The following is a 256,189-nucleotide window of genomic DNA, read 5'->3' on the forward strand; positions in this document are numbered from 1 at the left end:
ACATTTCATCCAGCAGAAGCTAGTGAAGTAAAGAAGGAAACACAAAATCTAGCTATTAGGGCCTGGAGTCTGGGGTGACAATGAGAGCACCTGGCTTCTTGTCTCTGTTCTGCCAGAGATGAGTTATGTGATCCTGGGAAAGTAATTTAACTACACCACGAACTCCATGAAGATATAATAAACTCAGTGCATAAGACACAAGTGGGTAAAAGTCTGATTATGTCAGCACCCAGCAATAACAGAAGCACCAGATTACATCTTTAGAGGCACTGAGCATTGGCTTTGCAGCATCATATTTTTTTTTTTTTATTTTTGGGCAGCTCAGTCTATCTAAATAAATGCAAAATCACTGACCGATCAGACTTCATAAAGCCATCCATCCAGGCTCTGTGCTATGGAGAGGATTGTTAGTCAGAAATAGCAAATTTATTTCTCTGAGTCTTGTATGTGTTCAGATTACCTGCATTCAACCTGCACCACATGCAGCAGACCAAACCTGCTCCTGCTACCTCTGTCCACAGGGTATCCCATCACTGACAAACTGCTACACAAGGGTCTGTTCACTGGGCTTGGTCAAAAACCACTAGCAAATTTTTAGTGTTGACTTGCTCTCTATCCACACAGTCACACATCTATAACATGTCTGTAGTTGCTTCTTTTGCACACCCTGTGTGTGTGCTTTGAAAAAACAGTATCAGTCACAGCAGGTAGATAGTCCTCTAGAGGATCTTCTCATTTACTCCCTCTGCTTTGTTAGATCTTCTCCATGTCTCAGCTACTGTATGTGTCAGCTTGAAGCACTCAGAGACTGCACTGGTATTCCTCCAAAGCCGACTGTGTCTGGAGAGTAACTTGCTTAATATCGGCACCTCAAAAGTAAGCAAACCTACTTCTTCAGACTGTATGTGAGTGAATTTGGTCACTCTTCTTTTGTTAAACCACTCTGTTGTGGCTGTTCAATAACAAATGGTTGACAAGGGAAGTGGTTTGGTGTTCATTAAGTCACTTCACATTCCTGCAAAGAGAGAAACTAGTTGTAAAGGATTTTTAAGACTGGTCTAGGTGTGGCAGCCTGAGCTGTTGCAGAGGGAAGCATTCACTCATAGCAGGTGTACTGCAAGACTACCTGATCCTTGATTAGGAATGGACTAGCTATCTCTATGAAATGATCCTTTTCAACTCAATTTTTCCATGGTGTAGCAGTAGAGTAGCTATTTAATTGCACTGCTTAATTTTGCAGAAAATATTGATGTCTTCATGTGGTATGAAATCCTGCGGGATTGAGTGGACTGTATCTGCAAGCAGGAAAATGAGGTTCCTTAGCCCTGAAGGATCATATTTGATCAAGGTCCTCTAATGCTTTTTTCATTATATTAATTTTGCAGTATCATTCAAGGCAAGCTGGGAAGATCATTTTAGGAACTATTAGTTGGCTTATTTGTTCTTTTGCCTTTAAAATCTGAATACCTTCTCTCTATTCTAATACAAACTTTTCCTTGGGGACATAAATAACTAGATGTTAAATGATGGTAACTTAATTTTGAAAATGTGTAAATTGGCCACAGAGTTTCCAGAACTGAATTACACTACCACATATTTTTACACAGATCAATGTTAATTCTGTAGCAGAGCTCAGAAGTGGCAGGATTAGCAGCAAGATCTGGCTAAACTGGCTTAAGAGACCTCCATGTCTGACTTCCAGAGCTACATTCTGCTCATGTAACCATGACTCCAGAAAACTGGTATGGATTAACTTTGCTTGCACAGAAAATCATGTCCTATTTCTTTCCATTAAGGACCCAAACCAAGGGCAAGTTTCTGCTCAAACATTTTGCTAAGGAGGGAGGGAAGCTGTGATAACACTTCCTATGTAAAGATGGTCCTGAAGTATTTGAATCATGGCCATTCAGTTTCCCCCCTATGTTTGTTATGTGCTGAGGTGCTAGTAAGGAAACTGCATAGAAGCAGAGAAACACAAAATAAATCCTAAAACACAGTATCTCAGAAGTTCCATATAAGAATAGTGAGGATAATTGAACAAGAGAGAGTTTCAGAGGCTTTCTTGGTTAAATGTCTGAGTAGACAGTGTTCCAGAATGCCTTAAATTCATGTTCCATTCCTTGTCCAGCCCACTGGGCTTAGAGCAGTCCCAGCAGCTATCTCAGAAGCCCTGTCTCTCAGCAACAGTTTTCCAGACGTTGGTTCTTCTAACCTTTACCCCAGGTGGAACTTTGCCCCCAGTACTCAAAAACATCATGTTCAAATATCACAAATATCATGTTCAATTAAACATGAAGCAGTTGGAGAACCTAAGTCCATCCTCCTCATGGCACTTTGATATTTGCTGCTTCTGGTTGTGAGATTTCTAGATGGCTTGCCACCCCTCTGCCCCCCACATCCCCATCCTCCTTGCCACTCAGAACAGTGCTGGTGATTATTTTACTTGGATACTCACGGAAATCTGACACACTGCGTATTTGGGCTTAGTGCCTTTGCTTTCAATTCATCTCATTTGGAGGATAATTACTAAGCTCCTGTTCAGTGATATGATGAGGTTGCTGTTTGTGGACACAGAAGCAGTTTCCCAAACACTGACATTAGTCTTTTTATTGTTATTTGTTAACCTCCTCCGAGCATTAAGATGCACTGGCTGGAGTTAGAGAAGAAAAGCAGTTCATAAAAGGACTGTCAAGCAGCACAGGGAGATCTAAGATGTCCAGTCCATGTGCCACCTGGGCCAGGTAGACCTGGAGAGGCAAAAGAAAACAGCCCTAACCCTGAGCTTAGCACACACAGAGCCTAAATCAATGTTCTGAACATTGCACCAATATGGGAAACAGCATTTCCTGCCTCACTTTCTTCTTTAATTTATCTTTAGCTTGCAGATTCCCTTTCAGTTTCCACGTTTCCTCAGTATCACTGGTGAGATGGCATCTGGTGAAGTGACACGTGTTCACCATGGACCTGCTGTGATGGTATGGTTCTGTCCCCTTCCGCATCAGAAGTGCCCTGGGACTGCACTGCCATCCTACCTCTCCAGGGTTATTCCTGCCAGCCCAGATGGGGCAGAGAGCGGACAGACACCAGTCTTGTGGTCATTGCCTGTCTCCTGCTCTGAGTGCTGGGGGGATGATATAGGACTCCAGGCAAGGTGATAGAGCCATGTGGATCTGATGGCTACTCCCTCACTTCATCCGTAGAACCACTTCAAATAACTTTTAGAAACAGATTTCAAAGGTCTTGTCACAGTAGAGTGTCTGGGATTAAATACACATTAGTTCTCCCCTACCCTCCTCCCTATCTGATCTTCATGGCTATCTTGCTAGCCTAAAGCCTTCATCCTGATCTACTGTGACAGGTCAGAACAATTTGTGCTATTCAGGGAAGCAGTGCTGGACCCTTCTGCCACCTTTGTAATTTAATTTGGCCCTGAAACCATTGGTTCAGATGATTAAATCAGCTCTGGAATTATGATGAGTTGGGATTGGCAGTTAAACATGTGATTTTTTTTGGTGGACATTGATGCCATGCTTGTGTACCTTAATGGACCAGTCACGAAAATCCTGGTGTTCTTCTGGGCTGCAGAAAGTGGCAGAAAAACTTTGTGACTCAGAGTTCCTCCAGAGCTCTGTTGGTAGAAACACCCCTATGTCTCACGAGAAGGAAAAGTCATCAGGGGTGGCTGGCCTGTTTCACATAACTGCATGCTCTCCTAATGAGGAAATTTCCCCTCAGGGAGAATAGGTTTGTGCTGTCTGTGCCATCCTGACATGTACCCCCTGAGACAATACAAACTGGCTGGAGGGTGCTAAAATCTGAATGGGACCAAAAAATATCATTGAACAAATGCTCTTTATGTGAAGTCCAAGAATGTCAACGTGCATGAGAGACTGGAAGTGTTTAAGATTTTGATTATCTAACTCAAGGTATCTGATGTGGTTTAATGAAGGATGTCAAGTCTTACTAGGGAGGCAGAGGAGAAAAGCCAAACCAGAATAAGGGCCCTAGAAATAATTGTCTCAAAAATCACAATTCTTTTTTGAGTGATCCCACTTTTTTTCACTGCTTTTTTTCCCTGTTCAATTCTTTGTGTACATGTATGTATTTAATTTTTAGAGCTCAGCAATTTCATTAGCAAGATACACCTGTTCCAGACCCAGAGGGGAATGTAGGGAGGTAAGCCTATCCACTTCTGATCTGTGAGAGCCTGACTTTCCCGCTCTCATTCAACTGGTTTAATAATGAAAAAGCATTTTGCAGTTTCTCTAATTTAGGCTACCACCTCAGTAGGTGTAGGCAATTGAGACAGAGGCTCTGCTGCAGCTATTTCATGTTGTGTCACAGAGTGACGTCACCTTTCCGCTCTGAGATAATGGGTGCAGAGGTGAAAATTGGCTCTCAAGTTACATGTGTGGGAGGGCTCTTCTTCTGCCAAGATAAGTGGCAGCTGCCATCCCGCTGGGATTCAGGGCGGCGCAGCGCTTGCCTTATGGCATGGCGTAAATACATGTTGTAAACTGAGTCATAGCAGGGGCTGGGAGAAATCCTGGCTCTGGTGCTCAGTGTGTGAAGCCAACAGACCAGCAGTGGGGAAAGCCACTTTGCTTGTAGGCAAGAGTTTCAGAGAATGGCCACGTCATAGTGGTGGATTTATCATTACAGGGAAGGTGCTCTGCTACCCCACGGGTATCATGGAAAAGTCTATGGCTCAGCTTGAGGAGACAAGACAGACTACAGCTCTCTTTCCCAGCTCACCTGGCACCATAAGGGCAGAGAAGCATTTTATTATTTATTTTATGTAGTTAAGACTCACCTTCCCACCCACGAGCCTGCCTGGATGCAGTTTCCTTTGTAGGAAGGATGGATTTAAGTGTGAACTCAAGCCTGGCGACAGTTAAATATGAACTGAAAAATTAGGAGAAGCACCTCAAAGTATGTGAGACACAGATGGGGAAGAACACAAAACACCCATTGTAACATCATTCAAGTTGTCTGTCTGAGGGAGGCAGGGTACATCTCTCTCTGTGATGGTAGACCTGTGTTTGGCCTCCACTAGAAAAGAGTGGCTAGGAGTAGTTGGGAGCTGGTCAGGTTTTCTGTACTGCCTGAGCTGATGAATTCCTTTGCCAGCTCATCTAGCAAAGTTACAGTGTAATTGCATTTCATCTACTTTGCCAGTCTTATATATATGAGATGAAATGCCATTTTTTTGTGATTGCTCCTAACTCTTCTTCACCTTTTCCTAAAGGTATTTCCACTTCAGGTATGGAAGGAAAAAGACAAGAATACATATTTTCAACAGAGATGTAGATATGGTATCTTAACTTTTCAAAGGGGCAGATTCACAGTAGAAATAGGAGGGGCAATACTGGGGAAAAAACCTCACTCGCAAAAACACACACAGAAACTTTATGAGACTTTATAAATAAAATATATTCTTTTTTTTTGTTCTCAATGTCTAGCAAAAGAAAATTCCCTTGATACTCTCCAGTACCAAAACATTCCAGTATTTGAGCAAGAAATGTTCTTTGAAACAATTTAATCCAAATAAGATTCTTAGAACTAATCACCTCTCTCACAGTAATGCTGCAATTTGGGATGGTACAGATTGATAATCTGCATCTGATATGGAATAATCTGCAACATATCCCAACCCTGAAACAATCTTTTGGAGTTATTTGTTTAATCATTTGAATGTTTCTTTGCCATAGGAGAGTTCTGTGAAAAATACCAGTACAGTGAGGGAGAGGACATCATGAGCACACTGCCAGAAGTTGATTTTATCATGATTTTTTTGGTTTAGGAGCTGCAAGAACAATGTGGCATAACAGAAATGGAAATCTGTTTGCATTTTAACTACTCTGGGATGTTGACTTGCACTTAAACCAGACCTGGGGTATGAATTGTCCAAGCATAGCAAGCAGGGAAAGTCCTTTGCCACCAGTCTTGGAGATAAAGGTGAGTTACAGGACACAGTGTGCTGGAGTTTCTGAGGTGCCAGTTGGCTGCTCCCTCCATGCTTTGACAAAGCTGAATGCTAGATGAAGCTGAGACTCCGCCTTGGCATTATGCCTTTTTAAGTTGTTTTTTGTACTTAAACTAGTTGTCAGGCTACAAGGATGTGCTTCAGAGATGTACAGGAGGGATGGTAGTGCCTGGGATTGCTGTGTGACTGACTGTGCCAGATACCACATACAGGGTTCCTAATATTTGCAGAGGGCCAGAGCCAGTGACCCTCCAGTCTTAATGCCCCCCTGGTCCCTACCAGGAGGTGTAACATGGGTCCTGACATAACTTTTTTCTATACTCATCCAGCCCTGGAGCTAAATGGAACAGAAGGGTGCCTGATGGGATACGAGCAGTACCGTCTCTGCTGGGTGGTTGTAAGCAGGGGGTTTTCATTCTAGATCTCCTCATTTAATCTTTTCTGCCTTGCTTTTTATTTGTTGTTGAACAAATGAGAAATATTTTCACTACCTCTTATGCTGCCTCTAACTTCTTGTTAATCTTCTCTAACTTTCACTTCTCTTAGAAAGAATTTTTTCACTACCAGCATCTGAGGGGGGAAAAAAAAGCAAGGACTTGGAAATCAACTTATTTTGGTTATTTTTTTTCCTGCTTTAGCTAGCAAGTTTTGCTAAGACTGTATTTCTGCTGGACAGTTTATGATCTTCTAAGATCCATCTATATTTTTCCTGAGATGACACCCACCTCCAGAGAAAAAGTAAAAAAGAAATACATAGTCTGTGACTGCTCACTGAAGGGTAGCCAGCTTTCACTAGCCCAGGGATGAGACGTATCAAAATACATAATGTACAGAAAACAGGAGTGATTCACTTGGATTTCTACAGCTGTAGAAATCAAAGGTTTCAGAAAGCTTTGCACGCCCTTTTGATTAATTTCTTTTACAGCAGCATGGTGACTACCCTGCAGCAATTTATGCTGTTCTGTTGGTAGCAGATCCAAGGAAATCTGCTTTCCTACAGATTTGGATTATTGGCTCCTATATTTTCCCCTGCATGTCTCAGCAGAGTTGTGCCAGTGTTGTGGGGTCAGTGGGGTGTTCTGGGCGCATGTAGGATGATTCCCCTCCGTCCTTCACCAGATATGCTCTGCTGCCTCTCTGCCTTCTGCACATCCATGTTTTCACAGGCTTTGAGGCATCTTCTTCTCTCTGAGATATGGTTGAAATTGTCCTTTGGATTAAATGTAATTATGTAGGCACTCACTGACAGATAAGACCATTTCATACCTCTATTCTTAGAAAAACAGGATAAGAGAATGTGTCACTGACCAGCAGCATAAGGCATTTGCATTAAAAACTGAGAACAGCTCTGGGCTGCCAGGAAAGTAATATATGCAGAGTCTGAAATGTAATAGCAGGATATACTCTTCTGCTCAGATTTTTTAATAAACTGCACAATATAGTAATTTATTATGAAATGGGATTGCACAATCAGGAGATATCACAAAATACACCCGTCAGGCCTGCTAATGCACTGGCTGCAAGGTTTTTTACTGCTTTGCCTCTGAGTGTCTCTGTGATGTTCCCATTTCTGCTGATACACCCTCTTTTAGTATAAATATGTATAAGTTATGATAAAAGTAAAAAGAAAAAAAGACAAAGAAAAATAAAAAGATGAAGAAAAATAAAAAGATAAAGAAAAACGTAACCAAAATTACTTATCATTGCAAAATCAGATATCTGTCCATTTACATTGGAAAATAACAAAATCATTTACAGTGGAGGACACCTCCTCTCTCAACATTTCATTATTGTAAAGGAAGCAATACTAAAACTTTTAGTGTAACAGACAAACCAAAATATTTCCCCCAGCATCACTCAGGGGAAGAGAAATTTCAGCTGAAACCTTCCATAGAATTTTGCAAGCGAGCTGTCTTCAAAATTTTAGCCAGAATGGCTTATCACATTTAAAATTTAAAAAAATCCACATATTTTAAAAGAACCAGCATTACAACCTGAATGCCATACTTGCCTGTGCTAAACATTAGGCTGAACTAGTCTGCCAAACTTCAAGGCAGATTGATGCAGGCTGTGGTCAGAGGACTGACTGGTTGGTTGTTAGGGTATAAGGGGAATAGCGGCACACCCATTGCAGCTTCGTAATGAAAATTGTGATTTACCTTTCATAACTTCTTTTGGCAAGTTATGAATTATTTTTTTGATAGGACAAGGGATAATGGCTTTAAACTGAAGGGGGGTAGATTTAGATTAGATATTATGAAGAAATTCTTTACTGTGAGGGTGGTCAGGCAGTGGAACAAGCTGCCCAGAGAAGCTGTGGGTGCCCCATCCCTGGACATGTTCAAGGCTGGATGGGGCTCTAAGAAACCTGGTCTAATGGAAGGGAAGGTTTCCCTGCCCAAGGCAGGAGTATTGGAACTAGATGATCTTTAAGGCCTCTTCCAACCCGAAACATTCTTTGATCCTGTGATTTGTGTGTGGCTATTTTCAAACTAGAAAAATGTAATTCAGATTTTGGAAGCCTAAATATGATGTGATCTTAAACCTCTTTGTAGAAACATGTGTTGCCATTTTGATGTCTGCCTGGTTTCACCCTTATGCAAAACCAAGAGGTTATTCCTGTGCTTGTTTATGTCTATTGTAGCCTAAAGGAGAGTGTTTGCAAATAGTCCAGCAAGAAGAATTTGTTGCTCCTATAATGTCATGGGTAAGAGGGCTGGTCTTGGAGGTTTCTCAGATACCCCTTTGGTTTTTAGCAGGCTGTGGAAAAGCTGAGCCTCCTGCATTCTTGCAGTGGGGACAGCCCCAGCAGCCCACTGGGCAGGAGTTCCAGGTCAGCTGGGGCATCCAGGCTTTCTCTGGCTGCTCTGTGCTGGCTCAGAGCCGGCTGCTCTGGCTGTGAAGGCTGCCTGAGGCAGCCCTCACCTTTCTTAGGTGCAGAGCACACAAAGAAAACTCGGATACAGGGGTTTTCCCTCTAGTTCAAAGTGACTGTTTAGAGAGGTGGGTATTTTAGAAAAGACCTTTTTTGACATGACAAGCTTTTAATGTAAGAAAAAAAATGTGTGTATCTCTATCTCCTTTAGCGTCCAAGAGCAGCCTTTTTCTGACAGCTTTGGGGCTGATTGCAGTCCTGAGCAGCTCTAAGGAAAGGAAAAGAGAGAGTAGACGACAAGGTTCCCAAATACCGAGGGAGAGGGTGGCTATGTGTTAAAAGATGAGAAAAACCAATAGGAAATTCCACCTGGATCAAACTCAACTTTGAAATTTGGATGCAAGTGAGAGTGTTTTCCTGAAATGGAAGGAGAAAAGAAATGTGTTGTTCTGTGTCCAGCAAAACACACTGTCTTCCCAGAAAGAAGCTGTTTGTTTTCAGGCATTTGACATCAAGACCTGAAAGGAAGTAAAATACTTGATTTGCAGAACTGCTGGTGTACGAACAGCCCAAGGCTTTGGGCATGTATCCAGGGATGCTGGAAACCAACATCTAACTCCCATCAGTGCCTTAGGGAAAACAGACCTCAGAATTTGGTAAGCTTACAAGACTGACTTTTCAGAAAAAAAATGCCATTGGGTATATTTGTTTCTCTCTCATCTGTAACTTATGCTGTGGGCCACTAAAAGTGGCTTGTTAACAAAAGTTGAACAAGCTGTTATTCTTGTGGTACCCTCTGGTTTAGAAAACAGAATTAAGGTGATATATTTGATAATGAAATAGGAAAATGGAAACAAGGGTCACCTTTAGGTGACCTGGAAGCATAGAAAGAATGGTTATACATCCCAATATCACAACTTCTATTGCACAGACACAATTAAAAACATAGTTTCCGTACGTCTTAATTTCCTGCACAGAAGCCACAGGCCTATCTGACAAGCAGACATGCTCACTAAGGATTAGCTTCACTACTTGAAGTTTCTTAGGGGAATCATTAGAAAAACGTGCTTACCTTGATCCTCAAGGGAAGCACCAGAATGGTATTGTCCAAAATCACTGCCTAAGCAGTAATGATTTTTTAGCTTTTTTTTTTTTTTTTTTTTTACACAGCTTGAGAAAAGGCATATTTCAAGCAATGCTGGGAGCTGATTGTTGCTTTGGTGGGGATAAATTGGAACTTAAGAGTCATTTGTGTTAAATTAAAAAACCAAAAAGCCCTTAGAAGTATTGAATTGGCTAGTCTCTCTGTTTATTATCTGTGGGCTCAAGCAGTAAAAATATCTACTCTATTCCTGCTCCCTAATTGCAGGGAAAATGGTTTTCAGTAGGCCAAAAGGGCAGTAATGCTGCTGTTTTCCTGTAATCACCTCCCTCATAGCCCCAGAGGGGCAGCCAGCACACAGACCAACCAGACAGCAACATGATTAATCCATAAAATGAACACCAGCCATGTACTCACATGCTGATCTACTGCCCCATAGAGCCTGTCCAGTTGGGACTTTTGGGTGTTTGCAGTCTAGGTCTGTTCACTGCAGATGTTTTCTGAAACTGGATGTGCTCCCTTTACAGAGGTGCTGTGCAAGGATGCTCTCTCTTAGTCACGGGCATGCTGTAGGGCTCTCAGGAGATGTAGCTGCAACGAGCTCTCTATACAGTGACCCACTGACTTTGAGCAGCTCTGTCAGATCTGAAAATCCTTATGGGAAACATTCAAGTGACACTTGAGCCTGCAGATGCTTGGAGAGATTTTCCATTAAGAAAAAAATATCATGTGGCTTGTTTTGTTTGTGGGTGTTTAATCACTATTTTGATAAATTTCTGTTAATCAGCAAGCTGATCCTGCAATAAGATGATCTGTGAGCTTTTTTAAAGGATACTTAACAATTTAATGCACCAGTTTGCACCAGTTCCTCTCAGCCAGCCTTTGATTGTGCCATCCACTTGTATTGTTCTGCCAAACGTACTTGAAATGCAGTCCTATAATCAGGAGCCTGAAAAGAGCGGCTTCGCTGCATTTCCACAGCATATGTCATCCCAGAGCTACTGCATCACCATCCTCCCAATACCGGACTTCATTTCTCCCCATGCCAAGCCAGACAGAAAACTCAGGAAAGGAAAAGGTCATCCATACAGAAAATGTGACATTTATAAAAATAGACAGGTTAGAAGAGGATTTGCTATTTAAGACAGACACAATTACAGTAGCTTTGCCCCTCGAGGCTCAAACGAGTATGACTTTGCCAGAGGAACTGGAAAGTGGATGTAGGGACAGTGGGTCCAGGCACAGTAGAACCAGCCCACTTTCCAAGTGCCATAAGGGTTTACACCACTGGTTTGCAGTCCATTTAATGGGTTATATCAGTAACACCTGGAAGACTCACTGGACAGGTTAGCATCTCCATGTAACCTACCTAAATAAAACCACTCTCTCTTAAATACAGCTGGTGAAGGAAGCAGAGCAACACAACAGAGCAAATCTCTGGGCACATTCAATGGGAAGCACTTGGTGCTCCAGAGTCCTACCAAGAGCAGCAGCATTCAGCATGTGACTGTAAGAGTGTAGGTGTGTGTGAGAGACAGGAAAAAGATTGTGGGGGACCAGTGGAAGAAGATACTGCTTTTCTTCCAATTATTATTTTTGATCCATCTGGTGTTTAAACCAGCCTTGCCAAGTCATAAGAAAAAGATCTTCTCTTCAGTATTTCTGTGAGTCCCAGTTGATTTATGTTCATGGATCATTAGGGAAGTATCTGGAGAGGAAACAGCCCTTTCGAGGCCAGGAAAAACCTCACAACTTTCCACTTCTTAAGCTATGTGAAAAGCAATCCAAAGTTTGTAGGGTCAGTCATCCACTCTGACTGCACTGCTACTAAAAGGAACTGAGAATATTCTTTTCTTAAAATATTATATTATTCAAGTTGGTCAGATCTCAGTAGGGTCAGAAAAATCTAAAAAGTCTACATAGGTAAAATGCAAGTTCTAGATATAATACAGATAATTAAGCAAATTAAGCATATGCCTAGTGTTTATTTTTTGCCATATTAAAATTTCATCTAAGCTGACATGTATTTATCAGCCTATCTCAGGAACACATTTTGTTATGCAGTGTGGAAATTCAGGTTGGAACAAATGATGATATTTTTTATAAATCCATGAGTTGAAATTTAATTTTCTAAAAAATAATTGCCTGTTTCTGAAGACTATTATAGCAATTATCTGGGGAGAGTTTTTACTTTAAAGAATTTGTCCAAGGATTTTTCCGAATTTTATAAGCAGTCATTATTGAAGAACTGTATCAAATCTGTGAGGAGGTATAATAAGGTTCATGATACAAAAAACAGTGGAAACATCCATCTTTAAAGATTAAATATTTCAAAACTTCTAGATTGTCCATCTGACTAAAGTCATCTTCAGAAAAAGTTTTGACTTTTTATCTCACATTTGAATAAAGACTTCTCACATACTGTTAAATTGTTTGAATTGTTTAAACTACGAAAGAGAAATTACGGGAGTGGGTCAGTCTTTACTGTGCTGCTCTTTCCCAAACTGTAGGGCTTTCCTTTTTCTGTCTCCTAGGATGTGTTTTAATATCCTCATACACTATGTGTAAATTAATGTGAGATTTCAGGGGGTTTGTCTGTGAACAGTGATTTCATCATTCCTTCATTAAAGCTTCCAGGTAGAAAATGGAATTTGAAGCATTTTGCACAACAGAAATATAATTTCAGGTTTTCCACAGCTAGTTTTAGAATCTGAAGTTGTATGAAATACAAGCCTTGATCCCCAAAAGGCCAGTTCTGACCATGATCACTAACTTTCTCCAGGGTGGCTGTTCCAGGTAGATCCAGTGCGAAAGCTGAGACAATGACAATGGTGTGTTTCAGGCAGATGCAGAACAGTGGGGTGCATTTGAGGATGGTCTGTGATCCAGCAAATCAAAACCTTCAGATATGAGGCCAAACATCTTACCTTCTCCAGACATCCCAGATCCCTAAACAGCCTGAGGCAGGGAGGGCAGAAGGAATATGCTCTCTTTGGTGCAGCATCTTCCACTGAGCAGGCAACAAGCACTGCCTATATCTCCTCCAGCTGTGAGTTTGCTGCATGGGCAAACTAGGACTTACAGGCTAGTTTCTTAGGACAGCAGCAACATGTTGGTTTTGAACAGGGCTTCCATTGGGTTTCTGTGTGCCCACACACAACACAGAAATAACACAGTATTACTTTTTTTCCCTAGAGCTTTTTTTTGTGTACGTGTTTCAGAGTGCAAGCATATCTATTTAATCTAGATGATTTAAGACTGACAGGTCGCATTACGAAGAACATGCTTAGTCTCATCTCATGCATAACATCGGTATGAGAAAATTTCCCAGTGCATCATTACAAATGTTGGTCCAGGATAAATGCAGAGGTAGAGGTCTCAGAGGAGAGGCTGTTTATTTGACTGTGCAGGGATCACTCCTTAGGACCTTTCAGCTGAAAAATTTAAGTGCTGGAGTATGCCTGGTTTCTCTACAGAGACAGAGAGAGTAGGTGAGAAGAAGATCCTGCTTTGGAACCAAAGGGATTTCTGATGGAGGAGCTGAAAGTTGACGTCACTGGGGGAAAACCCATGCAAACACACCCACTCAATGGCTACGCGCAAAGGGCATCCTCTGTTAAGGGGAATGGAGGGGAACAGTGCAACTGGCATTTTGATCAGAGATGCTGTACCCTGTGCTGTGGGCTTAGCTTGGGAAGGACTGCAAATCTCCTACTAAGAGGAAGGTCTCTGCTTAGATTGGATCTGTCACAACTGAACAAGCAGCAGACTGGTGCTCTTCGAGGAAAAATATAGCCTGTGGGTGGTTAAGCTCCTCTGAAGGAGTGAAGAAATGAAAAGAAAATTTATAAAGGTATTACTTGGGAGAGAGATAAAAGGGACGTATATTCCTGCAGCAAAAATAAACTGCATAATAGATTGAAATGGGAATTTATTGTTACAGTTTTAGGGAAAGTATGATCAGTAATATCTGGGTATTAAAACACCTGGGAGTAACAAGAAGCTTATCAAGGAATACTGCAAAGAGTCAAATGTAGCTAGGAAAAAACATGATGTTGAAGGCATTTCCATTAAGAATTGTTGCTAGAATGGGTTTCTGTTCTTAGTACTTATGTAAAATGGATAAATAGCACTGGCTTCTGCCAGACACTGGGTAATTTTATTTTCTTTTCCACATTCATTATGTTACTGGCTTGTAATGTGCAATGCCACCTTTTCTTCTGGATAGGAAATGACTCTGAGCTTTGTTCCCAGCTGTTGTTTGAAGTTTCCAGAGTTGAAAGGAATCGCTGCCCTATTACAATAGAATTTGGAGTTCTCTGGTATTGTCCTTTAATTTTTGGTAATTGGGGGTAGCGGGAGGCTTTCTCTTACAGTTACTGCAAACACAACTTGAGTGTATCTGTACAAGTCCTGCAAAAATTTACAAAAATATTAATTTTTCTGTTCACTAATAATAGGAGTAATTAATTTGCTCTTCTAGATGTCATCTGTTGTTCTCCAGTACCCCAAGATGGGATTCCTTTTTAAAATGAAGCAGGTGAGGGAACTTCCCTCGTTTCTTCTGGGACTGTGTGGTGCACAAATGTAGAAGAAATTTCTTCCCACTTAATCCAGGTCAACTCCACTGATACTCTGGACCTATCCATAGGTAAGAATCAGGCCTACTATGTGTGATACTTTATTAAAGTAATATAAACATCAGAGATCTGCTAAAACATACTGAGATCTGGGGCTGGCAGGTAAGCCAACATCAGTAAATTCCTGCAGGACTACCAAAGTCCCCAGAAGAATATTGCTGTTGGTCTCCGCAATGCCCGCACTGGTTGAAATTTCTCAGTAAACTAGCTCTTATTTTGTAGCCTAGAATTAAGGTGCTGAAATCAAAATTCCTTTTACAGAATAATCCACTGATGACTGTGCAGAATTACTGAGCCCAGTGTGTATTTTTAAAGTGAATTTCCTGTGCGTATTTCTCATTTTTAGTATGCATTAGTTGAGCATTTGATAACTGGAGGATTTTCCATTTTCACCGATATATTTTCCCTGCAAAATAAGAATTTAAATGTAATGCTTTTGAATTCCTATCACAACAGCTTTCTCTGTCTTAATGCCAATCTGAAATTTAATTTGCCTTGTACAGCCTTCCGCTAAGCCATGATAAAAACTTATTTAAATAAAGTGGATATCATCTCCTTAGAATTGTGAATGCCTTATTCTTGGTAGGCAGGGGTGAGTATGTAATTTCTTTTCATCCACCTCTAGAGGTAATAGGAACAACTTTCAATTAATTGCAACTCTCTTGGCAAATCTGATCTTTCTAGCCAAGCCAAGACTGTGCAATAGTCTCTACTAAAGCTGCTGCTGTGGAAAATTGCAGAGAAAACACATAAATTGGTTGTTAATTGTATGCTTGATTGGTTAAAGAGTTTGTGATATTGTGCACCGCTCCTATTAATTTAGGAAGGGAGACAAAAAACATGGGACTTGTATATATTGTAGTAGTTTCCAGGAACTTACTGGATAGATGGCTTAGATGGATGACTTGAAAGGGGAAAAGCCCAGCCAAGCACTAACACATCCCCACGCTGTTTAAAGTTCTTTATCTGTCATACATATATCAAACTGATCTGGGGTAACTGATATGTTAATTTTTCTATTACAAATATGGTAGGAAACTGTGTAAGCGATTGAGACAAAAGCTATATGATTTTTTTTTTGCAGTGTTGGAGGAACAGATTACATAATGATCCCAAACCATGAAATCCTTGCATTTTGACAGTCATCTAGCAGTGGGCCTTGCCATACTAGTTAAACACATATTAAATCATGTAGTGACCCTATCAGCATTCAAAGTACCAAAAGAAGTTGCATGTGCAGGAAAGAGACTCTTATCTTTTTGTACCCTTTGTAGCACATCTATTTTTAAAATCTCACAGAGGACCTTGCCCCTGTCTTCTTCAGAGCACGTACATGTCAGCACTGCTTGTCACTTTTATTTTCCTCTGACTAGAGTAACTTGTAGAGGGAATTCAAGAAGTAAGCAGACAGCCGACATGACATGAGCACTGTCAGGGTCTGATGGCAAGCAGTTTCAAGCCATGCTTGGAAATAGAATCAGTTTTATTTCCTTCTCCACCAGTTTGCCTTTTCCTCTTTCACCTCTTTTTTTTTCTTCCTTTTCCTCTTTTTCCTCTTTTCTCTCTTTTTCCTCTTTCCTTTTTTTTTTTCTTTTGTTATTCTAAGACTCCACAGTTCTGCTCGGCATTGTGTTAGGGAAATTTCCAAAATAAAGATATGCTGGAGAAAGCCAATAGAGATGGGGCAGAAGCGCACTGAAAACGCTGAGAAGATGAGGTTGTGTCCAACCCTGTGAAGTGCAGGGGGTCTGGCCTGCAAAGGATGGCTTTGGGGCAGCAACTGCTCTGCAGCCTGAGCACACAGTGAAGAGTAACAGAGTTGATCCACCACTTTGTTCTGCCTGTTTGATGTCCATGCAGATGCCACTGAAACCCACAGCTGAGTATGAGTAGCCCCTGAATGAGCTGCCAAGCTGAGATGTGCAATGCAAGCTGGAGTTTATCCAGGGTGAGCTACTAAATGATGATCACAAGTTAATTTGGTGAGAGGACATGGGTCCTTCCAGCCATTGGAAATCAAAGGAGGTATTTAACTGGCAGGTTTAAATGTCTATAATTGTATGAAGAGATATGAGCAAATGGCAGCCAAGCAGGAAGCTCTGGGCACATTTTATTGTGCACCAGGGCTGTTTCTCTGCACCTGTCTGAGCCATTCTCATAATTTCTGCTCCCCTGGTTTGGCAGCTCATGCCTCCTCACTCTACAGACATGTCCCTCACTGGTCACAGTGCATCCCTTCCCCGGGCACAGCCAGCTCCAGTGGCATTTCCCTTCTCTCCTGGCTGGCTCCGGATCAGACTCACTGTGTGCGCATGCACCCAAGGCAGGAGGCATTTTTGCTCCTAATCTCTGTGCAGACAGTGCCCAATTGCTCTGTTTAAGCACTGTGGGGAATACATGAGCACAGCTGTCATCTTTAACACTGCCAGTGCTTGCTGAGAAGTCAAAGCCTGGTCATGGCTCCTTGAGTGGGTAAAGAAGAACTTGGCACCCACTGCAATCCCTGTCTCTCTTATCCTGTCTCATGGAAAAGCCACATCCACTCCTTGCAGACTATTTCCTCTTCTGAGAAACTGCTCCATTTGGGGTCATCTGGGAGGAAGCAGACCCTGCTCCTCTTGCTTTCTTGCCCACCCATTTCATCCTAGCATCGAAAGATGGACAATGTGAGATCAAATGTTTTCAAGGGAATGGGAAGATGAATGCCTCCTTGTACGCCTGTATGCTTGGTTAGGACATGTCATTGCCTTCATCAAACCAAACAGTGAGAAAGAACATAAGGGTTTGTAATAATTTTCGGAGAAACTCCCAAGTAGTGATTTTTAACTCAACCCAGTCAGCCTGGTTACATTTCACCATAACAGCTGGGAAGTGAGGTTCTGGCTGGGCTGAGGCCAAGAGGGTATGATGTCTACACCCTCTGCTTTAGTTAATTATCTTTAATGCAACAATAGAAACTTGTATTTAGGAGTGCAAGGCCTGGGCTATGAAATGCCCCAGCTCTTTAGTGCAGCCCCAGCCTCTGCCTGCCTCCTTTGTTCTCACGGAGGAAGACTGCACACCCCAGTCTGGCTGCAGATGGGCTACACATCAAGTAATGCAGCTGAAGGGAGAAATACCAGGGATTGCAGGTTGTGATAGTCCTGAGCACCTTCCCAAGGCCTCTGGATGGAAGCAACCTAAACTGGCTGGGGAGAGCAGATGAGTCTGGGTGGCTGCAGCAGTGTGAGGTATGCAGGCACACGTACACCAACATGGTGGTGTGGGCTGACTTCTCACACCTGCGTCAATATCAGTGGCATAAGGCAAGAGTCTAACCTGGAGACAGGCAGCCTTCATACCATTGGCTGTTCTTGTCTACGAAGAGGCCAGAAAGACCCTCAAATGAGAATATATGAAATACTGCAATTAAGATGTGCTCTTCAGCCACCTAATTCTGCTGCTTATGAGTTATTTACAGAGTATTTCTTTCCTTTCCTTGGTCATGTGGTTTAGCCTCAATGCCTACCCTCCTCCCCCCCCCCCCCCCCCCCCCCCCCCCCGCGCCTTGCATCTCCTGGCTACCTCCCCAAATTGTGATGAGCTTTAAACATTTGCTTAGCCATCCTTGACGCTGAGCTAGGCTTTTTTAGTCCATCTTAACAGTCTTTTCTCCTTTTACAGCAAGGTTATATACTTTCTCACACTATCAAGTATATGATCCTCTTCTCTGAGCTGCTCAGCAAACATTTCACATTGCCATCAAGCCTAATGGTGCTTACGATCTGGGTTTTTTACATTTAATTTTAGTAATCTCCCCCTGTTTCTACACTCAAAGCTGCAATCTGCCAGGCTGTGATGGGGGAAAAAAGCCCATTAATTTTATAGGCCCTGAATACCTGGGTTTGCTGAGGTTGTACCAGTAAAAGCAAAACAACCTGCACTGCAGAAATTAATCTGGGCTCTCCATGCAAACAGCTGTACAGTCTGCCCAGACTTGGAAACTTTCCCTGTGGCTCTGCTTTCTCCAGTCCACTTGATTGTGAATATGTAGTGGATTTCTGTTCCAGGAATAAAAACCTCAGCATCCCAGTGCTGTGACATGGCTACTTGCTGGGGTGCATCAGCCACCTACACTGGCCTCTGGAGAGCTCAGGTTTAAAGGAGATCATCTGACTTTCTTGCTGTGGTTGAAGGAAGACAGTAACACAAACCTTTGTCAGTGGCAAACAGGGAGGTAAAAGCTTGTCAATGAGTCATGCTGAAAATCAATATTCCTTCTGTAGGTTAGAGGAAGGGATTATAAGGAAGATGGATGTCCAGGGTATGTTGATCTGAGCATGATCCATACCAGCACACTCCCCCCACATCCCACGGGAATACATGGTGGCCTAATCCAGCAGAGTATGCAAGTGGACTTGAGTGTTGGCATGTTCACCTGTGTTGGCACTGTAGGTTAAAGGGCACCTCTCAGGCACAAAGATAAACCAGAGACAGAGTGATCAGTTCCTTCTGGAAGGAGAACACGTGGTAGGTGAAATTAAGGCTATATTAAGGGAAAATGGAGAACCTGAATATGTCAGAACTGTAGTCAGGCTGTGATTCATTCTCTCATTAAGCTGACTGAAGTGCAAGTTGCTGGATAAAAAGAAAAAAAACTTTTTGAAAGGTATATTAAAAACTATATTTTGGCTGGACACATTCCTTGAGTTAACTCACTATGTAACTGCCAAGGGAGAGAGAAAAACATCACTATGGAGGAACACAGTGGCAACATCATTTGAATATAGCCTCCATGCAGACTGGCTTCTCTTGAGTAAGGAACACTCAACCTCAGTGTATTGCTTTCTTGCTATTACGATGTTTAAATGTTTACAATGTTTAAAATGGCTATTGTCCGCCACCTTTTCCCATTCATGTGTTCCATTCTGCTTAACAGAGAGCAAACTTTAAACAGCAATTCACATCACTTGAATGAGGTTCAAAGTGATGTATAAATCATGGATTTGTGATTAATTCTCATGCTATCACATGATGTACCAGGGTGAATTTATGCTGATACTTTTGGTCTGTGTTTGGTCCAGACAACTGTAAAAGTTTTGTTCTTTCCCTGCCAAGTTTTGAGAAAACAAGTACTGATAAACAGGTACCTCGACCTTGGAGAGAGAGCTTCTTGTATAAACTTTTTTAATTGGTGTTCTGTGATTGGCTAATTGTCCTCCAAGGTCGCTTGAAGGAGAAAGTGAAGACTATAAAGATGAAGTAGCGCCCCCAGACTCATTTAGAAAAGACCCCCCTGAGTGCAGTGTGCAGGCACAGGGAAAGCCATGCGTGCACAGAAGAGATGCACTTAAATAATGAAGGGGGTGGGATGGAGAGCTTCTGGCTGGGCGGTGCTGACCACTCCTGCCCAGGTTGAGGTCACTCAGTTAATTGTATAAAAGCAGATAGTGCTTTCTTGGAGGAGAGCTAGCTTTGCCTCAAGGACAACATTGTCTTTAGTGGGGATGCCTGCCAGTTTGTGAACTTACTGACTCTCCAAGGATGCAGCTTCTGCTATGGGTAATTATAGGCATGCTAGGTCGGTAAGATAACTTTATGGGCAACAGCTGGGTAACTGGGGAGGTCATGTTGGGGGCTTATTTCTCTACTCCTTCATCCCTTTTGGGTTTGTTAGTTTTGTTGGCCATCTCTTGGTAATAAATATTGGTTTTTGTTGAGCTTTTAATGGTGTTATGGTTTCAAGATTAAGTATGGTTCGAACTCTTCCTAATACACATGACTATTCAAGCTTAAGTCCCTACAGAGAGGAGGTATTGTAAGAAGAAATAGCACAAATATAGCCAGATCGTTGAAGATATCTATTGTCCTTATCCATGAACTACATGAAATGAACTCCAGGGGTATGGTGCTTTCTTTGCTTTATTACAAACACAAAGGTCAGATCTTAATATGGAAGGTCTTGAAATTTCCTATAGGAAAGATTCTGTTTCAGACCAGTAGAGGGAGAAAGCAGGCCAAAGACATAAATTAGATGTTTTCATGAAAATTTATTGGGGGGAAAAAAAATCCAATTTATCTCCATAGTTAGAGAGCAAGAACTGTTATTTGGGTTGCTGCTGGGTTCTTTGCTGATACCCTTTATTATTCCATTCATTAAAAACCTAATGAATAGTAGGTATATGCTATAGTTTTCTGACAAGGGAAAAAAGGAACAGTTTAATTTGAGAATCAGAGTTTTAGTAGTCAGAGCTGGAAAATGTACTTGAATATTTGGCAAAGTAAAAAGAAACTATTTCTGCACATGTGAAATGCTTGCTGCAACTCAAGTAAATTAATCTGCTGAATGTGTAAGGTGTAATGTCACAGAATACCATTCAAAAATCTTCAAAATAATAAAACATAATAATAACCAAAATGATATGTGTAGTAACATACAAATTTTGGAAAGTGACTGAAGTTGTCACTTTCATCCAGAATTTGGTACAGCATAGGCAGAGAGGGGCAGAATAGTTTGCACATTCAGACCCTGCAAGATAAGGAATAGGCATTTAGGAGAAGAACTACCAAAGTAATCACACCCAGCGAATAATGAGGTTGTCTGAGACTCACCTTGTCGGCGCCACTGTTTCAAATGTAGTCATTCTGATACAGATTTAGATATCGTTCTCTTTGCACAGTCTATTCTCATTTTCTTGTAGAAATGAATGTGTCTGCCATTTCCAGTGTAGAGTGTATTCTCTCCTTCCCTTGCTGTCTGTAGGATGCGCTGCAAAGTGTCTGGGTCTTATTGCATTTACTTTAAAATGCAAATTATATCAAACATTAAGACAAAGTTGAAGCCAGCAGCATGATTTTATAGCAGAATGGTGGTAGCTTTTGACTGTGTAGCTCTCTCAGCGTTGGCTTCACTGATAAGCAATACCTTTGGGAAGCTCTGTCCCCTACCAGGGCCATGTCAGGGGAGCTTCAGAGGAACAGCCAGCCTAGATGTCTACTCCAGAGCCTCAAGGACCTTTTATATGCTGAACCTGGGTCATTACGGACCTGGAAGAAAGGAATGACATGCTGAGCTTCCCACTCCAGCCTGTGTAATGTGGTCATACCAGGGCTACCTCAGGCTGCAGAGCTGCACTGCAGTGTCCTGCTGCTGTTGGAATTTCTGTAACCAGGCCAGAATATTGTTCACTGCTTTGAGATGGATTCTTTTAGTCAAAAGGAGATCCTGCGATTTTGGAGTGGAGTGGCAGGAAGGAATCAAAGTTTGCTCTGAAACAATGGTATGACCTCTCCAAAAATTACTTATGACTCCTGTGAAATGAGAGTTTGTTGCTGCTGAGAGCTCTTGGAAATGTTTTTGGAGATTTTTTTCTTCCTGCACATCTTTGCAATTTTGTCTTTCCTGAGTTCAGCTTCTGTTGGATGAACTGATCTAAACCAGTACCTAGACTGTTTCACTGTTGCGTTGGTCTCATATTGCTGAAGTCAGCCTTCCACATAACTTTTACTTTTAATAATAAATTTCAGTAATCCTATGATTACCACCTGTAAGTGGTAGTCCTGCAAAGTAACACACAAGTTATGTCACAACATGGTCACACAAAGGAAGTTTGAAAGGCTTGAGTTTTTCTGCCTAAGGGAATTACTGGCTGTAGTCTCTGTCATCACTGGTTATAAGAGAACCATTTCTCTTAATGTATAGGGTACAGTATAAGCAGAGATTGGAAAATGAAATTGGATATTATATGATTTTTATCTGTTCATGTAGTGACTTTAAAGAGGCATGGAATGAGTCTGTCTGGAAAGACAACTAATTAGTGTGTGTATCTATGCTCAAGGGCTATCTTGATGATCCTTGTGGGTCCCTTCCAACTCAAAATATTCTGTGATTCTATCTTGGTTAAGGGGCCATATTAATCACATACTATTGGGAAAATATTTAAAATATTTTAGCAGATTCCCTGAAATCTACAGACATTTCTTTATCTGAACAGCAGGATCTATGGCCTAGAGTTAGTTGATGTTCCAGGTAAGATTAGGAGAATGGATTCTTCCATTAACAACTGAACACAGTACACCAATAATAAATTTGTACTTCATTTATAATTTCCCTTTGCCTTTCCCTGAGCTCCTGAGATCTGAGATACCATTTTCCATGACTGTGTGTACCTGGTCCTCTATAATTTTATCAGTAAGTAGGAAAAGATGTTGAGGCCTTAGAGCTGGTCACTGAAGCTGGTGCTAATGTCCTGCTCCTGAACTACACTTGCTCAACAAACAGAAGGAATCTTATTATTCGTGTAGGTGGTAAACCCCTATGTATTTCTGTCTTGCTCCTTATCAAGAGTTCATCCTTATCCTCACTATCTTCCATTCAGGGAATCTCACTTCACAGATAAAGTTGTGTCTTGTGGCTACAGGGATCCCGATTTTTCTCAGCTTATCCATTTGCATTCCCATTCATTTCTCCATTGGTAAAATAACCCCTTCTGCCAAGTGAAGAGCCTTGATAATGCCTTCAAAGATAGAGTACTTTTAAATTGTTTGGTGCTTGATATCGAGATTTTTTAATATATTTATGCATCCAGTAGAGCTAAGATTAAATTGCAAGAAAGGGCAATATAGGTGTAAGTGAAACAAATGAACCTCAGATATAAAAGCTGAAGTCATACAGCAACATTGTCTCGACAATTTATTTGCTATTCTGTTTGAGAGTTTGGTTTTCTTGGAAAGAATTATAGTTTGCAGTAAAGCTATTTACATCAAGTACATCAACTGGGTATTAAAAGTGTAACTGAATTTATTCCCATTAATGTTGTTTAATATAGACCATTGAATGGTTTAGAAGTAATGAAGTCACATAATGCTCATGGTATATGCTGGGTCCCCACTAATAGTTACTGTGGAAACACTGTCTCTTCTACTACAGGAGTACATAATCATAGTGGATTTATTTTTTCAAGGATCACATTCCTTGACCTTCACCAAAGATAGTTTCATTAAAGGACAGCACATTTTTCACTTTTCTGAGCCAGGTGTGGGAATATGAGTGGTACTGCATTTCAAATGCTACCTCAGGACCACTTTGGCTTTACTCTTCAGGTATGAGGAGATAAAGCTACAGAATTAGGAGCACAAAAATAAAAAGGGCTCAAGTTTCCAGTAAGAGTTGTGGGCTATTGATGGATGCCCGTTCTAAACGGGTCCACATACAGGGAGGATCCAGATAACAGGAACTTGTTACAGGGAATGTGGTAGCATGTGTGCAGCATGCTGGTACTAACCAACACATGGAAAACTCACCTGCCCAAGAAGGCCATGGATGGCCATGCTCATGCCTAAGTGTATTTAAATTAAATAAACATCAGCCTGTAACTTTATATTTACCTTACAGTTAGGGTTCAGTTCTTTCCCACCTGGGTAACCAGCCTGTCAGCCCTCTCAGGCCCTGTTGGAGGGGTCATGGGCATCTTTCCTGACACAGAGCTGCTTTTCAGTGAATAGTCAATACATCAGAATAATCTCTCACAAGAATGACCACAAGAAAACAACTGAGGACTTCCAAAGTGAATGTCATAGGGTTGGTTTTATATGTATATATATATATATATATTTTATCAGAAGGGTTGTTGGATTAAGACTTGGCACCAGAGCTTTCTGTTCCTGGCATCACAGACAGCCTGGGCACAAGAAGACTAACTGTTCTCTGTGCTAGACCCTATTTCAGTACAAATTATCTGTGATCGCTTTAATGACTTTGTTAATGATTCACAGATATCTTATATGCCCTATTTACTCATCTGTCTTCATTACCCCACACCCTACAGCGGAGATGCCACCAAGGAGAACAATAATTATTGGCACCCATAGGAAAATGAATAGTTTGAGCTGTGCAATTAGAGACCAGTCTCTCCCCTTAAATACTTAATTAATAGATGTGGGTATTTTAGTTTTTTTTAAATTCCAATCACTGTATTTTTATACATTCATGAGGAACTTGCATAAGGAAGTGAAGCTTGGTACATAAATATTTGTCTGGAGTGACACACCCTGTTGGTCTGAGAGCCGAGAGTTTCAGAGCTGAGCAGGGAAAGAAGGCATATGTCATCTGGTCCTGGGTCTACTGGAGGGCTGGTGGTTTGCCAGTTTGCAAACCGGAAAGATGGTTCCCATAGGAATTACGAAAATGAGTAACCCCTGAAGTCTAGTTGTTGTTAATTTGTGCAGGGTGGAAGGAGGCAAGGAATAAGTCTTACAGGGCTGATGCTGGTCTTGCAGAAGAGTGCATCCATGTGCTGCCCACAGCCCTCCAGGAGGACAAGCCAAGGTGAAGTAAGTGACACGGTCCTGTCAGACACAATACTTCTAAACCAAGATTTAAAAGTAAAATGCCTGCTGTCAGGTCCCAAGGCAGACATAAAACCCAACAAAACCAAACTTGTGTGGATTTGGGACAATCCCTAGAGGATTTGATTTGCATAAAACCACACAGTCATTTCTCCAGCTTGTGACAGATATAATCCTTCTCCAGTACATCCCATGCTCTTTTGGGGGTAAATTAAATAAGAAGAATTTTGCTCTGTGTGTGAGAAAACACCAAGGAACAAACTGATTATAGAAAATCCAGGGAGAGGAATTAAAGCATTCATGGGGTAAGCTCTTTGAAACAAGCACAGTGTATTTTCTATGAGCTTGTACAGAACAAGCTCAAAGGGTACTGAGCATAATCAAGGCATGTGATAGGTTGTGCAAGAATATGTCAAACAATAACATGATTAGATGTGCCAGCATCCAACACATCTACTTTCACAACACTTCGACTAAGTTCTTTTCTGGAAAGGGGTGCTGGCAGGCAGCTTTCTTTCAATTGCCATGACTATTGCTGCTATGAATTTGTCTCTAAGCTTTGGGTTTGGGAACAGAGAAACTACCTTTCTGAAGGAGTCATCGCGGAAATAGCTCTTGCTTGATAATTTTTATTTTAATGTCCATCTCTGCTAGATGCATTGTGGAGGAAAGTTCCTCAGAATATCTGTTACTACTATGTCTGGGTAAATCTTACCAGTCAATGTATCTAATTAATATGGTCTGCTTCCCTGGCTCAGAAATATTCATGAACTAGCTTGTGTCATTTGCAAAGAACTTGCCTCACTGTTAACAGATATTTTTGCTGCTCACAACATCCATTTTTTTCTCATCTGTGTGCTACTGATTCGGAACAGATGAATATCACAGAAGAAGGGACTTGGATGTAAGATGACTGCCTAAAAGTTTTGTAAATGTGGATGAAATTGTACCAATGGTGTAACTGGAAGGGAAGAGTTCAGTTTTCTCTTTGACTCAGAAGTGGTTAAATCCTATATCCCCAATTAATTGGTTGGAAAATTCTGCTGAGCTGGTTTTGTTGACCTCATTTCCATGCAGAAATTACTGTCAGGATTAGGGTTTCTTTCAAAAAAAGAATTTCTGAAGACTGCTTTATTCAGGATGTACTAAAATATAAGAAGTTAATATAAAGTATTTTAATTTTGACTAATCTTGCTTAAAGGAATTCACTGGTTTTGTACTGCCTAGGATTTTTAAGACTCTGTTCATGAGGATTTGTTAATTATTGCTGTGCTTTTTCTTGTAAAATATAAGCATAGAGTTATATAAAGTATACTTATGCATCTGAGGATAATTTGCCTGTATAGCGTTATAATAAGGGGCAGAAAAGCTTTTAACACTATCATCCAAGTTTGCCATCTTCAGCCCAAGGCAGTTGGGTTGATGACAGCTTCTAAAATTTAAATTTTTATAATTTCAAATAAAGAAAAAGCACAATATATTTGAAGAAGAAAAGTATTTAATAGTCTTTCTATGAAAAAAAACCTACTGTAGTCGTGTTGTCTGGCTCTAGGTATCAAAGGCATTAAATAAAAGTTATGTTTAAAAGTAAATGAAAAATTTCTGATAGTGCTAAAGAATTGAACCAACAAACACAATAGAGAGCTGCAGGCATAATAGTTTTAGATGGGTTTGTTTTAAACCCAAAATTTCACAGCCATCTGTTGATTCTGGTACAAAGAAACCAAATGAGGCTGAAAAGAAAATACCACTGAACATAAAAGATCAAGCGGTAAACCAACACTCACTCCTGTTTGTTCAGTGCTTGAATCTGTGAAGTCAAAACTGATTTAATATGAGCATTTTCTTGTTTAGCTGGAGACTTTCATGGTTTTTCTTATTCCTCTCCTGGGCATCACACAGCTTTTTCACATATTTTTTAATTTGTAAAGAAGAGAGCAGAGCTGAACCACACTAAAGGTGCTACCACATCCTCAGCACCACTTTGCACAGGATGCAGCTCTAAAGAAAAGCTTCAGTAGACTATATCCCTCCTGCAACTGCTTGTCCTCAGACTGATGAGCAAGAGGGAGTTATTGCATGAAAAGTGGGGAAAATAATTGATATAGAAAATGAAACAAACAATCTAAAAAAAACCCCGAGGATGAAGGACACTTGCTGCATGTGTTTCAGCCACTGTCACAAAATGAAGTGAAAGGAAATTGAAGAATTCATCACACCTTTTTAAGAATTTTCTTTTTAGTTGTAGACATGAGTGGCCATTTACTTGCAGTTAAATCTTGTCCTCATCGATATGCATTTGGTGGCAGATATAAGTGAAGAACCTTCATTTATTTGCATGCAGCTTCTTCTGCAGATACCTTTAAGCTTGCATTTATGCACCCTGAATTAATAAGGAAATCTGTATTAGCAGTGGTACAGTCCAGCAGCATGTTCTCTTCTGCAATTTTTTCCCATTTTGATTATTCTTTCCAGTAATGATGGGCTCTTACCATTGACCATAATTATTTTTTCTCTACCATCTCTCATATTAACTCATATTCCTGTTGTTACTTTTTAATTGACCACAAGACCATCACCACCATAAAAAGAAAGAAAAATCTCCCCCTTGTTTTCCCCCCACTGATCATAACAAATAATTTTTACTGTCACTTACAGTTTGTCTGCTAGTGTTTCTAACCCAGTTGTGAGACTTTGGTAAGTTTGTTTCTTTTCAAGGTGTTATCTTGCTTAAGTTCTGCTGCTGCCAGTTAAATAGCAAAACTATTTTTGCTATTTAAGGAGACACTAGCTGTCTCCTTTGCTAGTGTAAGTTTATAACCCTAATTCTGTCTTCTTTCAGCTTTCCTTTTTCTCTTTTCACACTTAGCATTTGTCAGAGCTCCTACATGCGTTGCAAGGCTTGCAGGGCAGGGAACCTGCCTGTTGAAATCTCCAAAGAAAAGTCATGGCAAGGTGCTGTATCAAATTGTATGCCCTACATATTAATTACTATTAAAAATTTGTCCATTCTTCTCAGTTCTTTCACTTCTTTCTCATTTACTTATGGACTATGAAATACTTAACTTGTTTAACTGATTTATAATAATATTCCATATTTTGCATACACACTTTATAAAATGATTTTTATTTATGAAGTTTTTTGAGACCCTAAGGTAAAAAGTTACAATGACTTCCAAGTTATTGCCATCAAATTATTGTTAACTACAATTTGTAAAAATACTCTGAAGTCTTAAGAGATCAGCTGAAAGCAAGAGACTTCTAATTACTTGTTACTGTCTTCATTTCCTGCTCTGAAATACCAATAGACTGGAATAAATTCATAATCGGTCCCCATGGCTAACAAAGCAGCTTCTGGCTTTCCAGCAGGTACTGTCTACATTTGGATGTCCAATTTCCTTACCTACCATTATTGAAAAGGTTGGGACATTTGGAAAGCAAACTTCCCAAAGTTCTCCCAGAGTGGTCTGTGATTGTTAATGAATAACCCAGCATGACTGCATGCATTGGCTAACATCATATTTCTGCATCCCCCTGTAGATGCTCTGAAGGAATCCAAACGAGCACAAATTTTATTTTCCCAAAAATCAATTTATTTGAAGGTTTTGCAACAGTCATATTCTATACAAAAGGTGGCCATAACTCCTGACCATATGAACTGTGCTCCAGAAATCTTCCCTGTGACTGGGGGCTTCATTCCATGGATGCTGAGGGCAAAGGGAAGCTTTTTATAGAGAGGAACCTCCTACCCAGATCTCTCACTGCCGGACTAAGGCAGGTACCACAGGTCTTGGGGTCAGCCTGCCCATAGCTCCTTACACAAATGCAGCCAGCTCGTTACACAGCAAAGTTTGGGGACAGGCTGAAGAGTCACCTGTTGGCCATTGCAGCCCCATAACCACATATAGCTTATGGCATCAGTGGATTCAGTGCTGAGCTTTCCAAGCAATACCAGCCTCCTTATTTCAGTCTACCTTTGGCTGACTTTTTTCTTTGTGGAAAAAGGCTATATTGTGACAAGACACACTCACCAGCAAGAAAATACATATTTTCTTATCCTGCACCCCACTATTACTAGATCTGCAATCTATTTTTTTACAAGATTTTTTTTCCATGCTACTGCTTATTTAGCACCATATGGCAACATGGTTGCTGTTACTATAGATGCATACCATGGGTCTGAGTTCTTTTTTGCTTCTCTCCATACTGAGGTCATTATCATTGAAAGATTGCATGGCCTGCAGTTTAATCTAACTGTTGTGAACTTAATCGTAAGTGGGAATTTCAGAGCTACAGGATAGGACACAAACATACAGGGCATTCCCCTTTTCCTCATGGCTGCTCAGTCTTGCCACTATCCCTTGCACCTCTCAGTGCCCTGCTCCTCTCTGCAATCGTAGGCACTGGGAAGGTGCTTGGGCATGTATTGCTCATGGGGTAAAAACTTCCATGTTACCACTTGGGACTTGTCTTTGGCTGCATAGTTTCCCTTCCTTAGACTTCTGTTTATTCTGCATGCTCATTTAGATACTTATTTTAATTATTCAGTGGCTGTGTCTCATGTGATTCCAGAGAAAGCCTGGCATATCTCAGTTTTCCCATCTATCCCTGAAAAAGAGATATTAGTTAGGGGTTTTTGTTTTTGTTTTTTTTTTTACTGCAAATGTGCAAACGGCATCCATCAAAAAATACTTGCTATGGATGCAAAGAGAAGTTTATTTATTTCCAAGTGAGACACCCAAACCTGTATATGACGACAAATAAGACATTCAACAACTAGGGAGGATGCACTCAAATAGAGAAGTCCAGCACACTATCCATAAGGCCATTACAATATTGCTGCACTTATGCTTTGTTCTATTTTCTCTCTCTCAGTTGCAATCTGTAAGTTATTGGCTGGTTTAGCTGTGCCCCAAGTTAACACCTTCCTCCTGGATTACATGCAGTAAAAGCATGTAAACATGTAAAAATATACTGATTACTGTACTGGTGTGGGATGGAAGAGCCTCTAGTTTGATGCTTTACCTCCAGTGGATAAGAATGTGAAATATTACAGAGAAAGGAGTAAACTCTCTGTGTATCTAATTGCACACTGTTGAGGCAAAGGCAAAACATTACTTTCGAACTCAATATTAGCTTAGTAGCTTAAAAGTGAGGGGCCAGACAACTTCACCTGTTTGATCTCATGATTGTATAGTCCTCGGCATTATAGTTAATTGGTATTGATGACTGACTTTTAAACATTATTCTTTCAGTGTTTCAGCTGGAACTGTAAGATTGGAGAGGGATTTCTATACAAATATTTTTTCAATTATTAAAAATGCTCAGTGTGTGTTATTGATTACTCTTCTAATACAGGCAATGGGTGACCTTTTGTTTAAGTCAGTCCTCGATTTGTTGCCGTGTCATGCTGCTCTTGAAAAATGTTACTGCTGAAAATGACTGGGTTTTTTTCTTGGTTTTATTTAAAGAAGTAGTAAGTTTCATCTGTTTGGAAAACACTCAGACGTGTACTTACCTATAGGTGTGTTTGGGAAATACAAAATAATGCCTGATGCGGAGTACTTCCTAAAGTTGTTTTTGTTTGGTTTTTTTTTGCATACACATTTGAAATGAATGTGATCTCTGCCTCACAGTGTGACACCCATTTTACTACACAGACAAGTGTAGGTTAGCATAGAAGTAAACATTTGCTAAAGGAGTTTATTTGTAATACCGTGAAATTAATGTAAACAAAAATACTCTCCTAGAAAATATTTTCCTTGAAAACCTGCCAAGATTTATTGAATGCATCTGTCTTGACAGAGCACTTCAGCTGAGATCAAATAAACCTGTACCTTGCAGCGAACAGCTGGAGCTATTTTAAAATGAAGTTAAGCAAGCATGAAGAAAAGAAAACAAACCGGGGATGGAAAATAACACCAGGGGGAAAGTAATTAGCCTGATACAGTACAATCTGCAGTGATTCAGGACATTAAAAAGCGCGGCCACGTTAGAGCGGTGACTCACTGATGAGCTGAACGACTGACCAGGCCGCATTATGACTGCCCGGTGCGCCGCATCCATATACACGGAATTCTCGCCCTAACAACCGGCCTCTCTTTCCCTTTGCTAGACTCCACCACGCACGGCCCGCACCACGGCCGGGCCCAGACAGGCACCGCCTGGCAGCACCTGTGACTCTCCCTGCTTCGCGTAGCCAGCTGGGGCTTTGGTGTGCCCCCCGACCAGGGGTGTGACAGCGGCGGGCAGCCCCGGGGCACACGCCGGGGGGCGGCGGCGGGAGCGCGGTCGCTGCAAGTCAGGGGCGCAGCTTTAGGGATGTGCGCTGGGGCGCGGGGAACGAGGAGGTGCGCGCAACTCCCCCCCTCGCCGGGCGCACCGCCTCCCGCCCTCCGCCCATCCCCTTCCCGCCGATTGGCGGCTACGCCCGGGCAGGTGCCGGTGCGCGGCGGGAGCTGCTGCCGCCGGCACCGCAGCAGCACTCGGTGGCGCGTCCGGCGGAGCGGGGAGGGCTGGAGGCGGCGGCGGCGGCAGGAGGAGGAGTAGAAGGAGGAGGAGGAGGAGGAGACGGCGGCTGCGGGCTCTCGCCTTGCGCCGGGCGGTGCGGGCGGGAGCGGCGCACCTGTGCCCGGCGGCTCCGCGCAGGTGGCGGCCGGGGGCGGGCGCAGACCCCGCCGTGCATGAGCGACAGGGCGCAGCCGCCGCTGGTGGCTCTGCCCGTGCCCCGAGCGCGGGGCACTCGCTGTGCGCCTGCCATTGCGGTGCAGCCCTCGCACTTGGCCGAGGGTGAGTACGGCCGGGGGCGCGGCCGCCGCGGGCTGGGGCCGGGGCTGGGGCTGGGGTTCGGGTTCGCCCTCTGCGACCCCGCGGCGCCGAGGGTTGGCCTGCGGCAGGGCCGTAGCTGCGGGGCCGCAGAGCCCCGTCGGGGGGCGGCCGGCGCTGCAGAGCCCGCGGCGGGTCCCCTGGTCCCGCTGGTGAGGGGTCAGACGGGGCCGGGTCCCGCTGGTGGCCCGGGGGCCGCCACCCTCCGCGGCGTTCGGGGGCGAGGCGGGCCGCTCCTCCGCGGCAGCGCGGCATTAGGCATGCTTTTAATTACTGGACAGATGTTTCGCGGCGTTCTGCTGACCGCGTGGCTGTTCGAGCGCTGTCACTGCAGTGCATCATCATCATCGTTATCATTGGAGTGTTTTACTCTTGATCAACTTCCCCGCGAGCCCGGGGAGGATTTCAGCGTGGCACTGTCGCTGCCCCCGTTCCTCGGGAGCATCCCGCCACTCTGCGCTTGTAATTTATGCCTCAGACAGAAGCAGTGTGCATTTTCTAGTATCAAGGTCAGTTTATCGTAACTGCTGAGGAAAATACCATATGGCTCGGACTGACTTTTCTTAGGGAATCTAATTAAGTAGGAGCCTGTGTTGTGCTGGGATTTGTGTTATGTTTCAGGCAAGTGTAACCAAATTAGATCACAAAATGCCTTAGAGTGCATGTGCATCCCTCCTCAAGCGTGTTTGCAGGGACATTAACTGTATCTACAATCTGTTTTTGACAAATTAAGGGTTTTGCCTTATATCTACCATTTTACTATTTCCTGCATTTCTGAAAATGTGGGTAGCTGTCTTGCTATGGAGACTGGAGTTTCTTAGAATAGGCACAGCAAGGATTTTGGGAATAAAGGCTTTTGCTCATTCCTCTGATAAGCCTTTTTCTGGAAGGCTGGAGAGAGAGAACAGAGGGACAGTTAGTTTGGTTCTCACATTACCAGACATTTTTTCTGATCTTGAGGGACCTGTCATTAGGCTGGACAGGTTTTTATGTTTTCTTATTAATGGTGATAGCTGTTCCCCATGAACTGCATTGAGACCACTGACTCAGTCCCTGCAGTTAAATGTCAAAGAGTAGTATTTGATGCTTAATTCTACCTCTAGAAAGCGAACAGAGCTGTGTAAAAAGCAGAAGGTGATGTATCTTGTATGTAAACCCTCAGGCTACTGCCTTACCCATCATTACTCAGGTACGGGATTGTACGAGAACATATTTACTGATGCATTATGCCCAAGTGTCTAAAAATGTACAGGGCAATTCTGTAGCCTTCCTGTGGAGTTTGTCAGATAACTTAGTACAATGCACTGAGCAGTTAGAAACAGGGAAGTAGCGTTTTCAGTAGCTGTGATACATTAATTGCCGGTAGGGAGAACTCACAGAAGTCAATTCCACTCTAGTAGCCCCTACTTGGGTAAGAGATACTTAGAGCACTGCCCCCTGTGACAGGATTTGCCTCCTGCACTTGCTGATGATTCAAATGACACAATATTGTCCTTTTTTTATATCATCTGAACCAGTACTGTCTGAATCCAGAAAAAAACAGGATCAAGAAAACTAAGCTAAAACTTCCATTTTCCTGAGCTGGTTTCTTGCTTCCACACTAATCTGATGAATACATATGAGTGCACTACATAGGGTGTACCCAAGTGTATGAACACAGTAGTAATTCACCTTTTTCACTTCATACTTGCAGTAAACAGAACACTTGAAGGCCTTGTACTTAAACAAGAAAAAAAAATCCCCAAGTATGCATGGGTGATGCTGAAGAAAAGCTGTATATACCAAATGCACTCTTGTTCATAAACAGTACAACTGTATGAAAAAGCGACTCCTTTGTATAGCTGCCAACATTAACATACCCTATTGTTATAAGACTGGAAACTGCTGTTTGGCAACATAAACCACCTTAACTTGCCTTTGGAAAGCTGGACAAGTCGACAGAAACTAGTTGAATACAGTTCCATGAAAGCTGTAGGGACACCTTTTCTCTTTGAGAAAACTCACTAATTTGAGTGGACTAATGCTGCCTTCCTGTGGAATGCTTTATTCACCTTCCTTTTTGGATCCAGGTAGGTTATTTTCTAGATAGATTCTTAGAGATAATAAAGGCCTCTGGCTTACCTGTGAACCACTGACAGTCAGAGAATAAACCAGCTCTGAGTTTCTTATATCAAGAGATTTATAGCAGCTTACTTTCAAAAGAAGATTTTTGGGCTTAAGGGAAGAGGAAGATGACTGCTATATTTCAGTGTGAAGTGAAGCATGTAATACTGTTGCTCAGATTACCAAACAAACTTTGCCTTTGTCTATGATATAACCAGGGAATTTTGCAGAAGGTCTAAATACAGTGTAATTTGGTAAGATTTCAAGCTATAGTCTAGTTTTGTGCATCTCTTTGTGAGATTGGTCAAAGGTGCCTGTATCCAAAACTTATGTGAATTTACAGAAACCGAAGAGGAACTTGGCACACTAGTAAGATCTGCTGTTTGTATGGAAGACTAGTGATTGTGCTTGCTAGCAAGGTGTGCTTGCTATTTAACTTTCAGTTGAAACATGTTATCCTTTTTTATTTTTTAATAATCTTATAGAAAAATGCCATGCTGCATTTTTTTAAAACTTCATTTTCAGTAAATATCATATCTGACATTTGATGTCCTGCAAGTTCATTAATAAAACACACCGTAGTGGAAAGCAGTTAAGTGAATCACCTAGCAGCTTTTTCCTAGATAAAGAGGGTATAAAGACTGCAGTTGCTTGACTGGTCAAAAGTTAATATCAGCATTATTGCAATAATGACAGATTTTTAGATCTTAGGGATACTATTCTGGGAGTAGGAACACGACAAATTTCCAGGCCAATATGCATTAAATTTTAACAGCACAGCATTTTTTTTTTCTTTTTAAGAATGTTATACTGAGAAAACCCCTTGTCTTTCATTTTTTTACTGACCCATTGGTCCCTGAGCTGGGTAAAGGAAACAAGATCTCTTGCTACTTTTTATTACCTGTATGCTTCATTTACCTTATGATCAATTGATGATCATAAAAGGAAAAACTAATATTGGGGTTTGGTATCCAGATTATTGGAGTTAGTACTATCTACTGGTTGTTTTAAGATATAAACCATTATCAAAGGAAATGAATTTTACATTCTTCAAAGCAAAGTATACTTCCAAATAAAACATCACTTATTGAAGTGGAGCTAACTACTACAGAGGTTAGTCTTGAAGATGAGGCGCTTTCAATGGTATTGTCTCCAGTTGACTCACAGTAGTCAATTAAGCAGTCTTCTTGAGTTTTGCTGGTGCTGGCTAACAGGCAGGCAGGAAACTCTAGCCTTTCCTCCTGCTGAAGACCCAAGCTCAAGTTCTGCTGTGCAGTAGTTTCAAGAATCTCCTTCTGGACAGCAACATATGCTGTTTATTGATGGAGAAGAATAAATGGATTAGTGACTTAGTGCACCCTTAGTTTCTGGATTAAATCTGTTTAAAGGGTGCTGAGGTAATTTAGTGTAGAAAATGAGATGTAGTCTCTTGTGATAGCAGTCTGAAGTGCAGAGCCTCTTTCAAAGGCTGTTGAAGTTCATGGCATTCTCAGTGGCTTTAATGAGTCTTGAAGCCAGGCAACAGCTTGAAATTTTTGGGGTTTTTAAATAACAAAAGAAGCCCTTCCCCAACACCCTTCACCTATCTCCATGCAGAAAAATATGTGGCTTTGCTGTTCTAACCAGCCTTCTGTTCTTTGAGGAAGGCAGTACATAATCTGTTGTTTTCTTTCTTGAAAGGAAAAAAAGCAAAATATATTTATAACTCATGGAATAAACTTTTCTGCTCTTATGATGAGTTTTGTCTCTTCTGAAACTAACACAAGAGCTTCTTTGCTTCTTGAGCATTACTTCTAATACTGAAATGGATTTTAATGATGTTTTCTTCTGTCCTTTTTGAGCTGTGTGAACAGGGTGTTGTGTCCCAGGGTAATCCAAAAAGGAAAGTGCTGGTTTGTGCCGTTATCGTTAGTTGCTATGGCATGGATGTTCAGTGTACGATTTAAGTGCTGTTGACTGAGATGCAGCTGACGTGAAATACCTCAAGCTGCAGTGTACCTATTTTTCTAACCGTTGTTTATCTTGCAAGAGATTGATTCCTTTTTTTCCCCCTTAAAAGTACTGATCCATCTGCCCCTTAGTGATCATCCCCAGGAGTACTTGGTGTACCTTTCTGGAAGTTATCTCAATGCTCGCATCTAGCTGTCATAAGTGCTTTGACATTTGTTTGACAGACCGTGACTTGGATTTAAGTTAAATCATAGTGCGTGAATTGGAGCAACATCAGGTTTATAAAAACAATTGAAAGAGCTTTGGGGAGGACTCAAAAAGGTATATTCTGGTGATGTTGTTTTTTGCAGTCTCAGCTGGTCTTGATCTAAAAGGCAGTGCCAAAAATTGTCCATATGTTAATCACTGTATGCACAAATGCCATGGGTTGAGTCCCAAAAGAGAAGAAACCAGTTCACCTCTAGAGGAGGATAAACCTGATTATTCTACACCTCACAGTTCTTTTCTAATGTTTAATGATGAGGCTTCATATTCCTGCTTCAAGGTAATATCACAGGTCAAAAAGAGGCAAATCAACGGAAATACTGTGGTCTTAGGTTCCGCATGTGATTAAGTGAGGCGCCCTAGTTAGTTCCTAAAGGTGATGGCTTAACTGGATAATGTTGTTCAAATAATGTGTTATGTGGGACTCAAAAAGCTGTCTGTGCTGGTTGGATGGTTCCCTAAACCTATAAAAGCATGAACTGTTTTGGTTCTATAGTTTAAGCTAAAGGAACTGTGAGGCTGCTCCAGTTTAGATTCAAATATAAGTGAACCAGCAGTCAAAACCTGACAGTGAAGTTGGCCTTTGAACTCCAGAAAAGGCCTGACAGTGTCTTATACTTGAATATAAACATTCTTTGTTTGTATAGACTTGGGATCCAGAACTTCAGGTTTGCGTTTGTTGGTCCAGGGCAGGTTATCTCCATGTTGTGCAGTGTCAATATAAAAAACTTAGTCAAACCCAGATCCAAAGCAGAGCCTCTTCTAAGCACAGTGTGAAGTAGGTTCCAGTGTCAACAAAGGAATGCATTAACTCCCCCACCTGACAGACTAATATAGGTCCTAGTTTGGTTTTTCATATAGCTCTGGCTCTATTTTACTCTTGCTTATTGTCACTTGGCAAATGGTTATCTAAACAAATCAAAGATGACCTGCTACTGAAACCTTTTTTTAGTGCATGGGGCATAAATTGTGTGTCCACCAACTACAGCTCATCACTGTCTCAGTGAAATGGGACATGTGGCTTCACAGATATCACTCTTTATTGTTGTACCTCTTATGATTCATGCTTCTTCAAGCGTAATTCAGGGTTAGAAACACTTTGCAGGTGTCACAGTGAATGTGGAAGGCACAGTCTTATGAAATTATTCTTGGTTTTTATTTTGTTAGTTTACTTGCTAATCTGTAAAATTCAGTAATTTGCAGCAGGGATTCCTGTCAGAGGTTTGAATTAGCAGTGATTTACTGTATTAAATTTGTTTTCACATCTGGCAGCACTAGAGAATACTGCCTCATTGTGGCAACTGCTGCTGGAAGCATTTTCTTACTTCTAGAAATAGAATTTTTGTCTTTATTCTAGTCCTGCAGGAATATCCTCTCAGTCAAAGATTAGTTTTTGGATCAAACTTTAGGATGTGCTCATGAGTGATATTTTGTAAGAGGGATACAGGATATCATATGTTGTGGGGAAAAAAATCCATTTCATTGTGTAGAATATTTTAAGTATGCCTGTGGTGTGTTTGCATATTGGTTGGATTTTATATTATGGATGTTTTGTAGCAGTCAAACAATCCACACTTTAATGTTTACTTTTGTAGTTTGCATGGATTAATCACAATATGGCTTTCAAGCTTTGAGATTCTTAATTTGTCATAACCCTTTTGCCTGTATTATTGAGATGCAAAATTAAATGCAAATGTAAATTGTTTAGTGCTTCCAGAGTCGTTTAAGCTTTTACAAAAGCGTCACCTTCCCTCTAGATGTTTTCTTCTGTAGATTAAAGGTATGAATAAATCAGATGAGAAGCCTTTCCTCTGCTTTACCCAATAGTGATGCTTTGGCATCTTGAAGTTGAAAAACTTATCTTAATGGACCTATATTTTCTTGATTGATTTTGAATTCTATCTGTAGGATGGTCCTACAGATGGTCTCAGATCCTACAGATCCTAGAGCACATTGCACAGAAATGGTTCTTGAGTATCTCCAGTGAGGAAGACTCCACAACCTCTCTGGGCAGCCTTTTCCAGGGCATGGTCACCTGCACACTGAAGAAGTTCTTCCTCATATGCAAGTGGAATTTCCTGTGCATCAGTTTCTGCCCATTTCCTCTCATCCTATTGCTTGGCATCATCGAGAAGAGCCTGAATCCATCCTCTTGACACCGTCCCTTCAGATACTTACAGACATTGATAAGATCCCCTCTCAGTCATCTCTTCTTGAGGCTGAGCAGGCCTAACTCTTCCAGTCTATCCTCATAAAAGAGATGCTCCAGTCTGCTAATCATCTTTAGCCCTGCACTGGACCAACCCCAGGTGCTCTATGTCTCTCTTGTACTGAGGAGCCACAGATGTGGCCTCACTAGGGCTGAGTAGAGGGACAGGATCACCTCCCTCGACCTGCTGGCCTCACTCTTCCTAATACACGCCAGGATACCATTGTCCTTCTTTGTCACAAGAGCAGTGCTGGCTCATGGACTGCTTGTTGTCCACCAGGACTCCCAGGTCCTTCTCTACAGAGTTGCTTTCCAGCAGGTTGGCCCTCAGCCTGTACTGGTGCAAGGGGTTATTATTATACTCCAGGTGCAGGACCCTGCATTTGCCTTTGTTGTACTTCAGACATTTCTTCTCTGCTCATTGCTCCAACCTGTCGAGGTCCTTCTGTGCACAGCACTCTGGGGTACCGGCCACTCCTCCAGATTTGTATTGTTGACTTGCTGAGGAGGCATCTGCCCCTTCATCCCAGTCATTGATGAACAAGTTAATATCCTGAGTTGTGTTCTTTTACATACTCTTCCACAAGGAGGGAGATAAGTATTTGAGCCTTCCCAGGCTAAACCTGGCGTTGAACCTGAGTCTTTTTTTGAGTGCATGTATTAGACTGGTATTTACATGTATTTCCACGGGTAAAACGAGTGCTCACTTCTCTGCCTGCCTTTTAATATGAGATAGAAGTGTATCAATTCTTTGAAGGAACAAAGAAGGATTCACTGTTTCTTTCATGTCCTTTCGATCTGTGTGGCTCATTTGAGGGCCATTGATTGGGAAATGCTGGGACTGACAGGTGTCTCCAGAGAAGTTTGTGGCGTGTGTAAATGCAACACGGGTGAATCTATTTTTGCAGTCCTCACTCTTGATCTAATGCTGAGGAGAGAGGTAGGAATACAAATGAGCTTTTTGTTTAATATTCTCTTCATGCTGGCTCAAGCTTAGAAAGTACAGTGTGAAAACTGATTTGCCAGATGTGTTCCAGTTTGAGTTTTGACAGGAAGGTGGAAGAAGGGACGTAACTGTTCAGTGGCTGCTGTTTTCTCTGTGTGGAATGTCCGGGTACAGAGCATTAAGCTCTGAGCCCCCCTTTGCAAGTTGGACTTCCAAAGGGAAGCCCTTGCAGTCTCGTGCTTATGGGTGTGCAAATTTCTCATTGTGTCGGGCATTTTGGGATCAGTTGCATTCCCTGAGTGCACATGCTGGCTTTCTAACTGACCTGTGATGGTTCACCTTGGCGTTGGTTGGCAGTCCATTACAGTAATGAGCTGCATTTCATGCTTTAGATTGAAGACACATGGAAAAGAGGGAAATCATCCAAGATAGAATTGTGTGTCAGCGTATTACCACTCCAGTTTTGTCTTTTTTTCCAAGCTGTCTTCTTCATTTCTGGAAGAGTGATAGTCTGTCTCACACAGTCAGAATATTGTCAGACACATCATCTTGACTATGAATTCTTCAATAAGACAGTTGCTACTAAATAGAGAAAATAGAGCTGAACATGATTTGCCTAAATTCGGCATAAACAATGGAAGATGAAACTGAAGTAGAATGAGAATATACAGTAACTAGAAATCCAATTGCAATGAAATATGTGCTAATATTATATGGCTGATAACCTGTGATCTTTAGAAGCTGTAGGGCCAAATTCTGGACAAACCTTTCCTCTAGTTCAGTTTTACCAGTGAGAAGATTTTTCTGGTCAATGTGTCTTCTGTATCACATTTTGTATTCCCAGTGGGTTTTATACTTGTGTATCAGTTGTAGGCCTGATACCTACATATAAAATGGTCATGATTTATTATTCAGACTGTCTTTTAAAATGACTTTTTTTCAATCTGTCAAAAGTAGATGACAGAAATTAAGTCCTACAGTGTAATTTTTAGTCTTTTCTAAAAATATTTTTTCTTTTTTTGCTATTTAAATAAAATAGCTTCTATTTTTTTTTTAGAAACAGCTTTATATGCTGTGTTCTGCCTTTGGGCGAGTGCCATCCTTAGATGAGAGATGCCATTCTTTCTTGAATAAAATAGGACTTAAGTGAGTTTTTTTGCTTCTGTGTCATGGTTTAACCCCACAACGCTGTACCAGCTGCCAAGAAGAAAATGATCTCTATCCCAACTGTCACCTGGACATTCTGTTATTTCATATTCAGTACTTAAAATAACGTAAAGTATAGAAGCAAGAAGAGTGTGAAACTCCTATTTCCTAAATAGATTAAAATTTAAAACCATGCAGTACTAACCTTTGACCTTTAAGGTTTATGATTTCCCCCATTATAGTATGTCCCAGCACTCTTTTAAACAAAAATACATACAATTATTGTAATAACTTGCATTAATAAGGAACATTTCTCCCAAACAGAACTCAATGAACCTCATGTTTTCTTTTAAAACCTGCTGCTGTACCCCTTACACTCCCCAGTGAAACAAATGTAACTTTGCTCAGGAACTTGCAAGTTGTTTCCTTTGCTACTTACAAATCTCACATAAAATTAGTACATTGCTTTGGTTATAGACCAGGAAATATATGCAGTAAAACTCAGTTAAAATCAGTGTGGCTACAAAGAATAACATCCTCTTTAAGATCCTTATCTTACATCATTTAAAATGTGACACACCAGATATGAGTCCCCATGTTGAAGTCTGTTGGGCTGTACCTAATTTTTCAACTGAAGAGGTGGCTTTGTATTTCTTGTGAGTAAGTACATAATTATTTTGGGACACTTGTTCATTTCCAGTGAAAAGTATTTTCCGGTGAAAAGTCTTGTTTACTGCAGCTTCTAGACGTTCTTGTTTTAAAAAAGATTAAGAAAGTTTAAAAAAGATTAAGAAACTTGTCGTCAGTGTTAATTATGCCTCATTTTAGATTTAATGATGTGCTGCTAGCTGTAGTAGAAATTACTTTGGACAGTAATGTTCTTCAAATGTTGGTTTTTTTGCTAAGGTTTGTTTTGTTCAAGTGTGTTTACATAAATCAAAGCGCTTTAAACATTCAGATAGATCTTATTTTTGTCATCAAATAAAGTGTGCAACATTATGTAATTTATATGCTAAATATTGTGACATTTACATTTAAAAAATTACCATAATTACCTTGTGCTGGCAATGTGGTCACTTCTTTTGGACATTCAGTAAATGTTTTAAAATATGAGGTAGGGTGAAAGAGCCTGTGTTTTGGATGAAGTGTTTGTCTTCCTTTTTGGCTTAGAAAGGTGGTTATCTTGTTTTATGATTTCAAAGGGGAAAACATTCACCAGTAAGACTATACAAAGAATTTATTTTGGTACTAAAAGAATTCTGCAAATAATGACAAGACAGATTGAGTAGTGTCATTTAGGTCCTGACTGACTACTGAAGGAAGTAAAGATGAGATTGTAAGTGACAGAAGCAAAGATATAGATACTAGCAGATTTCTTCTTAATTTTCTACCTGGAAAAGTCTAGAAGTGGCAGAGTAGCAAAACAGAGTAGAAAAACTCTGGTGAAAAGTTTGATGACTCTAAAGCTGGGAGCATGTGGGAGAAAGATATTCTATATTAAATATTTCAAATGCAAATAGCTGGATTGTAGGAGTTTGTGGTCTTGGTTCCTCAGGTATCACATTTCATCAATACACATAAGCAGTATTTTAAAGCAGAAATTATACTGTGTTGTGGAAACAGCTGAAATCTTGCTTAAAAATGTGAAACGTGTTCAGAAATGGAAAGAAGTGTAGGACATTCTTGTTTGCAGTTCCAGTGTATTGGAGAGGTCTCTTCCAGATACACACTGTACAGCCCCCTGGAGCCTTCTTCAGGCTGAGCAGTCCTAGTGCGCCCAGCATCACCACCTGTGAAAAATGCTTCAGTCCCTTAACTATCATTGTGGCCTTAAGCTGGACTTACTCCAGTAAGTCCACATCTTTCTTGTGCTGGGAAAGCCCAAATTGGACACAGAGCTCCAGGTGCAGCCTCACTAGTGCTGATTTCTTTGCTACAGCGTAAAGTCTGTCTTGTATAGTACTCAGTGTGACCACTTGCATAATTAACTTTATAATGTGGCTCTTTGACATGCAGAGAATCTGTTTTAAATATTAGTTGGCACTTAAAAAGGAAAAAAAGTTTCTGGGCTTTCTACCCTCCCTCCCAGTAATGCTAGTCATCTACTGAGACTCCAAATGCAAACAGCTTAGCTGTCATATGAATGATGAGGAAATGCAGGACTCACCCTCATTTCTCCTGTTGATCCCTTGTCCATTTTAAAATTCAGAAGCATTTCTCGTAGTTCTTGAAAAACTTTTCATTTGCTTGGTTTTGGTTTTGTTGGGGTTTGATTTTGGTTTTAAGGTTAAATTCAAGAAATGTTTTCAGTGTGGAAGTTTTAATTAGATTTTAAAATAGACTGTAAGAAGTATTAAGATTAGAATATTACTGAAACAATACCCAATCATGTCTTGTAAGACTAGGCTTCTCTGTTATAGTGTTTTTATTTGTTGAAGAAAAGTTTTCTAGGGAATGATACTATTCCTTGTAAAGTCTGTGAGAGCTTAGATTTTTTTATTCAGTTTGAGATTTAACAAAGAATTACTCATGAAGGCAAACATTTGAACAGCCTCACGTAAGTTATTTTAATTGAGGCCAGAAGTTATTTTAGACTGAGAAGCTATTTTGTTGTCTTTTTTTTTTTTTCTAAGTGTAACATTTCCTCTAGAGAATTTCCCATTGTGTATTTCCAAAATACATAATCCGGATCTACTCAAAAAAGGACACTTGAGAGTTGTTTATAAATATTTATGAACTGCTGTGATACTCCCAGATCAGAGGTGATTTAGTAATGTGATGAAAAATTATTTCCTGGGAAAAAACACACTAGTTTCTTACAGATAAACGTAATATTGGAATGCAGACTGAGAGTCTTATAGGGAAATAAACCACATGAAAATCAAAAGTTAAAGTTGATTGTGATTTTAAAGCATATCTATACTTGAAATTAAGTCTTTGCCAACCCCAACAAATCAGAGGTCGTGGGGCTGCCCACTTACTCCCAAATTTAGAGGTAAATTTGCCCCTTCTAATACATGCTGACAATCAACAGTGGTAGCTGTATAAAAGTGATAATTTTCTTTACTGATGAACCAGTTTGTATGTGTGAAAAGAGTATTCATTTTTACACTGTTTCCAAAAATATTTTGATGAAGACCTGAAGGGAGAACTTATTATGACGATAATTAGAGTTGTTAACTTGATGCTCAAGATAACTGGAATTGCATCTTTGATCTCCTAGTGTCTTCATCATCCTGTGTCTCAGAAAACTGCAGCCCTACCACAAAGGTGTCTCTACTGGCTCCAGTGATTGCTTAAAAAAGGTTTATTTCCTTCTAGCATGTATTCTGTGTTTTCCCCTAAAGTGTATGTGTGCGAAAAAAATTTAATTGGAAAAGTCCTGCTTACTTCCCCATGAGTGTGGCTTTCCTGTAGTGAAGCCATTCCATCCTTTTAGGAAGTCAGAGGCACCTTTACACTCAAGTGGTTTGCATGGGAAGAGCTCAGCAGCTATCCCAAAGCCTGAAGGGAAGGATATGTCCCAGGGCGCTTCATGTTCTGTCTTTGAGCTGCAACATGTACGTGTAACCTCAGCAAGCTCTACTTCACCTTTTTTTATGCTTAACAGTGAGGTGAGGCTTTGGTACAAGGACTGTAGATAAAAGGGGAATATCTTAACATTCTGGTGAAAATTTCATGAAGATTTATGCATGTGTGTGGCACGGAAAAAAATCCTGCCAGTTGTTCCTCACTGTATTTTAGCCAACCTTAAATTTTAACATATATTCCTGGTCTTGCAAGCAAGATTAGTGAAGATTACATATAGTCCTTTGTTTCTGTGGCACTTTTTTTTCTACACAAATCATGGAAATTTTGCTTAGAAGTACCTTTTTATAGCCTTTGTTAACTCATTGTCAGCTTCTTTAGTAGATCCAGAGTCAAGCCAGAATACTGTGACTTTTTTTTAGCTGTATTATGAGCATGTGTCTCGTTGGATGCAAGAGCATCTTGATTTCACCTAAGCTTCTATCCTGTCTGCTTGGTTTTGTTGAAATGTTTTCTTGAATGAAGAGTTTGTGCTAAACTTTATGGTCAGCCTAACCAAAATAGAAAAAGTAAGCAGTACCCTCCTTCCATGTGGTTGTTTTTTTCTTGTTTGTAATCTGGTGGTTGTAGGAAGGTAGCAGTTGTGTTAAACCACCCTCCCAAACTAAAAAAAAAAACCAAATAAAGCCCAACCAACCACATCCCACATAATTATCTGAGTAGCAAATGAGTTATATTTAGAAAATAAAGCTGTTTTTTTTACCCCAATGCTTCTAATTGCTATAATGTTTGGAGCACTTAATTGTATGCTATAGCAGTGTTGCTTAGAGGTTTTTTTTTTGAGCCAGAACCAGCTTATATGCTTACATAGCCTCATTCACTTGACACTCATAATGGATAAAGAGGCAATAATAGTTGCCTCTTTTGTATAGTGTAGGAATTTTAGTATGTTCATAATATTTATATAAATTTCTGGGAGCTCATAACAGAGATGCAAAAACTGTCTGATGTTTCTGAAACCATAACACAATGTGGAGATGGATACCTTTATGATTGCCCAAATAATTACATACATCAAATTATAAAAATCTGTACTGAGAGCTGAATTTACTAGAACTCACTTAAATTATTAAAAGTCAGGAAAAAATAAATTAGAACAAATTTCATTAGTGAAATTAAATGGACCAAGCTCTAACTCAAACTTTCTAGTACCTTCAGTTCAGACTTAATATTGACTACACTTTTTCTCCACCAAATATGGAAGTAATGATACAGTGGTGATAGTGGCATCTAAATCTATCTAAATCTTTCCAGTTACTGAGAAAACGCATTTTAAATTCGTATGCTTACTTTTTTTTAACAGTTCTTTAATTCCTGGTTTTGTAGCTGGTAGCATAAAATATTTTTGAGTGTTACAGGAGAGTATGTTCTCTGTCCATACACAGTCACGGGGATTGCACTGCAAGTAATTTTGCAAAATCTTGGCATAAAATCTTCAGAAATGTCTAAACCTGATTTCACCTGAGTTAGTTAAAAATATGTCTTTTTGCAAGCAATGCTGAGATCTTCCCTCAACATTTCTTAATATCCCAAGCAATTTATCTTTTGCATTTATGTTTAAGTTGGGGCTGATTGCTTTCAGTGCCTGGAACCTGAAAAATAATTCTGAAACAAATCCTTCAAGTTGTACTGGGGAGGTTTAGGTTGGATATTAGGAGCAATTTCTTCACTGAAAGGCTTCTCAGGCATTGGAACAGCTTACCTAAAGAAATGGTTGAGTTGCCATCCCTGGAGATATTTAAAAGATGTGCAGATGTGGCACTTAGGGACATGGTTTAGTGGCAGATTTGGCAGTACTGGGTTAACGGTTGGATTCGATGATCACAGAACATCTTTTCCAACCAAAAAGATTCAATTATTTTCTGATGTTTGTGGTAGCAACTTTCTTTTTGTTAGGCAGATGTGCTTGTGATCTCAACACTCTTATGAAAAATAGCAGTGCTTTCAATTTATTTTGTTATTTTCTGTCTCTGATTTCAGATATTCCTTATAGTTATTCATATCCAGGACACAGTATATAATGGGGAGAAAACTGGATCTTTCTGGCTTGACTGATGAAGAAGCAGAGCATGTACTCCAGGTGGTTCAGCGAGATTTCAGCCTTCGTAAAAAAGAAGAAGAAAGGCTGAGGTAAGAATAAAAGCATTGGTCTATTTGGATTATTACAAACTGGTTTTGGAGGAAACTGGAAAAGACAGCTTTTTTCTGGTGTTCTATGCATTAATAGTCATTCCTGTCATACAAGCGAGAAACATCCAATGTCCTCCACCTGAATTCAGTTATTTTTGTGTTTAGTCTATTCTAGCCTAGACCCCAGTAATGGTCTCTAAATCATCTCTGTATATTTCCTGGGTAGAAGCTAACTAGTGTTCGACTTTATCAAAAGCAGAAGTTCATGTTAAGGAAATTTTTTGCTTGCTGTAGTCAGTTTCTTTTCTTTTATTCAGAAACTTTGTCTACATGCAAACATCTGAAAGTGAAGAAGTTCAACCCATCTCTTTCCCCCAAAATAGTCAATGGGATAAGCTATCTGTTGTGTTTTAATTTTGCTTTCAGTAGTCTGTGTACAAAATGATTGCAAGCAGAAACAACCCAGAAGAAAACAAATGGAATTTCTTGGCAATGTAACTTTCTTAGCCCAGTGTGCAGGTTTAAAAGTAAACCAGAAGGAGACTACAAGTCAGAGTTACAATTTACTAAAAAGGTTGCAATAAATACAATGATATGGAGAAAACAGCCCTTGTTTTAACCCACAAGGACAGATGTATAACCCAACACCCTGGAATAAGAACAGAATGGTGTTTGTTAGCTCCTGTGCAGAGCACCACGTGGCCCCACTGGTTGCAAAGCAAAAGGAAAAGGAAACCTGTTGGTCTGGATGATGGTCACAGTCTTGTCAAGAGTGGCAGTCACAGTCCTGTTGAAGTTCTGGTTCTCCTCTGCATTTGAGGAGACCTGAAATCTCAAAACCCCAAGATTGTATGTGCTCAGGTTCAAGTGGTAATGTCCAGTGCTTCCCCCAGGGTATGGAGTTTCACAATGGGTGATTTAACTCTGTGAGTCATGGGATATTTTTGAAATCTTTGATGGTCTAGGTGTTGCAACTGCCTATTATTTCATTGTGACCCATTAGCAGAGATGACCCCTCAGGCTGGATGTGAAGGTGTTAATGCCCCCCCCCAGGGGGGCATTAACTGTGATCAGTTATCACAGCTGAGTCATTGGTATGAAGACAAAGGAACATTCCCATCTTGCAGTGGTTTTTTTTAACACCCATCTTGCAGTCTGAGGTGTCAGGTGTGCCCTGGGCAACTGCTGCGAACAATCCATTTATTAACAGTCCATCAGAAGTGACATAGAGGGTGTAGAATACACAGTTTTGGTTATACCCACATAGTGATAAACTGGTTCCAGCCCTTGTAACTTGGACACTGAAGAACTCAAAAACTTCTGTATGTGACAAAGGGACCATGGACAGAGGCCTGAATTGGTAGATGCAATATTTTTCTTGTAGTTTCAACAACATTTCCTTGAATTATTATGTCTGATTTTTATATTACCTTCTTTGAAAACATCATTATTTATTACCTAGCATACTCTGAAGTCTCTATCTATGGTTGACAAATGCATCTTCTCTTATTGTGCTATTCATATTTAAGGCATTCAACATCAAACTGAAGTCAACAGAGCAGGAATATGACTGAAATAAACAGAAAACTAGGTATATGTCTTATATGCAATTGAAACTAAGGGAATCCTTTCTTTGTCAATTTTCTGTTACTGTTTTCTGAAACTACTTGGAACATTAGGAACAATAAAGGCGGCTTGCGGCATAGACCTAATTCAATTTTGGCATGCTGTGCAAGTTCTTTTTTGGGTTGGTAGTGAAAGCTTGCTGCAGGGAGGAAAGACTGGATGAGGATGGCAAGCAGATCTTTTATTTTTTTTAATGACTGTTTGTTTGTGCTGGTTATTTTGGTAATCTTTCACAACAAAGCCAAGAGATACTGGAAGCAGTTTTAGGAGAGTGAGTGCATGAGCTTTGTCTGGCTTTTTATAATGTAACTGACTGTATCTTACTGGAGCAAGCATACCACAGTTAGGAAGTGCTGAGGCATCTTGCCTATTCCATACAACTAGATCCTATAGTGGGAGGAGGAAGGGGAAGGATGTAAGGCATGCACACAGAAAATTGACCAGAAAGCCTGGGTAGATTCTGTTGCTTGTGTTTTGTCATTTTGCTACTGAGGTTTTTCATGAGACTTGATAACTGAATGATCACAAGTAGAAAACTGGTGTGAGAAGAGAGATAAACCATTGGAAAAGTAGGAGAAACACACAGACTCAGCTTATATATGAGTATGTACTCTTTTCTTCTTGCAAAGTTCATGCCTTTTGCAAGTATTAAAGTATATTAAAGTGCTGCAAATAATGAGCTGTATGGACAAAGCAGAAGTTTTGAAATGTAGGCTGATATTTAAGATATGAATTTAAATCGTTTTAATGACTTTTAAAACTGTCTGTGAAGTTCAAAACTTACTTCTGATTTAAAAGCTATGACTTTGTGGGTTTGTTTTAAATCGTACTAGTCTGGTTGGTTTTGGTTCATTGGTTTTTTGGTTTGGGTTTTTCATTTTTTTTTTTTGTACAAAATGCAGAGCTAAAGGAAGTATGTAGCAACACATCTTTTTGTTTTACTATGTGATTGAAAATATAATCTTGTAAGAAACTTCTATGATCTTGCTATAGATTAGATTTTTCAACCTGTAAGAAAACTGATTAGATCTTGTGTCTGATTTGATGTTCTTGACTCTGTTGCATTTGTATTTAGAAAGTTATCAACTGGCAAGGTTTAAAGTATAGTTTTACTTTACAAGTGAAACTTCATAAAGCTTTGTGATCTTTTCTAGGATAAAAAAATCGGCATATATATTTTATATGTTGGACTTTTAGACCTTTGTTAACAAATCCGAAACTAAGCTAAATCTGAAGGTATGTTTTTGTGGTGGTTTTTTTTCTTCCTGTAATTAATTTGAGGTAGGAGCTTTAGTCTTTAACTAGAACTGTTTAAGTTTTTGCATGTGATACTTTATCAAAATAGAGCTTCTGTATAGTTCTTCATGTCATAGATAGTTTTATTTTTAGGTGCTTTTCCCCACAAAGACTGAAGTAGCTGTTTCATGGATCTGTCTCTGGATTATTCTTATTGTAGCAATTATTTCTAAAGATCAAGAACTAGTTAAGGGAAGATATGATAAATTTCCACTGTATCAGGAAAAGCTAAGAGAACTGTGAGTGCTTGATGGCTTCAATTTTGCTTTGCTAGTGGCAGCTGAACAGTTAAGTAACATACTACAAGAAGTGAAGCTTATCTTTACTTCTAATAAGTGTTTTTAAGCTAGTCGTGCAAAATGGTAACTGTTTTAGAGCTAACATGCCAATTTTTTTATGATATTGCAGTTGTTACATGTTAATTTATTTTTCCGTATTCTGTAAACAAAATGACATAATGAATGTGTGGAGAAAAACTATACTGATCCATCTGCATTTTCTACTGCAAAGCTGTTTTGAATCTCTCTGCAGTGAGAATTTTTTGCAGCGGTTCTCTAATTTAAATCTTTCTCACAACTTTATCCTAGTGTTATCAGACAGGCTGCTCTTGTACATTTTCTGAAAGAAAAAGATTGGCTAAAAATAGTAAGATAATAATAAGATAAACATATGCACATATTTAGTGTTTAGAGTGGTTGATTTATTATGCCTTACTACTTCATATCGGCTTAGGTTTTTTTTTTTTCGCAATGGCTTTCAGCCTGGTATCAGATTAATAATATTTACTGTTCTTTTTCCCTTGTTCACCCATTATCTTTCTATTTTGATTATGCACTGGCTCTGTTCTTTGGCAGTAGTGTTATATTTTTATTTACTCTCAGTGTTAGTGTAGTCATCCAGAGCCACTGAGGCTAAAACTGTAATACAGACTTATAAATAGATGGGCTTAGTTTACTGTGAATCAGTTGAAGTAGAAAAAAACCCAGGCAGATCTAGGCATAACTAGGCATAACTAGGAAGGTGATTGTTTTGAGTTGCTTTTCATGTGTGCTCAGAACTAGGCTATGGTAGTACAAACTTGTGTACATCCCCTCTGCCACTGAAGCTCTGGCAGGCTGTCTCTGGGCTCCTGGGAAACTAGGAATCATAGCTGGCTTTTTGAGGAAGTTGACTGGACATGCTAATGACTGATTTTCTCATGTACATATTTATTAATCTTGAATTTCAGACATGCAGATGCAGAATGTTGCAGTGGGGAAGATTGGACTGTGTTGAGAGTTAAACGTCTAATGTTTTGCTTTGTCATATCTGCAGTTCATGGTGGGGTTTGTGTGCTCTTTTTTTTATTTAGTTTTTTTTTAAGAAATGACAGAGGAGAGCTTGCAAGGCCAAATGTGTGTTTGTGAGATACTTCTCTTTACAGAAACAGATGTGTAAAAGAGTTTGCTGTCTTTTATTTGTTGCCATTTACTGCCTGCTTATGCTGTTTTCAAGTGCCACTTTGGTTTGTTTTTAGAGTTACCACTGTATTTTAAAAATGCTTGTCCATTTGTTTTAGGTCAGTAATGCTGAGAAATAAGGGTGTTTTAAATAAGTGAAATTATCATTTTATAGAAAATAATTGATGAATCATCATATTGTGGTAGATGTTTCCGACCTACTACATTTTAGCCGTGTGGACAGGTTGAAAGATGGCTGTTCTGATTCTAAATTTAACATTCAGAACAACTGCAAAGGGAGAAAAGTTAGAAGGGTGGAAGAGGGCAGGCATAGAAAGGGCTCAGTGCTGATGAGCTGCAAACAGAGCAGATGCTTTGCCTGTCAGCAGCCACTTTACTTTAGGAGGCTGTGGTCGGAGTGACTTAAACTGTCTTTCTATAACTCTTAGTTAACAAAAGTGTCCATTCCGGTAGTGAATGCTGGATCAGCTAATTGTGTGGTGTTATTCTGCTGAAAAAACTTAAAAACTTGATTTGGGCAGGGATGAAAACATTTCTTTGCAGGCAATGTGGTTCTCTTTTGTTTAAAATGTTTCTGTTTTCTCACCTGAGAAAATGTATTTACAAAGAAAAATTACTGACCTTATGGTGCCACATTAACAACTTAAAACAGTTATGTGGGATTGCTGGAATAGCACAAGGGAAGTGTTGAGAATTGACTGTCACCCAGAGGCAGAACCATGACAGTGTTTTTCATAGCTGGGTTGATGAATATCAGCTTTACTACTTTTATTTATACAGTCACATTTTCAGCTGTAGTAAAGACAAACATAGAGATTCATGATCAAATCTCCAGAAGTATTTTATTTGCAGAAAAAAAATTAGATGTCTGTGCTCACTGGAGGGCCCTCTCTACTCTGGTTGTTCTAATTATCTTTTTAGTCAAAGAATGGGTAAGGGATTAGAATAGAGCCTTGTGTAAAAGATGATGAAATGTTTTAAACTGAGAATCGCTTTTGCCTGCTTTCTTCTTTCTGCTCTCTTTTCAGAATATTCCATTGCAGCATGAGTAGGCCTTATGAAGAAGCTTCTAAAGAAACAAATTCTCATACCTGACAAAACCCAGAAACCAGTTTGACACTTTCTCTTGTCAGACTACTGTAAACTTTGGTGTTTTTACAGTATGTGTCATGGGTCTTATAGTGGATAAAATATTGAACTTCTTCCAAACTCCATTAATCAAAATATTGTCAGTGTGAGTCATATCAAACTGGCAAAATGCCAAGTCAGACATTTGGGTAACTATCTGTTGATTCTACATATCAGTTCTTGTTCCTCCTTCCTGCGGCAGGCTTGTATCAAATACCTTAAACCAAACAAAAAAAAACGCTGTCTTCCCTCCTCTCCTTGCCTCCAAGCAAAGCAATTTTATAGCTGTTTTCCTAGTGAGGAGGGAACAGGAGACTGGTCTCGTCACAAGCTTCAGTGTTACAGCAGATGGACTTGTGATCAATACCTTGTTACTTGAAGTGATTTCATAAGGTCAACCTTGCTACCTTTCACTCTGATGAACAGTGTGGGGTGAGCCCAAAGAGCATTTCTATCCGTAACCCTGAGTTTGTTGGGGTTTTTTTTGAGCAGATAGTCACTGTTCTGGTTCCTGTGCCTGCTCTTTGACTTCTCAAGGGATCCAGAGAAGGAGACTGTAAAATACCGCATCATATCCCTACTTCTGCTCATGAGACTTGGGAATAAGGCCACACTAATGAGTAGCATGTCTTTATGTGTTGTCCTGACAGACATGTTCTCTCCCTATGAAAAAAGGTCTTAGAGTGTTTACTCCTTCTCTGAAAATGGTGCTCTTTGTGCTTCCTGTGTTAAAACAGCTGCACGCTTTTCCAGGGCAAGGCTCTGGTGAACTGTCATAAGTTTAGCTCTCCTATGTCTAAAATTATTTTTGAGTGCAAATAATAATTCCTCAGAATCATATCTGCAGCTTAATACATTATTTTGCTACTGCTTTGACTTATAAAACAGGATTAAAACATATCTAGGGCACTACAGTTGTTTCCTGGAAGTAAGAGTTCATTAACAAGATTAAGAGCAAGACATCTTTTTTTATAGCTTATCAGCAGTTTTGTTACATAATGTTCCAAGATTCAAAGGAACCTGTTTTCTAGCTCACACAGACTGTCAGGATTAAGAATTGTCAGTAGTGCATCTGGGTACTAGATGCTTTCCCTCTCTCAAAAGCTGTGTTTAATATTTTAACAGATACCCCTTAGCATTATTCTCAGGTCAAGATAAGTTGCTTATCAAAAAACATTGACCTGGACGAATTCTGCGTGAAAGTCAGATAATTAATGGTTGTTTTTGCTACAGTCAGTAAGGATGCACTTTAAAATGCATTTAGAAACCATAACTTGCCACTAATTTCAGGAAATATTGATCCAAGCGTTCTGCTTGCTGTAGAATTATGCTGTGTTTGGGGTTAGACAAGGAAGTAGGCATCTCAGCAATGATACAACATCTTACTTTGTGTGCAGTACAACAATGTTTTGAGTCCTTTCTGTGATTTGCCCAAAAGTCTCTGCTCTGACACCACCCAGTCCTGGTACAAAGGTAGTGAGGATGTAGGTTCTGCTGACTCAGCATTGACCCTTTCTGCACCTATAAGTGGAGAAAGTGGTTGAAGTTGACAAGAGGGTAGATTCTAGTTTATGGTTTACAAGACAGAACTCAGGGCATTGGAAAGAATCTTGTCATTAGAAGCAAAGATTAGTTATAGATTTGGGTCCAGATTTTTTCTCTCTAATTGAGGAAAAAATGCCAGAGTACTTCCAAAGAGCTTAGGTGCCTCTAAAACAAGTTCTGTGCATCTTGCTTGTGCATGCTTGTGACTACAATGGGAACCTACTATGACTGTTCCTGTTACCTGAATGACATGTAGATGCTATAGCAAAAGCACAGATTGAATTTCTCAACAAATTCTTAGTGCCAGGTGTTTGAATACAGGCAATTCCAGATGTGAGTTTTGACTTTTTCAAAACATGTTTACAAATGCAGCTTCAACTGAGAGGAAGTGAACCAAGCGCCACCTCTCAGGTTTCTTGATGCTTATGAAAAGGTGCAAGAAGCCTGGTTTTAGGGAATGTTGGAGAAACTTGTGTAGAAAGAAATGTCTCCAGCTAACATTTTTAATATTGGACAGGCTATGGAGATATACCTGAAACACAGCTGGCATACACTGTGCTAAGCTTGCATAATCTGTGGGTAAGTATTAAAAGGAAGCAGTATGATGTTGCAGAGATGTTATAAAACTTATTGCAGGCTTTTTTTAATGTAATTTGGTCTTCATTCTGGGTTATGACTGATCAAATTATTGGCTACAGTTTAGCTAAAAGGAGTGAGTGTTCCTAGTGATAATGAATGGCTATAATGTAAAATCAATATTTAATCTCTGATGCCTTGTGTGTGAAGAGTCTAAGATGTTAAACGTGACTTGTAGGAGTAATCTTCTCTCACTGGAGTAGCCCTGCAGTGCGGGTTGTTTTCTTGCATGAAATTCCTGTCTTTACAATTTAGTCTGCATTAAATATTGATTTCTCTGTTCAGGTGTTACTATAGCAGTACAATTAGTAGTACTTCCAGGTTATGGTAGAACATGTAAATAAACGTGAAAAGAATGGCTACATAATGTAACTTATTCAGGATTTATTCTTCAGATTAGAGTTTAGAGAACAGGAATACTCTGAATGCATTTCCGTACAATGTTGTTCACTAAGTTGTAAGCAATATGTGTGAAGTCTTAGTTTTGGAAGAGGTGTCGTATTTAAAATGTGGGTTGGTTTCAGGTTTGGGGGTTTTTTTTAGTGCCAAAAAGGAGTAGTTTTAATGTAAGTTTCTATAGCAACATACTGTAAGACCTGTCCTTGGCTTCACTGATCTGGATGGATCTGCCTGAAGCTGCATGGCTTCCTATCTTCATTATACTTGCCTTTGGTTTTCAAGAAAATAAGAAATACTCGTCATCATTGTGAATGATGAGACTTTTCATTTAGATCTGAAATTTGACTTTTAATCCTTTTTTTTCAGAAACGTGCATTGTGGAAATGTAAAATACACATTTAAGAAACACTGATGTCTGTGAAAGGAAAAGACTTGTGCTTCTGCCTATGGAGCAGTAACCATTCTTAAGAACTATTATAATATTTCAGAGATAGTAGATTTAAGGAAATTAGTATTGACTAGAAGTTGGATTTGCTGATATTTTTATTTCAAGTACTGTTGGTGAATCAAGGGATCGTCTTTGTCTTTGCTTACTTCAGGAATTTCCATACTCTGTGTTCTTAATAGATGATGAAATTTCTCTGGTAATTTTTTGTGGCCAGTTCCAGTGCCCACAGCTATGAGTAAAACCAAGAACAACTGTAAGTAACAGCAGGAAGGTGACAGTGGAAGAGGATTGTTGTGAAGTTGAGTTACCTTTGCGTACTGAGTAGGGAGCTGTATCCTACTGTCCATGCTTTTGATTATAAAAAGGTGCATTTTGTATACTTGCTAATATTTCCTTTCTGAAGCCTATGAAGAACTGAAAGCATCTTGGAATACACATGACAAATAAATGTTCAACAAATATTCATGGCAAATAAAAACATGTGGAATGAGCACTTTGAGAAGGTAAGGCCACTGTATTAGAAAGAGCAAGTTCAGGTTTTTGTTCACTATGCTGAGGCTTAGGGAGTATGTCACAGGATCTGCCTCAAACTATTGAATCAGCAGAGGTGAATGAATGTTAATAAATTGCTTTGGTGACTTTGTATTCACCTAACACCTCATCCTTCAGGTTCTCTAGAACTTATCTTGTGTAGCTTCCTACTTCAAGCTGCCTCAGAGGAATGAGCTGTGCTAAATGGGATACCAGTTCTTAGAAATCTGTCCCGAGTCTAGGAACCTGTGTCTTGAGAAGTTATGGAAAGATAGCTACTTTTTAAGTTACTTGGTCCAGATTCTTCACTATTCTACATCATTTCAAAATGAACTATTGCAAACTGTGATCTACTTGCTTTCCAGAAATGTCACAGTGTGTAGCTAGAGGTGAGATCAATTTTTAGTGTTTATAAGCATGTTCTCTGTTTCTGGTGAGTTCCAAGGACTGCTGGACAACTTTTGGGAGGGGAACAGAGCTGACTGAGTTGAGGTGCATGTTAAAGATCACTTCTCAGCGTTTTTCTTTCTGAACGAAATTAGTGAACATTTTCCAAGAAATGAAAGAGGGCTGTACATGTATGGGAGAATACCAAAGGTGTCAAAACACTTTGTCAGCACTCCCAAAGTGTCGCTTCAGAAATGTCTTTGGAGATACTTTTTACTGTAACACATTCTACCACTTGTTGGTTCCTATGCGAAATAAAATGGATTTGCTTTTGTTACCTCTGTGAAAATAATAAATAAAAGAGTACTGGTAGAAATTAACATGTTAAATTTAGCATTTGTAATATTTTAGATGTACAAAAATTGTAAGCTGTAACTCAACTGAAGGTATTATGCAAGTTAATATACCATAAAGTTTTGCTGCAATGACTGTTGCTAAAATGTATGATCCTACCCTATGATAAATGCAAGATAATTATAATTTACCCCTGAGGAGTTACAATAAAGAACTTCATGTTTGCTTAGGGGAAGGAATTAACATATGGGCAGTTAATACGGAGTCATACTTTTTCCTGTAATTTCACTTGGGGTAAATTGTTAATCTTCTGTTGCCTTTATTTACAGTTGGTATGTATTTGGCTCTGTGCCGGAGGCAAGTCTTTGAACTGCACACTAGAGAAGACTGTGTAACAGGCTCGTCCTTTGTCTTTGGTTGAAATTAATTATAACTGGTCAATATATTTGCTTATGCCTCTTTTCCTTTATTGCTGTAATAATTTGATTCCTAAAGGTGACCTAAAGTTCTTCTGAAAGCAGCTGAACTCAAACATATTTTTTAAGCTTTATTGTCTATGGTACTTATTTTACCCTTTCTTCTATACCAGCTCCATAAAGGAAAATAATAAATATCTCTATAAAATTGGTTTACAACAGGATTAGTATCTTAGAGAATCATAGTAAGTCTTCATTAATGCAGTTCTTCAGTGCACTATGAAGATGCAAAACTAATACCACTTTATGGCAAATCGTGTATGGTTCTTGATACAGTGTGGATTATAATTTGACTTGGAGGATATGGGCTGCATATGGTTTGGTGTTTCTGCAACACTTCCAACTTGAAAGGACATTCTGAATTTATCTTGGTTTTCTGAAGCACATTGGAAATGGAATGATGCACAGAAGTTGGTGCTTGCATCTCAACAAAAGAACTCTAAATCAGGAAGCAGTTAAAAGAGATGGAGGTGGCAGGGATTTAATAAAATTTTTCTGCTGCTCAGAAACACTTTGGTTGAGACTTAAAAAAAGAGTCTTTAATATCTCTCTTGGCTACTGTAGTATTTGCCAGTGAAGGCAGCTGATTATTGTGCTAGTGACACCTCTCTCCTTTTCCTCACCTCAGTTTTCCATCAGTGCATGATGGACTTTATGGTTTTGCTCAGAGCATAGCACTAGGAGGAAGGGGGCCTTTGTATTGTGATAGAAGATCTGTCATTAAAACAGGGCAGCTTGTTAATGTTGCCACTGCGGTCCTAGGGTTTTTATAGTTCTTGAACCTGCAGGAAGCGATGAGTTACTTGCTTCCATTTCGACTTCGTGCATTTTTTCTCCTTTAATTTCCTGTTTAAGAAAACAAAAATAAACTTGTGTTGTTCTGGTAGGCATGTTGAAAATATGATTAATTTTAAAGGCTTTTTTGTAACTCCATGTAGGCTGTCAGTCATCCTGGAGATAATTCTGTGGTAGTCCTTCCATTACCTTGGTCACACAAAAGAATGAACCTGTCTTTTCAGTTGATGTTGCTTCAGTTGATGGCAAGATGTCGCCTGTGACTGTCTTTTGAAAACTCTATTTTAATGAATTGTGAACTAATACGAAAATAGTCACATATTTGTATGACAGGTGTGGAATATCTCTTCTTAGATAGGAGACTAATCTAAATAATGTCAGCAGTAAAGAAATTTACTCTATACCATAAGATACCATATGAAATTTCTATATGCCTCATAAATGTTGCCTGTTGTTTTTTTGCTGTTATATTATTACAGGTAATATGCATTTAGTATATGCATTCAGTGCATAAAAGTGGAATGCGAATTTGTGTTTTGTGTATAGCTGATTGATCATTTTGATAAAGAAAGATGCAATTTTACTGTACAGGCAGCACTCAAAGGTGTTTTTGATGTTTTATAGTGGGTCTGAGGATGAACAGCCTTTAAATTCTTTACATTTGCCAAACTTTTAGTTTAATTCCAGGCTGGTATTTTTATCTTTTTGCATTCTGAATGAAAATGAGAACAGAAAATAAGTATTAGTAGCACAAGAGGGAATAATTTTTCTTCCTAATCAAACAAAATATTATTCTAGTCCTTAGCAGAGTCTGTGATCACCAAAAAGTATTCTCCTGGCTGACAGTTCTCTCAAACTTCATTTGCCTTTAATCAGTTGAGGAAGCAGTTCCAGGCGCTCTAGTGCAAAGCATTTGTGCCCTTGGGTAATTTAAAAAGATGCAGCATTCCATTAATCAACTTGGGATTTAGTTTCATAAAAGAAAGGACAGCAACTCTACCATCACAGAATTTACTTTTGACCTACATTTCTCTGGTTAAGTTGATAGCATTGGCAGTTTTTGTGATAACATAGGCTGTTCTTAATATTCCCCCAGTCTCATGTTTACAATAGCTGAGTTAAGTAATGTAGGCTTTGGATGCATTAGTGACTCCTGCTAGGAATGGCAGTTGGAACTGCTGAGATTCAACAGTTAAGCAGTCTTGTAGACTGTTGAACAGGAAATGCCCAACAACAGGTCTCTACCTTAAAATGTTCTTTTAAGCAAACAGTCCCATCCATACAACACTTACTTTGAATAAATTAGCTAAGCAGATAATTTTGCAAAAGGAAAGTGCAATGTCATCACTTTGAGCAGAAATGATGAAGTATCTTAAATAGATACGTTATCTTGGTATTGCAAGCATTGCTGCTTTAGCATCAATTATCAACATTAGCATTAATTACAATTGATGTGATGAGTAAATCAGCAGTATATAACCGTAGTGTATACGAAGAGGTAGGAATTTTGAAAACTGCTGTGATGCTTTTTTTTTTCTAATACTGATGCTTGCTGCAGAATAGTAATCTCATAAATTTGGCAGAGCATTTCAGTCATATATTTGATGTCTCCACATTTAGCTCACCTAGCGTGGTGGCATTTTCCTTTGATTACTTTGCTTCAGCATTTTACAACACTTTGCAATAGTGATTTGTGTTATCTGAGACAAGGGAGCTTGGAAAAGAGGCAGAAGAAGAAAATATCATGGAAGTCACTGTTATCTGGTGAAATCTGATGGTCCCTTTATCCTGCTTATATTCTCTTGATTTGACTGCCTCTAGTGTGGTTTATGAGTCTAACTCGGTTGGCTTTGCATGGATAAAACTTCTCTTCAGTACTATGGATTTCTTTCTTCACTCAAATACTTTAGTTCTCGATAACAGCAATTAGCATGGAGGATGTAAAGTCAAGACTTTGTCTTTCTGAATAGTAAAAATCAAACAATGAAGCAATGCAACTCCAGCATAGATATGTATTTTAGTCTTTGCATTTTGGGAATCTGGTCCTATCTCCCACCTAACACTGTAGATGCCTAATGTAGTGAAACTTGAGACCGAAACAGCTTCCCATAGAGATGATAATGGATATTAGCTTTCATGAAGCAGTTAGGAATTGGGTGACAGAAATAACAAACACTGTTTCTTTTTATATGCTGCAAATCTTGGAAAAATAAATATCCTCCACAGATGTCTGTGATGAGAAAATATGTCATGACTTAGGAGCAGTTATATTTTATTGTTGCCATATTCTGGGTAAAACATCAGCAGATACTTTATGTTTGAGCATGTTAGACCATCTTATTATTATGACTTTTGTATTTGGGATTGTGGAAGAAAGGTTTGAGGATATAAAGAGTTTCCCAGACCTCTCTCTTTCAATTTGAGCAATTCACTTAGGAAAGAGATGAATTCATTAATTCCTTTCCTGCTGGTGAAGAGGCTGGTCTGCCCTGAAAACACTTGATGAAGGGGCTGAGTAGATAATACCTTTCGTTTCCTTTCACCTCTTAATAGCTGGCCAGTAGAACTCCTTAGGCCTACATTAAAAGCTATACAGCAACCAGGAAAGCTGTTTTTGGAGAGCCCATGTTGTTGTACTGTGTTTTTAATGAATTGTACTGAGGTAACTTCCTGAGGTAACTGTCGAGTAGCATTGTAGCACAGACTTTCTTTTTGTGTTAACAGTAAACCTTTGGCTGTGTAATAAATGTTACAGATTCATTCCCACCATTACTTCAATTTAAAATACTGTCTCTATCAGAGATAAATTAGAAAGCTGGATTAAAAAGACATAAACCTGAAATACAGGATCATACCGTGATGATCTGCCAGTCATCTTTCATTGTGTAAAGTCATGTAGATTCTTCTCCAAATCAAGATATTTAGATACATTTCATAAAAGTTTTAGAAGACTTTGATTTTAGGGGACTTAATTCTGTAGAGAAAAAGAGGAAACTGTTTATGTGTAAGTGCTATCTATATGACACACGTTGTATGGGTCTTCTCACTTTTGGAACTCCTCATGTGTTTCCAAGTACTTTGCTGCTTTGCAAAGCTTTAAATTCTGCTATCTGTTCATTTTCCTACCTGACTTGTGAGCCACTATTTACTGCCTCATGTTGATACACATGATCTGCTTCTTAGAAAAATATTTAGGTTTGCTTTAATAGATAAGCAAATGTTGAGAGAATTTCACATATTTCTCTGGCCATAATAAGCCACACAGTGGTATTTATTACAGAGCCTTTGGGTTATATAATTACTCTCTCTGTTATCAACATCAGAAAAGGTAATGAAAATACTATATTTAAACAAAGCTCTACTTGGTCCTTAGTCACGATAGGTTATTTAAAAGTGGATGTTGTTTCCTGACAGGAATTTTTGACAGGGAATCCATTTTTCCTCCATGTTTTATGCAGTCTGGTGAAATTACACAAGAAACTGACTGGAAGGGGAGCCTCGTACAGAAGGAATTTGTACCACAAGCAGTTGCCATTAAAAGCAGAAAAGCCTGATGTTTCCTGAGGACCAGAACCTAGATGCCACTGCATTGCAGTGATCCTGGCTGTTGGTTTAAAGCACTGTGGATGTAGGAACTTTCTGCTTGTGCTCGGAAGGTCTCAACTAGCACTTGGATTTTGTCATGCTACTCTTAGTCTCCTGCCTCTTCCTTGGGTCATGAAGCATGTGGTAGGGCGAGAAAAATTACACTCATCTCACTGAAGTGACTGTCTGTGTTTGTGCACAGAGGGTGTGAGGTGTGGTCTTGAAGCTCTTCCACGTGTTGCCATAGTAGACTTAAAAATCTCTGTCCTGCCTTGGGGAGGAAAGGGAGGTAGTTTCACAGATGTTGGCGGCCTGTGACTTAGCAAGGTGCTGCAGTTGTGGTTGTGTTTGGCTTAATGAAACCCTCTAATATATACCTGGTTCAAAAAACTTAAATGTAAAAATTCTTATTTGAAGTCCTGTATTTAGGGTTTCTTGGTGTTCTTTTGCCAAATGCATTCTCTATCCCCTTGATATTAACTGCAAAACTTGACTGCTGCTGCAAAAGTGGAGCTAAGTTCTTTCAATTTCATTCATTACTGTCCTTTCAGGGTCCCTTAAACACTGGATGGAAGTATTGCTTGTGCAGCCTTTTCATCAGCAGTAGGGTTGCATGATTCCGAGTAATTAAAATTTTTTGTAAAATATTACACAATAAGTAATTTCAATTTAGCAATGTTATGTCTTCAGGGCTTCTGAGGAATAAGAAGTTATATACTGATTTTCATCAAACAAGTATAACTGAACACTCACTGGGAGAGAGTCTGCAGCATAAAAAAATAGGGGAATTGCGTTTCGGTTCAAGTTAATGTTTCTGGAACCATCATCTCACAATTCCATGCCTGAGGTACTAACACTTCAAAAGCTAAAATTTTAGACATATTGAACCTTTTGTTTAAGACCTGTTGCTTACCATTGTCCTGATGTTTTTAGTCTCTGTGGGTCAGATGCAAACCAAGTACCATTTCTGCATCTGTTTCCTAAAATGAACCTATCATGAGAAGCTTTAGCTTTTATTATAGACCTAAATCTTTGATATTTAGAGAACTGGCGTTATGGCTATTTGTCTTTTGTCCATCCATTTACAATTGTTACTTGAATGTTAATGATAACGAACTAAATTGTCCTATAAAAGATAGGTTGTAGTTTATTGCAAACATGCATATAGTGCACAATATTCGTATATCCCCTTCCTTACCTGATTTCTACTAGCATTAACAGATAATCTGTCGTTAACTTGGGTAGCTAAAAGTGAATTTGTTATTAAAATGTTTAACAGCGAAGTAGGCTATGAAGGTTTTTGCCTGCTAATATTTGTCTTGTGCAAGAAACAAACAAAAAAGAAAAAATACATGACATTGCAGAATGTACTATAAATACTTTGAATGATTTTTTTTTTAATTTCTAGACTCATCACAAGGATTTGGTAAGCAATATGTAAAAATTAACACTTTTTCATAATTTTTTCTGAACACTGAATTACACCGTGATTGCTATTACTTGCAATCCATAATGAAATATTTGTCTATACATCATGCAGTAAATTGCTGTAGAGAAAGTTGCAAGCGGTGACTTACAATTGAAAGTGTCTCAGAATTTATATTCTGTGGCAATTTCTCATTTGATCATAGAACAGACACATTTTTACTGTTTGATTAAATTTAGGCTATAAAAATTAATTGTCCTATACTTAGGGTTGTGAAATACTAAGAGATGGAGGAAGTGTAATTTTTTTCCCCCTCTTCTTTCTATTTTTGTAGACCAAAGGAGGATATGCTTATCCTTCCTTTTTCTCCTCCCTGCTTCCAGATGATACAACTGCATTCTCCTCTGTTTCATGCTTTGTGCAAATGTAATGTTTCTACTTCCAGTCTGCTATATCTTTTTGCCTAACAAATTTGATTAAAAATTTATTTGTTATTTAGTTACCAAGCACAGCAATGCAGTACAGTCATTGTATTGGCATCTGACACTGAGGCAGTTGTTCAATGTTCTGTGTAGCTGTTGTCCTCTGTTCAATAGGAAAAGGTACTTACCTATCTAGAGAATAATACTGTAAAAACTTTGTTGTTCATGTGAAGGGAACTTTAGATGGCTGAAGTCTGTATCATCACCAGCAAATGACTGTGTGAAGAAGTTTATCTGCTTATATAAAAGAAGTGGTTCAAAACTCACTAGATACCTAAAATACCCTCACCACTCTGGAAGGGGACAGGCATTCACTTGAATGTTCTTGAAGCATTGCCATGACCAGTTTTCCAGCTTGACAGGAAGAGAAGGGGAACCAACCTCTGGTGCCAAGACAGTCTTCCAGGGACAAATCAAAGATCCATTCACTCAATTGCATCTTCCTGTACTTCTTGCCAGCTGGTCTGGTATTGTTTCATTAATCTGAGGAGAGTGGAAATAGACGATTTGAGTAAATTATTCCCAATAGCAAAGAGATGGGAGAGCCTGCTTGTCTCTGCCTACTGGGAGGAGGTTGAGAACACCTGTAGAAGAGAGGCCTTTCTTGCGTTGACTGCCAGATGCTCTGAGTTCCTTCCAAAGCTTTTCTTTTTCCTTATAGATCAATGCGTCAGTTGCATTGACTGGAAGATGTGACTTGTAATTGTTAAGCCCATCAGCATGCTTTTTTCGTACTTCTTGCTTAGGGAATGCCTGTTTTGGGCAGTAAAGCTGGCAGAGATCACAGTCAGTAATGTAGCATGCAGCAGTACTGGATCTCACCAAGCAGAACTATGGTCTTATGGCTGAAAGGGGGTGTATCTGTCCCTGCAGGGCTTACTAGCTCCTAGGCAGTACAAACAGGACTAAATTGTTTCTGGAGTCAAACAGATCTGTTGTGTATCTCACCATGCTCCAGCATAGGTGCAATCCTAAAAAAATAACGTGCAAAGTGCTTGCATGAAAGAACCTTGCAACAGAGAACCAACTGCTTTTGTGTAAATGCTGTTTTGCTGTAATTGCATGTACGAGAAAAGTTAAATCACCTCAGTGTGGCTAACTTAGGTATTAAAAATACAATCCACCTTCCAGTAAATTTCTCAAAGATCTCTGTTTAAAGAAGGCAAGAGTTATTAATTTTCCTTTCCAAGTCCAGGAATAGCATTTTCTACTTTGTGTAGAAGAACAAAACCTAAAATGTTATCTGGTCTTAGGCAAGTAGAACTTCACTTTTAGGCGTTTCTGTCATCTTTCAAAAATATTTGTGGAAAAAACCCCCCACGATGTAAGTTTCTCATTTTTATGTGTCTCATCTTGTTTGTGTGGAACCTGAAATGTGTCACAGTGTTAAATAATCTATTCCTGATCTAATAAAAGTGAACTTGGCTCTTCTGACTGTAAACACTAAAACATGGCTGATGTTTTAAAAAATATTTATTATTGTAAGCAGTACATGGAGGCTTATATTGATTAATATAATTAGCTTTATGACAGGTATAAATTACTCATTGAACTGGAAAGACAGACCTTTACAGCGTATCAGAAAAGTCTTTCAGTTTGGTGAACTTATTGCAACCGAAGTAGTGCAGTGATAATTGGTTACAATATACTTAACTGCCAAGTGTGTTGCAGTGGCCTTTTTTGGAAATGGGAGTCACACATACCTGGCAGGGATAAATGCAGGACCTTTCTGGGTTATTTAAGTTCTATAAAATCCTCTGTAATTGATTTGATAATACTTGAGGTTCCATAGATGACAGAGGCATGGGTCAGAGCGAGTTCAGAAAGGTTTCTTTGTTTTGGGGAAATAAGCTTAATCTGAGTTGAGTGTGTTCGTTGTTTTCTTTCCTCCATCTCCTGCAACTGTTTTTTTTTAAACCAGATTTCTGACAGATCTTTTTACAGTAAAAGTGTACTGGTGAGTTTTGTAGTTACCAGAATAAAGTATTTCACAGGACAAATGTAACCTTTGCAGTTCTGAAGTGTTAGTGCAATTGCTCTAATCTCCGTGAAGCGTTACTGATTGCTGTTGTGACAGCACTGCTCTGGCCTCATCTCTCTCAGCTGATCTCACTACAAAGTTCTTCTGAAAAGTCACATTTGTACTGTATGTCTAATTCTGACTAGTTGCTGGTTAATCTGTGTGTACTGTCAGTCTCTCTCCCTTGCAGGCTTGCAGCTTTTGGCATGAGTCAAGAAGCAGAAGAGGGCTGAACCTGTCCAAGGAGCAAGGTGTACTTATCTCACTATATCTGAAGGGCAGCTCTAGTACAGTGTAAATAGTGTTGTATTTCATCTGAAGTTAACTCTGCTATTAGATGCTATGTTTCTTCTACCAATTCAGAACTGGTTTTAGCTTTGCTCTGCCTCAGGGGAGCATGGAACAAAGGAATTAGTTTGCTTTTGTGGGTCTTTGATCCTGCTCTGAAACTGGTGGCCCCTGTCTGATTCTGAATTGTGCTGCTTCTTGGAGGTCTTCATTTTGGTTATTGACTCTTCATACAGGAATTTGAAACTGGACGGGATTGACATATATAGAGGAGAAGCTGGTAGCCAGTTTAAGCACCCTGGGAAAAAAGCCTGATCCTCATCTAGTAGACTTGCAAGCTTAGCAGAGCACATACTCAGCCTGAGGAAACCAACAGTGTTCTGTGAGTACAAGGACTGTAGCTGGGCAGAGACCTTTACTTAGCAAAGGATTAACTGGGTGCAGTGACCAGCTTCAGCCTTCCTGAGATTGTCTTGGGGTTTTCTTTAGCTTCATGAGTTTGAGTTAGAACAGTGGCACTTCTTGAAATGAGCTTATGTATCTGATTTAACAAGGTTTTGTTCTTACTCTTTGTAGTATTAACAAAAAAAACAAGGGTTTAATCTTGAAGACGCAAGCTCTATGGAACCATGCACCCATGGAGATTTGTCAGCTTTAATCCTGTATGCGACCTTCTCAGCAGAGCATGAGAGGGCTATTGTTGCTGCCTTGGCTGGTACTGATTATAGATTGTAACAATGGGTCCAGTCATTTAAACTTGAGGTTTTTCCTTTTTTATGTCTTAAAGAATTCTGTCAATATGCTATCAACTCCATTTTTATTTCAATGAAATAATGCATAAACAAGTACTTTCTGTTTGCATAGGATATTCAGTCGAGAAAATAAATAAATAAATGTTGGAATAGAGGATCCTGGCAAAAAGAGACAGTTTCTCAAGCCAGAAAAGTTTCTTTGAGGTAATGGGCAAAGGAGAACAAATAGCTCTTCCTGTGTTAGGCTGTAGTCGATGAAGCAAGGCAAGTCAGATTAGTGTTGCATACAGATTTATCCCTCTGGAATATCCTCTGTGTGTAACTTTGACACACTTAATATTGGTCCTAATAGCTAGAAGAGTTGGGAGAAAAAAAGTTGGGGTCTGAAAGTTTTTTTCTGGGATTTTGGCAGTAGATAGGGGGATGGTATGACCAGCTTCGAACTCAGTATCATTTTATCATGTTTCATTCTATTTTGCAATCATGACTTCTTACTTCATCTCATTCAAGAATTTGTGTATTGAATACTACTTTTTTCACTTTTAACCTTCCCCTCATCAATATACTGTCTTGTTTTCTAAATGTTAGAAATGCTAGAAGAAGGCAGTCTTAGAATCGTATCCTTCACAGTGTTATTAAAAAAGTCAAGAATTCCAAGATGGTATATATTTTGGGGAGCATTTTATGCGTAGGTATGCCTGATCTATATGAGACTTTTATCAGACTTTTCACAGGTGGAGTTGGTCATTGCACTGAACTTGTCCTTTGCAATCTATTTATTGTGATGTTAATTTCAAAAAGGAAGTGGTATGTGCATGGAAAGAGAATATATTCAAGCTTCATGTTATTTGTACTTCTGTTTAATGTGTTGTTGTTTATTGTGTTTTTTTCATCTTGTTAGTAAGAATTTCAGTTAGTTGCTGGCATATATCCGCAAGTTCACTCCCAACTGGTTTTCAGCATTTTTTTTTTTCTCCAAAATATTGATAAAATCTTAACATTTCCAGAGGTGCCTTATTTTTTATGTTTGACAGCCCCCCCTCTCAGCTAATAGCATTCAAGTACAGTGTTCTCTGGGCTGGACATGTAGCGCTTAACTGATGCCTGTGAAACGGAAGCATTCAGATCCTACTTTCAGAACAGATATATTATAAGTGACAGGTTGTTCATAAGTATATATTTTGTTCCTTTAAAGTCTGCTTGGGACAGGTTCTCTGGAAAGCTGCTGACCTTGGCATGTGTATGTCTGTAAAACATAATTAGAATCCTGTGTTGGAATAGCTGCTCTTGCTGAACAGTAGATGGAGGAGATGAGATTTGGATTGTCTTCATAGTCTTCCACTGAATTTTGAACCTTTGATTTTTCAATGTTTGGGAAACACTTTAAAGTGTGGCAAAGACTGTCAAAATAATTTGTAATCTTTCTAGTAAACTGAAGTGTGTGCTGCAGTAACTCGCAGCAGACAGAGAGGTGCAGCAATTGATTTGATGGGTATTTAATGTTCTACTCATCCAGTAGAACTATTATCTAACCTTTATTAAAGCTTCAGCCTCATTACATGAAGGCCACAGTAATAATGAATGTTTTGTTTATCTGTGTTTTCTCAACAGTTTTTTGTCAGATGTGAAGCCCTTTATGAAGATGCAACAACAGCCCAATTTGTGTTCTAGTTCCCAAGGCAGTTGTTTTGGGTGTAGCTGCCTGTCCACTGAGTGGGGTTTATTTCCCATTGTTTTCATTTATTGAATCTCTTGTCTTCTTGGTTGTGGATAAATCTCTTTCTAGATCTCAAGTCAAGCCTAATTGTATGTTTCCTGTGATCTCTGTCTTGTTTTACAGCATCCTTGGTCTCTCTGCTTAAGTGGTAGGAATAGCTAACTGAAGGTCACTTGAGTACAGTGTCCTGCAGAATCCCTCTTCCCTTGCGCGTTGGACTAGTTGAGGCAATAATGGCTGCATTAGTCCCAGCATGTGAAGAGTACTTCTGGCAGCAGAAGTACAGTGTGGTGGCTTGTGCTCATTCTTAGCAAGGTTGGCTGTGCAAGAATGTTATCTTTTCTGAACTTCTTTTAAATACATGTGAGTTATTGGCTCTCTTTTTGACTGAAAGTATCAGTAAGCGGATCTGTTGAGTAAAAACGTGTCCTTTTTTTCCTCTCCTATAGGTAATTTTGTAGTGAGTAACTGTTCTTTTGGTCTGTCTGAAGCTGGCATGTATTATTCATAAATATTCATTGGTTGTAAATTATTCATTGGTTGTAATAAAAATAATTCTCTTCAGATACCATAGAAAAAATACTAATTTATTAGGTTCAGGTTCTTCATGTTCCTGGGTCACTGGTCATGAACAATAACTCTGATATTGTAGGTTTTCTCTTTGTGTTAAGTGGTTTGGATTTTTTTTAATTTTATTTTTTTAACTTGAGCCCTTCCGTAATAAACAATGGCTTTTGTCCTTCCTCCTTCTGTATGTTGGAAAACATACAGAAAGTTGAAAGTAGGCAGCATGAGGTGGCTAACCAGCTTGAGTGCTCCACATTTCTTTCTCTGCTCCTTTTGGGACATCTTTAGTTCAGGCTCAAACTACCTTTTTAAGCTAATGAACATTGGGAACTCTTCTCTTGTTAGGAAAGCTCATATATTGGTCGTTGTATACATTTATTGCTCTGCCTTATAGTAGAGTTCCATCAGCCTTCTGATGCCAATGGCTTCTGACAGCAGCATGGGAAATAAAGACAGCTTCATACTGAAAGTACCTGATTGAATAGTCAAAAATACCCCGAAGGCCATCAAGACTCTTTATCAGTGGGAGAGCTCAGGAGTATCTTTAAGCTCTAGCATGAGATAGTGTAATTAAAAGCTGACTCCTAATTCAGAATTAATTTATGACACATTCTTTATGAATTCATGTATTTCCTGACACTTGTTTAACTGTGCAAGCATAACATCCTGTGATGCTACTTTTTCAATAGAGTTCTCATTTGTTTTTAATTGGAAGTAAAAATAAATTTCATTGTCAGGAAGAATTTCCTCATCATTGTCTTTTCCATGCATTAGGCTCAGTAAATGAAGTCAGGGAGGCTACCTGGTCCTCTCTCATTAAGAGACTGATTCAGAGAAGTACTAAGTGCCCCTAGCTCTAATTCTCTCACTCAGAGTTGAAAACACACAGTACTTGCACAGCAGATGAGGTGTATGACCCCAACTCAGTGAGGAGATGGATCCTGTAATGTTATCTTGTTCAGGAAGGGTGCAAAATTGTAAGAGCTGCGTATAATCTATGGTTTCAGAAATGTTTTGGGTTTTTTTTCCCCGAAAATCTTGGGCATTGTAATCAGAGGGCACTTGTAGAATAGTGTATCCTGTGCATAGACATAGATAATAAAGCTGATGAATTTGAGCCGAAGCAAGACGTTTTGGGGTAGTCAAACTGAATTAGTGATTCATTTCATGTGAAACCTGGAACTGCTGTGGAGCTATTCCAAAAGTTTTGATTGAATGCCTTGGGCCATCAGGGAATATTTTTTCATATATTTGTTTCCAGATTTTTATTCCATAGAAGATTAATAATTGATGACTTTAAATTTACAATGGGGAAAACCCAATGATATTTAAACTGGCACACTGTAGATGAGTATTTCCCTTCAGATGCAGTTTAACGTGAAAATTGTTGCATTAGAGTTATTGTATTAGGTGATGCATTAAAGTACTGTATTAAAGTGTTGTCTTTGTGCTATGCTTGTCCAGTTCAGGGTCTCATTTTGGTAACAATGTGGTCTTTGCCTGGCTTTTAGTTTTTGATGAACGTCTCTTCTTGTTCTCTGTTTTTGCCATGGGTATCATTTGTCCCATGAGAACTTCATATTTGATTGATATTGCCTTATTAATTAACCTTGCCAGAGGCTTATTAACTGCTGTGATTTATATTTAATATCAAAGCATAGTAACAAAGCAGAAACTTGTTGCCTTATTACTGCTAAAAGTAATTTTGAAACGTAATTTCATCCATTTTAATTATTGATCCAACAGTGATACTTATTCAGAATTTTCCCAATCTGTATTTACTGAGCCATGTTCTAAAGAGTGCTGCATCGATGAGAGCTACAGCTCAGTATTTAATAACGTTGCTGAGGTTTGAACAGCATGTGCCATTTAGAGTGTAGTTTATTCTGAAAATGATAAATCTTACTTCATTGATGTTCACAAAATCATAACATGGTTGGAAGGGACCTCTGGAGGTCATCTTGTGCAATATCCCTGCTCAAGCAGGATCACCTAGCGCCAGTTTACCAGGGCCGTGTTCAGGTGGCTTTTGAATTTCTCCAAGGAAAAGCTTCCCACCGCCCTGGGCAACCTGTGCCATTGCTCTCTTTTCGTGGAGGTGACTGCTGTTTTCTGCTGTTCAGGGTACCCATCATCTATGATCCTGTCACTTGGAACCACTGAAAAGAGCCTAACTCTGTCTTCTGTGTGCCCTCCTTTCAGGTATTTATGAAAAATTGGTAAGATCCCTCCTGAGCCTTGTCTTCTCCAGGCTGAACAGTCCCAGCTCGCTCAGCTTTCCTTGTAGGAGAGGTGCCCTGGTCCCTAAATAGTCTTACTGGGCCTTTGCTGGACTCCTCAGTATGCCCGTATCTCACTTGTCCTGGAAGCCCAAAACTGACAGTTTCTTATGGATATTCTGAACACTCATTTGTTTCAAGGTTTGATGTCCATATTTTTTGCATGATAACTAATAGATGACATGATTTACCTATAGGAATCCCTCAGTCTCCTGTAGGGCTTTTTCTTCCCTTCAGAAGAAGGGAGTAGCACCATGAGGTGTTGGAGGCATGACTTGTATTGTGCATCTCTGGAAAGCCAGTCCCACTGACAAAATGCATCTCCTGTTTGGATGTGCAGGTAGGCTGACTTTTACAGGAGTGATTATATAGGAAGGTCTTTCTTGAAGAAAGATGCTACTTCACTTAATAAATTATCATATTATGTATCAAAATGACAGAGGAAAAAGGAGAGGTGCCAGACCTCAATTTACCCCTTTTTCCTTTTACTGAAAACTTAATTTCAAAGAAAAATGTACTAAATAGGGGGCTGGAGAAGAGGACAGTGTGAGACAGGCAAGCAGGCCTTAGTACTTTCCACTTTATTTCTAATTTATAAAGGGGTTTGTATTTATTTTTTCATATTGTAAAGACGAAAGTCCGTTTCATAAAGTGCCTCAAGTGGCAAACTTACTAATAACTTTAAAAAGAAAAGACAGAATAAAACTCCTATCAACCTAAACTGCTTGGTGCCTCTAAACTGGAACCTTCCTTGTCTGTGCAGTTGTTTGGGACTAGTTCTGTTGTGTGTTCTGTGAGTGTACTTTTGATTCAGGTGAATGCTTGTTCCTTTTGAATTGTGCTTCTAAGGATAGGTGTGGAAGAGGTCTTGCACTGGTTCAGTTTGCTCTGGTATACTATATACTGTTACATGAGGATTAAACCAAGGTCCATCTTGTAGGCACAGCACAGGCTCAAGTGAATTCTTGCAGAAGTAGAGTTCAGTAAGTTTGACTTTCTGAACTATCTGAGCTTTTCAGTAGTGGTATATCCTTGTTACCCTCTATTTGTGTTTTGTTCTCTATAAAATATTCCTGCTATTGCCTTCTGGAAAATGTATGAAAAGATATGCTTGTGTTCTTCCCATAAAAGCAGATCAGTGGTTCTTATAAATCCGTCCGCTCCTGATCACTTCCAACGTGACATCCTAATCCTCTGCATATGACAGCACAATCCTCTTCACAGTAACCAATTGTGAAAAATATTTAAATGATTCAGAATATTCGTGTAAGTTGGGCTTAGGCCTGATTAATTTTTATTAATTATTATGTTCTTATTTATAGGGAACAGAACTTTTTAAAATATGTTGTGAAGGTACCTTAGGCATATGTTACTCTAGTCAGAGTTAATGCAAGTCAGTTTGTACTGGCTTTTTTTCATTTAGTGAACCCCAGCTTTTTAGCTTGAGCAGCTTGCTTCAACTGCTTATAATCAATTTTCTCAAAATATAAATGATCCCTTATGCAAGGCTGACTTGCAGGAAGTCATCCTGGAATACTAATTCATTGTGTCTGAAAGACCTACTGCAGAAGCATTTCTTTCTTTCTTATTGAAAGAAAATGAAAATGCAATTTTCAAGTTTAGATTGGGTTGAATTGTTTCTTGTTGGTTTGGTTATTTCTTGCTAACCAGCTGTGTTTATGTATTAAAGTTACTGGTTATTTTAACTTCTATAATTTATCTTTTCTTGACAGAAAAACAGTTATGTTCCACTGTGTGTCAAAAGCGTTATATTCCACTGTGTGTGTCTTTGGGGAGCTCAGTCTTTTATGATCTAACAGAACTGTTTCTGCCAGACAAGTAAAGGGACAGAGTTTATGTGGCAAGGCTGAGCCTTAGAGATCGCTGAAGAAGTAGCAGTAAGAAGGGCGAACAAGCTTTCAAATTTTATCTTTGCATCAAAATGAAGAATTAAGTAACAGCAATATGTATATCATTACAAACCTTTAATAAATGAGTAAACTATTAGAGTATAGAATATGGGCTTACATATTTTACCTGTTTAGTGAGACGACACCAAGCCTACATATGTTTGGTGTGTTTCTTTGGTTTTTTCCACTCAATGATTCCAATTCTGTAATAATTTAAGAAGCATAGAGTGGTTTGGATTGGAAGGGACTTTAAAGATCATCTAGTTCCAACTGTTCTTCTGTGAGCAGGGACATCTCCCACTGGACCAGGTTGCTTAGGGCTCCCATCTAGCTCGGCCTTGAACACTGCCAGGGATCGGGGAACCACAGTTTCTCTGAGCAACCTGTTGCAGTGTCTCAGCACTTTCACAGAAGAGAATTTTTTCCTAATATCTCTGTCAGTTAAAAGCCATTCCCCCTTGTCCTGTCTCTACATGCGGTTGTAAAAAGTCCCTCTCTGTCTTTCTTGTAGCCCCCTTTAGGTACTGGAAGGTACTGTAAGATCTCGCTAGAGCCTTCTCCAGACTGAGCAGCCCCAACTCTCTCAGCCTTTATAGCAGAGGTGCTCCAACCCTCTGATCATCTTCATGGCTCTCCTCTGAACTTGCTCCAACGGGTCCACGTCCTTCTTATGTTGGGGACCCCAGAGCTGGATGCAGCACTCCAGATGGGGTCTCTGGAGAGCAGAGTAGAGGGGCAGAATCACCTCCCTCGGCTGGCCATACTGCTTTTGATGCAGCCCAGAACATGGTTGGCTTTGTGGGCTGCCAGTGCACATGGCTGCCTCATGTCCAGCCTCTCATCCACCAGCACCCCTAAGTCCTTCTCAGTAGGGCTTCTCTCAGTCCATTCTCCGCCCTGTCTGTATTTGTGCTTGGGATTGTCCCAAGCATGTGCAGGAACTTGCACTTGGCCTCAAAGAAGCTTATTCTTTTCTTTAGAGGGGATGACTTAGCTAACTTAGCTGTAGAGGTGCACTACATAAAATTTTTGGGGAGGGGGGTGAAGAGAGAAAAAAAGGCTTGAAATTTCCAATAATCTTTATTAATTAAGCATAGGAATGCTTTGCATTGCGAAGTCAAGTCCATATGTAATCCTGGAATAGTTGTGTTATGAGCACACAATTAAATGTTTAAGTTGCCTTCAATGGTAGGACTAAGCAAGTTTTGTTGTCACAGTTATGTCACTAATTGAATAGTGTCCCTGAGTTTTTAAAACTTTCCTTTTTTTTTTTTTTTTGAACTAAATCTTATGTGTCTTTTGCCTGAGACTGAGGAACAATGGCTGTGAATATAAAAGCCTTTTATTTTTTGCAGAACATTTTCAGCAGAGGAGGTAGTGGCACAGTGCTGAACCCTTGGTTTACTTTTGTCTTGTCTAATGTTTTGAGATACAAAAAGGATTTTAATTTAAAAAAAATAAAAGGAACAGCTAAAAGGGAGGGTGCTTGGAGTCAGGATTAATAATGTTGAAAGGCAGAGACTCAAGTAAATGTGTCCCAGTTAAAGGATAAAGTCTGAAAAGAAAAAAAAAAAGGCATCAAAAGCAGAATGAAAGATCCGTTAGAAATAAAAATACATCCTTTAAAAAGTGAAAGTATTATCCACTGAAGAAAATTGAAAAGAATGTAAACTCTGACATTTTAAAGACAAAATAACAAAAAAATAAATATTTCAAAACCAAATTTTAAGTGCGTAACAACTATTAATAAATGCATAATAAGCAAGAAACAAGTCTACCAGGGAGTCAGCAGTGCTGATAATTATTAGGATGAAAAGGAGACACTACTGATGGATAATGTGATTGCAGCACAACTAATTTAAATATGTTTTCATTGGAGTTCATGTCTGAAAAATTTAAGAGTTTTTCCCCCATTGAAATATTGGACAGGAGGTCCAATATGTTGTCACCTTTTCATTATGGAAAAGATTCTTATGAATAAAAAGCAACTAGGTAAACTTCTGTGGGACTCTGTAGTTTCGGTAATTAAATGCGGATGAAATTAAACTTTGGCAAGTACCAAGCAATGTACATCGTGAAGAGGAAAAAAAACCTTTAAAAACTTTAACCTTTAAATGAGTAAATCAGCTATTGCCATTAAAGAAGGACTTACAAATTGGTTCAGTACTCAGTGGTACTGAACTAATGAATCTAGAAGGATGTTGACAATATAGTAGTAAAGGAATAGAGAACAAACCAGAAAACTTGACTTGTGGGAATGTGTGAATCTATACCACATCCATTTCTTAATACTGTGAACTTCCCTAACACTTTAAAATATTACAACAGTAGTAAATGTATAGCAAAGGTTTTCACGTTTGCTCAAATAATTTCTGTCTTAAGACTAAAACGTCTCAGCTTAGGAATAAACCCAATGATATGGGGGTAGATCAAAGAGGTTTTTTAAATCCTGAGTGTAGTAAAGAGTGTGAATATAGACTTTGTTTTCATCATTTTGCATTAATGGTATGAGTTAGAGTACATGGCTGAATAGGGAGGAAACAAATTATTTAAAAAGAGCAAATGAATGAACAAACCAAAGACTCTCTTCCTTCAAAGACCTTAACCTGTTTGTACTGGCAATGCAGTCGAGATTGTCTACAGAAATAAAGAAGATAAGGTCTTCTTAGGAAGAGGTTATATCCTTCATTACACTAATAGTCACAGTTATTAAAATCAGAGTAACCCGAAGAAGGCCCCGTGTGTCCAAAAAACGTGTCTTTCTTCTTCACCTCCCCTGCTGCATTAAATTCTCAAATAACCAAGTTATAGAAATTACTGTGGATTAAATAAACATATAATTCATGTATAGCTGCATAGTTTAAACAAAGGAAAAACATTTCTTTGGAATGCAGATTTTCTTGCATCTCTACTTGTTTCTTCTAATGACCCCTTGGCTCTGTGATAGTGGGGGCATTACAGATTGATGTGTTTCTGATAAAGGCACAATTGTTTTACTCTTTTTTAATCTTTGTGGCAGCTGTTGTGCCAGTAATGCATTTTACTGTAATTTTATTTTTTGTAGGCTTTACCTTTTAAGTTTTACAAAGTTTTAAAGTGATTATACCCATTTCCAGATACACAGCCTAGTTATAGATGAAGTCTGCATGTTCTTAATATGCGTAATTGTGAAATATTGTATGACTTCATATAGTGTGTACCAAATTATCAGATCCATATTTACAGCTAGTTGTAGCCTAGTAAAAGCTCAGATGTCTTTTGCATTGTTTGCATATTTTCCTTGAGAAATTCCACAGTCTATTATGAAATCTAGAAGGTCTCCATTTGATATTGTTTTGTTTTGTTTCATAGCATGACTTCAGTATATTTTTATGTGGTCATTTCATTTTAAAGTAACTTGGTTGATACATACTGCAGTATGTTAGATTAATGAGTTGCTAAAGAAGTTAGCAATTACTTGCTGGGGAACTACGGAAGAGAAGGAAGCTGAAAGACAGTCTAGTTGATGTGCCTGTTAGAGAGATGGAATCTCTTTCAAATGTGAATTAAAGGAGACCCACTAGTAAGCAGAGGTGTATGAGAATCATCTAACCTTTATACCAGACATAAAAACTGTTACTGTTTCAAACAGCAGAAGAATCTGCACTCTCCTTAATATATGTCAATATCTTGTAGTTAATCCTTTTTTTCTTGTGTATAAGACTGAACTAGTTTATATTTGTTTTCATTCTGCAATTCCTGAAACCTTCAATATATGCCCTGTAATCTTTCAAATAGTCTGGAAATGATAGCACTCTCCACTGATAAGTCTTTAAAAAACATAAATATAGCAATGGTATTTTAAGAATAATTAAAGTAGTCTTGTTTAATGAATCACTCACTTGAACAGATAGCCCACTGGCTTGCTAAATTATATTCATTAAACACGAATACTGTTTAAAAAAACCCCCACACAGCTGCAAATTTATTTTTCCTTTTTAAAGTTAAAATCTGGCATACTTATTTCCTAAAAGAAATAAAATGGACCATTTCAATACTCTTGTTCTTTATCCTACTGTTTTGATATCCTGTCAGATTTCCATTAATTTAATTTTTTTTTTACTTTTTCTGCTTATATACATACATTTGTTCTAGTTGTTTATGCTATTTTGTTAGTCTTTTAGACTCTTAATGTTTTGGTTCCTTCCCCTCCGCCTTAATGTTTTCAGCTTTTTGACCTGTAATTATATGTGGTTTTCCTGGTTTTACAAGAACAGCTTCTGACTTCTGAAATGTCGTGCCTAAGCCTTTCCTTCCTCCAATTGTTGCTTACCTCACTGAAAAATAAAGAAAATCTCAACTAGGAAATTACTTGACCCTTTCACTCAGTTGCAGATCATCGTAGTTGTTCAGATTTGTCAGGTTGGATAATTACACAGCAGTAATTCTTAGTTCACAAAGTCCTTATGAAGTTATATGGAGTTGACAATAGTATTGTTCTATTTGGAAAAATACATAGAATATTAAGCCAAATAAGCAAAGTTCTAGTTTGAGGGAAGAAATGTAAGGACTTAACTCCTTCTCTCCTTACCCCTTAATCCTCCCTTAAGTGTGGCCCACCATCTTGGTGTAGCTTCATTTTTTGTCCCATTGACGTTATTCTGGTCTGCTCACACTTTGAACACTGAATGGACACTGCCTTGGAGTAGGGCCTGCTTGAGTGGCAGTTGTTGCAGCAGATAGTGATGGGGATCTTGTTGTTCAGAGGGATGACCTGGGAGGATATAACAAATAACATGCACTACTTCAGGAGGGCTGAAAAGCAAGAACCAGAATGGGGTGTTGAAGCAGTGTTTTGGTACACAGCCACTATGTTGAGAGCAACTGGTTGGTGACCTTGTGGTTTAAAATCCATCTCTGCAATTAAGTTTGATGGGCATAAACCCTTAAAGGGCGTTTAGTGTCCTCCACCATCTCTCAGGAAGAAGGGTGAACAGCTGCGTGAGATGGGCACTGTCATGCTGGATGCATGTGGCAGTGAAGAACTGCCAAGCAGACGTACAGTGTACCCAGCATCCTCACTTTCCTAGTGCACCATATACAACCTCACCTAACTATTTAGTTACAAACCTGCCTTAATCTAACAAAAGCCTTTATATCCTGTTAAGTCTTAGAACAGTTATAATTTTGCATGCCAAACATCTAGAAGAGTTCCTGTTTCATGATCTCAGGGTGGCAGATGGCCTGAGGTGCTTTGTGGAGATGAACCTCTAGATATAAGGGTGCTTTGACTAAGGCCAAAATGGATTCTAGCAGTCACCATAAAGTAATGACTTCAACAGACAATGCAGGCTTATTTCAATGGATGCTTTTAACTGAGATGTAGAACTTTCAGTGCCTTGTTTAGTTTTATTTGTTATTTGCTTTCATTTTACTGTATCTGGTTCTTACTTGGAGAGCAGGCTGATCATACAGTTTAGAAGTTCCCTGTGGTTGCTGTAGCTTTCAATAAACTTTTAGAGTGGGGTCAGGATTTGAGTTGTTTGTAAAAGTGATGTTAACTGGGGTTTTCTCCCCCTGCCCCCACTGTAAGTGCCTTTTAAATAGTGCAGAAGTTTTTCTTATGGTGACATGGAAAGGAAGAGGTAGCAGCTAGAAATGGTACAGGTGGAGAACTGGATACCTGTGTGTATGGAGAGGGGCACAGCAGCCATACCAAATCTGTGTGCAATGTCGTTGGAAAGCAAGCCTGGTTTCTCCCGCCTCCAGAGAAGCAAGTTCCTAGTACCTTCACAGGCCTCTCTTTAGAGTTATGTGGAGGGCTCCAAGGAAGAGACCATGAAGAGAAAAGTCTGGTGGGGCAGACTGATGGTGACCCATCAGCAGCTAGAGACAGCCTTGTCCAGCAGAAAACTTGGAGCAGTCTTGTCCAGCAGAAAACTTGGAGCAGTCTTGTCCAGCAGAAAACTTGGTTTCTATCGCTTGTAATTAGCAGTAGTATCTCATAAGTAGGAACTCCAGAAGCAGCATTTTGTTCAAAAAAACTTCCTGGAAATAGGAACCATATGTATTGCAGTTCTCACGAAGTGCGATGACAAGCATCCCTTTTCTGATAGGATAGCTGAGAGGAAATACCCCTCCCCAAAAAGGCTGGAGGTAGAAATATTGTCAAAACTGAGGGAGTAAGAGGAGAAAGAAACAGTTGGCATCAGCTGGCTACAAACACAACAATACAATCTCCTCCCTGGTTATCCTTTCTTTTTTTCCCCATCTTTGTGGGCCTTTTTGGGCGCTCCACCTTTGCTTTCCGGTGCTGAGACCACTGGAGGAGTGAGACCCCAGTGGATGCAAACCAAAACTGGAAGTCCTATTAACTACCAGTCAGCATCAGCATCCTCAATTAAGAGCCACTTGGATTCTGAATTCATAGGTTCTATTGATTTTTGTTTTCAAAAATAAACTCCCTGATGTTGCTATGTCGTACTTGAAAAAGAGAAGAAGCAATCAGTGTACTATATTTAAACACTGGAATTATTAATAGACACAACCACTGTCTTTAAATGATTCATTAAATATAAATAATAGAGCAGCTTTGTCTTCCTTTTTTTCTAAAGGAGAAGCAGCAAAGTGCACTAATACTTGACTCAAATTTTAGTTTGAAAAGGCACTGTCTAAGGTAACATTTTACTTTTTATTATCCTTTATCTCAGGATCAAGATAGTTTAGCTAGACCTAGTTGGTGACTTCTGATTGTCTTTGACTGGAATCCCATTAAGCTTCAAAATTATCGTCTACCTCAGGGAGCACTGGGTGTTGGTAGAGGTCTGACAGTACAGGGCAGCGTTTTCTCCTATCTCCCTGTCTCAAGAGTTTAAATGAATTTACATAGAACAAATGGGATAAAAAAAGGAAAGGTATTTAATGCTATTTTATAGTGCTGCAAGATTTGGTTGTTAGATAAATGTCTGAGTACTGAGGCCTCCATCTGCTTGGATGCTTGGGGGGAAAAAGAAATCTGTGTAACTTTTTTTAGTGTTAAGAAGGAAGAACCCAACAAAATAATACAGTTAAATACAGAACTAATTTTTTGCTGTTATTTCTGTGTCATATAGTTAAAAATCTGGGGTTAAAATATTACAGGTGTGCTAGCTAATACTTTTAGAGGAAAGGAGAAGAAATTAGAGGCTTCACCCTGGTGGGGTAGCTGCTACTGCTGTTGGAGCACAGTCCAGTTCTCTTAGACACCACACAGGAGGAACACATGGAAGGGAAGGACAAAGACCAGAAGCAGCATTCATTTCTGCAACCAATTCTCAGTGCTGAAGGCAAGGGGGCAGCATGTTCCCTCCTTGACCTCTGCTTGGCAAAACTTGTCAACTTCTTGTCACCAGTGGGCTGCTTGAGACACTGACTTCAGTATTGCCTTGAGTTGCTGACTTGCAATAGTAATTGTGGAAATTCAGTGGTGTCAGTTTGGAACAACAGGTATTAGAATTTGTGTGGCAAGTTTTTGACTGGGTTCCATTTGTTTTAAAAGTTAGCAGGAAATGTTTACAGTAGCTAATTCATTAATATTTTTGTACTTAATAAATGTAAATTACTTGTTTTCTTCAATTCCTTATATTTTCCATGGTCCTTATGAAAATCAAAGCTTCTGGTTTGTTTCTTATTACTTCCTTAGTTGAACCAGTGAACTTGGACTGCTGTTGGCTCCGCATATTTTGTTTCAGTTTGTTTATTGCAGGTGGGTTTTTTATTATGCAGTGTGTACTGTAATGAACACTTCTTTTTATCAAGATTGCAGTTTTTACTGCATTTAGGGTCAAATGAGGCAGTGTTCATTCAACAATGTCTCATTCCTAAAAGATCCCATCATTTTGCTTTCATTTACTTCAGTACTTTCTGTACTATTATAAGCAGTTAAAAATAGCATCAAAACCATCTCCCCTAAAATCATACCAGAGTGTAGAGAAACTTCTGCATGAGCAGTGACAGCCTGCTTTGTGTCCTCTCCACCCCAGACACGCTAGTCCCCACCTATCTTCCTGTGGCTCCTTTTGGATAAACAAAACTGACGTCCTCTCTGTTGGAGTGTAACCCTTCTGGTCGCTTAATTGTCAAACTCTATGAAATCTTGCCTTTACCTCTTTCTTAAATTTTCTTGAAACATGGTAACAAGTTCAACCCACAGTAAAAGTACTGCTCTGAGAAAACCATCATGTAACAATCTAGTAAATACAGGCAGATCCAGATTGTTTCTCCTAGATAAGAGAATTCAGATACTCTTAGACACAACTAGTTTTGGGATTATGCCTTTTTGGCATACAGTGATGGTGTCAAGTTTCCTTCTGTTTGCACCAGTTTATCCTTCATGTCCTGTGGCTCCCCATTGATTCTGCTGGCAAAAATTTGCTGTTATCTTTGAGTATTCTCCGATTTTACTCAGTTAAAGAAACTTTCTATGTTTTAGAACTGATTAGGAACAAAAAAGCTAATTTCTGTATTTCATCCATACAGAAAAAAATTGGTATGCATAGGCCTAATTTACAGTTATATCATGTTTTTTGAACTAGAAGAAGTGAAATTCTGGTTTTGTAGTTGCTCCTAAGACATCAGAAACAGTGTAAATTTTCTGTGTATCAATATAGAGAAGTATATGATGTCGTATTGCAAAGTAATGGATCATTTATGACTGTTCCATAAAGCATGATGAAGTTCTAAAGATAGAAAAGAAAGTTAATTAAGCATGGTATTAAGTCAAGCTGTTTATTCTTCAATTCCATTTAACTGAAAGATTACTGGTAAATTTTCATGCTGGAAGTAACTTTTATTAAATTTCAATGTGTAGTCAAGATGGCTACAAGTAGGACTTCAAAATAATAGACTTCATGTTCTTCATTCATAATTTCTTGCAGTAGGGGTATAGTTCACCAACAGGAAGTAAAAAGTCCTGCACCTGGAGATGAACAACCCCAGGCACCAGTATATGTTTGGGGCTGCCCAGCTGGAAAGCAACTTTGCAGAAAAGAACCTGGTGAGCACCAAGTTGAATGTGAGTCAGCAATGTGCCCTTGCCACAAAAAAAGCTAATACTATTCTGAGATGCATTAGCTAAAGTACTACCAGCATTTTCAAGGTGGTTTTCATCTCCTCAGCACTGCTGAGGCCACACTTCAAGTGCTGGGTTCAGTCTTGGGATCCCCAGTACAAGCACATATGGACATGCTGAGTGAATCCAGTGAAGGGCCACTAAGACTATTAAGGAACCAGAGCATCTTTTCTATGAAGAAAGCCTGAGAGAGCTGGGACTATTCAGCCTGGAGAATGAAGGCTCAGAGGGAAAACTGTTTTACATAAATACCTGAAGGTAGGATACAAAGAGGATTGAGCCATGCTCCTTTCAGTGCTTCCCAGTGATGAGACTGGAGGTGCTGAGCACCAGCTGAAACACAGGAAATTTCCCCTGAAAATCAGAAAACACTTTTTCACTGTGAGGGTGACCGTGGTTGCCCAAGACTGTGTTGAAGTCTCAGTCCTTATAGATGTTCAAAAGCTGCCTGGGCAATGGTCTGTAGGTGGCTCTGCTTGAGCAGGAGGGGGTTGACTGGAGGAACTCTGGAGGTTCTTTCAAACACTAACCATGCTGTGATTCTGTGATGTGTAAATGTTCCTGCAATTGCTGTGCTTGTGGTAGTGTCTAAAGGCAGTAGCATTTATTGCACAGTATTGATAAAACAGTAAGTAAGTAATGATAGAGTAAAAGAAAACCTCGCAACCCAGTCTGAAAAACACTGTATTTGAAAGCCACTGCATTAAAAGCTAAGCAGAAGTGGTAAGTAGATACATGGTGTTATACTGTAGATGAGTGTAATGGAAAAGAATTAAAAAGGTATCCTATTGTAAAACTGGTAATATAAAGGACAGTGACACACAGATTGATGTACTAACATATTCACTCATTCTGGGGATTTAATTACATAAAGAATTTTATAATTAGAAACACCACCTCGTTAAAATTAATTGCAAAAAGTAGAAGTTTAGAATTTCATATACCTTTGTCACTCTTTGAGAATGAAACTAGTGACAAATAATTAAATTGCCAGTAATAAAGCTGTACAATGGTTAAAAAGAACTCCTCACCTTAATTGGGCAGGATTGTACTTTGTGATAATTAGTAAAATGTGAGGCACTTCTGCTCTTCAGTCTTTCGAACTGAAAAAGTCAGGATGCGTACATCATCTATATTATGCTATGGTGAGAGCAACAGATATCACAATATCATCAGCAAAGGAAAGGAAAAACTGAAAGGTACACTACAGTGCATCATATTTCATGGCAATGACTTCACAGAGCACTTCCTCCACTAATTTTTTTCATCAGCATTTGCCATTTACATTATTGTTCCTATGCTTAAAGAACTGAATAATTTTAATACGTTGATGACAGGATATGCAGCTCTTCACCTGAAGATCACAAGTTCAAATTAAAATATAAATTCGCAATGACAAAGCAGTTACCCTCTGCTTAGCAGTCTGTCTTAGAGTGGGTTGTTGGTCCTAGCCTCAAGCTCTGTGGAAACATGCCTATGTAGCACATGGCATGGGAGTGGTGAAGCTTGCCAGAGGGTAAGAGTTAAGTGGCCATCTGGACACTTAATTATTCTCTGACTCCTATAAAATATGTTTATTTTTGCAAATATGTTGTCAGACAGCAGTCAAACACAAATGGATTGCCTCTGAGTATTTTCTTTGCCCTGACTCTTTCTGAAGCTGAGATGTGATATGAGCACAAGCTCCGAGGTCTGTGCATGCTTCTTTAATGTAATGCATAAATGGATCTGTTAAGAGAGATGTGTTTAGGGAGAATTAATTTTTCATGCGGTTTGCTTCAACTAAGTTTCTCCAGTAATGTCAAATTTAAAACTTTCCTGACACTTATTATTCATAAATAAAATGTCTTATTCATTACTATTTATAATTTTTCTAAAAGAGCAGTTGTTTGGGTGGGAGATGAGCTTTTTTACTTTTAAATATTAATGAAGAGTTTTTTGCTTTTGCCAAATCTTTCTTATAACTGTAACTCTGTGGCCAAAATGTGTTCTTCTAAATACCTCTTACACACTTTTTAATCCGATAAATAGCTGCCTCTATTCAGTTGGTGCCTATATTACTGAAAAAGGGTACCTTACCCTGGTTTAATGAACTTTGCTGAGGCCTTATCTGTGCAGAGCAGGGTGATTTCAGGTACAGGCTGTTACATTGTTAATGCTTTGTGGTATTGCAATAATATTGAAAACATTGTTGCCTTATGCTCAGCTTTTGCTGCTTTTCTGGGAGAATTCATCCTTAAATAACTACTCCTCCACCACTGTCTTCACCCTGTGTTTGCACAGTTGATTCTCTCTGTGTAAGTCTTCAGGCTTGGATTTGTCCCTTACAGAATTTCACAGAGGTTTCTTTTCAGCCAATTTATCAATAATCTCAATCATTTTGATTTTCTTCCGACTGCCTTTGTCATCTGCAAACAAGCATATTCTTTCTTCAGCGTCATTAATTAACAGTGAATAGGTTGCAGTGCCACTTGATCTGTCTTTCCATTGTGAGGGATCCATTGACAGCTTCTCTTTGTCTATACTTAGCCAGTCCATTCTGCATCTACATTTCTTATGTCAACACTGTGCAGCACAGATTAATTCAACATTATTTTTAATGATTTTTAGAAATGATATCTAAATATTTAGCTTGTAAAGTTTTCATCAAGAGGTAAATGAGAAGCTTTTTATGAAGATTGCTGAAAAGCTCAGAGTTAGTTCTTGCTGTAAGAAAATCCTGTAAAAACAGCTTTTTCTGGCAGATGCAGTTACTGCAAGTTGCATAAGGGAAGCTGATTAGGTTAGGTGTTGCTGCAGGTAGATTGAACTTAAATAGGAGATAGTAAAAGAATTAAATTGTAGCCACTATTTCTTTGTTCTGTTAGAGGCTTGGTTGCCTGCTACTGAAGTGTATTATTTATAAAACCAATTTATCTACATTACCCCATCCACTCAAATAGGTGAAATGCCAAATTATGTAGTGAGGTAGTATGGGAGGCCCTCTAAAGCAATTTTACCCTGTTGCTTTTCACTTTGAAAAGAACTCCTCAGTCACTTTATAGAGCCTGATTTGCACCTGTGGTCTCATAGAAGAGATGGAAAATCCTGTGATCAGAGTTGAAGTGGAGTTTATACAGAAGACTTCAGTGCCTGACCATGGAGAAATAAGTTGGTTCCACACCCTTTGGAGATATCGGAGTTCCTTACTTCCATTGATTTCCTTGAGTTAAATGCCTAAATGCCTTGAAAGGGCCAAGCCTGACAGTGCAGTTTGATGAGTTGAAGTTGATGTTAAGACTGTGCTCAGCATGGACATGGGGCTCCTGTCATCACAGGCAATGAGTATTAGCAATCACACTGCCGTGTTCATCTAAGTAAAATCTGACTCTCCAAAACAGAATTGGCATTCAAGTGTCTTCTCATCTTCATAGCACCTTTGAATACATTAAAGAAGGTGGGAGCCCAGATCATATGGACTATGTAATCCCCTAACACCAAAATTGGTAAGGACAAAGACACTAAATAACAGTATTTTGGTTTATAAAAAGTTAAAAGAGATGCTGGTTTTGAATATTATATAGACTTTGGTTCTTAAATTGTCTCATCCAATTCTAGCCACTGATTTTTTTTTAACTTGCATGTTTTTCAGTACCTACTAGGGGATATCCAATATACCTGTATATGCTCTTTACATTATGAAAGATCAGATTTACTCACAAGAGGGTTCATCCTTCCCACAGAGTTCTTTGTGCCTTTTATTTTTTTCCTTTCAGAAACTCTTTAGGGATTTTCAGGTAAAGGATGAGTTACCTTGTCTCAATATACCACTAGCCTTAAATCTTTTTTTGTAGATGTGATAGTCAAATTTGTATAATAGCAGATTACTTGTAATATTACCCTGGAAAGCCTTCCTCCACTTTGTCATTCTGCATTATGTTGGTAGCCAAAAAACACAAAATCCTTCCTTCCTTTTCCCATCAGGTTGTATTGACTGGTACCTTCATCATGTAAAGAAGGAGTGTGCGTGGGTTGCATCCTTGTGTATTTTATCAAATGTGCATTTGATGTAAACTATTTCAAATCTTTTGGGAAGTCCTACAGAGGCAGCTTTCTTCTGAAGCTGCATTTGACTTCTGCTGTGAATTAGAACTCTATATATTCCATTGTGAAAAAGTTGAAGACCTCTATGATTTTAGTCCATTTAACTAAGTTTTAGAAAACAAACTTCTGCCTACTGTTTGTCAGGTTTTTGTCTCTTGAATGGTTCCTGTAGTTTGTATTGTCTTTACTCCAAGCCGTTGAAGTTGCCTTTGCAGGATTTCTTTCTGTATCACCATACTCCTAATTAATGCGATGGGATTTTGAAGTGTCACCTTTATGACTACAGGAAAACACAACAGCAATGAGTATAGATCATTTTGTTTCTGCAATGTTTATTCAATAATATTTTAGTTAATTATAATTTGGGGAAAGCTAGCTTGCCTGCAAACACAATTGTGTGATTGTGTATGATCCTACAAATGCCTGTATGATTAAATTAATAGTTAATGGTATCAGGATCTCGACATAATTAAATTATGCAACCGCATTTGTGTGTAAATGATTCTTTACAACTGACATTTTAACAATGATAGCCTCAGGAAATAAGAGTGATTTTCTCTATTTTCAGCAACCTTACATTTTGCCAGGCTCAGGAAACTATTCCCCCCTCTTGCTGAAGGTGACCAGATGCCACCGTGGGTTTAAAACAACAGTTTGAGTCAATGTATATAGCTCTGGTCTGGAAACACGAGGTGCTTTTTTTGAGTGTCAAGAGCTGACTGCATGCTATTTGTGCAGGAACTCTGCCCCTCTCTATTCCAACACCTGTTTCCCTGTTTGCATTACACTTTCTTGTTTCCTATTAAGGCTTTGACAAGTACCAAGATTTTCTGTATATCTCTTTCACTTTAGTATTTACTTAATTTTTAATTGCAGTAGCATCTACATACTCTGGTCTTTAGTCTGTGCAACTTTTTATGTATCCCTAAGACTATATGATAGCCAGGCAAAACTGGGGATATGTGTGGGGCCTGGAGGCCAGAAGACAATTGACTTGTCAGATGCCACACAGGAGCTTTCCACTGTGCAGGTCATTACCTCTTGTGACCAAACCTTAGCTCAAGCTGGCAGTTGTCTTTCCCCTGCATAATTGTTCTGAAACAACCGTTTCCAAGATCTTGTGTTTTCCACAGTGTGGAACAGAGTGCAAAATATGCAGCTGAGAGATGTGTTATTATGACAATGATGCTGTCCTTCCATCTTGAGAAATATTAATAATAAATTCTTTCAGTAACTGCTTGAAACAGGCCAGAAAGTATGTTTTTTCCACCTCTTCAAGTTGTGTGAATGTGTGCACAGAGAAGTTACAGCACAGATTATTCACAGAAGTAGCCTGTTTTGCCTGTTTCTGTTTCAGATCTATTTTTATTCACTGCTTTCGTTTCAAGGTCCTGTATAGCACTGCTTATTTGTGGAATTGTGCATATCCTGAATCTTAAATTTCTAGTGTATCTAAATTTGTGCCCTCCTAATGAAAGCATCATAAATAAGTATCCTTTAGAGACCTGGCACATTATGGATGCAAAAGCAAATGAGATACAGCAGAGCTTAGAATGTAAAAATTTGTGATATTGTGATATTGGTACTTTTATACTAAGATATAAAAGCTAACTCTTCTTGGGATTTTTGACTCATAGCATCTTTTCCCTTTATATTATGATATAAATTTTTTAATCTAACAGAGTACAATAAATTTTATTTTGAAAATTAATATTTAATATTTCAGTTTGTTTTCTTGTTTCTACCCTGTGCACTCCCATGTGGTTTAGGGCTATGCAGACATGGAGCAAGCATGGAATCACCATCGGACTGCTTTATGTGTCCCTCCTCTCCGAACCAAGCATTTTGAACCACTTGTAAGATTCCTGTTACAGAAAAAGTAGCTTTTCATTATTCCTGGGTACATAGTGTACTCAGAGCTATCTAGAAACAATATACATTATTTAGACTCTATATAATGGCAAGCAACCAGTATGTACGTAATCATAAGATCAAAGAGACTTGGAAAACAGCAGCAAAAAGACTGCTTCCTCATTAAATTTGGAGATAAGGACACAGGCAGAAGTTGAAATAAACTTTTTTCATTAGGGAAAAAAATTTTTTCCTGCAGAGCATCCCAACTGTTTGCCTAATACTGCCAGGCTTTAAAGCGCTTGCAGGGCTTGTGTCCTCCGTACCTATTTCCTTCATAATGCACCTTCCTTGGGGAAGATAATCTCTGTGAGAAGGGGACAATGTGACCCAGAAACAAGGTGGCTCTGGTCTTGGGAGAGCTGAGAGAACATTGTGAGCTCTGTGACCAAGTAGTTGTGTGAGTCTTGGCAAGTTAATTCCAATTGTCTTTCAGTGCTTTGCCTAACTAGGCAGGGCAGGCAAGACCAGTTACTGGCACAGTTATTGTTTCTTACTATACCTTTGTATAGTGTCTGTAGTACAGCATATTCCTAGTTGTAAAGGGCCTCAGTGCCAGAGAGAACACATGCTGTAAGCTGTGCAAAACACAACTTCAAAGAGACCTTTCTGGACAGACTGTAGTGTGACACAGCTTTACAAACCAGAAAAACAGCAATTAATAGTTTATTTTTTTTAATACTTTAAACTTCAATTGATCTTGTGACTTGTTGATCCCTAAATGATAAAGGTTTATAGTGGCTAACTGTAGTGAAGAGAGGCAATGGGATAATGTGCTAGTTAGCTAAACAAATGTTGTAAAGAATGTGCAGTATTTTCCATGATTAAAGATTCTAATTCTATTCTCTCAGGTAAATTTTTTGGATGTGTGTTTTTCATGGGTTTGTTGATTACCCAGGAGAATGGAATTGTAGTTAAGCAATATTAAAAAATGCATATTATGTACCTAATAGACCAGTGCTGTTGAATATACATAATTACATTTCCATAGCTTTTTTTTCCTGAGTTTGGGATGTTAATTACTTCTGAATGATTGAGTATTTTGGATATTTCCTGTTGAAGGAAGTGAAAGATTTGTTAATGTCAAACGGAGAAATCAAACTGCAGTCCTAGAAGAGGCTTCTTTATTTACAACTGAATTCCTTCTTGTGTTATCTAGGACTGTAGCTGGTCTGGTTTTCCCTTTCTGGGGTAGTCAGCGCTGTTGATAGATATTTTGGGAATATTCAAAGGGACATCTCCTAAGCTTAGCAGATGTTACATTAATTTAGGAAAACAATTTAAAATTCACACACACAGAAATTTGGACTTAGTCATATGCAGAAGTCCATATGACATTACTTATTTGTCTTCTTTGCTGTTTACATTGACTGTATGCAAGTGTTAAATCCTCCAAGTCAGTTCTCTTTTCACAGTTATTAAAAGAATCACAACACAGAGGTAAGTTTTCATTCTAGGCTATGTTGTCCAAACACAAAAAAAAAAGGTGAGGTCTAATCTAAATTATATGAGAATTTATTATTGATCATAATGGAATCTCTCATTTTCCATCCAAAGTAAATATTTTTAGAATATGCAACATTCCGAATTCAAATGAGCATGTTTGCCTTATCGAGATAACATTTTCTTGAAATTCAACACACTTTCAGTAGTGTTTAAATGGACCAATGGCAGTGATAATGTTTCACAGTTTTTGTGGAGTATAAGAGTAATGAGTATCTAATGTAGTTATCAGTATGCTAGTTACGTGATCTTTTTTCTACTGCCTTGGTTAGGAAAGGTAATCAGGTTAATATTGCATGCTGCTAAGTTCAGTTATTTGTGATGCAAAGGATGGAAGATTTCCATGAAAAATCAAAACTGCTTTATATGTAAGTGACAGTGAATTGTATTCCGTGTTCAAGTGTTGAGCATACTTCCTGGTTTACGTGCTTGTACATAATGCATTCAAGAGCCTGAACACCCTGAAATGTGCAATGAGAAAGCAAAACACAGCTGCAATTTTAACCTTATTTTGTTTGCACAAAGCTCTGCTTCTACTCAGTCAATGCAGAATCAGCCTTTCCATATTAATAGCACGTGTTGGAGCATATAAACCCTCACTGAACACAACAAAAGATCAGGAAAATTAAAATGTTGCCATCTTTATTTATATTTTAGAGAATTTTGCCATCTTATGTTTGGTCAAAAATAGTTTAATTACGTTTTCTATTTTGCAACTGATTCCATCAGTGTGTCTGTTTGCCTTTAAAGTCATTTTAGTTTCTGTCTTGCCTCTAGTGGTTTTTAATGTCTGTGAAATGTGTCTGAGTGGGATGTCTCCTGCCTTACTCAAGAAAGTCACTGTAGCTTTGGAGAATCTGAGAAACTTTTATTGTTTATTCCCTTAATGGCCAAGTTGAGGTAAGAAAGTGCTTTTGTCCCCATTTCATAGCTGGAGACTTAGTAAGGCGATGCAGTTGAGGACCAAATGTATTCAGGAAGAACTTTCTGAAGATGACTATGTGACCTCTCCAACACGGAAAAAAGATACAGCTCCTGTGCAAGAGAGGGTCTCTTGTGCACATCTGGAAGGAATAGGCATCAGAAAAGCTGGCCTAGGCGCCCTGTGGGAGCAGGGCTAAATATCCTGCACTGAGGCTTCTCAGCCTTGACACTGTTGTAGGTATTGCCCTGAATGCTGCCTCAGCTGGGTCCCTTTTCTGATTCTTGTCCGTTCTGGATCCCTAAACTGGTTGCTGTCCTACTTAATACTGGAGAAAAATGCGTGCCACCATAAAAGATGATTAAATTCCCTTTTATCTCTCTGAGAAGCATTCTAGTATATGAATTTAAGGGGATTGTCATGAAAGCCTTACATATTTTTATTGAATCAGATAAATTTCCATGCTTCCATGTCTTCATAAATGCATCTTAAGATATTTTTGAACTCACTGACTGTTTGACTATATAAATAGAATCTTTTTAATGGTTGTGGTGGGTTCACCTTGGCTGAATGCCAGGTGCCCACACAGCTGCTCTATCCATCCCCTTCCCAGCCAGACAGGGGAGAGAGTAAGGTGGGAAAGGAAAACAACACAAATTATGGGTTGTGTGCGATAAGGCACTTTATATTTCTGCAAAGGAAAAAAAAAAAAAGCAAAAGCAGCATGCGCATGCACAATGCAGAAGGCAGCAGTTAATCTCTACTTCCCATAAGCAGCGATGGTCTTCTTCTCCAAGAAGCAGGGCTCCAGCACGTGTAATGGTTGTCAGCAGGCAGCCATCAGAGACAATGAGTGCCTCCAGTCCTGCTCCTTACCCCAGCTTTCATATCTGGGTTGAGGTCATGTGGTGTGGAATATCCCCTTGGTCAGTGTGGGTCAGCTGGCCTACTTGAGTCCCCTCCCAGGATCTCCCCCTCAGTGCTGTGCTCAGCAGTAGCCAAAACATGGGTGTGTTATCAACACTCCTCTAGCTACCAATGCAGAGCACGGCACTGTGAGGGCTACTACAGGGAAATAAATTCCTGCTCAGCCAGACCCATCACAATGGTCCTTTTAATAAGCAATAGCTAAGGATTATTTCTATAGGAGATTTATATTTCTTGCCCAGATGTCACCGATTCTTTACTAGTTTGCATGGAAGTGGCAAACTCTCTGTTTGTCAGCCCTGAACAGCCAGAGAACAAGGGTTTGAGCGTATTTTTATTAAAGAAACCCCTAACCTTTAATAAAACTTTTCTTTTCAGAAAATGGTGTAAGCTTGTGAGATATCTAATAAAAGGACACCATGAAACTATCTCTGGGATATTAATGCAAACCCTAAGGCTTTTTTCTATATGTTAAAAGTAAAACAGCATTTCTTGAAAATTCGTTCTTCTGTCTTGGTGGTGGTAGTTGTTGAGGATAAAATACGACTTAATTTTTTGTCCAAGCAATTTGAAATGAAAGAAACTTGAAGCTCACCAGAAGTACTTTATATAGTCAAATTTGAGAGACTCTGTTTATTCCTGTATGACAACAATATCCGAGTGTTCGGATTTCATGGAACTGTGTTTATCTCATAACGGTATGATCAGATTCATCACATAAAGTGTTGTGAGATCATTCAGCAAATGATTACAAGTTTAGAAGTTGCAAAAACAATGTGTAATTTCAAAAGTAATTTTATTTACTGGGGTATCTAGTGTTATGAGTAATCTGTGCACTTGTGAGTGATTTGCAACAGCTTACACTGTTTTACGATAATGAAAAATATCTGCATACTTGTCAAATGAGGGCACGGTGGTTTGTTTGTTTGGTTTGTTTTGTTTTTACTGACACTCTTACTGTGATTATTTAATATATACTGTATTTTCGGTGGTGGTGTGAAGCCTAGACACACCAACCTGAGCTGAGTTATATGCTTTCGGGATATGAAAAATAGTATAAGATGTTTTAAAGGGGAAAAAACATAAAACAACCAAACAACAAAAAATTCCCATGATAAGTTCAATCTCTGCTGTTATTAAATAGCATTATTTTACCCTGTTTCTGTAGCATTGTATTTATTCTGTTGTATTAAAATCAATTTTCATTTTGTTTGGGGGGTGATGTGTGTAGAAATCCATCCAGTGGGAAAAAAAGTGCAGTTAATTATAATTACTGTTCTGTCTGGCAGAACAGTATGTGTCGCGTCGTACCCTACATACAAGGTAGAAGTATATATATTGTGTAATCCTGTTCATTCTCACTGTGAAATGGGAGACTGTTGAACGGATTTTGTGGGTTTATCTCACTCTGTTCACTTGACAGACAGCATCAAAAGATGAACTTAATGTACCTGACCTGAAATGTTGAACATCATGAACCACGGAATTCTGAAGTAAAACACAAATTTGAGTGTTTTTGTTACTTGCATTGAGGTTTCTATCACTTTAGGTTTCTGATGAAATTTGTTTTCCTCCAAGCTTTTCTCTTAATGCAGGATGGCAAGAATTTATATGTATTGGTATGTGCTTTGAACATATCATGCCAATGTATACTGAAGATACACTTTGTTTCTTTCATCAGTTTTGGATGAAAGCAGAAAAGGAGTATCTTGAAATCAGCCAGATTATTTTTCAGAATAAAATGTTAATTATTTTGTTATTTCTAGCATAGACCTTTCTTGTTTTCACTTAAAACAGGTCTAAATTTCGTATAGGTGTTAGGTTTTGGAAGCTGTAATGTAAATAAACTCCCTTCTATTGTAAAACCAGAAAACTGAACATTGTAAAACTAGAAAACTGTACAACTGACTAGTTATCCTACTGTCTTACATATATATGTGTGTGTGTGTGTGTGTGTGTGTATGTATATAAAGCGTTGAAATATTTAGTTTCAGAAATGAAGATAAATGAAGTGGGGAAATAATAATTTCTCTGTAACCTTTCAACATTCTTGGTTTACTCTGTAACAACAACTCAAAGAAGTATTTGAAGTGGGTTCCAGCCAGTTTGGATTAGAGTGAAAATGCATGCAAAATTTCCATAATTTTGAGCTACCACATCATATTCTCATTCTTAATTAGTCCTTTCAGGTTCTCTAACTCCCCAGGGAAATTTTAGTTTACCCTACTGAGTATTTGTAAAATTAATTAGGCCTTTATGGCTTGACCTTCTTTGTTGAAATTCAGTTAACTGAAACTGTCGTGAGTAATTATAGATGTAGATTAGTAAGAAGCAAAGGAAAAGCTTTTCATTTTTGTCACTTTATTGTTGGATATTTTACCTCTATCAAAAGCCAAGAATACGTTGTGTAGTAGTTTGCTATATGATAAAAATTCAGGCAGCATTATGACTATTAAAGCAAGTTTTATTCAAGCTCTGGAGATGAGAGAATATGGGGAATGTGAGTTTCAAAGAATCAAAAACAGGCACTCTTCATCTACCCAGAGGTTAAAGCCTAATTCCATGTTGGTGTGATCCAAGAAATTCTGGAAGAGTTGTGCTCTTTGTTGCAATGTCAGACCAAAATGAAAATAAGAATCCTTCTTGGGAAATTTCAGTGCAAGGTAAATAAGATAACCTGAACTCAGTCAGCTGCCTGAGGAAATACCTTCTAAAATAAAGTGTAAATAGATTGAAACTTCCTGTTGTAGATTTCCTCTGTTTCTGATTATATACCATTCTGTATTTTAATTATTTTTAATAAAAATTTTCAATTGATCAATTGAGATTTTGGATGAATGTGGTGGCATAGTGTGAATGCATCTTTATTGATGCTTTTGATTAGTTAAGACACTACTGTCTTTCTTGAAAAATCTGATCAATTTGGATGAGTAGGAACTCAAGGCTTTAAAGAGGTCATGAGTTATTATTTCTGACTATTTAAGATTGAAAGTAGCTGTGAGGACTCCATCTCTGTAAGATGGATACCACATCACTGACTGAAATTGCAGTGTTTCAGTGTTACCTATTTTCTCCTAGCATTCATTTCTGCAGCATATTTTATTGCCTTTTGGCTGATCTTACCCACTTTGTCAACCCTAAACTGCTTTCTGTGTAGAGGAAAGCTTTTGCATTGACCTCCTCTTTTGAGAAGAGTATTTTGTGACCTCTTCTCTTACACTTTTGTGTCTTGTGGTTTCAGCGTGGGTGAAATTGCTTCAGAATAATCCTGTTTGTGTGATCTACTCAGGAAATGTTTTCATTGTGTGCTCAAGAGATGATCAAATGAGTGAGTCAGTGAGGTGCATAGTACAAAATGTAAAGCAATATCCTTAGAGTACATAAAAACAGGACAAGGCCTAATTTCATGGTTGGTATAGTAGAGTAGCAGAAGTAATTAATTTGAGTTTTAGAAGGATTTGTTGGATTTCACAAAACTTTCTGTACTTCTTAACTTTGTAAAAAGTATGACAATAATATTTAGTAGACCTTCTCGTGTCCATTCCTGTCTTCCTTTGTAAAGATTGGTCTTATTAAGCTGGGGGATATGTGTAATATGTATACTTGAGTCAAATAGGTTAAATTGTCCTAATTCCAACCTCATTAAAAGTATTATCACGTACTACTAGCCTTTAGATAGATGATAAGTAAGTAGACTAAAGCTAATTTGCATTTTCCTTTCCATTGTGGACTTCATTAAGTGGGGCTGGGGAGAAAGAGAGGGTGACATCATTACGTTTGTGTGTTGTAGACCTGATTGTAACACAGAAAGCGGATAGTTTCCCAATAATCAAATTCAATTCATTGTATCTCCTGTTGACATATCATGCAAGGTACTACTTTACAGTTTCTTAGATATAAAGTTGTTTTGACTGACGCTTAGTAAGGTGTGAGAGGCAGTGGCATGAACTCAGAAAAGGATGAATGGTTCCTGACCATCACATGAAAAGAAGGAACGTCAAAGCTTATTGAATTAGAAAACATGAACACGTGTGGTATTCCCATGTCCTCGTTTGACCATTGCTGACGTACAGTGAAAGCGCCAGAAGGTGGGAACTGTCCTTCAGGAGGTTTACAGCTCCGATAGCTGTTAAGCCTGAATGCTTGTTGAACAGTAGCTCTGTAACACAGAGAAACCTCACTTAGAGAGGTGAAATAAATATAGTGTGCACCAAAGAATGAGTCTAAAATACTTCAGAACTCCTGCAGGCTAGCGCGATCAGGCTGGCATGTACTACATAGTCTGATAAGTAAAAAGATTTTTGGAATAAGAGATAGGCTAAACGGCTGGTATTAGGATATAAATTAATGTGTTGAAATTGAAGTGAAGGTTCACACTGAAAGCACTCTTAAACACTGAGGATAGTGAGACCTTGTAGTGCTTGCCCAGAAAGACTGCAGGATCTCCTTTTCTAAAAGCTTTTTGGAATAAGGAAATATTCGCTAGAAGCTATATAGTAAGTTATTCTATCCTGGGGGAGGTGTAAACCAAATGTTTTCATACAGACTCTTCCTTGCCCAAATTTCTCTGTCCCAGCACATCAGGTGAAGCACCAAGGCAGACATATTAGCTGTATTGATCTTTGCTTCTGTTGCTCAAAGCACTTTTTAGTTACCCACTCTAGCAGAATAAAAGACGGGAAATAGGACACTGAAGATAACTGAGAGAATTAGTATTACAAAGTTTTTTGAAATTCCATGTTTTGAATTTTGTGTAAAATCAATGTTTTAATTAAAAAAAAAAAATAGAAAAAGACAAATGAATACAAGGTGCCTAGATGCTCTATGGCCATATTACTTGGGAAAAAGTGTCAAATTTTGACCTACGTACTTTTTATAATTAGTGTCCTTCTGCCCATCAACCACAAAAACTTAGAGTTTAGTTTGATGAAATACAAAGATCTATAAACACTTAAGGAAACATTTAATTTAGTCTCTTTTGTTTCACATTATCTTTTCAGTCTTAATGCATCTGCAGTAACTAAGGTTGCAAGTAATTGCAGCCAAGGCTCCAGGTAGTAAATTGTCTTGATATTGAAAATTAACCAGATGAAGTTTTAAGGTATCCAGTACCAAATGAAGGGCAATGTTTTCTCACCTAATCACTGTGAGAAAGAGAACCGTGCCTCGATCTTTCCTTTAACCTGTGAAGTACAAGCAGTATTCCACTGTATTCTGAAACACACTGAAAAGATGTAAATCATGGTTGCAATATCAGTAATCATTACGTATGAAATTTTTTGAAAGATCAAAATTGCTCTAATATTTTATATTAAAAAAAAAGTATCTAATGGCCCAAATCCCCATCATGTCTGTGTATTTTATTTCCTTAGTGAATTTTATTAAGTGAATTTTAATTTCCTAAGTAAATTTTATTTCCTTAACATGTTCTAAAGTATTCCCATTGCATATGTAAGGAATTGAGGAAGAGAGGACTGGTGATTTTTTTGAATCAAGATTGATTCTTTTACTGAATCAGCTCATCCTCATACTCTGTTAGACCTCATCTGGACATTGGGTTAGCTTGTACTCTGACCCTTTTTAGGATGCAGGTCTAGATGCAACCAGAATGGTCTTCCCATGTGCCAGTCTTTTTGTTCTTGCCTTTTCTAAAAAAATAAGAACAGAAAAGAAGAAGAGAAAGGCATGACTTTGATTTCTGCTATGAACATTTTTTGCCTCTGGAATTTAATAAACTAAGTTTTGGGGTTTTGTGTTTGTTTGTTTTTTTTTTTTTTTATAAGGCATATGGAGCACTTAAGGCTTGGCATCTGAACAGATGCTGCTACTTTTTCCAGTACAGTACAGCTTTTGTTGTTACTTTTAATAATAAAATGCCAATAATGAACCAACTTATTTTATACACATTGTTCTGGTGCTATGTTTTCTTTTTCGTCCACATTTTTTGTCTTATATTTTTACACTTTTTGAGAATGCTAGAATTATGCAGTTAATAATGTTACAATATATGAGAATAGAAGTTTATAATGACAGTAAATAGTAAATCTTTCAGAATATCTTAGCTTGTTCTTTCTGATAAAATTCTATTAAATTCTCTCATAAAACACTAACCCAAAATCATTGTTAAGGCACCCTTTCTGACTTGCTTTATTGTACTAAGCAAAAGAGGACATTACAAAAAATAGAGGAAATAACATTAAGCTTTTAAGTATGTTGTGTGAGTCTGGCTGTATGTTACTGACTTTTAGACACAACATTTGCCAGGATTTTAGAGTATTTCACATTTGATCCATCTAAAGAAATACAGGATTTACCTGGTTTATCCATAAGAAAGAAAAAAATGACGATTGACCCAATTTATTCAGACTGAGACACATGCAAAACATGATTACTAACATTAGTTTTAATGGCAACAAATACTTTTATTACACTGATGCTAAAGCTTTGCCTAGGATTGCTTTTATCACAGGGTTCAAAATGAACTTTCTTGCTGTACACTGATACAGCATGCTCATGGGTCTTGATTGTTTTCTGACTGTACTTTTCTAAAGGAGGACAGCCCATATGTTTACTCTGCTGCAGCAAAGGTGATTGTTCATGGTTCATGGCACACATTAATGAAACTTGATAACACATACAGTGACTTGAAAATCTCCTCTACAAAACTTTTGGTCCAAATAGCAAATGTCCACTTCCTTAGAGCTGAGTTGTTAAATTGTGGGGGTTTTTTGCTGGTGAATTTGCTGAGCTTTTGTTTTGCAGTGGGCAGTGACACAAATATTAAGTAGAGTAAGTGAATGAATAACTGTGGCTTTTCTGTCTCATTGAATATGGAAATCAAAACAAGATGGATCAGGAAAACTGCAGCTTCACTGTAGTCACATCAGTTCAGGTTGTGCCCAATGTCATAGCTAATTCATGTATCCCTGTTTGAAAAGTAGCAGAAATTGCATGGAATTCAGTTCAGCTCACTAGTGCATTTATAGGCATTGCTTTTGGGTCGGGGTCTGTGCTGCCCTGCATGCATGGATGGTACTGGCCACTCTCATAAAGTCAGCTTGAACTGTGTAGTTCAGCTTGAATGGTGTAGTGTTGATGAACACAAAGCAAAGTATGCAGCCCTGTATCAACATACTTAGTTTTTGAGTGTCTCAGTGTGCCTGAGAGAGACTAGATAATAGCAGGCAAGGGAAGTGCTGTTGTGGCAGGGCATAACTTGCAGAACAGTCCTTGTGGATGCTTGAGGTGAAGCCAGGCTTCTGCCGACCATGTTTTCACTGCAGTGAAAGGGAAAAAAAATGTGACTTCCTTGAAATGGATGCGTTTCCACTTGCTATCCTAATAATTATGGACAAAGATGCTATACAAGGCATTTAATAAAAAATTGCTCCTCGTTTAAAAAGTTTTCATATTTATTGACTAGGTCTCTATTTATGAAAAATGAGTCTTACACTTGCAACTTCTGTTTTTGAAAGTTTTGGCAGCAGTGTGCTGCTTGTAACTGTACTTACCCTTCTGGCTAGCACCCCATGAAAAGGGTAAGAAGGTTTTGCTCCTTTTTCCTAGAGTTAGGTTTTATTAGTATATGTATCCTTCTGAGCTGTGCTGCTACTGAAATATACTCTTATTGAGTGTGTGCCCCACTGTTCCTCAGCCATAAAAGCTTGCAGTGCCATCTACTTGATACAGTGTCAGATCCTAAATTTAGGAGCTAAAGCAGACTCTAGTCAGAATGAGACAGGGAAAGATTACTAGAATAAGGATCTTAGTATATTCATTGCAAGTTTGCATTCTGGGCTGTAAGCTTTGCATTTGATGGCTTCACATTTGGTAGGTGACATATATAGCAGCAGTGAACATCAGGGTGAAGTAGTGTGACTCATGATCAACCGGAGGCTTTGGGGGAAGATGGCAAAACTGTGTGAAAGATAAACCATATGCTGCTACTGTGACTTCTGTTCTATGCAACTCTCTCCTCTAACGCCATTACTTCAGTGTCACCCGGTGCAAGCAAATGAAACTGGGATACTTTCAAATTCCCACCACTACTTTCTCTTTAGTAGGTGTATTACAATCAGTTGACATGACTCTTCATGCCACTTGGCTGTCATATGAGCAAAAATCAACTCTCAACAAAGTTAACCTAGTGTAATTTATTTGAATCATCCTCGACTTATTTTAAAAAGAAAAAACACAACCTAAAAACACTCAAAAGAAAAAAAACTAGAAAAACTTCCCAAGTATTTTTCTTTTTTTTGTTTTGCACGAAAGGAATTTCTTCCGTCTTAAGTCACAGTAATTTCAAACTGCTGGTTGCAGTTACAAATCTGGTGGTACCATTCCATGCTAGGGTGATAGATGGTGATGAATGCTGCCAGGACACTGCAACTGGGAAGTCTCATGACGTTTTTCAAAGAGCTATCCGGACAAGCTCTGCTCTGAGTTTTTCCCAAGCAGGTTGTAGCTCAGTTTTTTCAAAGGTGCTTAAAGCCTGCTGATTAGGGTAGGATTTATAGGTGGGCTATATTATTTTAATTTGGAACATAAGAAAACTGACTATCCTATAGAGCATATAAATAGTATCTGGGTTAATTTTATATATGTTGAGTTACTAGTTACTTAAAACAGGAAATTTTGCTTTTAAAATGTTAAGTTAAATAGACTTATTTTTCACTTTGAAGAATTATGTGAGTTACAAACCATAGTTTGGGGAACAGTCTCAAAGACTGCAAATTGTGTTTTTCTGAGTACCATATCACTGTAGTATCTGAATATTTTTGTCTGATTTGTTCAGAAAGCAGAGTTACACTGAGTAAAGCTGCATTAAAAAGCTGAGCAACTCCAAAACTTTAGGAACTGGTCAGATAAATTTTGGCCCTTGATTGGGTAGCGGTTGATACAGTGTTGCTCCTCATGTCATACATAAGATCCAAGCTCAAGCTAACTGTCTTTTCCTTTTGCTGGATACTCTCCCTCTCATACACAAGAATCTTGCATGTTCAAAATTCACAAAAAAATCCACAACAGATTGTGTCAGCCTTTGATTTTGCCTATGTAGTGCCTTAGTATTTTCAAGCTAGATGTGTTTTTCCCACTGGGAGACAGACGACAGCAGTGAGAGGCAGCTATTTTTGCAAGACACGAAGAAACCAGGACCTGCTGGGGAGCATCTTTCTCTTCTCTTGTAGCACTGTGTCAGGAGCTGAGCAGGAGGGTCTATGTCTCGGTGGGTTTCTTACACTTTTTCTGACTGGGATGGGGACCTTCATCTGCCTAAAAGACATGTGAAGAACTTCAGAGTGGGCTTTTACATTACTGGTTCTTTTCTTCTTTTTACTTTGATATTAATGTTTTTCAGACATAGCCCTTCATTGCAAAGGGGCAGGATGGAAAGGATCTGTTGTACTTGCCGCAGCCTGAAAATCTAAATTTGGGAAATGCTTTCCTTGCTTCTGGGACAGTAGGTGGAGCTGTTTATTACACACTTGAAGCCTGCTCCTTAAAAAAATAAAAAACTCCAAAATGTTGTTGGGAAACAGTTTTCATTTGCATTGATGGAGTGACATAGACGAACTAGCTTGATCACCTTAGGGATCAAAGATACTAGTTCCTTAAAGATCTGTCAGTTTAGAAAGAAGACTAAACAGGCGTTTTAAAAATAATGCAAATTCTTGGATACTGCTTTATCTGTCCAGTCTTTATTCTGGTATTCATGTAATTTTCCATGCTGATCAAATGGAGCAGTTCTGTCCTACTGTGCTGCACATGGCTCTTTCAGTTTTCTGCCTTCTTTTTGTGAGATTACACAGATATTTGCAATTAAAATGATTATATTTTTAATGTGACTCATTTTGTGTTGGTTTTGTCACTGTGGTGGGGTGGTTAATTTACTTTTTTTTTCTTCTTTACCAGTATAAATGAATTTTTAAACAAAGTCGTTTTGAGGACTCATCCAATGTTCTTCTCCATACCTTCAATTTGCAAAAGTGATAGAAGTTGATTTTTCCTGCACAGAACTGGAGATCCAAGTAACCACAAAATGACCTTTGAGTAGTTTCCTTTGCACACAGGGACTCAGTTTCATTTACATGAGATGGAGGAGCTTAAGCTCAGAAAGGATAGACTTGTTTGTATTTTAACCTTGCTTTCGTTCTTTGTCTGAATGAGGATCAGGGAGATCCAAGGAGATAATCCTGTTACAGAGGGTGTTCCGAGAGTCTTCTTTAAAAACTTGCATCACTTGCAAAGGTCCCTGGCTCCTTCGCTGTTTGATGAGTGACTGTGTGCACTGTAGGGCTCTTGGAGGTTTTCTACAAGAGGTTTCTCAATCCCTTCTGGTGGTGAGATCTCCTGTAGCATTATAGTAAATCTGTCCAAAATGTAACAGGTTGGTTTATGGGAAACTGACATTGTAACTGAATTTGCATTGGTACATTGAGAATTAAACATTTATGTTGCCTGCTTGCGAGCTTAAAGAGCAGAGTCAGTTACTTAATTAAGTCAGAGAATACTTAGTAGTAATATATATTCTTCTGTTTTCTTTTGCTAATGAAAGCCAATAAAATGGTAATTGCAGTATCTTTTACCAATCTGTACTTAATGATAACCTTTGATATAAATTAACTTCTTTCATATAACAGACTTCTTTCCAGTGTTGGCAGGTGAGAAAATTCATAAAGTAAGCATATAATTTAATTTTCTGCAGCAGGCAATGTAGCAGAACATTATGATACACAATTAAGAGCACAAGCAAAATATTATTTGTAGTCTTTATTTTCTTGGTGTTGTACAGGACCTCAGTTAATAAGGTTTATTGATGAAATAATCAGGTTTACAGGAGAAATAATAAACAATAAACAACAGTATGTCATTTGCAGAACCCCTGGGTTCTTGCTTAGTTAATTGTATACTCAGTAAAACTATTCTTGGAAACCAGAGGGATCTGCTTTTACAGTATTGCATAACTACAGGCTGAAGTCAGGAATCTGAAGCTTAAAAAAAAATAGCAGCAGTAGCTCAGCATCTCATTTCAAACTCAAATTACCTAATGACTTCTAAAGTGAATTACTCAGTAATGAAAAAATAGCAGTGTATCATTCGTTATTGCTATTATTCATCTTATCATCAGTTCTGGAAGACTTCAGGATGTTCCATGAATACAGGATCATATTTTATTCCAGTAATTTGAAAGCTCCTGCATAGGCGATGGTGCCCTTCTGTAAGTCAGTGATAGTAGATTACTTATTTCTGAAATGCTTTTGGCATTTTCTTGAAATGTGATTATTTTCATATAAGAAGAATTTCCTGCAGACGATATGTCTCTTTGATTTTGAAAATCTGAGCAAAATACTTGGCTACAATTTTGGTTGTTTATCAGGGAAATAAATTTAGCTGCTTTATGGAGAAAGCTTTGGAAAACATGGTTAGAATCAAACAAATTAAGTCATGTTTGCTGAATTTGTAGAAATGATGCTTTGGAGGTGTAAACTGTCCCATTTGTATCAATTTAGATGGCAATAAGGGTGCTGTTGGTGTTAACTGTATTTTTGGTTATCAAAATGTGTAGGAAAGGAGAAGCAGCAGCCTGTTACTAGGATTTGAAAGGGAAAAGGAGTTTCCTTGTGGAATGATTAGCAATTCAGTTTTGATTACTTCCTTTGGTTTTCTGTTACATGGGTGACTGAACCTGCCAGTGAATTAAGACAGCTAAAATACTCTTTAAAGATGGGGGGGAATAATTAAAAAAACCCAAAACAAACAGAATTTTGTGCAGAGATATCATGAGGAAGCTTTCTGGAGAATCTCTGAGTGAGTGTGCTGTCTGAAGAGGAGGGTGAAAGAGCACTATGGGAAGATAAAGTCAGTTAATGACTACAAAAGAAATTTTTTACATTGGCTTTATTTTTTTTCTGGAAGAGTTTAGAAGAGTTTTCACATCAGTCTCTCACTGTGTGGGGGTCTGCCTTAGTTGGAAGTGTCAAGAGTAAGTTTTAGACTAAATCAGTGAAGAGAAATTAGTCTCCAGAACCAGATGGCAATTGCTCACAGGTTGCACAGGAACTCAAAAATTAAATGGTCGAACTCTGATATGAAAATTGTCTCCTAAATTGTTCTTGATACCAGGAAAATGGATGGATTTGATATGTGATGCTAGTTTCTAAAAGGGGCTGCAGGAACGGTGAAACTGCACAGTAGGAAGGCTGACTTCTATGCTGAATGAATGATAAAGTTGATAAAGAAAATAGTCATACTAAACCCAGGAATACTGGGGAGGAATCCACCTGATTTTGGAGGCAGAGTCACTCCTTGCTAATCGAGCAGAGGGCCTTGAAGGAACTAAGAAACATGTGAATTACGATGACCAAGTTGCTGTACTACACTTGGATTTAAAAGGTTTTTAATGAGTTCGCTCAGCGGAAGCTCTTGAACAAACAAAGCTTTTGAGCAATAAGAGGGAAAGTATTTCATGGATTAAATGCTGATTTTCAAAAATTGGGGCAGGCAGAAAAATAAGACTAAATCACTGGTTTCCTTAGCATGAAATTATTACTACATTTCCTTTAAAAACTGTGTTATTACAATTTGGAAAAAGAATAAATAGTGAAACTATCAAGTTTTCTGAGAAAAGTTGCATGGAGACTTCTTGGTTTTAGTGACAAGGCAGCAAAGCAGCATCTGAGACTGAGTGTTGATAAGTTCTATTTTTTTATACACATGTGTATATATCTGTACTAACACACCAATGTTCCTATATATAATGTATCCTTAATTTTAAGAAAAGCAACAAACATACCTACCAACCTTAAGACCCTTGGTAGGGAGAATGCAATCCATCATAGAAAAAGTGTTAATGAAAACAGTGTACATTAAGCAGAGTTATGTTTTAGAATGACCATTTGTGTCTCAGACTCAGCCTCAACTGAAAGGTTTTCTGATCCAGCTGAAGCCTTTTACCGGCTTCACCGAGGTTTTGCAAAGATGTAAAATTCATCTTAATGTGCACCTACTCAAAAAATTTGTGCCCAGTTTGTGATTTATGGTGTTGTTACATTTGGGAAGGCAATTTCAGCTGTTTCTGAAGACTATTTTTATTCATTTTTATTCTGCTTCTTTATTCAAAGGTTAATAGCCATTTTTGCTTACTAAAGGTTGAAAAGATTTGTGACCGGATCAAAATAAATATGTAGAAAATACAGAGGCAGAAAATGAAGCTTCCATAGCTTAAAGTTATTAAAAATAAAAGAAAATTTTTAAAATAGTTTTGATTGTAATATTTTCTCCTATAGATGCTTAAATGTGCAGGGGGAAAGTATGTATTTATTTTTGAGGGAGACAACATTTTCTTAGGCATGTCTGAATAGTTTGAACAACAGAATATGTGATGGATTTGTTCATGGTTCAGGAGATAATCTCGCCATCATTTCCAGGAAAACATTTTGATGTGGTTTGGAATTCAGCTGATTTTCTACAGGCTGCAGTGTTTCGTGTCTACTTTGGTTATTCTGAAAAGTATTTGAATGTGGTTGTTTTGTTAATAAAAATATTGGTAGCTAATTAAAACATTGGTAGCTATTTTTATGTTAGCTGTTAATTAATGAAATGAGAAATTATAATAGATTTGGAATCATCTTACCTTACATTTAAATTAAAGCGTGTTTTCAAATTTTTAATGCCATTATCTCTAGCAACAAAGAATAAATTAAGGTGCATCCATTATATATATCTCCTATAGCACTTTTCACTTATAGGTGTGATGGTTCCCTACAAAGGAGTTGGGTTAATATTGTCATCTCCATTTAGCAAATGAAGAAAGAACAAAACCAGTACTCTGAAGGATTCTTTTATTAATTAATTGTGTCCAATTTCAATTTAATCCATTAGTGTTTGTTTAAACTTTTAAAAAAAAAGTAGGCAAAACACTTGTAGTTTTTATCAAGTTCCAGGTGCTATATTTAGGTTTTAGTCTTGAACCATTTTGCTATTTGCACTGCCTAATTCCATAGGATTAATTCTTTTGATTTCCAAGAAGCTTTTTAAAAAAATTCTCACTGGAAAAAAAAATATGAAGAAAAGGTCATGATGTTATCAGGAGGTTAGAAATAAAGAAGGGTTATAGCTTAGAAACTGCAACTGAAATTGAGGAGTAGGAACAAATAGTGAATTTTCAGCTTTGTTTAGAGACATGTGGGGCTTCGTATTAAAGGGCTTCTTTTCTTTAGCTTATTAAACAGTGATTTAGAAATGAATGGCAAGATGTTCAGAAGCAACAGAAGGATTTAGATTAGGTGAAGTCAAAATGTCTGTAAGGATGTAGGTAATGATTTTATTTCAAGCTCTGACTGGATTGGGATTTTTATTTTCCTTTTTTTATTTTTTTTTCCCTCTTTTTTCTTCTCCTTGCCCTTTTGACAAATGCTGGGCAATGCCACCTGGATAGAGGAACCTAGTCAGGTGTGCTGTAGTGAGTTTGAAAACTCATGGGAAATAGTCAGGTAGATGCCTCAGCAAAAACTGTACTTGTGCAAGGTAAATACTGGAGGATGTAAAAATTATGATAGAATATAGCACAGATGTTCTTGTAATTCCACTAGCAATCTGAAGGTGCCTTGTTGCCTAAAATAGTCATTGCTTCTGATCAGGATAGAATCTAGCAGATAAAAATGAGAACTTTCATTAGCAGCTTTCTTGTTAAAAGAAACATAAGAGTTTAAGAGTTTGCCTTACAGAGGAGAGAAGAAAGGACACAATCAAACTACAGGAAATATTACGTGGTATAGAAGTGCTCTTGAAGTTCCTTTTGATAACAAATGTACCATCATCAAATTTACACTACATAAATCTGATTGTTTTTGCACGGTTAGGCTAGGGAATTAATTTTTCAAATAATATTGAGGTTCAGATTTAATAGGACTTTGGAACAGACAAGCAACAAAATTTCATGTTACAATTCCTCAATATGATACCAACTTTCACTCTTTGAAGAATAAGACTATTTCTTCAGACAGGAGCAAGGAGGGAAATTACAAATAAACCAAATAAACCTTTGTTCTGATGATCCCTGCCCATCTGATCAGATATCTAAGCCAAGTGTTACAGGGACCATAGTCCCTCTTGGAATTTACTTTCCAAGCCTGAAGTCTATCACTTCACAACTGTTAGTCACTAAACTGAAATATGGGGTGGGGGTGGGGGGAGTGGAAAGGGAAACCATACAAAGAATAGGCAGGGGAGGTACCCTGATCAAAGTGAGGGAGGTATGTGTAAGCTTCAAAGTCTGTTACAGACAACCCAGGATGCAGCCTTGGCCAACTGTTGAAATGCTGATTGCAGGTTTTGATTATGTGTGTTTCAAAAGAAAGAGATGGGTGAAATTTAATCCTGAGATTGGGTTTTTAAGTGAAGGCTGAATGAAGAAGCTGTTGAGATAAATTGCTAGCTGTTGTTTAAACCATTCGCTGAAAATAAGTTTTAAAAATTTGATTTTAAGAAGTTTAAAAGTCTCCCAAGCTTGATATGTGTGAAAATCCAAATTCTGAGAGCAGAAGGGAGAAAATGATAGTGCTTCTGAATAACAACAGCAAGAGCACAATCTACAGTAAATAGTCTATATGTCACCTCCTTTAGACAGATAGATTTGAGCTGGTGTGGAAAATGTATGGTGTATTGCAGGAGCATATTGATTTTTTTATATATATATATACACAATAAATTTCTGTGCTAGGGTGTCTGATATCTTTGCAATATGGTGATGAATTCTGTGGTCTCTGGCAGACAATTAACAGTAGTGGGTACTCTAGAGTCAATATAAAGGAATGCATTCAATGTTCTAATACTCAGAAGACTGAATGAAAACCTTAAGGGAGGCAGATGATTTTTAATTAACTCAGGTTGAGAATTTTGCTCAAAAAGATCATTGGAAATTTAAAAAAGAAGATTAAATTAACAATAGCGGAGAATATGAAACTAATTTTGCTCTTAAAAAAGGCAAGATAGAATTAATGAAGCAAAATGTGGGATAATAGGGTTTAAAATTCATATGGGTGAAAAACGTAACAGAGACAGTTTGTGTTGAGCAGTATTTGAGTGAATAAGCATTTTGCAATGGTGAAATGTATTTCCAGAGGCCAATACCGTAATGACACCTTTATAGTTCCTTTTCTCTTAGCAACATCTGGAAATGTGAAATGGAGTGGGAATCGTTGCTGCATAGTTAGGCCTAATGTAAGATGAGGTAACTGTTACTGGCCACACATCTCCAAAGCAATATTGGTGCTCTCAGAAATACATCAGTTGGCATGACTTCCTTTCTGAATGTGCCAGCACAAAGCCCTTCATGAGAACAGGTGTGTGTGTAGTCATTGCATGCATGCATGGTGGGATGGACTGCTGCATTAGCAGAAGGTAGAGAAAACAGGAGGAGGAAACAGAGGAAAGAGGAATAATAGCAATTAACCATAATATGGTAAAATAAAAGTTAAAGCAGCTTCTCCGTGTGACTTCCACTTGCTTCTGAGAGCAGACAGACCATGGCCTGTGGGAAGGCACAACATCTCCTTACAGACAAATATAATACTGTGAATTTTCCTCACATCAGATTTGGTGGAAGGACCATTCTTCTGAGTGACGATTGAATATGGTGCTCCTGCTTCTCCTTGCTAAAGCAAGGTTCTGTATTGCAAAGTAATAGGGGACTAAAAGGTTGTTTAGTCAAATATTTGGGGGTTTTATATGATTTGCTGTGATTTGGTCCTGTTGCCTAAACAAAGAATGCAGCTTGGTTTGGTCACTTGTTTTTGTACTGGTATAATTAGTGATTGAGTTGTGGGGGTTTTCGCTGGGAGAGGGGGAGCTGATCTGAAGGGTGAAGTTGTTTCTCTTAGCATTGTTATGGTTTATATACTGTTAGCTGATAACCTGCAAACACACAGGGTGCTGAAGGAAAGAAGTAAAAGAAATCACAGAACAGTTGTTGGTGCTCTGGGAAGAGTATCCTAAGTAAAATGTTGAATCCTGAACAGTGTATTTTGATATGAATAAGGCTTGAGAAAGATATCCCTCTGAGTGGGAAGGTAATATTTTCACTGACTTGAAGGGAACTTAGATAGCTTGAGCTTCTGAATTATATAATTGTCCTTAAAGATACACTTTCAATGGCTTGATAAAATAGATCAGTATAATTGACACTGAGATGCCAGAGACATCTAAGAAATAGCCAGCCTGCTCATTAAAATAAATGCCATTTATCTTACCTTTCTTTGTTCCTTCCAAGTAGCGGATTCTATTACACTTGCTGTATCTGATGTACTGTGTAATATTGAAATCAGTGGATTTTGGGTCATTCTTCTTGGGTCACATGTAGTCATACTGTGTGGGTTATGCTAAATGGCTTGTATTATGCTCTTATTTCAGTGAAGGGCAAAGCCCCTGCCAATTTCAGATGTGCGGATCAGGGTCCTAATTACATGTAAATTACATATTTTCGTTTTATAGGGGTTTTTGTGTGTGCAGTATTTTTGGGTTTTTTAATAGGGTAAACCAGGAAGTCAAAATCTGAGTCACTTGTGCTTTATTGAATAGAAGATTAAACCTCCTTAAATAAACCACTTGCATGCTATCAAGGAGTTTGGTTGGGATTTTGATTGTTATAATTGGACACATGCAAATGGAACAGGCATATAATGCATATTTTAAAATGTTTCTCCAATTTATGTAGCTTACTACTTTTTTTACTACATCTGTATTTCTTTGATCTCTTACAAACATCTCTGTATGTTCTCCTGATTAAATAATAAATCTGGGGATTTCTACCCTGTTGTAAACAAATATTTTATCATTTGGGGTTTTGAAGAAGTTGAAGTCATTGATTTTTTAAAAGATTCTGGAAGAAACTTCTCAGCTACACAGAGTAGAGGCAATCTAAACGGTTTACTTCAGCATAGCATTTTCTTTTAGTTGGATATTTGTAATATACCTTTAAGACAGGAAAAAAAAGTTGCAAATATTCTGGGTAAATTATAGTGTGTTGAACAACCCATTTTAGTGCAGTGTGAAAAAAGGTGATATTGTACTAACTAGGAATAGTGAGTAAAAAACTCTATTTGATCAATGCCTTTAAAATTTGAGGTATGCAAATAAAGAAGAAGAGGGAAAGAAATTTAAGGTACTTGATTTTCCAGAAAGGCATTCTACATTCCATAACTATGGAACCAAAAATCCGATCTTAATCATGCAGCTAATGTTATACTCTGTATATGAATGGTACTATCTAATATTCATACGTATCTGTACAGACAGACTGAAAACATTCAACATGTAATATTGAAAACTTGTCCTGAACGCAGAGCACAGATGACCAAATCTAATAATGATATTGGGGGTTTTATTGCTTTTCATTGCTTGGTTGTGCTGTGGGGCTTAGATGGACGCTGTATGGCCAAAAACCTCTGAAATGGCTGCTGGCTTTTACAGCATTGCTGTAGTTATTTACCTGTTGTTATTTGAGCTCAATCTGTTCATTTTCTAGCTATTGGGTGTAACTGATGTTGATTTGTCCCATGTGAGCCTGAACTGGTATTTCTGCAAAGTTAGAGACAGGTTCAGCTTTTTAAGTGTGCTGGGGAACTTAATCGAGTTTGTAGAGTGGTTTAAGTACTTCTTGGATGCAGAGTGTGGTGGCACCGTTCAGAAAAAGAGCTGAACTGCAATCAAGATAATCTTTCTAATTCCAGTGTTTCTTGCAATGGGGAAATACTTCAGATGCTACAGCTTTCTCCATCATTGATTATGTGTGTTAGACCCTGTGCGTGCTTTGCCTATATAAGCAGAAAGAGAAATACTTTGCTTAAATTGCTTGCTGATTTCAAATAATGTTTTTTATAAATCGGCAGCTCTTCTCAAGTGTGCCTCTGGTTTTTGAAATAAGGCTTTGCTTTGATTTATAAACTATTGATTATAAACTGAGCTTTTGTTTTATCTGCTTTTGTAGTTACGTACATATAACCAGCATACTGAATGCCTCTAAAGCTTCTCTTTTTTTTTTTTTTTTTTTTTGCTCTAGGGGAGAGTCCTTGATTATAAGTATTGTTGCATCCCAATTTGTGTTTTAGAGCTCTCAAAAATGTTGTATATCATTAGCCTTTTGCTTTAGGCAAGAATTTGTGCAATCTCAGTAAAGATAATCAGCTGTCAATCAAGATTTTTTAGAAAAATTTTGTGTTTTGCTGTAAGTTCTAAAATACTTCCTTTTTTATGTCTGACTTACATATACTGCTGTAGTAACTGAAATTTGCACCCTTAGCCTAGAACAGTGGTTTGAAATACATCTAGGAGCTTAGTACAAAATTGGGTAAAAAATTTTATAGTGCTGTATGTGAAGAAAATCATCACCTTCCTGTCTCAATATTTGCTTGTATTTATCTTAGTCTTGACTTAATATAAGTGGCTGCTGAAATGCCAACAACTAACTCTTGATTACATGCTTCTTTCACCCCTGCTTGTGGGGATAACTACTTGACTTTTGATTCTTGTGATCTGCCTTTGGCCCTCTATGTCATATTTTCTGAATTTGGCTTGCACCTTTTCCAGGATGTTTATGCTTTAGACAGAAAATACATAAAAGTGTAAAGGCTGTAAAAAGTGTGGTATGCTATAGAAGTAAAAAAAACAAAACACTATTGTTTTGCTTTCTGTGGAAGGGAAAGGAGTGGGAAGAAGGGAGCATCAAGACAGCATCCTTGTATGCATCCATATTGAAACTGAAGTACCTGTACTCCACCTTCTTGCTTGTTTATTTGTGACATCTGCATCGCAGAATGACTCTGTATTGGACACATTGTGTTACATAGCACTACCTGCCATAGACATCACTTCTTAATAAAAGAGGCTTTCTTTCTTTCTCTTTATTTGACACAAGATGGTGCAGCAGAATGCTCTTTGCTAAGCTTGACCCTCCTGCACCCAGATCACACTGCTGAGACAGACGAGGCACATTTCAAACAGAGAGCACCTCCACGGTTAGGGGATATTTATGGAAAACACAGTTTTACCTTTTCTAAGCAGTAAAATCTTGATTAAATATGCATTTTAGAACTGTTGTGAAGGAGATCTCCACTTGCATTTCTCTTACCCTCTGAGCATCAAATGGTCACTTCTTAGTCTTTTCATATACTTGCAACTAAATGTATAAAACTAAACTGAACAATAAATTTATTAAAAAGAAATATTTATTTTGTCAGCACTAGAATTTTTAATCCTTATGTTGTTATGGTTCCCACTGGCAGATCTTCCTCCACTTTCAGTTTAATTACATTTACAGAATCACAGAATATGCTGAGCTGGAAGGGACCCTCAAGGGTTGAGTCCAACCCTTGGCCCTGCACAGGACCATCCCCAAGAGCCACACCATGTACCTGATAGCATTGTCCAAATGCTTCTTAAACTGTCGGGGTTGGTGCAGTGAGCACTTTCCTGAGGTGCCTGTTCCAGTACCCAACCACCCTCTGGGTGAAGAACCTTTTTTTGTTATAAATCAACCCATATTTCAGTTACAGAGATATTCCCTTGTGACCCCTTAATCATGCAAGTTTTGAAGTCCTGAATTTATGGACATGACAATGCTTTTATATTCTGGTTATTTTGAAAGATTAGTGTTTCATAGTCACTCTTTTTTTTCCTTAAGAATAAATGTTTGGTTTTGAGAACAAATTATTACTCTTAAACCAATAATTGTCCTTTTGATGTATTTAACTTTAAATCACTGACAGTCACACATCAGAAGCAGATTTGATCTGTAATTCAGGTGATGCTGCATCAGTGCAGATGAGGGCTTTAGGGAAGGACTGTCTGCTGACAGTTCTCTGCCCACAGACTGTCAGTCCGGTGGCTGAGTCCGGAAGGTAAATCCAAGCTACATTTACCTATGAGGAAAGCAGCTTGGTAGAGCTTTGGTTTCATTTGAAAGCATGCTGAGGGAAGGAAGATTTGCTGGAAGCACAGACATTTGCAAGGGAGCAGAAAAGTCTGAGGAAAGATATATGTGTTTTCCTGAGAGAATGCCTAGGTTACTCTGTACCCATTTTCTACAGCATTGATGCGATTTGTGGAGTGACACCAACATGAACCAATGCAGTGAAGTATACCAATCCAGAATATGTCTTGAAATGAAATGGGCGTATGATACATTGAACTTCTAATGTTATTTCAAGGGAAGTTTTCAAAAGCCCATGAGTAAGTCTTGTGCCCCACTGAATTATTTTAAAAGAAAAATAATTCCTAATCAGAAACTTCTTCTTCTTCTTATATATTTTTAGAAATCAGCATCATGCATCTCTGTTAACTGTCAGCAAGATAGATGTAGAAATGTATAAAACTTTGCCACATGTAAGTGATGTCTAGGTACACTGCAGGTATCGAAATGGTTTTCCAAACCATCAGTAGATAAGTTTATTATTGTCCTGTTAATGAAAAATGACCTGCTCAACCTGTGTTGAGAGAGCCACTTCTAGTTGTCTATGACTGCAGTTATGATAGCATTTTAGTTTAGAGCTGTTTTGGAGCAAGCCTACTCCTCCTCGCTTATCACACCATGGTTTACGTCACAGGCTAGTTTTGGTGTGCACAAGGTAGATTCCTTTTGGAAGTAACTGAGTCAGTGTTTCTGAACCAGTAAATCATGCATTCAGACAGGTTCAAACTGTGTGTAATGTGGGAATATTTGGTGCAGGGAATCGTACTGTCTTCCCTGCAGCAAAGCTGCAGAACTATGTGCTGTGTAGGTGTAGGGCTTCAGCATTGTCTAGTTCAGTCTACTGATCTGCTCCTGGTGCAAGCAGCTCTTGAAAATTCAGACGTAGCCAGAGGGTCGGTGCCAAGTACATGAACCAAGTCTGGGGTCTGACTGTGTCATAAACTCCCCACAAGGGAGATGTCTTCCATCTGCTGCTTTTGAAGAGAGAAAATGCACAAGGGAGAGAAGAGAGGCAACAGATATCTGAATGGTACTATCCACAGAAGAACTGAATAATAATATTTGCAACTCTTTTATTATAAAAAAGTCAGAACAAAACCTGACATTTTTAAAATTTCAAACACATAATTTAAAAAATAGTGAAGAACCATTCTATCTTTTCCAAATATGCACCACCTAATCATCTTTCTGAACTCTAATCACGAATGAGGCAAATTTCCATTCTTTGAAAGTTTTTGTGTTATTTCAGTTTTTTTTACCATTCACCAAAACCATCCCACTGAAGTATATTTGCTGTACTTCAGGTTGATAGATACCTAATTGGAAAGAGCAGAGAGCATAAAGAGGCCAAGAGGAGGAATGAAAAAAGGCAGATTTACGATGTTCCCCTGCATCCTTTCTACTCTGGTAAAGTTCACTGTCTGTAGCCTTCTGTGTCCTGTCAAGGCTGAGAAAGAGTTACTGGGTTTCATCGAGCTGTAGGAGCATCTGCACAGCGGGACTTTAGTTACTAGTTCCATACTATCCCCTTTATCTGGTAACTTGGCTATGTTTCCTCTTCTATAGCTGAATTGCCTTGTCAAGGACAGTCTTTAGTACTATGTTTCCATGGGGATGGGGTATGGGGACTATTAGGTGGGTGAGATTCCCAGTATTCACTTGCAAGGAATATTGAACAATGCAGTTTGTCTATCTCTGTATGCATGCTTACACACATATGCAGAATAAAGCTAAATAGCTGCATTTGTAGTCACAGCTACGAAATAAAGATGATTATCTTCTAAATAAATTCTGAATTATTAGCTTGTCCTTTTTTTGTGTGTGCGGTTTCTTGGCTTTCAATCCATTAGTGTACATTCTTTTATATGTTAAAATCTCAATATGTTATTAAATTTGCAAAAACATTCCCATAATAAAAAGTTTCTATATTAAGTTAAGAACATTAACTGTGAGATATTTGAAGTATTATAAAAGTGTTAACTGACGATTGTGTCTTTGTTAAATATAGGTGTTACCATAGGAATAGCCTATGCCAATATTTTTTAAAGGACTACCCTAAATATGTGTGTTTGGGTGGGGAGGTGGAGGTGCTGTTGATATTTCCTGCCCCTTTGCAGACATTTCTCTGGGGGATATGATACTGCTTTCAGAAAGTATTAATATTGTTGATATGAAACACATCCGGGTAACACATCATGTTAAATATAAAATGCATTCCGTGAAAATAGATTCTTTTGTCTGCCAAAATACTTTCTTGTGTACAATACAGGTAAGTGGTAATTTTAAGCTTAAAAGTCTTTGGCTTTAAAACAAGCAAACAAAACCTACATGGATATTGCAAACAATCTCTATACTTAAGAGAGCACAGAGATAACTATACTACTATATACTTACTATTGTTTATGGGCTTAAATTTACCAAAAGTTTTATTTTTTAACACATGTTGACTGTTTGGAATCACAGGCCTTGCCTTGCAATCTTTAAGCTACTTGAATTGCAGAGACTGCGTGGAATATCTAAGAACAGTATTTACTATACGTTAGAAGCATGGGCAGCATGAAGAGTTGTTGGACTAGGGAAGTGGACTTTGGGAGCTATGCATGTATGGACTTCTTGAAAATACACAGTTAAGTGCTACAGTTGCAAGGAATTCACACGGAGACCAAGTTAATGGGAACCTCTTGTGTGCTCCTAGGATTGCATAGGGGGGATTTCACCTGAAACAATCCCAGGGATGGCCCATTTGTGATGCCTTCTGCTTTCTCCTTGTGGCACATTAGGGTTCTCATGGTTGTTACAGGAAGTGGCAAAATACTCAGTGGACATTGATGTGGGAGGACACCCACACAGATTTGTCTATGTTGTGTTCCCCATGCTTGTGGAGGATATGACTTTCCCAGTGTGTCCATCCCGCCTGGGTTCTGGAGTGGTAACCACTCTCTGGGAAGGCAGTGGTCGGGATGGGCAAATTTTAAAGCCAACTTCATGGGGCAGAAAGCCCTTGAGTATGTAGCATTACTCATCTTGTCTGCCCACACACCAGGATGAACGTCTTTGTGGTGCTATTTTGAACAACACAAACTCAGTCTGATGCTCTGACTTGTCAGGCTGTGAGACCCACTTTCTTAGTGAGCTCTGCTGTTTGCTCTGCTGCCTGCGCTTGTTTACTGTGCTGTGTGTTCTGCTGGGAAGGGCCAAGTAACAACACTGATTCTAGAGCAAATCTTTGTAGGTCTGTGTTGCTGGAAGTTCAGCCAGGAAGAGGGAAAAATGACTCACAGCAAATACTTCAGAGCTTTTCAGAGTCGATGTCTCAGTTACTCTCCTGCTGTACGCTAGCCAGGCTATGAATTGTGTTTCACAAGGTCCAGCCAGATGGCACTGTGAAAGGAGCACTGAGAGAACTGTTCAAGGTAGTAGGAGTGTTTCTATTATTAAATGAAATTTGTCAAGCTGATATGGGCAAAAAATTGGATTCCAAAGGATAGACTCACAGATGCCACAAGTGATGCAAAGAATGTATTGCATGTAAGCATGATGGAAGAGTATATACATTTTAAAAAAAAATGTTTTCACTAAATATTTTTGGTCTCTTTGAATTGAACAATACTCTATTCTAAAGAATGCTTATCTGTATTTATCATTCTCCAGGTATGGCTCTGTACTGAAAGTCAGGACCTGGTAGGAGAAAGGTGAAATTCTTCAGTGAGAGGCACAAAGGGAGGGGAACAAAGTGTGACAAATGGCAGGGGAGAATGCAGGTCAATTGTGCAAGTGTACCAGCATTTGTTGAATACTTTCCTTTCCTTTACAATGAAATAATCAGAGGAAGCTGGTAAATATATGGCTAGGAATTAAGGTTTTATCCCTTTAAAATTAGATGCACCTGAGAATTAGTTCTGTTAAACTATTTTTCCACTTGCTACAAGGAGAAAAAAGATAGGATTAAATATGTGATGAAATACACTATTATAAGCTGCAAAATGGTAAACAGAGAATGACTGCTACAAAAATAATGCATTAAAGAGACTTTTAGAACTGCACTTTGGTTGCTTCATATGTAGGATACCAGTAAATGCCAGGGAATAGAAAGCTTTTAGGCTGAGGATTTTATTTGTCAAATAAGCTGTTTGTGGTAAGTAGTTATCAATGCTGTTGATGCAGTGCAGTTTTATAAACTTCTTGCTGTTTCTGGAAATTACTTGGAAAGGACATTGAAGGATAAAATAAAATTATACTATAATTAGCTAAAAGAGGCAAGAAACATTGATATACTAGTTCAAAAAAATATCAGGCAGGCAGTGAGAAATACACTTCGGGGAGAGCAAAATGACATTTATTGAGAGGAAATGAGATAGAGGGGAATGTAGCAAATGTTTATGTTACAATAAATCCCTACCAAATGTGGGAAGGCATATAAGAAAGGTGGTAAAACAAATGATGTTTTGCTAGGTTGTTAGGCAGTTTAATAGGGTAGTATCACATAAAGTATACATGTTTGTAATCTAAGAGGAAGGTGTCACAATATGCTATTGTAAATGATAATTGAAGCTTACCATTCTGTAGTCACATTGTGGGGCTGTGGCATATGCAGGTGAAATTATTTGAAAAATCACTCAGATAGTAGTGGTCAGTGGTTCAGTATGAATGAAATAGGGAAAAAGGGGGAAAATTTTTTAGCTTGCGGTTGATGTCCAGCAAGGATAAACACCTTTTGGCCATTCTCAGTTAAACCCAGGATTTACCCAGAAGGTTCTGCACCTGCAGCAGAAGTGCTTGACCCCAACACTGATGAATTATTTCACCTCAGAACACCGTATCTTGCTGCAGACCAATCTTTAACTGAGATAGGAGAACACACGTGAGGAAAGAGTGAGGGGGAAAAAGTATGTTAAAACCCAGATTTATTTTCATGTGTCCCATGTGACAGTATTAGAATGGGAGGGCAAAGGAGTTCGTACTCTCAGCACTGTGTCTTGGAAAAGATCATTTTAGCTTTCATGTGGAGATTTCCAATATCCCCAGAGCTCTCCAGAGTATCTGCTCTGTAGTGCTAAACCTGCCTCATGCTCACTGCTCCAATTACCTGCAGAAGATTTCAAAGCCTTTCAGTTAAATGTGGTACACAGTCTGTGCTCCTGTGATATCCAACATGACAAAAGAAAATGGGGTTAAATACAATGTCTCTTGACAATTTATGGGTTTACAAAATGAGGAGGAATTTAAAATAATACCAGTATATTATTTATTTCATTTTATCTGCACTCTAACATGTCAGTCAGTTCCAGCTGATGACAGAAACGAACTAATAGTGCTTGTGCCAGCAACAGAAAAAGAAACATCCTTTAATAGCCACTAGCATGGTGTCTGTAGAGTAATACAGCAGGAGTCACTCATTTTGTGAAATGGCTTTACCTGAGCATGAAATTGTTAACAGATAGAACCTGATAGAACAAACAAGGTACTGTTCTGGGGCAAGCAAACCACAGCATATCTTGGTGCTGGCTGGATCCATTCTCTCTCTAGCAAATGCAGTACTTGATATGCATTTTTTTTGACTAAGCTAAGTGTTGAGTATGTTGTCATTTTTCTGGTTCTATGAGCGGTTTAATTGGTTCAGCTGTGATTACCACAAACCTTCCACAGGTTAGTCTTCACAAAATTTATTTTATGGTATTTAATAAGAAATATGAAGGTTTCAGTGCAATTATTTTCCCATGATAAGAAGTATTTTGCAAATCTTAAAAACAAACAAACAAAACCAACCAAACAAAACCAACAAAAACACAAACCAAAGAACCCCAAACCAAAAGTAAAACCACCAGAACATTTCCATTGTGATGGATTTCTTTTCATTTTAGAAAGAGATTGTCCACAGAATCTGCGATATGTTTTTATGAAGTTAACTTTTTTTTATGATGGTGTCTCTGGTTGTAGAAGGATAGCTGTATTTTTTAAAGTTAGGGCATAGAGTTAGGTCTTTTAGAGTTAATTCATTCAGCTTTGAGGAACATCAGTTGAGGCAGATGGGGTATTGTCAGTAGGGTAATATGGAGTCCACTTAGTCTGCACACTGTTGCTGCAAAGGCTAGTTTGAAAAATACTGAAATAAGGTTTTATTCTTGCACCTCATTTAACTCGAGAGAAACATAAAAGTAAGTTATTTTAAGTTCCTAAATACTTTGCTATCCTATGAAACCTCTGAAGTTTCATGCTAGTCAGCTCATCTTAAATATGTCTGCCTCTGTTACTTTTTCTTTGACAGGTTTCATACCATTAGTAACTGCAATGCTGTGGGACACAGTGTTTGGTTCGAATGTACAGTAGTTGCTGAATCTATAGCACTGATTTTTAAGGGCAATGGGATATCATTGTAGGCCTTTTGAGTTACGCAACAAAAAGACAAAACTTGGACAACAATTGTAAAGAATTTCGTAAGACCAGATCGTAGCACAGTATGTATGCAGCACTATCAGTGTTTGCTCCTACTTTTGAAAAGAGAAGGAAATCAAAAAGTGAGATTTTATAGGAATACCCATTAATGTTATAGAAACTTAATATTATAGAAATGAAAAGCTGAAGAGAAAAAAAACCTCAAGAGATGTTAGTAAGATTTAGGTAAAAGAATCAGTGAAATATTAATTTTCCTGATTTTTGTACAAGTGACCTACTCATAACTATTTATGAGTTTCTAAGTGCTCAAATCCCCATCTCCCCCCCAAAGACTTTGTGTTTTGCTCTTCTGCTTTAGAATGTTTTTGATGTTACCTTTCCTCCTACTCCCATTTATGTTACACTCCCTGCTGTCCAGTTCTCTCTTAAAGTCTGCTACTGCTGCTGGACTGATACCTCTCTGAACAGATTAAAGTGATGTATGTTCTACGAAGGCTCCCCAAATGCAAGCGGTGTGTTTGTAGGTGTGCTAACACAGCTTTTTGATAGTACCAGCAATGTGTAGAATGCTACTTCATGTACTAAGTGTTAAATATAGCATGAGGCACAATCGTGACAGCGTTGATAAGAGCATAGAAAAAAAGGCTCTGATTTTAAGATAATGAATTAACTTGGTTTCTGCTGTAAAGGGACATAGTACTATCCTGTGCTCTACTTCTTCAAAGAGAGTGAGTAGAGTTTCACCAGGGACAATTTAGCAAAGATGTAAGAGAAACGAAAGGAGGGTGAGTTGATGGTGTAGCACTCTCTGGGAGTTGTGTTTAGATGCCCATTCTGATAGAGAAGAATAAACTACTTGAGAAGAAGAGGCAGCAGAAAAAAAATAGCCCTGAACCCTAAGATAGTAAATAACGATGGAGGCATACACCTACTGGGAGAATTTGGTTCTTACTGTACACCACAGGCAGGAAAGATGTATGACCCTGTCAGCATATAGCTTCACCACTCTTTGCATCATGCCACACATTGAGAGATACAAAGAACATGGAAGGGATAAAACGCTGAGGAGCTGTCCTTGGCAATTTTGGCTAGTTCTCTCTGACCCCTACCCAGGAGTCGGGCTTGTAAACCTTACAGTGTTTTCCCTAAATTTAGCAGCATTTTACTAACCTGGTTGGTCTACTTCTGGGGTCTGTGAGGTTGGGAGAAGGAAAAAGGAAGCAAGGGCAGAGGTGTGAACCACTTCTTGCAATCACAATCTGGAATCTTGAACATCAAATTGAAAAATTGTGAATGGGAGAGAAATTTCAGTCACAGTCAGCCTGTGACAACTCCTCATTGTACTAGTAGACAAGGAGTAAGTGACATCATGTTGTCTATGAATTAAAGGATCTATACCACAGCTCCAGCATTTGGTACATATCTGGCAGGTCTGGCGAGCAGAGATGGGAATACTGTATGCATGTTAGCCTCTGAATATGGAAAGCCCTTTTTCCTCCAATATTGTAGTTTAGAGAGTATTGGTGGAACTTATATTTTTAGCTGATCTCTGTAACCCAAGGAAACTCCCAGCACAACAGACCAAGTCTGGATTGCCTGTGGGAGTGGAAAAACATGAGGTGCAGCTGGAAAAAATGGTTTCTCTGAAAGGCTGGGAACAAGCACATCAGAACTTGTTCACCTGCTCTCCAGAATATGCAGAAATGCAGATTTTTGTGCTAAGCAAAATGCCTCAATAGCTTGTTATGTATAGGTGAGTATTAAGGATGCCTAGATAGAAGAGTGACTGAAGGCATTCTCTTCTGTGGACGGAAACAATGTTTTAAGGCTCTTAACAGTTGTCAAACTAAGATTAAAACCAGTTTTGAGACAAATTGGTGATCTTCTAGTTTGGGAGGTAAAATAGTGCAAACAAATGCAGAGAAGAGAGACAACCAGTTACACAGCTGAGCTGAACACTGCTCCCCTAAGAAAAGCACTTTTCAGTGTATGCTGCCTGCTCATTATTCTTTGAAGGAAAAAAGGCTTCAGTGCCAAATGGATAAAAAGTAGCTTATCCTATGAAACAGTTGTAATTTGAATTAAGAGGACAGGAAACAGAAGCCCTCATCTGTAGTACGGAAGGAGAAAGTTTCTACCTGTCCTTGATAACCTGTGGTCAAAGCACTGCTCCTCTGTTCAGCAGGAGGGAGTGATGTGAAGGAAATAGGATTCTTTTGTAACTCCTAGAACATTGTCCCTCTATTTTCCTCTTATCCTGTGCAGGCAACTAGAATAGATTTAACCTCTACTCTACTGGGGAAAATAAAAGATGATTAAATAGTAGGAAAAATTGTATTTGTCCATCACCTAAGAAAGTAGCAGAGCAAATGGGAAGCAGTCCAGCTGGACTTTACCTTTACACTGCCAGGTGCCAGTCTGAAATGGAGATAAGAGTAAGCTAGCTGCAATAACTGGGCTCAGAGAAGCCCTTAGAGAAGAGCAGAGAGCTGGGTTTCAGGGAGCCTGGCAGTCAGATTTGCATATACAGACTGTCTTGGAGCTCAAGCCAATTATCAGATTTTCACCAGGAACTGTTCTCCTTGTTATATGAAAAACAGGTGGGTTTTCCTAGCATTATGTTGTCATATACCTGACCATGGTCTGCTGTTTTATGGACTCCCTTTCATTGCTGCAACCAGTGGAGAGGCTTGGAGTTTGATCATCCTAGCCTTATATATGCAGCAAAGGCTTTTTTAAATTGTTTCTCAAACTCATCATAGGCTTCTTTCAAGCTTTTTTTTTTAAACTTCACAGTATCATCTTATTATGGCAAGTTGTCAACATGTGTATTATTGTTGGCTTTGCAGTTTGAGGTTATAGCTCCACCTGCCCCAGCCCTTGAGTATGTAATCACAGTAATGTCCTTGGTGGGAAGCATACAGGGTCATCTAGGATTTGTTTCATTTACTAAAATATAGAATAATTACAGTCAGAGAGCTTTGTGAGTATCCAGCTGTAGCTCAGTGAGAAAATGATCCTTGTCACACTGCTGGTTCAAAACAACAACAAAAAAAAGTTTCTGTATTCAGGACATGCAAAATACCAATTGTTTTAAAGAAATTTGTTATAGGAGAAGATGTTGTTCAGGCAAACACTAAAGAATTATGTTTAAACCTGCCAGCCTGTTTTTGAAGCTGAGGCCGTTGCAATAGCACAGAAAAAATGCCTCAGTCCTGTTTAATCCCACCAGAATAGTAGTAAGTAGTATTAAGTCCAAAGAATGAACATTCAGTATTACAATAATGCACGGAATACATCTTATCCTACTTGGTTGTAAGTAGGAACTCAATTTGCTGTATACTGTAAAAGTGACTTGAAATAGAATTTTATTTAGATAAGGCAATCAGGTCTTGTGATAAGAAAAGTTTGAGGGTCATTTGCTCTGAGCATCAGTTGTAAATATGTTGTTTACTATAGTAGAGCAGTGGAGAGGACTGTATGACAGAATCACAGAATGGGTAAGGTTGGAAGGGACTGCTGGAGGTCATCTAGTCCGACATTCCCTGCTCAAACAGGGTCTCCTAGAGATCATGGTACTCAGGATTGTAACCAGAGACAGCTTTAAAATACTTCCAAGGAAGGAGACTCGAATAGTCACTAAATGAAAGATACTGTAAAGGTGTTCTACAACTAACTGAAAGAAGGTTTGTAGTGGAGGTGGGGGTCGGTTTCTCCTCCCACATAACATGGGATAGGACAAGAGGAAATGGCCTCAAGTTGTGCCAAGGAAGGTTTAGATTGGATATTAGGAAAAAATTCTTCACCTAAATGTTTATTGAGCATGGAAAGAGGCTGCCCAGGGAAATGGTGGAGTCACCATTCCTGGAGGTATTTAAAAGACATGTAGATCTGTCAAATTAGGGACATGGTTTTGTGATTGACTTGGCAGTGCTGGGTTAACATCTGGACTTGATGATCTTAAAGGTCCTTACAAACATAAATGATTCTATGATATATTTATCTATATATGTAGACAAAACAAGTTTATTATTGCCATTTTGACTTTTGCTGTTATTGCTATTGTACAGCAGTTAAAATAAAGCATGTAAAAAGCTTGTGACTTTGGACAAATCACTCTGTAAATCAGTGGCAGTGAAGAGTAAGGAAGGCAATCCTGTAGCTTCAGTTTACCAAGTTTCATCCTACTTTTACAAGTCTGAAGTAGTGTTATTTGTAGAAACAAAAGGGGATGCCGTTCCTAGGATCCAAGGATGACTTATCAGGCAAGGTATTTCAGGCAGGCTGTTGCTCAGCTGCTAAAGAGTAGTCATGCGATGAGGCATGTTGCATGTCTGCACAACTCACCAGCCACATTTCAGCAATGTCCTCCTTTGCAATCTACTGTGGCATACCCATCTTCAGCATAACATGATACCTAACCTACCATACGACTTGCAAATCAGCAAAGCAGAATCTCATTCTTCCCACAAATTCAGTTAAGATCCTCGAAGACACTAAGAAGGAATAAACCATGCCAATGAAAGCTATTTAATTTATATTTTAAAAGGTCACAAAAACATAGTGGGTGATGAGGGGAAGACAGCTATTCACCCTCAGAATATAATAGCAAAACCTTCATCCAAAACAGTATGCTGGAAAGTATTCCTAACCTGACTGTGTGGGAATTGCATGCCAGGAGTTTATCACCCCAAACATTCACTGAAATTAATTACATATTTTTTATGCAAACGATGTAAATTAATTGATAAAAGCCTCTGGAAAAATCTAAATATGCATCTGCATATGTGTTGAACTTATAGTTCAATAAAACAATTTTTGACAGAATTTTAGTTTTAGTGACAGACTTATTGGGTATCTGTTAGTACTTTTTGCTTCTTTAGTATTTGTAAGCAATCAGTGAAATGCAACCACTCAAGGCTGAAAATGAAATTCAATCTGAGATTCATTCAAACAGCAGGGGTTCTCCACAGATGCCTATTACTATGTTACACATAACCATAGTAGCTGAGCACCATCAGTTATCACTTGTGATGTGAATAAATTCTGTCATTTGTGGTTCCCACTCTTCTGTGCTTTCCCCAAAAGGGACATTTTTCATGCAGTCTTTTTTGTTGCTTGTTTTATTTGCACGCATAATATATATATGTCTGTATCTATAAATACATTACATTCCCTCATTGGGGAAGTATGCACACATGAGTGTGCTCTTCTCCCTTTTTTTCTCTGTCCCATCCCCCTCATCTGTGTTTTGTTGAGGGAAAAGGTGTTGCATGGGAAGGAAGGGGGAATGTTTGCAATGACTGGGTGGTTTGACCTGCTTTGTAGAAATAGCTTCTGCACAGGTGGCTGTCATCTTTTTGGAAGTGAGTTTCACTGCATGAGAGATTGACTCCTCTCCTTTCCTTAGACCATTCTTACAATCTTCTTGTACCAAGCCATTTGAACGTTCTGAAAGCAAAGTCTGAGACTTTCAAACTCAGGATGCCTTGAGCTTCAATTTGTAACTCCTGAATTTCAGTGCAACTTTCTCAGTGTATTGAGATTAAAGCCTGCATTAATTATCCCACTCACAGTAATCATCCAGCTGGAGTCATGTACGAGTTAGGTTTTCACATATTGCTGGGAGTAAACCAGAGCTTATTTTTCATTTTGACTAATTTTCCTCAAGCCAGGCAGGTTGAGTTGACTACCAGAGTTGTGCAGCACTTTGCTTTCATATGAAACCCATGTTTTGCTTCCAAGGAAAGAGTGTGGACCGTAGCATTTTGGCTTGAAATGACAAGTCCAGTTGGTGGTCCCCTTTGCCATTTGACTCCTTATAGGAACTAGAATAGTCTTTGGCAGGCAGTGCATGAGAGCCTTAATTTGTTACAGCTATCAGAGGGATGTGCATTGCTTTCTTTTCTGTTCTGCCTGGTTTCCTGTGGAAATAAGGCTTTTTCTGTCATGCTCTTTATCCGCCAGCCTGTCCAAACCTATCCTATTTACTTTTTTAATTCGTTGCCCAATTTTAGTTTTATTTAACATTGAGGCAGATGCCTTAATGATATTGAGGTTCTACCACTGTAATGAATGTTGGCAGCCTGATGGAGGAGAGAAATGTAATTAATGTTGTTCTGATGTGTGTGCTCAGCTTTTTCTAGGTATCAGGCTTTATTAACTCTGTCATGAATGAAATTCCTGTTTTTATATTGTGTGAACGTTATTGGAGCACCTTTAATTGGTGACTTTGCTTCTGTGATTTATCTTGCAATCACGCATTAGAGCCCTAATTAGGGTTCAAATGACACTGAGCATGACATTGTTTAGTATGGGAGCTGATGCTACCAAGTATCAATGTTACTAACTCTAGCAGATAATAGAACTCCATAAGAACAAAAACCTCTTTTTTCACCACTCCTCCTGACCTCAACTCCTTAGCTGTTCTCATCTTATGGGGAGGCCAGCCTGCTGCCTGGGGTCTCCATCCTGAAGCAAATTTTGCAGCACTTTGGGCTGCCGATGCTTTTCCATGCCAGAATTTCTCTGTGAATCATACAGCCCTCACCTTCATCACCTTCTCTTCTGGGACCTAGGGTTCCCACCTGACCTTCCGTGAAGGAACATTGCTCTGTCTCACTCCATTGCTGCAGATTAGCATGCGTGCTATGGATGAAGGGGCGACATGGGGAACAGTTCACTTCCCCTACTGCTTCCCAAGAGAGATTGTCCATGTAGTACCATGGTAGGAGGGAACAATGGAGATAAGACAAACTAGTCTAACCATCCCATTTAATCTGTGGCATAGTTCTATCTGTTTACACGAGGAAGCCAGTTTGACTTGCATATTTTAGGTATTTCCTCACTTAGATGATAATGTCTTACTTTTTTCATCTTTCACGTTCTGTAAAAATGTGGAGTGTGTTTTGCCATCTGGACAACAAAATCACAAAGAAATATTACTGAATGAAAGTCCAAAGAGTATTTATCTGGATTTGAGCAGTCTAAAACAGTCAAACCCTTATACAGGGAACAAGCAATAGATACATACATTGTTTTCAAATTTTAAATTTATAAAAGGCATATATTGGGATTATGCTTAAATATGATACATGTGCAAGATCAAATATTGTATGCTTTAGATCACTAATTGTTTTTTAGACTTGACATTTAGAATTTACCTGTCAGAATTTTATAAAAGAGGCTGTTTTTATTTTGAGTTATGAATCTGAGGCAGAAGTGGCAAATAAGATGTATAGCCCAGTAATGTGATCCTTTTTAATATTCCAGGCTTGGCTCATAATGATGTCTATAGATTATCTTGGTTGAGTTCCTGAATAAGTATGCAATAAGTGTGTTCCTTTTTTTTCCTGTAGCAAGACATTTAATTTAAGTGTAAGTCAGCATGTCATGACTGTGTCTTCCTGCAACTTAGTCTGTGTCTTGTGGTACCTTTAAATTTTGTTTAGACCTCTGTGTTACTCTAGTCTTAAAAGTGGTTTTTATTAGCAATTGAAAATAGTAAGATAGTCACCACTAATTCTGAGAAACTGCAAGAATGAATGGAAGCATGCTGTTTTATAACCTTTTATTTTACATGTTTTTCATTAATTCTGATTTTTTCTTCTCTTAGAGTATATCCTAGTTGTACATACCAGAAAACATGTGATGAATTTGCAGGCTTGTCTGCTTACACAACTCTTCCTTCTGCATGCTTTTTTATTACTGTTATCACAGAATATATTGCCTCATTTGTAAATATCAAAAGCACTGTAAAATGGAAGATAGCAAAGTACTTAATACCATGCATACACAATTTATTTTAGTTTAGTTTTTTTTTAATAAGTGAGCCTTTCTGCTGGAGTACAGGAAACTTTATACAGACTGTCTGCAAACACTTTCAGAGTCGGTAGTTGTCTTAGTATTGGTCCTAACTAGAAAAGCACCCAAATCTCTCTGAAATGGTGTGTTATTAAATGACACTATGGCTTGGCAGAAATGGAATACCTGTCATAGCAGCCTGGCTCTCCTGAGGGTTGTCTCTCTGGAGCAGAGTAAATTTTACCCTGGTTTGCGACTCAGAGAGTTTAAATGGGTTGCACATGGGTGACTCCAGGGAACGCAGGAGTTTTTGCTTCCCCATTCTAAATTTAGAATATGCGTTTCTGACATTTATTTCGCATCTGCAAAAGTTATTTGAAGATTATAACATGAATATGTGGAAAGAGGAGAAAGATTTGCCATTGAAATCTTGTTTACATTTTTGTTCTTTTGCTTTTTATTTCAGTGAGATGAAGCAGAAGTTGGATGAAGAGGGTAGTAAGTGCAGCATCCTTTCCAAGCAGCAGAAGTTCAACGAGCACTGCTGTATTCGCTGCTGTTCCCCTTTCACATTTCTTATCAACAGCAAGCGACAGTGCCAAGACTGCAAGTACAACATCTGCAAGAACTGCAGTACTTATCAGAAGAAGGAGAAGGCTTGGATTTGCAGCGTCTGTCAGCAAGCAAGGTAAAGACTGTTCAGCAACCTGTGCAAAGCAACTGTGGCCTGACCAGATCTTTTCCTTTTATTTGTCAGTAGTTAACTCTGGTGGGATAGGACATGAAGTACCTGTTTATGTAGGAGTTGATTTGTTCCTGAGGTGTGACATGCCTGGTTTTTGTAGAGGTTAATTTGTTCTGAGAGTGTTTGGTCATGTGTTGCATTTTCCAGGCTTGCTTAGCTGGACTGATGTATCAGCAAGCAGTAATTGGACATAGCTTGTGCAGGACCAGGCTCTCCTGAAACACCTGGGTTACTAATGGAACCTGAGCACAGATGGTGGTAAAGCAATTAATCATTTTGCAGCAAATCCTTTTGATGGGTGGGGAATGGAAAGAAGAATGTTGGTGAATAGATCATCCAGCTGTGGCTGTTTTGGAGTGCTTTTCTAAATGCCAGCTTATTGGTGGGTATGCTTTGAGCTTACTTTGGCAAGTACCCAGAGAAAATAGCAGTGCAACATCTGTTAAGAATATGCTGCCAGGCTTCTATTTGCAGAGAGTATCAGGGATTCACTCTCTCACCCTTCTGAGGGTAACAGTCACCACATTTAAAGATAGCATCAGAAAAACAAAGCAAATTCAAGCAAATGTTTTACAGCAGCAACGAGGTCGTTCCTTGGATGGCAGCTGTGATAGTCCTTGTCTGCACTGCAGGCCAAGTTCCAAGAGCAGCCCTATCTGTGACGATGTAGCACTGACCAAGGCCTTTTAACTCAGACAAGATGGGTGAATGAAGTGACTCAATTCCTTATGGTTTAATTTTGAACATTGGTAACTAAAGCAACTGAGCAAACGTGATGAAGATGGCTGTTTATTCTTCATCTTTCCCTTTAGTGGAGAACACAGGATGAGGACAAGAGCAAAGTCCCTTTGCAATGCTATATGATATTCCTGTGCTCAACAAAGATTCATTGCTTCCTCCTTACATTTCCCATAAATATCCACTTGAAATTTAAGCTTTCTTATAATATCTGTGAAAGAAGTGGGTGCCCTTTGACACAGGACCTTAAAACCATAGGGATCCCAGATAGATGATGCCATGTTTCCAAATGCTAAAGTGTTTGAAGGCAAAGGTGGTTGTATTCTCCAGGGCACCTGATTCTTCTCGGACTTTTACTCTGGAAAACCTACAGACACTCATTTTCCCCCAGTGAGGAGGCAGGCGAATGATAAGAATATCTTTTCCAGCAACTCAGAGAGATGTGGAGCCAGTGCTTGTTTCTACTTTAGTCATGCAACCATTTCATATTACACGTCTGTCTTCCATTTATCCTAGTTCACCCATATAGGCAACAGCACAGGCAGCCAGGTTTGTGGATGCTGATGAACTGCACTTAAAATAGCTTTTGCTGACTCCACAAAAAAAAAAAGTCTCAAAAGAATTTAATTTCAGAAGAAAAATTTGTAGCTGTATGATAAAAATGCTATTTCTGACCCGTAAAGTTGGTTACCCTCCTGTAAATAAGTTATAAGTATTTTCTTTATTTATGAGACCTGAGACACAGCTTGAAGTTACTTTTCAGTGAATAAATTTCAGTGAATATATTAACTAACACTGCTGCTAATCATTTTATGTTCTGGTTTATTGGACTAATAACATTTAGCAGAGAGCAAATATTCAGGTCAGCATTTGAAAAATAGAACATCTGTAGAAAATTGGCCAAAAAGTTAGTATCCGCTTCTTCCAAAAGCAGAAAATTCACTAACGAGCCAAGGAAAATTTAGGTGTTTGAACTCCTTTAAAGCATATCTCCTTCACAATGCATCTTTTAAAAGTTAGAAATTTGTCTTGGTATAGAATCCCAGGCTCAAAAATGTCTTTACAGCAATGTCTGTATTGATCTGGTGAGGAACTGGAGAACCTTCCTTCAATTTCCCAATTTTCCAGATTTAGCACACATTCCACTAGTGCATTGTGATTTGAATTTATCTCTGGATACTGTTATTAATGTTCTAGGGTTTTTTTCTCTCATGCGTATCTTCTTAATCTGTAGGTACGTTATGATAAAATTATATATTTCTAATTTCAAGTTTTTGATTTGTGTGTAGAGCATTTCTGATTATTCCAAAGTTTTGTACAATGTCTCCTTGTTAGACACCCTTCAGACAATGTATTTAGGCAGCTTGCTGAGGTCTGTACTTCTTAAGTCTTCTTGGCTAAGAAGATTCCAGGCAGTTTCTCTGCCCTCTGGGTTAATGCTTTTGATGTGAGACAGAGAGGTTCTTTGCTCATTTAAGATTCTTTGCTCATTTAGTAGAGATAGGGAGTACTTTCCATGTGTCTGAGACCACTTTTCCATTCTTCAAGGAGCTGTATTGCAGAACACCCTGCTTGTGATACTCTGCTTTCCAGTTTAACACCTGTACTAATAACAAACAAACAAACAAAAAAGTGTGAGCCATTAAAATGCATATTTTTGCAGGTTTTCTAAACCAGTCACACTTTACTTTGGGACAGTAGGATGAGTATATAGATTCCAGTCCAAAATAAGGTACACAAACATCTGACTGTGGACCTCAGCTTTTGGTGACTATCATTCATGAGTCCCCCTGCATTCTTGGTTCCCTTCTTCTGATCTCACCATTTGCATATAAAAAGATTTGTGTCTCTGTTGTGAGTGGGAGCATGGACACCTAATCCTTCATGTCTTCACATCCACCTGTTGAGTGATTTTCTCACTTGTTCTCAAAACTCTCACTCAGGTGATGAAAGGTCATCACTTAGTGGCCTCTTGCTTAGCTTCCTTGAACCAGGCTGTGGCTAAGAGGACATCACCTGATCTGCAGGAAGTCATTATTCTGCTTTATAAGAGCTGTTTTGTTGTTAATAGTCTTTTGCTGGCGACAGTTATTAGGAGATGGAGACCCAGTCACTGCTCCTTTTCTTCTTTATGTCATTAACTAATGAGAAACACAGTCATGCTGCTTACACTCGGACTTAGTGCAAAGTAGTGTTCTGAGTGGCTCAAAATGGGTCCCAAAAATGTCACACTGGTTGTTTGCAATACAGATTTATTTGAATGTTTAAGAGAACTGCTCTTTTCTTTTGTTTTCATACTTCCGATTTGACTGCTGCTTTAAAATAAAAAAAATCAAGACAATAACAATTACCTTCATCAACTCTTCAATCCCAGAGTTATTGATTAATGTTGATTGCATTTTCTTTTGAACTTGGTGTGGTGCCGAATTGAAAAGTAGGATTTCAACTAGAATCTAACAATTTGCATCAGTAGTAAATGTAATTGTTTTACTGGAACTTGAAAATTAATTAGGTTAGTTTGATGTGCATTGAGGTTTCTTAATGCACATTAGAGTAAGACTTTAGAAAATCTATTAAGGTTAGTCTACCTGCAGTGTCCAGTACATTTGTCTGCAACTAGCATGTATTGGGATTAATGGTAGTGTAAAAATGGAGCAATGCTTCTGATAAAATGAAAATTGCAACAGGAAATAAAAGTCTAGGCTCATTTAGCAGGCAGAACACTTCTCAAATAGAAAGGAGCTTTGCCAGCCTGAGGAACAGTCCTTAATAAAAGCTTTATACTTCACATGGTTTAATTTGGAGGGCCCTGTGAAACGCTGTAATGTGCTTTAATGTCAGCAGAACAGAGCAGGTATTTGTGGAAACATGATAAAGTTGATGGTAGACGGGATTTTAGCCTGCCAAAGGATACATCTCTTCTGTTTAGCTGATGCAAGTTTTAGTGTAAAACTTGCTACACTCTCTAAAGCGGAAAAGAAAACAAATCATCAAAATTTGACAAAACCTTGTGATGGTACTTGAGAAAAACTAATACTCCTAGTTAATAACTAAACCTTATATTTGATTGTTGATGCATTCGGCTATAACATAACAGTCGATTTCAGGACTTAGTTGTGGAAAGCTAATGAAGATTTAATGCTGCTTAGCAACCTTGTTTTCCTTTCAAGCAGGCTAAACCATCTGGTAAAAGGAAGCTGAAATATATTTTAGGTAGTCTGCCTCAGCCATTGCTTGGAGCTTTGTGTATAGTTTTGTGACAGTTGCTATTTCTGCTGTTTGAGGTCCCTGTCTGACATTAGAGAGAACTTCTGCAGAACTTGGAAGCTGTGACTTTGTCACGTAAATGCCAAGAAATGTGTTTTTTCTTCCAAGATCATAGAATTGTGTAGGAACATTCACTGTGTGGCATAGCACAGAAGATAAAGTCTTAGTTCTGCCTTGTGCGTGTTGTCTTCATTGGACACATATGGATCTTGTTCTGCTTTTTTAAAAGTCCTCTGAATGATCCTATTCATGTTGTACTTAAGGGATTTACTAATTTTAAGTAAATTGCAGTGAAAATTATTTTTCTCAGCTGTATGTACTTGGAGAAATTGATGCAATTCCTTCCAAAAATGCCTGCCACTCTATTCAAATTTTCTTCCTCCTCTTTCTACTGCCACTGTCTCTCTATTTTTTATCCTGTCTCTTGATCTCCTTACTCCTTACCATGCTTTAGCATTGCAGTGGATCACAGAGTCCATATCCTTTTGCTCACTGTACCCACGAAGAGCAAGGGCAAGAGCTTGGATTTTGTACAAGAGCCAAGAGCAGTCTTTGGTTTATTCAGTTGTTCTCTAACTGGAGGAGGAGAGAGAGGAATGTGCAAACTGGTTGCTTTGACAGGTTTTTTTGCTATACTGATCTGTGTTAATTATTTTGAAGTATGCACTGTGAAGAATTTAATTTCTGCTAGACAGAATAAAGCCGAACTTGCATAACATACAGCAGACTGCAATGCTACACTGAGCTTTAAGAAAAGTATCAAAAAATGGAATTGAAGAGGAGAGTAGGAAAGAGAGGTCTATTAAAACAGCTAAATATGAGTGCTAATTAAGCGATCTCTTCTAGCTTTAAGTAGCCTTGAAAGTGAATGTGTGTCTGAGTGCCTGGAGGACTAATCAGTGTTTTAGAAGTACTGAATTCCAGTTTTAGCTGTCGAGTGACCTTGGGATAGTTTCTATGTATCAAGTTTCCCCATGTGCAGAATGGATTTGATGATGCTGAGCTCTTGGAAGTTGGTGGTTGAAAAGTTAAATGCTATGGCTGTAAAGTGCTAAGTATTATTAATGTACTCTTATTATAGTAGTTTTGCTACAGTCAGCACAGTTAAGGCCTTTGTGTTTTAGTTGCACAGAAAAGTGAGTGCTTGGATTCTTGCAGAGAATGAATCAGGGTAGAATACCACAGCTTTATATTAAATTTTTATATATAAATGCTTGTCTGTAGGCTCCACCTACCTTTGGCAAGTCATAGTAGGAAAAGTTATCAAACATATTCTCTAGTAGGAATAAATATTATGTAAATAGTGTGCAAAAATATTGGGACTGCTAAACTGGGAGGAGTGGAATATGAAAGGATGGAACAGTTTTTCCACATAATAAGCAGCATATAAGTTACAGATTGAACTTAGCTTTTCAGTTTTGCAAAAGCTGAAGGACTTTCAGTCAAGGTGACAAGCTGAGACCTAATTAAAATTACACAGGATTCTTTAATTGTGGGCACTTAAGTGGCAAGTGGGAACACCATGCCTTACAGTAGCTGAGATAGATCTTAAATATCAAGCACAATTTATGGAAGAACTTCCCTTGTGTCAGTTCTGCAACTGGAACTTCATGTGCTGTTCACCTTGTCATTGACGGCTGTTTTAGGAGACTTGGAGAGCTGTGGGCCACCACAGCCCCTACGTCGTGTTGGTGGCACTCGGGGAAGACGTAGGGTTAATGGGGGTCGAACAAGGAACAATAAGAGATGGCAATAACTAGAGGGCTCAAATTTACAAATATGTGAAGCAGTAAAGGATTGCAAGCCAAGATTTTCCTATAAGAGTGAATTGAAAAGAAGTTATGTCGAAAAATAGTCTGTCATTCTGATTCCTGGGCAGTTGATGCAATAATACTTGTACCTTTCTTCCTTTTTAAGCATAATATCAAATTTATGCATTCCTCATTAATACAGTGATTCTGCCTAAAGCAAGACCACTTCAACTAATTCTTTGTTTCAGTAGTATAACTATTCTTAGTTTTTAAATATATCAGATGTTTAATCTGCTGTCTTTTTGTCCTGAAGAAGAAAGTGATTACTTCCTTTCATACTGTCTTGCCAATGGCTTGATGTTTTCAGATGCTCAAACTTGAGAAAGTTGTTCCTGGACATATGTAGTCTAAGTAGGGTGATATTTTTGTGTGTTGCAATGGAGTTTTCCTGGTTGACAGAAGGGATGAGGTTTGCTTTTCTGACAGCTCCTCTACTGTGGAAGATTTTTGAGCAAACTGAGACAACTGTTAGGACTGGTAGTTATAATAAACTCAACATGTCCAGGCAGCTTTGGATTCTAATAAACCCCTCTGATTTACCCATGCTGAGTCCTCTTTTTCTCTCCAACTGGTGCTGCTGTCTGCTTCTGGATGACACTTAGGGTGTTTCCCTGATACCCTGTGGAACGTCACAAGTGAGCTCTTTTTGGTTTTCTGAGAAGGGTGAGCATTTTGACTCTGTTCTGTATTAACATTAGCTGAAATGCAAGACACTGTGCTTCAGAGAAGCATTTTTCAGCCAGCCCAAACTGTAACATTCAGGAGGAGACATTTGCTGCCCAGGCATTTCAGCCCCCCTGTGAACTATTTGAAAGTGCTGTTTGACCATAGCAAAAGAAAACTTCCTGTTTGTTTTCAGATTAGTATTGGATTTATAGTGCTCTTGGGATTTACTTTAATAAATTGTTTTCATCAGAAAGCTGTTGTAGTAAAAGTGAAATTCTTCACATTAACTGGAAAATGATGAGGCTCGACATGAAAAATCTGAAAATGAATCTGTAAGAGATTGTAGTTCAGTTGCCTGAAACATGGGCACTGAAGTTAAAACTTTTCTTCAGAATCATACCCAATATGTCTTCTGCTCTCGTCATAGCTCTCCCTTCCCCCTCCATAGTTTAAAACATGGTATGGTTTTACAGTTTGACTTCTGTCTCTGGCTTGTTGGATGCCAACAGGGAGTTGCTAACACTTCTTTGAAGTGGTTTTGTTGGTCCCTTTTTGGGGGGGGGGCTGTTCTGTGAACAAGGGGTCTTGCTTCTTGGGTTGAACACTTTTGCTTTGGGAAGGAATCTTTGTAAGGTAATGATGTGGGTGTGGCTGCTGGACCTGTAGTACTGCCAGTCTTGATCATTTTGATTTGAAATTTAATATGCTGTAACCTTGTTGTAATTCATGAAGTGATGTCTCTTGGCAATATGTGGGAGTTAGATGTCCATAGTGGTTCATTTATGTTTCATCTCTGTTTCTGTCCATAAATGTGAAGACTTGAGATGTGCTTCTCCAGACCTCCAGTTGAGAAGGCCATCCTCTTTTCATGAGGGTCTCAAGAGAAAATTAGTCTTGAATGAAAGAGTTTATTCATCTAATTAGGCAATATTATTTTCCATCATCTGTCACACTCTGAGGTTGTATGTGAGGTTAATAGGGTAATGGAGCTATCATGGTTCACATTGTTTTCAATTTGCTGATGACAGATTTGCTTCGTGTTCATGATTTTTCCTGGCTTTCAATTTAGCGGCTTGTAGAATAGTGCCTGGAGTATGGAAACTTGAATGAATGCTTGTGATGTAGAGGAAATCCGTTTAAAGGATGGTAGAAATTATATCAGGAGTCATAGCTATGATTTTGTCTCACTGATGTGTTTGCAGGACTTTGTAACCTAGGGGATTTCCTGAGTTCTCTGTAGCTCAGGTAGCTGCAATTGTCAAAAGCACTTTCAAACTCTGGCAAGATAAAAAGTGAGTTAATATCTCTTAGCAGCAGGGAAGAAAATTGTGATGACTTGTCCCAGTCCTGCAAACACACCAATAGCCAGGCCTCTGTCTGTGATGGCAGTGCATACTTCTGATGAAAAATGCTTTTAGAAATTGTCTCAAGGAAGAAAAAAATCTGTAAAGTGCTCTACTGAGAAGTGTCCGCTGTGAGCTACATTTTAAATGCTCCTGCCTCCTGTGCTCCGGAAGTTCTGAGCCATTCATTTTGGGGGGAAGTACTTCTGTTACCTGTTTCAAAAAAACCCACCACATTACAACTGATGCCTTTAAGTCTTGGGCATTGTGACCTATGATAAAATGCCTTTTTGTGTTTTGCTTCTAGGATCAAAAGGCTATTGGGTATAAGGGAATTTAGGGTTAATGTTTTGGAACATGTCTGTATCAACATTGCTCCCTGGAACTCTATCCGAGTACAGAAACTAGACTGCTCACACAGAGAACATACATAACTAGTGTCTCTGTTGCTCCTAATCATAGTGTGGCAATAATGGTTATTTTTCTTATCATACAAATTGTAATTACAGATTGAATATTCTTGAGAAACACCAGCTTTCAAAGCAGTCTTCCACAGGGTTTTGGTAGAGAGGGTTGTTTTTGAGATCTGCCAAAGCATATTTTTCTGAGTCTATTCTGTGCAGTACATTTAAATACCGTATTTTCCACTTTCAATGTTTTGCAGTTGTGACCAAAGAAGGTGGTTCTGGCAAGAGAAAGAGCAACAGAGTAGAGTGAAAGGAGATTGACAAGAAAAGTGTAAGGAGGAGGGTGGGGGAAATAGCACGATTGTAGTTTGAAAAATTAGTCATGTAACGTGTCATGGTAATTCCCAGCTGGCAATTAAACAGCACATATCTGCATAAAGGATTAGTAACACTAGAGGGATCTTGAACAGCACTTCCACTATATAATTAGTAAATTTTTTGGTGGATGCCTGCCTCACACGCTCCATACACTAACATATTCCAGTGCTTAATAGAATTAGTCTTAGCAAATCCAGACCTGCAACTCCATAGGTAGCTGGCTATGACTTTACAGTATGACTGTTGCATGAATAGACTTTATAAAAAAAGGACAGACAGCCAGAAAAATTACACTCTTTATTCCTCCTCATGTGTCAGGGTACTGTGCCAGCCACCTGCTCCCTGGGCTGTAGTGGCTGGGACTCCAGCGAGCCCCTCTCTGGTGATAAGGGAGGTCCAAGGTGAAACAGAGCAAGTGATTCACAGCAGGTTGTACAGGGCTTGCAAAGGCAGCACTGCTGGAAGCTGAACCAGCTTGAAGGCTGCTAGCAGATGTTGGATGCAGCTACACTTGCACGTGTGTCTGCCCCTTAGGATGGTCTCTGGCAGGCAAATTACAGAATCATTCAGGCTGGGAATGATCTCTGGAGGTCTCTGTCCTAGTCCCCTTCTCCAAGCAGGACAAGGAGGAGCATTTTACTTGGGGACTTTTCCAGTTAAGTTTTTAAGCTCTTCAAGGATGCAGATCCTGCAGCCTTTCTGGGCCTCTGTCCCAGTGTTTGAACACAGTCATGATGAATAAGTGTTTCCATGTATTTAGTCAGGATTTCCCATGTCCTCAATTGCATCCACAGCCTCTTGTTGCTCCCTGAGCACTTCTGAGGACAATCTGGCACTTCCTTCTCTAAATCCTCCTACAAGGTAGTTGTGGGTGGTGGTTTGACCCCCAGAACCTTCACCTGGCCATTTATGTGCAATTTATGTGACTATGAAACTAAAAGTTGCATACTCAGTTTCTTTTCATGGTTTTTCTTTGCAAAAAAGAGCCTGAGAAAAATGCAGAGGTAAATTCAAAAACATACACTTTGAGCTCACTGTAGTGATATCACTTTTTTGATACCTTTTTTTAGCAACAGCTCACTTTTGATAGGATTAATGGATGACAGATAAACTTCTCAGGTGACCAGCATGGACTAGCTGCAGTAATAGCATCTAGAGTAATCCGGATGTGAAAATCATCGAGGAAGTAGTTTCAAGACAGAAACCTTCTGTGATCTCAGACACCCAGGACTTCAGCCTAGCAGGCTTTATTTAAATCTGCTGACTTTCAAAGGGATGTGGAGTATTGTGTTCAGTGAGCATATATGTCACCTCTTGAAGGCTTGTGTTGAGTTTGGCAGTGTCCTTCCCACAGCTGCCATTGCTCAGATGCACCAGCTACTGATATCAGTCATGTGAAGAAATTACTGCCTTGAAATTCTGAAAGTCAGGACTTAGCTCCTGGCTTTCCTTCAGATGATCTCTATCTAATGGCAACTGTGTTAAAATTTGCTTGCCCCAGGTCCTTTTTGGCCAAATAGACGATGATGACGATTCCTTTATGTTTAAGTATAAAGGTTCTTGGGAAAGGACCACCTCTAAATTCAGCTCATAGCTCAGGTACACAGTACATCTCATGGGTGCTACTAGAATGTAAATACAGATCAGCACCACTTCTGAATTCTCTCATTTCATATAACTGGGTGCCTTTGAGTATGTGGTTTGGCCTTTTCATGGGCTTTGTTAGCTCCTGTCACACAAAGATTCTACTTCTCTCAGTTCAAATGTACCACTCCGGTTATTAAAGGGCACATTGAAAAGTTGCCATTGCAGCATTGCTTAAGCTGAAAAGTGTTGTCAGAATTACTTTGTAAAATAGAAAGTGAATGTATGCATTCTCATTGTTGAAGCCAGGCAATGACTTCTGAATTGTGTTGAATCTCATGAGCTATCTGAAATTTGCACACTTTTCGTTTAGGTTATGAAGGCATCACTGTGGCTTCCAAAATTATTTGGACACTTCTGTTTTCCTGAATGGTTGCTGATGCTGATTGTGTGCATTTCAAATGTCTTTGAATGGTCTGTGAAGGGTAGAATCAAAACATAGCTTTAGTGTTTATTTAAAGGTAGAAAAGTAATGCACAGATCCAGCTACAGAGGAAAAGAGTGTTTCCTTCATGTCTCTACGTATCTTATATCACAGATCTATATGAGGATTTGTAAATATTTTTTTATAGCACATGAAGGGAGGAAATATTTTTATTACTCTGTAGGTGACAGAATTCATCAGGTGAGGAAGTAGATGGTGGACCTGGGTCCTGCTTCCTACTCAGAACCTGCTCACCATCTGGTGTTGAGTAGGTCACTGTGGCTTTCACTTTTTTGCTCCATTATGACAGGAATGTAATCCCTACCTTGATAAAGTGTGCTCATGTGCTCTTTCTTTTTTTTTTTTTTTTTTTAACTTGGTGTCTTACAGACCTGGAATGTTTGAATGAAAAACAGGGATGTGACAGACTCCATATGGGAAATCAGGGTTCTGGAAGGTTCCAGGTTCTGTTAATCTTACTGCGTCTTGAATGGGGAACAACAGATACACCATCCAGTTACCTAGGTCAGACATTTTAAAGCTTTTCACCTTCTGCATCCTCCATAAGAATCAATCCAGAGTCTCATCTCATCTATCAGAAGTAGGGTATCTCTAGTCTACTTTTCTCTTTTAGCCTTACTGTGTGTTCATGTGTGCTCTGTGCCTGCTTTTAGCCAGAACATGAGTTTGAAGAAGGGCTTTCCAAGGCAGAAGAGTGTGTTACTTTGTTTTATCCACAGGTAGATCCGTGGTCAGAAAAACATCAAGATGGCTCAGATTTCACTCCCCTGTGTGCTATAACATGCAAAAACGGTGAGATGGTGGGGACACAGAGCTGTAGTTTCTGCCTTCAGATCAAAAAACCCCATAGACTTTTAAAGGTTGATGACTATTGCTGTTACTGCAGAGATGTTTTTTCAGTGGTCAAGGCACTGCAATTGAACCTGAGAGACACCTGTGAGAAAAGCAGCCTTTTCTGTCCAAATGATTGTCAAGTGAAGTCTGAAGAGATCTCTCTGGAAAATTCATAGTTGATAACATAGCAGATGGGAAATTTTGATCAGGAAAAAAATAAAACATAAAAATAAAGCCTTGCCTTTAGCAAAGGGAAACACCTCCTCCGTAGTAGCTGTCTTTAGCTGCTAGATTTCATGGTTTTAATAATTTTTTTAATAGTGAAGCAAAAATCTAAAAGTGGTGCTTCTCCTAGTTATCACATAGATAGACATTATCATACGTTCTAACTACAGACTGTTTAAGATTTGTGTCCGAGGCTAGCTAATTTGGTTGAAATCAGACAACTGATATAATAAACTCTTAACATTTTCTTCTAATGAGATTTTTCACAGGTAGTCTGATGCATTGTGATGGGATTTCTTAAATCCTAGCAAATCTTTTTCATGAAATCAGATATGAGTGTACTCATACAAGCAGCAGCTACTCCTTGTTCTTTCTGGGGGGACCAGCAGATGAAGTTTGCAAAGAAGATATATCTGGGGAGCCAGGCCAGGAACAAGTACTTAATATAAATGAGAATTTGGATTCTATAAGGAATTTCCTTTTAGCAGGGATTGTAGAAATAGAGTGAACTAACGCAGTTAGTTAGAGCATGGTGCTAATAACAGCAAGGTCGCAGGTTTGATCCCTGTATGGGCCATTCACTTAAGAGTTGGACTTCCCAATCCTTGTGAGTCCCTTCCAACTCAGAATATTCTGTGATTCTGTGATATATATCCTACATGTTTCATCCTGCATGTTACTTGCATTGTTATAACCTATAAACATGCATGCTGAGAAAATCAGCATGTAACAAATTGAATGATGCCCTTCATTAGTAAGGTCTGGATCGTTCTGCAGAGGCGCTTTTGTGTGTTGAGGAAATTTTTATTTAAGCATTATTGATGGAACCTCCCAAATTCCATTTATATTTTGCAAGAAAAAAACCCTAAAACAATATATGGTGGGAAAGAATTAGCTTCATCAGAGAATTCTTTTAACTGGGGCTCTGTATTAGTTATACTTTCCTCAGTGGAGGGATGTTTCTGTTAAGACAGAAAGCATAACTGCCCTACCATGCTTTTGAGATAGCTTCCTCTTGCTAAAAACATCTTTTCCCTTTGGTAGCAAAGATTCTGGCAAATCTAAAGAGAGCTGGGGTGGGGAACTGGGTGCTAAATAACTTTATTGCTTCTCTGTGATGTGACTTTTCCTAATCCCATCAGAACAGTAACATATTGGTTGCTTGGCTTTTTTCCCTATTTGACATATACATAAGATGAGCAGAAAATCCTCTCTTTTCCTCATTTAAAATTACTAGCTTTCACTAGTGGACCATCTTCCTAGATGAGGTGAAATGTTCCATGGTACTGAAACCCTTAAAACAAATCTTCAGAGCCTCTGCCTTGGCAGAGTGCTGTTTCCAGTGCAGAAAGGCTTCCTCCTTCCAGACTCAAATCTCACAGGTCTATTCTGCTTTTAATTCTAGCTAAATAATTGTCTCCAGATGCTCCTACAGATTCATCTCAATCAGAACACTGCCCTCGGAATAAATGTAGCATTTACGGCCTCTGAGAGTCTGCAGAAAGTAAAATACTTCTGCCATTATTATTACTGTTGGGATTTATTAAGAATGCTGCTTTTATGCCTAATAATTAAAAAAACTGCAGTGTCAGGGAATATTGCCATGGGTCTAAAATAAATTAATTCAAGCTGACATCAGGATTTAAATGAGCTTTGCTTTTTCTTTTGACAGGGAGCTGTACCATCTCACTTTTTTTTTAACAAATTGCTAAGTTAGTATGTGTGAGTTTGCAATAGAAAAATATTTTTTTCCAAGAGATAATAAGCTCATCCCATAAGGTGAGTTGCCTAGCTTTCTACTGTTCTAAAATTAGCTCATTTTTTGGTTATTTTCCTCCACTTACTCCTGTTCTCATAAGTTTACAATGAAAGATCACAAAATATTTATGGCCTTTTCACTGGTTTAGACAAAGCCTCTGCAAAATGTCATTTCAGGTTCTGTGTTTCATTTGTTGGCAAGGATTTCATTGTATGTAAAAGTACCATGTCTAAATGGCTTTTCTGTGTATTTACAACCTCTTCAGCTTTATTACAAGAAGGATATGAGAATTGCTAATTTGGTATGTTTAGAAATTCACAGTGGTGCTGTCAGAGAGAGGAAAAACCACTCTAAACCCAAATTTGCCTTTCAGAGTCAGTGTGTACATGTCTAATGGGATCATGTGGTCCTGGTTTCATTTATATAAATAAATAATCGTTATAAATAAATATTCCCAAACATCATCTGTGAAATTGACTTGATGTTATTATGTCAATACTGTTTGTGCTTCCATAATTGAAGTTAAAATGAATTTAATATTTGAATCAGAGCCCCACAAGAGGGATACTTCACAAGAGGGATGCTTCATATTACTGCTAAGATTAACAAATACATTTAGGGGTTTGAAGTAAATATTCTGAAAATTTTATAAGTATCTTGATTAATTTGAATTTAATCTAATTTCAAAATAATTTCTGTCCATAATACAGCATAAGGGCAGAACAGGGTAAGCTGTGCAGACTTCCCATTTCACTAAATCACTGAAACCTTTTGGTATATTTGGAGAATTTGCTCTTAGGTCATGATTTTTCTGCCATTCTCTATAATGAAATTTCTTTTTCAGCAGGGAATTAAAACATAATGTTTCACTGACACAAACTCTTAAAATCCCTTTGCTCTCTCAAAATGACTTCTCCATACACTTACATTCAGCAGAATAGTCTTTTAAAATACGCATTACTCACTGATTTCTTAAAGGGACTAGAACTAAGTGCTGTCTGGAGCAGACAGTGACCTTAAACTATCCCTGCTGTGTTCAGTATCAGCATATTCATGTTGCATTCCCACATGAAACACAACTTTTGTTGTGCCACAGTACTATATGAGTGGGCATAGAAAATATTGTTTAAAAATCTTTAAAATCTAATCTGGAGTTGTGAACCTTATAGAATTGTAGGCTTTTAGTTGTTTGAGTAATTCTGCCTTACAGTTACCTACCTTAATGTAGCTGGGTCTACTTCAGATGTAAGTTGACCTTTTAGTTTGCTGGGTTTGGAATACAAATTACAAAATTACAGATTTTTTTTTAACATAAATTTACTTCTACAGACTCTTGACTGCAATGCCAGATTGAAATAGGCTTAAAACTTAGAACCAAGTGTTGAAATTTTAAAAGGGGTAAAAAAATTCCTAGATTTTTGGAGACAGTTTTGACAGTTCATTTCCCAGTAAAAATACCAGGAATTCCAGATTGTAAACAATAGTCGAAGTACTGAGAAAACTCAGAGTGAATAAACAGACAAGTAACTGAATGCAAGGAAAAATGTAACACTCTGTAGAGAGATTCCTTTTTTTAGGATTTTGTGCCTACATTGGATACCTGCTGTTTAAAACTTCAGCCATTTTCCTAGAGACCTTCCATTTGTCTTTGGTGTCAAACATTTCCATGGTAACATTTCACTTTTCTGTTTTCCTTTTCAGTAACCTTACCTTGAAATATAAGTATTGCTTATTGTTGAGAAAATATACAATTAGGTCAATCAAAGTAGTCCTGGTTATTTTTATCAACATTATTTTTCATTAGCTAATACAATAGATTTAGTCTTTGCATTGGTAGTGATCTAGTTATCTTTATCTTTTCAGTTTCTTTAAAACATTTTTAACATTCTGTAGAAGCTTGAGGGCTACAAAAAGAAAATCACTGGGATTGGTTAAAGACACTGTGTCTTCTCAGTGACACAAAGATGTTTAAAGAGCAGTTTAAGTTGCAATAGTGAGCACATGAAAGATATATTTTGCAATGATTAAGAATACTGTGAAGGGATAACTCAGACATGTGCATTATAAATTTTTTTCAGGCTGTGAATTCTTACTGATTTGCCCACAGGATATCTGCCTTACTGCAGTCCCACTGCAGAAGAGAAAAAAGGACTATCTAGAGGCTAAAGCAGTTGTTTTGTTTCATTTGTTTCAGAATCTGAGAGTAATGTGGTCAATAAACCAAAGATTGCCCTGGAGGCACAGCTTACATTTCTACAGGAGTCACAGCTTCTGTAGTCCTTTTGCGAAGAAAAGAGCAAACCAAAACAGTCTTCCTCTTGTTCTACTAGACTGAGATCTATGTGCATCTTTAGCAACATCTGCATGTTTCTGAAAACCTTGCAGGTCTTTGGCGTTGGAGGCAAGAGGAGTTGCAAGTGGTTTTTACCCTTTGAGAGGCAGCCTGGGAGCAGAAACAGGATGCTTTGTCAGTTTGTTTCTTAGAGATCTGTCAACAGCAGATGACTCAGTCTCTGCTCCTTGCCTTTGCAAGGGTGTGCGCTTTAGTAAGCATTTATTTTTACACAGAGTGTGTTGGCAAAGTCACACCACTCTGCAAAGTCTCTGTAAACTTTACTGTGGTTTCTCAAAATCACATGACTTGGCCAAGTTCGTGTTACTTTTTTTTCCCGTGGAGATACACAAACTGTCCGGTGTCTTTCAGAAGCTGTCCTCCAACCCATGCAAGAGAAAAGCGTCTCAAAGACAAAATCAGAAGATTGATGTTTCCATATATTTGAAAAATATGTTGTTCTTTAGCCTTATCTTTAGAAATTGCAGAACAACTTCGCTATTTTAATATAAGGCAAATTCCCAACACAACACAATTAATTCAAAGGAGTTGAAGTTTATCAAAGTAACAAACAACAGATGGAGATGTCAGGTAATCTTAAGAGTAACAGTAAATTATAAGCCAGTTTACAATATACTTCAGACCTTACCTGCCCACCTCTTGACAACCATTTAATTAGCTAACTTAATAGGAACACACTTCCTACCACTGATTAGTGTTTTCATTTCTCACTGTCTGTTTTCATTGGTGATGCTAATAAACCTTTTTCTGATCATTGTACTCCCTTTGTGCTTAGAAGCTAATTGCATTACAGGGTATATTTATCTTTCTGTACACTTAAGTAGCTGGTTTCAGCAAGGGAGCCACCACATAAGGATGTCACACTGCCTTGAAGCCATATTGCTTTTTATTCTAACTCTACCAGTTTTTGCAGTGCCATTTCATTTGCTGGAAAAGCATTAACATACCAGCAGGTGCTGAAAAAGAGCAGAAAGCAAGAGTCTTGTTTCAGTTATGAGCACTTGTTTTCCTCATTTCGATTTGCATCGTGGGGATCAGGAATTTATTCAGATGTGCTCTGTGAAAACACCCATGTTTCTTGTCTGTAAAGGAGTGCATCAAAATACTATTTTTTTTTAATGCTGGTAGGAAGGTTTTCTTTCCCATTGGAGTGTGAGTTTATATAAAGTAAAACTTCCTATCTAAAGCGGAAGTTTTTGAGTTCTTTGGCTGGAGCCTAATCAGAATCTTGGAGTGCATTGCTATAGTGGAGCCTCCACATGCTCTGGTTAGGAACATCCGTCAAGGTTTTGGTAGATCAGTAAATTTATTTTTTTTTCTCATAGATTGTTCCACATATTACCAGACTGAGGGCTCTTCTCTGCAGAGGGTATCTCCTTACACTTGTTTTCTTTGTTGTCAGGAGGGGTAGGGCCTTAATATTGATGGACTTGCTGCAGAAATCCTTTGTGAATATGCAATAGCTAATGCTAATGCTGGTTTCCTTCAGGTCTGGAGGGTTTGCTTTCGTCCTCTCATTCTTCTGTGGAAATTTCCTTTAAAGCCTGAAAATCAAGTTACAACCTTAATTAACACAGAGCTGGGAGTTGTTCCAGCATGGATTATTTGATCATGTGAATGTGGCTTCTCTTGTCATTGCAATCCAGGCTGAACTCAAGATCCTTTTGCTCTTCCTGATGATCAATTAAGTGTTAACCATATAAGGCAAAATTCAGTAGTGGGAGAGATTGCCTTCTCTGAATATAAAGGTGACATTGCAAACAGTGGACCATACTGAAGTTTTAATTAAAAGTATTGCCAACTTCTCTTTAAATTTTGCCCTCTAGGCTATCAGTTGTAATCATTTTTTTCTAAGGAAGTTTAATCAAAGATCACAAGATCAAGACCACTCTAATGTGAAAATAAATTAACAGGATTTTTTTCCCATGCTTATAGTACCATTACCTAATAATTTAAAACAATAAATGTTTATGTCTATGTATTTATATATATGATATGTACTTTTAAAAAAAATTGTTGCATGCACATTCCAAAACTCTTTTCATTAATTATGTGGGCAAACATGGAAGCTTCATGTCAGCATTACTTAATGAAACATACCTTGCATAAATACATATACTATTTCCAGGCCCAAGGGAGCAATTTTGATGCAATATATATACAATATATGAGCATTTAAAATAACAATTGGACATGATCTGAGCTGTACTTCTTAAATTTGCAGACATATTTGTTGACTGTTTCAGAGCCATTGGATTTTAAATTTAATTGCAAAAGGAGGCCTGCAGTCTTAGAGATGTATGAAGAATAACTCTTAATTTTGTTTCTCAAAAGCCTCTTTAAATATTACTCTCCTCATCAGTGTTGGATTTAGTTTTACCTAAAGCATACAACAGAACAGCTATGGGTAGTTCTTACACAGGACTTCGTGTAGAGGAAAGTATGCAAATTTACAGCTTCATGCATGCATTCTCTTCTAGTAGAAGAATGTTCAGTTGTGATCATCTTTTTAATAATTTTCTATGATACCGGGCAAAACAGTTCACCTACAGGTAGAACAGTGTATACACAGCTCTTTTAAAAACCTGTGGGAACTAGTACTGTGAAATCTTAATCCATATTTCTGCTATCTTGCTGTCAGATTGGATTTGTGCCTAGAGCAACTGTGGTTTTCTTTTGCTGGAAACTACTTTTTCAACAGAGTGCTGCATATCCAGAGGTCCTGAGGAAGTATGTTTTCCAGTAGGCAGTTATGACCATTCCTGTACTAATTCTTCGAATAAACTAGCCATGGTAGTCTGCTTTGTAGTGTACAAGAACCAAAATTAAGTTTGAGGGTTTTTTGTGCTGTCTCTTACTTGCTTTCCTTGATTACACAACAGTATTGACCTGAAAGTGGCAAGTTTTCAGGATTTGAACTCTACTGAAGTAAAATCCATGTGCAACTTAAGCATATAGTGGATTTTAGAGCAGACTGAAGGGAAACCACAGCTTCAGTTTCCTTACTTTACTACTGATCTGGGTTATGTACTTCAGCGGTTTTGGAAAACCTCATTTTAACTTTACCACCTTACTAGAGTTTTTAATTTTTTTTTTTCTCCTGGAAATTACACTACATAAATTTCCCAACCTTGCTTTTTTTTAAGTCTAGTTTGACAATGTTGTATTTTGAAGTGTTGCTGTGCTGTGCGGATTACAACAGGAAGCCAGAGTTGCCATAGCCACAGGTGTTAGTATCTGACTGTTGAATCTTAAGACCAGCTCACTGTCATCATAATACAGAAGTCAATATTTATTTAGCTTTTAAGGTATATTATTTTTAAATATAGTCAGATTCTTTGGGAGGGAAAAAAAAAATAAATAAAACCCCCTTGGATGAGGAGACCTTCCTTCTACTGCTGTCAGACAAAGTTCAGGAGTTCAGGTGTGAATCTTGGGGATTTGCTGGTAGATAATGGTCTTAAATAGATAATGTCTAAACAACAAATGGGAACTCATAACTGTTTCATTTGCTGTGGTAATAGGAAGTCCCACATCCCTTCTCCAGTCTCCCCATCCTAATTCTCAGATCCCAGAACTGCTTTTTTAAAAGTAAAAGGATTCAAAGTAATTTTAGAATTATTGCTTTTAAGTTCATATAATTAATTTCTCTTAAACTTTATCAAGGCCTTTGTATCTGTTCAGGAATTTTTCACATCTTATCATTTTAAAAAGTAGTCGATCATAGCTGCAGAACTTGTATTCAAAAATGTTGAGTGTGCCGTGGGTAGTTACCCATGGAGGAAATTTATTTTTTCCAATAAGGTGGATATTCTTAATCCTCTTGCTGATTTAAATGACAAGAGGATTCTCCTGAAAGAATTAGCAACTGGTGATATTTATTCTACTGGTGATACTTACTCTATTATTATTTTCTAATATATTAGCCAAATATATGGAAAGATGCAGTACTTTATCAAAATAAAGAACAGACTATGCATACAATTCTGTAAAATCTTTATCTGTACTTCATTTCATTTAAGAAATTGTAGTCAATTGATGCATAATTGTTTTGTATAATTCTGAACTTCTGATGTTATAGTGTGTCACCCTGTATTATTGAAAAGGACTGCATTCCTAGACAGTATTGGAAATGTGGATATGTAGAATTATGAAACTGCTTCTGCCCTCTATTTTCAAATGTGTTTTGTATATGGATATCCTAGTATCCTAGTAGATAGAGAGAAATCTTTATTACAGACATCTAGGTTACTAATTTCTCAATCAATTCAGTCTTGGAATAGTGGAAGTTTTACTCTTCAGAAAAATAATTTTCTTATCTTTTTTTTCCTAAGAGAGGAGCAAGTACTATATAGAGCAAGTACTATATATTTTAATTTGATAACATGCTGAAATCAGTCAGCTTAGTGCTTACTGCTTAAAAAGGTTAGAATGCTTTAGCATTGGTAAATTAAGTATTTAAGATACTTCCCTTCTTTCACTTAAGGTATGGTATTCTGACTCATTTCAGTGTCTGAATGTGAGTCTGTACCTTTCCTGTATTGATAGTTGACTGCAATATCTTTATAAATTGAATTGTTTCCCTCTTCTCACAAATTTCTTCAACTTTTGTGCCAGACATGATTACTTCCGTTGAAGTAGTATCCTCTACTTCCTATACAGAAGTCACAGTTGCGTATTTGCCTTTAATTTCTGCATTTTTATTTTCAGTGGGAATGGGTCAAATGAGTGCAGTTCACATACCAAAAGGTAAGAATTAGTGGAATATGCACGACAGCTGTAACAAGGACCTGAATACAAAGGTGAATTAGCACACCTTACTAAGGAATTAATTACTTGTCCCATTTAAGTCTTCAGACTAGAATTAAATTCTTCAATTTGATGGAATCTGTTGTTGGCAGAAAGAGAGAAAGCTCACCAAGAAACCATGGTGAGATGTTTGCATACACCCGCACCAACTGTAGTATGGTCATTGCAAGCAAACTGCTGTTTATGTACTGAAGCACCAGCAAATCACAGAATCACTGAGATTAGAAGCAACCTCTTGGGATCATCTTGCTCAGCCCCATTGTTCAAGCAGAGTCAGCTAGAGCAGGTTTTCCCAGAACATATCAAGTTTTTAATATCTTCATGGAGAATCCATGGTCTCTCTGGGCAACCTGTTCTATTGTTTCACCACCCTCAAAATGAAAAATGAAGTGTTTTCCTGTGATTAGACAGAATTTTTTCTGTTTTCATTTGCCTCCACTGTATCTTGTCCTCTCACTAGCATTACTGAGGAAAGCCTGGCTCACTCTTTTTCATTCCCTCGCATCAAATGTTTATACACATTGGTAAGATCCACATGCTAGTCTTCTTTTCTCCTTTATAAAAAGTCCCAGCACTCCCAGCCTCTCCTCATCGACCTTAATCATCTTTGTGGCCTTGCCCTGGACTTGCTCCATTAAGTCCTTATCTTTCTTGTACTGGGGAGCCCAGAACTGGACACAGCAGTCCAGATGCATCCACATCAGTGCTGAGCAGAGAGCAATATCACCTGCCTCAATCTGCTGATGATGCTTCTCTTAAATACAGCTCAGGATGCTGTTTGTCCTCCTTTTGCTGCAAGAGTATGTTGCAGGTTCATAGTCAGCTTCTTTTCCACCAGGATCCCCAAAGTCCTTCTCAGCAAAGCTGCTTTCCAGTCAATCAACTGTCAGACTGCACTGGTAATTTTCGCCAGGTGCAGGACTTTGAATTTCATCTTGTTGAGCTTCATGAAGTTTCTCTCTGCAGTTTTCCAGTCTGTTGAAGACCCTCTGAATGGCAGCACATCAATTGTCCCAGTTTTGCACCACCTGCAAAGTTACTGAGGGTGCCCTCCATCCCACTGTACAGGTCATCAATTAGATGTTGAACAGTAATGGCCCCGATATTGCCTGTAGGATACACCACTAGTGACTTGCCTCCAACTGGACTTTGTGCATCAGATCACATCCCTTTGGGTATAGCCATTCAGACAGTTTTTAATCTGCCTCAGTATCTGCATAATTAAGTTGTGCTTTGTCATCTTGACTGTGATGGTCTTACAGGAGACAGTATCAAAATTTTAAGGTAAGTGGCATCTACTAGTTTCTGCTTCTCCACCAATCCAGTCATCTTATTGCAGAAGGCAATGAGGTTGGTCAAGCATGATTTCCCCTTTGTAACTCCAGGCTAACTACTCCCAATTACTTTTTTGTCTTTCATGTGTTTGTAAATGCTTTCGCAGGAGCATTTTGTTCATCACGTCTCCAGGGATTGAGGTGAGGCAGACCAGCCTGTAATTCCCTGAATCTGCCTTCTTGCCCTTCTTGAAGATCAGAGAGACATTTTCTATCTTCCAGTCTGGGGGATGAAGGCTGTGTGTGTAGTACCAAGGAGGTGTGTTTAAAAATGTAACTGAAATAATTCTGTGTGATTTTGTTCTGAAATGAATGGCATAAAATATCAATGCAATTAGGAAAAGTTGTCCTTGTGTTGGAACGCAGGTAACTGAATTCCTGTTCTCTGAGGACAGCATGTGACTTTTCTTCCTGCTGAGGCCTCCAAGTACTATGTTGTACGCTCATTAGGTTTATCTGAAAAACTGCTTCAGGTACACGTTCGTGGAAGTCTTGTTTTGCATTTGCAGTACCTGAAGTAACACTGGTGCAGCCCTTTAAAAACATATATATGAGTCTTTTGAAAGACTTTACTGCATTTTAAAGTCACATTTAAGGAGTATGAAAACATGTGCTTTAAAAGAACAAGTGCCCTGCATCTTGGAGGAGTGTCCAGAGCAGCCAGGATCTTTATCAGTCATCAGCAAGAGTTCATGTGCAGTGCCAAGTTCTGCACAGAATTTACCCTGCCAGTTTGAGAGCTACTGCAGACACCCTTACAATCTTCTGCATATCCAGGTCCTTTCTCAATTCTTAATGGTGTCTGCCCATCATGGCATTCTTCAGCTGCACTTCTTGTCCAGGGTTTCCTCTCGTAAAGGCACTGATGTTCAGAACCTTCAAAACTGCAGTAACCTTTGTCTTTAATGGCAGAGGAGTAGCTAGTAATGGGGATATGGTCTCTAATCCCTATGTCCAGGGGTCTTGCTTTCTTCTCTTAACAAAAGTTCTCCATGGTATTGTTTCTATAAGTGCTTGTGTGGCCTCGATTACAGCAGCTCAGTACAGATACATTGTCGTCATGCTTTATTTTTAAAAATGACAGCAGCAAAACAGAAATACCAATTTAATGTCACATTCACCATGGGAGATTCAGTCTAGTGGAGGGAACAATGGCCTGACAATCAAGGGGGTCAGCCTCTATTTTTGGTTTGCTTGCTGACTGACTGCATGGCCTTGGGCAAATTGCTTTCACCTCTCTGTGCTTCTGCTTTCCCTCCAACTCCCTGCCTGTCTTTTTCGTTTAGATGATCAGCTCCCCTAGGCAAGGAATGCCTCTTGTTTGTACAGTTGTCTATGTTTTGTTGGAGGCCTTGAGGTCTCCAACCCTGTAACAATAAGGATTCACATCAGTTCTACCACTTATCTCTCATATACAGATCTGAGGAGCCTAATCTTCACAAAGGTTTCTGACCCTTGTGTTAATAGTGTACAACAGGGAGCTGTAGTGATAAGACTCCTCTCTTTTTGATGTGTCAGATCCATCACATCTCCAGGGCCTAGATCAGGACTCACACAAGGGCCTAGATCGGGACTCATACAAGAGCACACCCTGCTCTGTGGCACTGGTGTCACACACACAGGAGTGTGATGTGCCCTGTGCTCGTGTGGGTGGCCCAGGAGTTAGATGTGCTCAGTCAGCACGTGTTCTGTCAACCAGCTGGCCCTGCATATCTGCAAGGTATGCTCATGCTCAGGCCTGCAGCCATGTAGTAGGTTTTGGAAGAGTTGATCCCCTATGTCCCTGCATGATCTGTCTGCATTGCTGTTTGGAGTCTGGAATAGTGAAAGGCCTTACACATTGTTAGAGATCTAGATCTACGTGAGCTAAGAGAGAGAATATTCAGTATTGTCCTCACTCAGGACTGGTTGGAGTCATGTACTACTGTGCTTGCATGTAAAAGCAAACCAGGATACCCACTGTAAACTAGCTGTTGTAAGGGTAAGCAGCATACAAATGCCATGAACTCATGATTTCCTTAATCCTGACTTGTTAGAGTCATTCATCCTTGAGGGGTGCTCTTCTTTGGAAAGGTTTTCCAGAATTTTGTTTGCCTTTTCTCACAGCTCTCACCAGATCAGGCACTGTCAGTGCAATACATATGGCACTGCCTGTTGGGCTGACATTTGTGTGTCACTCCCTTCACAACCACGAGCTCCTTCCCCTTTCCCACCCAGAAGTGTCCCAGCCAGGCTCTGTCGTACACTAAAATGACGCTCATGGTCTAGCTTGCATTACTTGCTGTTTCTTCCTTGTAAGTTGTCAGCAGTTTGTATTTAGAGACAACGTGGTGTTGCTAAGGGGTTTCTTCTTCACGTGCTATGTGGGGTGGCTCCTGGCAGTCATGATTTTATTATGGATCTTGTTGTGATTTCCCTTAAAGCTTCAGTTTCTACAGTGATGGAAAGCTCTGGATTCTCTTTTAAAAATAGTTGTGATGCTCAGCTCTTTAGAACAGAAAATGTGAATCTAAAATGCTAGGATATTGAAGCAATAAATTAAAATACATCAGTTTGTTCTATTTCTTATACTCTGAGTTTTGAAGAGGTCAGGATTGAACTAATTACATAATGTAAGAAAGAAATTATAACCTGCTGCCACCCACTGTCCATGCCATTTTAGTGGTAGCGAACACCCACTTTCCAAAGTGGAGGATACACTCCCATGATGGATCCATATCTCATCTCTTGTCGTGGCAACAATACAGGCTGGGATGTGTTCATCTTCCAAAGCATAATATGACTGTGATGATTTCACCAAATACATGTTCAAAATGGACAAGTATTATAATAGGATGTGTCAGTGGGTTCTTAATTTACATAAGAATTAGCATATATAAACCACATGGGGATGACAATTCTCCCTGAAACTTCTCTGAGTTATTATTACTGGATTACAAAGTACAGTCGTTACTATATCACAGTGAATAGTATTAACACTTAATAACTATTACCATTGCTTTTTTAAAACAACTAATTGTAAATAATATTGTTATTTTAAAGTGGTGGGTGAGGGAAAACTGGGTTCATATCACTTAAAACTGGTCATTAAGGTCAGCATAGACTGTAGTAATTTAAGAGTTAGAGTTCCCTGAAAACATCCGCTATCTGTTAGCAATGTATGTATGAGAACAAACATTTCAGCTCCTGTTTAATGCAAAAGGATTTTGCATTAAATGTTTATTAAACTAATTGCAGTCACGTGCTGAGGCTAACTGTGAGATTACATGTGGAGGATCCAGCCTCAGGGAAGGGGCATCAGGGCTGGAGGAAAGTGCCAGCATCACACAATGAACATCAGCTCAGGCCCTGGAGCTACCTGGGAGCTACAGGAGAGGATACCAGATGAATAGCCCTCATGCACAGCATGAGGCTTGGCAGGTCTTTAACACTCCAGTTACATGATGGCTAGATAAGCCTTGCATCTGAAAAAGAGTCTCCTCTTCTAGCACATGAGCTGTGTATATTTGCTGGCAATTTGTACGTGCAAAGTAGTTTTTCATCTTAATGGTCACTTAAGTTGCCATTCATCAATGGGCTGTAAACAGAACTGTCTAATCACCTGCAAGGGTTAACGTCTTTGTTTTTTGTTCATCATCAGAGGGGAGAAAATACTAAAGAATACATTGGGAAAAAATGATATCTGTAAATTCAGACAAAATTTAAAAAGTGGTAAATGGATCTTGAGGTGGAGTAGTACAGCAACACTGATTTTGCAACTAGATTTCAGGCCAAAGATGTTATCTCACACCATACTGCTGTTTATCTAAAAATGTACATCACGTTACAGGAGCTATAACAGGGAGGTGTTGATATTGCTGTTGAAAACTTAATATTTTGTGTTCCCTAACCTTGGTTATTATAGCCAACTCTGTGTGTTAGATCTTGCATAGCATCTCGGAGCCTTAAAATCTTTGGTGTGCCTATCCTCATGAGACCCCAGTGAAAGAGGGATGTACAGCATGCCCTAGCTGAAGAGAGAAGCAGCTTCCCAAGCCTTCTCTTTCCTTGCTTTCCCTCACACCCCCTCCTTCGCTTACACTAGCACTTGAGAAAATCTCTTGTTATTCTACTGCAGGCTGTTCCACTGCGAGTGAGCTGCATTTGCTGGGGAGAGAAGCGCTGCTGAGAGAAGCTGCATACACTGCAACTTCCCTTCAACAGAATCCTTCTATCCACCTGCATCATAAGAGTTCACTTGAGAGAGCTGAGAATGGGGGGACTTCTGTTCCCCCCCACCCTCTGCCTTCCATCTGAAAGCCTTACAGTTCTTCACTTAATAACGAAGAATACATATGCTATGAATAAAATATTAGTACAAAGTGGGAAATATACTTTAGGGGTGTTTATCCGGAAAAGAATATGAAACAGAGCAGGAATAGAACACAGTTACTACTTCAGGTAAATCTGCTTATTGCTTTATTTCTTATCATTTGTAATGATGATACCCGTATCTTTGTCATGCATGATACTACAATGAGATGATTTCATTCCTTGTGTTGTGCATCACTCCTTGCAATGCAGTTTTTTTGGTTCATAACATTAATATGTGATTTAGTCACACAATTGGGAGTACCTTTCAATACTGAATGCTGAGATGCAGTGAACATGACAAAAATTTTAAGTTTCAGTTTTTTGAACTTGTGACAAATATATCTCTGCACAATATTTATCGGATTATCTAGGGAGAGCTTTGTTTTCCTGAGCATGCTTTGATTTATCTTTACATTTATAATGACTTTAAAAAATATTTTGAAATATTTTAGTCCCCAAATGCAGACTTAAAAAAACAAATTTTGTGACAGAGAGGCTTACATGAGTAAAATAATTTTACTTCTTGAATTTGTGAGTAAATATAAATGTCTAGTCAGTGTTTACTGGCACTGCTGAAATCCCAAGCAGTGCAGTGCTGTGTGGACACAAACACAGCAGTAGTTTCCTCAGACATGTAGATGTGCTGAAATCTCACATGATGTTTTGATGATCCATAGTGTTCTCTGTAACACTGTGTAGGACACGCTTCCTTCAGCATTGCATATATTTTTTTGTATTGACAGTGTTTTGATAAACATTCTGTAGTGCTCCTGCAGATGTTCTCTCAATGCCTTTTAACTGTTTTCTAGGAAGCAGCATGAACATTAAACACTGTTTTCTACTACTGCAATCATAACACAGGTTTTACAAGCATCAATGTGAAGTCTTACCAGATGCATCACAGCATCTGTGTGTTATGATGCTAGAGCAGTGAGTATGTTATCCCACTAAGGTAGGGGGAATCACAACTTCTGAAGTGAGCAGAAGCTGAAACATTATTACACTGCATATACTGGAGGATAGTTCTCTCTGTTATGTTCTCTCTTGCCAGCTACAGCAGCCTCAAAATCTTGGATGTTTATTTTTGTTGTAGGATGGACAGCAAAAAAAGAAGTTAGGCATATTCAAGTAACCAACTGTTTTGGTTCATTGTGAAACATATTCCTGTTCTTCTGTAAGGACAGCTTTAAAGGATGTAATGTCTCTCTCACATATAAATGCAATTTGAATTGACACAGGGCACAGGACATGCCATTAGAAACTGTACCTTGAGCTTGTTATTGCTGCTGAGTTGTTCCTATCTCTGCTGCCTGTGCTATGGAGATGATTTACTGTCTCTGCCCATGAGTCTCTGTACTGTTTGTAGAAAATAGGGCTGATAGTTATTCATAATTCTGGAGGCAACAGACAGCATAGCTCTGGCTGCCAGCAGAAAAAGTAGCTGCAAAGATATTAAAGAGATTTTAGCCCTGGAACCCTAGTTTTTATAATTATAAAAATTTCTACAGAGTTTCCTCCCTTGATATCCAGTTTGGGAAAACAACTCTGTCATGACTCCCTCCTTTGCCAGGAGGCTAATGAGAAATTTCTGCCATCCCTGCTAATGCTTCTGCAATTAGAAGTGAAGGCCTTTGTAGTAGAAAAATATACATGAGCTCCTGGAGAGTGTGCAGCAGTAGGGGAAGGCTGAGGGAGAGATCAAGAAACTACCTGTATCTTTGTATAGCCAGGTTGGCAGCAGAGGGAATTCTTGAAGGGACATGAGGTCCACCTGTTTGTCCATATGAATTTTTGGCTGACTGAGTGGGAACCACAGGCAAGGTATGAAAGTTCAGAACAACCTGCCAGTCAGGACCTACCGCCTCAAGCTCCTCCTCAAGTTTTTAGTAAAATAATACTTGGCACACTCACCAGAAGTACTGCTCTATTTTTGTGGCTCCACACAATATGTGGTTGGGTATTCAGCCTCTCTCAAGCAAGAGACTAAATACAAGGATGTGCCAGCAGGTTCAACTAAAAAATATTGTCTTTGTTGCACCCTTACAAGCTGCAGATGCAGAGTAACACATGCACCAGATTTCAGGTGTTTTAATTGCATGCATTGGCACACTTTTTTAATGTCTGAGTTTTCAGGGGAATATTAGATGCAGTACACAACAAAAGGGCTTGTACGGTGCTGTGGGAGGAGGCAAAAGTAAAGCAATGTAATACAGAAAACAAAGGGACTAGATTCAGTTGATGGTGTATTATGAGCATGGATTTACCTTGGAAATGCCTTGGAAATATCTGCAGTGATGTAGTACGGTGGGAGGTGTCTTTGGAGCTCTGACATATGCTAAGTATTTCTTTCTACCTTCTCCTTTCTTCCCATCTCCTTGAGTGACTTTTAGGCGCTTGTCCTTTGCATTTGGTTGCATGGAAAGGGTGCCAGCCCCATGGTCAGTAGCCAGGTCTGTCAGGTTTCTCTTGATGTGCTGTTCTCACCTATCTTCTGAGGAGTGGTTAGACCTAGCTTCTGTTTTTCTAATAAAGCTTTCTTTGCTCAACCTTCACTCTTGGTAAGCCTTAAAGATCAAGGCAGGCTTCTGCCTACAATTTCTGAAGGCCAGTCAGGGCCCACAGGGTCATCAGCTCTAGGTGCTGACATTTCCCAGTGGAGTGGAGCTGGACTTCTGGCCCTGCTTCTGCCCTGGCTGCAATAGGAGGAGGGTGAAAATTGTGATTACGTAACTGGTTACTCTCACAAGTGACTTGTTATGATTAGTTCCCCAGTAGCAACCTCCGTTATCCAGTAATCATCATAATTATCAGGGAATTAGAAAGGAAAGGTGAGTTTGTAGCTTATGCATGACTTTAGGAAAAAGTCAATTGAATTTAAAGAGAGAAGATCTCCTTGCGAATCTTAAAATTTACACAGTTACCCCATCCTGAACTTGTATTTCAAAGAAAGTTACCAATAAACATAATCTTTGAATGCTGCTAAAATAGCAAATGACAGAGGTGCTTTTTTAAAATCTGTTGAACTGAAAGTGATGTTTGAACACATTCCTGTTATCTGGAAAGAAATATCAGAAATATCTTGGGGTTTTCTTATGCTCTCTCATTCAGAAAAGCACTGAACAACCAAAAGCCTTAATAGGAACAAACCATAGAAAAATATCCTATTGTGTACCTTTGTAAACTGGTGAATTCTTGTCACGGACAAAATGTTTATGCAATGGCAATCTTAAAGTACATTTTCTATTCTACTTCCAATGGATTCTCCAATATGTTTCCAACTGATAAAATATATTTCACTATATGCAAACAAGTTAAAAATACAAGAATGTTTGTATATAGATTCTAGAAGATGCTTATTGCTGATTCATACAAACAGCAGATATTTTGTGGGTTCATAGAGCAAAGCACAATTCATGCCTACTTTTACCTCAGGATATACATACACGTACATGTATATATATGTATAATAAGAATGAGAAAAAGACATGGAAAAGCAGTCATTCTTGTGGCATAAAATATAGGAGAAAACCCGTCTAGCTGGCTAGATATGAAATCTTATTTCAATTATTAAAGCCATTTACCAGTAGTTGACAGGATGAAAACCTGCTAGTTAATTTCATTTATAAGAGCTGGATAATAAATTTAAAGAAATAGAGAATAAGCACTTTCCCAGCACTCACTGAAGAATGATGCCAAGAATACAATTAGCTTTGTTGCATTGCTCCAGTTAAGTTTATGAATGATGCAGAACACAAAGGTCTCTCCGCACAGAGCTGATGTGCATTATAAGTTACTGATTTGTCACAAACCCATTTCAATAGTGCCTTGATGTATTGCAACAGACTGTGTCACCCTAAGGGGAGTTAATCATAAACAAACAGTCAAAAGCTTTTCAGTCCTTTTGTTCCTTACTGTTGTGATGAGGCTGATGACAGCCAGAAATGCTCTATTGTATCCAGTGACAGTCCATGGCAAAGCTACCACCACATTTAGAAGTGCAGGTGTTCGCTATTTGCACCATAAAGTGCCTGTTGAGGTCTGTATTCCAGCTGCAACAAGTGGATGAAATAGGTAGATGAAAAGGAAAAAATACATAAAAGAATCACATGATAATGGATAATCGTTTTGCAGTCTCAATGACCCTGCTGACTTTTCCTTCACTTTGGGAGAATAACTAGGCAGAATATTTTTAGACATTTTAGTCCTCTGATCCCTCTAAAAAACTTTTTTTTGGTAAATTGAGGGATTTTGATTTTATTTGTTCATTTTTTTCAGGCAGTTTTAGGGTGTGCAAGAAATAACAATGAGCTGCTAATTTCCTTTGGGCTCTGAAAAATTGTATTCTATATTTTTATCACAATCATAGTCTCTGTTGCTATAAAGGCTCCTGAGCAGGAAACAAGTGCTATATAATTGCATGTCGTTAATGTTCAAGTATTAAGAAAAATAAGGATCCCTTTCAGCAAAAAAAAGGAAAATTCATTCATTCACCAAGATAGAGTAAAAAAATCTGGGCAAAAATATGGTACTAATTATCATCAGTTTGAATTTTTCCAGTGTCATTTGACCATGTGTGTAAAGCGGTAGCAATTCTGTTCCAAGGAAAAATTCTCTCTCTTTTCAATTATAAAAATTACTGCATATTGAGTTAGTTTTTTAATTAAAGAACTGAGCTAGATTATAATCACAGTTAAAAGAAAACATGAAAAGTATTAGGAAGCAACTTGACTGAGCTGATAACAAGCTGCTAAACAGGGTCTGTTAATTTTGCGATTGTGAAATCTTGCTTACATCCAAGTTAGCCCCCTGTGTCCTAGTTTTCCCTGTTATAAAAGTGAGTAATAGTATTCCCCACCATTGTAATGTAAGTTGGGCTTCCCTGGAAGAAATCATTGTTCAGAATTAGAGATAATGCTGCCTTTTCATGCCTGATGCTGGAACATGTAATTCAGTCTGCTTTCCTGACACGAGCTTCATCAAACTCATTAAATTGACCCTCGCTTATTCCTGCTGAGGTTCTGCTTGGTAATATCCAAAGTGTCAAATATTGCCGTTTCATCCTACTTTAAATGCAGCCTATGGTTGTTTACCCTCTTCCCCCAGCCCCCAGTTTATTAACAGAGAATTTTTGCCTTTAAAGTTGTAAGAATTGTTTTAATGAGAGGAAAAAAAAAGTTAACTGTGTTTTATTACATTTAGCCTTTTAATGAAAGCAGCTACATATGTCTAATTACAGTTATTGAATTCTCCAACCTCCTCTTTGTCCTACAAAATATTAAATACGCTCATGATAAATTGTTACTCTCTCAGAAAAGAATAAACAGCCTTGAAGACTGTAATTTGTTAATTGTCTACAACTTAACTAAATGTAAAATTTCCCTTTGAGAGATGGGTAGCTGAAGTCATTACAGTGCTCAGATTTGGCCAATGAGCCAACTCTGCAGAAAACTGGGAAAAAAAAAAAAACAAAACAAACTCACAAATAATATATACCTTTTTTTTTTTTTAGCAGACTAAATCCTGCAGCTAACTCTTGGCAATGGTGCTTAGGTCCTACCCTGCTGTGGGGCCAGCAGACACGGTTGGGAACAAAATTACCACTGCAGTGGATCAGTGTTTTTCTGTTTTATAGACTAATCTGAAAGTCTGCCATTCCCTTGCTGAGACGTAGAAGGCAGCAGGCCATGTCTTGGCAAGTGGCTTTTGCCTTTTTACATGGCATCTTGCTCCTTCCTCGCTGGCATTAACAACTGTCCTGGGGAGCTCACTGACCTCAGACAGGCTTCCTGGAGTCTCCGTCTCTTCAGGAGAGCAGGATCAAGCACCACCATCAACAAACTTGATCTACAGCACTGTTGCCAGTTAGTGGTTGTGAAACACTATATATTCTAGACTATGGTCTTGATGAAGTTCAGGTATCTAATGCTACCTGTGCTGCTCCTTTTGAGAACTTTTAGCTGCAGCTCATGCTTTGTGACAAAAAAAAAAATCCTTCCACATGCTAATTGTGTTTTTCATAAAAAGTCTTTAGTCTGACACATGGATTTTTTTTAATTATCTGTTTCACAAATAATCTTAGTGGACTTGCCTTTAGCTTTTTTCAGCCCATTCTTCTGTCACTGTATCATGTATAACTCTCCTTTTTTGTAATTCTCATTATCCCTCAGATCAAGGTTAGAGCTGATCCACTTTTCACTGCCTCTTTCTATAGGTCTGCTGCAACTTAGATTGCTTTAGTTACCCAGATCTCTTCAGTTTCTAAATATATTTCTATCTATATCAACTATATATATGAAGGTATTATTTGTGTGAATGTAGAAGCACATTTTATTCACTCAGGGTTTTTTTGGTTTTGTGTGGTTTTTTTTTAATTTGCACACAGTTAATTCAGAGCTTAGTGACCTCTATGAGCAACTTAAAATTATTTCTTTCAGTGTGTCATCTTTCCCTTTGCAGCCATAAACAAAGCTCAGCTCCCATCACACTGCCCCATTTGTTTATTTCTGATTGATCAAGCTGAAGAATATGGTCTGCTCTGGCCAACACTTGAATGGAGCTGCTCAGGTTGTATAATAAGACAAGACACTCGTGTTTCTCAGTGGTGGCTGTCACTGAGTTACCTTGCAGGTGGCAAAAATTCTCCAGTTGCCTCCTGAATGGTTAATCCATGAGCTGCTGCTGTCCATCTTTAGGGTCCCATCTAGTTTATAATAAGGTCACTTATTTAAAGTGATCCTATCACGGTCAAGCAGGCTATTGGGGTATTTGAAAAGTGGTCTGATCTCTTAATGGAGGCAGAATGAACTAGAAAGACAGTTGACTGTATGAAACAGTTGTGTATGGGTCTTCCTGCAGTTGTATTTGTTGCTTCTGTACAGGGCAATGCATACTTATCAAATTTCTCATACAGAGAGTAGTACCATCTCAGTGCAAGGAGATTTAGAGAGGCATTGCCCTTCATGAGCAATTTTATTTTAAATTTTTACTTCCTAGTTTTCTGACAACAAAGGAATAACATGGTAAAAGTAGGGCATCAGAAGAAAGGATAGTAGTGGAAAGGTTTGGAAAGCAAAAACTGTAACAAATGGAGAAACCCCGAAGCACTGGACAGTAATGACAAATTACTCTTTTTCAATACCTGATTTTTTTTTCTTCATGTTAAAATGTATTACCTATAAAACCTATCTTAGTTGAATTGAAATATAAGATCACTATTTCAGAAGTCTGCGAATGAAATAACTTAATAATTTCAAATAAAAAGTAGAATTTGACCAAAAGAAAGCATATTTAAAGGTTGTTTCTACGTTTCCTATGTCAGTATATACTTTCCTATAGATTTTTACATTATTAATGCCTGTAGGCATTTCAGCTCAGAATAAAAGCTCATCATACGGAAAAAGATGAGCGAGTGTGATCTGATGCATTACTCTGAAGGGCTCCGGGATGTCATTTATGGATTCACAATCTTTTCTGAAGGTTAAGAACCAATATCCCAGTGCTGATAAGGGAAATAGTCTATTACATTTTTGGTATTCTTCTGTGATTTTCTGTAGTACTGTGTCAGCATGGTGTGATTTCGGTGCTTTTCTTTGGTGATGGCTCAGGAGGAGAAAGTTGGAGCTTTGGTGTTTTGGTGGTTTTGGGTTTTGCTTGTTTTTTTTTGTTTGGGTTTTTTTTGGTAACACTTTGCCTAGAGTAAGGGATTGCAAAAATTGCTTTTGCAACAGCTTCCAATTTTGCGGGATGCTTACAGAGGCCAGTGAACTCTACAGCATAAATCAGAGAAGAAAGAGTTGGTAACTGACAAAAGGGATTTTTCTTCTGTGAAACAATTTATGAACACACTTGCTTTCTAGAAGCATAGGTTAATACCCTTTAAATATGCCTGAGAATAAATCTTTCTAAAGAGACGCAGAAGCAATTGAGGAATGAAGGAAATGTGAAGTGAAGCAAACATAGCTGAAAGCTAGACCTGCCCTTTTGTATCAGGAACCTTGCTTCAAACACACTCAAGTTGCGTGATGTTTTGAAGTGCTCTTGAACAGATCCTTGCGGTGTTTCACAGAACTGCTATGAGGTGTGCAGGTAATTTGGAAGAAACCATGACCTGCTGTGTAGTGCTGCTGAGTTCGGGAGACTCATTTTTAACTCCTGTGGGAACCCTATAACACATTGATTGACTTTAAACTATGCATGGGAATTGGTGTTTTCTTGCCCAGTTTCCAAGATTTTACATTCTTCAGAAATTGCAGAACTAATGATCTTACTTGATCTGTAGAGTTTCAGTAGCTTAGTAACTTGACCAGACTGGAAGCATTACGGGAGCAGTAAGAGAAGAGCTCGGGCAAATTCTGTAGTAAACAAGTGGTTTTAGGGAGGAAGCTGAGACTGAGATTTTCATGCTACTAATCGTATTAGCTACAAAAGGAAATCCCAATAAGAAGATTTAAAGAGAAGTGGGAATGAATACAGATTCTGTTTCAGATATTTATGTGGCCTCTGTATCACAGAGTTTCATAACCTTTTATATAATTAATGTAAGAAGAAAGAAGTGTTATTGTTGTTGTTTTAATTAGCCCCAGTTAAAAGAGAGGGCACGGTCTAGAAACTCCATCTGCTGAGTCAGTTTGTAAGCCTGTGAGTGTTTTTGGGAAGGGAGGGGTATTGCTGGTTTTAATATCACATCAGGGATGGACACTAAGATTTGCAATTTATAAGCAAATGTGATTCTGTCATTAGGGCAGAGAAAGAGTTATTTTCAACTTTTTTCTCTAATGCTTCTAATGAGCTTGGCATACTTCTTGCCTTTTCTGTAGCATTCAAGCTGCTGCTATAGCTTTTGCTCTACTTGAACTGTCATGATTTCTTAATGAAAAGATAAGTAACACCTCTTTTGCGAAAAAGTGGCTTAGAAAACTGGTATGTTGTCTGTTCAGACTCATTAAGTAACAAATTAATCAGATATATTTTACAAAAACAAGTCTCTATCAAAAAGTATGATGCCAGATGAGAACAATATTTTGGTAGTCCGTTGGATCTTAGGATTCTTTTCTGTTATCTGGAGTGCAATGGAGAGATTAAGAATGCCTAAGTTACAGAGGGTGTTTGGCTAGACAAAATGGAGTTAATAAAGTAGGCTTTGAGCAATGACTGAAAGATCCCTAATGGCTAAAAGTGCTCATCAACGTCATCAAAGAAGTTATTTTTTTGGGAAAAGGTAAAGGCATTCATTTAGTAGATAATACTCATACTAGAAAATACTAAATCTACCAATATTTTACCAGTGTAACACATAGTTCACTGGAATTCTTGCATTCAAAGCATAGTTCTTCTTAGGGTTGTCCCATGGAGTTTGTGCAAAATAAGCTAGTAGAATGCGTGCACTTAAAACCCTCCCTTCCTTCCTGACTACTGATGGAGAATTTAGATCAGTGAAAGCAGCACCATCCATTCCTGAAGAGGTTTTTATCCACAGGCAGAGTAGGGACCAGTGACGCACAATGCTGCTGCTTCATGGGGTTTGTTCTGTTCCATGTTGGAAAATGGTAACATTGCATCTCTGCTCACTAGATCATCTTTTAATCTGAACTATTTATCATTTGTTCCCTATCTCTTGTTACTCAATGTGTTTATCACTTGACTGTAAAGTATTTTGAGTTCGAAGAAATTTGTTTTTGTCAGACATGAGAAATGCAAGGCAAGTGGACTGAAAGCTGATGTGTATTGAAATCCTGAGGGTTTGTAATTATTTACTCCTTTGATATGATCATTTGAAATGACCATTTCACTTGTGTGCCCCATACACAAGAGATTTTAGTCCATTATGCACTGAATCACTCCTCTCTGTGCTTAACACTTTTATCCCATCTGTAAAATGGAGGTAAGACTTGACAACTCCAGCAAGGTTCTAGATCTGCAGATCAAAAAGTGCTGCAAAAGCCTTGGGCAGTGTCAGCATTAGTGTTTTCTTGGCATACAGACTGAATGATGTTCTTGGATTTCAACCCCTTAATCCTGGTGATGGAGGCTAGGACTTCATCCCATTTAATTGCTGACCTATTAGGAGGAATAACATCAATTCAGGCTTGTGTAGTTACCTTGGGGTCTGTGAAATGTCCTAGCTGGGTTTTCGGTTGGTCTTCGTGCCTGCCTATGTCTGGCCAGTGGAGAAAGGTGCTCCTTAGTGTCAAGTGATTCATGTGTGACTGTGAGGAGCTGTGCTTCCAGATAGCCTTAGTCATGCAGAAAACTTCTCTGCTTCTCCAGGGGAATAAGCACTACCACTAGAAGAACTAGCCCCATTTGATAAGCCTTTAGCAATCAGTTTGTTTCCATTTCTCTGGTGGCGAAAAAGTGCAAATAAAAGAAAAAAATCAACTTAGTCTGTTTCTCTTTCTTTACCAGCTGCCTCATGTCACTTTTTATCTCTGGCTCAGCCTGTCTCTGGAAACAGCCTCTAAATTGTATTGCAGGCAGTGAGATAGGAATCGTACATTGTCAATAGTTCTCAGTTCATTTGCTTCTTGCGTCACTGGGGAACACAAGTCAAATGAATGGCCTCATGCAACAATGTCTGTACTTTCATAATCCTTGTTATTCACTTGTTATTCTGAGTCATTAGATAAAGACTCTGTCTAACTCAGTTTTAGTGGATTTGCTTGTCTACCCTTTCCTTCCCCTGTTACGCCAGCAGTGATACAGAGCTGGTTAATGACTTGGCCACTCTTCTGCGGAGGAAACGTGATGTTTACGAGATAGAGGGTCACATGCAGGTACAAGCTTCTCTGATTAATCCCTCTGTTAGCACCTGCTGAGACATATTTTCACTTCTTTGGGCAAATGCCAGATACCTGGGCAATAGGTGGCGGAAGGAGTAATAGTTGGAAGGAACATGGGTTTCCTTCTCCCTGTGTAGTAATGATCTTCAGTGATGCTTCAGTTGGTGATATGTTGTTCTGTTTGATACAGGTGTGTGGATGTGAGCAATGTATCTGTGCCCCTTTTAGCTTCATCACCACACACTTATAAATCACCACCACGAGAAATGTACTTGTGCATGTTAATGCACAGCTCAAGAAACTGAGAGGGGATTAGCCCTACCAGGGTGGGTTCCACACCTGTGCTGTGTTGCTAATCTCATAGAAACCCCTTTTCTACTCTGTTTTGGTCGATAGGTTGCGGAACAGTTCCAGTTCTTGAGCTCCAGTTCCCCCAAATTTGTTCCTTTTTGCACATCATTGTTTGAGGACCCTAATGAATTTAAACCCAAATATTTTTTCCTTTTAAACATCTTAGTTCTTTATGTATTTCTGTAGGATTTAAATGTGGGTCCTAAATGACCAGGCTGTTTGGGACTGGTTGTGTCGAAGTGCTGAAGGACTCTGTATGTTTTGGAGGTTGAAAAAAAAAATGCAGTTGATTTATTCTGATGCTTTACATAGAAATTAGGGAGTATACCTATGCTGTACTCCATAGTGATCAGTGGAGCAGCATTTGTAATGCAGTATCTCTCAATTTTCATGACTTTATGGGAACTCTAGCTCCTGGAGAATTCAAGTTCTGCTTGATGTCCAGTAGTGCAAAATTTATGTCTTTGCTCTGTGTGTGTATTCATATTTTTATGTTTCTGTAGGAAGTCCACAGACAACAATACTGATGTTAAAATACTACAGCTGAAAGCTTGCTGGTCAAGGTGAGCCACAAGATTTTGTATGTGAAATAACACACTCATGCTTATGAGCTCTCAGTGGACAGCAGGAGCAAAGTAAAAAGGAACAACCTGTTGTTAGTGTTGTCACTGCATGGTACTCCAGGTCTGTAGAGTGTTTGTTAAGGGGCAGAAAGTATCTGCTGGAGCTCTCCTGTTTTCTCCTGGTGGAATTTCCAGACCTGCTGGTGTTTTGCCCTGGTTTGGGACAGCAAATGCACCAGCAGCACTGAAGGTGTCTGAGCATCAATGATCCTGAGCTTCCAGGGGCTGTGCTTCAGCTGTGCCTAGCTGGGAGAGTTTTCCTGAAGTCAGAGATGCCACTGCTTCTGCAGGCCCTGAGCTAGTTTGTTTCTGACACTGAGGAGTCCAGGTGCTTAGGTGGCAGCTCTCTGTATTGGGCTGGCTGGTAACTGCAGTTCTCAGGGTAACTCAGGTCTAACAGCGGTAAAAAGAAAGAGAGCAAAAGAATAGACAAGACTGGAATGAAAAGGGAGAAGAAGTGGTGCACCTGAGACCAAGGGAGAACAAGCAACATCACTTTGGTACAAAAACGACTTCATTTGAAAGAGAAAAGTCGTCATCAAACACCAGTGTTCATTTCACGTATCTCGTCTTAAGTTGAAAAACGGTGTTACCATTAGTGAAAATTTTGTAAGTGGATGTTCCTCATAGTAAAAAGAAGGTACTGTGATAAATGATTCATTAGATCTTGTTGTAGTGAAAGCTAATAGCCACCACTCTTATTTCTGGGTTACACATACTAATATGAAGAGTAATAACAGCCTTGTACCTCCATTGCAGGTCTAAGTGCCTTTCTGAATAGTTGCTGCCACCCAACATAGATTTCAACATGTTTTCTCGGAATGTTCCTCTCTGGGACTTGCATTACTGGCAGCCTTTGGAATTTGTGATTTGGTGGTCACTTTTTCCTTCCTATGCAAGAGCTTTTTGTGCATTATTACTCATCAAAGACTCCAATAAGAGTTTTACACCTATGGCATTATCTTCTCACAGCCACTGAGGCAGGGCAATATGTGCAGTTTCAGGAATCCAGTTCTGATCATAATAACACCAAGATAAATATGAAATAGTGTCAATGCTAAGAAAGATGTTCATGTAGAATAAAGAGGATAAGCCTACATCTAATTTTTTTTTTATTGGAACATTTTTTCATCCTGACATTTTGTGGTACTTTCTAATGCAGAAAAGTACCTTCTCATTTTAGATATAAATCCTAAGAATTGTAGAAACCAGCTATATCCAAAAATAAAGCAGACCCATCTACTTCAACCAGACAAGCTTTGTGAATAGCAAGACATGAACAAATTTGGTATTAGAAATATCTTTTAATCTGTCAGACTATAAATATACGATTTTTATTCTACAGAAATCTTATGAGTTTATTTCCAAATGTCTCATCTCCTATGCAGCAAAGATTTATACCTGTTGTAAGAAGGATCTTCAGAACAAATGCTTTGAAATTTTTTTCAGTAGGGCAATCATCCTACTTCAAATTCAATACTTCCTTTTTGCCTGTATTTATGTTCTGTAAACAAGCAAACTCTTAAATTCTGATTGCAATGAAAATGTAGTGAGTGGAATAGAAAAAGACTACTTAATTTTGTCTATTATACTCCTCCAAAATTTTGGTTAATCCTTCATCTTTCCCTTTATCAGATACCAAATTAGTCTGAAAAAGCATTCTAGGGCTAACTCAGATATGCAAGATGCAGGTGTGTGCAATCTTGTGGTCATGTTTCTTAATTCTAAGGTAATTGTTAAGAATAAACCCCTTTAATATTACCTGTTACATGTACTTGCAGTCATTTGTTGTCTGGAGCAGAGGGCTGTCTGCAACACAGAAAGTTTCTAGTTTTACATACTGCATATTTATGAATCATTAACCTTCCTTGGGCCTGCATATAAACATGAATCCCAGTTTGTATCTTAAAAGTCCAACCACTGTACCTTTGGTTTATCTATTGATGTCAGACAAGTGCCTGACAAATTATACAAGTGAGCAGACAATTTAGAAATTAATTTCAGAAGCTGCTACTACAAATCGCTTCCTATCAAGTATCATGAAATAATGATGGTCCAAATACTATTCTGAATTGTCTGGCTGAACTTTGACAGAAAGCATGGAAATGACATTTAACGAACTGAGGCAATCATTAACCTATCTGTCTCTGTGATACTCCTCTCTGACCTCTCGTTTAACCAAATAGATATGTACATTGTTTCCCACAATAGTTTTCATCCTGCAAGTATTTATAGTGTATGTATATGAAAAGAGCTTCTCAAAGACACTAATTCTATGTAGCCTTCTGAAATACATAAATCTGCAGGTTGTATAATATTTTGAACATGCTAGTTGGCATATTCAGTGCTATACCAAGTGCAGTCAATCCACCTTTCTCTCAAAGAATGAGGAAGAAATTTTTGGTGTCATTTTATCCTTTCAGCTTTCCTGCCCATTGTAACTTGGCACACTGTTGGAGTACGCTTACATAAAATTTATTTTGTTCTTTGCTACCTGCAGTAGATTTTTTTTCCCGCATTTCTCAAGATCACTACCAACATATTGGCAGTGGGGGGCATTCTGTTCCAGCAAGCGAGTGAGGCAGTCTGATGTGGGCAGTGGGTGGCTGGTTTCCTTGGCCACCCTCAGTTAACTCTCATACCAGCATACCAAGTGTGAACAGCAAGCTGCTGCTGATTGCCCAAGACCTTAAGTCTTAGGTGAAAAAATTTAAGTCATCCTAGAATGGAGAAAAGTTTTGAAATCTGATAATCTACATTTTTTAATTTTCTTTGAAATTCGATAGTTAAGGAGAGTATCAGTACATGCAAAGCATGAGCCAGAAGAATTGGCAGACACAGAAGAATCAGCTGTTGAAGCCAAGGCGGGAGGCGGCATTTAATTATAGTAGGGTTTGCTGGGCTGGGGATGTTAGTGGGCTGAAGTGTTGATGTGAATTTGGCATAGTGGGTGTAATGCACAGAAGTAAGACTTCAAAAAGGCATTTAGTTTTGTGAGAGAGTTAGGGATTTTTGGACACCCCTTTCTGAGCTGGACTGCAAAAGAATTAGAACAAAGATGGTGAGGGGATGGAGGAAGAAGTGGAGCACAGGTGAACCCAACCCCCTTTTCTCACCATTCTGACACTTCACCTCCAGAAGCTGTATTAGACTTTTACTACAACACCTGCCCATCAGTTAGACCATACTAGTCCTACTTTGAGGACTGCAAATAGGTCCAGGTGGAAGGATCAACATGAGTTAGGCCTTTAACAGAATCCCAAGAGGTGCAGAAAAAAAATGCAGATCTTTCAAAATGGGTTTCTTCACTCCTCAAATCAAACTTTTAGATCTTGTTTGCACAGTGAACCGATTTTGTTATCTCCTGTACAAAGCAAAGGTTTTTACACAGAACCAAAGCTTTTAGGACAGGCACACAGAGGCATGCAAAATTTCCCAAGACTTAGGTGATCGTTTATGACACTCACTGTGTTTACTCCCTAGGGGAAAAGATGCTTGTTATATTCCTATCTTTTGCAGTAGCTCTAATACATTACAGTAGCTTGTGGTGACACCGACAAATAGTAAAAATTTATAGCTTGGTTTGCCCCAAGTCATTTAGAGTAGACATGCACAACAAGTAAATGTCTGTTTGAGCTGCATCTGTTGCTCTCACCTGTATTGATACATCCAGTACTGCTTCATGCCCCTTATTTTCTACCCACCTCAAGACCACAGCTCTTGCTGTGTTCATCACCTCTTTGGCTGGCAGGCTCAGCGAGAGCTGTTACACATGCCAAAAATATGTGAGCTGGCCCAAGGGGTGCAGCCGCCAGTGGATGTGCTAGCCTGTTCCTGGCTGAAGTGCTACTGCAGACCATCAAGGCTATTATTCAACAGAATTAAGAGGAAAGGGTGAAAGGAAAATTTGTGAGACGAGAAAGAAACTCTGCACACAGTAATTGTATAGTCTCTTTAATTGCTTGAGATTTGTGAGTGTTCTGTATCTAATCCTACTGTGATCATGTAAATTTTAATGTTTTGATATAATGGTTGGATATGATGACCTTAGTGCTCTTTTCCAACCTTAACAATTCTATGATTCTGTGAAATATACCCCTTGGAAACTCTCTCTTCCTGAAAGAGATACAAATGTCTTAGCACCCTAATATTCACCCTAATTAACCGTCCTGAGTTAGTGTTTCAAAATCAAATGTCATCTTTCACTAGAAATGTACAATATTTTCAAAATGCAGATTTGAAATGTTCCTATAAAGCATATAATTAAACTTCTTATTACTTGTGCATTCCTTGTGGTTTTTAATGTACTCATCCATTCCATGTAAGCACTCCTGTGTCTGTCTGTTTGTGACATTTTAATGGCAATTCTCACCAAAGCCATTGCAAGTTTTTGACTCACTCTCCTTCTCTGTAAAAGACAGCTGTTTAAGATATACTTGCTTTTGTGGAGAAAGAAATTATGAAAAATTGCTTCAGCACTGATCAGTGTCTTATAGCCACCTGTGCCGCTTGAAGTGCTCTATACTCAACCAGCAACAAAAGCTGTGATAGCAGCTGTCTTTACCAAAACCGAAAACATGAGTTTTGAGAATAGAGGAAAGGTGCTGGTGGGAGCAGCAAGAGTTGTTCCTTTTATATTTTTGCATGTGTCAAAGTAGTCTGGCATTAGACAGCGAAGACACTGAAGAGGAAAGGAAACTCTTTTAGGGTGGAGGTTCATACCAAAGTGCTTCATCCATCTCTTTTAGGTGCATTGATTCATACTTCTGTGATTGCCGTCCCACACCCCCATCATCTGTAAAGAGAACGGAGGTTGCAAAATGCCCTTCTAGAAACACCTGAAAGACTAAAACTTACTTTGCATTCTCTCATAGGAAGTGCAGGCTACCTGTGATACATACAGGAGCGGGGACATTGCTTTTCTTTGATGGCTCTCTAGCCACATCTTTCAAAGGGCAGTGGTACCTAGGTCTTGCACTTGGAGAGAGACAGGAGCATCCATGGAGCTGTGAGAGATCATGGAGCTGACTGCTGCTGCTGCTGCCTAGTCAAATGCTACCTGAGCTCAGGCAGGCAGGGCTTTGGGAAAGCCTCAAGGGACAGTCCAAGTCACCAGCTGAAAGTTCATTTCATTGAAGTAATGGCCAGCTGAGGACCTTATGTGACATCGACTGCTTCTTCCCCTTCAGCCAAAACAGACCATTTGCAGGCAGCGTGAGTTCCTGCATCCAGCTGAACAGAGGTGATGAACTATTAGTTTTCTATCTGTGAGAAAAATTAATTTCTCTCAAATACGAGAAATTGAGCACAAGGGCCCAAAAGATATGTTTCTGGAGGAAAGGATTATGGATACTGTATAGCAAACCCTAGAAAAGATTCCATCTGCTGGAACTTTGTGTCCAAATATCCCTGAAAGAAATGTGGATACAATGAAGAAAAAAAAAAAGAAATGGCACAGAAAGATGTGCCTCTTTTCTTTGCTTAATCATCACAGTCTTTACTCTTTTGGCTTTTATTTTCTTACCTTAAAACCTTAATCTGTCAAATTCGGTAGGATATTAAAGATATTTGATGTAAATTTTCTGATGGTTCACATCAAAGAACATAATAACATAAATGTAGTATTTCATGTGAGAGAATATAGTGGTGATGTGAGTATCTTGTAGAGTTTAGTGTGTTGACTCCACCAGTTTGTTTCATTTATCACTAGAAAAAAACAGGTAAAAATCCTAGAATATAAGGGTTTTTAGAGGAACAGGAGTGCTGATCTGCTGGAGAGTAGGAAGGCTCTACAGAGGGATTTGGACAGACTGAATCAATGGGCTAAGGACAATTGTGTGAGGTTCAACAAAGTGCAGTGCCAGGTCACGACAACCCCACACAGCACCACAGGCTGGGGAAAGAGTGGCTGAAAGTGGCCCAGCAGAAAGAATGTAGAGGTACTGTTCAACAACCAGCTGAACATGAGCCAGCAGTGTGTCCAGGTGGCCAAGACAGCCAGTGGCATCCTGCTTGTTTCAGAAATATTGGGGCCAGCAGGACCAGGGCAGTGATCATCCCCCTGTGCTCGGCACTGCTGAGGCTGCACCTTGAATCCTGTGTTCACTTTTGGGCCTTTCACTACATAAAGGTGCTGGAGTGAGTCCTGAGAAGGTCTAGAGTACAAGTCTTATGAGAAGCAACTGAGGGAGCTGAGATTGCTTAGCCTGGAGAAAAGGAGATTTAGGGGAGACCTTATCACTCTCTACAACTACCTGAAAGGAGGTTGCTCAGGGAAGTGGGTGAGTCACCAACCCTGGAGATATGTAAAAGATGTGTAGATGGGGCATTTAAGAATATGGGTTAGTGGTGGACTTGGCAGTGTTAGGTTAAGGATTAGACTCAGTGGTCTTAAAGGCTTTCCCTAGTGTAAACAATTCTATCCTGTTCTGTGGAACTGCTCACATCCATGTCTGGTTTTGAAGAAATAGCTGGATGCACCTTATGTTCAGCTGCATTAAAAAAATAATAATGAAAGAGTGTGTGTCTTGCTATAGTAACTGGCACTGTGCACTCTAAACTTTTTATTTCTCTTTTCTTGTTACTCTATTCCCAAATTGCTAATTAGAGTCAACAAATTGGCTGTAGAATACAACAAGACATCATGCAGTCTGCCAAACGGAATGGCTGGCATCCGTACAAACTGGGTGACGATGTGTTTGAAGACTTAATGTTGGAAAAAGCTTTCAAGATTCTCTTAATCCTCACTGTCCTCCTACTGAAGTGACTCAATTCCAAAGGCAGCAACATATTGTTCCTTTATTGTCAGAGGTTTGGTTAACAGAAAATAATTTCCCTGTGAAGAAATTTGGACCTCCACCAATTAATCATAGAATCATAGAATCAACCGGGTTGGAAAAGACCTCCAAGCCATCAAGTCCAACCCTTGATCCAACACCGCTGCAGTTACTAGACCGTGGCACTAAGTGCCACATCCACTCTCATCTTAAAAAACCTCCAGGGATAGTGAATCCACCATTTCCCTGGGCAGCCCATTCCAATGTCTGATTACTCTCTCTGGAAAAAATTTCTTCCTAATATCCAGCCTAAACCTCCCCTGGCAGAGCTTGAGATCATGCCCTCTTGTCCTACTGCTGGTTGCCTGGGAGAAGAGCTCAACACCCACCTGGCTACAACCTCCTTTCAGGTAGTTGTAGAGAGTGCTGAGGTCTCCCTTGAGCCTCCTCTTCTCCAGGCTGAACAACCCCAGCTCCCTCAGCCTCTCCTCATAGGACTTGTGCTCCAGTCCCTTCACCAGCCTTGTTGCTCTTCTCTGGACCTGCTCCAGCACCTCAATATCCTTCCTGAACTGAGCGGCCCAGAACTGGACACAGTACTCGAGGTGTGGCCTCACCAGTGCTGAGTACAGGGGAAGAATCACTTCCCTGGTCCTGCTGGGCACACTGTTCCTGATACAGGCCAGGATGCCATTGGCCTTCTTGGCCACCTGGGCACACTGCTGGCTCATGTTCAGCTTTCTGTCAGTCCAGACTCCCAGGTCCTTTTCTGCATGGCTGCTCTCCAGCTACTCTGTCCCAAGCCTGTAGTGCTGCAGGGGCCAAAGTGCAGGACCCAGCACTTGACCTTGTTGAACCTCATCTCGTTGGTATCAGACCATCGCTCCAGCTTGTCCAGGTCCCTCTGAAGAGCCCTCCTGCCTTGCAGCAGGTCAACACTCCCTCCCAACTTGGTGTCATCTGCAAATTTGCTAATGGTACACTCAATCCCCTCATCCCGATCATCAGTAAAAATATTAAACAGGATTGGGCCCAACGATCCCTGGGGACACCACTAATGACCGGCTGCCAACTGGATGCAGCACCATTCCCCATCACTCTCTGGGCCCAGCCCTCCAGCCAGTTCTTAACCCAGCAGAGAGTACCCCTGTCCAAGCCGTGGGCTGCCAGCTTTTTCAGGAGTTTGCTGTGGGAGATGGTGTCAAAGGCTTTGCTGAAGTCCAGATATCCACCCTCATCCATCAGGCGGTCACCTGATCATGAAAGGAGATCAGGTTGGTCAGACAGGACCTGCCCCTCCTAAACCCACTGTGGCTGAGTCCAATCCCTTGTCTATCCTGTAGCTCTTGTGTGATTGCACTTAGGATGATCTGCTTCATAACCTTGCCAGGCACTGAGGTCAAGTTGACAGGCCTATAGTTTCCCGGGTCCTCCTTGCACCTCTTTTGGTGGATGGGTGTGACATTCGCCAACTTCCAATCATCAGTTTCATTGTTGCACTGAATAACCAGTAAGTGCAGGCCCTGAGTGTTCAGTAATTTGAACATAACCGAGCTGAAGTGTTGTGATAATGGTTGAGGTAGTTTGACTTGGCAAGCAGAGAAGTCTTGAGTGTGTGTCTTCTGTAACTGCAAAGCAGCATATGTAGACCTACTACAGTCCTGTGATGCTGCACAAGATGTGCACATGTGTAGTGCTGTATGTCTGTATGCTCCCTCCCTGTGTCTTGTACCATACATATAGATGTTTGAAAAATGTCAACTGTTTAGAGTGGAGATGGATATACCCGTTTGTTTCTGTACTGTATGGTCCACTATGACGGTGCTGATACCATCCCTTCCTTTTTATTGATGACTTTGCTGTTCTCATATCCCCATGTATTGACCAATGACTTACAGTGGCTGATTTGTTCTGAATTTGCATGTTAATACAAAAGTTAAATCAGAGCACTGATGTTAATTTTCCAAATATGTTTTTACTTGTACAATGGTGGACACATTTAGCTATGAATGTTATACAGCAATTTCTGCATGTATTATTTTCTAACAGGATCAAAGACTGTTGTGAAAGCTTTTACCCAAAATAACATGCTACAGGTGGATTCAGAGGTGACACTGGATCTGAGGGTGATACTGGGGAGTAAACAATTCTCTTTTCTTCTGCAATCTCCTACTTTACCGAGCTTTCAATTAGCCTGGGATTCAATAATTTTCAATAAGCCCAAACTTGGAATGATGATCTTGTGTATAAAACACAGGGAATATAATTAAAAGCATTCAGCTAGGCTGATCTGACTTCTGCTACTGTGATAACTTAGGAAATGGGATTGGTTTTGATCACACTGGCAAAAAAAATATTTCTGAAATATGTTTCCCCATCAATAATTGTTGTCTTGAGCAGTGATAGTCTTTTTTCAATGAGGCAGCATGGAAAATCTTAAAGAAGCCCATAGATGTGGGCACATAGGTTCCTGTGTCATCCCAAATCCTCTGAAAATGAAGGCAATGTTTGGGCTACAGGGCATACAGGCTTGCACAAGGGGATTTGTAGGGCAGGAGGTGGCTTAGATATATGATATGTGTTTGAGGCTTGTTGGCTGTAAAATGTGAGTGTCTTGTTTCTCTGATACATTTCTGAGCACAGCAGTGTAGCTGTTGTGGTAGAAGAAGGGCTAAATAGGCTTAATACAGATGATCACTTTTCAAGATTTTCATCTGTCCTCATGTATTCAGCCATTAATAATTCTTGCCGTATATCTTAAAAAAACAATCTGCAAAATCCTTGGTTTCCGGCTATTTCCAGGTTCAGATATTCTGCTTGTCTAGTGGATTTGGAAGAAGATTGCACGCATTGTCACACTGCCTTATTCGACTCTTTGATCTCACTCACAGTTCTTCGTGCATAGAGACTTTGAGACTATTGGTTTCCTTTTCTGTTCAACACAAGTATCTAGTCTAAAATATCTTAATTCGAACAAATTGCAGATATGAAAACAGAGCTCTAAGACAAACGTTTAATGGCTCAGAATTAGAAAGGGGTCAACTTGAGTGGAAAATGCAAGCTTTGGATCAAGATATCTGGATTCCTTTCTCAACATGCTGGATTTCCAAAGTAATTGGAAGCGAGTCTTTTGGTGCCTCAGTGGATTTAAAGGATATTTGGCCATTTCTTTTATTTACTTGTTGAGGTTTTAGTCAGCTTCCTTTCAAAGATTTTTATTGCTTTAAAATAATGGCGTTGTCAATGAGGTAGTAAGTTTTAAATAACTGTGATATATGATATATACTTACTGATTATAAAAAGAAGCAAAAAAGATATAAAAATGTAGCATGAAGTAGGATATATGTAAATTAGTTTTATTAGCTGCTTCACCTACTATAGAATTGTGGCACTTTGTCCCTTACAGAGTTAATCTCTCAAAAAATTAGGAGTTGGATCGTAGGCTGTATCACAGGCTTAGTAGTTGGCTCTGACCTGAAAAATACTTTGGTTACTATTTATTAAAGAAGTTCTTGGTTTTGACTCTGTTTCCAGATATTTACTGGAAAATCTCTTTTCATTACCTGTGTTTTTATTTTAGGTATTCTTAATAAGTAGTCTCATTGTTGCAGCTTGAAATGTATTTGTTATTATCATCTGAGATTGTCTTATTTAATAATATTGAGATGGATCAGATGTATAAAACCTAAATATATTAGAGCAGCACTACTAACCTGTTATTATTGAGAGTATGATTCATTCTAGGAGTCAAAGGTCCATGAATGTAAATACTTTTATTATTTCCTGTAATATGCTGAAAGTAAGCATACTCTTGATACTTTATATTAGTACAGCCTGTTACCTTTGGGAGCTGGGAGAGAAGAATAACTTTTTTTTTCCATCTTGAAACTCAAGTCAGACAGGGGTTTTTTCTGATTTTTGTGTATTTTCCCTCCTTTCCTGTTTCTACCTGTGGGGTCTGTACTCAGTTTCAAAAATGAATGAAAAATAAGAAAGAGTATTTTTTTTAACAAAAGTTCATCATAACTAAAGGAAAAGTTGAGGGTTAACACCCTTGAGTAGTCAAGGTTTGTTTGTTTCATATCTAGAAGAGATAATTTGCTTTATCTTTTCACTTTCCTTTACACAATTACCAGATTTAATGTATCCATCTGACTCCATATAGTTTAATCTATCTTCTTAAAGACTAATCTGTTCTATGTCTCAATGATATAATTCTTTTAATGCTTTTCTGGGTCCAAAATAATTTTAACTTGTTTTGATTGAAAATATGTGTGCTTGATCCATAAAAAACGTCCTTTAAAAATGATAATTTAATTATTTTCCCATGGGTATTTACTTTAGCAGCTTTTCAACAGGGCAAATGCAGAATTGCCCCCACTGTGTGATAAAATCTAAGCATTATATGTACTAGACATTTCATATCCCTGGATCCTCTGGACAAGTCGTTAATGAAGCAACACATACACTGGGAACATTCTTAGTGTATTGCCTTCTACCTGCCTGCCTCAGTACTCTCCAAATTTGTCTTCAGTAATGCAAGTGAATCATTTATCCCAACTTTTATGTTTTGCTAAGAAAAGGAGGAAGAATGCAGAGAAAGGAACGACAAGAAAAAAGGGGGAGGGGCAGCATGAGAGCTGCCTACAAATGTACTGTGTATGTGCAGAGAGAAAGAACATTTTAATGTTTTTTAAGGCATCTACCTTAGATGCTCAGGATAGATACACACACTCACACACACTCTGTCTCCAACCCACTCAGGCCCAGCAGCCATTTGGCAGCATCATGAGCCATATTAGCAGCTGGTAATTCAATAACCAGCCTGTTCAGCAGGAAATCCTATGGCTAGGATTTCTTCCCCAGAAACTGCTGTCAAGTTTCTCTGTTTTTATGAGAGGTTCTGCTTGAGAAGGGACCTAAATTCCATCTCCTTTGGAGAGAGGTGAGAGTAAATGATGTCTCAGAAATTACAAATAGCTTATGTTGGTGGCATCTCTCCCTGTGCTTGTCACACACAGGAGGGATGCCCAAATAAAGACACCTCCTGTTATTGCAATGGGACATTTTCTGCCACTGTCAAATGAAACTACAAGCATGTCTGTATGCAGCAAGTCTGCATTAAATCACTTAGGGCCTTAAGCAGCATGGTTGGAAAAATGTTAGATAGAACTTGATTTCTTATTTTTAAAAAATTACCTCTTTGGGTTTACCTTAACCATGAAAGTTGTGGTAGTGATGCCTTGTGCAGTTAAAGCAGGAAGAGACATCTAGGTCAAGTTACATAAATCCTTTGGCTACCACATATTCATCCCAGTTTAATGGGAACTCAGAAGTCCTTGGCATGTGAGTGAAGTGGGGGCTCTTCTCAAACAAGCATTGCGGACGTAGCAGAGAAGGGCTGTGATGTTTGGGCCAGCACTAAGGGACTCAAAGACCCACTGCATGTTGTCATCTCCATGTGCATGACCAAGGTAGCTTTGCAGCTCTTCCTGTTTTCATCCCTCTTGTTCATACACTGATTCTTTTAGTTCCTCCCATTTTTCTTGATTGCTGTTGTTCACACTTGCTCATATCACATACATCTTAGCACAACTGGGTGGCCCTATGAGGAGGATACCCCTTGCCTTGTGCAGATGAGAATAAGCTTGCCATGGAGAAGACAGGAGGCTTGAATGGCTTTGAAGCTTTCTGTTTTTTAGAGAAGTGAATCCTCTGGACAGTAGATCAGTTTTACCCAAGAGCTCAAAGCAGGACCAGTTTTGAGAAACAGCTGTATTTCTCTGACAGTCTGGCTAATCTGTACTTGCAGGACTGTTTGATTTTTTATTACTGTGATACAAGTATTTACAAAAATACCGATGTGAGTTTGTTTTTGTTTTTGTTTTTTTTTTTATTTTTCATTATTCAAATAACTGAAAATCCATATGAAAAGTACATTTGTATGTGTGCCCAGATGTAGAGTCCCTGTTAGTGAGGCCAGCTGGGATTAAAGTCTCATTTGTATAATTTGTAAAGGCTTTGGAATTTTTCCTACGGTTTTCAGCCATAAGCTGGAATTTAGCTTTTGTCAGACTGCTAGACAGCTTGCACAATAAAGCTTCTAACTAAAAATATTTTCTCTGCAACCCGGAAAACCTCCACATTTTAAATGCAGTGACTATGGAATCAGTTTGAAAAAGACAAATTATTTTTTAAAAATATATATAAAGGATGTTTTAAAGACTTAATCAAGGAGAGCTGCACTCACAAGTAGCACAGCATACAGAAAAGCAGAAAGAAAATGGTAAGCAAGTTAGGAGGAACACATGGGATGCTCAGGATGCTCACTTGCACAGAGCAGTAGAGAGTACTGTTATGCAGCATCGGAGACCCTCGCTCAGTCCTTGCCCTTGGTTCATTCTGGGAAGAGCTGCTGAGGTGCAGTGGTTGACTGAGCCCACCTCCCAGGGCTGACAAGTTATTCTACATCTAACCCATTTTCCATTGTAGTTCAAGCAAATCTTATTGCTTGAACTTCTGGATAAACATCTGAACCATGTCCAGGTAGTTTGCTCTCTGGGGAGCGCACCATCACTCTTGAATTCTTCCTCCTTCCACAATGGTGGATGGGAAGCAAGGAAGTACATTTCTTACACCTCCCAGCTAGGGACCTGCATAGGACTTGGATTTGGAGGTGTCATGTTCCTGCTGGATAACATGGCACTGCCTCCAGCTGAACAGTGTGTTTCTTAAGCTATTCTGTGGCTTAGGGAGTCACAAAGCTACAAGTATGTCATCTCAGAAAGGGGTGGTGGAATCACTGTGTGCACAGCTCCTGGAAAAAAACCGTGCAGCTTACTTCAGCAGAAGTTGGGCTTGCGGGATGAGATAACCAGTACAAAAGATAGGAACTGAAATTGCAGCTCTTTGCTTCCCAGCAAAGTGTTAAGATATTTGGTGCCTTTTTTAAAGTATTTTTCTCTTTTTTTTCCCCCTCTTTCTTTTTTAAATAATCTTGAAATGAGCCCAACTTTCTCTTTGATTTTACGTGGTGATGAATCTTCTCATCTTCCCTGGCATTTCACAGCTGTTTGTTCACAGCTTTCTCCCAATATAAGAATAGAAACAGACCTTCAAGCAGAGGATTGTTGTCTTTTTTATGTTCTTGAGCTCTATATTAAAAGCCATGCGTATTTTTCTAATCAGGATTACAGAATTAATTTGCATGGTTTATCCTCTGGAATTTTTTTCTGATAGAGCACAGTTTGCATCTCTTTCATGAAAATTTTTATGCTTCATCGACCTTACTTTTTTTTGTTGTTCAGCTGTTTTTCGAGAATCTATGGATTAAAAAAGCCTTCACTTAGGTAATATGAGTAATGTATCAAAGTGCCTTTATGTTCTTTTGTTTCATTTGGTATCTTCTGTGGTTATGGAAGACATTTCTTATGTGGGTGAATGGTGCATTTATTCATAGCTATTTATGTTCAGTTGTATTTTGACTGTAAATGCTTCTGTTTCGGTAACATGAATGCAAAGTTCGATGACCAGATGTTCCTGAGGGTGTTTTGATGTTGCTCTCTGCATTCTGAAGTTTATTTACATGAGGTTTCTGTATGAATTTTCCTTCACTTCAGTGGGTAGGTGCAAAGAATAAATTCATAGCAATAGCACAGCAGGAAGTTAATGTCTCTCCATTTGAGAATTTATTAATATCTATTACTGTTGTTTTTAAGATAAGCAGCAGGATATATTAATTTTGAGGTATTGTCAGTGTGGATTTTTGTTCTTGTTGCTTGTCGTCTTTCAGAAATCTGAAATAAAAATTACACTGATGCATTGTAGCAAGCAAAAACAAATGACAGAGAAAGACAATATATGTGTGTTCAGTGTAGCTGTAATAACTTGCTTTGATTCATGTTTATTTGCATTTTGCTTTGGCATGTTGTGTGCATGTGAGTGTCATAAATTTACTAGTGATGCAGTATTGATTAATTCTTACAATTTGCCTAGAAAATTATCTAGTCTCAGATGGCCAGAATGTAGAATTTCTTTCCTTTGAAAAATGTGGGATATTGAAAATGTATTTTACTGCAAATGAAGATTAAAAAAAAAAAATACAAAAAACAAAACCCAGGATTTTACATGAAAATAAATTTGGGAGGGAAATTACTTAAGGGGGAAAGACTTATGTTAATGGTAATATTTATTTGTATGTTTATGATTTTTATGTCATGAAATAAATCCTGTGGATCATATACAAATGTCAGGACAGTATTATGTAATGTAAAATAACCTTATCGAAAGCACTTTGAAGTAAACATGTCGAAAGTTTCATTTTCGCAGTATCCGAGTGTTCCAGCTTTTACACGGGCATTTGGACTTGTTTCCATTAGTTTCAAATATCCAATGGCTACTTATTTAATTTTCGTCTGGGTTGACAGGTAGTATTAATGAGCTGTGTAAAGATACACATTTTAATCATAGGCTTTAATGAAAATACTTGGCAATGTGGTGGGGAAGCAATTTCCAGGCATTGAATGAAATATACACCTAGAAGGGCTGAGAAGAGGACGAGTTCTCAGTTTTCATTTACACAATTAGTGATGAGGTTTACAGACCACCTTTGGCCACTGAGTGATCCACAGTGGCTGCAGTAACATCTGGGGCTTGTTACACACCAACCTAGAAGTGAAAGCAAGAGTAAAATGATGAGAACTGGGCTTTTTGTGCATGTGGAGTTGGTAGCGTTATGGATATGACCATAAGGCTTCTTGTGAAGGACAGGGTTCATGGTTCTCTTATGCAGGAGAGTTATCTGCTGGTTGATAACAAGGTGTAGCAGCTGAGTGCCAGTGAGAGGTCTTTAAACCTCATTTATAAAAGTGGTATCCATGTAATTGTCAGTTTAAAGAAAAGGTGGAGTGAAAATAGCCTTGACTTAGTTCAACCAGATTTTTTTTTTTTAAGAGTTGGCAGTTTCCATGGTGCAAGCCTCAGCAAGATTTTGAAGGATGTGTGACTCACAGCATTGCATTGCCCAGATTCAGTATCAGTATGACATATCTGGTGGGATGTCATCCATAGGGACTTTGCTGTGCTAAGTCTTATCCCCACAGTTGCATTTGGTTTTCTTGAAAGAGTACTGGTATGGCCTCAAATTATCAGTTCTGGGTCTGTATTTAAACAACACTATAGACCACTTGGGTATCTTCTTCCTCGTCCCAGGAAAAAAAACAGTGAGAATGATTAGATTACTAAAACACGATCTGGGATGAAACAGGATTCATTAGCCTTTAAAAACATGAAAAAGGAAAAGAGCAAACATCTTAAACTCTCTTGTTTAAATAGAAACCAGGAAGGTTCAGCTTAAATGCTAAGCAAACCTTTCAACATTAGGATAGGAAAACACCAGAGTGGATGGCTGAGGAGCTCTGCAACATCAGCAGTCATTAAGAGCAGACTATCTGTATATCTGCTGAGAGTAATCTAGGTATAGCTCATCAGGTGTGGGGGCAAAGGGAACACCTATGTGATCCTATTTCTTTCATGGCCTAAGGCTCTGCCAAAGTGGCTTGAAAGCAGCAGTAACTTGTACTGCAAGCTCTCTGCAAGCTCCCCTGCAATGCAGCCTTTTGAACTTACAGGTTCAGAAGTCAACTCTGAATAAATAAATACCAGTCAACTGATGTTCACTTTACAAAGCAAAAATGGAGAAAGAATATTCACTAGTGACTTTAAGACATGGAAAACATCTTTATCAGCGTGTTGTTATTGCAAAATCTTATTAGGTCTTGCTGAGATAATGTCAGGAGCTGTATTGGATGTGGATTCTTACATCTTTTACTGCTGGTAGATGCCTGAAGAGAGGTCCTGCCCCTTCTTAGGTCATTGCTTTAACTGCTGTTAACTCTCCATGATCATGTTTTCACCCCTGGCGTTTGTAGTCAGCTAAATTACAGTGGAGCACTGGGTTTGAAAACCCTCTTCTTTTTAAAAATTGACTTTTATAACTGCACTTGGATTACCCTAAAACAAAACATGCTTTCTGGGAGCATTCATTTGATGAGCCAGGGATTCCTGACATACAGCCTCACAGGGGAAATACAGGGCAAAATAGCTCAGTTAAATGCTGACATGTTCTATTCTTGTGTCTGTTTTCCTGCTGGAGGAAAGAAAGATTAGCATAGGAATTACAAATTGCCATTAATCTTTCTCTTTTTTTCTTTTATTTAATAAAACATGGGTTAAGTCTGTGATTTTTTTAAAAGAGGGTCACCTGTATCTTCTCCATTCTTGTTTTGAAAAAGACTGTTAGAGGCACGTTTGACTCCTGATTTTTACATACTGATTACTGTCCGATAATTGAATTATATGTTTAAGGATCAGCAATCTCGTGGGTTTTTTTAACATAGATTAGAACAGACTACCAATGAGCATATTGGTCACAAACCTATGGCACAGAGAAATGTCTGTGAATGGAGAAAGGGTTTTCAGTGGATTCTGCATTCCACATATTTAAGATATTTCTCATTTGTTAGTGGGCTTTGAAATGTTGCCCGGTAAAGGGAAATGTGATTCTACATTAACTTGGACTCATTTTGAAACCAGCTCATTATCTGCTGGTTTTCCTCAGGTGTTCTATAGTGCCTGTATTTTCACTTAAGTTTGTTCCTAGTTTTGCATGCCAGTGTTACACAGCTTTAGTGCAGCATCCCAAGTCAGGGCATATATGGGACATCCAGAGAATTAGGAGGTAGGTGTTTTAGTGAAGAAAGGCAAAGCATCTCTATATGGCACGTACCTGCAGACTTAGTACAGAGAGCTTCAAGCAAGCCAGAAGTACGCCTAGACTTAGGTAAGGGATAGCCAAATTTATGGAATGTAAGTCCATCAATAAGTGTCTTTTGAGGGTAGTTTGGTTTAATGTCAAGCAGAGTCCTGAGATGAGAAGTGCAGAGTGCGCTGAGAGCAGGGTTGCTCCACACTTGCAGCTTTTCTGTCAATTCTTTCCTAGTATCTGCCAGTGGCCAGAGATAGAGTAAGAGGCTAGGTGAACCCTTTATTTGAACTAGTATGGCCCATGATCCTATTTTTACAAACTAGCAATCACTTACTGCAGCCTGCTTCGTAACACAGCAAGTGATTCCTGCACTTTGGCGTACACTGCTGTGACCAGTCCTTGTCATCTCCCTTCAGAAAGGCACTGAGGCTTGATTTAAAGGGCCAGGGTGGTAGAGGTTTTAGCACTTCCTTCAATAACCAGGATTAGATGAGCTTGTTATGAGTTTTGGTCTTTCTTCCATTCATAAAGTATATGTATGTTTTCAGTATAAAACCTACTCTGTTTCCCTCACCCAACTTCTTGATTGCTGATTTCAGAGGTAAAGGAGACAGAGTAAGCAAATTTGAGGGTTACATATACAGCTGTCTTTTGTAAACAAACAAACACAACTTTGTTTTCTCTCTGGTAACCTTAATTTATTATTTTATGTATATTGCTCCATGCTGGAATTTAAAAACCCAAACCAGAGCAGTGCATTTCTCAGTGAATGGCTGGAAGGATGTGGGTTTTTTTAGGAAATTCCTTATGTAGTACTGTACTGCTGGTTGAGCTCTTTGAATAATTAACATACTGTAGTCTGCAGTGAAGTTACTGGGCTGGCACAGGAAAGTAATGATTTCACTGTGAGGGACACGGACACTTGTTTTGTTCCTCTTGTGAGAAAGACAGATGATATTTTCACTGGGCTGCACAGTTTTCATTCTGGGGTAGATTCTTTTTCCTGAGACAGTCTCTCCTCTACTGTTACTTGGACTTTGCTGACCACAGAGCACTTCTGTAGCCTTTCCTGCAAAGCACCTGCAGAGTCAGTGTACCATGGCACTTCCACGTGTCACAGTGTAATCCATGTGCAGTCTCCTGCTGTGGATAATTGGAGGAAGAAATTTTCTGGAACAGTGCTTCTTGAATGATAGGTGATCTGCAGAATGCCATGAAGAAAAAAATAAATAGAATTTCAGCTTAAAGCTTGGGAAGGAAATGTTTCAAAGTGTTAACAGTGGCATGCTGGACTAAATGATTAAGAGCTGTTACTCTTGAGGTGTGAACAACTGCCTTTCATAGGCAGGGGATAGATGCAAAACAATCAGGGAAATATAAGTGCCATCTTGGAATGACATGAGCTTGGCCAAAGTTCAGGGCTTCACGGTGCCAAACTTTCTCAATATATGTTTTTAGAGTCTGATTTTTAGTGAACTGAGCATTGGCAGCATATTCATGTGTGTGTTGTTTGTGTGCTATAATAATGATTCATCCTGAAGGGAATGAAGGTGAAGTTGCATTCTTGACCCTGGAAGTATGTTTGATTTCACTGAAACTGAAAGGAACAGAAACCCTTTAATTCAACAATTTACAATGAGCAGTACATTACAAGCTCTAAAACATCAGCCCAAGGAGAAAAGCAGATATTGCTATTGGCAGAGAAATATTTTAAGATGTTGAGTTTGAAGCAATTTTACTCCAAATCTAGTAAATAAAAAGCGACAAGTTAAATCTTAATTGTTTCCTTGGGCACCAGGTTGAGGCCACTTAGTGCTGCAAAATGAAAACAAGGACCTTGAGCTTCATATTGTGTGTGAGTCAGTATGGGGAGAGAGCCCATGTTGGGGGGGCCTGTGACAGCCGGCGTGCCTGAGACAGCTTAATTTGTATTAGCTGGAGTTTCCCAACCACTGGTGCATAACATGGCAGTAATGCAAGCCAGAGGGTGATGGATGTGCAGCTCCCCAGGAGGGGCCAAGGTTTCAAGGATGTCAGTCCCACAGCACCAGTCACCTGTCTGTGAGGGAACATCAGGGTTAAAGACAAGAATATTTAATATTTAACTGCAGCATGGCTCTACCTCCAGACCAGCAGTGTGGCTAAGCAGGTCTGCTTTGGAGGCACCCTGTCCACCGCTGTCCCAACTCTGATATGGTTCAGTAGGCAGTCTTCTGGCTCCCACTCCCTCCATCACTTCGCTCATGGCTGAGCCTCAAGGCAGTTCAAGAAGCCTTGGGGTGCTTTCAAAGAGTGAAAACTAAACATCGATGTTGCTTTTCCACTAACAATTTGCATTTCTAATATTTCTTCAGTTTGATGTGGTTGTGTTGTATTTTGGAGTGTCCAATAGAGCAGCAGTTCTGATCTGTGGATAGTCCTGTATTTCAGAGGTGGGTTTGTTTGGCTTTTTAAATTTTCTTTATTAAATTTTTAAAAATTGTCACATCCACAAAAGTAAAAAGGCCCAGTAATTGTAAAGCAGCTCCATTCCTGAGTGAAATGAGCCAACTGCTGAATGCAGATCTCGAGTGACTTGAGGTTGGATGTTACACTAGGTCCTTGGCGCAGCAGGAGAAGCACAGGATGGCCATTGAGGGGCTAGAAGAGTTTACTGACCTAACTGTTGGCATTAAGTTATTGAAGGAAGCTTCATTTTCCAGTGCAAGTCAGCAGCAAGGAAACTCCTAGTGATTATATGTTCACTCTGACAAATAATGTAAGTTTGGATTTCAGGAAGCACCTCCGGACTTACAGAAAGACTGCAGCTCAGTAAGTGACAAGTTCACCTTGTGGGGGAAAACTTTTCACAGAGTTCATGGAAAAATGGCAAACGGAAAAATATTTTTATTATAAAATGCTTCCTTGTCGTCCAGCTTGCATTATGAATTAACAGTAAGGTCATGAATATTAAGTTTGTAATACCTTTTTGAGAAAATTTCTTGAAGAAGCTTCGTATTGCCTTTAGAACAAGTAAAACCTCACAACGTTTTAGTACAGAAAAGAATTAAATTGGTAAATTAGTCACCAAAGAACCTTCTGTGTTTTGAGTAGTGAGTACTTGTGTGAGTGATGTTTTTCATGTCATCTTCTTGTGGCAACCACTAATAATGAGAGAGATGGTACATGTTGCCACTCCATGGCACAGCTGGTGTATTTTTTTCATCAGGAAAATATTAAAACTTTACTATTTGGGTGCTGCAGGTGCAAAACGTACTGAAAACCACTTGCAAAGATTTTAATGGACTTATTCTCTCTTATAGTGCTGTTTGATTAAGACAAACACATTACTGCATTATAAAAAGGGCAGAGACTTTTTAATGCTCGTTCAGATTTTAATGTTATTAAATCAAAAGTGTCTGCCTAGCTTTCACACTTGCTAGTAAGGCAGAATCTTAAAATCACAGTATTCTCCTCTGCCAAAAGCACATCAAAATGTAATCAACTCCATGGCAATATTATGTAACATAAATAATGTCCTTAGTATTTAAAGCTACTATTTAGCAATAAAGACATAACAGTTTTTGTGGTACAGAAAGAGCAAGAAATGGCTTCAACCAGTCCTGCTTCTTTAAAATGCAGACAACTAATATCCCTAAAGTGTGAACTTTTCTTTCACAGAGAGAACTTGCACACTTTCTATTAGAATTAATAAGGGAAAGGTTTCATTCCAACAATTTAATGCTAGCGCTGTCATAGTCTTTCATTATTCTGGACTCGTGGACTGCTTTTGCAGAAAACAGCTTTAAAATATAGGTCAACATTAAAGGATTTTGAAATAAGGCAAAAGCGCTCTTATTTCTCTTTTGAGTGGGTCCTTTATTTTAATACCTGTAAGAGAAGTTCTCTCTTCTCCAAATCCTTTCTCCCTAGGAGGAATCAGCAGGGACATTGTGACTTATTTGAAAGTTAAGAGGCTGAAAAGCTTTAGAGGAGGCATTGTAATCTGTTATAAAACATGTACAGGACAGAGGCATAGATTTGGAGTTGTTGGTATCTCTCCAACACATAGGAGAGAAACATGACATGATTAGGTTACTCATGAAGTGTTAATCTTGCAGCAATGAGGAAATCTAAAGAATAAAATCCCAATCCTCATGTTTACACCAGATTAACTAGTACAAAGAGGCAAGCATCTCCGTTCATTGTTGCTTTGAGATGTATAATCTCTATCCTTTTGAATCTTCTGAAGTTCACATACAGAAAATGTAATTATTACAAATACAAAACCTGTTTTAGTTGCAAAACACTCTTATTTCATCAAAAAAACCAGTGCTGCTAGCATTCTGTTTTTACAGAAACAGTATTGATCAAACCCAGAACAAGATGGTGACACAGGGAAAAAGATGATGAAGCAAACTTGCAATGAGTCCCATCTTTTGTTTTTCCCAAGCTGCCAGGTCAGCATTTGCAACTGGCTATCTTAACTCGTATGGGGTGTACAAAGATAGGTGACTCTGCTTTTTTTACCTTGTCACTCAGTCTGAATATTAAGAACTGGATCTACTTGGCTTCCAAGATTACAAGTTTAGCGTTTTGAGCTAGTGAAGCTGAGGTTACTCAGTAAACATGCTAAGGTAGTTGGTAGGGATCTTGAAAGCCCTAAAGCAAAGTGTTTGAGGACTCCCAGTGCTGTGAGTCCACCAATGGTGATGGTGCTGTGAAATTGTTTTGTGGATCGCATGGAGAAAACTGCATTCACTGGGCAGAAGAGCATCCTTTCTGGTCAATAACTCTTGCTAAGCCACTTCCAACCCAGTCGTGCAGTTTTATCCATCATAATGATTATGACTCTCTGCTATTGACTGAATTCTTGTATTCTCAGCACCTGTAGAAACTCAGTGGACAAAAGTGAATCAAATTCAGCAAGCAGAAAGTATAGCATTCTGATGCACTTTCCATGAGAGCAAGTGGTTCCTGCCCACAAAGAAGGCAGGTTCTCAAATTGCAAAGAATTGCAGGTTTGAGAGAGAAATTTGCATCCATTCAGATTCATCACTGTGCCAGCAGCCGAGCCCTGGGTCAGTGGGTCAGGTCTTGGGCAAGCATCTTAACAGGTTTCTTGGTGGCAGCATTATAGGAATTCAGAAATTCTGTACTTCACAGATAAACTAAGGCATTGTTTGTGCTCTGGACACTTGTGTTTCATCAGATGTCCATCATCTGTGCACCATGTGTAAAGACATTTTCCATTAAAAAAAGTATTTTTGCTCTTGTCACATGTTAGTTATATTTGTAGAATGGTGAATATCAAAACCAATCAGCCTCCTGGGAGCCATAGTTAGGCTTGGGATATTACTGTGCAAGTAGATAGTAAAGGACTAATATTCTTACATTATCTGTAAATACCTCTCCTGCATCTACTTGCTGGCACGGGATACAGAAAAAATAGGCTTCTCTTTCATTGTGTGCTTTTTCTTCACATGACTTAAGTAGAGCAGCTAATGTAACTTTAAGGGTTCACAGTTTGAATATGATAGGCGTCATTGATTTTTATTTTTAATTTCCCACTGCTAGTGTTTGCTACTAAACACTTTCCAGTGGTGACAGAAAAGTGGACTATATCATGATGTTCTGCTTTTTGTGAAGTGGATGTTCCTTTTTTATCAGTATACTGAAACTTAAAACATCTGGATTTGGACTGGAAACACTTAGTTGAAACCCCAGGCTCAGGATATTTGTTTCTTACCAAGTATCTCCTGAGATTCGGTGCTGAGTAAGAGCTACATTGCTAGTCTGTCAATATGTGAGGTTTTATTTGCTTATGAAATGGTGTGTGTTAAACAAAAATTGTGCATTGTCGCTTGCCTTGCACATTATAAAGAAAACTGCAGAGTCCCTGAAGGAGAATCTAAAGGTTACAGGGGGACTGTCATTTTATTTTGTTTTTCACACATAACCTCAGCTTTAAAAAGTGGAGTTAAATCATCTGAATATGTTCAGGTCTGGAAGTACTGAGAGTTCAGCACTCCTGATAGTAACATCATTTCTTTAGGAGTTCCTATATTGACACTGGATACTAACATTAGCATTTTGTTCTCTAAAATCTTGGTGCTAAGAATAAGTCAGCTTTAATTTATAGGCAGAACCCTAGAATCCCCCTCTCCAGTGACACCCTCAGTAGGAAACGTAAAGGTCCACTGGGGGTTGCCCTGCAGTCACCTGTGGTTGTTGTTGCCTGGGAATATGGCACAGATTCTCTCCACACTCTGCTGAAGTAACAGGTGAAGCAAGTTGTCACATGCCACATTGAAAGGAATACAGAGCTTGCCAGTATCCCATGGCTTATAAAAGTATCAGAACTCTAGGGAGAAATCCATCAGGATGAATTATCAACATCAGTGATGCTTCCGGTTGAAAGTGAGAAACCAAAGTGCAGTTGTGCCATTCTTTGCTCATTCTGCTTTGAGGTCCTCTGGTTAGGCTTTTTCTACTCTACAGATTTCCCCAAATAAAAGCAGTGATGTATTTTTATGTAAATGTTATTTTTTTTGTGGTGCATTAATGGACTGGTGTTCTTACAGTATCTGTAAATCTGTTTGAATATAGGCTATTTTTAAAACCTTCCTGTGCTGTTCAAAGTCTTGTTTGTATTTTTCAAGAGGCTGTAGTGTTGGCATTATAATGTAAAAGGGGAGACCACCTCTTCTGGTAGAACCAAAACCAAATAAAACTTTGGGTAATGTGAAGAAAATATTTACTTATGAATTACATTGTGGGGGTTTTTTTGCCTCAATATACCAAACACTTGTAAACTACAAACAAGAAAGAAGTATTCAGAAATTAATATGTTTATGCTGTGATCCTCTTTCTTTTTTTTTTTTTTACATTTATTTTTGTAGAATCATTCTAAATATGTAGGTTGTTTTTCTGTTTTAGGCTCCTAAGGACCCAGTCTCTGGATTGGTACTATAATAATGTCAAAAGCCGCTTTAAGTGTTTTGGAAGTGCCAAAGTCCTGAAGAACCTGTACAAGAAGCACAGACTGGAGAGCGGAGTTTGTCCTGATACAATAGGTAAGAACAGCTGTGTTGATTTCTTACAAGATTTATTCTAATCTACTTTAACATACAAGTTGAGACAAAGGAAATTCTGAGATCATTTCAACAGAGATTTTTTTTAAGGCATTTTTTTTTCTTTGCAAAAGAAATGCTTCAGTGGAGAAAAAAAAAAAAAGTGAAGTGTCTAGAGAGCTGTTTAAGAAATCAAAGAATGTTTTATCTTAATTATGTCACTGATACAGAACTGCCTGTAAAGTAAATTGCAGTTTGTATTCTAGCTTCTGTCCCAAAATTTTTCACAGTCCTGAGTAGTCAATGAATGAGAAAATAATTTTGCATGCAACATTTGATCTTAGAGCATATTTCTGTGGTGCTTGAAACAAAATTTTATTAACATGGGATCCATTCAGTATCCAAGTTGACCAAAACTTAGATTCCCTCACTTAGAGTTTTACATGCTTAAGGATCTGAAACTGGCCACACCTTTTTTTTTTAATCCATGTTTGTAAATAGTTAAAAGCTACTGATAAAGTATTGGCATCATCCTTTTAAATGAAGACACAATTCTCCCTTAACTATGGTGTTCTAATGCCTCACCCCATAAAAAGAGTAATTGGAGATATAAAATGGGTTGGAAGAAGTGGAGTTTGGTGTCATACTTGTAACTTCAGCAAATTACTCAAAACACAGCTAGCTGAATATTTGACATTTCATTGGATTTATTGGATCAGATACTTCACTAATGTAATTCTTTTAACATCTGTACAAAAACTGGTAATTTTTTCTATAGTCTTTGCTTTTTTCTGAAATTATTGAGAATGGTAAGTAGACTCTCCATACCTGAGTGGAAATTTCAGGTATTTCATATGAAAATTGACATAAAATCTTCTAGGAAGAAGTGGCCTATGCATTAAATTGTGATTTATTAGTCTTTTTTTCTCTCTCGGTATCAAATCCATTTTTCTTGAGAAGTTTCCTTAACAATGGAGAACAAATACTTATGAAGACAAGCAAATCTGTGTCACTGAGGGAAGAAGTGGGATAACAGAAGTAAAAACTGTGGCAACGGATGCTTCAGAACTTTCGTATGATGTGTTGCCATTACTTAAGCCATAGTTTCACTTGTTCCTTGAAGGGAAGTGTGAACGGTGCAATGATAAGTTGCAGTGGCACATGCACTCTCTGTGAGACCTTTCTAAGGAAGGCCTTTGAGTCTAAATGTCATTGCTAACTTTCTGCTACTCTCTGTGTGAATGTAAGGTAAACCTTTTGTTCTCTTTGAAGATAAATACTAGTATAAGTGTCTTATTTATACAGCATTGCCCTTTAAAATGTAGAATCTATTTCAACCCCAAATGTCACAGTGAAGGCAAATTCCCTGTACTTAACTTCTACCATGTGAGTTTTATGCCTACTAACCTCTTCCTTTCTCTTTTACTGTAGTAATAGTTTTTAGCTTCTTCCTCTCTCTTTTACTGTAGTAATAGTTTTCTCAATCCAAAATGAATGAGAGGTCTTTGATGTAAAAGCAATCATGTTTTGTAAAAAAGCTGCTGCAGTTGTGATTTATACAACAGCTAGGAGGAATTTTCCATTTATGCCTCATTGTTTGCGCTGCCACCATATCCTGAGTGAATATTCTAATCTAATAATGCCTCTGCTGTTAATGGGTACATCTAATACTAAAGCAAAATTCTGTCTTTCTTTTTAGCTGAAGGGAGTTTGTTTGAAGGAAGCATTGAGAATGAAGGAAGCATTTGTGGCAGTGACTCTACATTCTACCAACAGACAGAAGGTATGCTGCTAAAAACTCATTTGATTAAACACAGGCCTTACACTTTGAATTACTGGACAAGTAGCTTAGAGCACTGGTAAGTCTTGTTCACAGATCCAAAAATACTTTGGCTAAAACATTCAGCAAGATACTAAAAGTCTTTTGCCTACCATGCTGGGATATTTTGCTTCAGTATTTACGCTAATACACGCCTGTTCTAGTGTGATTTTCTTAATGTTCATTTTTTGTTACTTCTCTTCCATCAGCAACATAAAAAATACTGTGTTTTCTTGTGTTTAAGATTTGCATTTAGGAAGAAACATGGAGATTGAGACAACTTTATCTGTCTTAAGTTGTTTATTTTACTGTGCATAAATACAGATTGAGGAAATGAACTTTTTCATGAACAATTTAATATACATCCAGAATATGTCTGAATTTCGGAGCTCATTATGCAAAATGTACATATATAAAGAACATGATGGTTTTATCTTATTCTTCATTTAGGACACAGCATGATGGACACCCTTGCTGTGGCTTTACGTGTTGCAGAGGAAGCAGTGGAAGAAGCTATTTCTAAGGCAGAGACCTACAGTGACAGCCTGGTAACACTTTCTAACAAAATGTATTAATTTAAATAGGACAATTATGTTTCTTTTGATTTGGGTAGTACAAAACTAAGTAGATACAAAAGAAAACATAAAGAAGTAGTGGCTATCTCATGCTATACCTAAAGATTTGGGCATGGGTTTTATGTACTGGTATTCAAGATGCATGTTACATTTCAGAAGGTGACATGCAATTTAAGTGCCTGGAATTTTTTCCCACAGTGCCAGTAGGGTGTATTACCCCTTTCCCAATCTATACAAGTTCTGTGGAAAGGCTGTTTTATGTGATTTTAGCAAATACAGATATCCTTTTGCATGCAGGACAAGCAGAATGAAGCGTGTTACTTGCAGGAGCACAAGGAGGACCTCATAGAAGAGCTGGCCACAACCATTGTGCAGAAGGTATGGGATGCTTTTTTTCCTTAGCTTGTTTAATAGCCAAAACACAATGCTTTAGTCTGGTGAGCTCAAACTCCACTAACAGCAAAAAGGATGATACCAATATAGAAAGTAAAGTAAATGGCAAGTTGGAACTTCAACTATGACAGTATAGGCTTAGTCAGCTACATCTGACAGAGAGATCAATTTATAAATAAGATTAATCCAGTGCCTAATCTGATGCCCTACCCCCGCAGAGCTGAGAGGTACCACTCCCTGAGGTCTGTGATATCCTATCTTGGCCCCTGCTCAATGGAATTTTACATTTGTACTTCACTTCCCCAAAGGCACAAAGTTTTCCAGTGGCAAGAGGTGTGGCTCTTGATCATACCCTCTGCTGAACCCTGCATCTGCAACACATTCAAAGAACACATCAACCATTAAAATAGAATTCTGTTAATGATGCTTCTAGATACACACACACAAAATCACAGAACCTTTGGTGTGTCAGATTTCTGTGGCTTTTTACATAAAGCTCGTTCTTCTCCCTGAAAAGCTCACAGTTGGCACTGATGCAGAACGGAAGTGGAGGGCTGCAGATGCAGAATGGCAGTTGAGTTTGTCTGGACAGTTTGGAGCAAGGCAAGATGAGCATGAACAGAGTGCTGTTGAGCTCCTGGGGTCAGTAAAGTAACCAGTCTGCTAAGTTAGTCTCCTTCCATATGAAATAAGCTAGTTGCCACATCTGTGTATGGGCTGTGGCATTTAACAGTGTATGTATGACACACCAGAAGAGAAACATGTTGTTTATAAGGCTATTAAAAAAAGCCAGAAGAGCAGCATTTTCTCAATGAAAAATAATCTGCCTTCTTTTTTAATAGGGATGTTAGAAGATTAATTCTATTTATTGAGTCTTTCATAGTCATGAGCCTACCTCAGCCAAGCTTCAATTGCTACCACTTTTGTAAAGAGCTGCCTAATAAGATCTTTTACGCCATATAATAATATTCTGTAGATATTTTATATTTGAGTCAAAGAAAGTTGTGGAATCTGTCAGTGAAGGGAGACAGGTAGTCTCCATGATCTCTGTCTCTTAAGATGGTGTAGATTTTCAAAAACAAAAATAGTGCCTAGACACCTAAGACCTCATTGTTTTCACTAGAAATGTGTCTAGATGCCATGGGAGCATTTGAAATTCCTCTCATGTGTAGTGTTTTGTGTTTCTTGGCAAAAAGCCTTGTCTGAGAAAATACTTGACACTTAGATGCTGCTAATGTTTAAAGTGTTACTGTAGCAACAAGTTTCCATGTTTATTTAATTCACCTTCATTAATGTTCCTACAGGCCTTGATTTTGATTTATTGTATCAATGCTTATGTGCTCGCAAGCAATATGACTTCAGATGAGAAGAAGTGCATGCAAGTTGTCAGAATCATCCTTTGCACGAGCTGGAGCAAGAGCAAAGGGAAACTAGGCAGGTTGCCTTGACGCAGGGTTAATGTAGTTTTTCTCCATACAGCTCAGACAGTACTTTCTGAGCTCCTCTTTCCTCTCCCCTCCCACCCCTTGTTCTCCTACCTTACAGATTATAAAGAAGCAGAAAAGCAAAGCTGAGCAGGCCGAGGCCGACTTTGAATGGCCGCCATCCAGGAGCAGCGGCCTGGCGTCTGTAGCTGTCTCAGATCAGAGCATGCTGACTTTTCCAGGGAGCCGCAGGGGGTCCTACACGTTATGGGTGAGTGGCACAGCACAACTATTGATGTTTTCTGATGCATAAAACCAGCAGATTGCGGTCATGCATGAGTATACTTCTTGCTTGGAATGGTATGTAGAGACTTGCAGAGAACAGGCATTAAACCTATGGCTGGACAACCTGTTGCCCAGTTGCATGTTTTCCTAGCATCCCATTGGCCATGGAAGTACATCACAGACATTGTGCTGTGTTGGGGAGTAGTAAGTTTCAGATATGAGAAATCTCACTGCTTGATTTAAATGCTAATAGGACTCAATACCTCAGTGTTTATTTTTCTGAACAGTTTTTCTGCTCACTTAGCTTTTATTTAGATTTTTGCTGAGCGTTATATTTTCTTTCATATAACATTAGATTTCTGTAATATTTCTTTTTCTCTTTAGCAATCTTAAAGAAAACAGCCACCACCCTCAAATAAAAAGTAAACCCAACTCTAGAGCACCATTTATGTCTTACACTAAAGAGTGTTTCCTCCTTTAACTTATTTTGCAGCACAATGTGTTTAGCTCCTGCTACAAAGTGGAAGAAAATCTGACAAGCTGCATTAGTAACACTTTTAAAAGAGTAGCAAGTAAAAAGAAGTTAAAATAAGCTGTAGGCTTGGACAGGCTGTTTGACAATCGGAGAGGGAAGACAGTGACAGATGAGTTAGTTCCACTGCATTTTGATACTGTGATTTAAGTGTCCTGCTACTGTGCCAGTAACCACCTCTCCCCCACTGAGCAGAACCACCAGGACTGAACGTGGGCTATGTCTTAGTTCCCAGCTAAGTTTGTTAGCTTACACTCCCAATGAGAATAGATTTATGCCAGAATACCAGAATCGCTGAGATACAGACTTGCATTCTAATCCGCCACCTATTCCCGGATTGGAGGTGTAATGCCTATAAGATGCTGCTGTTAACCAGGTGATCAGAAGTCAGGGTGAGCATGTTTAAGAGCTTTGCTCTGTCACTCCTAGGCCAGTTGCTTCCAGAATATAAGAGCCAGGACAGAGAGTTAATTTTGCATCTGACTCAGATGAGGTTTCTTTTTTGAGTTTAAGGACAGGAACTAGAGATATATGCTGTTCAAATCCTTGGTCATTATACTAGAAGCTTGTTGTTCTGCATTTGGAGAGTTAAGCTTGAACTCAATACATTTTGAAATCCTCTTGTAAAGTAACAATTTAGTCCTAAGTTTTTTACCAGAGGACGGCTTGTTGGTTTGAGTAATAGTAGACTTTCTGGAAAATACTGGAGTAGCAGAAACGTCACACTAAGGTGAGCACAGCTTCAACACTTCTGTACCCGTCAGTCAGTAGTAGAGATCCAGATGTCTACAGTGCCTTATAAGGACATTCTACCTCTTTACAGAATTTTTTGCCACATTTGTCACCATTTGTTCCAATTGCCTCTCCACAGTGCTTTAAGGAACACAATGAATTTGGCCATCTGCTGTGATTTCTTTCACCTCTCTCATAAGTTTAGTTTCTGCCTTTTGCTTTGCTAGGGTTGTTTTATTGTTTTCCCTTGTTCTTTGAAGTGTATTAGTGTTTATTTTTGCTTTGCTTTGAACAGAGGAGAATTTCGTTAGCATGACAAAACACCCTTGGAAAGGAAGCATAGCTCCAGTTGTTCCCGTAGCTAATATAGTTGCAGTTATGTTAGCCAATTAGACTAGCAGAATTAAAGTCACAGAAGCTCTAACAAAGGGCCTGCTGGAAAGCCTTCTGAAAGGCAATTTGTGCAGAGCAAATGCAGAGCAGTTACAGCCTGCTTTATTCTCATCAACCGTGCTGAAACAATCCAGATTCCTTTTCCTGAGTTCGCTTTCCATTGCACTTTGTTTTCATTCAGCTGCAATTGGGAAGCATGTGTCTGTCAGTAAATTTGCAGGATTAAACTACATCAGTTTCTCCTCTGTATATCATAGGAGAAAAGTTATCTTTTCTGCCAACAGAATCACAATTATTTTTTTCTTTCCAAAACAAAGCTTAGCTTCTACAGAAGCTGGCAGAGAGGGCTTATGGCCCTATGCCCATTCCAGGCAAAGCTCCTTACTCCCTCCCAGGAACTCTTGAGTCCAAGTCTATAGCAGCAAATCTTTGTGGGTTCCACTACAATATATGAAGTTTTCTTCGTTCCTAACTGATGATGTTACGTCACCAAAAAAACCCCTAAACTCTTGATTTGTGCACACATCCTGACATTGAGCTGTGTGTGTTGACTTAGTTTGAGCGGAGTGCTGCCTGTAATGGAAAAAACCTTTTAATATTAGTACACACCACAGCTAACAAGGGGTCTGTTGCAACAAATTTATTAGCACAGGTGTTCCTACTGTAATCAAGGGTTTTGTAGACAGACATTGTGGCTGCAACAATCCCAAGGGAAGGAGAAAGAAAAAAAAGTGTTCATTTTTTTTCAAAAGCTACCCAAGGTGACTGTTGTTATGTCAGAGTTATGTATGTGAACCTGTTTCCCAATAAGGATTATTTAAGTAGAACTTCCCCTATTTAAGTATTTCTTTGGTACCTGGCAAACACATTAGGAGAAACAGGATGGATTAAATAAAAGGAAAGAAGTAACAATTAACAAAAAGACAGACATGCAGGGGAAAGGGAGGTAAGGATTGCAATATTAAGGCAGTCAGGATTTCATAATTTAAAACTGGAAATTTATGTCAGAGCAAATATTTTTATTTGTCTTCAGTGTAGAAAATAATACATGCAGTTTTGCTCACACAATAAAGCTAGTAACATACAACATAGGGCAGTTGCATGTTATAACACTGGCCTTTACAAACCCATTTTATTATTGCATTGCATTTTATTACCAAAGTCACTTGCTTTCAGTGTCGGGGGTGCTGTAATTCCAGGTATCACCTTGTGGTTAAACCTGCCAAGCAATTTTTCTTTTAATGTCAGCTATTTGCATGCAGCTCATGCATATCAGCCAGAAACTTCCACTGGACTCTGGAAGCCCTGCATTACCTCCCTTGCTCATCCAAAATCACTTGCTTTGAGATCATAATTAAATATATTAAACTTCCTCCCTCTTCCCCTCCCCCAAATATAGTATTGATTGTTTAACTGCAGTTCTATGGTGTGGTAGTGTCTATAGATACTGTCTTTCCCTTTTTTCCTCTTAGATTTCTTTGAGATCCCTTGCCCATGCTAAAAATAGTCATGCAAGGCTGAATATTTTATTTTGCCATCCCATAAAAAGAGATGGATGGCACCATCTGTTTCTCATTACCAAAAAGCAAAGGCTATACAGTGTTGGGATAGGAGGAGCTTAGAGCAATGGGCAGATGCTCCTCTGCTTTCTCAGTCCAGTTCCCCTCTATACATCACTGCCAATGAGAGAGAAAACGACCAGTTGGCATATTGTATCCCATTTAAACGTTGATGGAGTGCAGGCACCCTGGTGTGTTTTAAGTGCTGTATTAGTGGTCTTTATTTTACAGCTAAAAGATTGCACATATAAACAGAAGCTCATCCATAATTTATAGTATATAAAACAGCTAGGGATATAGGGAAAAGGAGGATTTCATTAAATACACATTATGATGCACCTCAGGGGAAGCAGAAATTTACTGGTTAAGCTAATTATAAGGTCCACAGTGTACTGACTGTTGTTTATTTTTTCTTCTTTATTTTTTTCCCCAATTTGATTTGTTTTAAAGAGAAGGAAGGTTCTGCAAGGAGGAGGTTTTGCAGATGCTCGATACCTTGCTAGGTTTGTCTCAAACAAGCACTTGAAGAAAACCTTTTTGAGGTGCATTCCTGTTTAATAGTCATACAGCACAGTGGGAGAGTGATTTCAGATGAGGGAGGCATAACATTGTAGGAAGTTGATACCAGCTGACATCAGTTACTACCTGTCAATGACTCTGTCTCAGAAACATCATACTTATGTCTAATTAATAAATGTGTCACATCATAGGGAAGATGGAGCTTTTAGCTTTTATACATGAGCTGCCATCTGAAGTTTGCATGACATGTATTGCTGGGACCTACTTCCAATGAGGCAGATGTGCATTCGTCCAGAAGCCCCTCAGCTGGATCTGATGGGTTATTTGCTATCTTGTTTCCTTCCAAAAGAAGCCAGCTGCAGCACCATCTTCTCTGCACAGAATAGGAAAGAACAGTACATTTTGAGTACTCTTAAAAAAGGGTCTTTTTTATTAATATTTATTATGTGAAAATCCAACTTTCTCTAAGTACTTTCCAGATTGCAGATAACACTGACATCTGCTGACTTCACAGATGACATTGTAATATTGTAATCTCACTGCAAAAGTGATCTGGATTTCAGATTAAGACAGCCCTGCCTGTAGTAATCTGATTGATTTCCCTCCTTCCGCTGCTGCAGAGAGATAGGATACAACTACTTTTGTTGTTCTGATTCAGCAACTACTAGTAGTTTTTAAGGCTCAGGTCTCTAAATAATCAATGCAAGGCTAAACACAACAGCGTTGTCCTTTTAAAATTGTTTGTATAGTTCGAGTTTGTACTTCATCTCGAGATGTATCTCTAGCATAAAATTACTGATTTTTGGTTTCATAATACTACCCATACACTTGACAAACGTTCAAGAAGACAATTTTGGATGCTAGGTACATGATCAAGCCCATGCAGGCCTACGTTTAGCTGCACTACACTTACTCTCAACAAACCAAGATAGGTATTAAGGCAGTATTAAGGGAGTAGGAGAGAGTACAGAGATGGGTGGTCATTCTATAATGTTATTTTCCAAATAATTTAGATCATATGTTGTTCTCCCAGCTTTATTTCTGGGTATCTCAGAATTTTCAGGTCTAACTTAAAACCAGACCTAGGCTTCCTGACAAGTCTTACTTTATTTTTAGATTAAAGCAGGGTGTATATTGTCACAGCAAGAAGCAAATAAACACGGTTGTTTGAGTAGGAGATATAGCAATTCTCTCTGATGGGTGTGTGCTGTGCTGAGCACAACTTTGTTGATGAGGGTCAGAACAGGACACGAAGGGTTGCATAGGGAACTGAGACACCTAGAGATTAATAAAAAAAGAATAACTGTGTTTAGTGAAGAGTATTCACTTGACAAAAATGGTAAGTTTGTGTGTGAGGCTGCAATTAGACTTCAGACGAAGATGCCAGCTCACCTCCTCCCCCTACCCTCCTATATGCACACACTCTCCCAGAGGCATGCAGTAGTAGCAAATGGAAATCATACTATCCTACACCAGAACTAGGGATCTGGCTTTTGCTGTTGCTTAAGTTTTTCTTCCGCAAGTAATGTCTTCAAATAAAGGTTTTATGCAACTGGGAAGTGTTTGGGTTTTGTTTGGGTTTTTTTTAAGGAGTTATACAATATTCCAAATTTGGGAGGAGGAAAAAAGAATGGGCCATGGGTGAACATATGAGGAACAGTAATGGCTAAATGCACAAGGGTACCCTGTAAAGGCACTGCTTGGATTACAGTTGCATTGGTATATCAGCCTCTATTCCACAAACTTCAATAAACTTGTTCACATAAACCCATTATGTTGATCGAACTATTATATTTTATGCTCCTAGCACTTTCCTAATTGTTAGCTCTGTAAGTACAATAAAAGGATGTTTATACTCATATTCGGAACCATATGAATATGTATGAAACCATATGTATGAAACTGAATTTCATACAATATATAATATCCATTATTATTAGCTTATGAATTCCTTTCAATCAAAGCTGTAGCACTTTCACATGTGAGGCCAGAGGGAGGGGGGAAAGGGCTGTCCCTCAAACACTGTGGGTGTTGGTGTAAGGCTACTTGCATGCCCAGTACCAATAGATTTATCGGGAATAACCTCCTGTCTCTCTCCCTTACAACCCTTCCCTCCGTCTCTGGATCATCAAGGTCAGCCAATCCAAACTGAAGCAAAATCAGTGTGCACCCAAATGTGGATCTATGTATTATTATGCAGCTGTGTAATTCATCCTGCTGGCAGACCCATTCCTGATTAACCAATCATAATTTTTGTACTCTTTTTTAAAGGAATAGTGCTTTTAAGGGGATCAGCTGTCTAAGAGGCAAGGAGAAGGATAGAAATGATCCAGTGCTGCCAGGCTATGTCTGTGTCACTAGTAAACAAAAAGCCAGTTTGGGCAGACTGTAGAAGGTTGTATGCTCTTAGGCTTTTGTAGGACAGGGAGCAGTCATCTTTGCTTTCTCCTAGCCTGCTGTTCAAGGATTTTCCCTGATGGCTGTGATATTCCGCAAAGGTTTTGGTCAGGACATGAAGGGAGCTTTCTTTCAATTGAGTGTTAAAATCTTCCATTCATCTGCCTGTTCTTGCCCTTTTTCAGAAGGTTGTTAACAGATCCTTTGCCACATACAAGATTAACTAAGGAACAGATGCTTGAAGCCCTTGGTATTTCACTCCCACTGCTAAATGTCTAGACTGCATACATTTGAGCAGAGCGAAAATCACTTCCAGGGATAAATAGGTTGTGGCAGAGTGGCACCGTTTGCAAGCTTATACTGACTCCTTCCTGGTGTGGGAGTTTTCTTACCAAAGGATAAGAAGTTGTTGATGCTTAGAGATTGCTACTGTATTTGCTACCAGACTTGCTGCTTCTGTCTGTGCATTGATTATGTTCATAAAGCACAACTGAGAAGCAGGCAAGGGGTTTTGCTGCACTGCTATCAGGCATAGCTGCAGAATTTGTCAGTGAGGACGGGAGGGATAAGATAAGGTTGCATTTAAGTCATCCAAGTTTATGCTGTCAATTCTAGGTTGCTTCCCTGAATAAACAAGGTAGTCCTCAAAGCTCAAATTAACATTTACCCCACGGGTCAGAGCTTGCACAGCACAGGATTCGGCTGCCCAAATCCAAAGTTACCCATCCTCAGCCCTGCAAGGGCTCCTGCTGTGGTGACCCTGCAGCTGCCTTGTGGCACCCAGGGTTCTCAGTCCCTCCTGAAGCTGAGAGAGTCTTTGATCTACTCTAAATAACTGCAGAATAATTTACTGTTTTACTAGTTATACCAGACTCCAGGCTGGTGTAAGGGTGGAAATAAGGTGAAATAGGAGGGAAGTAAGGAAAAAAAACCATACATGATCCAGAATACCTTTTGTAAATCCAATCAGTTGCTTTTGGGACCTATTTTGAATGAACATTTTGGCTTTTCTTTAGAAGAAAGAGGAATTAGCCATACTCTTTCATCTTTTGAGGAATGAAATAGTGCAAAACCTTCATGTTGCCTCTCTAAAAAATATGGTTACATATATAAGGTAGTTTTTCAAGGTAGAGAATCCACAGATTTGCAGCATTAGACTCAATATTCACTAGTGGTTTGTAAAAAAGCTTTTCTTTCTTTTGATTATTTGTTTTGTTTTCAATTATTCAGTGTTCAGAAGAATGAACTGGTAAATTGTTATAGACAGAAGATGGAATATCTATATTTATTAAGTAATAGAAGATGTGATTATTTTTATTCACCCCTTCCATTTTTTAATCTTCAGAAATCTCATTTTCTTTTTCTATTTTTTTTTTTAATTGAAGGACATTTAGTAAACAGATGACTCATCTTAGTTCTAGCCCAGTAAAAAATGAAGGCTGAGTTCTCTCTATCCAGACATTATAACTATTCAGCAGCAACCCCTGAAGAGGGATTTTAAAAAAGAGAATAATAATGTGTGGAATTTTATTTTGAAACACACATCTTGGAGCAGATGCAAGTGGGCAAGAATTTGTAGGGAACTCATCTAACTCAAGTGTTTGGAAATACCTGCCAATACTGTAACTATATTTTGTGAGCTGTGCTGCAGAGCACAGCACTCTAGCATGCAGCCCATGCCTCCATGGAGTGTGTGCAGTGAGCACAAAAAATGACCTGCTGGGTTGCAATGCCATCTGCTGATGTACTGATTTACTGCAGAAACTAGCAGTGTCTGACCACAAGCTCACAGGGCAGCCTTTTAATTCAAAACACGAAAGTACACCTAAAATAGCACCTGCCTGACAGGGGATGTTTCTTGCTGATGAACCAGAACTTCTGGTTAGAAAAGACACTGGGTAGCTTTAGCTCCCTTCTTCACATCTCATGTCAATCAGTGCCAAAGTTCCTACATTCCTGCCTTCTTTTGAAATTTGTATTTAAGCTCCTGTGTTTTTTGGATATTTTTGGTTCTTCTGCTCTGAGATCTTGTTGCAGTTCAATTATGTAGGCAACTGGTAAAGATGGAGGGGCATGGTTCCTTCGTTTGATCAGTAAATATCCCTTGTTCCAATGCAAACTGATCCAAGAGCTTACTGTGGTAGCTGGCCTTACCTCCAGGACTTGCCTGCATCCGTGCACGGGGAAAATACATGGAGCACCAGCTTCTCAATCCTGTTCCCTTATGTTCAGTGTTTTCCTTCCTGTACAAATCTCTCCAAGGGAAAAATATCCCCTCTGGATCTACAGGTAGGCTGTTACCTGTGTGAGGAAGGGAGACACAAATGCAGTACAGTAACTAGTTCTGCTGCTGGTAAGTGCAGCAGTGAAGTCAGCAGCATGGACAGGCATGTACATGGGATGTAGCCCATGCTGAAGCCCATGCTGTAGCTGTAGGGATGAAGAGTCGGAGCTGGTGCAAATGTGTCAGGCAAGATTAGGGCTTCTGCTGCATAGTCTCACACAAAATAACTGACTTTCTCATTTGCTCTTTATTGCAAAAACAACAAAATGAGGTCTTGAGTCATTTGCATTTCAGATAGAGTCGCCAGTCAGGCTGCTAATTGATTGGAGATGAACTTGTAGACAAACATTTGCTTTTGTGCTCTGAAAAATAAGGCTAGTTTATGCTAATTTAGACTGATTTGTTCTCATGCCAGGATATGCTTCTCTCCTGTTCCTACAGCGAACTTGGCTAATGACACTCTGAGGATGAGTTCAAGCCAAACTTTGAAGGCACCAAAAGCTTTACCCCTTCCTGTATTTAGATCAGATTTCCTGGGAATTAGCAGTAGTTTCTGGAAAATACCAATTTCCTTCTCACCACAAAGAGCTTGCAGAAACTGTGAAGAGCAGTTTCCCTCTGATCTGACGCAAAAGTTTTAGCACACAATTTTAAAAAATCAGCTTTATTTTTCAGATAAGCTTGTTTGGATAAGCTTATTTCAGATCCTAGTCTACTATGCCACATGGGACTGCGTCTGATTTCTTTTCTGCGCTTCCTTGTTTTTCAGTGCCTTTTGTTCGTCAGGCCTTTCATGCTCGTCTTCTCCTTTTCAAATCCTTCAAGCTGTTCTGTATCTTCTAGTCCTTCTGAAAGCTCTATCTGCCCTATAGCATAGACACACCTGAGCCAGCTTTAAATTGCTCAAACAGTACTAATTGCAGCATTGCTGTGCAAGCATCAGTCTGGGGGCAGGAGTGCCCAGCTCCATCGGTGGGGTTTTGCAGCCCATGCCAAGTTCTGTGTTGTCAGGGTTATCTGCTGGCAGCTCTCAGGTTAGTTGAGAGCAAAGTGCAGATGCTGCCACCATTGCAGTGCAGCCTTTAGTGTGATGTTTATGAGACAGTGAGTAGGCACAGGAGAAGCTGCCATTTAAACAAAAGAGAAAAGTTGTCAAAACTGCAGATTTTACATAATAACAAAAACATGTTACTGTCATTATCTGAGTCCAGGTTATCATTACATAGACTACTTCAGTTTTTTCTGATATTCTTCTTCTTCTTACAATTCAGTTCTGTAAGTAATAAGGGGAAATAGGTACTACTGATAAAACTGTAGGCTATTCCCTCTTCTGGGTCTTCAGCATCTCTTATCTCTCATGAAAAAAGAATGTGCTCTGAGGGAATATTCATGGTACTGAGAATATAGTGACAACTTGCTGCTTTCAGTATGTAACAACTTTAACAAAAAGATATCAAAGGATATGACAGATATGTACTGGACCTAATTTGTTGAAAGCATGGGAAGTTTGGTAGTTCTTGCTTTACAATGAAGGGAAGTGAACCACAGCACAGTTAAAACTCACCATAGTTCGGGTGGCAACTTGTGGCAGAAGAGCTTATATTGCCCATATATCCTGACAGGATGAAATCGAAGTTAATGAGCAAATTTCCTATAGCAAAACAATTTATGTAACTGTATGTATTGTGTTAAATTATTAACCCTTTTACAGGTTAAGGAGGATTCAGATTAACTTGATCAATTGAAGATCTAGTTCAAGATTTGGTTTGAAACAGCCCAAATATACACTTGAATAAAATGTAGGCTAAAAATAGTGATTCATCTGAAAAATTCTTTGTGGTAAAGTTATATGGTGCTATGAGCTTATTGTGAGTAGTTTATTCCCTGAATTTGAAAGGAAACACTCCAATGCATCCCATTAGGACCTGTGTCTTACTGTGGAGAAGATCAACAAAGTTGTGTGGTCATTGCAGTTACAGAAATTATTTGATTCTAGGGCAATAATTCTGGCTTTTCCTCCAGAATTCAGAAGCCAAACTAAACCCTTGTGCTTAGCCATGTTTCTTTTTACCAAATTTGTTATGAAATCACATCACTGAGCCAAGGATACAGGAAGATTTGCAGTTAATTAAATCTTCTGGTATGGAACACGGGTCTCATACAGGAGCATTTCAGATGAGAGGAAGTGCAGCCAGAAAGTGTTGTTACTGTGGCTTTCAAGCCAGCAAGACTCGCAGCAAAGCTTATACTCTCCTGGGAATTGGAGGGACTTGAAAATAGCTGAAAGTCAAGTTCCCCTTTACCTCATCTGCACCAGTACAAAGCAGAGCTCTGATACAGACGAAGACTGGCCCTTTTGAGAGTAACAGTTTTAGTTAATTATCTGTAATTTGAACATAGCAAAAATGTAAAAAGATTTGAGAGTGCCAACTTGGCCTGTGCAAAGCAGCTGAGCCACTTGGAAGCACGGTTCTTAATGAATCCCCGGTGTATACAGTCTTCTACTGACTCTGCTGCGAAGGCAACTTGACTTGAGCTCTGTGACCTTGTTTCTAGAACTTCATATGTGATTTGATATGCAAGTGTGAGTTCTGAAATCAGTAGGACACTACCAGCTTTCACAGCTTTTTAAAATGGCCAAATTTAAATGTCTTCTGTAGCTGACCTCTGTGCCTAAGTCAAAACTAAAATGTCTGATCTATTTATGTGGAATAAAAGGAAAGTCCCTTTCCCTCAGTAGTAGTCAGGGCTGATCAACAATCACAACAGTATTTTACCTTATTTTCACTTGAAATGTGACCCTCCTAGAAATAAATAGATGTGTAACTGTAGGCTATGTTGACTTCATTAGTAAGACTTCATAAAACTGCTCAGCATATTGGGTGATATGTATGTCCTAGCAAATAGAATTCTAAATCATTTGACTTGCATATCTATTTCTGAGGAACAGGCTGTTTGTTTGCTTTTTTTAATTTTTAACTTCTGCAAATTGTTACACCAGATGGCCTGTTAAGCCAACAATACATCATCACGTCTCACCACAGTGGGATCCCTTTTGACTAACTTGAGTCACAGCAGTTAGATATCAGTCCTCACCAAGCACATTCCCAAGAACTTCACCTCAATTATTTCTTTCCATTTGGCCTGTGATAGTATAAAAAATTTCCTGCCTCCTTGCATAGCACCAGAAATGCACATAAATAAGCAATCTAATGCTGAAACAATTCTTCTGAATACATTAAATTCCATTTGTGATGCTAGCAGATGCCACACTTCCCTGGGTAACTGAATATTGATTACAGTAAAGAGTTGGATAATTATTTCTATTTTTAAATTATACTCTTTGATTTTTAATCCCACAGAGGTCTCAGTCTGCATTCTCCCTGGCTAGTGAAGATACGACCAGTAAAGGACAAGACTCTGCATCATCTGTGACCGAGGCTCTTCAGAGGCAGCAAAAAGGGCAGTCCAAGAAGCAGAAGGAACACAAACTCTCTACATTACCCAGCTGGAAGAGTGTGGACAGGCTAAATGAAACAAGTAAATATTTCTAGTACGAATAAGATTCTTTTTTTGGTTCTCACTCACATGTGGAATAAATACGACTTAAAGCAAGGACCTTCTCCAGGGCATTTCTGCTGACCTCTGTGCTTTCAGAGGTCACATGCAAAATGTATATTTGATGATGCTGTGTCACTATTTCATTGAGCTGTGTCATTGCTTATCTTACCTTTTTTATCTAAAAGAAGGATTCAAAATTTAGGCGTTTATGGAGTTGATTTCGGATTGTCACAAAAATTAGGCAGCTAGTTTGGATACATTTCAGAGCTTCTAAGACACAAGAGCCCAGGGACCCTTCTTTGTGAACTGTCCTCCAGTTGAAGGAGTTTGCAGCTGTCCACAGTGTCCCTTCTGTTTGCACAGGGTAACTGTTCATGAGGTTACACAGTAAACCAAGCATTGAAACAATTCAAATTTAGAATCCCCCCTTGCAACTTTATTTTCAACCCTGATGAATTCACAAACGTGCAGCCCTACTAACTGATGCTTCTGTATGAGTTTGAGGCAACTATGTGAATAGGAACTTCACAGACCAGCAGTTTCCCTAGATCTGTCATCATGTGTTAGGTATGGATGTAAATACGGATGATGGATCATGAGCAGCTTTCCAAGTCAGCCCCATTCCTGAAGCAGCACCCTGGCATAGAATGCAATTCCCTGCTTACTTCAAGATGACATAAGGACAGGAGGGTAGCACCAGGCAACAGGTGCACAGAAGAGTTGGTTAGTTTTCACCCTACAGCTGCACAAGGGGAAGAGCTGAACTGCTCACTGTAGCAGCATTCCCTGGCTCTAGGTGTTGTCCTCCCATGACAGAGTCTGTTTGTTCCTGCTTCTTCTCTTCTAACAGCTGTAGAACCTATCTGACCCCTGTGGCAATTGGTTCATGAAGCTACACAGGTGGAAAACTTCTCTTTTATAGGGTATTTACTGGTGCTGTGACCCCCACAGCTGGCTCACTAGGGGCTGGCAAGCAGAAGCAGCCAAAATATGTGTTTGGGTTTAGTGGAGACCAGGGATGGGGACTACCCATCCATTCAATTTATTTATCTGTTATGCCAGTAGATAACTTGGGATACTGAAATTTAGACAGTTTCAATACCCCTCCTTCCCCCCAGAAGGAAATTTTTAGTAAAGTAGTATTAAAATCTGACATAACTAAATATGCATCACTTTGTGAACTGCTCATTCAACCCCCTGTCAGAAGCCTTGTTCTCCTGGGCATTTTAGTGGAAGGCCTATTTTCAGTAAAGCAGTTAATTTGGTGCTTAAATTTAAGAACCCACTTCAATCCCATTGAATTCAACTGTTGAGCAATTTAGTACTTAACAGTTGCTTAACCACAGCAGAATGACAAATTGACACAGTTTCTTTTCAGGTGCTCTACTCAGAGGATTTGTTCTGCTTCTTTCATCTAAAAACCACATTTGTGATGAAATTATGGTACCTATTGAGCTTACAGAAAATAGCTGATTGTGCTAATATGTGTAAATATGGTCTCACCTATGCAGTAATAAGCAGCTCTGTATTAGGACTCAGAAAACCAAAGAAATCTCAGCTAAGAGTTTGAAGTGATAACATCAATGGGCTTTTTAGTCATGTAGCCAAAAAGCAGTTCACAATTCATTTTGATTACAGTTTGTATTGGTTTAAGTGATGACTCAAGAGCCAAATCATGACTTTGTGGGGTTTTTTCCCTTTTATCAATAGTTTTACAATGAAACTTCTTAAATCTTTTTTTCATTTTCACATGGATGAATTATGGCTTATGCCCAAAGAATTGTGTGCAAAATTGATTCTTTTGAGCAAGTGACTTTGTTTTGAAAAATCAGTAAGGGAGCACTTGACAATGCTTGAAGCTGGGATAAAACTGAGTCAGCCTTCTGAATATAGAGTTCTCAGTGGCTTTCTACCCTGCTTGCCCCCTAAGATGTAATCAACTACTACCCTGTCCTTTCTTCAGTTAACGGAGATTGTTTGACTGATTCTCCTGTGTTGTTGTTAAACAAAATAAGGGGATATGGTTTGGGGGAGAGAAAAAGTATGTGGCACTCTCTTACATTTGTGTAATGTGCAGCTGAATTCAATTCCTGTTGGAGATTTATATTTTGTTTGAAGGAACAACGTTTTTAAGGAGAGGTCTTCTTTCTCTCATGATAATCCCATACTAAGATTAGCGAGCACAGTTAGAAAGAGTGAACAAGCAGAAGTTTCTTATGCTTGATAGCTTGTATTCTTTCTTTTTCTCCAAAATCAGGGGTTACAACGAACAGTTATTAGTTCTCCCTACAAATCTGACTTCAGTTATATCCTCAGCTGGTCACTGCTCCAAGAATACTAGTATTATTTAATTTCCTTTTAGGCAGGAGTAAAAATTACTTCAGTGATGTATTTTCTCAAGCTTTCTGAATTGACGTGAAACTTAGGAAGTGAAAACAAGCCAAAAGGATTCAAATGAGTAAAAAATGCAAAAATTGTTCTATATCTTGCATAGCTCCCAAGTTTAATTACCATTTAATTTTTGTTTTATTTTTGTGGGGGTGTTTTGGTGGTGGTAGTGCAGCTCAGACTGGTTTTTTTTTAAACTAAGCACACCTTCTTACTGCATAGTGGTGTACTTTATGAACAATACCAGGAAAAAATAGTCTTATCATCCAAGTATTTGTAATCATCTAATGCAAAATTCTTAATTATCATCTACAACAGATCCAGATATTACTTTGTCCATTTTAAAATAATGATGTTCTGTTCACAGTTTGAGAAAACTAATGTTTATATTAAGAGTTTCTATACTTTTCTGGAAATGGTAAATTCAAACCCATGGGAGGAATCCGTAAATCTGAAAAGTTCATTCAGTAGGCTGAGATTACTGTGTAAATCTGTGGCATTATATATTTATTAAACTGCTGCAGAACACAGAGTCATCACACATTTATATTTCCCAAGAGGGGAATTTTCAAGTTTGATTAGAAATGGAATCTAAATTTAGAAAAAATTAGATTCTCTGAGTTATATGAGTTATACAGCACTTTTTCACCATATTTGTGACTCTTTTTTTTCTGCTGAAGTTGTAAAACATACTCTGAAAAAGTGTAAGAATACAAGAGCAGCAATACTTGTGTCAGACAGAAAGCTATTTAGTATTTAGTCTAAGGTACAACAACAGCAGCAACGGTAGCCATAAGCAAGAGTCTAGGAAAGATTAGGACAAAGCACATATTTTTCATGCTGCCTCTGAGTAGGCTCTGAACTTCTAGAACTTTCAACTTATCTAGAAGTGTTTTTCTATATTTAGTAAATGTCAGTGGATTTCTCTTCCATGTCCATAGCCATCTCTGTTTTATCCCAAATAATTTCTAGCATCCATAACAAGTTAGGCAGGAAGCTCCATAGGTCTGGTATCCATTGCATCCCACTTCTTTCTTTTGTTGGTTTAAATCCTTGATTTCTCTAGCTTCACTTCATGTCCTCTAGTAGTTAGGTTTGAAGAGATTCCCCCGTTTCTTTTAGCCTGTATCCTCTCACCCTTCTCTTCTCCAGATGACAGAGCTCTGGCTTAATCATTCCTTGAATGGACACCATTTCAGAATCTGTTACAACCCTTATTGTTTTTCTCTGATCCTTTTTCCACCTTTCCTTTTTAACATGGGGGACCAGAACTGCACACAGAATCAAAGACATTTGCAAAACTTAGGATTTATACATGTCTGTGTACTGATGTTCCATCAGCCTTCCCTAATAATTCTTTTAGAAAAAAAGATTTGGTCCAAGTACTCTCCCATTTTAAATAGTCATCGCCATGACTTTAAGTGGTGGCTTCTGAGTAGTACAGCATCACGGCTCTCAGCATGGAAGAGTTCATGTAGCAGCAATACTTGCATTTGTTTGTTAGTTTTGTTGAATCCTCCAACTTGTGTCATGTAAAATGAGCCTTTCACACTGTGATCACAGTTGTTCTTGTTTCATTTTCGTAGGTCCACCTTCTGTTTTGCAAAGCACTGATGGAAACTGGGTAGCCTTGCAGAATGTCGCTTTGCCTCGTCCTCGAATGCTTGCCAAACCAAAGAGTCAGGTATTCAGAGCTTTGGAGAATGAATCCAATGTTGTGTCTGCCTATGACGAGATGGGCTCAGACAGTGAGGATGACTACGACTGGAATGTGGCCTTGAACAAGCTGCGTAGGAGACCTCGACAATTACCAGACGATTTCTATTATACCAATTCCCAGTATGGTACCGAATGGGTTTATGGCAATGATCAGTACCAGGCAGTGACCTCCCCTTCCTCTGGGTTATACACCAATACTGAGACACAGTTCTCTGATTCAGAAACATCTTCAGTAAACTCTTCCCAGGAAGCTAAAGGACCTAGCAAACTTCTCTGGTTGCAAAGCAGAACTCAAAGTGATATGCCCAGAATGGAAAAGAAACATTTCCATGGAGAACTGGATGTAAATTTTAATCCACAGGCAACTAGCTTAGAGTATTCAGACAGCAGTGAGGCTGAAGAAGTCCATTATGATTTAGAAAAGAGATCAAGAAGGTGGAGGAAGAACAAAGCAACCTCTGAAGAATTATGTGAAGACAAGAATCAGGCAAAACCCAACAAGATGAATATAAGTCAGGTAATTGTGTCTGAGCTTAGCAAATGCACTCTCAAAATGAGCTAAACTAATTAAACTATACTGGCAATAACATGTGAATCTTGAATGGGAGGTGGAGCATTCTTGTAAGCTTAATCTTCCTCATGCTTCCTAAATGAAAAGAAGCAAAGGTGAAGTGTTACATATATCATGAGCAGGCTTTGCCTCTTTCTCAAATATGCCACTTTCATCTGATCAAAGACATTGTTAATGCTGTAAAATACAGTGCTCCTAAAAAAAAAGAAAAAAAAGTCAGGATTTGTCAACAGCTAAAAAATGTTAATTAATCACCTGTTTTGTTGTGCTGTTTGTTTGGGTTTTTTTAACTCCTTTGTTCTTGGAATAAGAAATAACACATATGCCTGGGAATCTGCTGTGCAGTGTTTGAAAATGTCCTGATAAGGGATAAAGCTAATGAGAAGCAGAAATTCAGAAAGGGCTTTTTGTGAAATACAGTCCCAGTGATGTCTGCTTTTAATTGGTCGCCTTATGATGAGTTCTGACATGTTAGGGTGAGTGTTTGCAAACTACCTCACTTTAAATAATTTGTCAGTTGATTAACAAAACAAACAAAAAGCAAACAAACAAGCAAAACTCCGCAGAAAGTAATAGCTCGAATTTGGAAAACCTGATCATACAACTTAAAGACAGCAAACTTCTCAAACATTTCTTTTAAACAAGTGTTGTTTAACTAGAAAGCAAAAAAGTCTTTTCTGTTTGGAGTTTGTCCAGGCCTGGGACTGATACTAAGTAAGGGATGTGGTTGTCCCCCAAAATTTTTTTAGCAGTACAAGAACACTAGATGAGGAGAATAGTGATCCCTTTCCAGTCCCATTTCCCATGTCCTACTCCTCTTAAATCCTGCAGCTGCATCATCGCTGCAGCAGAGTAATGGTAAGCCTGACGCAAGAAGCTGAGGGCCATCTTCTCTCTATGGCTCTGACAACAAGCAACCTGATGCACTCTTAAAGCTATCTGAACAAATTTAGGATGCCTGGAATATTTTTTCTTTGCTTATGCTACTAGCTTGTATTTCCTGTAGAAAGACATCAGTACAGCTGATTGTAAATCAAGATTAGGATTCTAGGATTTCAGCAGGGCATTACTGCTGGGTAAAGTATTGTTAATTCTGTATCTATTCCATCTGCTTTTAGGACAGAGGTGTGGGTGTTTGGGGTGATGATTCATTTATACACATCCTCATATATTTACAATCAACAGTTGTTGAAGGGGAGTTATGCATGATAATGTGCTCTGACAGCACATCAGTGGCCATTAATGACTTCTTAGAACATCAGGCAGAATTACAAGACTTTCCAGGGACTGCACAAAGACCATATCTTTTACACAAACTTCTGCATTTCCCTTTCTGGTTTTGTGTATTTATGCACATTCTACGTGTGTCTGTATTCAAATTGTAGCTTTCTAGGTACTAATGCTCTGCAGAGCATTGAAGATTTGAGCTCACAGAGAAGGTCCTGGAGACGTTATAGAATCATAGAATCATTTAGATCAGAAAGAATTTTAAGACCATCAGGTCCAGCTGTTAACCCAGCACTGCAGGGTCCACCACTAGGCCATGTGCCACAACTACACATCTTTTAAATACTTCCAGAGATGGTGAATCAACCACTTACCTGGGCAGCCTGTTCCAGTGCTGGATAATTCCTTCTGTGAAGAAATTTTTCCTAATGTCCAATCCAAACCTGCCCAACATTCATACTGAGGAGATCAGAAAAGCAGGGTGCTTCCAGTCATATGTGATGGCATCCTTCAGCCGCATGGTGTGTTCTTCAAAGTACAAGCTGGTGCAGAAAATTATTCTTCTTTCCAAGTCTTTTGTGCATTGCTTTGCCTCTTATAACCTCTCTGTTGTGTTCAAAATGCAAGATTTGGAGCTCTCCCCTTCATTTTACCCTTTAGGCTGAAAGAGGCTGTTCCTGTTCCCACAGCCACAGTGGGGCAAGCAGGGGCACACTGCCTCCAGATCACACCAGTGCTTTCAAAGCAATGAAGTTCTCACTAGGAAGTTTATGTATGGGTGGGTTTGCATGTGTTTAGTTTGTGTTTGGGGACACACACACCCCTCCAGGTGGCTGATTGGACAGCCACTGCTCACATTTGTAGAACTGTTACTCCAGCCTCTGGTACACAAACACTGTTGGGAGCAGGACTGACTACCACAATTTATAGCAAGGATGTTGCATGGTTGGATAATTCTAGGAAGCAATTAAAATGATCATGAGTGTAAGGAATATGATTTAAGGTATCAAAATGAATTAGCCAGACATCATTTATATCGCTTAGAAAAATAAGATTAAAGGGATGTCAGGGTTTCATATATTCCCCAAAGTAATGTATTGATCTTGGTAAAATGATTGAGGCTGCAGCAGGGAGAGCCCTACATGTGAACAGTTTGTACAAAATTACAATGTACGTGCGTGAAGAACTACAGACAGCATAGACTTAAAGAAGATTCACTGTGGCATCTTAAAGCAGACACAGATTTTCACATGATGAGGTGATACAGAATTTGCAGAGACCATACAAACTCTTCTAAACCATGTTGCACCTAAATATTAGCCACTGAGCAACTGATTATATGTAAATTGAGGTATAGTAACATACTTTTTCAGTACTTTACAGCATTGCAATAATAACCTTTTAATAATATTAGTAATTTAATAATATATTGGTAATATTACTAATTTAATAATATTTTAATAGTATTTTACTGCATTGTATTAATAAGATGATAATTCGTTAACCATTATGTTTTCATTAGCATTGTAGAACAAGATTTCAGTTTAGCAGTCTAGAAGTTGGGGTTTCTTTTTTAATTTTCAAATTTTGAAGGTTACTTTCTTGTTTGCTGTTCTCCAAGACTCTCAGTGCAATGAAAATGGGCCCTTTCTCCTCTCTGCTCCGAGTCTAGAGAATTGTAAGCAGTTAAGTTCTGGAACAACTGCAATCAGTTCATAACTCACAACTGAATTTCAATTTAAAATCAGGTATTTTTTAATCAAGATCCAGTACCTAGATTAGTATAATGCTGAGGCATGTTTTTTAAAATATATTTTAGGCTCAACAATGGAATGCTGACTATGTGACTGAGAAAGAATTTTTTATAAAGTCTTCAGTGACTTAATAAGGTAAACCTGAGAAAAAAATACCAAAATGTACTGTATCTGAGTATCTGCCACTTAATAATAGGTAAAAGAAAAAAAACTTTACTGAGTTGCATGTAGAGATGCTGTAAACATAGTCATGAAGCAAGACGTGAAAACCATCCCGATAAAACCAAGGTCCTACTATAATAATTTTCTGATAACCTGATTGCTAATGTACCACAGAAGACTTATGTTCCTGTGGAAACTGTACTGGGAAGTGCAACCTTGCTTTTAATAATGATTATTTTTCAAATTGTAACTTTTTAAAAGAAATTTACACTCAAACCACTAACCCTTGTCTGTTTTTAATATTAATAGTTATATTAATAGTTGATAGTAATAATAATACTGAGATATTGGAGGATATGCTGCTTAATGTACCTGCAATTCTTATATTTCTGATGGAAAGTGGAGTGGCTTAATTGCTTGGAGTGAAAGAAGTGTCCTCATTATGAGTTTGCTTCTTTGATCAGGAGACCCCACGTGTTAATTACAGTCCTCCTGCCCTGCCGCCAGGTGAGGGGTGAGCACTGTCAGACTGCCGGTCCCCACGGGATGGCGCTTGGGATGTATTTATTGAAGATACCTACCCTAAAATCACACTGGCTCTTACCACAGAGAAACTGTCTGCAAACCTCACAATTCGTGTATTCTCCTAAAAATTGTAGTCTCTGATTTTTGGTTTCCTATAGGAAGGGAACTTTCTGTCAGGAGTTTATAGTTTAACAGTATTTGGTTCTGGAGCCTCCAGGTCACTACTTTGCTTGCTTGCTTTATTTTGGGGCCTTTTTTTGTTATTGTTGTTCACTGTGATTACACTGAGTCGTGAGTAATTTCCATACAAGGATTTGGACAGTGTGTATGAGGAAAAGTGTATTTGCTTCTTCATTGTCTGCTGAAGGACTTATGCTTGCACAGAGACACTTGGTTTTCTTTTAGTGAGACTGGGTTCGTGGCTGTGTCAGTCTGCCAGGCCCTCACTAAAGCTCAGTTTTCAGATAAAATTTATTCTTGTTTGCAGACATTAGTATTATATGTTGCTGATAAATGCAAATGGAAATTTAGACAATGATTTGTGTAATAACACAAAGATGTCATCAAACTTAACAGAAAGAGTGAAAATGTGAACAGTAGAGAGTAATGAAGTTTAAGGCAGTATCTATTAAATAAATAATAATAGGAGTACCTTTCAATTTATTTATTTTTTATTATTGTCATGGTTTCTAATGCATTTTTTAATGTCAGTCCATGAAAGATGTATAATGTCCTCACAAATAGTTCACTGCTACTATCTGAAAAGCCCAACACACAAATCAAGTAGCCTACAGTAACAGAAACCACAAAGTGTAGCAGTATAAGATATCATTATCTCTGCATGTGCCTGAATCCAGCTGTAATACAATCAATACTCTCAAGGTGAGTCCTCTCCCAAGAAATTATGTGTAATTCAAAACACAAATTTAGCTGATGTGGATTGAGACCTCTGGGTTGCCAAGGCAGCTTGTGATTCTTACCTGTGCTGGCAGATGTAGCAAAAAGCTCTCTAAGTTTCCTAGAAAATTAGGAAAAAAATGTATATGTGTTGAAGCACAAGCTAGTATTTGTATTGTTTCTGTAATGGTGTGACGTGTGGCTAAGGTAACATTGCAGATTGCTGTTGCCAAAAGAGGAATACCTCTGTCCTGTTTGCCTTCCTGCCTTCCCTCCATCTGCCTCCAGTGTAGTCCACTCTCTCCCTTGTCAGCTTTAGCACACATTTGGATCCCTTTGCCAAGCCTGCACAGCACCTTTCAACCAAGTAAAGGGGAGGAAGCTTCAGGATGACTCTATTTCAATAGCACTAGCTTGTTACATTCACTCACCTTGTTTCATAAAACTACCTCAATTTTTTTATCCTGCTGAATCTGAGCAATTTGACAATATTGTCCTACCATGCCTTCCTCCAAAATATATGAGAAATGAGCTGCAAGGCTTTACAGGATTTTGCTGAGCTTTGTATAGAGGTGGTAGAGATCAACCCAAAAGGTGCTGCTATGTGTGATCCTATGAAGACTGGTATATTTTCAGGATCAAGAGACATTGTCTTTCTGCTGTTGTTAATGCGGATTCTTTAAATTAACTAGTGGTGCTTCCCATGGAGGTATGTGTACATTGCTACTCCAATAAAGTTGCTAAAAAATTAGAGCTAACCAGATCTGTGTAGGAAGCCCCCAGAGGAATCACGCATGTCTTGCTGCACGATGAAGTCTGTCAGTACGTCATGGTACAGCAGTGAGGAGGAAATGTGGAAAAATCTCCCTCTCTGGACTGCCAGCCTCCCTCACTGCTCCACTAGATTTTATACGTGTATTTGTGAGTTGTAATGAGTTGTTGAATAGCATGCAAGATATATCTGAAAAAAACCATCTCTACTTACAACTTGAGGAAGCGCCGTTATGATAAATACAGATTTTTAATTAAAACTGTGAAATGCACCACTTTTCTACATGTATATAAAAGCATATCACATTATAAAACTAAAGTGGAAACACACTGATTTGAGATCTTATTCTTGATCATTGAACAGCTTCAATGTTCGTTTGGCAGAAAAAGCTTTTTATTCTGCAAAAGCTGATTGTTTGGAAAAAGAATTTCAGCACAAACTCATGGTTCCATTACTATTGTAGTTTTCAAATTTCTATTTTTCTTTCAAATCCTGATTTTCTATAAGGGCCTTCTGCATCCTGAAGGTGAGCTATAAAACAATAATTTAGTTGCGTAATTGATTGAATTGCAAATAATTGCAGACAAAAATTTTCAAGAAAGCTGTGAAAGTGCTTGACACTACAGTACAGTTTATTGTATGAGAGAGGAGAACTGACATTATGAACACAAAATGTCAATCCATTAAAAGCACTTTGGCAAGTAGGGTTTGTGAGGGAGTTGGCAGGGTTAACATTTCCTGTGAGAACTGGAGGTAATTGGATCATCCATAAACAGTGCTGCTATAGCTGCAGAGAGAGTAGCTGTGCAAAGCAAATCTCCTATTTATGTATTTCCAAATGAATGGTAGAGAGAACACAGCTTTTAGTCTCTCCAGCAGTGTCTGGTCCTGTCACGGTATGAAAGCGTAAAGCAAATACGAATAATTTGCTATCTGAGAATTGCTTCAAATCATCCCTTTAGACCTGCTGAGATGTGCCTACCACTCTGGTGCCGGGCTGAATTCTTCACAGCCTCCTTCTGGATGGTTCTGCACGATTATGCTCCATTTCAAAGAATTCATCACTTTTAAAACCACCTAATTCCATCTTACTTTATGGACTTGGCTGAAACACTGAACAAACTATCTAATGGTTCAAAACTTTCCCTTATCAGTCAGCAGGGAGAGAACATTTCCAGAAGGCAGTTAACCACTATAGGTGGAACAAGTTGCTCTGGGAGATGCCTGTCTCTCTCCAGGAACAGTAGTGAAAATCAGGCAAAATTGGGTCCTTATCAGACAGCCCAGATCCAGACAATGAATTAGTGTGTACCTGGGCATTAGTTTTCAGAACAACTAAGAGATATTCTCAGATCTTCTGCAAGGGCTGACAAAACTACCGCCTTTCCACATTATTAAATGCTGGGCAGGCACCCTGCTAAGCAGATTTACAAAAAGATTTTGCTTTTCTTCTCTTCAGCCTCCAAAGTAAGGGACTTGTGATCAAGTCTGTAACACCCACTGTACGTGACTGACCCTCTAAGTGTTTCCCACATTTAAGGATCCAAGAGTCAGAAAAGAAAGTGCTCCTGAAGATTGAACTCGTTCCAAGGAAGTTGGCATTTGGAAAACAGTCATCTCTGTAGAGGATCCACCTATGCAAATAATCACTGGGAAAACTGACAATCTTAAGCACCGTCATGTAATAAAAGAGAGATTTTTCCAAACTTGTTTCCAGTCGTCTTTAAGAAGAACACAGATAAAGCTCAAGACCAAGCAGTCAGGGAATGTGAGTGCAGCTTTCAACGGAAAGCTGAACATAAATGCGAGGTCACAGGTTATTTAATTCCCACAACTCACTTTACCTGCACCACACCTGAGAGTGATGGCAGTGCTGGGAATGGGAAATGCCACTTCGACGTATTTTATTAGTTGCACACAGATACATAATGATTTTCATAGTTCCTTTTTAGGGAATATGAAAATAAGCAGGAATGATAAATATAATCCAACAAGTGTTGGTTTACTGTCATTCCTTTTTTTATCAGAACACTTAGTGTGCTTTCTGTCTAGCTTCCCTGCAGAGTGATCATACCCATAATTTTCTAGGAAGCTGTTTTTTCTTTCTGTGCCTATGCAGGAATTATATGGTTCTTCTAATTTCTTTGTAGGATTTTGATGATTTATCAGAGACAGATATAAGCAATGAAGATCAGCACCATAATATCAAGCCTGACCTTATGGAGGAGGAGCTTAAATCCAGGTTATTTCAGCTTGCTGCTAAAATGAGTGACAAGGAAACATCTTCTGGTGAAGAACAAGAGTCAGAACCTGGAATGGATCCTGAAAACCAGAAGGAGAGTTTGTCCTCAGAGGAAAATGGCAGAAGTATTCAGGAAGAGCTAAAGAAGGTAAGTGTTCGTTGTAGAGGAGTGGGACAGTACTGTAAAAGTTAGAATCCAAAAATAGAAACTTCTGATTAGAAAACTGAACATAGTCTCTTCAAAAAAACACAAGGTGCTTTATACTGTGTCTGAGCCTGAAACCTTTGCATGGATAAAAGTTCAATTAAGGTGTGTTTTCCCCTCTGTGAGGACCAGCCTACAGCATCAATTTCAAGCGGGGAACTTAGCTTGTGCAACAAAACTGTTAACTGAGCAATATTAATGGAATTATGTCAGTTTATACTGACTTGAGAGTCGACTTACACTTTTTTATTTAAAAACATATCCAGTTTTTCTTTTTTGCTGCTTGCTAACCAGCCAAAGTGGTTTTTTCTGTCCTTTTCTGGTGCAATAGATTATTCTTTTGTCTCTCTATCAAAATATTTTGTGCTTCTTTAAAGCTTTCCAACCCTGTTACTCTGTCAGCTAATAGGCCTCTGGGAGTAGTAACATTTTCTAATGAAACTGAAATTCAGTGTCAGTTCTGATAATGTGTGAGATCCTTCATTTGTGCTATTTCATCCTTACAATGCAATATCTGATTTTTGTGTCACTCTACAGGACCTACCACCTCCCCTCTTCCCTTTCTACCTCCAAATTTCTTTTCAGATCATGTGGTGTGCTTGAATTTGGTGCTATAGGAGCCCAGTGCTGCCCTTTGCCAGTCAAGCACTTACTCCTTAGATCCACTTAGGCTCATCCTAGTCTGCTGCATCTTCACTTGTCTCTGGGGTTTTGGCTGCACAGCAGCTCGGCTTTGACAGGGGATGTGGACAACTCTCTAAAGGAAATCTGTTTGTCATAATTTGAAAGGTGTTTTGTTCAAGTTATATAAAGAACTAATACACTAAGAAGCGAAAGTAGGATCAAGTGACCCAGGTGGATGATAGAGATGCTGTCCAAGTGTGCAGGAATGGTATCAGGAAAGCCAGTGCCCATCTGGAGTTGAATCTGCCGAGGGACCCAAAGGGAAATAGGAGGGTTTTCTACAGGTATCTCAGCAGCAAAAGGCAGATGAGGGAAAGCGGGGCTCACTACTGCAGTGACCTGGTGACACAGAACATGAAGAAAGCTGTTACACAACATTGTTTTCACCTCAGTTTACAGGTAAGATTTTCCCTCAAGAATTCCAGGCCCCTGAGACCTGTGGGAAAGCCTGGAGCAGTGAAGACTTATCCTTGGTAGATGAGGATCAGGTTAGCAAATATTTCAACAAATGGGATGTGCACATGTGCATGGTGTCTGATGGGGATGCACTTGCAAAGACCTGGGGAAGCCGACCCATGGCATTAGGAGGCCGCTGTTATTCATCTTTGAAAGATCATGGAAATCTGAGACATTCAGAACTATGAATATTGTTTATTTTGGCTGTAACAAAGCTTTTAACAGTCTCATATAACATCCTCCCAGACAAATGGAGCAAATGAGGATTGGATAAGTAGACAATGAGGAGAATTGAAAGTGCCTGAATTGCTGGGCTGAAAGGACTGCAATCAGAGGCTTGAAACCTTGCTGAAGCCCAGTCACTAGTGGTGTCCCCCAGTACTATTTAACATCTTCACTACTGACAGACAATAAGAAAGAGTGCACCCTAAATTTAGAGGAGAGGTTGATACATGAGATGGTCCTGTTGTTATTCAGAGGATCTTGACAGGATGGAGAAATGGACCAACAGAACCTTGTGCAGTTCAACAAAGGGAAATGCAAAGTCCTACACCTGGAAAGTGATTATCTCATGCACTTCCATTCAATATTGGTGAGGCCATTTCTGGAGTGCTGTGTCCTGTTCCGGGCTCCACAGTACAAGCGACACATGGACATACTGAAGTGAGTCCAGCGAGGCCACGGAGATGATAAAAAAATTTGGGCATCTATCATCTGAGGAGAGGCTGTGAAAGCTGACATTGCCTAGCCTAGAGAAAAGGGAAGGCTCAGGGAGAATCTGTTCAATGTGTTTAAATACCTGATGGGAGGGAGTGGAGAGTGTTTGATGTGGGAAATAAGGAAATGGAAATTTAGCTCTTTTAATTGACAGGAATAGAAGCAGTGGGCACAAACTGAAATACAAAAAATTCCACCCAAACAAAAGGCTTTTTCACTGTGATGGTGTTAAAATACTGGAATAGGTTTCACAGAGAGATTGTAAAGTCTATGTCCTTGGATATAATCAGAATTTCACTGGACGTAGCCCTGGGCAATCTGATCTATTTGACTTTGCTTTGAGCAGAAGGGTTGGACCAGGTGATCTCCGGAGGTCCTTTCCAAATTTATGTAGTCTGTGACTCTCTGATTCTGAGTTATTTAGCCACAGACTACATAGGAGTAGTACCTCCATGATGTACACACAATTTCCTTTCCAAGGAAATCACATAAAACTTTTATCATCGGTGCTCGTTAGCAGCATTCAATTTTCTTTTCTTTGGTTTACAAAAACAAAACAGCAATATCACATTATTCAACGGCATATACAGGCTAGCTAGGGTATAACATGATGCAACTAAAGTCTAGAATTAAAAGCTGTAAATAGGACTTTCTGAAATGCTCCTATATGGTGAACTGAGCAAAGAAAATGCCAAATGTGTGTTTTGTGGTGTACTTATTCATCTGCATGCATCTACAAAGTAATATTGGTTTTTTCCTCTTCTAATTTTGTTATTTCTTTAACATTTGCAAGTCAGTTATTTAAAATAAAGCAAAGATAATTATTTTTTTTCCTCAATAAAATTTTCTTAAATTTAAAGAAAGAAGAGGCATACCATGTTCAGCGAAGAGGAAATGCTTGGAATTCCTGATTCTTCATTGGGTTTGGTTAAAAAAAAAGTCTTAGTCATTAATGGTCACAATATTCTTTTTGTCTATAATAAAGAAAGAATACCCCAGTACTCATCATGGTCTAGATTTCAGTGGAATTGTAAGGGGAACTTTCTCCACCTGTAGAGAAACAAGCATGCTGCTTTCATTCTTATTCTTGACAGTTGTCCTTAAAGGTAATTTAAGATCTTCTGACACATGCCTTCTCTCTGGAAATGTGGCTGACCAACATCTTACAATGAAATACTGAAGATGACAGTGCATAATACTAGTTGTGGCTGTAAGAATCGTGACAATCTAAAATACAAAGACATGGCTAAACTCATAAAAGATGCAATATCTTTAAGATGAGTAGATGACATGTGAAGACAAGCATAGAAAATCTATTTTCAGGGAACCAGTAATTTTAGATGCCTTCAAAGCCATATGTCCTCCAAAGCAATATGCTGTCTCTTTAAGAAGCCTGATTTTTGGAGAATGCATATGTAGGGATTTACAGATCTTTCAGACTAGCACTCAGCATTCTTTATCAGAGACAGACTTCTGACCTGGTCATCAAGTTTCAAATTAGGCATACAGAAGCACTAATTATGAACCACTGAAAAGAGAGCTGGTGTGCCTACAATCTGCTTTGTGTTCCTGAACATAAATTAAATACTGTACTTTAGTCATCTTACTTATATTTTAGCGAAGTTACTTGTCTTTGTTTTCTTTAGTCTTCTCATAAGCTTATTCTGGAACACAGTAGCAACTTTAAATCACTGTGAATTTCTAGTTCTAGTACACCTCACTATAAAATAAAACTTAAAAAAAGTCTATTGTTTTTGAATCGTTGAAATTTAAGTACCTGGTGCTCATGAAAATCTGACTTTCACCTCTTGGCACCTTTAAAAATTTAGACTTCTGTTTATAATGGAAGCTGGGAATATCATGTAATCACACATTGAGCTGGTGCTTTTAAAATCTGATGCTTTTAATATTTAGTATATTAAGATCTGAAGCAATGGTAAAAATTGTCACAGCTTGAGTGGAGAATTAGCTTAAGTTGTTGGGAATTTATAGGTTCTCAGTTCTCACTTCAAACTGAACTTTTGTGTTGTATGTCTGTCTTTAAAAAACAAATTTGAATATGATGACCTTTGAGTTAATTATTTAGTTCATGTGGGGTACTTGAGGAATTTAGGTGGGATTAATTAACACAAGTTAATTTTGTGGCTTAGACTTAAATTTTCTTAGATTTCAGCACAATCATTTTCATTATTTCTCAATTTGTGTTTGCCTAAAATGTTCTTATGGAAATTCACAGCTCTTGTTTTAAAACAAACAAGTCCTACAGCAGACTTGTTTTTATGGAAAATATTTTGTGTTTATTACGCTACAGAAGTAGTTCATGGTCTTCCAGAGGTGTGCAGAGCCCTGAAAAGCCCATTTGTCTTAGTTGTGCAGTGAATAGCAGCTGTTTTCATCCAAAGCTGTGCTCAGGGCAGAGTTGGCCTTCAGCTCCTCTGCACTTTAGGTGTGAGCAAACCAAAATTCACACTTGTGCAACTTTGTCTTAGTGAAACATCTTGTACAAGCACAATGATTTGCACAGTTGTTTCTGTCGTGCTCATTTTTTTGTTGTTTTGTTGGGACCTTTATTTGTTTGTTTGTTTGTTTTGGTTGGGTTTTTTTCTTTTTTATTCACTCCCCCCAAACCCTAAACAAATGTCTGAAGAAAAAAGCAAAATGTAAATCCCTTTGGAAGTATCTTAATGATACCGATCCTGAGAGTGGCAAGCATGATAAATAGGATGTATTTAGTTCATGCTCTCCTCTGTCCATTCTCTTTCTCTTTTAATGCTTTCATGAAGATAAATAGGTTTGGTCTGTATTTCACAGTATATGCCAGAATTACATTCTAGAAGGCAATTTTGGCAGGCTGTGTTTTGAATGCATTCTATCACTGTTAGCACTTTATCAGAAGCTATAGAGATACTGTTTAAAAAACAGAATAGACCCTGCCAGTTTTGCAAATTGACCCATAGCATAAAAATTGAAGTAGTTGTTTAAACCTTGTGTTTTTCTTTTTTTTTTCTTCTATTTTGTTCTACAATTTGCTTAAGATATGCTAATGAGCAAGCGAGTTAAACTTCAGTAGTAATGTTGAGTTTCTCTCCTATTTGCATTAGCTGTGTGTGCTGTGTGTTTAGGAATTTCTTTTAATCCCTTTATGCATTTAGTTCTATTCAGAGAATCTTACAACCAAGGCTTAGTAGTTGTTTGTTGAAATTATTATATGACACAGTAGCTCTTTTCTGAATGACAACCTCTAAGTGAGTTTGTTAAGTAGCACAGTGGGATCCCGTTTCCTAAATGAAACCTCCTGAGTTTCTTGACAGTATGAATAATGGTATAAATAATCTTTCCATAAAATATTTATGCTTCCATTCTCTGTAAACATTTTCTTTCTCTTCGATTTTATAAAGCTTTATTTTGGGAAAGGTTTGTCCTACAAACAACATTTTAATGTGAATTTGTGCCAGAGGCCTATATTCTTTGATCCAAGTACATCTTACATTTTTCACCAGGTAAATTAGCACTGTATAGCTACTGGTATAATGAGATTGACACTTGCTAGAAAGTCTGCCTGGCCTCTCTCTTTAGCAAGAGCAGTAGCCAGTAGCTGTGAATGTGGGTGCATGTTACGGCAGCAGCAGAGACAGCCAGCTCCCTAGTATGGTGTATGCTGGTGCCTGTGCCTGGAGCTGGCCTTGGAGAGGGTGGCCAGTGCTCAGGAAGGGAGGTCAGGTAAGGGAGGGCTCATGGGACTTGGTCAGTGGAGAAGTATATGCTCACAACCTTGATGGAGCTGGAGAATGGCGTTGGACATGCACATGTCAGTGAATCTCTCCTGTGTATCACAGACCTGTTAAAGCATCACAGTAGGGTAATGTTACACCCTACAGCAGTACTAAAATAATAAGACTGAGCCTGTGTGTCCTGGTGGCTGGACTTCTGTTAGTCATTTGTGCTGGTGCATGCACTGCCCTCAAAAGAGCATGATGCTGTAGTTTCTGTGATCGTTATCTTGCAACTCCCTGAACTCCTGGCTATTTTGGCTGGTTTGTTGGTCCGGGCAGAGGTTAATAGGAAACTGCCATCCAGCTTCATATGCTGGAAGCTTTAGAAGTGTCTGAGTAAAAGTTCCTAAGGGAGTCAGAACCTCATGGATCATTTAAGCAAGAAAACATAATAGTGTAAGTATAGTAGCCTTACTACATTGCTACCAATATGATAATAATGCTGAAAAATGTAGTAAAGTGATATCTTCCTGGGTGAACAGCTTAGAAGATATTTATGTGTCTTTTGTTTCACATTTTTGTATGCAAGGTGCTCAGACTAATTCTTGTGTTTTCATGGATCATTTTTTATGTTAATTATCTGGGCAGTCTCCTAAAGTCCAGGGTTGAAAACTGAATGTCAGCATCATTGTAAAAAGTGATCTCTAAGGTTTATGAACTGCAGATAATCTATGCACAGGACTTTGAATGACAGCAGAGAAAAAAAAGATTTTGGTTCAGGAAGGTGAAACAGTGGCTTTTTTGTCTAAAAGAGGTATGGCACAATAATCTTCAAATTGGGCTAATAGATCCAAAGTTTTAAGTTCTTAATTTAAGAAAGCAGTCAAGTATATGTTCAGTTTTAAACTGAAGATTAAGTGGTTTGCTGGATAAAAATCCCATTTAAGATGTTTCTCCCATGTATTAGTTATCACTCTTTAGTATGAAATATGAAGTTGATCCTAAGTTTATTTTGTCAAAATCTGAGTCTTTGGTTTCAAGAATTGAGACCACAAGCATTTATTTTTTTTAAAGTTTTGAAAAGTGAGCAGTGATGTTTGTGGTCCTTCAATTCTGACACTTTCTGGGCTCAATATAGTTGCATAAATAGTGATGTAGACAGACCATCTGAGATGCCTTAGAGTGTCCCACAGGGCCTTAAGCTGCTAGTCCAGAGCAAAAATGCATCTCCCAGATCCATATCATATTTGACAGTGCTGTTTCAAAATCCTCACATACTTCAAGCTGTTTCAAATTGCACTTTGTCTGTGTTTGAGTGACTGAGTCAAAGCCCTGTGGAATCTACCAGGAGAAGTAGAAACTTCTGGTGAAACTTCAGCTGGCTTCACACAGGAAATGCAGTGTCTTTGTCAAGCTTTCTTTCTATAGTCTCAATTTTGATACTTACGTGCATGAACACCCAAGCCAGCTCTGTCCAGCATGCATGCAAGGGGAATCTCCTTCACTCCTCTGATCACCAAATATTTATTTACTTAGGGAGAAAATGTACCAGCCATTTTTCAGGTACAGTTGCAGAAAATCAGTGAAGACTAGTGTAAACTGCTGGAAAAAAATAGTGGGAAAATAGACTGGAACAAAAAAATTACTGTTTTCTTGTCTTCTTTTGTAAGCTGCCCAGAGACTTGGCACTGAAAGTTGAGGTCTTTCAGATATAGCTGGAAGAGTTTCAAGGAAGTGCTGCTTCTCAGCTGGAAGATACTTCTGTCCCAGCACAGCCAACAGGGTAACTGTGGTTTGTGTCATTATTTCAAGGCAAAACCAGTCAGTTTAGTTTAAACAGGCCTATGTAAATTAGGGGGATTATGGTAAGCCTACTGACTGGTCACTGAAGAGTACTACTTTGAAGGGTTTTACTTGTTTGTTTTGGGACAGTGAGTCCAGGAGAGGGACAGCAGCAAACAGTAGGAAGTGATTTGGCACAAGACATCTTACTTAATTTAGCCCAGGTGTTTCCCACATTAGCATCTGACTGTAGCCTAAGTGAGGTACAGACCCTTTTGTAAGTAGGAATACCACAGTGTCCAACTTGGAATCATGTAGACCCCAAAATTGAAGATAGCTGGCTTTTATTCTTCTTAACACTGCTGCAAAAGTATTTTTCCATTGCTAGTGCCACTTTGTTTTGTGATGGTGGAAATCACTATTTTCCGTCTGCTTCATGTGTGATTTGCAATATCTGTCTTAATGAAGTCTTTTATTCTAAATCCCACAAATAAAAATAAATTAGGCATTGCTTTGTTTTAAATATATTACTAATATATGTAAAATCTAAATTTTATGGTATTTTATTCTTGGTAGTTTCTTTATCCTTGTTGTTTATCCTAAAGTTCCCTGTAACTCTTAACCTATATAAATGTTAACCTCTGTAGCTGTTAATGTAACTTTTCTGCCTTTTTATTTAACTGCTTTCCCACTATTTAGGAAAAACAAAAGGCTTTTGATCTTCATTTAAAGCTGCAGTTTTTATCCACTGTATTGCAGCAGGTGAGAAAGCTTTGTTTTGTCTATGTCTTCTTACATCTCTTATGTAGTAAGAGATGCCATAAAGTGATATTGAGGGTTTCCACATTTCCCAACCAACATTCTCAAACTCATAATGTTTTCCTGGAAATATCAGGCCTGAAAAATCATACCTTTTGGCCACAATCAATAATCATTGCAGAAAATTACTTTATAATCACATCTAGCCATATGACAGGAGCAATGAGCATGAAGTAAACATGTGGAGCAGACTGGCTCTCTTGTTTGTCTTTGTGATGAGAATTTGGTTTTATCAGTAGAGAAGAACACAAGACAAAGATACGGTGTATGATCTTTCTATTCTCATGTACTCACCTGTATTAAGAAATCTGGAAGGAAATTTTCTGACCATAGCGGTCTTCAAAAATCTTTCTAAGCTCCCAATTTAAAAAAAAAAACCAAAACCCTTAATTCATTGTAGAGTTTGTACACGGTGAGTAGATATTTTCTTACTTTGCTGCTAGTGTCTGTTGCTTCTCGTTCTTCTAGGTGGAAAGAGAATTCATATTCTATGCTATTTGAGTCTCAGGTTATGAGGATCAGATATTAAAACAGATTTTCATTATATTCCCTGAGCAAACATATGCTTATATTTTAAAATACATGCTATTTTTAGCATGTCATATATCATTCTCTCCATCATAAAATAAGAATCACTTTTTAGTGTCAAAAGTTGATGCTTAATTTAGCAAAACACTTCTTCTTTCAACTTTTTCTTTTTTCCTTACTTTCAGATTTAAATTTTGTTCTATGAATTTTAATCATCTTTTCATTATCTTGGTCTTAGTTTGTAAAAATGTCAAGGGCAATTTTAAAGTGAAATTACTTTTCCATTTGTGCAATGTCATCAGCCTTTGTCCATTGTGGATTTTATAATGTAAATATATCCATTTTCAACTTAGCCCATAATATTTCACCTCTTGAAAAATCACTTCCTTTCCCATGATTATAGGCAACTTGTCTCTAGAAATAAAGCATTACAAATTAATAGGCATAACATCTGTAACTACATTAGGATAGTGGATTGAATTAGTAAAAATATAATATTCATAGTTACCTAGCACAAAGAGAGGCTGTGTTTCTCTGTGTTGTACTTTGGAGAATGTCACTAGAATAATAGCTCTCAGTCTGTGAGAGAATTATTTTTGTAAAAGAGTGCCCATAAATGAAGACATTGACATTAAAGGTCAAGACCGGAAGTCTTAAACTTGCACAGAAGAGTAATTCCTTAATATCCTAGTTTATCATAGTATACTTGTCTTCCATCAAATATCAAGGCAAATTTTAGCTTTTTTTTTTTTTTCCCACAGTCTTTGTGGTAATGAGTGGTTACCACTCACTTTTAGGAAAAAGATCTTTTGAAGGTCAGGTTTGATGAGCTGGACATTGATGTCTCTGTTCCTCCCACACTGTGACTTGTGTCTCAGACCTTGCTTGCCTGTGAAGGACTTTTGTTGGGCTTTTCAGGGCCTTCTCAAAGCTGTACAATGAACTCCCATAGGGTGGGGAGATGAGGGAGGCAGGTTTGGGGATTTACTTTTGTTGTCATCAGGCTTGGATTCAGTCAGGTTACTCTGAAAGGACAAATTAATCAGTGGCAAAGCAAAACTTGACTTCTCCCCAGCACCTCTCAACTCCCTGCAAAAAAATGGGGGATATCAACTGCACAACAGGCACGCGACTCAGAGCGTGATATAATGCCTGGAGACTGGAGATAAAAATGATTGCACCACAAGCAATCAAGAATGGGGACATTATGCCAGGGCTGCTAGTGATGGAAAGGTGTTCTTGCTCTGCTTCTTGATCTAACTGTTGCTGTCACTGCTCTCTGTTGAATTGCAAGTCACTGCCTACCATGCCAGTTTAAAGGAACCTAGAGATGACATAATGTTATAGTAGCAGAAAAAGAGAAAATGCAATGTGGAAAAAAAATAGTACAAGTGATGGAGAACTTCACTATTGTAAGAGCAGTAAAAATAAAAGCAATAATGTTCATGCTAAGGAAATGATGTGAAAATGTCCTAGGCTGCTGAGATGCATATGAGGACTTAATGCTCCCCTTGTAGCTACAAACTTGTAGCAGTTTGGACATTTACATTGCTTTCATTTTATCATCCTGCTGTCCTTCAGTTACTCATCATCCTTTGTGCAAGAATGTAAAATAATAGTCTATAAAACACCTTCCATTGTAGCATGCTTGAGTAAAACAACAAAGGAAATACTGGCAGCATCAGCAGGAAAAGGAAAGAAAGAAAGAGAGCAGAAGGGAAGGGGAAGTGGCTAACAGCAAGAGGTAGCTTAGACCACTGAAACACAATCTTCTCAGAACAAGAATCCTTTCCATCTGTCAAATAACACACAGAAATGACAGTAAAGAAGTTTTCCAAGATGTTTGTTATATTCAATGCACACATATATGTATATGTGCTTGCACACACAGACTTTTTTATTATTTCATTGGTTTTAAAAATCAACCACAAAGAACTCAGGGAAATTGAGCATCTCCTTTTGACTGTGTCTTTAACATATTTGTGACCATGGGCATTAATTATCACGAAAAGGATAAATGCATGTTTTCCTCATTTCATTAAACTCTTAGTCTCAAATTCAGTAAAAAAAAATGAAATTCTCGTAATTACTAGAAACATTCCAACTTGGATCTGCTGAATTGATTTGATTGGGGAGGAGTGGTGTTAATTCAGAAGTAGGGTATCACTGTTGAAATCAGAATGCATCGCAGGGTTTCAAGAACAATGGTTGCATTTAGCTTTTCTGTGCTAGATATTTGTAATAGAGATTGTTTCCTGCATCTACCACATCCCCATTAGTTCTCTGACCTGCTTGACAAGGAAGGTCTTCATCATGGCATAACAGCTGTCCTTCTGAATCACTTAGACATGTTAATAATGACCTTTCCTGCAAGGGCTAGATAAATTAGCAAAGAGCAATTTGAAATGTCCACCTACCAGGATGATCTTGGTGTGCGTGTGCCTGTGAATTTTAGGTGATTTTTATATGATCTCATAAATCCTAAGATTGACATGGGTGGGAGGGGAAAGGATTGTGAAGTATTAAAACCTGGGACATGTTTTATTTTTTATATTATTTTTTTAATTTATTTTGGTTTTTTCCCCTTACAGGTGTTAAGTAATTATATCTAGAGTACCCCACTAGATTTGCAAACTGACCATGTTGGAACATGAGCTGTTTTAACAGCTTTTGACAGTTGCTCAAAAAAGAGGCTAAAAAGCAGGCAAAACCATTAACTGAATATCCAGTCTTTCCAATTTGAGAACCCTTGAACTACCCACGTGTTGATTTTATGTTTCCCTCAGGGAGATATTAATCTCTTCTTACTTCTCTGTAAAATACAGCCCAGGTACAGCTGAATTCTAAATTCGTTTTAGCAGAAAATTTTCACAAATGTTAGATTTAAATACATTGAAATATTGCTTGTGGTCTTAAGTTTTGGGAGATCTACTCTCCAGATATATTCTAAGGAAAATCAATTTTGCTTGCCATGTATTTCTTTTCAGTGTTTAAACTCTAATCCTGTATCTTTGTTATACTTTAAAAGCAGATGTTTCACAAGCTTAAATTAAAAAGCTTTAATGTTGTGACTCCTGTGTCTAGATGCTTGCAGGCTGGGATAGAGATACATTCAGTGATGCCCACACTTTAAGAACATTCATCTAGTTGCCTTATGCAGTGTTTAATGGGAAGCAAATCTTCAGTTTTAAAAATGGAACTGTGTCCGCCACTAAGAACTTACCTCAAAATTCTAGAAAAGCTAAAAATCACATTTCTGCACCTGCAGAGGTTTAGACTGGACTTCAGGAAGCATTTCTTCACTGTTGAGTTGATCAAACACTGGCTTCCTAGAGAGGTGATCAATGCCCAAACCTGTCAGTGTTTAAGAGGCTTTTGGACAATGTCCTTAACAATGTGCTTTAACTTTTGGTCAACGCTAAACTGGTCAGGTGGCTGGACTAGGTGATCACTGATCATCTTCCAAATGAAAAATAATCTATTTTATTCTGTTCTTTCCTGTTGAGCTTTTTTTCCTCTATCCATTACCTATTGAGAAGGTAGGGTATTTTTTACTAAAAATCTTGATTTCACAAAGATTTCTATCTTTGTGTAAAGACCACAAAGATTTCTATCTTTGTGTAAAGACCACTTTACCTGGAAAAGAAAAAAACCTCTTTTGTAGTAACTAGTCTGTAAAAATGCCAATATGTATTCTCATGTTCTGGTATAAAACCACCTCTTTCTAATTTAATTTAATATTTTTTGGAAATCCATCATTAACTACAAAGGATAATAAAAATTTAAGAAATAATGAACACTAGAGTAAGGCTACAGTTCGTGAAATGGAGAACATACACCAGTAAAGATGATGAAGAAAATGTAGTGTCTGGCCTTTATCCTTTTTTTTTCCACTACTCACAGAATAGAATAAGAATTAGGTACTTGTAGAAGCAAATAATAAAACAAAGTAATATTGATTTCCTCTTCTGTCCTATAAAATTATTGATCTGTTTTTAACCTAATTGGCTCTTGTGAAAATAAATGGAAAAAACAGTAGGCTATTTATGGGGTTCAAGTATTTTTTCTCAGTAAGAGAGTCCTAAGCCTGCTCGTTCAGGGCTCTGTTGGCTGTCCTAACAAGCTAAAGGTCTGAGTGCTGTAGCATACTGTATTTGCTTTGTTCTTCTTCTCTTTAATCTCATGTTTCTAATTATTTCTTGTAATTCAGAGAAGGTACATTGCTAAAGATGTCTTAATATCTTGATACACAACAATTGAGTACCTACTGTTAAAAAAGTAGTTTGTCAGTGAAAGTCTTATCTAACATAAAAATGGACAGCTGATTAAAGGAAAGAGATAAAAGAGGTTTTCCAGTTTAGCCCACCAGAGTTTGTGGGAATCAAATGAACGTTATTTCTCCTATATCCTGCCTATAGATATTTTTAATCAGTTATACTTTCCTGTACTATATAATTTACTACATAGAATCCAAAGACTGTCTGTTACCTCAGTGTGGATCTGCAGATATTTTGTTTGTGAGAAAATTTACAGATGGTTGGGCCCCTAATTCACATGCATAAGTGTTTGCAGGTTTGAGGAATTAATTAAACTTTTGGTCTAAACTTCCCACACTTTCTTTTAGGCAAAGCAGCATTATATATTCAGTGACAGTATTTGTATTGGCTTTGACAAGCTTTGGCTCGATCTCCGAGCTGTATAGTTTGGATGTTGAGCCTGGTGCCTGAAGATATATCATATGAAATTTTATTGCCATCGGAAGTTGTCCTGAAGCTTAAGGCTATGTGAGAATCAGAATCAGGATAGTTAATTACAAATTACAAGTAAGAAACAATGATAAAAAAAAGTTTGCAACTGTTTCAAAAAATGGATAAAGCTGCATGCTTTTCCTTCGTATTTGATATAAGTTATTTCATAAATATTTTTTTAAAAAGGTAAATTGAAATTTTTAAAAAACAAAGATACAAGTGTTTACACACTTATAGCTCAAATTATGGTTATTTGGGGTGATCATTTAATTCATAGCAAGCATTTTAGCAAAATGCTGTCCTCATAAGGCTGCTGAAGATCACTGTCCCATGTTTGCATCTGCAGTGCAATAGCTCCTGGGGATACAGAGACAGATGATTCCAGATGACAGACATCTGTTTGCCAGTATCCAAAAAGGAAAACTGTGTTTTAAAACCTGTTTAAAACACTATTGCAAAACCAGCTTTATCTAGCTCATTTGGATTTTAAAGCTGGATATTTGTGTGCTCCTTTGGGATAAGATTTGGACAATCCCTCCTGTAGAGTTTTGTTGTAAAAGAACTGCATGTGTATGTTATTTTGCATGCTGTAGCAGTGTGCATATGTGAAAAGGGGAGGGAGGAAAAGAGAAGTAGATTCCAATACCATTAGATGGTTCTTGTCTCTGTTTGAAGCAGTTAACCGTGGATACGGTTTTAGCATGGCTAAAGCTGTGGCTGTTAGCAAGATGATTTATATCTTACTCCTCTGTGCTAATTTAATGCTATTGTTTTCTCTGTCTGCTCTTGTAAACAAAACAGAAGTACTCTGCTGTCTCTCTCTGCAACATATCTACAGAAGTCCTGAAAGTCATCAATGCCACTGAAGAACTAATAGCAGAATCCACCGATCCCTGTGATTTCCCAGATGACATTCAGGACAGAGGAAGAGGGACCCTCCCACTGGGTACAGACCCTGTCAGACTTGATGAGCAGCTCACCACACTGGAAGAAAACGTAAGAACATGAGTCAGTATGTGAAAGAGTCACATGTGTGAGTGAGTGTGCCTGTGTGTACGCACCAGCTTGAAAGGGAAAGCACACGAGCAGCATCAGTGGATGTTCAAAATTAATCTGAGGTTATTGAACAAATACACAAACAGAACAAAAAATCCAATTTCAACAGGTTCTTAGCTGTGCTGGTGGGTTTATGCATACCTTAAAATATTGTGGGGAGGGGAAGTTGGATGCTTTGGTGCTTACAACTAAATGTAGAATCTCTATCTCAAAAGTTAACTTAAGCCCTCCGAACCTCTGTGGCTGTGCAGCTGTGCCATGCCTGGCTGAAACCACACGTCTCCCAGTCTCAGCACAACCTCATTATTCCAAGGGTAGGTGGGGAAAGCATGTCCCCAGCCACACAGAGATGTGGAGAAGCTCTTCCTCACCCCACACATCCCCAGCACACTGTGCTGAGTACCCAGGGAGCTGGAGCTCCTTGCTACACTGTTAGAAAGTAGGCTGGAGAATCTGAATTAAACAAACTTTTGTTTGGCCACATCCAAATCATCCATCCTTTTTCATGAGTCCCCTGCCATCTGCAGGAGAAAGTATGGTGCTGAATCTTAGGGGGAAGTCACTACCCATTGGAAATTTTTATGCATCCATTTTTATAACCTCTCCTTGCCACCTCTGCTCAACCTTACCAGGCATCTCACTGTGCCAGCTGAAGTGCTCCTGCTCCTTTTCACTCCCACATGCTGTCCTGGGTGCTGGCATCTCCTGCCCTCCCTCATGGGGCACAGAGCCACCTGAACCTGCCCCACTATGGAGCTTTCCGTGCAGTGTCCATGCTCCTCGCCCCTCTCTGAGAGGAAAATTCAAAACAAACAAGCAAAACAGGCTTGGAAGCCCTCCCCAGTGGGGCTGAGAGAGCAGGAGAGCAGGATGTGTCCAGGAGAGGCTGGATGTCTGGCAGCTCAGATATGGCCCTCTGCAGAATGATAAAGGCTTCCCATAGCAGTTGCTGCTCTAGTGCCTGGAGAAGGGGGTACCTGAGCTTGTGGGAAGCGAAGTACCTTCCTTGTGCCACCTACCATGATATCCATGTCATTGTTACATGAGAGATGCACCCTAACAGCAACTTCTAGCTGACTTTAGTTAATTTTTTTCAGAATAATGGAAGTAGATGAGTAGATGGAGATTTTTCTCTCCCGTGAAATACTAAAGTGTCCTAGCTCCAAACACCACAGAATTCATCTGGCAGGAGAGTGAATATGGAATGAAAATTCAAGTTCAGGCTGAACCACATCTTTAGAAAAACTAAGAAATTCTGCAGTACAGAGAGCAATTTGGGAAAATCTGCTCCCACGTTTTTTTTCTGTAGAGAACTGTGTTGTAAACAATCTTAAGGTGCTTTCCCCCCACACATACTTGCACTCTGACAATTCCTCAGATCTGTGTCGAGCTTTGGCATCTCTGGTGCTGTGGCCCCTAGTCATTCATTTGGGTCAAGCATTTCTCACTGAGCAGAGAGCAGGCACGGAGGCAGAGCATTCCTTGCTTTGGTGTTGCCCTCACTGCAGCATGTCTCTCAGCTCCCTGCAGAATTCATAAGGTATCCAATTTAGCCTTGCTGTGTCCCCACAGTACATCTTTCTGTCACACATGGGACATGAAGTAGGTGGCAAGAACTTCTCAGCTTCAAGATTTCACCACCACACTCCATGGCAGAGTTAAAGAGCCTTTAGAAATTCAGGAATCCATGATTTTTCCCATTGCAGCTGGAGCCAGACCTACATGCAGCACATCATCTTTGCAGCAAATTCTGGAAGAGGATCTGTTCAGAGATCAGAGACACTGTTCATTTTTGCTCTCTCTATTATGGGGACTGTGCATGCATCAGTGTGGAGAATGTAGGGCCACCTGTACCCACACAAGGTTGGATTTTAGTGGAAGTTGTACATAAATGGTGTTAAAAAAAATTTCCACCATCTGAATGTGAATGTATAAATAGGGGCATCATTTAGGGGAGTCCTGCAAGGACACCATTGCTCTTGGGAAGTGCACCAGTTGTTCAGATAAAGAGAATATTCTTTAGAAAAATCTTTTCTCTAGATCTAGATGGAAAAGTTTCATTAAAATTTAACCAATGTAGGGACTGAGCGAGTTACAGAAACATTGATGACCTTCCTTTCCTACATTTTTCTATCAGTTCTACTTTCTTTAGATTTTTTTTCCCCTCTTGAAAAGTATGTCTTACTTTGCAGAGATTTTTTGTATAGCATTTAAATGCAACTTTTCTTTAATTTTTTTAAGATGCTTCTGTTCAAAATGTTTATTCTTCTTCTTTCTCTAAGCTTTTAGATGTGACAGAGAAATTTTTTAAAAATTGCCTTTTAATCTGAAGTACCTGTGGTATGTCATACCACAAAGATGTATCATTTAAATGAATGGGAAGAATAATTAGAACCCACAAAACCAGGATCGTTTTCTATTTAAATCAGCATGTTAACTTTATGGACCACCTGTGTCTCCAGGTACTCAGCAAAAATGTTAAATGAGATTACTTATTTGTTCTAGGTACGTTTTCCAAAGATTTCATGCCTGCAGTTAGCCTGTGTTCTTACAAGATGCAATTTGTACAGATATAGTGAATTTGTTTCTTAGGAAAGTCACATGCATGAAAAAAACCTATCTACATTTATGCCTTGAAACAACTGATACAAAGGGAAAAAACACTTTTGCAAGCAATTAAGAAACAATAATGAAATAGAAAAATAATAAAAAGTAAACAATTCAATTTTAATCTGGTCATTCTTCAGCCCTTTTGATCCATAAAGTCACAGCATGGCCAGAAATTGTTTGAATACCTGTTATGTCAAAGGACTGCATGATCTAGGAATTGTGGGCAGATACAATGAATGAAGTGAAAGACATGTATGAAATGAAGGTATCGGCTCGAAGATCTGCTTTAGATTCTGTTTGCTTGCCCCCCGAACAATAGAGCATAGACCATGTTTAATTAATTTGTAGCAACACAGTCTTTACTGCTGTTACAGTTAGCGAGGCTGCCACTGTGGAAAATCAGAATATATATTTCATTTCCACTGTGCTGTTACCAGCCTCATGGAAACAATCTCTTGGCTAACTAGTAAATAGGCAGAAAGTACAGTATTTTCACATGGTTCTGTGCAGTCTTAAGCACAGATGTCAAAAGTTAATGCTTGAAAATTACCCTTTTCTAAACACCAGAGACCTCCATCCAGCTGTGTACCTTAGATTTCTTTGTGAAATAAAAGAAACAGTAAAATGCAGTATATCGTGAATTATTGCTCTGAGGAGCTGAATGGAAAATGAAACCTTTAGCTGTAGTTATCATAGGTGTCCTAGGCAGATCAAAATATTAAAAGTTGTTTGTTTTTAGAGAAGAACTCTAAATTAGCAAGTCAGTAATTCTGTCTTATCTGGCCCAGATAAGTCTATTGATCCTCCAAAGATTCACTAAAAGGCCCAGGAGGTGGAAAGGATTTGGCTGCTGTATATTTGGGTGAGAGCAGTATGGGAAGGAAAACATGTAAGCACAGTTAGACTATAAGAAGTTAGTAATTATGTGCTGCTGAACAGTTATTCATGCACCTTTGATTGCCAGAAGACATTAGGCATGTTTTAATAAACGCAGCTTTATATGAGGTGTGATCTGTTGATTTTCCCTTATAGACATAGGGGGTTTGTTATGCAATTGAATATCAATAATTTCAACTTTTTTCTTTGCTGATCAATCTGGAACAAATATGTTTTGGAATAGCATTGTAGCACCTATGAAATTTGTAATGGAGCCACCTCATTCCTCCCTTCTCTTTGTGGGTGTGTGTGTTTCAGATTATTCCCCCATGCCTTTCTTCTGTCAGGTAAGTCTCCCTGTAGTGGGTTAGCAAGCAGGGAAACTCAAAGGTATCATGGAAAATGCAGTCTGATCAAACCTTCATGCCTACAAAACATTGACATCTCTCCCTGCTTTGGCCCTGCAGGTGTACCTGACAGCCAGCACGGTGTACGGGCTGGAGGGGCAGCTGACCAACCTGGAAGACGCCGCACGCAAGATCAACAGTGTTACTGAAGAATCTGAGCTGGCCGATCTGGAGGATCAGGTGGCCACGGCAGCTGCCCAGGTTCATCATGCAGAGCTTCAGGTGAGGACAGCAGCTCCTCCCTATCTGCAGTTTTCCCACTGCCTTGCCTAGCACTCACCGCACACACTTACTTTGAATATTCTTTTGTACTGCAGTGGTCTGATGATTTAAGGAATGTGACTGCATCACATGAGCTGAGCAAAGCATAACTGAGATGTGTAACTCAGCCCAGGCAGATGTACTCTGTTTGTTTGTTTCTTCCCTCAGCTTTTTTTTGGACACAGGAGTGCAGCAGCCTGTTATTGCAATGCTAACACTGAACAACTCCTTGCTGCCCAGCAGCTCACGTGGTGCACTCTGTGTCATGTGTGTGGCTGTGGTCAGGCTGCAAATACAGTCATAGGCAGTTTATCTAATCAGCAAATCATAAAGCACTTCCCAAAAGAAAACAGTGTTGGCAGCTTTCTATTGACAAAGGCCAATGCCAGTCAGAGGCTGAGCCAAGCACAGGGCCTAGCACTTGCAAGCCTACCTTGGGATGTAGGCGCTAAGCACCACACATCCCAGCCAAAAGGCACTAGCTTTTGTGGGATGCAATCTAGCATCACTCTAGCAGGTTCCAGAAGTTCTAGGGCTCAGAAGAACACATCGTGATCTGGTGCTAAAAGCTGAACAAGGTAATGCTGCCAGACCTCAGGGTGCTGACACTGCTTGCAGGTCACTGCCAGTGATTTCACTGACTGGTCTGTATCCAGCAGGACACCCTGAACTGCCTGTGACAGGGTCTAATAGGAAGTAGCTGATGATTTTACTCAACAGAAGCATGCTCAATTCAGGACTGAGCAATAATCTGAGAGTCTGACATCTCCCTGATGCCAGAAGTGCATTGTCACACTAGTTGGCAAACTGGCAGTGATGTTTTGTTGGCTTTGGTCATTATTTTATAAATCTGTTAACGAGGTGACCGGTGAGGAGGAGAGAAGCCTAAGATATGCAAGGAGGATGGCAAAGAGGCCAATGGAGGGTCTTCTGCAGGATGAACAGCTTCAGGTGTCGTTATGAATCAGGATTCAGATTATATGTCTGACTTCTTTGATACTTCTTTCCCTTTTGTCAACACTTGTTTCCACTACTCTTGATATCAGACTACTTTCCCCCAAGCAATTTGTTTTCCATTCAGTGTGTGCCTGCATGCTTGTGTTTAATATACATATACATTTAAATTATAAATATGTAAGATCAAATGTTTAGATTTTGTGACAGAAGATGTACTTTGCATGAAATTAAATTTGAGTTAGGAAATGTGTCCCATGAAGTCATTCTTTGAATGTAGCCTTTGAAAAACACAGTTTGAATGAAATCGTGATTATGCAGCTAAAGGTAACTGGGAGATGGCAGATGCAGGTTTTCTCTCCTCCTTTCTTTTTTTCCTCAAAAGGAGTAAAATGCCTCTTCCTTGGATTCACAAGGTAGGTTGGATTGTTCTTTTACTCCATCTTTACTAACAAATTAAGCCCCTTTTAACATCAGGACTAAAGAATTCAGGGAAGTGTCAGAATTGCTGAAGAAGTTAGCCATCTGTTTATATTTTTTTAATAAAGAGGATTTGACTGGGGGTGGGTTATATTTTAGTAGTGGCATCCACAGTAATTTTAAAACTTCTTTTCCCCCCTCCCCATCTGTCTGTCTCTCTCTTTTATTTTCTTTGAAGATTTCAGATATTGAGAGCAGAATATCAGCTCTCACTGTTGCAGGCTTGAACGTGGCTCCCTGTGTTCGCCTGACAAGGAAACGGGATCAAAAGCAAACAAACCAGGTGCCAGAACATTATGTAGTATTCAAAAATACATTGGGGAAATCTTGCCTCTTTTTCTATAATGGAGTTGAGTAATGCATATGTGTTATTTACAGATGCATACAATAGACACATCAAGACAGCAGAGGAGAAAACTTCCAGCTCCACCAATAAAAGGTGCGCTTCAATTATTATGTACATTAGAGAGAGAGACTCTCTTTATAAGGTTCAATATAATGTATGGTTCAGCAAAGTAGGGGAAAGATTGCGCTACAAAATCAAAGCCTAAATATATCCATCCTCCTCATTTTCCATTGTCCTTGCATTATACAGTATACCCATTTGTCATATTAAAAAACATCACCACTTGCTCTTCAGTGAGAGTTGTGACAGTGGCAAAAAAATAGAAACAGAAGCAGAAGGCTGGAGAAAGAAAATGAGGAATGCTGAATACTTGCAAGAGGCATGCTGCCCCTCCAGCATGCCTGGAGTTAGTTTGTGACACCCAAGTGATCACAGTGACCAAAAGCCAATTGCCACCCTCCAAAATCCACCACTTTCTTAAAGCCTGTGTTTGCTAATTTCAGTCCATATGATGTGGCTCAGCAATGTTCCTGGTATGTTATGCAATGGCTGTGAATTTGCTTTATAAAATAAAGTGTTTTTTTTATGTTTTCTCCTTTGGGTTTGTTTTTTTTAAGCCCCATGGTGCGTTATCTCTGACACTTCTAGGACTCGATTCACCTTGCATTACTCTTTTGTAATTCCACAGATTGACACAGCCTCAAACTTTAATAAATTTGGAGTACCACAGCCTGCTGTTTTTAATTTAAATTAAATCCAGTTTCCTCATACATCTTAGGGGAAGTTTTATCTCTCTGGAAGCTGTGACTCTTCATAAGTACTTTTACATCTGCTTCAATCTCTTATGTGAAAAATCTCCCTTTTTGTATCTTTCTCAGGTGAAACAATAGATGGTTCTCCAGTTACCACTGTCAGAACGTTTAACAGAAACTTCATGCTTCAAGGATCTCTAACACAAAGAACTAAAGAGAGGAAAAGCACTGCCAAGGACTTAATGGTAAACAAATGTTTTTAAAGCTCTGTTAAAAGCAGTAAATAGAGAGATAGCAGTATGTGTGTAGGCAGCTATATTTCACCATCTTCACAAAACATCTCTTGATAGTTTGAGGAAAAAAAAAATAGAGACAGCTGAGGCAGCTCTAAAGAAATCTGACCAGTGTCCTGGAAGATGTACACCATAGTATAGCAGCTCCTGAATGTCAGCCTGTGAAAATGTACCTGGCCGCCACCTCTCCAGGAATGTGCTACCCTTACTTTTAAAAAAATAAATAAATTAGTGGTCCCCTGCAATTCAGACTTCTGAAACAGACCCTCACAGAATCAGCTGCACACTGTAACTTGCAGGTGAGAGTCACCTTGATTCTCACTAATTGTTGAGAAATGTTCCGATGTTATCTAAGTGGAATTTAAGAGGTAGTTAGGCCAAGCATTGCTCTGCAGGATTTGAACAAATAGGCTGCACTAGACAGCTGTCAATCATTTCTTCTATAGCAGCCATATAGAGATAAAGGGAAAAAACTGATTGTTCTGAAGCAGTCTGGCACTGGATATATGAGAAGGGGAAGGACCTGGCTCTACAGAGCTTTAGCAGGCTTGTTTTGTGTTTCACTCATGTTTTCTGTCCTGTCCTTCTCTGTTCTAGGAACCTGCTATAGGATCTGCTGTGATGTACTAAACTTACACTTCCCTACTGCCAATAACACACTGCCTAAGGCTGTACACTAGAGTGCCTTTACTTAACAGCCATTGCGTATGTCCAGCTGAAAATGGACCCTCAAGAACCCACAGAGCCTCAGTTATAGGGCTTCATTTGGATACCTCACTGAGAAAGCTGTCCAAGTCTTCAGCATTGTGGTCTGCTACAGGAAACTCTGCCTTAAAGTTCTCGCAGGACTCTAGACAGGATGCTGAGTTTCAAAAGCAAGGCTCCACATTTTAAGATGCACTTTTTCTCCCTATTGATTGTACTAAAGTATGTTGTCTTTAAACTGCAGTATGTTTTTGTACACTCAATCAGTCATAATTATAGGCCAAATTATCTGCCAAAGCAGACCTGTGATCCATATTTGCTGGCCTCTTACTATTCACGTAGGCATCCGTCTTGTTGAGCAATAAGAACAACTCTGTGCAGTGTGTGCCGCTTTTCAGCTGCATGGTGGGTGTGGAGAATCAGTGTACCTAGCTCTGCTCCCAGGGAGTCAGTGGAAGTTTTGAGAGGGTTTGTAGGAGGAGATGTGACGTGCAAAGTTTTCTCTGTTCGCTGAGGGTACGTTTGGCAGATTGAATGCTCTAGAGCTAGGTAAATTGCTCTTGGCAGCATGGGGAGCATGGATGTCATGTTGAACCATGAACTGGTGGCCACACATGTGGACCAGATGTCTGTTGAGTTACAGTTCTGGTGTCTGGAAACATCTGAACACTGTTGTGAAACCAACACCTCTGTATGTCTTGTTCTTCTTGGTAGCATTGTCCACTTGATGGTGGCCAACCACGCTGTAGTTCAGAATAAATTTTGTCTAAACCTTTAAGATTGGAAAAAGAAAGTAAAAGTGTTGTGGATGAGATCTCTGCTGACTGACTGGTGGTTGTAGGGTGACTGCAGCCTGTAAGAGTTTCCTTTCTAATGTTCCCTGGTGTTTCTGAGAAGGGGGCAAATGTAGCCCAGACATCTCTTCCTTTACTAGTCTGTAGCCAACATAGAGTAGCTGAGTCCTGTTGCTGGTGCCACATGTACCCCACTACCACTGGACCACTCTGAATTCAATTGTGAATAGTAATATTTCTTCTTTCATTTCTTGAGACCTTTAAATTGAGTCAAACTGGAAGACCCTTGAGCAGAAGTCCTGGAGGAATATGCTGCTTACAGGGTGTTCCTCTCACCCCCCTGGGGAAGGGTGTTGCCAGTTCATGGTATTTTATGCTCTGAAGAATACAAAGGAGGTAGTTAGAGGAGGTGATAAGCCAGTGAATCCTTTGCCTTCCACACAAGTGGCAGAGCAGGTACCCAAATGCAGACAGGGTTGGCATGAAATGTGCTGTGAAGAAGGGCACAGGCTGGCAAGTTCCACCTCAGCACTGAGGAGTGGTTAGCTCTCCAGGGAGCGCTGGGTACCAGGAAGGGAGGAGGGTTCCTTCTTTCCCTGGGCTCCCAGTGAACACCCACAGGCAGAGTGTCACATACAGCAGGAAAGCAGTCCTCCCAGACACCAGGCCATGAAATGTCTGTGGTTAGGCAAATATGAGCAAAACTGGGCAAACTTCCTGACTAGGCTGCATTTAGGGGGGCAAGTGGGGAAGACAAGGAATGGCTGGATAGGTTGGTTGGAAAAATGGTTCCAGATGCAAATCTGCTACCCACATCTGACATCTAGCTTGTCAATACTCTGATGTCCAGCTGCATGTAAGGAACCCTTGGAATAAATACAACCATCTTCCCACCTAGAATACATAAGCGTCATTCCATCCCTTCAAGGAATTTCCATCTGCCCAAGATCTGAACCAGTGTGTTCATTCTGGGTGAAATTAGGCCTTCTTTTACTCTCACACAATACTAGTTCTCTAAAACTGGTTTGCACAGATGTGAGGGCAGAATTCGGCCCACTCTGTTTAATATATAAATATATACATAAAACAAATAGATTTTATTTATATATGCAATCCAGTAAAGGAGATTAAACAGAGTAGGATGCCTAGTAATTTTTTTGTTATTCAGTCTTCTCCTCCATTGACTGTTCTCGTGTATGTATACAATACATTCCCAGGTTCTGGTTTATGCAGGTATGCGTGTTATGAAATGTCATTAATGGTGGTTGGTCTGCATATTTGTTTAATAAATAATAACTAATATTGTGTATGTAATATCAATACAGAAATTACTAATTTTAATAGAATAATTCTTTGGCTTTTGTTCTGTTAGTGTGATTTAAACAAGCCAATGAAGTTTGGAATAGGTTGTTTTCCTTAAGAGGCATGAAAAGCAACTATTATCGTGTTACAATGTTAAAATATTCAGTCTTCTTTGACAGAAAAATGTGTACTGTGTAGGCATTGCAAAAAAAAAAATTCAAAAAAATCCCACCTGCTCTAAGGCATTTGAATTTTTACAAATGTTTATTGTGCCAAATACGTGCAAAGATATAATTTACTGTTTTAAAAAAATCATAAAAACATATGTTATAGCACACAAAGAATTATTTTGTCATCAAGTGATTTCAATCTTTAGTGTTAATATTTATAATTAGATTAATTTTTATAAATGAGAATATTTTAATGGGTAAAATCAAGACTATATGATCTATTTGATTAAGTCTGAGTGAATATTAAGCTTGCCTTGTTGTTGTTATCTGCATACTCACCAAGAATTATATGTCAAGAGAAATTATAAAAGAGTAAAAGCGATTTATGAAAAGAATGCCTTTTCAAGGACTTGATTCATAAAGAAAAACAAAAAGTTCTTCTCTGTGGTTTCAGTTTATGTGCACCTTGGCCAGGAAGCGTGCAGAACACACAGCCACACATGGTGCTCAGGTGCTGCCTGTCTACAAGTGACACGGTCACACCTGGGAGATGGGCATCTCCACAGAGGTACCGGGGTTTGCCGAGGGGAAGGGGACACGTTCAGTTCAGACTCCCTTCTTTAGGGCTGGGGTGAGAGGAATCGTGTCAGGAACATGTGATGGTTAGCCTTCTCTAAAACATCAAGTCTGTTAGGTGAACTACCATCCCAAACAGTTTCTCAGGTGGAATTTCTTTAACTCTCTTTGGGATTGCTACAAAATCTGAGCAAGAACCCTGCCAGTAACCTTAATCTCATATTTCCAAAGCCCTGTGCGATAAATGCTGATCAAAATAATTATCAGTATATCTTCTCTACCATGAAAGAATTCATTAAAACCAGCATGTTTTAAGTAACACTTTGGGTCAGCAGATATGTTGTATTATAAATGGTAGTAAGTACCTTATTATAATAAAAATCCATCCATTGCTGACAGACCATTTGCAAAGAGAAAAAAAAGGTTAAGATATCTGCAATGGTTAATTCAATCACTGTTCAATTTTAGTAGTAATTCTAACAAAGCACAACTAGAAGCGAAAGTTCATTCTACTTTGTTGCAGAATGATTCATGGCCTGGATTTAACTATCAGTCATTACCTAATTTGTAAACTTTGTAAACTATCTCTTTTGGATATAAACCATAGATTAAACATCATTATTCCTGCTAATAGTTATTAATCAACATTAAACATATTCTAAATAACACTTCTTATAAAATTAATATAACAAGGTTATATTAACATGAGTAAACATAAGTGTTGAGCCACAACCCCAGGCTTATTGATGTGGACTAACATAGTAGATGGTACATGGCTTGTGATCCTCAAAGAATGACTTTAGCTTGCTCAGATACGGTACTTGGAAACAACTACATTGTTTTAAAGGTAATCAGCTAGTTCAGGCCTTTACCCCTTTTGGAAAATGGTGGATGATTATATGCAGTAGGCACAAAACTACTCCAAGGAGTTCAATTAGCCAATTTTTCTTTCCTTGCAGGGGAAAATACTTATCTTTGATAGGAGCTCCTCTTTGTTCATTAATATATCTCTCCAGCAGTACAGGAAGAATCATGAAGGGCCAAGGGGTACTTCAGGGCAACATTCTTATGAGTGGGTGTTAACAATCTCTATAAAAGCTACACACAGAGAACAAGCGTTTCATGCCATTAATGCATGAAGGTACATTAAAAATCAGTGAGAGCCTCTTTTCTTTCTTCCAACCATTGCTTTTTATTTTTACATATCAACAGCCATTGACTTTGAAATGAGATAGGAGGGTTTCATGATACATTTCATGCTGCAAAGTTTAAATTGCAGCCCAAAAGCTGTGTTGGTTTTGGATAAACCTAGCATTACAGTGAGCAGCATCAGGAGATTGGTGGGGATGCATGACGAAGAAACATTTTTATAAGCTGTGGTGGCAATCAGTGCTTGTGTCCATGCATTGTCTTTTACCTGCACCCTGAACATGTTTCTTTTTGAATGAACTTGCACAAGGAGCAAAAAGAAAAGCAGCGTGGAATTGCTGGGCAAAAGCAGAACTGTAGGTCTGAGGTGCAGGGGAGGGCACAATTCAAAGAACAGAGGCTGGGTCACCACCTTGGGGAAGAGAGATCACCAGTCATTGTCTTCTGTGTCCAACATTTTTTGCTCCCACAAAGCGTTCAAAATGAAATCCAGGTGTCTGCTCACAGGCCTGAGGCTGCCATGGCTGCTTCTCAGCTGCCTCTTCCCAAACCTGCCGATGGGACGAACCCCACGGCCCACATACCAAAAGGGATCAATCTCAGGACCTGGAATTCAAAGCAGTCAGAGGATGTAGCCCACAAGGAAAAACAAAGGGAAAGGCTGCAGCCAGACACACGACTTGCTGGTGCCTTTGAGAATTGCTTTCTATGTATAGACTCTGAAAGAACAGAATTCAGACGCAAAATGAATTTTCATCCATCTGGTCTGCAACCTGTATTTTTAACATATGCCAAATTATCCATCAGATTTTTCTGCAGTGTGTACCAGGTACACTATTTCTATAAGCTAACAAATCCAGTGGATTGCAGAGGGGGTTCCTATGTGAGGGGTAAACATTAAAATTATTGTTCACTTAGCAAGTTGTTTCCATGGGTGACTTTTTTTTTTTTCCCTTTTAAAGCATCTGACTTTGACTTATTTTTGTAGTCTAGTACAGTTCTGGAGCAGGCGTGGAGAGGGGTATAGTTCTATTAAAGGACTAAGATATAGCAAGAGGGAAATTCTACAATGTGCTGGAGATGATCCCACCCCAAGGAAATGCCAAATCATTCCAAAGCCAGAGACCTGTCAGGAACAGGAACAGACTACAAGTTAAGCACATTATATATCATCCCAGTGATATGAAAGTCTCAGGCAAGGCAGGAGGATTTTCCCCAGTGCATTTTGATGCTTGAACAGAGAAAATAAAAAATTCACTTTGCCTTTAAATTTCTCCATAAATATATCTTTTAAGTCTTTCAGCACAATGTTTAACACCCCTCCTACCCAACAAAACCCAAGTAACTTAATTTTTTTCACCCATGTACCTAGAAACTGAGGTTCCCAGTATCTCTAGTCCTCTTTAATGGAGAAAGATGTGCTACTGAGAGCCCACACACCTTACTCCTCACATCCCCTTTCTCCCACTCCACATACAACTATCAGCCTTTGGTCCTTGGGGAAAGACAAGAATTCTTGATATGATTTTCTCAAAAATCTTTTGGACTGTGTGTAAGCTTTTACTTGGGACACATGGTATTGTCCCTCACCTGGCCAGCCTCATTTCCTCATAGCATCTCTGAATAGAGACACTTCAACTGCTTGTATTTGGACTTTCAGACAACTTGTGCTCCCAGACAGAAATGAAGATGTCTGTAAAGTGAACTTAAGCTTCTGGCCCTTGCTTTCTTGTTATATAGAAGTGGTTGTGAACTACGTCAGGTCTACAGAATACAGCTGATATTTGGTGCTTAAATATTTGATGTTTACCACCTTACATTTTCTTATCTTTTGCATATTAGTGTCTTCTCTGATATTTACCAGCAATATTGCTATTTGCCTCGGTTAATTAAAGGCTATGAGAAAGACAAGAAGTTCTGCATATGGTTAAATGGAAGCACAGGGTCCCACACCAACATTTCACCATAGAAACACCTACATGGATTTGCTGCTGAACTTTTCCTGACAGCCCAGCCCTGATCCCTCAGTGCAGCAGAGACTGTGGGGTCACCATTATGTCAGGTGAGAATCATACTTACTTCTGTTGTCTATCTGATGTTTAAATGGCCTGCTCTGTCCTGACGTAAAGCTGAGCGATACCAAGAGCACCAGCACATAGACAGTGACCAGCTTTAAGCGGTTTGGTGACCACTGGGCACGTGGTGTCCAGGAGATTGGATGCCACATGACAGAGCAGTGGTGGGAAGGCTGTGAGGAAAAAAGCGAACATGGGGAACACATATGAGTTAAAGTTGTCAAGGTGAAGTAACGTGTCAACTGTAACAGCGTGCTCCTATCCAACAGAGCCATTTTTTGGCTCTAAGTCCTGTGGAACACTGATGCTGGGGATGTCCTGGGCATTTCTGTTTGAAGGTCAAGGCTATGCAGTGAGCCATCTACTGAGGTAAAAAAATATTTTCTCTCCAGCAGTGAAAGCCCCTGACATGGTTTCACAGGGCACTTGAGTCCTGGCCCTGAGCTCAGTGCTGACTGCTGTGTGGCCCTCTGTATGACCATGGGCATTGGCCACCAAAGTGTGTTTTAGCCACTACCTCCGGCATCCTTTCCTCACTTGTAAAATGTATCTAACATTTGCATTTTACACACACTTTTTACAACTAAATGCATTTCAGTATTAAGGAGAATTATCCTCCTCTGTTATCACACCCAGAGTGCAAAAGTACGATTTCCAGTTATGGTTTCCACTGATAGATGTCACAATCCTGTAAATGCACCCAGATGCAACTGAATGAGAAATGCCTCCTGTCTCCCCATGGGACAGGCTGGACAGAACAGAAAGTGCTAAGCTGGGAAAATTGCATCCAGGAGGTGAATGAGCCCAGGCTCGGGTTACCACTTTCTCTAGCATTTTTTACAAGCTTCCTTGCAGCAGTTTTCCCAGCTGACATGCCAGGACAGTCTGTCTTGTAACATGCAAGCTCTGCCTACGTATTTGACAGCCTAAAGCCTCTCCTACAAAAGTCAGCAGGAGCCCTGTTTACTTAAGCATCACTTATAGGAGACATATAAGCACAGAGCTATAAAAAATCCTCTCAGCTCTGGCTACATAGAGGCTTCTCCTTATGTATGGGTGGGGTTTTTCCCCAGTTGCTGCCAAAATCATAGCCTGCTTTCAGTACAGGCAGAGCAGGAAGGAAAATCTTTGATGTGAGATGCTCCTAAGCACACCAAACAGGCAACACAGCAAAAGCACATGGAGAACCTGGTTGAGTCTTTCATTAAAAAGCAGTCAAAAGCTCCTTAAACCCTAGTATTCAGTGAAGGTTTCTCTAAGGCTTTTTCCCACCCCGACAGTTTCTTACCAGGCAGTTTAGAGGAAAGTGATTTTAACTCATGATATCAGAACTGCGGTTTAACTTTTTCTAACTTAAATAGCTCACAACAATCTCATGACAATCACAGGACTACCTTAGCCTAAAACCACAGGGGGTGAATTCTGCCTTCAGTTTCAGCTGGGGTACATCTCTTCTTGCTCCATGTTTAGCAAAGCCTTATGTTCAGTGACAAAAAGAAGGTGTTTTTAGGCATCTCTCCAGTGTGTTTACAGGGGTGCTGACAGGTTTTCCAGATTACTTGCTCTTTTGTTTTGTGTCTTGTTTTTTTGGGAACTGTGTTACAGAAAGGAAGAGCTTGTCTGGAGCTCATTGTTGATGAAGGACAAAAATACAGAGAAAAGCTTTTAGCACACACTTTGTCCTAAGCATGCCAGGTTTCAGTCTCCACCAGCTTGTCCTATGCCTGAATCAGTCATCCCAGCCACCTTCTACAGTGCTGTTATTTATTGAACTTTTTACTCATACTCTTATCCTGGCTAGGGTTTCTGCAAAGCACATCGCTCCTACTGCTCCTCAGTAACATGCCACCCCTAAATAATCAGGGGGCTCAGCATCTCTAATCCTCCCTCATTTTTCTTCTCCTAATTGTCCCACCCCTGTTTATATGGGAAGAAACACAGGCAGAGGTAATGCCAAACACTTGACCCTGAGCATTTCTAACACCCAGCTCCATCTTGTCACTAAGCAAAAAATCCTGGTTTACCCATGCACAGTCCTTTCAAGAGTACTGTGGCTGAGAGATGGTCTGTAATCTCCTGAGGTCCAGACCTGCCTTAGCCCATAGACCTGCAGCTTTCTTTCGAAGGTAAAATTGAAAAAAAAAGAAGACCTCATACAGTTGCTCTGTATGCCGTCCATTTTCAACCATTAAATAATCATCAAAAAATTTTAAACCTGACTATTTGGAACAAAACTTGACATAATTAAAAGTTTCAGGAATAATTTTGCTCCTGGAGCTCAGCAAAATTTGGCACCGCTGCTATCTGGTCAACTTGCCAGTTCTGCTTGGTGCCTAAGCAGAGTAAGTCTTTAAATTTTGGCTGAGCAACATCTGTGACAGCAGTCTGGCAACTTCCATTGACATGAGAGAGGAAAGTTAAAGTCAAAAATACATTTACAGTGAAGCCACGGTATCACAGATTGCCATGGGTCTGCCTCACACAAGGAGTGGGAGACCAGCCTGGCTCTGCCTCTGGGCACACAGGGGCTCTAAGCATACAAAACTCAAGCTCTGCTGCAGACCTATCAGGTACAAGCCTACCATGGTTGTCCTTGGAAGACAAGGTGCTGTTAGCTCTTCAAACCCCAGACGAGGTGCTACTAACTATTTAATCCCCAAGCCAGCATCTTACAGGAGATCAGCGGCTGTGTACACCTCCTTTCATGTTCAAAAGCAGCCCTGGAAGTACCCATGAGAGATCAGACCCTGGGTGAACCCAGGCCTGGGACCAAGGCCCATTTCAGGGCTGAGTGGCACGAGAGGCGTACGGCTGCACTGGAGGCTGCTGCCTGTGCTCTCCCTGCAGGGACACACCACTGCCTGAGGGCTCAGCCACATTGCCTCAGCACAGTCTCCTTTGCTACAAAAACTGGACAAAAGTCACTCAGCACAGAGCACAGCTGTATATGTTAGTGTAGCTAAGCTAAAGCTCAGAAAGAAAAGAAGAAATCCAGCAAGAGCCTGGACAAGCACTGAAGCAGATAGAGGGAGGCACTCACCTGTTTGCACCAAAGCTGCTTCTCAGGTAGTCACTGCTCCAAGCAGGGCAGCTGATGGGGGCTTGTGCCTTTTATACTGGAGGGAAGTGGGCTTGAAGCAGGGAGGGGGAGTCAAGAGGTGGGCCAGGAGGACGTCAGCAGTACTAGTGAACAGGATTTAAATTCACAAAAGGAGGAGTAGAGAATGGTGGCTCTATTAGAAAGCCATTGATCAGGGAAGGGGGCAGGGAGCAAGAGTTGAGGGCAGCGCCAGCGGTATGCAAGGGGGGCCCGGCAGGACACACGGCTGAGGCCCCAGGCCCACCAGGAGGAGAGCAGAGGGGAGGAGGCTGTTGCTGTGTTCCTATAGGTGAGGGGACACAGGCAGCCAAGAGCAGCACTAGCTGCTAAGCTTTCTACAAAGGAGAACCATGCCCTCTGTGCTGCCCAGCTGAGATGCTCTGTCTGAAGAGCATCTCTAAAGGGGAGAAACACTCATGGCTGGGGATGAGGTATGAGGAGAAAGAGGAAAGAGTGGAAAGGTCTCAGGGCCAGCAAGCTGGAACGCTGCAGTCCATGCACTCCTTCCCCAGCCCTTGTTCTTCTTGCTGTTGCCCCGTCCTTGGCTGTTGCTTGGGATCTTATTTGATGGCAGCCCTAGTTTCATTAAGCCCCTAACTCACAGCTGGGGTCAACTCACCCACGTATAAGTTTTAGGTCATACTGCAGCACAGCACCCAAGTAGCTGATGAAATCAGTTGTGATTCAGTGCTTAAGCAGGCACTTACCAGTTTAGTGGCAGAGAAAATTTCACCTGCATGAGACTATCTTGAGCAATATTGTATTTCTACAATAGGCATCTCTTTGGAGTGGTTATTTTTAACTCTGTCTCTTGACTAACGTGTCATCACAGCCTTGCTGGTTAAGACCTCACTGCGTTAAGAGTTAAGACCGTGTTTACCGTGAAGGTTTGTAGAGGAGCAGCAGCTGAACTGGCAGGTGTTTCAAACCTTGGGCACCACCCTGCAGAGAAGCTGAGATGTGAAGCATTACTGGGCTGCCCGGGAACCACAGGCTCTCTCTTCACAGACACAGGGTTGTGCTCCAGTCCTGGTGGGACTGACTACCTAAAGAAACAATTTTTAAGTTTAGAAAGGGGGCTCTGAGGCCTGACTCTGTCTATAAACTGACACTGGATAGGAAATGCTGAAAACCCATTAGGATGAAGAGGAAGTTCAATAGCAAATCTGTCATTCAATTTTTCTATAAAGATGCTTCCAGTTGGGAAAACCTCAAAGTACAAATAATGCTATTTCACTGCAGCATCTCCAGAAAGAAATAAAATTATTTTATTTCCTAGGGGCAATTGTTGGGTACTTCTACAAGGAAGCATGATTGATATTTTGCCTGGTCCTGCCCTTACTCAGCATCCAGGCATCAAGCAGATGACCCCACCACCACCACTTGGGAGAGTATGGTCACCAATCGTGGAGATTAAAATAAATTTCTCATTTCTGGGTAACAGTTTGTTTTATGGGTATATGTATGAACAAAAATGCTAAAGAAGCCAGAGAAATACTTTCTATTCTCCAATTTTCACCTAACAAGAGCTAAAAGAAGTGTCTTCCTCATCCAGGTTTTCAAGAGTTTACTCAGACTACTCAGGATTACAACTACAAAACATGAAGAGCACTTCAAGTCCATGATGGCACAAAAAGTCTTTTTACAGCTAATACAATCAATAATAGATATAAATGCTTTCCTCAGAAACCTCCTTTTAGCATTTTGCCTTTGAACCTTCCAAGTGCTCCCTACGTAAAAATCAATCTGTATCCAAGAACAAGGCAGTAGCTGTGCTTCTGCCATTCTAATTTTGTGTGCATGCATGCAGAGGGTATCTTAGTAAGTAAGACTCTTCATGGAATCTCATAGTAGATCTTTTCCCTTACTGCTTTTCACATTTATTTTAACCAGCAAATGTGAGTATTCTTTCTCAATGTGTAGTATGCAATTGCTGGAGTAAGAGGGTTTTATCTCCAGAATATGCAGAATCCTGTCTTGTTTTATTGTTTTGCTAGTGACTCTAACATCTTAAAACAGAAGTAAAAGTCTTTTTCATCCCATTTATTCTTTCTTACTGGCACTGCAATGTGAGCCTTTTAACAGCACAATCATTTTCACCAATTGTCACCTACATGGAAATTACTATGTAAAACAAAATTATTCAGTGTCCTCATGTGAACATGGTTTGCTGATTGGTAAATGCTGCCTGCAAAATAATATGTCATACAAAAAACAAACAAGCAAAAAACAAGCCATTTAGGAGAACCACTATTTAAAACGCTCTGATACAATCACCTACCTTCATTCTGGCCCAAGGTTGATCTACTGCAGCATCTTGGTTTTGACAGTGGACAGCAAAGAACATCTATGGAAAAGTCTAAAAACAGGGAAACATATTTTGACATTCCTCACTAGACTCTTCTTGCAGATTCTTGAGCCCTGTGGTCCAGAGGCTTCCCAAGCCAAACGTTTCCTTCTGGTAGGTAGCCCTTGACAGACTACTTCCCTTTCACCATTGCTTCTTGAACCCATGTAAATTCTCAGCATCCATAAAATTGTGCGCCAAGGACTTCACAACTCTTCCTCCGCTACCAGAAGGATCAGGGTTCTGCATCTGTTCTGGACATATCACTTGCCACTTTCAAGAACTTCCATCTTCACTTTCATTCAAGTATTTTCCTTTTCACTTTCAGTCATTCTGACTTTATAAAAGGCTACTGTAAAATGTTCTTAGCAACAAAGACTAATAAATTACATGGCAGTCTGCTTAAATGAGCCTCATCAGGCGTTTCTCTTACTAAAGTACTATTTTACTCCATCCTCATTGACTGGATTTCATTATTTCTTTCCACCAGATCACAAGTGAACTACCACAGTGCTACGTACAGTACTCAGAAGCTTCATAGAAATAATCCTGGCTTCTCCTTTGAATCAGAGGAGGGGATAAGATTGACACTTGTGCTGCCTGGAGCTGGAAATTCTTAACTGACATTAACTAGGAAGAATTTGATGATTGATAAGAGGCCCAGTTGCTCTGAGTTTGAAGGATTCAGGACAAGTTGTATTCACACCTATTCAGAAAACCATGTCAGTTCAAGCAACTACATGAAACTTCTAATTACGTTTATCTTTACACTGAAGCTGTTCTCTACTAACGTTCAGGTTCAGAGAAAAGTCAGGACTGGCTTTATTTTGGAGCTATTTTTTTTCTTTGAGAAAGAGGACCATCTAGTGGTTAATGCTGAAATTATCTTGTTTTCAGCCATTACTGAGCAAGGAATGAACCCCCACATTTCAAACAAAAGCACGTGTATCTTGAAATCTGGCCATTTACTGAAGCTCAGCCAAACTACATAAAAGCCCAATTCTCACGAGTTAGGCTTAGCTATCCAGGTGTTTATCAGCAGCACAATGTCCAGGTTGCCCAGTCTCCCAGTTAGTGCATGCTTATTGGAACAACTTGTTAGCAGCTGGGCAGCTCAAGCATAGACTACAGCTCAGGACATCAGCCAGCCTCCACAAGCCCTTCCTCAGCACACTGTGGAGGCTTTGCACCAGAGTTAGAGCTTGGATGGAAAAATACAAGTCAGGGTTGGCATGGTTACAGCCACCTTCAAAACTATTCTGCTGATGGGAGAGGGAGGATTTCTCCTGACACTTTTGCTATTCTTCCTCCATGCTAGAAAACCACCAGGTTCAGGATGTGCAGATTCCAAATGGAGCTGGACATTGTAGGTAGAATCATGTAGTGGGAACAGGGAAGATTAAAGTTCAAGAAAAAAAAATCAAGGATGGAAATATTTTTACATATCTCTCAGGCATCCAGCACTTTGACATTATTCTCAGAATGCCAATATTAGGCCAGCAAAGGACAACTTCTGGTGCTGGAGTGGAGCAGATTTTGTGCACAGAGTAGTTGCAAGATGGAAATTAGTGCTGCTATGTGCCATTTGCATATTTCATGCACAGTCACTTTTTCAGGCAACTGCTCTTTGAACACTGAGTGCTTCAAGCAGTAACTGGGTTTCCAGGCTGTTGCAGAGGACAGGTCAGCATGCAAGTCTGCCATTTTCTGGTAAGGTAGACTGCAGGACCAGGTACAGGAGATGTGCCTACAGGAGCAAGCCTTAATTAAATTAAATTTTAGCTTTGTAAAAGCACCTAAGGAATAAAACTTAAAATATTAGGATGCTGCACATGAAAATAATAGTAGCATATATTAGAATCGTGTTTGTGGGAAGTGAAAAACGATGTTGTTCATTCTGGTTATTACAGAAGGGCAGCTGCAGGTAAGTGAGACCATGTGCAAGCAAACAACCAAAGACATATGCCATACCAAGTCCTAAACTAAAGCATAGCTTGAGCCCCTACTGTGTAGGTAACTTGGTTTTTTCCTCATGCAAGGTTTTTTCATGGCATTCCCAGTCCATTTTTCCAACACAGCAATTCTCTGGAAGAAAGTTTCTCTCACTGGTCTGGGTTCTCTCACTGGACCTATTGCTCCTCAAGAGCATCTGAAGTACTTCTGAGGGTACCCAGTGAAGGTGCAATTCTGCACTAGGGTGACATTTTAAAGTGTACTTTATGGCTTCAGTATGTCATATTTATCATCTGTATGTCAGTGAGTCTCCAGTTTTAATCCCTGCAGCTCATCTTGTCATAAATAACCTCTAATGATTCACATGCAGCTTGACAGATGAACTGAAATACAGGAAAAGGCAAGCAAGGGGATCTCTAATTGCTATTCATAACCAGGTCTTGCAACTATTACATTTAAATAGCCTGAAGCCAGGATCAAGTTAATTAGTGATGATGTTCTTTTTTTCTGGTACCATAGTTGGCAGGTTGTATGTTAGTTATGAAGAGGCAAGAGTCTCATTCCCAATCCATTGTTTAAACTCTGATGTCTAATATTAGTGAATGAGATTAACTCCAGCCTCTGCTATAGGACAATTAGCCGTAATCGGAAATTTAACAATTAAGCAACAACACCTCTTGCCTCCACTTAGGTTTTAAACTTACTTTAATTGCTTCTACCTTTCTTGTTTGCTGCTGTTTGCCATGTCTGCTTTGCCCAACTTTCTTCAGGCTAGGATGGCTGGAAGCCCTCACAGTCAGGACTTTCACAGCTCCTTTGCCATGAGCGGCTGCTCAAGAGCAATGGGAAGGACTCAGTCAGGACAAAAGACCTCAGAACAGCTGTCAAGGGGCAATAGCAAGAGAAGCATGTCTCCAGCAGGATGCCACCTGTCTCTGCCCACAGTCACCAAGGTTTGGTGCAACGTGGTGGCACAGACTGTATTTGTGTCTGACCTTCGTGATGGACGTGACACGGAGACCTGCAGCTCCCTCTGAGGAAGAAAGCAGAGGGAGAGCTCTTTGCACAGACACAGCCCCAAGAGACTCCGCCAATGCACATGGACATTGTGGCAGGCTGCCAACAGAACAGTAAGGGTGCTGGCCACTACCTTTGTTTTAATTGCTGCCCAGTACATGTCAAGCTCTGCAGTTAGGGTTCGTTGCCATTCCCTCATCAGTTGCCAAGGTTTACACTTCAGAACTATTCATTGTGGATCCATTTTAAGGAAAAAATAATCACATCTTCTTGGCTTATAAAGGAGCTTTGTTGCTTCCCAGACACCAAATCTCATTTGTCTGCAAACTGTAGGATGAATTCCACAGATGCCCAATGAGCCCATAGGATTGGATTAACCCAGCAGTGAGAATTAGAAATGTAAAACTATTTTAAATGCTTGAGGATTCAAAGTAAACATAAAAACTGACACAGCAAGCAGAATACTTGACTAAACCTGAAGACCTGGACTTGGGATTTGTGTCTGAAGATCCACTGTTCTCTCATTCATAGCCAGGCTCGTCCCCAGACTCTGTCCTCTTCGGTTGTCTCAGCACAACTGTTGTAGTATTATGCAAGTGGAGTGGATTTGATGCAACCTTTGAGTTCATTTTTTAACTCAAATCACTTTGCAGATCTTACTCATCCCAGTGCCCCACAGATACTAGGATTGGCCCAGATAAGGTAACAAAAAACAGTGGCTGAAGGAAAAAAAGGGGATGGACCTGCTTTGCTGCTAGGAAAAGGTTTCATGGGATGATGATGGGAGAGCAAAAGAAAATCTTGCAGAGAGATGTAGAATTGGCAAGAACGTATCAGAGACAAACATTCTTGACATTAGTAGTAATGTAAGTTCTCTGAGAGAGTTGCTATAGACACCTTAGAGTCATTTCCCTGAGGACACGTGTCCTGAGCTTCCTCAGCCTTTCCAGAAGGTCTCTCAATGTCTAGCTCTGCATCCTGAATCCACAGACGTTGTCCAAATCACGGCATGTCTCTGACTGAAGCAGGTACCTCAAGTTCTTGCCTCATCCTCCCATTACAGCCCCAGGAGTGCCTTTTGCAGTTGCTTGGGAAAGACTTAAACAACCCTCCTTTAGAGCCCATGTTGCAGTGAAAGGCTGCATCAATCATGGTAGCAAAGAGTAAGCAGAGGTTTTGTACCATAGCAAATGGCCTTGCTTTCCCCATGGGAAAAAGAAAAGGTTCCTTGTAAAGCACCAGGACCAGAAACTTTCTTAGGCCATCGCACACACTGGCATTCATAAAACTACTGCAGTTCTGATCCAGGCCTTGGATCACAAAAAAAAAAAAAAAA

At 39.0% G+C, this 256,189-nt stretch overlaps 1 protein-coding gene across 5 annotated transcripts; it reads left to right on the forward strand.

Annotated features, from left to right (window-relative positions):
- Positions 1-31,598: 31,598 nt before the first annotated feature.
- MYRIP (myosin VIIA and Rab interacting protein) lies at positions 31,599-243,073 on the forward strand. Of its 5 annotated transcripts, none has more exons than XM_027659501.1 (18): positions 31,599-31,718; positions 45,941-46,090; positions 126,259-126,480; positions 189,115-189,251; positions 190,948-191,031; positions 191,518-191,615; positions 191,940-192,020; positions 193,581-193,730; positions 205,523-205,700; positions 209,696-209,793; positions 217,887-218,126; positions 219,260-219,355; positions 232,432-232,626; positions 236,640-236,801; positions 238,453-238,557; positions 238,653-238,713; positions 239,499-239,617; positions 240,263-243,073. In XM_027659501.1, the coding sequence occupies exons 2-18, from the start codon at positions 45,981-45,983 to the stop codon at positions 240,293-240,295; spliced, it is 2,169 nt and encodes a 722-aa protein (XP_027515302.1). In that variant the 5' UTR covers positions 31,599-31,718; positions 45,941-45,980; the 3' UTR covers positions 240,296-243,073. The 5 variants fall into 5 exon arrangements, with proteins under 5 accessions (XP_027515302.1, XP_027515301.1, XP_027515297.1 ...); XM_027659496.1 differs by having other exon boundaries at positions 31,601-31,718; positions 209,696-210,345; XM_027659497.1 differs by lacking the exon at positions 219,260-219,355 and adding an exon at positions 226,235-226,297 and having other exon boundaries at positions 31,601-31,718; positions 209,696-210,345.
- Positions 243,074-256,189: the final 13,116 nt, after the last annotated feature.

This window comes from Corapipo altera, unplaced genomic scaffold (assembly GCF_003945725.1).
Source record: "Corapipo altera isolate COAL_440 unplaced genomic scaffold, ASM394572v1 44b, whole genome shotgun sequence".
Lineage (NCBI taxonomy): Eukaryota > Metazoa > Chordata > Aves > Passeriformes > Pipridae > Corapipo > Corapipo altera.

Excerpts from the sequence above, each read along its gene's own strand:
- MYRIP (XM_027659496.1), top strand. The coding sequence starts at position 45,981 with ATGGGGAGAAAACTGGATCTTTCTGGCTTGACTGATGAAGAAGCAGAG. Across the intron at positions 191,616-191,939 it reads AGACCTACAGTGACAGCCTG|GACAAGCAGAATGAAGCGTG; the intron begins GTAACACTTTCT and ends TTTTGCATGCAG. Across the intron at positions 219,356-232,431 it reads CCTTGGTAGATGAGGATCAG|AAGTACTCTGCTGTCTCTCT; the intron begins GTTAGCAAATAT and ends TAAACAAAACAG.